This window comes from Phyllobates terribilis, unplaced genomic scaffold (assembly GCF_046119375.1).
Source record: "Phyllobates terribilis strain yellow unplaced genomic scaffold, ASM4611937v1 Scaffold_12__6_contigs__length_324123572, whole genome shotgun sequence".
In the NCBI taxonomy this organism is placed as follows: Eukaryota; Metazoa; Chordata; class Amphibia; order Anura; family Dendrobatidae; genus Phyllobates; species Phyllobates terribilis.
The window spans coordinates 306,437,889-306,726,246 of NW_027362772.1; the positions used below are offsets into that span (position 1 = coordinate 306,437,889).

At 48.9% G+C, this 288,358-nt stretch overlaps 2 protein-coding genes across 6 annotated transcripts; one reads left to right on the forward strand and one right to left on the reverse strand.

Moving 5' to 3' along the window:
• Positions 1–27,002: 27,002 nt before the first annotated feature.
• Positions 27,003–39,075, forward strand: VSIG10L2 (V-set and immunoglobulin domain containing 10 like 2; the record flags this gene model as incomplete). Its single annotated transcript, XM_073655454.1, has 11 exons — positions 27,003–27,351; positions 27,488–27,763; positions 30,135–30,410; positions 33,024–33,284; positions 33,767–34,018; positions 35,376–35,666; positions 35,833–36,150; positions 37,000–37,122; positions 37,557–37,581; positions 37,799–37,914; positions 38,646–39,075. Coding segments are annotated over 11 exons (2,388 nt in total), but the record flags the coding sequence as incomplete, so codon positions are not given.
• A 2,820-nt stretch (positions 39,076–41,895) lies between these two features.
• CDON (cell adhesion associated, oncogene regulated) lies at positions 41,896–192,862 on the reverse strand. 5 transcript variants are annotated; one of them, XM_073657340.1, is made up of 22 exons: positions 192,700–192,862; positions 168,855–168,999; positions 123,926–123,968; positions 69,857–69,980; positions 66,085–66,360; positions 65,804–65,950; positions 64,977–65,120; positions 64,609–64,896; positions 57,444–57,713; positions 56,443–56,793; positions 54,900–55,132; positions 54,642–54,816; positions 53,399–53,503; positions 51,039–51,239; positions 50,781–50,962; positions 50,599–50,704; positions 48,748–48,870; positions 47,916–48,140; positions 45,817–46,088; positions 45,643–45,722; positions 44,858–45,066; positions 41,896–42,648 (listed from the first exon to the last, which is right to left on the reverse strand). In XM_073657340.1, exons 4-22 carry the CDS (start codon positions 69,924–69,926, stop codon positions 42,509–42,511), a joined length of 3,597 nt encoding a protein of 1,198 aa, XP_073513441.1. In that variant the 5' UTR covers positions 69,927–69,980; positions 123,926–123,968; positions 168,855–168,999; positions 192,700–192,862; the 3' UTR covers positions 41,896–42,508. The 5 variants fall into 5 exon arrangements, with proteins under 5 accessions (XP_073513441.1, XP_073513437.1, XP_073513439.1 ...); XM_073657336.1 differs by having other exon boundaries at positions 44,858–45,096; positions 192,700–192,861; XM_073657338.1 differs by lacking the exon at positions 168,855–168,999 and having other exon boundaries at positions 44,858–45,096; positions 192,700–192,861.
• Between the last annotated feature and the right edge of the window lie 95,496 nt (positions 192,863–288,358).

Genomic DNA, 288,358 nt, shown 5'->3' on the forward strand with positions numbered 1-288,358 from the left:
GCACCCAGCTTTTCTGCGTTCAGCTCTTTAGGATCTCTTGTGGACGCCATGTTGACCGGCACCCAGCTTTTCTGTGTTCAGCTCTCTAGGATCTCTCGTGGCCGCCACCCAGCTTTTCTGTGTTCACCTCTCTAGGATCTCTCGTGGCTGCCATGTTGGCCGGCACCCAGCTTTTCTGTGTTCACCTCTCTAGGATCTCTTGTGGACGCCATGTTCGCCGGCACCCAGCTTTTCTGTGTTCACCTCTCTAGGATCTCTTGTGGACGCCTTGTTGGCCGGCACCCAGCTTTTCTGTGTTCACCTCTCTAGGATCTCTTGTGGACGCCATGTTGGCTGGCACCCAGCTTTTCTGTGTTCACCTCTCTAGGATCTCTTGTGGACGCCATGTTGGCTGGCACCCAGCTTTTCTGTGTTCACCTCTCTAGGATCTCTTGTGGACGCCATGTTGGCCGGCACCCAGCTTTTCTGTGTTCAGCTCTTTAGGATCTCTTGTGGACGCCAGGTTGGCTGGCACCCAGCTTTTCTGTGTTCACCTCTCTAGGATCTCTCGTGGCCGCCATGTTGGCTGGCACCCAGCTTTTCTGTGTTCACCTCTCTAGGATCTCTCGTGGCCGCCATGTTGGCCGCCACCCAGCTTTTCTGTGTTCAGCTCTTTAGGATCTCTTGTGGACGCCATGTTGACCGGCTCCCAGCTTTTCTGTGTTCAGCTCTCTATTATCTCTTGTGGACGCCATGTTGGCCGGCACCCAGCTTTTCTGTGTTCAGCTCTTTAGGATCTCTTGTGGACGCCATGTTGGCCGGCACCCAGCTTTTCTGTGTTCACCTCTCTAGGATCTCTTGTGGACGCCTTGTTGGCCGGCACCCAGCTTTTCTGTGTTCACCTCTCTAGGATCTCTTGTGGACGCCATGTTGGCTGGCACCCAGCTTTTCTGTGTGTTCACCTCTCTAGGATCTCTTGTGGACGCCATGTTGGCTGGCACCCAGCTTTTCTGTGTTCACCTCTCTAGGATCTCTTGTGGACGCCATGTTGGCCGGCACCCAGCTTTTCTGTGTTCAGCTCTTTAGGATCTCTTGTGGACGCCAGGTTGGCTGGCACCCAGCTTTTCTGTGTTCACCTCTCTAGGATCTCTCGTGGCCGCCATGTTGGCTGGCACCCAGCTTTTCTGTGTTCACCTCTCTAGGATCTCTCGTGGCCGCCATGTTGGCCGCCACCCAGCTTTTCTGTGTTCAGCTCTTTAGGATCTCTTGTGGACGCCATGTTGACCGGCTCCCAGCTTTTCTGTGTTCAGCTCTCTATTATCTCTTGTGGACGCCATGTTGGCCGGCACCCAGCTTTTCTGTGTTCAGCTCTTTAGGATCTCTTGTGGACGCCATGTTGGCCGGCACCCAGCTTTTCTGTGTTCAGCTCTCTAGGATCTCTTCTGGACGCCATGTTGGCTGGCACCCAGTTTTCTGTGTTCAGCTCTTTAGGATCTCTTGTGGACGCCATGTTGGCTGGCACCCAGTTTTCTGCGTTCAGCTCTTTAGGATCTCTTGTGGACGCCATGTTGGCTGGCACCCAGCTTTTCTGTGTTCACCTCTCTAGGATCTCTTGTGGACGCCATGTTGGCCAGCACCCAGCTTTTCTGTGTTCAGCTCTTTAGGATCTCTTGTGGACGCCATGTTGGCCGGCACCCAGCTTTTCTGTGTTCACCTCTCTAGGATCTCTCGTGGCCGCCATGTTGGCCGGCACCCAGCTTTTCTGTGTTCACCTCTCTAGGATCTCTCATGGCCGCCATGTTGGCCGGCACCCAGCTTTTCTGTGTTCAGCTCTTTAGGATCTCTTGTGGACGCCATGTTGACCGACTCCCAGCTTTTCTGTGTTCAGCTCTCTATTATCTCTTGTGGACGCCATGTTGGCCGGCACCCAGCTTTTCTGTGTTCAGCTCTTTAGGATCTCTTGTGGACGCCATGTTGGCCGGCACCCAGCTTTTCTGTGTTCAGCTCTCTAGGATCTCTTCTGGACGCCATGTTGGCTGGCACCCAGTTTTCTGTGTTCAGCTCTTTACGATCTCTTGTGGACGCCATGTTGGCTGGCACCCAGTTTTCTGTGTTCAGCTCTTTAGGATTTCTTGTGGACCCCATGTTGGCTGGCACCCAGCTTTTCTGTGTTCAGCTCTCTACGATCTCTTGTGGACGCCATGTTGGCCGGCACCCAGCTTTTCTGTGTTCAGCTCTTTAGGATCTCTTGTGGAGACCATGTTGACCGGCTCCCAGCTTTTCTGTGTTCAGCTCTCTATTATCTCTTGTGGACGCCATGTTGGCCGGCACCCAGCTTTTCTCTGTTCAGCTCTTTAGGATCTCTTGTGGACGCCATGTTGGCCGGCACCCAGCTTTTCTGTGTTCAGCTCTCTAGGATCTCTTCTGGACGCCATGTTGGCTGGCTCCCAGTTTTCTGTGTTCAGCTCTTTAGGATCTCTTGTGGACGCCATGTTGGCCGGCACCCAGCTTTTCTGTGTTCACCTCTGTAGGATCTCTTGTGGACGCCATGTTGGCCGGCACCCAGCTTTTCTGTGTTCAGCTCTTTAGGATCTCTTGTGGACGCCATGTTGGCTGGCACCCAGCTTTTCTGTGTTCACCTCTCTAGGATCTCTCGTGGCCGCCTTGTTGGCTGGCACCCAGTTTTCTGTGTTCACCTCTCTAGGATCTCTCGTGGCCGCCATGTTGGCCGGCACCCAGCTTTTCTGTGTTCAGCTCTTTAGGATCTCTTGTGGACGCCATGTTGACCGGCTCCCAGCTTTTCTGTGTTCAGCTCTCTATTATCTCTTGTGGACGCCATGTTGGCCGGCACCCAGCTTTTCTGTGTTCAGCTCTTTAGGATCTCTTGTGGACGCCATGTTGGCCGGCACCCAGCTTTTCTGTGTTCAGCTCTCTAGGATCTCTTCTGGACGCCATGTTGGCTGGCACCCAGTTTTCTGTGTTCAGCTCTTTAGGATCTCTTGTGGACGCCATGTTGGCTGGCACCCAGTTTTCTGTGTTCAGCTCTTTAGGATCTCTTGTGGACGCCATGTTGGCTGGCACCCAGCTTTTCTGTGTTCAGCTCTCTACGATCTCTTGTGGACGCCATGTTGGCCGGCACCCAGCTTTTCTGTGTTCAGCTCTTTAGGATCTCTTGTTGACACCATGTTGGCCGGCACCCAGCTTTTCTGTGTTCAGCTCTTTAGGATCTCTTGTGGACGCCATGTTGCTCGGCACCCAGCTTTTCTGCGTTCAGCTCTTTAGGATCTCTTGTGGACGCCATGTTGGCCGGCACCTAGTTTTCTGTGTTCAGCTCTCTAGGATCTCTTGTGGACGCCATGTTGGCCGGCACCCAGCTTTTCTGTGTTCAGCTCTTTAGGATCTCTTGTGGACGCCATGTTGGTTGGCACCCAGCTTTTCTGTGTTCAGCTCTTTAGGATCTCTCGTGGCCGCCATGTTGGCCGGCACCCAGGTTTTCTGTGTTCAGCTCTTTAGGATCTCTCGCGGCCGCCATGTTGGCTGGCACCCAGCTTTTCTGTGTTCAGCTCTTTAGGATATCTTGTGGACGCCATGTTGGCCGGCACCCAGCTTTTCTGTGTTCAGCTCTTTAGGATCTCTCGTGGCCGCCATGTTGACCGGCACCCAGCTGTTCTGTGTTCAGCTCTTTAGGATCTCTCGTGGCCGCCATGTTGGCCGGCACCCAGCTTTTCTGTGTTCAGCTCTTTAGGATCTCTTGTGGACGCCATGTTGGCTGGCACCCAGCTTTTCTGTGTTCACCTCTCTAGGATTTCTCGTGGCCACCATGTTGGCCGGCACCCAGCTTTTCTGTGTTCAGCTCTTTAGGATATCTTGTGGACGCCATGATGGCCGGCACCCAGCTTTTCTGTGTTCAGCTCTTTAGGATCTCTCATGGCCGCCATGTTGACCGGCACCCAGCTTTTCTGTGTTCAGCTCTTTAGGATCTCTTGTGGACTCCATGTTGGTCGGAACCCAGCTTTTCTGTGTTCATCTCTTTAGGATCTCTTGTTGACACCATGTTGGCCGGCACCCAGCTTTTGTGTGTTCAGCTCTTTAGGATCTCTTGTGGACGCCATGTTGGCCGGCACCCAGCTTTTCTGCATTCAGCTCTTTAGGATCTCTTGTGGACACCATGTTGGCTGGCACCCAGTTTTCTGTGTTCAGCTCTCTAGGATCTCTTGTGGACGCCATGTTGGCCGGCACCCAGCTTTTCTGTGTTCAGCTCTTTAGGATCTCTTGTGGACACCATGTTGGTCGGCACCCGGCTTTTCTGTGTTCAGCTCTTTAGGATCTCTTGTGGATGCCATGTTGGCCGGCACCCAGCTTTTCTGTGTTCAGCTCTTTAGGATCTCTTGTGGACGCCATGTTGGCCGCCACCCAGTTTTTCTGTGTTCAGCTCTTTAGGATCTCTTGTGGACGCCATGTTGGCCGGCACCCAGCTTTTCTGTGTTCAGCTCTTTAGGATCTCTCATGGCCGCCATGTTGACCGGCACCCAGCTTTTCTGTGTTCAGCTCTTTAGGATCTCTCGTGGACGCCATGTTGGCCGGCACCCAGCTTTTCTGTGTTCAGCTCTTTAGGATCTCTTGTGGACACCATGTTGGCCGGCACCCTGCTTTTCTGTGTTCAGCTCTTTAGGATCTCTTGTGGACGCCATGTTGGCTGGCACCCAGCTTTTCTGTGTTCAGCTCTTTAGGATCTCTTGTGGACGCCATGTTGGCTGGCACCCAGTTTTTCTGTGTTCAGCTCTTTAGGATCTCTTGTGGACGCCATGTTGGCCGGCACCCAGCTTTTCTGTGTTCACCTCTGTAGGATCTCTTGTGGACCCCATGTTGGCTGGCACCCAGCTTTTCTGTGTTCAGCTCTTTAGGATCTCTTGTGGACGCCATGTTGGCGGGCACCCAGCTTTTCTGTGTTCACCTCTGTAGGATCTCTTGTGGACGCCATGTTGGCCGGCACCCAGCTTTTCTGTGTTCAGCTCTTTAGGATCTCTTGTGGACACCATGTTGGCCGGCACCCAGCTTTTCTGCATTCAGCTCTTTAGGATCTCTTGTGGACACCATGTTGGCCGGCACCCAGCTTTTCTGCATTCAGCTCTCTAGGATCTCTTGTGGACGCCATGTTGGCCGGCACCCAGCTTTTCTGTGTTCAGCTCTTTAGGGTCTCTTGTGGACACCATGTTGGCCGGCACCCAGCTTTTCTGTGTTCAGCTCTTTAGGATCTCTTGTGGATGCTATGTTGGCCGGCACCCAGCTTTTCTGTGTTCAGCTCTTTAGGATCTCTTGTGGACACCATGTTGGCCGGCACCCAGCTTTTCTGCATTCAGCTCTCTAGGATCTCTTGTGGACGCCATGTTGGCCGGCACCCAGCTTTTCTGTGTTCAGCTCTCTAGGATCTCTTGTGGACGCCATGTTGGCCGGCACCCAGCTTTTGTGTGTTCACCTCTCAAGGATCTCTCGTGGCCGCCACCCAGCTTTTCTGTGTTCAGCTCTTTAGGATCTCTTGTGGACGCCATGTTGGCCGGCACCCAGCTTTTCTGTGTTCAGCTCTCTAGGATCTCTTCTGGACGCCATGTTGGCTGGCACCCAGTTTTCTGTGTTCAGCTCTTTAGGATCTCTTGTGGACGCCATGTTGGCTGGCACCCAGTTTTCTGCGTTCAGCTCTTTAGGATCTCTTGTGGACGCCATGTTGGCTGGCACCCAGCTTTTCTGTGTTCACCTCTCTAGGATCTCTTGTGGACGCCATGTTGGCCAGCACCCAGCTTTTCTGTGTTCAGCTCTTTAGGATCTCTTGTGGACGCCATGTTGGCTGGCACCCAGCTTTTCTGTGTTCACCTCTCTAGGATCTCTCGTGGCCGCCATGTTGGCCGGCACCCAGCTTTCTGTGTTCACCTCTCTAGGATGTCTCATGGCCGCCATGTTGGCCGGCACCCAGCTTTTCTGTGTTCAGCTCTTTAGGATCTCTTGTGGACGCCATGTTGACCGACTCCCAGCTTTTCTGTGTTCAGCTCTCTATTATCTCTTGTGGACGCCATGTTGGCCGGCACCCAGCTTTTCTGTGTTCAGCTCTTTAGGATCTCTTGTGGACGCCATGTTGGCCGGCACCCAGCTTTTCTGTGTTCAGCTCTCTAGGATCTCTTCTGGACGCCATGTTGGCTGGCACCCAGTTTTCTGTGTTCAGCTCTTTACGATCTCTTGTGGACGCCATGTTGGCTGGCACCCAGTTTTCTGTGTTCAGCTCTTTAGGATTTCTTGTGGACCCCATGTTGGCTGGCACCCAGCTTTTCTGTGTTCAGCTCTTTAGGATCTCTTGTGGATGCCATGTTGGCTGGCACCCAGCTTTTCTGTGTTCAGCTCTCTACGATCTCTTGTGGACGCCATGTTGGCCGGCACCCAGCTTTTCTGTGTTCAGCTCTTTAGGATCTCTTGTTGACACCATGTTGGCCGGCACCCAGCTTTTCTGTGTTCAGCTCTTTAGGATCTCTTGTGGAGACCATGTTGACCGGCTCCCAGCTTTTCTGTGTTCAGCTCTCTATTATCTCTTGTGGACGCCATGTTGGCCGGCACCCAGCTTTTCTCTGTTCAGCTCTTTAGGATCTCTTGTGGACGCCATGTTGGCCGGCACCCAGCTTTTCTGTGTTCAGCTCTCTAGGATCTCTTCTGGACGCCATGTTGGCTGGCTCCCAGTTTTCTGTGTTCAGCTCTTTAGGATCTCTTGTGGACGCCATGTTGGCTGGCACCCAGTTTTCTGTGTTCAGGTCTTTAGGATCTCTTGTGGACGCCATGTTGGCTGGCACCCAGCTTTTCTGTGTTCACCTCTCTAGGATCTCTTGTGGACGCCATGTTGGCCGGCACCCAGCTTTTCTGTGTTCAGCTCTTTAGGATCTCTTGTGGACGCCATGTTGGCTGGCACCCAGCTTTTCTGTGTTCACCTCTCTAGGATCTCTCGTGGCCGCCATGTTGGCTGGCACCCAGCTTTTCTGTGTTCACCTCTCTAGGATCTCTCGTGGCCGCCATGTTGGCCGGCACCCAGCTTTTCTGTGTTCAGCTCTTTAGGATCTCTTGTGGACGCCATGTTGACCGGCTCCCAGCTTTTCTGTGTTCAGCTCTCTATTATCTCTTGTGGACGCCATGTTGGCCGGCACCCAGCTTTTCTGTGTTCAGCTCTTTAGGATCTCTTGTGGACGCCATGTTGGCCGGCACCCAGCTTTTCTGTGTTCAGCTCTCTAGGATCTCTTCTGGACGCCATGTTGGCTGGCACCCAGTTTTCTGTGTTCAGCTCTTTAGGATCTCTTGTGGACGCCATGTTGGCTGGCACCCAGTTTTCTGTGTTCAGCTCTTTAGGATCTCTTGTGGATGCCATGTTGGCTGGCACCCAGCTTTTCTGTGTTCAGCTCTCTACGATCTCTTGTGGACGCCATGTTGGCCGGCACCCAGCTTTTCTGTGTTCAGCTCTTTAGGATCTCTTGTTGACACCATGTTGGCCGGCACCCAGCTTTTCTGTGTTCAGCTCTTTAGGATCTCTTGTGGACGCCATGTTGCTCGGCACCCAGCTTTTCTGCGTTCAGCTCTTTAGGATCTCTTGTGGACGCCATGTTGGCCGGCACCTAGTTTTCTGTGTTCAGCTCTCTAGGATCTCTTGTGGACGCCATGTTGGCCGGCACCCAGCTTTTCTGTGTTCAGCTCTTTAGGATCTCTTGTGGACGCCATGTTGGCCGGCACCTAGTTTTCTGTGTTCAGCTCTCTAGGATCTCTTGTGGACGCCATGTTGGCCGGCACCCAGCTTTTCTGTGTTCAGCTCTTTAGGATCTCTCGTGGCCGCCATGTTGGCCGGCACCCAGGTTTTCTGTGTTCAGTTCTTTAGGATCTCTCGCGGCCGCCATGTTGGCTGGCACCCAGCTTTTCTGTGTTCAGCTCTTTAGGATATCTTGTGGACGCCATGTTGGCCGGCACCCAGCTTTTCTGTGTTCAGCTCTTTAGGATCTCTCGTGGCCGCCATGTTGACCGGCACCCAGCTGTTCTGTGTTCAGCTCTTTAGGATCTCTCGTGGCCGCCATGTTGGCCGGCACCCAGCTTTTCTGTGTTCAGCTCTTTAGGATCTCTTGTGGACGCCATGTTGACTGGCACCCAGCTTTTCTGTGTTCACCTCTCTAGGATTTCTCGTGGCCACCATGTTGGCCGGCACCCAGCTTTTCTGTGTTCAGCTCTTTAGGATATCTTGTGGACGCCATGATGGCCGGCACCCAGCTTTTCTGTGTTCAGCTCTTTAGGATCTCTCATGGCCGCCATGTTGACCGGCACCCAGCTTTTCTGTGTTCAGCTCTTTAGGATCTCTTGTGGACTCCATGTTGGTCGGAACCCAGCTTTTCTGTGTTCATCTCTTTAGGATCTCTTGTTGACACCATGTTGGCCGGCACCCAGCTTTTGTGTGTTCAGCTCTTTAGGATCTCTTGTGGACGCCATGTTGGCCGGCACCCAGCTTTTCTGCATTCAGCTCTTTAGGATCTCTTGTGGACACCATGTTGGCTGGCACCCAGTTTTCTGTGTTCAGCTCTCTAGGATCTCTTGTGGACGCCATGTTGGCCGGCACCCAGCTTTTCTGTGTTCAGCTCTTTAGGATCTCTTGTGGACACCATGTTGGTCGGCACCCAGCTTTTCTGTGTTCAGCTCTTTAGGATCTCTTTTGGATGCCATGTTGTCCGGCACCCAGCTTTTCTGTGTTCAGCTCTTTAGGATCTCTTTTGGATGCCATGTTGGCTGGCACCCAGTTTTCTGTGTTCACCTCTCTAGGATCTCTTGTGGACGCCATGTTGGCCGCCACCCAGTTTTTCTGTGTTCAGCTCTTTAGGATCTCTCATGGCCGCCATGTTGACCGGCACCCAGCTTTTCTGTGTTCAGCTCTTTAGGATCTCTCGTGGACGCCATGTTGGCCGGCACCCAGCTTTTCTGTGTTCAGCTCTTTAGGATCTCTTGTGGACACCATGTTGGCCGGCACCCTGCTTTTCTGAGTTCAGCTCTTTAGGATCTCTTGTGGACGCCATGTTGGCTGGCACGCAGCTTTTCTGTGTTCAGCTCTTTAGGATCTCTTGTGGACGCCATGTTGGCTGGCACCCAGTTTTTCTGTGTTCAGCTCTTTAGGATCTCTTGTGGACGCCATGTTGGCCGGCACCCAGCTTTTCTGTGTTCACCTCTGTAGGATCTCTTGTGGACCCCATGTTGGCTGGCACCCAGCTTTTCTGTGTTCAGCTCTTTAGGATCTCTTGTGGACGCCATGTTGGCGGGCACCCAGCTTTTCTGTGCTCACCTCTGTAGGATCTCTTGTGGACGCCATGTTGGCCGGCACCCAGCTTTTCTGTGTTCAGCTCTTTAGGATCTCTTGTGGACACCATGTTGGCCGGCACCCAGCTTTTCTGCATTCAGCTCTCTAGGATCTCTTGTGGACGCCATGTTGGCCGGCACCCAGCTTTTCTGTGTTCAGCTCTTTAGGGTCTCTTGTGGATGCTATGTTGGCCGGCACCCAGCTTTTCTGTGTTCAGCTCTCTAGGATCTCTTGTGGACGCCATGTTGGCCGGCACCCAGCTTTTGTGTGTTCACCTCTCAAGGATCTCTCGTGGCCGCCACCCAGCTTTTCTGTGTTCACCTCTCTAGGATCTCTCGTGGCTGCCATGTTGGCCGGCACCCAGCTTTTCTGTGTTCACCTCTCTAGGATCTCTCGTGGCCGCCATGTTGGCCGGCACCCAGCTTTTCTGCGTTCAGCTCTTTAGGATCTCTTGTGGACGCCATGTTGACCCGCACCCAGCTTTTCTGTGTTCAGCTCTCTATTATCTCTTGTGGATGCCATGTTGGCCGGCACCCAGCTTTCTGTGTTCAGCTCTTTAGGATCTCTTGTGGACGCCATGTTGGCCAGCACCCAGCTTTTCTGTGTGTTCACCTCTCTAGGATCTCTTGTGGCCGCCATGTTGGCTGGCACCCAGCTTTTCTGTGTTCAGCTCTCTAGGATCTCTTGTGGACGCCATGTTGGCCGACACCCAGCTTTTCTGTGTTCACCTCTGTAGGATCTCTTGTGGCCGCCATGTTGGTCGGCACCCAGCTTTTCTGTGTTCAGCTCTCTAGGATCTCTTGTGGACGCCATGTTGGCCGGCACCCAGCTTTTCTGTGTTCACCTCTGTAGGATCTCTTGTGGACGCCATGTTGGCCAGCACCCAGCTTTTCTGTGTGTTCACCTCTCTAGGATCTCTTGTGGCCGCCAAGTTGGCCGGCACCCAGCTTTTCTGTGTTCAGCTCTCTAGGATCTCTTGTGGCCGCCATGTTGGCCGGCATCCAGCTTTTCTGTGTTCAGCTCTCTAGGATCTCTTGTGGCCGCCATGTTGGCCGGCATCCAGCTTTTCTGTGTTCAGCCCTCTAGGATCTCTTGTGGACGCCATGTTGGCTGGCACCCAGCTTTTCTGTGTTCACCTCTCTAGGATCTCTTCTGGACGCCATGTTGGCTGGCACCCAGCTTTTCTGTGTTCAGCTTTTGAGGATGTCTCGTGGACGCCATGTTGGCCAGCACCCAACTTTTCTGTGTGTTCACCTCTCTAGGATCTCTTGTGGCCGTCATGTTGGCTGGTACCCAGCTTTTCTGTGTTCACCTCTCTAGGATCTCTCGTGGCCGCTATGTTGGCCGGCACCCAGCTTTTCTGCGTTCAGCTCTTTAGGATCTCTTGTGGACGCCATGTTGACCCGCACCCAGCTTTTCTGTGTTCAGCTCTCTATTATCTCTTGTGGATGCCATGTTGGCCGGCACCCAGCTTTTCTGTGTTCAGCTCTTTAGGATCTCTTGTGGACGCCATGTTGGCCAGCACCCAGCTTTTCTGTGTGTTCACCTCTCTAGGATCTCTTGTGGCCGCCATGTTGGCTGGCACCCAGCTTTTCTGTGTTCAGCTCTCTAGGATCTCTTCTGGACGCCATGTTGGCTGGCACCCAGCTTTTCTGTGTTCAGCTCTCTAGGATCTCTTGTGGACGCCATGTTGGCCGACACCCAGCTTTTCTTTGTTCACCTCTGGAGGATCTCTTGTGGCCGCCATGTTGGTCGGCACCCAGCTTTTCTGTGTTCAGCTCTCTAGGATCTCTTGTGGACGCCATGTTGGCCGGCACCCAGCTTTTCTGTGTTCACCTCTGTAGGATCTCTTGTGGACGCCATGTTGGCCAGCACCCAGCTTTTCTGTGTGTTCACCTCTCTAGGATCTCTTGTGGCCGCCATGTTGGCCGGCACCCAGCTTTTCTGTGTTCAGCTCTCTAGGATCTCTTGTGGCCGCCATGTTGGCCGGCATCCAGCTTTTCTGTGTTCAGCCCTCTAGGATCTCTTGTGGACGCCATGTTGGCTGGCACCCAGCTTTTCTGTGTTCACCTCTCTAGGATCTCTTCTGGACGCCATGTTGGCTGGCACCCAGCTTTTCTGTGTTCACCTCTCTAGGATCTCTTCTGGACGCCATGTTGGCCAGCACCCAGCTTTTCTGTGTGTTCACCTCTCTAGGATCTCTTGTGGATGCCATGTTGGCCGGCACCCAGCTTTTCTGTGTTCACCTCTGTAGGATCTCTTGTGGCCGCCATGTTGGTCGACACCCAGCTTTTCTGTGTTCAGCTCTCTAGGATCTCTTGTGGACGCCATGTTGGCCGGCACCCAGCTTTTCTGTGTTCACCTCTGTAGGATCTCTTGTGGACGCCATGTTGGCCAGCACCCAGCTTTTCTGTGTGTTCACCTCTCTAGGATCTCTTGTGGCCGCCATGTTGGTCGGCACCCAGCTTTTCTGTGTTCAGCTCTCTAGGATCTCTTGTGGCCGCCATGTTGGCCGGCATCCAGCTTTTCTGTGTTCAGCTCTCTAGGATCTCTTGTGGACGCCATGTTGGCTGGCACCCAGCTTTTCTGTGTTCACCTCTCTAGGATCTCTTCTGGACGCCATGTTGGCTGGCACCCAGCTTTTCTGTGTTCAGCTCTTGAGGATGTCTTGTGGACGCCATGTTGGCCAGTACCCAGCTTTTCTGTGTGTTCACCTCTCTAGGATCTCTTGTGGCCGCCATGTTGGCCGGCACCCAGCTTTTCTGTGTTCAGCTCTCTAGGATCTCTTGTGGCCGCCATGTTGGCCGGCATCCAGCTTTTCTGTGTTCAGCTCTCTAGGATCTCTTGTGGCCGCCATGTTGGCCGGCATCCAGCTTTTCTGTGTTCAGCCCTCTAGGATCTCTTGTGGACGCCATGTTGGCTGGCACCCAGCTTTTCTGTGTTCACCTCTCTAGGATCTCTTCTAGACGCCATGTTGGCTGGCACCCAGCTTTTCTGTGTTCAGCTTTTGAGGATGTCTTGTGGACGCCATGTTGGCCAGCACCCAGCTTTTCTGTGTGTTCACCTCTCTAGGATCTCTTGTGGCCGTCATGTTGGCTGGTACCCAGCTTTTCTGTGTTCACCTCTCTAGGATCTCTCGTGGCCGCCATGTTGGCCGGCACCCAGCTTTTCTGCGTTCAGCTCTTTAGGATCTCTTGTGGACGCCATGTTGACCCGCACCCAGCTTTTCTGTGTTCAGCTCTCTATTATCTCTTGTGGATGCCATGTTTGCCGGCACCCAGCTTTTCTGTGTTCAGCTCTTTAGGATCTCTTGTGGACGCCATGTTGGCCAGCACCCAGCTTTTCTGTGTGTTCACCTCTCTAGGATCTCTTGTGGCCGCCATGTTGGCTGGCACCCAGCTTTTCTGTGTTCACCTCTCTAGGATCTCTTGTGGCCGCCATGTTGGCTGGCACCCAGCTTTTCTGTGTTCAGCTCTCTAGGATCTCTTCTGGACGCCATGTTGGCTGGCACCCAGCTTTTCTGTGTTCAGCTCTCTAGGATCTCTTGTGGACGCCATGTTGGCCGACACCCAGCTTTTCTTTGTTCACCTCTGTAGGATCTCTTGTGGCCGCCATGTTGGTCGGCACCCAGCTTTTCTGAGTTCAGCTCTCTAGGATCTCTTGTGGACGCCATGTTGGCCGGCACCCAGCTTTTCTGTGTTCACCTCTGTAGGATCTCTTGTGGACGCCATGTTGGCCAGCACCCAGCTTTTCTGTGTGTTCACCTCTCTAGGATCTCTTGTGGCCGCCATGTTGGCCGGCACCCAGCTTTTCTGTGTTCAGCTCTCTAGGATCTCTTGTGGCCACCATGTTCGCCGGCCTCCAGCCTTTCTGTGTTCAGCTCTCTAGGATCTCTTTGTGGCCGCCATGTTGGCCGGCATCCAGCTTTTCTGTGTTCAGCCCTCTAGGATCTCTTGTGGACGCCATGTTGGCTGGCACCCAGCTTTTCTGTGTTCACCTCTCTAGGATCTCTTCTGGACGCCATGTTGGCTGGCACCCAGCTTTTCTGTGTTCACCTCTCTAGGATCTCTTCTGGACGCCATGTTGGCCAGCACCCAGCTTTTCTGTGTGTTCACCTCTCTAGGATCTCTTGTGGACGCCATGTTGGCCGGCACCCAGCTTTTCTGTGTTCACCTCTGTAGGATCTCTTGTGGCCGCCATGTTGGTCGACACCCAGCTTTTCTGTGTTCAGCTCTCCAGGATCTCTTGTGGATGCCATGTTGGCCGGCACCCAGCTTTTCTGTGTTCACCTCTGTAGGATCTCTTGTGGACGCCATGTTGGCCAGCACCCAGCTTTTCTGTGTGTTCACCTCTCTAGGATCTCTTGTGGCCGCCATGTTGGTCGGCACCCAGCTTTTCTGTGTTCAGCTCTCTAGGATCTCTTGTGGCCGCCATGTTGGCCGGCATCCAGCTTTTCTGTGTTCAGCTCTCTAGGATCTCTTGTGGACGCCATGTTGGCTGGCACCCAGCTTTTCTGTGTTCACCTCTCTAGGATCTCTTCTGGACGCCATGTTGGCTGGCACCCAGCTTTTCTGTGTTCAGCTCTTGAGGATGTCTTGTGGACGCCATGTTGGCCAGTACCCAGCTTTTCTGTGTGTTCACCTCTCTAGGATCTCTTGTGGCCGCCATGTTGGCCGGCACCCAGCTTTTCTGTGTTCAACTCTCTAGGATCTCTTGTGGCCGCCATGTTGGCCGGCATCCAGCTTTTCTGTGTTCAGCTCTCTAGGATCTCTTGTGGACGCCATGTTGGCTGGCACCCAGCTTTTCTGTGTTCACCTCTCTAGGATCTCTTCTGGACGCCATGTTGGCTGGCACCCAGCTTTTCTGTGTTCAGCTCTTGAGGATGTCTTGTGGACGCCATGTTGGCCAGCACCCAGCTTTTCTGTGTGTTCACCTCTCTAGGATCTCTTGTGGCCGCCATGTTGGCTGACACCCAGCTTTTCTGTGTTCAGCTCTTTAGGATCTCTTGTGGACGCCATGTTGGCCAGCACCCAGCTTTTCTGTGTGTTCACCTCTCTAGGATCTCTTGTGGCCATCATGTTGGCTGGCACCCAGCTTTTCTGTGTTCACCTCTCTAGGATCTCTTGTGGATGCCATGTTGGCCGGCACCCAGCTTTTCTGTGTTCACCTCTGTAGGATCTCTTGTGGACGCCATGTTGGCTGGTACCCAGCTTTTCTGTGTTCAGCTCTCTAGGATCTCTTGTGGCCGCCATGTTGGCTGGCACCCAGCTTTTCTGTGTTCAGCTCTCTAGGATCTCTTCTGGACGCCATGTTGGCTGGCACCCAGCTTTTCTGTGTTCACCTCTGTAAAATCTCTTGTGGCCGCCATGTTGGTCGGCACCCAGCTTTTCTGTGTTCAGCTCTCTAGGATCTCTTGTGGACGCCATGTTGGCCGGCACCCAGCTTTTCTGTTTTCACCTCTGTAGGATCTATTGTGGATGCCATGTTGGCTGGCACCCAGCTTTTCTGTGTGTTCACCTCTCTAGGATCTCTTGTGGCCGCCATGTTGGCCGGCACCCAGCTTTTCTGTGTTCAGCTCTCTAGGATCTCTTGTGGCCGCCATGTTGGCCGGCATCCATCTTTTCTGTGTTCAGCTCTCTAGGATCTCTTGTGGCCGCCATGTTGGCCGGCATCCAGCTTTTCTATGTTCAGCTCTCTAGGATCTCTTGTGGACGCCATGTTGGCTGGCACCCAGCTTTTCTGTGTTCACCTCTCTAGGATCTCTTCTGGACGCCATGTTGGCTGGCACCCAGCTTTTCTGTGTTCAGCTCTTGAGGATGTCTTGTGGACGCCATGTTGGCCAGCACCCAGCTTTTTTGTGTGTTCACCTCTCTAGGATCTCTTGTGGCCGCCATGTTGGCTGGCTCTCAGCTTTTCTGTGTTCAGCTCTCTAGGATCTCTTGTGGACGCCATGTTGGCTGGCACCCAGCTTTTCTGTGTTCACCTCTCTAGGATCTCTCGTGGCCGCCATGTTGGCCGACACCCAGCTTTTCTGTGTTCACCTCTCTAGGATCTCTCGTGGACGCCATGTTTGCCGGCACCTAGCTTTTCTGTGTTCACCTCTATAGGATCTCTTGTGGACGCCATGTTGGCCGGCACCCAGCTTTTCTGTGTTCAGCTCTCTAGGATCTCTTGTGGACGCCATGTTGGCCGACACCCAGCTTTTCTGTGTTCACCTCTGTAGGATCTCTTGTGGACGCCATGTTGGCTGGCACCCAGCTTTTCTGTGGTCACCTCTCTAGGATCTCTCGTGACCGCCATGTTGGCCGGCACCCAGCTTTTCTGTGTTCAGCTCTTTAGGATCTCTCGTTGCTGCCATGTTGGCCGGCACCCAGCTTTTCTGTGTTCAGCTCTTTAGGATCTCTTGTGGACACCATGTTGGCCGGCACCCAGCTTTTCTGTGTTCAGCTCTCTAGGATCTCTTGTGGACGCCATGTTGGCCGGCACCCAGCTTTTCTGTGTTCAGCTCTCTAGGATCTCTTGTGGATGCCATGTTGGCCGGCACCCTGCTTTTCTGTGTTCAGCTCTTTAGGATCTCTCATGGCCGCCATGTTGCCCGGCACCCAGCTTTTCTGTGTTCACTTCTCTAGGATCTCTCGTGGCCGGCACCCAGCTTTTCTGTGTTCAGCTCTTTAGGATCTCTTGTGGACGCCATGTTGGCCGGCACCCAGCTTTTCTGTGTTCACCTCTGTAGGATCTCTTGTGGACGCCATGTTGGCTGGCACCCAGCTTTTCTGCGTTCACCTCTCTAGGATCTCTTGTGGACGCCATGTTGGCCGGCACCCAGCTTTTCTGTGTGTTCACCTCTCTAGGATCTTTTGTGGCCGCCATGTTGGCCGGCACCCAGCTTTTCTGTGTTCAGCTCTCTAGGATCCCTTGTGGCCGCCATGTTGGCCGGCATCCAGCTTTTCTGTGTTCAGCTCTCTAGGATCTCTTGTGGACACCATGTTGGTCGGCATCCAGGTTTTCTGTGTTCACCTCTCTAGGATCTCTTGTGGCCGCCATGTTGGCTGGCACCCAGCTTTTCTGTGTTCAGCTCTCTAGGATCTCTTGTGGATGCCATGTTGGCCGGCACCCAGCTTTTCTGTGTTTAGCTCTCTAGGATCTCTTGTGGCCGCCATGTTGGCCGGCATCCAGCTTTTCTGTGTTCAGCTCTCTAGGATCTCTTGTGGACGCCATGTTGGCTGGCACCCAGCTTTTCTGTGTTCACCTCTCTAGGATCTCTTGTGGCCGCCATGTTGGCTGGCACCCAGCTTTTCTGTGTTCAGCTCTCTAGGATCTCTTGTGGATGCCATGTTGGCCGGCACCCAGCTTTTCTGTGTTTAGCTCTCTAGGATCTCTTGTGGACGCCATGTTGGCCGGCACCCAGCTTTTCTGTGTTCACCTCTGTAGGATCTCTTGTGATCGCCATGTTGGCCGGCACCCAGCTTTTCTGTGTGTTCACCTCTCTAGGATCTCTTGTGGACGCCATGTTGGCTGGCTCTCAGCTTTTCTGTGTGTTCACCTCTCTAGGATCTCTTGTGGCCGCCATGTTGGCCGGCACCCAGCTTTTCTGTGTTCAGCTCTCTAGGATCTCTTGTGGCCGCCATGTTGGCCGGCATCCATCTTTTCTGTGTTCAGCTCTCTAGGATCTCTTGTGGCCGCCATGTTGGCCGGCATCCAGCTTTTCTATGTTCAGCTCTCTAGGATCTCTTGTGGACGCCATGTTGGCTGGCACCCAGCTTTTCTGTGTTCACCTCTCTAGGATCTCTTCTGGACGCCATGTTGGCTGGCACCCAGCTTTTCTGTGTTCAGCTCTTGAGGATGTCTTGTGGACGCCATGTTGGCCAGCACCCAGCTTTTTTGTGTGTTCACCTCTCTAGGATCTCTTGTGGCCGCCATGTTGGCTGGCTCTCAGCTTTTCTGTGTTCAGCTCTCTAGGATCTCTTGTGGACGCCATGTTGGCTGGCACCCAGCTTTTCTGTGTTCACCTCTCTAGGATCTCTCGTGGCCGCCATGTTGGCCGACACCCAGCTTTTCTGTGTTCACCTCTCTAGGATCTCTCGTGGACGCCATGTTTGCCGGCACCTAGCTTTTCTGTGTTCACCTCTATAGGATCTCTTGTGGACGCCATGTTGGCCGGCACCCAGCTTTTCTGTGTTCAGCTCTCTAGGATCTCTTGTGGACGCCATGTTGGCCGACACCCAGCTTTTCTGTGTTCACCTCTGTAGGATCTCTTGTGGACGCCATGTTGGCTGGCACCCAGCTTTTCTGTGGTCACCTCTCTAGGATCTCTCGTGACCGCCAAGTTGGCCGGCACCCAGCTTTTCTGTGTTCAGCTCTTTAGGATCTCTCGTTGCTGCCATGTTGGCCGGCACCCAGCTTTTCTGTGTTCAGCTCTTTAGGATCTCTTGTGGACACCATGTTGGCCGGCACCCAGCTTTTCTGTGTTCAGCTCTCTAGGATCTCTTGTGGACGCCATGTTGGCCGGCACCCAGCTTTTCTGTGTTCAGCTCTCTAGGATCTCTTGTGGATGCCATGTTGGCCGGCACCCTGCTTTTCTGTGTTCAGCTCTTTAGGATCTCTCATGGCCGCCATGTTGCCCGGCACCCAGCTTTTCTGTGTTCACTTCTCTAGGATCTCTCGTGGCCGGCACCCAGCTTTTCTGTGTTCAGCTCTTTAGGATCTCTTGTGGACGCCATGTTGGCCGGCACCCAGCTTTTCTGTGTTCACCTCTGTAGGATCTCTTGTGGACGCCATGTTGGCTGGCACCCAGCTTTTCTGCGTTCACCTCTCTAGGATCTCTTGTGGACGCCATGTTGGCCGGCACCCAGCTTTTCTGTGTGTTCACCTCTCTAGGATCTTTTGTGGCCGCCATGTTGGCCGGCACCCAGCTTTTCTGTGTTCAGCTCTCTAGGATCCCTTGTGGCCGCCATGTTGGCCGGCATCCAGCTTTTCTGTGTTCAGCTCTCTAGGATCTCTTGTGGACACCATGTTGGTCGGCATCCAGGTTTTCTGTGTTCACCTCTCTAGGATCTCTTGTGGCCGCCATGTTGGCTGGCACCCAGCTTTTCTGTGTTCAGCTCTCTAGGATCTCTTGTGGATGCCATGTTGGCCGGCACCCAGCTTTTCTGTGTTTAGCTCTCTAGGATCTCTTGTGGCCGCCATGTTGGCCGGCATCCAGCTTTTCTGTGTTCAGCTCTCTAGGATCTCTTGTGGACGCCATGTTGGCTGGCACCCAGCTTTTCTGTGTTCACCTCTCTAGGATCTCTTGTGGCCGCCATGTTGGCTGGCACCCAGCTTTTCTGTGTTCAGCTCTCTAGGATCTCTTGTGGATGCCATGTTGGCCGGCACCCAGCTTTTCTGTGTTTAGCTCTCTAGGATCTCTTGTGGACGCCATGTTGGCCGGCACCCAGCTTTTCTGTGTTCACCTCTGTAGGATCTCTTGTGATCGCCATGTTGGCCGGCACCCAGCTTTTCTGTGTGTTCACCTCTCTAGGATCTCTTGTGGACGCCATGTTGGCTGGCTCTCAGCTTTTCTGTGTTCACCTCTGTAGGATCTCTTGTGGACGCCATGTTGGCCGGCATCCAGCTTTTCTGTGTTCAGCTCTCTAGGATCTCTTGTGGACGCCATGTTGGCTGGCACCCAGCTTTTCTGTGTTCACCTCTCTAGGATCTCTTGTGGCCGCCATGTTGGCTGGCACCCAGCTTTTCTGTGTTCAGCTCTCTAGGATCTCTTGTGGATGCCATGTTGGCCGGCACCCAGCTTTTCTGTGTTTAGCTCTCTAGGATCTCTTGTGGACGCCATGTTGGCCGGCACCCAGCTTTTCTGTGTTCACTTCTGTAGGATCTCTTTTGGACACCATGTTGCCCGGCACCCAGCTTTTCTGTGTGTTCACCTCTCTAGGATCTCTTGTGGATGCCATGTTGGCCGGCACCCAGCTTTTCTGTGTTCACCTCTGTAGGATCTCTTGTGGACGCCATGTTGGCCGGCACCCAGCTTTTCTGTGTTCACCTCTGTAGGATCTCTTGTGGACGCCATGTTGGCTGGCTCCCAGCTTTTCTGTGTTCACCTCTGTAGGATCTCTTGTGGCCACCATGTTGGCCGGCACCCAGCTTTTCTGTGTGTTCACCTCTTTAGGATCTCTTGTGGCCGCCATGTTGGCTGGCACCCAGCTTTTCTGTGTTCAGCTCTCTAGGATCTCTTGTGGATGCCATGTTGGCCGGCACCCAGCTTTTCTGTGTTTAGCTCTCTAGGATCTCTTGTGGACGCCATGTTGGCCGGCACCCAGCTTTTCTGTGTTCACCTCTGTAGGATCTCTTGTGGTCGCCATGTTGGCTGGCACCCAGCTTTTCTGTGTGTTCACCTCTCTAGGATCTCTTGTGGACGCCATGTTGGCTGGCTCTCAGCTTTTCTGTGTTCACCTCTGTAGGATCTCTTGTGGACGCCATGTTGGCCGGCATCCAGCTTTTCTGTGTTCAGCTCTCTAGGATCTCTTGTGGACGCCATGTTGGCTGGCACCCAGCTTTTCTGTGTTCACCTCTCTAGGATCTCTTGTGGCCGCCATGTTGGCTGGCACCCAGCTTTTCTGTGTTCAGCTCTCTAGGATCTCTTGTGGATGCCATGTTGGCCGGCACCCAGCTTTTCTGTGTTTAGCTCTCTAGGATCTCTTGTGGACGCCATGTTGGCCGGCACCCAGCTTTTCTGTTTTCACCTCTGTAGGATCTATTGTGGATGCCATGTTGGCTGGCACCCAGCTTTTCTGTGTTCACCTCTGTAAAATCTCTTGTGGCCGCCATGTTGGTCGGCACCCAGCTTTTCTGTGTTCAGCTCTCTAGGATCTCTTGTGGACGCCATGTTGGCCGGCACCCAGCTTTTCTGTTTTCACCTCTGTAGGATCTATTGTGGATGCCATGTTGGCTGGCACCCAGCTTTTCTGTGTGTTCACCTCTCTAGGATCTCTTGTGGCCGCCATGTTGGCCGGCACCCAGCTTTTCTGTGTTCAGCTCTCTAGGATCTCTTGTGGCCGCCATGTTGGCCGGCATCCATCTTTTCTGTGTTCAGCTCTCTAGGATCTCTTGTGGCCGCCATGTTGGCCGGCATCCAGCTTTTCTATGTTCAGCTCTCTAGGATCTCTTGTGGACGCCATGTTGGCTGGCACCCAGCTTTTCTGTGTTCAGCTCTTGAGGATGTCTTGTGGACGCCATGTTGGCCAGCACCCAGCTTTTCTGTTTTCACCTCTGTAGGATCTATTGTGGATGCCATGTTGGCTGGCACCCAGCTTTTCTGTGTTCACCTCTCTAGGATCTCTTCTGGACGCCATGTTGGCTGGCACCCAGCTTTTCTGTGTTCAGCTCTTGAGGATGTCTTGTGGACGCCATGTTGGCCAGCACCCAGCTTTTTTGTGTGTTCACCTCTCTAGGATCTCTTGTGGCCGCCATGTTGGCTGGCTCTCAGCTTTTCTGTGTTCAGCTCTCTAGGATCTCTTGTGGACGCCATGTTGGCTGGCACCCAGCTTTTCTGTGTTCACCTCTCTAGGATCTCTCGTGGCCGCCATGTTGGCCGACACCCAGCTTTTCTGTGTTCACCTCTCTAGGATCTCTCGTGGACGCCATGTTTGCCGGCACCTAGCTTTTCTGTGTTCACCTCTATAGGATCTCTTGTGGACGCCATGTTGGCCGGCACCCAGCTTTTCTGTGTTCAGCTCTCTAGGATCTCTTGTGGACGCCATGTTGGCCGACACCCAGCTTTTCTGTGTTCACCTCTGTAGGATCTCTTGTGGACGCCATGTTGGCTGGCACCCAGCTTTTCTGTGGTCACCTCTCTAGGATCTCTCGTGACCGCCATGTTGGCCGGCACCCAGCTTTTCTGTGTTCAGCTCTTTAGGATCTCTCGTTGCTGCCATGTTGGCCGGCACCCAGCTTTTCTGTGTTCAGCTCTTTAGGATCTCTTGTGGACACCATGTTGGCCGGCACCCAGCTTTTCTGTGTTCAGCTCTCTAGGATCTCTTGTGGACGCCATGTTGGCCGGCACCCAGCTTTTCTGTGTTCAGCTCTCTAGGATCTCTTGTGGATGCCATGTTGGCCGGCACCCTGCTTTTCTGTGTTCAGCTCTTTAGGATCTCTCGTGGCCGCCATGTTGCCCGGCACCCAGCTTTTCTGTGTTCACTTCTCTAGGATCTCTCGTGGCCGGCACCCAGCTTTTCTGTGTTCAGCTCTTTAGGATCTCTTGTGGACGCCATGTTGGCCGGCACCCAGCTTTTCTGTGTTCACCTCTGTAGGATCTCTTGTGGACGCCATGTTGGCTGGCACCCAGCTTTTCTGCGTTCACCTCTCTAGGATCTCTTGTGGACGCCATGTTGGCCGGCACCCAGCTTTTCTGTGTGTTCACCTCTCTAGGATCTTTTGTGGCCGCCATGTTGGCCGGCACCCAGCTTTTCTGTGTTCAGCTCTCTAGGATCCCTTGTGGCCGCCATGTTGGCCGGCATCCAGCTTTTCTGTGTTCAGCTCTCTAGGATCTCTTGTGGACACCATGTTGGTCGGCATCCAGCTTTTCTGTGTTCACCTCTCTAGGATCTCTTGTGGCCGCCATGTTGGCTGGCACCCAGCTTTTCTGTGTTCAGCTCTCTAGGATCTCTTGTGGATGCCATGTTGGCCGGCACCCAGCTTTTCTGTGTTTAGCTCTCTAGGATCTCTTGTGGCCGCCATGTTGGCCGGCATCCAGCTTTTCTGTGTTCAGCTCTCTAGGATCTCTTGTGGACGCCATGTTGGCCGGCACCCAGCTTTTCTGTGTTCACCTCTCTAGGATCTCTTGTGGCCGCCATGTTGGCTGGCACCCAGCTTTTCTGTGTTCAGCTCTCTAGGATCTCTTGTGGATGCCATGTTGGCCGGCACCCAGCTTTTCTGTGTTTAGCTCTCTAGGATCTCTTGTGGACGCCATGTTGGCCGGCACCCAGCTTTTCTGTGTTCACCTCTGTAGGATCTCTTGTGATCGCCATGTTGGCCGGCACCCAGCTTTTCTGTGTGTTCACCTCTCTAGGATCTCTTGTGGACGCCATGTTGGCTGGCTCTCAGCTTTTCTGTGTTCACCTCTGTAGGATCTCTTGTGGACGCCATGTTGGCCGGCATCCAGCTTTTCTGTGTTCAGCTCTCTAGGATCTCTTGTGGACGCCATGTTGGCTGGCACCCAGCTTTTCTGTGTTCACCTCTCTAGGATCTCTTGTGGCCGCCATGTTGGCTGGCACCCAGCTTTTCTGTGTTCAGCTCTCTAGGATCTCTTGTGGATGCCATGTTGGCCGGCACCCAGCTTTTCTGTGTTTAGCTCTCTAGGATCTCTTGTGGACGCCATGTTGGCCGGCACCCAGCTTTTCTGTGTTCACTTCTGTAGGATCTCTTTTGGACGCCATGTTGCCCGGCACCCAGCTTTTCTGTGTGTTCACCTCTCTAGGATCTCTTGTGGATGCCATGTTGGCCGGCACCCAGCTTTTCTGTGTTCACCTCTGTAGGATCTCTTGTGGACGCCATGTTGGCCGGCACCCAGCTTTTCTGTGTTCACCTCTGTAGGATCTCTTGTGGACGCCATGTTGGCTGGCTCCCAGCTTTTCTGTGTTCACCTCTGTAGGATCTCTTGTGGCCACCATGTTGGCCGGCACCCAGCTTTTCTGTGTGTTCACCTCTTTAGGATCTCTTGTGGCCGCCATGTTGGCTGGCACCCAGCTTTTCTGTGTTCAGCTCTCTAGGATCTCTTGTGGATGCCATGTTGGCCGGCACCCAGCTTTTCTGTGTTTAGCTCTCTAGGATCTCTTGTGGACGCCATGTTGGCCGGCACCCAGCTTTTCTGTGTTCACCTCTGTAGGATCTCTTGTGGTCGCCATGTTGGCTGGCACCCAGCTTTTCTGTGTGTTCACCTCTCTAGGATCTCTTGTGGACGCCATGTTGGCTGGCTCTCAGCTTTTCTGTGTTCACCTCTGTAGGATCTCTTGTGGACGCCATGTTGGCCGGCATCCAGCTTTTCTGTGTTCAGCTCTCTAGGATCTCTTGTGGACGCCATGTTGGCTGGCACCCAGCTTTTCTGTGTTCACCTCTCTAGGATCTCTTGTGGCCGCCATGTTGGCTGGCACCCAGCTTTTCTGTGTTCAGCTCTCTAGGATCTCTTGTGGATGCCATGTTGGCCGGCACCCAGCTTTTCTGTGTTTAGCTCTCTAGGATCTCTTGTGGACGCCATGTTGGCCGGCACCCAGCTTTTCTGTGTTCACCTCTGTAGGATCTCTTTTGGACGCCATGTTGCCCGGCACCCAGCTTTTCTGTGTGTTCACCTCTCTAGGATCTCTTGTGGATGCCATGTTGGCCGGCACCCAGCTTTTCTGTGTTCACCTCTGTAGGATCTCTTGTGGACGCCATGTTGGCCGGCACCCAGCTTTTCTGTGTTCACCTCTGTAGGATCTCTTGTGGACGCCATGTTGGCTGGCTCCCAGCTTTTCTGTGTTCACCTCTGTAGGATCTCTTGTGGCCACCATGTTGGCCGGCACCCAGCTTTTCTGTGTGTTCACCTCTCTAGGATCTCTTGTGGCCACCATGTTGGCCGGCACCCAGCTTTTCGGCAGCGGCCGGCCAGAGCACTTGCACGGACACCCAGCACTATGGTTCGTGCTCTTCTTTTACCTTTCTTTTCTGCTTTATCCACTTACCTTAATAACCTTAAAGATTAATATCCCGGCTCCAGAGAAGCCCCGAGGCTGGAGGGCTCATGTTCCAGGGAGCGCTGCTCCGGCTCCTGCATTATACATGGTGATAGGACCACGGTGTGTAACAGGAAACACGATTAGAGGACCGGACTGAATAATTCACTGCCTGAAACGCGATAGTCCGTGCAGTATGGAAATTGTGAGCGCGTTCCTCCAGTAGTGATTGCAGCGGACGCAGCTTGGCAGAGGATAATCTGTCCAGACATCTGACAACTTCTCGTAGGTCTCATCCAGGAGCGACATGGGGACATGGATTATGGTGTGAGCAGGGATTGCACACTTCAGAAACTCCTGGCGATTCTGTGCGCACTCCACACGCTGCTGACCGTGGGTGAGTAGTCTGCGATAACTGTGCGCGCTCCACATGCTGCTGACCGTGGGTGAGTACACTGCGATTCTGTGCACGCTCCACAGGCTGCTGACCGTGGGTGAGTACACTGCGATTCTGTGTACGCTACACATGCTGCTGACCGTGGGTGAGTACACTGCGATTCTGTGCGCACTCCACACGCTGCTGACCGTGGGTGAGTACACTGCGATTCTCTGCACGCTCCACACGCTGCTGACCTTGGGTGAGTACACTGCGATTCTGTGCGCACTCCACACGCTGCTGACCGTGGGTGAGTACACTGCGATTCTGTGCGCACTCCACACGCTGCTGACCGTGGGTGAGTACACTGCGATTCTGTGCACGCTCCACATGCTGCTGACCGTGGGTGAGTACACTGCGATTCTGTGCACGCTCCACATGCTGCTGACCGTGGGTGAGTACACTGCGATTCTGTGCGCACTCCACACACTGCTGACCGTGGGTTAGTACACTGCGATTCTGTGCGCACTCCACACGCTGTTGACCGTGGGTGAGTACACTGCGATTCTGTGCGCACTCCATACGCTGCTGACCGTGGGTGAGTACACTGCGATTCTGTGCGCACTCCACACGCTGCTGACCGTGGGTGAGTACACTGCGATTCTGTGCACGCTCCACATGCTGCTGACCGTGGGTGAGTACACTGCGATTCTGTGCACGCTCCACATGCTGCTGACCGTGGGTGAGTACACTGCGATTCTGTGCGCACTCCACACACTGCTGACCGTGGGTTAGTACACTGCGATTCTGTGCGCACTCCACACGCTGTTGACCGTGGGTGAGTACACTGCGATTCTGTGCGCACTCCATACGCTGCTGACCGTGGGTGAGTACACTGCGATTCTGTGCACGCTCCACATGCTGCTGACCACACGCTGCTGACCGTGGGTGAGCACACTGCTATAACTGTGCGTGCTCCACACGCTGCTGACCGTGGATGAGTACACTGCGACAACTGCAGGTATATGGTGGGGGTCTATGTACAGGACCCTCCACTATATTGTGACTGGTATCACTGACGGGGAGGAAATCTGGGGTATTAGATGGAATTTACCATTTACTGTCGCAGCTTTAGTTACTTTATCTGACTTATTTCCCCCAACATTCACACATCTGGTCCCAGCCTGCAGGAGGCGACATGGGGGGGTACTGATGGGGCATCTGAGGGGGACCCTGCAACAGCAGGTGACATATATCCTAGATGGGCATCAGAGGGAACGCTAAGATCTCATTCAGACATCAGGGCATTTTGTACTTTAAAAAAAAAAAGCAAATATCCTCCGCTCTTGGTCCATTTTTCACCATGATATTTTTCTTGTAAGCAAAAAAAAAAAAAAAAAAAGAATAAGCCTATGTTCACACATTGCAGGGTTTTTTTTACGCAAATTTTACCATCTTTTTTTCCTGACTGCTGCGTTTTTGCAAATTGCAGGATGTCGCTTCTTTCAGTGTTTTTGCAGCATTTTTCACCCATAGAAAGTAATGAGTAAGTGCAAAAATGCTGCAAAAAAACACAGATATCAGGTTTTGCTGCGTTTTTGGTGCCAAAACCTGAGGAAGTTGCATCATGTTTTTTTTTTTTTTTTAATGCACTAAACTTTATCAGCATGCACAAGAGACAAATGTACTCTGATAAAAACGCAGCAAAAACACAACGTGTGACCAGAGCCTAATGGTCCCAGCTTTTGTTACAAGCGGCTGCCAGCTCGGCTCAGTCCCATTTTTTCAGGGACCATTGATTTGTGAGTTTAAACCACAAATCAGATCAAAAGTGGAAACGTCTTTTTTTTTTCTTCTGAAAAATCAGTCCCTCCACGAAAATAAGAACGCGCCATAGACTTCTATGCATGAAAGACGCAGAACACGTAGATGAAGAGTGAATGTCTGAATCTTCAGCCTCGTGACCTTTTCTGTTGCAGATTTTACTCTGCATTAATACCAATATTTTCATCTGCTGATTCAGGGCAGATTTTATGCATTGCTGCAGACTAAAATCTGCCATGAGAACCTGCACCTCGCAGGACGGAGCGTCGCCTCCCAGGACGGAGAGTTGCCTCGCAGGACGGAGAGTTGCCTCGCTGGATGGAGCCTCGCCTCGTAGGAAGGAGAGTCGCCTCGCAGGACGGAGAGTTGCCTTGCAGGACGGAGAGTTGCCTCGCAGGATGGAGAGTCGCCTCGCAGGATGGAGAGTCGCCTCGCAGGATGGAGAGTCGCCTTGAAGGAAGGAGCGTCGCCTCCCTGGACGGAGAGTCGCCTCGCAGGATGGAGAGTCGCTTCGCAGGATGGAGCGTTGCCTCGCACGATGGAGCGTTGCCTCGCAGGATGGAGCCTCGCCTCACAGGATGGAGCGTCGCCTCGTAGGATGGAGTGTCGCCTCGCAGGATGGAGCGTCGCCTCGCAGGACGGAGAGTCGCCTCGCAGGATGGAGCGTCGCCTCGCAGGACGGAGCGTCGCCTCGCAGGACGGAGCGTCGCCTCCCAGGACGGAGCGTCGCCTCGCAGGATAGAGCGTCACCTGTAATGTTTCTTGTCCTAGTTGATGCTTTCCTCCATCTTTGCCCCCAGGTGAGGCTCTGACTCTTGAGAACAAGGTGCTGTCTGTGGACGGGGTTCTGGGCCGCTCTGTGCAGCTGAAGTGCGGGGACATTGACGCCTCCTTCGTCTTCATCTGGACGTTTATTATCATCGGGACGGATGACATCGTCGTCATCGCTCGCAAGGGTAATGTGTACGAGGAAGCGTCAGCTCTGGGGGTCGTCACGCTGGCCGGCAGCTCGCTGCTCATACAGAACCTGAAGCCGGAAGCCGCGGGCCGCTACACGTGTATAGCATTCAGGGAGGAGACGTTCATCTCCGCACCCACAGTCTACGTTCACCTGACTGTTCTAGGTAAGGCGTTTATCCGCTCTCACAGCTGCACTTTGTTACAGTGTGTCAGACTCACTGTTACAGTGTAACAAACCATCAGCTGTGCGCACACACTGCTCTTTCCACGCCTCCTCTCATTGGGATTTTTCTGCTTTAGTGCCGGTGACAAAGCCGAGTCTACACATCGACGAGCAGACGCCGGTGGAGGGGTCCGCAGTGGTGTTATCCTGTACTGTGGAGGCCGGAACCGAACCCATCAGCTTCATCTGGCAGCGACACACGATCCTGGACGGGACGGTCAGTGTGCACGAAGGCAACAGCAGCGCCCTCACCCTGCAGCCGGCGACACGAGCCCACACCGGTTGGTACACCTGCACCGCCAGCAACATGGTCAACGAGGAGACCAGCGGGAGACTCTACCTGGACGTCATATGTGAGTCCTCCAGCTACACCACTGCAGAATAGTGAGTGCAGCTCCGGAGTATAATGTAGGATCAGTACTGTAGTATATGTACACAGTGACTGCACCAGCAGAATAGTGAGTGCAGCTCCGGAGTATAATGTAGGATCAGTAATGTAATATATGTACACAGTGACTGCACCAGCAGAATAGTGAGTGCAGCTCTGGGGTATAATACAGGATGTAACTCAGGATCAGTAATGTAGTGTATGTACACAGTGATTGCAGCTCTGGAGTATAATACAGGATGTAAATGAGGATCAGTAATGTAATGTATGTACACAGTGACTGCACCATCAGAAAAGTGAATGCAGCTCTGGAGTATAATACAAGATGTAACTCAGGATCAGTAATGTAATGTATGTACACAGTGACTGCACCAGCAGAATAGTGAGTGCAGCTCTGGAGTATAATACAAGATGTAACTCAGGATCAGTAATGTAATGTATGTACACAGTGACTGCTCCAGCAGAATAGTGAGTGCAGCTCCGGAGTATAATGTAGGATCAGTAATGTAATGTATATACACAGTGACTGCACCATCAGAAAAGTGAGTGCAGCTCTGGAGTATAATACAAGATGTAACTCAGGATCAGTAATGTAATGTATGTACACAGTGACTGCACCAACAGAATAGTGAGTGCAGCTCTGGAGTATAATACAAGATGTAACTCAGGATCAGTAATGTAATGTATGTACACAGTGACTGCACCAGCAGAATAGTGAGTGCAGCTCTGGAGTATAATACAGGAGGTAACTCAGGATCAGTAATGTAATGTATGTACACAGTGACTTCACCAGCAGAATAGTGAGTGCAGCTCTGGAGTATAATACAGGATGTAACTCAGGATCAGTAATGTAATGTATGTACACAGTGACTGCACCAGCAGAATAGTGAGTGCAGCTCTGGAGTATAATACAGGAGGTAACTCAGGATCAGTAATGTAATGTATGTACACAGTGACTGCACCAGCAGAATAGTGAGTGCAGCTCTGGAGTATAATACAAGATGTAGCTCAGGATCAGTAATGTAATGTATGTACACAGTGACTGCACCAGCAGAATAGTGAGTGCAGCTCTGGAGTATAATACAGGATGTAACTCAGGATCAGTACAGGATCAGTAATGTAATATATGTACACAGTGACTGCACCAGCAGAATAGTGAATGCAGCTCTGGAGTATAATACAGGATGTAACTCAGGATCAGTAATGTAATGTATGTACACAGTGACTGCACCAGCAGAATAGAGAGTGCAGCTCTGGAGTATAATACAGGATGTAACTCAGGATCAGTAATGTATGTACACAGTGACTGTACCAGCAGAATAGTGAGTGCAGCACTGGAGTATAATACAGGAGGTAACTCAGGATCAGTAATGTAATGTATGTACACAGTGACTGCACCAGCAGAATAGTGAGTGCAGCTCTGGAGTATAATACAGGATGTAACTCAGGACCAGTAATGTAATGTATGTACACAGCGACTGCACCAGCAGAATAGTGAGTGCAGCTCTGGAGTATAATACAGGATGTAACTCAGGATCAGTAATGTAATGTAGGTACACAGTGACTGCAGCAGCAGAATAGTGAGTGCAGCTCTGGAGAATAATACAGGATGTAACTCAGGATCAGTAATGTAATGTATGTACACAGTGACAGCACCAGCAGAATAGTGAGTGCAGCTCTGGAGTATAATACAGGAGGTAACTCAGGATCAGTAATGTAATGTATGTACACAGTGACTGCACCAGCAGAATAGTGAGTGCAGCTCTGGAGTATAATACAGGAGGTAACTCAGGATCAGTAATGTAATGTATGTACACAGTGACTGCACCAGCAGAATAGTGAGTGCAGCTCTGGAGTATAATACATGATGTAACTCAGGATCAGTAATGTAATGTATGTACACAGTGACTGCACCAGCAGAATAGTGAGTGCAGCTCTGGAGTATAATACATGATGTAACTCAGGATCAGTAATGTAATGTAGGTACACAGTGACTGCAGCAGCAGAATAGTGAGTGCAGCTCTGGAGAATAATACAGGATGTAACTCAGGATCAGTAATGTAATGTATGTACACAGTGACAGCACCAGCAGAAAAGTGAGTGCAGCTCTGAAGTATAATACAGGAGGTAACTCAGGATCAGTAATGTGATGTATGTACACAGTGACTGCACCAGCAGAATAGTGAGTGCAGCTCTGGAGCATCATACAGGATCAGTAATGTAATGTATACAGTGACTCCTCTTTTTATGTAACCTGGAGAAAATACTGTGAATTTACTTTTTTTTTTAGTAGACATCTTGCAGCTTGGTAACGGCACGTCCGCTGTTTCTTCTAGACGGCCCAGATGAGCCGGAGATCACCATTAAGCCATACGCCATCAGTGAGAGCGGTTTTGCTGCCAACGAGCTGGAGGAGGTGACGCTGAACTGCTCGGCTTCTTCCAACCCTCCATGCCACTACGTATGGTTTTATAACAACTCTCAGATGTCCACCGGTCAGATGTACGTCATCCCCAAGATCTCCCGCACCCAGACCGGCCTGTACACCTGCCTGGCGCAGAACGCCCACCTGAACACCCGCACCCAGAGCACCATCATCCTCACCGTCTACTGTAAGTGCCGCCCTTATTACATCTCCGTCTTGTCCACTCCTTACAATTCCTCCTCGGAGTCTCGCTGTCTGCTTGCTGTCAGAGAATAGGAACATTCTTACCTACATGCCAATGATGAGAAGATCTATAAACCCAATACTCGTCACAGCTGAGCGTTTGCTACTATTGTTTCCAGCCTCAGCAGCTAGGACAGGACCACCTTTGTTTGCTTTAGACCCTTTGACCATCATTCACTGAATACAAGCAGAGATCCTACAATTTGTGAGGGATTAAAGTGCAAAGTATATAAAAAAAAAGTTGTGTAAGTTGTGAGGTTCCCGGGATCTGCTGTCTGCGGCGTCTATGAAGTGCCGCCATCTGGTGCAGAGGCCAATACACCGCCCGGGGTATCGCACTCCATATTTCTCCGTCTCTTGTTCGCCGTGATAACTTGTAACCATCTTGTGTTTCTCTTCTTCTTGATGCTCAGCACCACTTCCAACGTTCTGTATGCTGGAGGCAATCGTCTTATATTGGGTTTATGTCTGACTTCCCAGAGGGGGTGACTGCACTTTGGGAACGGTGAATGCCCCCCTGACTTCAAAAACGGGGGTTCCCTGTTCTGTCTTCCAGAACTTGTACTTCTGATACTTGCTGATATTATTATATAAAGAACTATACAAAAGTTTTATGCAGGTGTGAAAAAAAAAAAGTGCTGCAAAGAAGCTTCAGAAATAGAAGAGTTCTGAGCTGATGGCACTGCTGGACATCTTCTGATTTTAGTTAGCTAAGCTTGTTGTGTCTTTCATCTGCTGCACTAAGTTTCCTTGGCCGAGCGCTGCGTCTCTGGTCATCAGTGTTGCACATTTTTTGCTGTCTCTACAGAAAAGCTTGAACAGTACATTATAAAACTACAGTCTGCTGTGAAATCTTTGCCTGGGAGAGACCTTGCTGATGCACTATAATTACCTTGTGTCTTGTTGCTGTTCTCAGTCTTCCCGTGGTGTGTGAGCTATGGAATGAAACTCTCTTCCACAACCTCACCTTTGTAGCAGACTTTGGCAGTTCCTCACCCAGTTTTAAGCCTCCTATACAGTTGTTTCAGTTGCAGTTAATGTAATTGGTCACTCCTACACCATGCTGTAATCCTACAAAATCCCATAGTACCTGGATGGAAGCGACGGGCAGTCACCAGATACTGATGATGGAGGCAACGGGCGGCCACCAGATATTGATGATGGAGTCGATGAGCGGTCACCAGATACTGATGATGGAGGCGACAGGTGGTCACCAGATACTGATGATGGAGGTGATGGGTGGTCACCAGATACTGATGATGGAGGCAACAGGTGGTCACCAGATACTCATGATGGAGGAGACAGTAGGTCACCAGATACTGATGATAGAGGAGCCGGGCTGTCACCAGATACTGATGATGGAGGCGACGGGCTATCACCAGATACTGATGATGGAGGTGATGAGGGGTCACCAGATACTGATGATGGAGGCGACGGGCGGTCACCAGATGCTCATGATGGAGGCGACGGGCGGTCATCAGATGCTGATGATGGAGGCGACGGGCGGTCATCAGATGCTGATGATGGAGGCGACGGGTGGTCATCAGATGCTGATGATGGAGGCGACGGGCGGTCACCAGATGATGATGATGGAGGCGACGGGCTGTCACCAGATACTGATGATGGAGGCGATGGGCGGTCCCCAGATACTGATGATGGAGGCGACGGGTGGTCCCCAGATGCTGATGATGGAGGCGACGGGCGGTCCCCAGATGCCGATGATGGAGGCGACGGGCGGTCCACACATGCTGATGATGGAGGCGACGGGCGGTCACCAAATACTGATGGAGGCGACGAGCGGTCACCAGATGCTGATGATGGAGGCGACGGGCTGTCATCAGATGCTGATGATGGAGGCGACGGGCGGTCATCAGATGCTGATGATGGAGGCGACGGGCGGTCACCAGATGCTGATGAGGGAGGCGACGGGCTGTCACCAGATACTGATGATGGAGGCGACGGGCGGTCCCCAGATGCTGATGATGGAGGCGACGGGTGGTCCCCAGATGCTGATGATGGAGGCGACGGGCGGTCCCCAGATGCTGATGATGGAGGCGACGGGCGGTCCACACATGCTGATGATGGAGGCGACGGGCGGTCCACACATGCTGATGATGGAGGCGACGTGCAGTCCACAGATGCTGATGATGGAGGCGATGGGCGGTCTCCAGATGCTGATGATGGAGGCGACGGGCTCTCCCCAGATGCTGATGATGGAGGCGACAGGCTCTCCCCAAATGCTGATGATGGAGGCGACGGGCTCTCCCCAGATAATGATGGGATTCACATTTCTCTTTTCTTCGTTCACTTTGGGTTTTGTTAATTGATAAACTATTAACCCTTCTATTTCTGGAAGCTTCTTAGTTTACAGCATTTTTTCCTCACCTGCCTAAAACTTTTGCACAGTCCTTTATATACATCATATTAGTTCACACTGATGTGTCCAGTGCAGGGACCTGACGGTGACAGGAGACAACAGTGACGGGCCGGGGGGGGACATGGCGAGGGTCGTGCCCGTTGATGTGTTTTTGGTGCATTCTCACTGTTTCTCGTGCAGATTTACCAGAGGGGTCTCCCACCTGCACAGCGCAGCCTCACGGTAACTACAAGGACGTGGCGCTGTGGTGCTCCTGGGCGGGGGGTCTTCCCCTGGCGCAGGTCCACTGGGTGCAACCAAATGAGCTCAACCAAGTCATTGTGTCAAACTCAAACACAACCCTGGTGAAACATGGCGGAGAGCTGCGGAACGGGAGCGTCTTCACCTGCACCATCTCCCACCCATCTCTGAAGAAAGACATCAACTGCAGCACCACCGTGGGTGAGTAACAACCGCGCTGCTCCACTGCAGGTGAGGAAACATCCAGTGTGAACACAGCCCAGCTGCCCCACATGCCGGAGGGTGTCTCCTTTATATAGAGGTGTTATCAGTCATTGTACAGGAGGAGGAGGAGGTGAGCTGTGATATCACCTATTGTGAATGGTGGATCCTGTGTTATCTACTGTATATAGAGGTGTTATCAGTCATTGTGCAGGAGGAGGAGGAGGTGAGCTGTGATATCACCTATTGAGAATGGTGGATCCTGTGTTATCAGCTGTATATAAGTGAGATAAAGAGACTTTGCCGTGTATCTGATCAGGGATAGCCGCTCTCTTCTCCTGTTCTGATCTTTCATTCTTCTGGGTAAAATCTGCTTTAGTTTTTGCAGCATCTTTGACATCTACCCTGCTGTAATGAGGAGGTGATGGTGGAAGCGCTGCGTACGGTTTGTTCATTCGTTGCGTTTTGCTCCTTTGTATCAGTGATGCCGCCCGGTGGCCCCAATTGCTCTGCGGTAGCCACAAAGATGAATGAGTTCATCATGTTGACGTGTGAGTGGAGCGGCGGGCTGCCCCGGATCACCCTGCAGTGGAATAACCATCAGATCGGAGACATAAAGGAGTCCTCCAACATCTACGTCTTCAAACCCGACCGGACGTACAACGGCAGATTATTCACTTGCACCGCGCTGCACCCCATGATGGCGGAGCCCCAAGACTGCCGCATCCAGCTCGGTAAGGAAAAACCCCAAAAAGAAAAGAAAGATGCTAATGCCCCAAAGTTTATAAATGTTCCACAGCTTGAGGATAATTTGGCTTAATTTTCAGGACAGGCGGTCACCCCTGAGCCCCCATAGCCTGAGGTCCAGTCACTGATGATGACGTGCCGGCCTCTGACATTTGCATTGTCCTTCCTTTTTGTCTTCTCAGTTATACTTTCACCATTATCACATACAGTGGTGTGAAAAAGTGTTCGCCCCCTTCCTGATTTCTTATTCTTCAGGACTTTTTGGTAGACCGTAGAATTCATGGTTCCATTTACCACAGCAAGTCTTCCAGGTCCTGAAGCAGCAAATCAGCCCCAGACCATCACACTACCACCACCATATTTTACTGTTGGTATGATGTTCCTTTTCTGATTGCGGTGTTACTTCTACGCCAGATGTAATGGGACATACACCTTCCAAAAGCTTAACTTTTGTCTCGTCAGTCCACAGAGTATTCTCCCAAAAGTTTTGGCGATCATCAGGATGTTTTCTGGCAAAACTGAGACGAGCCTTTGTTCTTTTTGCTCAGCAGTGGTTTTCATCTTGGAACTCGGCTATGCATGCTATGTTTGCCCAGTCTCTTTCTTATGGTGGAGTCATGAACATGGACCTTAACTGAGGCAAGCGAGGCCTGCAGTTCTTTGGATGTTGTTGTGGGGTCTTTTGTGACCTCTTGGATGAGTCGTCACTGCGCTCTTGGGGTAATTTTGGTTGTCCGGCGACTCCTGGGAAAGTTCACCGCTGTTCCATGTTTTCACCATTTGTGGATAATGGCTCTCACTGTGGTTCGCTGGAGTCTCAAAGCTTTAGAAATAGCTTTATAACCTTTTCCAGACTGCTAGATCTCAATTACTTTGTTTCTCATTTGTTCCTGAATTTCTTTGGATCACAGCATGATGTCTAGCATCTGAGGATCTTTGGTCTACTTCACTTTGTCAGGCAGGTCCTATTTAAGTGATTTCCTGATTGAGAATAGGTGTGGCAGTAATCAGGCCTGTGTGTGGCTAGGGAAATTGAACTCAGCTTCCCAAAGATGTGATAAACCACAGTTAACTTATATTTTAAGGGAGGAAGGGGGCAATAACTTTTTCACACAGGGCCCTGTAGGTTTGGATTTCTTTTTCCCTTAATAATCAAGACCTTCATTTAAAAACTGCATTTTGTGTTATCTTTCTCTAATATTTACATTTGTTTTGTGATCTGAAACATTGAAGTGACAAACATGCAAAAAAAAATAAGAGATCAGGAAGGGGGCACATACTTTTTCACACCACTGTAGTCCGCAGAATATTTGCTGATCGCTCCCGCTCCTTCGCTTTTCGCAGTGGCTCCCGTCTTGGACTCTCCGAATCTTGACGCCTCCATATTAGAAGGACACAGCGCCCAGCTGAGCTGTCACCTGGCGCTCGCCACCCCCAGCTCCGAAATCACCTGGTACGACAACGCCAACAAGGAGATAATCACCGATTCCCAGAAGTACGGCATCTACCGGGAGAGCGGGCTGTCGGTGCTGACGGTGCGGGAGACGGGGTGGGACACGGACAGCGGACTGTACCGGTGCCTGGCCTCCAACGCCGTGGGCAACACGTCTCTGTTACTGCGGCTGCGTGTGAACAGTGAGTACAAGCTGCCATCCTTATATTAATAATCCCCCTGATCTTCTGCTTCCCCGACCACCAGGGAGAAGAAACTCAATTTCCAAGTCTTTTGAGACTTTACCCACCCCCCCGGTCAAGCCAAAAGCCCCTGTTTATTTTAACCCTTTTTGCCTTTCCTTGACAGAATATCCTACGCCCCCCAACGTGACCATCAGTAAACTTCTCTACAGCCGGCAGCGGACGGAGGTGGATCTGGAGTGGATGACACAAGGCACCGGGGACCTGACCGGGTTTATGGTGCAGCGACAAGCCAGCATCCGATCCGTCCCTATCCCTAAGCGCTCCGTCCAGGCCGCTACCTGGGACACGGTGGCCAATGACATCGAGCCCGAAATCCGGGGGCACAAACTTGGAGGATTGGACCCTTCAATCGTATACGCCTTTAGGATACTGGCCGTCAACCATAAGACTACGGGATTTCCTTCTGAGGTGAAAACGCCAGGTACAATCTGATGTTCATGGGTCTGGTGCGAAAGTGTTGGTACCCTTCTAACCAAAGATACCAGTGCCGAGGGTGTGACGGACAGTTGACCTTACTGCCTTCTGGGGCCCGGACCTCCAGCATACAGATGTGAAGTGGTGCCGTCTGCTCCTTATTCCTTCCATACTCGTGTTCTTGTGGGGAATCTTGAGGATTTTCTAAGCAGTTTAGTTGATTTGCAGAAACATTTCACCCTTCTACTTTCCCCAGTGGTCAGTGAGGATGCACGATATATAGGGTGTACTTAATTTCCGACCTTTTTTTTTTTTTTTTTTAGTTGCTTCTCTTATTGACCCTTAAAGGGGGTCTTCAGTGACTTCTGAAAAGGATGCGAGGCGTCCTGATCAAAGAAAGAAAGTTACTTACCACAGGAATCCAGCGCTGTCCGCCAGGATCGGAAGCGGTTATGTCCCGACCACTTGGCGCTGCAGCCAATCATCCTCATCGGCCAGCGATTGGTGGTCAGAACATCATCGCTTTTGGAGGTGGCGGGGCTGAGGCGTCGGGGAACTCTGGTGGTAAGTAATTCTTTCTTTTATGAGGCTGCTTTCCCTCCTTCATACTCTCCTTAACTCGGTGCCTGGGAAATATCAACTTGACCAAACTCTGTGTTAGGGTCTCACCGCCCGACGACCCGGCTGTAACGACTGAGTGGTCATGCGGTGTGTGCCTATACCCCGACTGTCCGCAGTCGCCATCTCCGGGTCATGTCCCTTATTAATCAGATTTTTCCATAAAGAATAATAATGGAATATTCCCTTTTATAACCAAGTAATTATTACACCTTAGTATCATTTGTTTTCCTTCCAGCCGATCCTCCGAATAACGTGTACCCTGCGGCTATTGGGGCCGGCTTTGCTGGTATGTTGGTGGCCAGTGTGGCCAGTCTCCTAGTTTTCCAGTACATTGTCCGGAACCGCGAGAACAATCCACGTGAGTGATGACGACGATCCTAAGTCCGGATTTTGGCGTGGCCTTCCTGCTCACGATGCATGGCGTCCACGTAGATGACATCAGCTCATTAGTATCAGAAGCGGCTTCATACAAACAGGAGGGTCCTATTTTTTTTTTTGCTCTGCCCCCCCTGCTGTGTAATACATAGGGGACTGCACAGTCCTTATTCTTTACACTGAATTACAGGGGTATTTTAGCCAGAAGCCTCCATCATGAATATATTGGATCAGTGATGATCGGTCGGACCCTCCCCGATTACCAGCAGAGACGACCACTGTCCCCCCGACTTTCCCATTCGCAAGAAAGCAGTTAACGTGTGAATGGAGCGGAGACGATCGCTGCGTCCGGCTGGAATAACTCTCAATATTTTCTAACTCTCGTATTATTTCTCTTACTTCCATCGCCATCTCCAGGATTGCACGACTTGTTCTTCAGACCGTAAGTAAAATACTTGCATGAGTTGTGAAAGGATTTGCAACTAATTTTATTGCTTTTAAAAAAATAGCAGTGTCGCAAATGATTAAAAAGCCGCTCATTTTTGTGTATACAGCTCCTATGCTGAGCTATGTGTGTCACTGACTGCAAGGCCTGTCTGGTGTCGCTCGCTTCCGTCTGTCTCTTACTGACTGTCTCGGTCTCTTATTCTGCTCCTTAGCGCCCCGGCTGAGTCCCGAGAAAATATCCGCAACCCTGAAGATGCGGAAACCGCTGCGGATGGTGATGAAGGTCCTGCCAGTGCCGGAGATGCGGCGGCAGAAGCTCCTGCGGGGGGTAAGTGGCTGTCATCTCACTGTGTGAAGCCCCTGATGGTGCATATTAAAGGGGGTCTCCCGGTGTTAGGCCTAGTTCAGCTTATTTATGGTCAATGTGCACAACGGCTGCACACGGACTGCAAACTGGCCAATATCAGTCCGTGCGCACGAGCGATTTTGTGCAAAAATTGCAGCATGCTGTATTCTCACCCATCTTTGCAAGTAATGACAGGCAGGTCCTACACCCGTCCATAGCGTGGGCGATTGCACCGAGCCGCTCATAGACCGTCTGATCAGCCCGATTATTTCAGCATTTGGTTTTCTTAAAAGTTTAAGGCTTCAGGAGGCAAAAAAAAAAAACAGCCCCGATTCTCTGCCCCTTTCTCTGGACGCACGGTGAACGTCGGTGGCCGAGGAGGTCACTGCTGGGGTTTTCCTGGAATTTTACATGAGTCCAGACAGGAGGTAAGAGACCCGGGAAATGGCAAAATGGGATCAATTTTTCTTTTTTACCGTTCATGGTCTCCATTTCTTTATTAGCCAAAGAGACAGGACACGGAGATGAACATGGAAAACCAATGGCCACCAGGTCTCCGTTAGTTCTGCCCCTTTCATACAGTCTTAGAGTTTATAGGAAGGGTCTCCCTTATTACCTGGGTCTCTGGAATCACCGTCCGGACTGATATATTGTGTAAACTGTGCGGAGAATTTGCTGCTTTTACATTTTTTTTTTGTTATTTCTCCTTTTAGCATCTGCTCCCAGTAAGGCGGAGGTGCCCCTGACCCCGATGTCTCCATCCTCAGAGGAGCCTCCGGTCAATGTCACCATCACGGTGACGGCGTCGTCCTAGATGAAGGAGTCATCATGGAGGAGCAGGGAAGTAACCGCAGAGATCCTGGACCGCCGGGATCAGTACCTTACCGCACAATGCACCATCACAGACGTGTTATAAGTTCTGATTGGGGGCTGTATGTCGTCACATCCGGGTGTTATTGGGAGTTACTCTGAGTTAATACCTCCGACATTTAATAGCTTCTTTACTAAGTGAAAAAGAGAGGACTGATCACCACTAAGATTGGCTTTCTGTAAATACGTTACTTTCATGATCAGAAATTCCTTTAATATTTCGGATCTGATGGGATTCAGACTTGCACCCGGTGTGTTTTTTTGTACATAGTTCGCAATAAAAACTTTGCACCTAAAACTGGAAAAGCCCTTTAAGATCTGACGTCAGCGCTTCCCGAGCGCCACTTATGATGACCAGGCCCCCCGCGATGTCACGGCACCTATAAGACCAAATCTCGCGAGCTGTCATGGAGGCATTGGTCACCACGAGGTTTCCACGTCGCCGGCATTCCCGTGCCAGCTGGGGAGGACGCATTGCCCTGGTCCGGTGGCCGCAGACTACTGATGTGGACACCGGACTTTGGCTCCTACAAATCTTTTTTCCTCTGTTATTTTCCATCTGTGAATGGAAGTAAAAAAAAAAAAAAAAAAAAATATATATATATATATATATATCTATATATATATATATATCTATATATATATATATATATATATATATATATATATATATCTCTTCTTTGTTTGCAAGCAGAGATCTCGGACATAGAAAGATTGGAAAGTTGCAGTATATTGTCACGACTTCTTCTAATGCAGAATTCGGCAGCTTTCTCATACTTTCTTTCGGTTCTTTCCCATTTTCCACACCTCTGCTTGCTGCCAGTGAATGGTTTACATGTCGGGTGTCGTCGCAGTGTGTTCCTGAGATTTCCAGCACCTTGTCGGCACTCGCAGCTACATTAAATGACCACACCAGGCGCCCGGCTCGTATATTAGGCATCTGTCTTTTTAATAACATTATATTACAATAAAACAAAACAAAAAAAAAACCCCCGAAAAACACAAAATCCTACAACAGTTCTGTACAAACGACTACAGAATAATTCAGCTTCTTTCTTAGGAAAATAAAGTCATTTTTTTTTTCTATGATAAGAAATAACACTTTATACTTTATAATTAAAACTAAGAACAAGGCAGCAAATTGTGAGCGGAGGTCCCGCGGCCCGGGCGGTCTCCACGGATCGCGGCGTAGATCAAGTACGTCAAGAGTATATACACGGGGAATGGACATAAACCTGTACAGTCCCGGAAAGTGCTGCACTATGGGCACATGGAGGATGGGACGCAGCGTGGGGGGACTACAGGTCCCAGATGGGCCGAGTGACATAAGATGCAGCGAGACAGCCACTCGCGCAGACTGAATGCATCAATCAGCCGCCGTAACGATATATATACTTCTTGTATCAGTTCATTGCTGTTTAAGATCTCTGCTTGCTGTCTTGGTCGTGTGATGGACACAGAGATCATAAAAACTATGAAAATGATGCAGAAAGTATTCCAGACAAAGCTGGGTTTCTATGGACCCCGAATAAGTTTAATGTGAGCCGTGTAAGAAAGTTTTGCAAACTTTTTTTTGGAGTCAAAGTTTGCCTTGTGTGAATAAGCCCCACTGCAATGGGCACGGTGGGGTTTCTCTTGGGGGGGCCGGATGCACTTTTTCCATGCCAGATCCAGTCTGAATAATAAAATCCTTCATGAGCTCCGTGGCGTTACGTGAATAGTGGCGCATGTATAATACCGCTGCACCGGGTTATTAAGAAGCCTCCATGACACCTGAACATAACGCGATCTACAAGTCTCATTGTGTCTTGGCTACGGCCGACGTCCTCCTATATATATACCGATATAATAACCATTAGCATCTGCCAGGCTCATCGCACTCCTGGCATAAATAATACGCGACACTTAGAACAGCGCCATTATAATAAATTACACCGCAGCCGGACAGGAGCTGCACCGAGAGAACGTCTCGTGGCTGAACAGGGGGTCATCTCTGAGGGAAGGAAGGGGGCCGGGGCCAGTCTGCGGGAAAACGTGCAAAAATAAAAAGATATCTAGAGGAATCACAGGTCCTAAATGCAGGTACTCCCATTATTGTCAGGGACACGGGTGCAGCTGGTTTCCACATACAGAGCAGACACGTGGAAGGCAGTCGTGCCCCCCATCAGCCGGAGACGTACAGATGTCAGTAATTATGGACGAAGCGATTTGCTCCGAGCACGGACTCCCTCCCGGGATGGAGGATCAGAGGCGATGTCTGCCGAACAGAGCAGGAACAGTCCCCCAAACTCCAACCAAAATCACAATGTTTAGATATTAAGTGAATTAGAAATCTAGGGTGCGCCTCAAAGATGCAGGAAGCTGAGATAGGTGGAACTGTTTGCTCGGCCGTTTGCAGCCATCGCCTCAGTATTACCGCCAACCTGTGCGCTCATTGCACCCACATAGGTGAGTCTGGTATTAAGCCGCACAATGGGGCCCACCAGGAAGCAAAGACAGAAACCCACCTCACTCCCAGGAAGCCCTGAACAGATCTACTACAACATGAGGCAACCCAAACATCTCACCCACCGAAGCCCTTCTGAGTGTCACACGGGGGGGGGGAAGTGAAATAGAAAGGCTTTTATTTAGTCCTGTCTCTTGCAGAGGACTGTGGAAGGTACGTAGACGATTACTTTCTAGTTCCTCTGTATCTGCTGCCATCGCCGAACCAGAGAGGAGGACGTGGCCCTCCACCTTCCACCCTGGCCAGCGAGGATAGACAGTTGGCCCAGCACAATGGCTGCCACCACGATTTACAATGAGAGGCGGCGCGTTAATACATCACACAGACAATGCTACGGATCCGACCCTACAAACATACATACATCTCACTTCTCAGGGCCTTCATTGCAGCTCGCTGATGTGACCGGCCGTCGCTGCGCCACATCGTGGGTGACCTATATTTTGCTTCACCCCCACCTTCCCCCCTTGTCAAAATACAGGGAAAAAAAATAGATAGTTGCCGAGTGTCGTCTTCTTACACGACTGTACAGGACTAGGTCGTTACTGATTATTAGAACGGTCAATTAGTGCATAAGTAATATTAAATAATATCTTTATATAATTTAATCACATATAACACGGACAGAGCAAGGACTAAAGTGCTTCTCTCCGCCATCCACGCCTGTCCGCCCCTGGCCACCATCTTACTATATTTACAGGCCGAGTAACGACACCGCGCCACCTGCACAGCTAAAACCAACTCTAAACCGCCATTATCTGCCATGATTGGTTGTACCAAAAGTCACGGGACAGATCGGGACGCCATATGCAAAAAGTACAATGTCCAATTCGGTTCTGTCCGTCATGATTATTTCTCCCACAGGTCACCAGGGGTATGTTTTCTGTATACGGTAGACTAGGCTTTCCTACACAGTGCGTATACCGGCCTGGCGTGTGTCACGGAGACACGATTGAGGGTCCTACCAATGCATCAGCTGCTTTTAGACATTTCTGTTGTAGTGAGCAGAGCAGCCATATCGGCACTGGATATAAATAGTGAATCTCGTGTGCCCCCGGGGACAGGTGGGACGATGTCGGCACAGGTGATGTACTTGTCCCCGTGGACCCAAAGCACGACTGCGTTACGTTGTAATGCGTGAAGTCGTCGTCCACAGTCGTGTGCTGCTGGTCTGAAGAGGAAAGTGCAGTCCTGGTCTCTGGTTCATGCTTCTGCTGTCGGCAGCTGCTGGCGGCCGGTGGAGCCGTCTAACGTCCAGGTCTGGTTTTCATCACAGGAACTTAGGACAATAGGAGTCGGTGATGTGAAGCCGCCATCTTCTTTTATACTGGAGCAACCGTCACCTGAGAATGTCAGGCAAGCATGGGTTTTATTCAGCCATAACCATGTCCTTCTCCATCCTCTACTACTCTCCCCATCATTTCCTCACCCACTACTACTCTCCCATATCCTTGTCCTCCTCCATCCTCTACTACTCTCCCATGTCTTAGTCTTCTATCCTCCACCATGTCCTCGTCCTCATCTAATACTCTCCCATATCCTCATCTTCTATCATCCACCATTTCCTCCTCAGTCCTCTACTACTCTCCCATATCCTTGTCCTCCTCCATCCTCTACTACTCTCCCATGTCCTAGTCTTCTATCCTCCACCATGTCCTCGTCCTCCTCAGTCCTCTACTACTCTCCCATATCCTTGTCCTCCTCCATCCTCTACTACTCTCCCATGTCCTAGTCTTCTATCCTCCACCATGTCCTCGTCCTCCTCAGTCCTCTACTACTCTCCCATATCCTTGTCCTCCTCCATCCTCTACTACTCTCCCATGTCCTAGTCTTCTATCCTCCACCATGTCCTCGTCCTCCTCAGTCCTCTACTACTCTCCCATATCCTTGTCCTCCTCCATCCTCTACTAATCTCCCATGTACTAGTCTATTTTTCACCATGTCCTCATCCTCATCTAATACTCTCCCATATCCTCATATTCTATCCTCCACCATTTCCTCTTCAGTCCTCTACTACTCTCCCATATCCTTGTCGTCCTCCATCCTCTACTACTCTCCCATGTCCTAGTCTTCTATCCTCCACCATGTCCTCATCCTCTTCAGTCCTCTACTACTCTCCCATATCCTTATCCTCCTCCATCCTCTACTACTCTCCCATGTCCTAGTCTTCTATCCTCCACCATGTCCTCGTCCTCCTCAGTCCTCTACTACTCTCCCATATCCTTGTCCTCCTCCATCCTCTACTAATCTCCCATGTACTAGTCTATTTTTCACCATGTCCTCATCCTCATCTAATACTCTCCCATATCCTCATATTCTATCCTCCACCATTTCCTCCTCAGTCCTCTACTACTCTCCCATATCCTTGTCAATCTCCATCCTCTACTACTCTCTCACATCCTCATCTCCTATCCTCCACCATGTCCTTGTCCTCCTCAGTCCTCTACTACTCTTCCATATCATCATCTTCTATCCTCCAACATGTCCTCATACTCCTCCATCCTCTACTACTCTCCCATGTCCTAGTCTTCTATCCTCCACCATGTCCTCATTCTCCTCAGTCCTCTACTACTCTCCCATGTCCTTGTGCTCCTCCATCTTCTACTAATCTCCCATGTACTAGTCTATTTTTCACCATGTCCTCATCCTCATCTAATACTTTCCCATATCCTCATCTTCTATCCTCCACCATTTCCTCCTCAGTCCTTTACTACTCTCCCATATCATCATCTTCTATCCTCCAACATGTCCTCATACTCCTCCATCCTCTACTACTCTCCCATGTCCTAGTCTTCTATCCTCCACTATGTCCTCGTCCTCCTCAGTCCTCTACTAATCTCCCATGTACTAGTCTATTTTTCACCATGTCCTCGTCCTCATCTAATACTCTCCCATATCCTCATCTTCTATCCTCCACCATTTCCTCCTCAGTCCTTTACTACTCTCCCATATCCTTGTCAATCTCCATCCTCTACTACTCTCTCACATCCTCATAACCTATCCTCCACCATGTCCTTATCCTCCTCAATCCTCTACTACTCTTCCATATCATCATCTTCTATCCTCCAACATGTCCTCATACTCCTCCATCCTCTACTACTCTACCATGTCCTAGTCTGCTATCCTCCACCATGTACTCCCCCCTTATTAAGCATTTAATAGGGGGTTTTCTGAGTAGTGGACAACCCCTTTAACCATCACCTTTATCTACAGAACATCACTCTTGTTTCCTCCATGGTCAACCATGAAGCCTGCTCTGCCTGGTCATGAGAGTTTTTGTATCCTCTGCATCTTCTCAGCTCCACCAGGAGAATCTCTCTGCCTATGACCTGAAGTCTTCTTCATCCACTTCCTAATACTGAAATCTTTGCGTCTCTTTATCAACATGTCCCTCACAGTCTTCTACCCGACCAGGAGACCTCTACGCTCTGTTCACACTTGGCTCTTTACATTCTACACATAATTGTGACCTTGCCTTAATCCATAGAACTGTAAATTCTCAATGGGCAAACCAGTCACGGACACACCACCCGGCGTCTTTAGTGGCCTCACCTTCATGAGAGGTGGCTTTCATTGCTGGTGCCCCGTCCTGGAGAGGGTCTCGGGCTCGGGCCTCTACGTCCTTCTCTTTCAGATCCACTTCTGCGTCTGGTGAATACTCCGGTTCCCCGGATGAAAAGATCACGGGCGCTGACACAGGACTGAGTGGTTTGCTTTCTTGGGTCTCCTCTTGGTAAGGAGCCCTGGCTGCGCCATTGCTGCTGTAAGAGTCATTGATTTTATTAAAACACCTGAGAGAAAAGAAGAAATAATATAATGTAGTCATCAGGCTGCGATAATGAGGGGCAGAGAGCGCTCAAGATGGATCATCGAGGAGTCAACCAAGTGTGTCTGGGCTGTTCTCAATCTGAAGACAACATGGGTGGTCATCAATCCCCCGATTCCAAACCGAATTACAATCCCCCGAACCCTGCCTAATGCCAGCCCAAGCCCTCAAAGTTGGGCTAGCACATCTACAATGCAACTCTCGAGACCCCTTTTCCAGACCGATTGACTCCAGTCCTAAATCCTCAACCGTGGGACAAGGACCGCTCTATCCCGCGAGTCCAAACTCAACCCAACAAGAATTCGGAACCGACCCATTTCCAATCCAATATCCGCTTGTAAGTAAAGGCTCAGAATGTCAACCAAGAAACAAGCGAGACCGTCACCTATGTGCTACACACAGGATGGAGGAGGGGACCCCGCTGCGGACATACTGACCCATTAGTAATCGTCGTAGTGCACTGGCCAAGTAAGGCATCAAGACAGAACATCTGGCCGCCTCAGCAACTGACCTGTTATTGTTGCAGCAGTTTCTGCAGTTTCGACACTCGGACGGGTCAGTTTGGGGTACAGAAGAATAGATAACACCTCCCTGAAATACAAAATATCCCCGGCGTCATGGACTGTATGATCAGATATGGAGCTCGCTATTATACACAGGGTGCTGATTATTACGGTGAACGTACATTGGACATACTGTGTGGCAGGTGGTCATATACAGGACACGTTCCCTTTAGAGAATTAGGACAGGTCGCATATAATTCTCCATTTAGGATGCCATTTACTCCATTATGGACGCTGTGATGCATGTGGGGGCAGCCATTGGTGATTGTCCCATTTCCCATATATCCTCCATGAATGTTCCCATTGATGAGACTTGTTCCTGGTAAAGTGGTATATTCAATCATTTGTCCATTGTGATCTGACCCTTGATAGAGATAACCAGGAGGCTCAAACTCTGAGGAAAGACCAACAGGGACGACAAGAATAAGTATGATATCATCTGGATCACAGTTTACATGTTCGTATGTAATAATCAGTATTATACTCCAGAGCTGCACTCACTATTCTGCTGGTGCAGCCACTGTGTACATACATTACATTACTGATCCTGAGTTACATCCTGTATTATACTCCAGAGCTGCACTCACTATTCTGCTGGTGCAGTCACTGTGTACATACATTACATCACTGATCCTGAGTTACATCCTGTATTATACTCCAGAGCTGCACTCATTATTCTGCTGGTGCAGTCACTGTGTACATACATTACATTACTGATCCTGTACTGATCCTGAGTTACCTCCTGTATTATACTCCAGAGCTGCACTCACTATTCTGCTGGTGCAGCCACTGTGTATATACATTACATTACTGATCCGGAGTTACATCCTGTATTATACTCCAGAGCCGCACTCACTATTCTGCTGGTGCAGTCACTGTGTACATACATTACATTACTGATCCGGAGTTACATCCTGTATTATACTCCAGAGCTGCACTCACTATTCTGATGGTGCAGTCACTGTGTACATACATTACATTACTGATCCTGAGTTACATCCTGTATTATACTCCAGAGCTGCACTCACTATTCTGATGGTGCAGTCACTGTGTACATACATTACATTACTGATCCGGAGTTACATCCTGTATTATACTCCAGAGCCGCACTCACTATTCTGCTGGTGCAGTCACTGTGTACATACATTACATTACTGATCCTTAGTTACCTCCTGTATTATACTCCAGAGCTGCACTCACTATTCTGCTGGTGCAGTCACTGTGTACATACATTACATTACTGATCCTGAGTTACCTCCTGTATTATACTCCAGAGCTGCACTCACTATTCTGCTGGTGGAGTCACTGTGTACATACATTACATTACTGATCCTGAGTTACATCCTGTATTATACTCCAGAGCTGCACTCACTATTCTGCTGGTGCAGTCACTGTGTACATACATTACATTACTGATCCGGAGTTACCTCCTGTATTATACTCCAGAGCTGCACTCACTATTCTGTTGGTGCAGTCACTGTGTACACACATTACATTACTGATCCGGAGTTACATCCTGTATTATACTCCGGAGCTGCACTCACTATTCTGCTGGTGCAGCCACTGTGTACATACATTACATTACTGATCCTGAGTTACATCCTGTATTATACTCCAGAGCTGCACTCACTATTCTGCTGGTGCAGCCACTGTGTATATACATTACATTACTAATCCTGTACTGATCCTGAGTTACCTCCTGTATTATACCCCAGAGCTGCACTCACTATTCTGCTGGTGCAGCCACTGTGTATATACATTACATTACTGATCCTGTACTGATCCTGAGTTACATCCTGTATTATACTCCAGAGCTGCTCTCACTATTCTGTTGGTGCAGTCACTGTGTACACACATTACATTACTGATCCGGAGTTACATCCTGTATTATACTCCGGAGCTGCACTCACTATTCTGCTGGTGCAGTCACTGTGTACATACATTACATTACTGATCCTGAGTTACATCCTGTATTATACTCCAGAGCTGCACTCACTATTCTGCTGGTGCAGTCACTGTGTACATACATTACATTACTGATCCGGAGTTACATCCTGTATTATACTCCAGAGCTGCACTCACTATTCTGCATAGCGCTGATTTCTAGTCTGGGCGGTGTCCTCTGTACAGTAACTTTCCTCCATTATTTGAGCTCAGCTTTTACTACAATGAACATACTAGGAGCAGCTGATAGAAGTTCTGATTGTTCTTTATAACTTACTGTGCAGGAGACTCTGCTGCCGATGTTTCAGGAGACATATAGCGATGAAGGTCATCAGGATCAGAACCATCCCGCCCAACACACAGCCCACGATCACATAGAGCATGTCTCCGCTCCGCGCCAGCGTGCTGGATGAGCTGGAGCTTCCCTGCCCTCCTCGATCTATGGTGGAAGGAGTGCTGAGCTGCAGCGCCGGGTACTCCGAGGCTCCGGGACTCCTGCGGGCTGCAATGTAATGGGGCAAAGACTGGCATCTGTGTGCAGTCACCCCGCACCCAGAGCGTCAGCGACGTCACCCCGCACCCAGAGAGTCAGCGACGTCACCCCGCACCCAGAGCGTCAGCGACGTCACCCCGCACCCAGAGCGTCGGCGACGTCACCCCGCACCCAGAGCGTCAGCGACGTCACCCCGCACCCAGAGAGTCAGCGACGTCACCCCGCACCCAGAGCGTCAGCGACGTCACCCCGCACCCAGAGTGTCAGCGACGTCACCCCGCACCCAGAGAGTCAGCGACGTCACCCCGCACCCAGAGTGTCAGCGACGTCACCCCGCACCCAGAGTGTCAGCGACGTCACCCCGCACCCAGAGTGTCAGCGACGTCACCCCGCACCCAGAGTGTCAGCGACGTCACCCCGCACCCAGAGTGTCAGCAACGTCACCCCGCACCCAGAGTGTCAGCAACGTCACCCCGCACCCAGAGTGTCAGCGACGTCACCCCGCACCCAGAGTGTCAGCGACGTCACCCTGCACCCAGAGTGTCGGCGGCGTCGCCCAGCAATGTATCACCTCGCTCTCACTGGGGCCCCGCGGTTTCCTGGCGCGGCCGCTCACCTTTAGTCTCGCAGATCATCACGTTGCTGTAGTCGCTCGCGCCCCGCTCGTTGAAGCACTGCATCTTAATGTCGTACGAGGTCTCCGGCTGCAGGTGACTGATCTGATGTTGCTTTTTGTTTCCTGTAATTAGACAATCATAGTTCTGGTTTCTTATACAAGATTCCCGTCAGCCCCTCTGGCCTCTGTCCTACCACCCACCCCCCCCGCCCCTCTAGTCTGGCATCTTTCCCCCTCCCCGTCTGGCCTCTGTCCCCCCCTCCTTCTCCCTCTGTCCTCTGCCCCCCCCATCTAGCCTCTGTCCTTCTCCCTCCGGCCTCTGTCCTCCCCGCCCGGCCTCTGTCCCCTCTTCCGACCTCTGTCCTACCCCCCCTCCGGCCTCTGTCCTACCCCTCTGGCCTCTGTCCCCCCCTCCTGCCTCTGTCCTCCCCCTCTGCCCCCCCCCTCTGGCCTCTGTCCCCCCCCTCCAGCCTCTGTCCTCCCCCCTCTGTCCTCCCCCCTCCAGCCTCTGTCCTACTCCCCTCTGGCATCTGTCCTACCCCCCCCCCCCCCCCCCCGGCCTCTGTCCTTCCCCTCCTTCTCCCTCCGGCCTCTGTCCCGGCCTCTATCACCGTCCCTCCGGCCTCTGTCCTCCCCACTCTGTCCCCCCCTCCGGCCTCTGCCCCCCCTCCGGCCTCTGCCCCATCCTCTGGCCTCTGTCCTCCCCACTCCGGCCCCCCCTCCGGCCTCTGTCCCCCTCCCTCCGGCCTCTGTCCTACCCCTCTGGCCTCTGTCCCCCCCTCCTTCTCCCTCCGGCCTCTGTCTCCCCTCCTTCTCCCTCCGGCCTGTCCTCCCCTCCGGCCTCTGTTACCCTACCTCCGGCCTCTGTCCTCCCCACTCTGTCCCCCCCTCCGGCCTCTGACCCCTCCGGCCTCTGTCCTCCCCACTCCGGTCTCTGTCCTCCGGCCTCTGCCTCCCCCCCTCCAGCCTCTGTCCCCCTCCCTCCGACCTCTGCATCCCCCCTCCGGCCTCTGTCTTCCGGCCTCTGCATCCCCCCTCCGGCCTCTGTCCCCCTCCTCCGGCCTCTGCCCCCCCCCTCCGGCCTCTGTCTTCCCCCCTCTTTCCCCCCCTCCGGCCTTTGCATCCCCCCTCCGGCCTCTGTCCCCCTCCTCCGGCCTCTGTCCCCCCCTCCTCCGGCCTCTGTCCCCCCTCCCTCCGGCCTCTGCATCCCCCCTCCGGCCTCTGCCCCCCTCCTCCGGCCTCTGTCCCCCCCTCCTCCGGCTTCTGCCCCCCCCTGACCCCTCCTCCAGCCTCTGCCCCCCCCTCCGGCCTCTGCCCCCCCGACCCCTCCTCCAGCCTCTGCCCCCCCTCCTCCGGCCTCTGTCCCCCCCTCCGGACTCTGCCGCCCCCCCCCTCTGTCCTCCCCACTCTGTCCCCCCCTCTGGCCTCTGTCCCCTCCGGCTTCTGTCCCCCTCCTCCAGCCTCTGTCCCCCCCCTGACCCCTCCTCCAGCCTCTGTCCCCTCTCCTCCGGCCTCTGTCCCCCTCCTCCGGCCTGTGTCCCCCCCCTGACCCCTCCTCCAGCCTCTGTCCCCCCCCCTGACCCCTCCTCCAGCCTCTGTCCCCCTCCTCCGGCCTCTGTCCCCCTCCTCCGGCCTGTGTCCCCCCTCCTCTGGCCTCTGTCCCCCCTCCTCCGGCCTCTGTCCCCCTCCTCCGGCCTGTGTTCCCCCCCTGACCCCTCCTCCAGCCTCTGTCCCCCCCCTGACCCCTCCTCCAGCCTCTGTCCCCCTCCTCCGGCCTCTGTCCCCCTCCTCCGGCCTGTGTCCCCCCTCCTCCGGCCTGTGTCCCTCCCCTCCTCCGGCCCCGGCGCTCACCTTCCACCATGTCTCTCTTGTAGTCACTGTCATTGTCGCTGTCCGTGGGCCGGTAGTAGATGTAGAAGCCTTGGATCGGGGTGTTGTTGTTGTTTGCTGGAATATACTGGAGAACAACAGAAGAAAAACTGTAAGACGTCCGGTATATAAGGAGCGTAGAGAGGAAGAGGAGAGTCGCTCACCGTCCACTTCAGCAGGATCTCCGAGTCCGTCACTGCCTCCGTGTGGTCGATACGAGGACCGACGATCAGGGGGTTGGGGAGGCGGCTGCTGTATCCGGCCACTTGGTACGGGCGGGACACTGTACTGTGCCGGCTCTCCCCATATGTATTAATGGCGATAACTCGGAATTTATACACTGCACCTGTCAAGAGGAGTCAATATGCTCAGCAGGTTATAACAGCCATCCAGGTAACGGCTACAGGCAGCTCCCATCATACCTGGCTCCAGGTTAGAGACCTCCACGGACAGCATAGACGGAGGGATGTTCTCTGCAGCCATCATCCAGGCCTTCCCAGTCTTCCTATACTCCACTTTAAAGGAGGTTATTGGGGAGCCGCCGTTCGCTCTTGGGATCCACGTCACATATACGGAGGTCTCCGATGCAGTGGAGATGGTGGGACGGTCGGGGGCTTCAGGGACTAAAAGTGGGAGATGGAGATGCAATTAAGAATGGTGAATGCAGAACAAAAGGGGTAAAACATGAATTACCAACCTCTCTGCGGCACCGGACAACGCCACATCTACTACCTCTGCTGTAACGGCAACTCCGCTGCCCCTCCTGCGCTGCCAGAGACCCCGCTGCCCCTCCTGCGCTGCCAGGGACCCCGCTGCCCCTCCTGCGCTACCAGAAACCCCGCTGCCCCTCCTGCGCTACCAGAAACCCCGCTGCCCCTCCAGCACTGCCAGCGACCCCGCTGCCCCTCCTGCGCTGCCAGAGACCCCGCTGCCCCTCCTGCGCTGCCAGGGACCCCGCTGCCCCTCCTGCGCTACCAGAAACCCCGCTGCCCCTCCTGCACTGCCAGAAACCCCGCTGCCCCTCCTGCACTGCCAGAAACCCCGCTGCCCCTCCTGCACTGCCAGCGACCCCGCTGCCCCTCCTGCACTGCCAGCGACCCCGCTGCCCCTCCTGCACTGCCAGCGACCCCGCTGCCCCTCCTGCACTGCCAGCGACCCCGCTGCCCCTCCTGCACTGCCAGCGACCCCGCTGCCCCTCCTGCACTGCCAGCGACCCCGCTGCCCCTCCTGCACTGCCAGCGACCCCGCTGCCCCTCCTGCGCTACCAGAGACCCCGCTGCCCCTCCTGCGCTGCCAGGGACCCCGCTGCCCCTCCTGCGCTACCAGAAACCCCGCTGCCCCTCCTGCGCTACCAGAAACCCCGCTGCCCCTCCTGCGCTACCAGAAACCCCGCTGCCCCTCCTGCACTGCCAGAGACCCCGCTGCCCCTCCTGCGCTGCCAGGGACCCCGCTGCCCCTCCTGCGCTACCAGAAACCCCGCTGCCCCTCCTGCGCTACCAGAAACCCCGCTGCCCCTCCTGCTCTACCAGAAACCCCGCTGCCCCTCCTGCACTGCCAGAAACCCCGCTGCCCCTCCTGCACTGCCAGAAACCCCGCTGCCCCTCCTGCACTGCCAGCGACCCCGCTGCCCCTCCTGCACTGCCAGCGACAGCGTTGCCCCTCCTGCACTGCCAGCGACCCCGCTGCCCCTCCTGCACTGCCAGCGACCCCGCTGCCCCTCCTGCACTGCCAGCGACCCCGCTGCCCCTCCTGCACTGCCAGCGACCCCGCTGCCCCTCCTGCACTGCCAGCGACCCCGCTGCCCCTCCTGCACTGCCAGCGACCCTGCTGCCCCTCCTGCACTGCCAGCGACCCCACTGCCCCTCCTGCACTGCCAGCGACCCCGCTGCCCCTCCTGCACTGCCAGCGACTCCGCTGCCCCTCCTGCACTGCCAGAGACCCCACTGCCCCTCCTGCACTGCCAGCGACCCCGCTGCCCCTCCTGCACTGCCAGTGACCCCACTGCCCCTCCTGCGCTGCCAGCGACCCCGCTGCCCCTCCTGCACTGCCAACCACTGCTCCACATATTCTACCTCTGCTGTACGGCCAGCCCCGACATCTCTGCTGCATCTCCTGACAACCCAACCACCACTGCACCTCCTAACTCTGCTCTCCTCCACTCCTATCACCCCCAGTCTTATGCCGGCCTTTTCGACAAGTTGTAATGCCTCCGATTTGGTGCCAGCCCTCCTGACATATTGTTGTACAAACCCATCTATACTGATTCATTTTCCCCCCGATCATTGATGTACAATAAATAATAAACTAATAACTACATGAATCCTCAGTTCCCCCAGTACCCAGGGGTGCAGAGTAACACATGGATGAAACAATGATCTGGGTCACAGATGAAGTGAATGTAGTGTTAGTGACGGGGAAGGGGATGGACGTAGCGGTGGTCCTCTCAGCCCTGCTGGTAGATACTTACACAACACAATCCCCTTTGGGCAAAGAGAGCAGGAAACAAAGAGAAGATTAGTGAGGAGAGGAAAGAGTTAAACACACAAGAAATATCACAGGTCAGAAAAAAAAAGCTCAATCTCCATCCTGAGCATTACTGTGAAGGGTTAACACATCTGAATGGCGCAGCCTTCATACATATACAGGTGACTACTATGTATTGTTCTCTGTTATCAGCCATGTTAGAACCAGAAGCGACTGCCTGCAGCACAGGTGAGGAGAACCTTACTGACTATCACACCGCGTGGATCCAGTGAGGAGATGTCGCCGTGGACGGACTCACCACTGCTGTGCCGGAAAGAGTCCTTCTGCACCGGGGAGATGACCTGCTTGTGTCCTCCCACCGGGGGGGACGGAGCCAGCGTGTTCTTAGAGGACGAGCTCTTCTCTGTGCAAAATAAAGAACAATCTGAGGTCAGGTTGTGCTCCAAAACATTATGTGCTGACGTGTAACCGGCCGGGCATTCACCTTACAGCTGGGTCATTAGGAAACAGTCAGCAAGACACCAACTAAAGGCCGCTAGAATGGAGGACAGGAAGATTCCTACATCTGCTGCAGTCTGGTGGACAGTCAGACTAAGCAACCAGGGGATGTGGGAGATTACAGCTAAGAAGTCAGGAGAACAGTGAGTGCAGCTCTGGAGTATAATACAGGATGTAACTCAGGGTCAGTAATGTAATGTATGTACACAGTGACTGCACCAGCAGAACAGTGAGTGCAGCTCTGGAGTATAATACAGGAGGTAACTCAGGATCAGTAATGTAATGTATGTACACAGTGACTGCACCAGCAGAATAGTGAGCGCAGCTCTGGGGTATAATACAGGATGTAACTCAGGATCAGTAATGTAATGTATGTACACAGTGACTGCACCAGCAGAATAGTGAGTGCAGCTCTGGAGGATAATACAAGATGTAACTCAGGATCAGTAATGTAATGTATGTACACAGTGACTGCACCAGCAGAATAGTGAGTGCAGCTCTGGAGTATAATACAGGATGTAACTCAGGGTCAGTAATGTAATGTATGTACACAGTGACTGCACCAGCAGAATAGTGAGTGCAGCTCTGGAGTATAATACAGGATGTAACTCAGGATCAGTAATGTAATGTATGTACACAGTGACTGCACCAGCAGAATAGTGAGTGCAGCTCTGGAGTATAATACAGGATGAAACTCAGGATCAGTAATGTAATGTATGCACACAGTGACTGCACCAGCAGAATAGTGAGTGCAGCTCTGGAGTATAATACAGGAGGTAACTCAGGATCAGTAATGTAATGTATGTACACAGTGACTGCACCAGCAGAATAGTGAGTGCAGCTCTGGAGTATAATACAGGATGTAACTCAGGATCAGTAATGTAATGTATGTACACAGTGATTGCACCAGCAGAATAGTGAGTGCAGCTCTGGAGTATAATACAGGAGGTAACTCAGGATCAGTAATGTAATGTATGTACACAGTGACTGCACCAGCAGAATAGTGAGTGCAGCTCTGGAGTATAATTCAGGGAGCGGCTCACCTTTGCTGGTTCGGAATGTCAGCATGGCGGGTTGTCCCTCGCCCGCTGCGTTCCTGGCCACCATCAGCACCTCGTACAGGCTGGCCGGCTCCAGTTCGGTGAGGTGGAACTCGTTCTCGCTGGCCGGGACTCGTATAGAATTCCAGGCTCCGGCCACGTTTCCGTCATCGTCCAGCTATGGAGGTGAGAGATCACTCAGTGACTTGTAGGATCGGACATGCCGCTCGCTCTTACAGGACGGTGTATGATGGCGCTCACCTTCCGGTAGCGCACAAAGTAGGCATTTATCGGCAGACCGCCATCCCGTCCTGATCGCCACACCAAGAAATACATGTCCGGCTTGGTGGCTTGTGGGGGGCTGAGGATGATGGGAGCTTCAGGTAACATGGTGGCATTGACAGGCTTGTCTGTGGGGGCCCTGCTGGCATGGACGGGGTCTTCAGTAGTCCTGGGGGCCACATCCACACGTATCGTGCTCATCTCATAGGGAACTAAGGGATTAAGTGCAACAAATCAAATCAATCCCATTAATTGCAGGAGTCAATGTGCATCCCCCCAAACTATCCGGACCCTCGGACAGCTGGGTGATCACCAGTATAGTGGCCATTACAGCAGACTGCACAACTGAGCCGGCCTGCCATTCAGGAGTGTAGGAAAGCTGGATGGCATTAATAAAGGCGGTCACATTGGTTATCACCCAGACGGCAAGGACAGATAAGGTCACTAGGCAGCTCGGCCGTTCAGGAGATTTGGTAAGTTGGGTGCCCATCTCCACAATGTCAGCAAAAATTTCCCAACTAAGCAGAAGTTTGGAAAAGTTGGGTGACGATCTGACCTGGAAGCTGTAACATCAGCCATATTGATTGTCACCCAACTGTCTAAGAACCCTGAAAGGCAAATCTGACTGATACCCGGGAGCAGAGGGATAAAGTATTCCAGATTTGCCAGAAGTTATGAATAATCTCACCAAGACCTGTAATGGCAGTCACATTGGTTGTTACCCAGCTGTCCCAGAGCCCTGAAAGGCAAATCTGCCCGGTGATGAATGGAGGCCATGGGTTTATTGTTGCAGGATTGGGTAGATGTGACCTTCAGTCTGAGAAGCTGGATGGCACCAGAGTAATGACGGCCTTCTGGTCGGGAACCCAGCTTTCCCAGGAGCAGATATAACGCAGGGACAGCTGAGGATGGACACGGGGGGCTCATATCTGCTATTCACACCCCGCACACAAACAGGGTGAGCGGCATGAATCACCTCTGCAGACGGAAACTGCGAGGCCGGGAAAATACCATCAGCGAACAGAGGCTCCAGTATGAGACGAGGCGGGTGCCGCACATGAACGGCTTGGAATTATATAGCCCCCCGGAGCACAAAGCCCGAGAGGTGCTCGAGAATAAAAGGTGTCAGAGATATTGGCATATGGGTGCGATGCAAGACAGTGGCCAGTAGGGGGCGACATATGGCTCTGACCAAGTCCCACAGTGACGCAGGGACCAGTCATTACCCCAATATCTTCTAAGGGGTAGAAAATGAATCTAACGGACCCCATAAGGAAAACTTTTAGCACAAATGAGAAAAAAAAACTTCATAACGGAGATACGGGGAATAAAAATAAACTTCTTTGCTGGAGCCACGCGTTTCGGGCAGCTCCATGGCTCATTATTCTTCTCCACTCACATCCAGACCTGGGTTGGTTTCTGATGGCGGGGTCACACGCCGGCGCGGTCACAACGACGCTACGAAGCTTCGATCATTTCACTTTAGATGTTTGCAGGAATACGAAGCGTCTGAGGAACTTACCGACCGTCAGCGTGGCCTCCGCCCGTGTCCAGCCAAACTGATTAGACGCCTCGCAGACGTATCTGCCAGCGTGCGGCCCCCGGACCGCTGGAATGTGCAAGGAGCTGGATCCCGCCTGGGACATGACCACATGGACGGGGTCCTGGCCGCCCGCCGCCCTGGACTGCGAGGACTTGCGCGGCTTAGGACGCAGGATATGGGACGGGTGACTGCTGATGGGTCCGTTGCCGTCAAACCAGCGGATGAAGGGTGTGGGCTGACCGGTGGCGTTGCAGGTCAGGGTCACCCATTCTCCATTCACAACGCTCACACTTGTAGGGGGCGACACGATGGAGGGTCTGGAGCCGGATTCTGGAAGGAATCAAGTGGTTACAAGTCAAAAACTGCCGCTCCCATCACCCAGCTTTCCCAGGAGCCAGAATGGAAAACCTCTAGGAGGCACAACCCACCAGAGCCCCCCAATGATCACTCAGCCCCCAAGAAGGAAGAGCTGAGATGAGTACAGACTCCATAGTAAGTGGCCGCCGTATACTTCCGAGAGCGCTCCTGCCCGGAAGGGTGTGTGATCTGTGAGGGCCCCGGACCCCCTAATCAGTTCATTGAGGGGGCTACAATATATCAAAAAAGTGTAGTTACACTCCCAGGACTTTGTCCCTTTTTCTCATTGTTTCCGGATTGTAGAAAATCCGGAGTAAAAGGTGAATAATAATCTCAGTAAAAGATTTCTATCATAAAATCCCAAAACGGGGAAATTCTGCCTCTTCCCGTCACAGTTTATTACTACGTATCGATGCAATGCTCAGATCGGACAGCAGGTGGCGCTCTTGTATTGCTGTGTAGGGAACGGAAGAGAGGGAAATGGGAATGACACCGGCATTAGATGGCAGCAGCTCTCAGAACTGAGAAACGCGTCTTGTATCAGCCGAAAGTGCATGCGCAAAGGAGGCAACGCTTCCCCTTTAAGAAGTCTATAAGGTCCATCGTATATCATATTCACCCACCTGACTGTACCCGGAGTCTCGCTGCCGCCTGCACCGCCCCCACGCCGTTATCCGCCATACACTGATACATCCCAGAATCCTCCGCCATCACATTGGCTAGGTGGAGTTTGCTCCCGGACGGGCGGAGGCGCGAGGACGGAGGAAGCGTCTTGGAGTTGTGCAGCCAGGTGACTTTAGGCGGGGGGCTACCCTGCGACTCACAGGTAAAGCTGACAGCGGCCCCCAGCAGCACAGACTGGTCCTCAGGGGGCTGCGAAATATACGGGACTTCTGCAAAAGAAAAAAAGGGACAAATGTAAAAATAATCCAAAATATTAAACAGCCCAATGTGGTCATGTGACTATTCTCAACTTAGGCCTGCGCCCAAGGAGGCAACCTCTTCCTGGGCGGCGATATCTATTTGATCCCCTAAAATTGACCTCAGGAAACCAGTTAGTGTGTGATATTAAGCCCATCATGTAGTGGTAATCCAGTCTGCCATACAGGGACCCCACAACTCTCCATCCCAGAGTAGGGGGGCCCCTGGAGGAGTCATTGGCCCCATAAGTAGCAGCACAGTCTCTATGGTGACCTCTTTTAAATTTGTACTTTCTCCCCCACCCCCAATCTATGTCCAACTGTGGATATATGAAGGGACAATCAATAAATCACTGCGGATGTATTGGAGCTGCTCACAGACGGCACCGCATGGCAGCACATATAGATCCATGCGGTACAGCTGTCTCTGCTATAAAGGTAACGAGCCTTCCCAAAAAGAAGGGAAAAAACAGCTGTGACACCACTAGGGGCCGGACAGACGGCGGGGGGCAGCTCGCACTGGGGTCACTTTGTTTTTCTTGTTTTTCAATCATTTTCTCATTGCCCGTGCTGCTGAGAGTACCTGACCGCAGATCACTATAAACACACAGTGTCACAATGTATCAACCATAAACGATGCCATTACTATGATGCAGTCCTATGCTTTGTACCAGCAGAAAGAAAAGTGACAAGAAGGAGGAGTTACAATGTATCAACCATAAATGATGCCATTACTATGATGCAGTCCTATGCTTTGTACCAGCAGAAAGAAAAGTGACAAGAAGGAGGAGTTACAATGTATCAACCATAAATGATGCCATTACTATGATGCAGTCCTATGCTTTGTACCAGCAGAAAGACAAGTGACAAGAAGGAGGAGTTACAATGTATCAACCATAAATGATGTCATTACTATGATGCAGTCCTATGCTTTGTACCAGCAGAAAGACAAGTGACAAGAAGGAGGAGTTACAATGTATCAACCATAAATGATGCCATTACTATGATGCAGTCCTATGCTTTGTACCAGCTGAAAGAAAAGTGACAAGAAGGAGGAGTTACAATGTATCAACCATAAACGATGCCATTACTATGATGCAGTCCTATGCTTGGTGCCAGCAGAAAGAAAAGTGACAAGAAGGAGGAGTTACAATGTATCAACCATAAATGATGCCATTACTATGATGCAGTCCTATGCTTTGTACCAGCTGAAAGAAAAGTGACAAGAAGGAGGAGTTACAATGTATCAACCATAAACGATGCCATTACTATGATGCAGTCCTATGCTTGGTGCCAGCAGAAAGAAAAGTGACAAGAAGGAGGAGTTACAATGTATCAACCATAAATGATGCCATTACTATGATGCAGTCCTATGCTTTGTACCAGCAGAAAGAAAAGTGACAAGAAGGAGGAGTTACAATGTATCAACCATAAATGATGCCATTACTATGATGCAGTCCTATGCTTTGTACCAGCAGAAAGAAAAGTGACAAGAAGGAGGAGTTACAATGTATCAACCATAAATGATGCCATTACTATGATGCAGTCCTATGCTTTGTACCAGCAGAAAGAAAAGTGACAAGAAGGAGGAGTTTCCCAGAAGCCACCATTGCATAAGTATTGGCGCTAAAGACCCTAATAGTGGTGACCATCTCCAGTCCCAGCTGACAAGTTTTGGCGCCCCCTGCTGACCTGGCCTGTACAATATTTGCACACGGCGATCAGCAATAATTCCGGATTAGCGGCCGTTAAACTTGATGATCCAGAAAATAAATAAAAAAATAAAAAAAAAATGTGTAAATTACAAAATGAAGGATTTTCAATAAAACGTCGTTTCCATATATTTTCCTATGAGCTGAAAATTTCATTCCGTTTTTATTGCCGCAACGACTGGAACCGGGACAACGACCATAAAATCACATCATAAATATGGAGCTGGCACGAATGGAGGAAAGCGACTCCTGTGCCAGGAGGAGCAGCAGCGGCGCGAGCAGCCACATCTGGAGGGGACACGTCCTGCATTGTGCGAGGTTCCACGGCCGGAGCACGCCGAGGGGGGACCGCAGATCTGCGCCCTGAGATTTACGGGTGGGGGAGGGGCGGTGGTGATTGATGTGATCAGGAGCTGGTGTAAATCTCCGGCTTTAGGAGCCGTCTCCGGGTGATTAATGCCGGACTCGGCTCTGCAGACATAATGCCAACAGCGCCCTACGTGCGCCCCATCCATCACCGAGACGCCTTGTCCAACATAAGCGAGAGCCTGTTGTGGTGGCAACGGGAAGGTGCCAGCGAGGATGTGAGCGGCCAGCGTCACCGGGCGCCCATGCCAAAATAATGAGAGCGGCTATTACATAAGCCTGGAAATAAATCCAGATAATTGCAGAGTTCAGACCGCAACGTCGACAGAAAACCACATAAAAGCCAGAAGCAAATGTCCCCGAATATATAAAACACCTATAAAATAAGGAATATATCAAATATTCAATAAAAGCACCGTAAGCTCCGTGATCGAGGGGGATCATCAAATCAAAAGAGGGGATAATTAATTAGAAAGTCTCCTTAAAGGGATCCGGTCCCCGGGAAAGGCCTCCTGTGGTTTGGAGTATTTCAGGGGTGCAATGACCCCACTCACAAATGAGGACCACTATCCCCATCCTCCTCCATGCAGAGTAGGATGCTCAGGGGCGGGCACACAGGGAACCAATTAAATCTATGTCATGGCCCCTTTAAAAAAAATTTCTGAGGATCCAGTATCACAAAGATGATGGACGCCTTCACATCCCTCCGCAGCATTTATCCAACAGCATTATTAGGACTTCCGGGTGCCCGGCACATCGCTGTCCTCTCGGCGCCTCCTCTATTACAAGATCCAGGACCTGAGCTCCGTCTGATCGGTAAATGTGAGGCTGAGGAAGGTGGTCGGTCCGGGCGTCACGGTCCCTATAGGACGTGTGAAATACAGCCATCTGAACAAGGCCTGAAGACGTCGCTAAGCTGCGCGGTCTACGTCCCTAAATGATAACTCTGGAGCATCTTTTCTTAGAACTTTGCATTGTGTAGTTCCTCTGTTACACCTCCTGAAAATACATGACACAGTCAGAGACTGTCGGCACTAATCAGCTGCACAGAAATACAAGAGGACAAGAGGAATGGTACCGCCCAGTTATCAGGCTAGTCATGCATTTCCAGGAGGACCAGCAGAGGAAAAACTCAATACAGAATTGTTATTTTATGAGAAGTTAGCAGAGCGGATCAGTGTTCTACACCACACCGTCCCAGGATGCCCCCTATGTACACCACACCAGCCGGCCGTCTCTGGATGCCCCCTATGTACACCACACTGGCCGTCTCTGGATGCCCCCTATGTACACCACACCAGCCGGCCGTCTCTGGATGCCCCCTATATACACCACACTGGCTGTCTCTGGATGCCCCCTATGTACACCACACCAGCCGTCTCTGGATGCCTCCTATGTATACCACACCGGCCGTCTCTGGATGCCTCCTATATACACCACACCATCCCAGGATGCCCCCTATATACACCACACCGGCCGGCCGTCTCTGGATGCCCCCTATATACACCACACCGGCCGTCCGTCTCTGGATGCCCCCTATATACACCACACCGGCCGGCCGTCTCTGGATGCCCCCTATGTACACCACACCGGCCATCTCTGGATGTTCCCTATGTACACCACATCGGCCGGCCAGCTCAGGATGTCCCCTATGTAAACCAGACCGGCCGTCTCTGGATGCCTCTTATGTACACTACACCAGCCGTCTTTAGATGCCCCCTATGTACACCACACCGGCCGTCTCTGTAGGCCCCCTATCTACACCACACCGGCCGTCTCTGTAGGCCCCCTATCTACACCACACCGGCAGTCTCTGTAGGCTCCCACAGTACACCACACCGGCCGTCTCTGTAGGCCCCCACAGTACACCACACCGGCCGTCTCTGTAGGCCCCCTATGTACACCACACCGGCCATCTTTGGATGCCCCCTATGTACACCACACCGGCCGTCTTTAGATGCCCCCTATGTACACCAGACCGGCCGTCTCTGTAGGCCCCCTATGTACACCACACCGGCCGTCTCTGTAGGCCCCCTATGTACACCACACCGGCCGTCTCTGGATGCCCCCACAGTACACCACACCGGACGTCTCTGTAGGCCCCCTATGCACACCACACCGGCCATCTCTGGATGCCCCCTATGTACACCACACCGGCCGTCTCTGGATGCCTCTTATGTACACTACACCGGCCGTCTTTAGATGCCCCCTATGTACACCAGACCGGCCGTCTCTGTAGGCCCCCTATGTACACCACACCGACCGTCTCTGGATGCCCCTACAGTACACCACACCGGCCGTCTCTGTAGGCCTTCTATGTACACCACACCGGACGTCTCTGTAGGCCCCCACAGTACACCACACTGGCCGTCTCTGTAGGCCCCCACAGTACACCACACCAGCCGTGTCTGTAGGCCCCCACAGTACACCACACCAGCCGTGTCTGTAGGCCCCCACAGTACACCACACCGGCGGTCTCTGTAGGCCCCCACAGTACACCACACCGGACGTCTCTGTAGGCCCCCACAGTACACCACACCGGACGTCTCTGTAGGCCCCCACAGTACACCACACCGGACGTCTCTGTAGGCCCCCTATGTACACCACACCGGACGTCTCTGTAGGCCCCCTATGTACACCACACCAGCCGTGTCTGTAGGCCCCCACAGTACACCACACCGGCGGTCTCTGTAGGCCCCCACAGTACACCACACCGGACGTCTCTGTAGGCCCCCACAGTACACCACACCGGACGTCTCTGTAGGCCCCCACAGTACACCACACCGGACGTCTCTGTAGGCCCCCACAGTACACCACACCGGACGTCTCTGTAGGCCCCCACAGTACACCACACCGGACGTCTCTGTAGGCCCCCACAGTACACCACACCGGACGTCTCTGTAGGCCCCCACAGTACACCACACCGGACGTCTCTGTAGGCCCCCTATGTACATCACACCAGCCGTGTCTGTAGGCCCCCTATGTACACCACACCGGCGGTCTCTGTAGGCCCCCACAGTACACCACACCGGACGTCTCTGTAGGCCCCCACAGTACACCACACCGGACGTCTCTGTAGGCCCCCACAGTACACCACACCGGAAGTCTCTGTAGGCCCCCTATGTACACCACACCGGCGGTCTCTGTAGGCCCCCACAGTACACCACACCGGACGTCTATGTAGGCCCCCACAGTACACCACACCGCCCGTCTCTGTAGGCCCCCTATGTACACCACACCGGCCGTGTCTGTAGGCCCCCTATGTACACCACACCAGCCGTGTCTGTAGGCCCCCTATGTACACCACACCGGCGGTCTCTGTAGGCCCCCACAGTACACCACACCGGACGTCTCTGTAGGCCCCCACAGTACACCACACCGGACGTCTCTGTAGGCCCCCACAGTACACCACACCGGAAGTCTCTGTAGGCCCCCTATGTACACCACACCGGCGGTCTCTGTAGGCCCCCACAGTACACCACACCGGACGTCTATGTAGGCCCCCACAGTACACCACACCGGCCGTCTCTGTAGGCCCCCTATGTACACCACACCGGCCGTGTCTGTAGGCCCCCTATGTACACCACACCAGCCGTGTCTGTAGGCCCCCTATGTACACCACACCGGCGGTCTCTGTAGGCCCCCACAGTACACCACACCGGACGTCTCTGTAGGCCCCCACAGTACACCACACCGGACGTCTCTGTAGGCCCCCACAGTACACCACACCGGACGTCTCTGTAGGCCCCCACAGTACACCACACCGGCCGTCTCTGTAGGCCCGCTATGCACACCACACCGGCGGTCTCTGTAGGCCCCCTATGTACACCACACCAGCCGTGTCTGTAGGCCCCCTATGTACACCACACCGGACGTCTCTGTAGGCCCCCACAGTACACCACACCGGACGTCTCTGTAGGCCCCCACAGTACACCACACCGGACGTCTCTGTAGGCCCCCACAGTACACCACACCGGCCGTCTCTGTAGGCCCCCACAGTACACCACACCGGCCGTCTCTGTAGGCCCCCACAGTACACCACACCGGCCGTCTCTGTAGGCCCCCACAGTACACCACACCGGCCGTCTCTGTAGGCCCGCTATGTACACCACACCGGCGGTCTCTGTAGGCCCCCACAGTACACCACACCGGCCGTCACTGGATGCCCCCTATGTACACCACACCGGACGTCTCTGTAGGCCCCCACAGTACACCACACCGGACGTCTCTGTAGGCCCCCACAGTACACCACACCGGACGTCTCTGTAGGCCCCCACAGTACACCACACCGGACGTCTCTGTAGGCCCCCACAGTACACCACACCGGACGTCTCTGTAGGCCCCCACAGTACACCACACCGGACGTCTCTGTAGGCCCCCACAGTACACCACACCGGACGTCTCTGTAGGCCCCCACAGTACACCACACCGGCCGTCTCTGTAGGCCCCCACAGTACACCACACCGGCCGTCTCTGTAGGCCCCCACAGTACACCACACCGGCCGTCTCTGTAGGCCCCCACAGTACACCACACCGGCCGTCTCTGTAGGCCCCCACAGTACACCACACCGGCCGTCTCTGTAGGCCCGCTATGCACACCACACCGGCCAGACGTCTCTGGATGCCCCCTTATGTATCAGAACCCATATGCACAGTTCGAGTTGTACCTAAAAGAGATGCAGATGTTGCACATGGACGCTGGTACCCTAAATGCAAACCTTGTGGATACAGCGAGGAGCGGCACATCACACACTTCTCATACGAGGGCAGCACGGAGTTCTGCTTCTTACCTAGAATGACGACTGTATAATTGACCAGAGCGGTTCCCAGAGGTCCATGTCCGAGCTGACAGGAGTAGTTACCCCCATCCAGGGTGTCCACGTCCTCAATCACTAGATGGGTGTACCACAGCTTCCTCCGTCTGTCCGCCATAGCATCACGTCCATCTTTATACCAGCGAACTTGGAGATTCCCGGCGCCCCCGGCCGCACACTCCAGAGTCAGCGAGGCGTGCAGGTGAGCGGACAGTGTGTGCGTGATGACCGGCGGAGCGACACTGGCGTCATCCAGAGATGGATCTGGCCGAGAGGGAATAAAGAACTATAAGAGGACAGTCCAGACCATGAGAGTCCGTCGGCCCCCCGGGCACGCTACTCACCTCGTATAGCCAGCTTGTAGACCGAGGCGCTGATTTTCCGCTCATGGGTCATTGGATTATAGGCCGCACATCTATAGGGTCCGCGGTCCTCCAGCGACACATTGAAAATTTGTAGATTTCCTGAAGGTAAAATCAGGAACTTGTCTAAAAGACACAAAAGATATAAACTGTTATTATACAAAGTCCATCATACCTGACCTGCGATGTGAGGCTGCAGGCGAGGCTGATCTGTGCAGGTTCAGCTTCGAGGGGAGCTCCATTGGGGGGAGTCACGTGCCGGGTACCAGGAGCCCCTCCAAGCGCTAATCATGAAGAATGAGCCAGGGCTGCACGGCTGGCGGCCCGACTCTCCATAATGAGGGGGCACACATGCCATACAGGTGACCCACAAAGCTGCAGGCACCCCCAAGAAGCAGGGACCACAGGAGAACGATTTGTCCTGAACCGATGAGGGTGGTCCCCCCAACCACAAGGACAAGGGGGGCAAGGAAAACCCCTAAGGCACTGACGTACTAGAGGAGGTCCTGTCTCAGGATGGTGGGGTGTAGTGTCAGACTGCGGACCCTAAATCTGAGGTCCCTCAGACAACCACCTTGTGGCTAAGAGACCATATTAATAAGGGAAGGGCTCCAAACAGTTGTCATCTGCTTGTGCTTTTGGGGACCACGATTGTGATGGGAGCCCCGGGTCCAGTGACGGAGGCCTGGGTCCAGTGACGGGGGGTCCGGGTCCAGTGACGGGGGGGGCCAGGTCCAGTGACGGACCCTCTGGCATTGTTATGGACCATTTAATCTCGGCTATGGGGTCATTTCTCCATGCGGCCGCACCTGCTGATCGCTCCAGCCATTTCCCTTTCACTTTATAATGGATCTGGGCACGGGGGACACTTTGGGGGGCGCTGCAGTTGATAATCACGCTGCTTCCTTCATCAGCCGTCACTGTGACTTTTGAGGAGTTTGTAAAATCTTCCAAATCTGCAAAAACAAGAAGAGAAAATATCACACCATGAGTACGGACCTAGTGATCCCTATAGGATCTCATCCTGAGACATCGGGGTATCTAAGCCGCATGCCCTTCCGTCCACAGACCCTTCGCCCACAATACTCACATGCCATAGACACGGCGGCTGGCGCGCTTATTATAGAGCCAGAGCTAGAATTCATCATGCACTGATAATGTCCGACATGCTGGGGAGCGAGGGCCGAGATGGCGAGCTGCCCCGGATAGGCGTCCACGTCCTGACCGCCTCCGCTATCCAACAATTCTCCATTAAATAACCATGAAATGTGCGGCCGCGGCGACTCTGCAGAGCAAAACAACGTCACCCGGCTCCCCGGCTTCTGCACAGTGGAAAGGGGCTCAGACAGAAAGCGCAGAGTCACATCTACAGGAAGGAAGAAGGAGTCATTACAGTGACGGGAAAGAAATATTCACTCATAAAGACGCCTGTAGGTGGCGCCGCTCATGTGTTTCAAGAAAATCTAAGGAATTAGCAATAACTTCCCGCATTAAAGATCAAAGATTACTGTATGGATCCAGAGGTATGTTATGCATTATACCCCAGAGCTGCACTCACTATGTACATACATTACATTACTGATCCTGTACTGATCCTGAGTTACATCCTGTATTATACTCAAGAGCTGCACTCACTATTCTGCTGGTGCAGTCACTGTGTACATACATTACATTACTGATCCTGAGTTACATCCTGTATTATCCTCCAGAGCTGCACTCACTATTCTGCTGGTGCAGTCACTGTGTACATACATTACATTACTGATCCTGAGTTACCTCCTGTATTATACTCCAGAGCTGCACTCACTATTCTGCTGGTGCAGTCACTGTGTACATACATTACATTACTGATCCTGAGTTACATCCTGTATTATCCTCCAGAGCTGCACTCACTATTCTGCTGGTGCAGTCACTGTGTACATACATTACATTACTGATCCTGAGTTACATCCTGTATTATACTCCAGAGCTGCACTCACTATTATGCTGGTGCAGTCACTGTGTACATACATTACATTACTGATCCTGAGTTACATCCTGTATTATCCTCCAGAGCTGCACTCACTATTATACTGGTGCAGTCACTGTGTACATACATTACATTACTGATCCTGAGTTACATCCTGTATTATACTCCAGAGCAGCACTCACTATACTGCTGATGCAGTCACTGTGTACATACATTACATTACTGATCCTGAGTTACATCCTGTATTATACTCCAGAGCTGCACTCACTATTATGCTGGTGCAGTCACTGTGTACATACATTACATTACTGATCCTGAGTTACATCCTGTATTATACTCCAGAGCTGCACTCTCTATTCTGCTGGTGCAGTTACTGTGTACATACATTACATTACTGATCCAGAGTTACCTCCTGTATTATACTCCAGAGCTGCACTCACTATTCTGCTGGTGCAGTCACTGTGTACATACATTACATTACTGATCCTGAGTTACATCCTGTATTATACTCCAGAGCTGCACTCACTATTCTGCTGGTGCAGTTACTGTGTACATACATTACATTACTGATCCTGAGTTACCTCCTGTATTATACTCCAGAGCTGCACTCACTATTCTGCTGGTGCAGTCACTGTGTACATACATTACATTTCTGATCCTGAGTTACCTTCTGTATTATACTCCAGAGCTGAACTCACTATTCTGCTGGTGCAGTCACTGTGTACATACATTACATTACTGATCCTGAGTTACATCCTGTATTATACTCCAGAGCTGCACTCACTATCCTGCTGGTGCAGTCACTGTGTACATACATTACATTACTGATCCTGAGTTACATCCTGTATTATACTCCAGAGCTGCACTCACTATTCTGCTGGTGCAGTCACTGTGTACATACATTACATTACTGATCCTGAGTTACATCCTGTATTATACTCCAGAGCTGCACTCACTATTCTGCTGGTGCAGTCACTGTGTACATACATTACATTACTGATCCTGAGTTACATCCTGTATTATACTCCAGAGCTGCACTCACTATTCTGCTGGTGCAGTCACTGTGTACATACATTACATTACTGATCCTGAGTTACATCCTGTATTATACTCCAGAGCTGCACTCACTATTCTGCTGGTGCAGTCACTGTGTACATACATTACATTACTGATCCTGAGTTACATCCTGTATTATACTCCAGAGCTGCGCTCACTATTCTGCTGGTGCAGTCACTGTGTACATACATTACATTACTGATCCTGAGTTGCATCCTGTATTATACTCCAGAGCTGCACTCACTATTCTGTTGGTGCAGTCACTGTGTACATACATTACTGATCCTGTACTGATCCTGAGTTACATCTTGTATTATACCGCAGAGCTGCACTCACTATTCTGCTGGTGCAGTCACTGTGTACATACATTACATTACTGATCCTGAGTTACCTCCTGTATTATACTCCAGAGCTGCACTCACTATTCTGCTGGTGCAGTCACTGTGCACATACATTACATTACTGATCCTGAGTTACATCCTGTATTGTACTCCAGAGCACCACTCACTATTCTGCTGGTGCAGTCACTGTGTACATACATTACATTACTGATCCTGAGTTACATCCTGTATTATACTCCAGAGCTGCACTCACTATTCTGCTGGTGCAGTCACTGTGTACATACATTACATTACTGATCCTGAGTTACCTCTTGTATTATACTCCAGAGCTGCACTCACTATTCTGCTGGTGCAGTCACTGTGTACATACATTACATTACTGATCCTGAGTTACATACTGTATTATACTCCAGAGCTGCACTCACTATTCTGCTGGTGCAGTCACTGTGTACATACATTACATTACTGATCCTGAGTTACCTCCTGTATTATACTCCAGAGCTGCACTCACTATTCTGCTGGTGCAGTCACTGTGTACATACATTACATTACTGATCCTGAGTTACATCCTGTATTATACTCCAGAGCTGCACTCACTATTCTGCTGGTGCAGTCACTGTGTACATACATTACATTACTGATCCTGAGTTACATCCTGTATTATACTCCAGAGCTGCACTCACTATTCTGCTGGTGCAGTCACTGTGTACATACATTACATTACTGATCCTGAGTTACCTCCTGTATTATACTCCAGAGCTGCACTCACTATTCTGCTGGTGCAGTCACTGTGCACATACATTACATTACTGATCCTGAGTTACATCCTGTATTGTACTCCAGAGCACCACTCACTATTCTGCTGGTGCAGTCACTGTGTACATACATTACATCACTGATCCTGAGTTACATCCTGTATTATACTCCAGAGCTGCACTCACTATTCTGCTGGTGCAGTCACTGTGTACATACATTACATTACTGATCCTGAGTTACCTCCTGTATTATACTCCAGAGCTGCACTCACTATTCTCTGGTGCAGTCACTGTGTACATACATTACATTACTGATCCTGAGTTACATACTGTATTATACTCCAGAGCTGCACTCACTATTCTGCTGGTGCAGTCACTGTGTACATACATTACATTACTGATCCTGAGTTACCTCCTGTATTATACTCCAGAGCTGCACTCACTATTCTGCTGGTGCAGTCACTGTGTACATACATTACATTACTGATCCTGAGTTACATCCTGTATTATACTCCAGAGCTGCACTCACTATTCTGCTGGTGCAGTCACTGTGTACATACATTACATTACTGATCCTGAGTTACATCCTGTATTATACTCCAGAGCTGCACTCACTATTCTGCTGGTGCAGTCACTGTGTACATACATTACATTACTGATCCAGAGTTACATCCTGTATTATACTCCAGAGCTGTGCTCTCTATTCTGCAGTCACATGACATTGCTCACATCTTCACGTACCTGGCTCGGCCCTGGTCGGCAGCAGGAGAAGCGAGAGATAAAGCAGCAGGAGCCTCGGTCCAGGATACATAGCTCCAGGTCACAGCGATGAACGGTGCAAATGTCGGGGAGAAACCAGTACAGTCTGGAAGAAAAGCAGAAGAGATTAGATCTGTCCCTTCTAGTCCTAGTGGACAACATCGGACCCCCGGGGGGAGAGAGACATGCTGCCCGCCGCCCCCGATTCTGCCCGTGATCCTGGGGTTAGGACTGGATCCAGACACTGGACTTCACCGCCCATTGAAATAACGGTTGTCAGACACATTAGATGAACGTTGGCTAAATTCACAGATTTCAGCCGGACCGGCCCCCCATCCGACCAGGGGCTGACATATCACTGTGCAGCCGCACAGGGGCCCAGGAGGTCAGGGGGCCACTACCCCCCCCAACACAGGAGGAGCTGTGCATTCTGAGGAGCCTTTGGTGCACAAGGGTCTCTTCTGTCTGAGCATCTGATGTATATGGGGGTCTCGCGACTCCCCTCAATGCATAATACTGGGAGGGCAGAGAAAAAAAAACTAATGCAACAATCTGATACATAAGAAGCAGAATCCAGAAAATATCGGTAAAGAAGTAAAGAGTCAAAGGCGAATACAAAAGCACAAGAAGTAAAAGCGATTCCGATACATTCACACCTGAGATCTCAGAAAGGACCGGACCCCCAAAGCCTCACTGACGGATCCGGGACTGAGACGGTGAGCGGGACCGAGTCTGACCCGATGATGAGGATGATGAGAATAGGACGTCCTCAGAAAACGGACAGTCAGACGGATGTGTGCGCTCACTAAGTGTATAGAAGATTGGATACAATTATAAGCTCAGCGTGTATGGGGGAGGGGAGGACTAGAGGTCTGGGGTATGGATGCTCAGCATATATGGGGGAGGGGAGGACTAGAGGTCTGGGGTATGGATGCTCAGCATATATGGGGGAGGGGAGGACTAGAGGTCTGGGGTATGGATGCTCAGCATATATGGGGGAGGGGAGGACTAGAGGTCTGGGGTATGGATGCTCAGCGTGTATGGGGGAGGTGAGGACTAGAGGTCTGGGGTATGGATGCTCAGCATATATAGGGGAGGCGAGGACTAGAGGTCTGGGGTATGGATGCTCAGCATATATGGGGGAGGGGAGGGCTAGAGGTCTGGGGTATGGATGCTCAGCGTGTATGGGGGCAGGGAGGACTAGAGGTCTGGGGTATGGATGCTCAGCATATATGGGGGAGGGGAGGACTAGAGGTCTGGGGTATGGATGCTCAGCGTGTATGGGGGAGGGGAGGACTAGAGGTCTGGGGTATGGATGCTCAGCGTGTATGGGGGCAGGGAGGACTAGAGGTCTGGGGTATGGATGCTCAGCGTGTATGGGGGCAGGGAGGACTAGAGGTCTGGGGTATGGATGCTCAGCATATATAGGGGAGGCGAGGACTAGAGGTCTGGGGTATGGATGCTCAGCATATATGGGGGAGGGGAGGACTAGAGGTCTGGGGTATGGATGCTCAGCGTGTATGGGGGAGGGGAGGACTAGAGGTCTGGGGTATGGATGCTCAGCGTGTATGGGGGAGGTGAGGACTAGAGGTCTGGGGTATGGATGCTCAGCGTGTATGGGGGCAGGGAGGACTAGAGGTCTGGGGTATGGATGCTCAGCGTGTATGGGGGAGGGGAGGACTAGAGGTCTGGGGTATGGATGCTCAGCGTGTATGGGGGAAGGGTGGACTAGAGGTCTGGGGTATGGATGCTCAGCATATATGGGGGAGGGGAGGACTAGAGGTCTGGGGTATGGATGCTCAGCATATATGGGGGAGGGGAGGGCTAGAGGTCTGGGGTATGGATGCTCAGCATATATGGGGGAGGGGAGGACTAGAGGTCTGGGGTATGGATGCTCAGCGTGTATGGGGGAGGGGAGGGCTAGAGGTCTGGGGTATGGATGCTCAGCATATATGGGGGAGGCGAGGACTAGAGGTCTGGGGTATGGATGCTCAGCGTGTATGGGGGAGGGGAGGACTAGAGGTCTGGGGTATGGATGCTCAGCATATATAGGGGAGGCGAGGACTAGAGGTCTGGGGTATGGATGCTCAGCGTGTATGGGGGAAGGGAGGACTAGAGGTCTGGGGTATGGATGCTCAGCGTGTATGGGGGAGGGGAGGACTAGAGGTCTGGGGTATGGATGCTCAGCGTGTATGGGGGAGGGGAGGACTAGAGGTCTGGGGTATGGATGCTCAGCGTGTATGGGGGAAGGGAGGACTAGAGGTCTGGGGTATGGATGCTCAGCATATATGGGGGAGGGGAGGGCTAGAGGTCTGGGGTATGGATGCTCAGCGTGTATGGGGGAGGGGAGGACTAGAGGTCTGGGGTATGGATGCTCAGCGTGTATGGGGGAAGGGAGGACTAGAGGTCTGGGGTATGGATGCTCAGCATATATGGGGGAGGGGAGGGCTAGAGGTCTGGGGTATGGATGCTCAGCGTGTATGGGGGAGGGGAGGACTAGAGGTCTGGGGTATGGATGCTCAGCGTGTATGGGGGAGGGGAGGACTAGAGGTCTGGGGTATGGATGCTCAGCGTGTATGGGGGAAGGGAGGACTAGAGGTCTGGGGTATGGATGCTCAGCGTGTATGGGGGAGGGGAGGACTAGAGGTCTGGGGTATGGATGCTCAGCGTGTATGGGGGAGGGGAGGACTAGAGGTCTGGGGTATGGATGCTCCGCGTATATGGGGGAGGGGAGGACTAGAGGTCTGGGGTATGGATGCTCAGCGTGTATGGGGGAAGGGAGCACTAGAGGTCTGGGGTATGGATGCTCAGCGTGTATGGGGGAGGGGAGGACTAGAGGTCTGGGGTATGGATGCTCAGCCGACAGATCACCCTCTGTATGGCCAGATTTAGGGATTCAGCCGAGCTGGGCTGCCCCTCACCTGGAGCCCCATAGTGATACCTGGGAAGGCTCCATAATGTTGAGAAGCGCCTCACTAATTACACAGGACTCTGTCAGCACAGAATGACTGTTCAAACCTAGCACATGTAGGCAATGCACCCTTAGTGTGGCCAAATATTTAAGTATTTGTGTCCCCTCTATCTTCGCCCCCTTCTTCTTTGATTGACAGCTCCGGCTTTATAAAGTCAGAGCAAGGAGGAGACGGATAAAGCAGGTGGAAGGTGCGTTTAAATGTTTGGCCTCCTGAGGACGCACCGAGAGGCTGTGCTTGGTTTGGCCAGTCATTCAAAATCCCTTAGTGTGGACTCTTACACCCCGAGGAGGCTCAGTGACTCCAGCACCACCTCACCCGGAATAAACGCCCGGATGCGACCTCTCCGGCCGGGACAACGTTGCTGTCATTCTCGGGGGTGCAGCAGGTTTTGGGGTTTTATTCTCTTGGTTCAAGGGCAGGAAATGCCCGAAAACTAAACAGGAGAACGTGTTAATACTTCACGGGAGAAGAGCACGGGGGGGCTGGTGACAGGGGGTCTCCGGGAGCCCCCCACCCACATCACATGATCATCGTGCTGCGGCCAGCTTCATCCAGGAGGCAGAGCTGCGGCCAGCTTCATCCAGGAGGCAGAGCTGCGGCCAGCTTCATCCAGGAGGCAGAGCTGCGGCCAGCTTCATCCAGGAGGCAGAGCTGCGGCCAGCTTCATCCAGGAGGCAGAGCTGCGGCCAGCTTCATCCAGGAGGCAGAGCTGCGGCCAGCTTCATCCAGGAGGCAGAGCTGCGGCCAGCTTCATCCAGGAGGCAGAGCTGCGGCAGCTTCATCTAGGAGGCAGAGCTGCGGCCAGCTTCATCTAGGAGGCAGAGCTGCGGCCAGCTTCATCTAGGAGGCAGAGCTGCGGCCAGCTTCATCTAGGAGGCAGAGCTGCGGCCAGCTTCATCCAGGAGGCAGAGCTGCGGCCAGCTTCATCTAGGAGGCAGAGCTGCGGCCAGCTTCATCTAGGAGGCAGAGCTGCGGCCAGCTTCATCTAGGAGGCAGAGCTGCGGCCAGCTTCATCTAGGAGGCAGAGCTGCGGCCAGCTTCATCTAGGAGGCAGAGCTGCGGCCAGCTTCATCTAGGAGGCAGAGCTGCGGCCAGCTTCATCCAGGAGGCAGAGCTGCGGCCAGCTTCATCCAGGAGGAAGCCCCCATTACTGCTATGCAAATACCAGAGGGAGGTTTAAATACAGACGGACTAATCCGACCTGCTGTCATCAGACTGGACCGGGGTCTGGCGGCGGCTCAGACACCAGATCTCCCCGATATCAATATTGTGACACCACCATGGATAGATCATTGGGGGTCGGAGGTTGGACAGTGGGCACCGGCAGCGGCAGACGACTCCCATCAACCACAAATGTCACAAGGAAACAGTGGAGGCGGAATACAAGATCCAACAAGGGCGGCAATATCAATGACCCTCCTGTTATCTGTAATGATACATGAATCACATAAAGGGTGAGAACGATGAAAACTATATAGAAAAGGACAGTGCAAAGGTTTTAGGCGGGTGTGGAAGAAATCTGCAAAGAAGTTTCCAAAGATTCTCAAGTGTGAACAGTTATTTTTTATCAAGTAGCAAAATGCAAAGTGAAGTAGCAAAAGTATCTGGTGACCGCCAGTCCCCTCCGTCATCAGTATCTGGTGACCACCCGTCCCCTCCGTCATCAGTATCTGGTGACCGCCCATCACCTCCATCATCAGTATCTGGTGATCGCCCATCCCCTCCGTCATCAGTATCTGGTGACCACCCGTCCCCTCCGTCATCAGTATCTGGTGACTGCCCCTCTCCTCCATCATCAGTATCTGGTGACCGCCCGTCGCCTCCGTCATCAGTATCCGGTGACCGCCTGTCGCCTCAATCATCAGTATCTGGTGACCACCCGTCGCCTCCGTCATCAGTATGTGGGGACCCTCCGTTGCCTCCGTCATCAGTATCTGGTGACCCTCCGTCATCAGTATGTGGTGACCGCCCATCGCCTCCGTCATCAATATCTGGTGACCGCCCATCGCCTCCATTATCAGTATGAGGTGATCGCCCGTCGCCTCCGTCATCAATATCTGGTGACCGCCCGTCGCCTCCATCATCAATATCTGGTGACCGCCCATCGCCTCCGTCATCAGTATCCGGTGACCGCCTGTTGCCTCCGTCATCCGTTTTCACACCTGCCTACAACTTTTGCACAGTTCTGAGTGAGTTTAGATCCCTTTCAAGAAGTTGAGTAGTGGATTAAAAAACATGGCTGCTTTCATACAAAACTTGCGCCACCTCTGTCCATGCAGCGGAGCTTTATTGAAATCAGTGAGGCTGACCTGCAATACCACACAGAACCTTTCGGCCAGCGGTGGCGCTGCTTTTGGATTAAAGTGGCCATGAGTATCTAATCTTATAAAAGAATTTACTAGACGCTAAAGCTTATAATAAAGGTTAAGGACATTATCACACGGACACCCGACCATTGGTCCTGTGCAAAAGTTCTAAAGTGTCAGTTACATATAAAAGAAGTGCGAAAATACAGGGGGGGGGGAGGGGGAGTCAACTAAGGAACAGTCCTGGAAGAAGTGTGAGAGAGCGAAAATACAGGGGGGGGGGGGGGGGAGTCAACTAAGGAACAGTCCTGGAAGAAGTGTGAGAGAGCGAAAATACAGGGGGGGGGGGGGGGGAGTCAACTAAGGAACAGTCCTGGAAGAAGTGTGAGAGAGCGAAAATACAGGGGGGGGGGGGGGGGGGGAGTCAACTAAGGAACAGTCCTGGAAGCAGCGCTGCTTTACCAACACCCAAAGGCAAATAAAGAAATACAGAAATGTTACACAAATCGCAGAATACAGAAAACTAAAAGAAAAGCCGCGGGCGCTCCCCGACATCTCCCAATGGATCCGAGGACGAGTTTTCCGATCTGACACAGAGGACAGTGATATTTCACATCGTGATACAAGTTTACAGTTCGCAGGGAGATGGCTTTTCGGGGGCCCCGGCTGAGCCTCCTTCGGCTGGGGGGGGCCCCGGCTGAGCCTCCCTCGGCCGGGGGGGGGGGGGGGGGTCGGCTATGCCTCCTTCGGCTGGGGGGCCCCGGCTGAGCCTCCTTCGGCTGGGGGGCCCCGGCTGAGCCTCCTTCGGCTGGGGGGCCCCGGCTGAGCCTCCTTCGGCTGGGGGGCCCCGGCTGAGCCTCCTTCGGCTGGGGGGCCCCGGCTGAGCCTCCTTCGGCTGAGGACCCAGCTGAGCCCCCTTCAGCGGGGGGCCCCGGTTGAGCCAACCTTCGGCTGGGGGGCCCGGCTGAGCCTCCTTCGGCTGGGGGGGCCCGGCTGAGCCTCCTTCGGCTGGGGGGGCCCGGCTGAGCCTCCTTCGGCTGAGGACCCAGCTGAGCCCCCTTCAGCGGGGGGCCCCGGTTGAGCCAACCTTCGGCTGGGGGGCCCGGCTGAGCCTCCTTCGGCTGGGGGGGCCCGGCTGAGCCTCCTTCGGCGGGGGGCCCCGGCTGAGCCCCCTTCCCGTGTCTTCTCGGCCTGATGAGTGTTACCTTTGTGGAGGCAGCGGAGCTGACAGGTTTCCTACAGAGAGAATAAACTGACACATTCCTTCGGCCGGAGGCTCCTTGGAGATTGCAGAATAGCTTTTATCCTCCGCTCGTCTTCACGCTGTTCCCTTGGCCGAGTTTCCAAGTCAATTTTAAAGTATCTCATAGGGTCCCCATCGCTTCCCCCGAGAGCGCCCATTGGCCGCGGATGCCAGGGTATAAGCTAAAGCTTCTGAAGGTCCATCACAGGCAGAGACCATGTGCAGCCATAACGCCCCGGCCAGTGGTCTCCAGCTGCCAAGAAACTACAACTCCCAGCAGCATGTCCAATCCTGAGCCATCGTCTACACACGGTGAAGTCAGTCTACGTTCACACAGTTTGTTGCTTTGGGGTTGTTTTTTTTTCCAAGGAGATTTTAGAAGCGGTTCCACCCCAAATCCCTTTCCAAGTCACTTGTAGAACTCGTCCTATTCATTTCTATGGGAAATCTGCTTTTCTGTTCATACAAGTTTTTTTTAGCTTTTTTTTCCCCCTTTCGCTGAAGAGATTTAGTAAAAGTTCTCCCAACTGGGCACTGTCCAATCAAACGGCTGCAGAGGTCTCTCCAGAAAAAAAAACCTCCAACACTCTTCAGGGCGTGTTCACACTACATTTTTTTATAACAGTTTTTGAGCGTCCACTCCAATAAACAACAGGAAGACGCTCAAAAGAATCTTCGTATTCATTTCTAAGGGAAAGTGACCGTCTGTTCATACTTTCAGGCTTTTGTTTTAATCGCTATAGGCTTAAAAAAAAAAAAAAGCAAAGAAGTGAGCGCTCCATTCTTCAAGCGTTTTCAGCTTGGAAGACGTTACATCCTAGATAATGGAGGACAATGGCAAGGAAGAAAATACGCCTGGAAGACACTGGAGAGACGAGGAGCGATCCCTGAAGAATCACTTGAAATACTAAAGTTGAAAAAAAAGCAGTGTGAACATGGCCTTATAGGATTATCAGAGAGACATGAGGTACGAGGCATCTCCCACCTCAATGCCCGACTCCTCACCAGTCTTGGGGTCTTTTATTTATTAGTTTGATTATTGAGGTTTACAAGTAATAAGTAAAAGGAATATGGACAAAAAGGTGGAAAACAGCAGGACGACGACAACTGGAGGAAAACGGGCAGCGATGCAGACGCAGAACTGTCCGACTGCCCCGCTGCAGAGCTGCACTCAGAGGAGCAACACTGATACAATGTGTCCAGCCCAGAACAGGGGGCGGAGCAAGAGATCTTGTCACTGCCATATGGGAGGAGTTTCCACCACCCCCATAATAACAGTGAAATGACATTGGAAGGGGTGGACATACCACTGGGCAGCCCCAAGAGGTCAGGGGCCACTTCTGTCTGTGGCCGCCCCTGGTACGGGGTGATCTCAGCCTTGGTGCAATTACACCATTATTACCCTCTTGCAAAGCATCATGGTCCCAAATTCCAGCCATTTTCTCCACCAACACCCAGAAACCGAAGTGTAATCCCGCGACGCACTGCTGCGGCATTATCCCACGACGCACTGCTGCGGCATTATCCCACGACGCACTGCTGCGGCATTATCCCACGACGCACTGCTGCGGCATTATCCCGCGACGCACTGCTGCGGCATTATCCCGCGACGCACTGCTGCGGCATTATCCCACGACGCACTGCTGCAGCATTATCCCACGACGCACTGCTGCAGCATTATCCCACGACGCACTGCTGCAGCATTATCCCACGACGCACTGCTGCGGCATTATCCCACGACGCACTGCTGCGGCATTATCCCACGACGCACTGCTGCGGCATTATCCCACGACGCACTGCTGCGGCATTATCCCACGACGCACTGCTGCGGCATTATCCCACGACGCACTGCTGCGGCATTATCCCACGACGCACTGCTGCGGCATTATCCCACGAAGCACTGCTGCGGCATTATCCCACGACGCACTGCTGCGGCATTATCCCACGACGCACTGCTGCGGCATTATCCCACGACGCACTGCTGCGGCATTATCCCACGACGCACTGCTGCGGCATTATCCCACGACGCACTGCTGCGGCATTATCCCACGACGCACTGGTGCAGCATTATCCCACAATGCACTAGTGCAGCATTGGCACAATTCAGCAATCTGTCCTTCATGACGCATGAAAGCGCCTCAGGCTGCGCTATGTGAACTCCACTCCTGAAATACTCTGCGCTGCATGTCAGACCCTTCTACATCCATTATATAACTCTTAATTTCACAAAAAATGAGGACACTCCTCTCCTGAAATACTCTGCGCTGAGGGGACAACAGGGCACAAAAAAAATGTCAATTCTCAAGCTCAGAATAAAAAAAAAATGCAATTAACAAAAAGGTTACAAAATAAAAAAAGAAAAACGTGTAAGAATTTGTTAATTCCACAGCTGTAATGTGATTGCATCCAGGGCTGCGCCGCTCCCTCCCTCACAGCGCAGATTATATGAAGTGCGGCGGAAAGTTACTTTTCTTTGTCAATTTACCGCAAGAAAAAAGAAAAAAAAAACAAGAGGAAAGAAATATTTGCTGTGACTGGAAACGGCCAAACATAACATTTGTGTTTAACCCCCTCCCCCCTCCACACACGAGAACCGGCGTAAACTACTGTCCAAATGTGCCGAGAAAATGAAGAACAGATGAAGAGGAGGCGAAAGGAAAAGTAAGAACGAGAAAATGATGAAGAGCGAAAACATCAAATGTCAGAATCCTGTACCCCGAGTGTCTGCATCATTACCCTGTACCCCGAGTGTCAGCGTCATTATCCTGTACCCCGAGTGTCAGCGTCATTCTCCTGTACCCCGAGTGTCTGCATCATTACCCTGTACCCCGAGTGTCAGCGTCATTATCCTGTACCCCGAGTGTCAGCATCATTATCCTGTACCCCGAGTGTCAGCATCATTATCCTGTACCCCGAGTATCAGCGTCATTATCCTGTACCCCGAGTGTCAGCGGCATTATCCTGTACCCCGAGTGTCAGCGGCATTATCCTGTACCCCGAGTGTCAGCATCATTATCCTGTACCCCGAGTGTCAGCGTCATTATCCTGTACCCCGAGTATCAGCGTCATTATCCTGTACCCCGAGTGTCAGCGGCATTATCCTGTACCCCGAGTGTCAGCGGCATTCTCCTGTACCCCGAGTGTCAGCGGCATTCTCCTGTACCCCGAGTGTCAGCGTCATTCTCCTGTACCCCGAGTGTTAGAATCATTCTCCTGTACCCCGAGTGTCAGCGTCATTCTCCTGTACCCCGAGTATCAGCGTCATTCTCCTGTACCCCGAGTGTCAGCGTCATTCTCCTGTACCCCGAGTGTCAGCGTCATTCTCCTGTACCCCGAGTGTCAGCGTCATTCTCCTGTACCCCGAGTATCAGCGTCATTCTCCTGTACCACGAGTGTCAGGGTCATTATCCTGTACCCCGAGTATCAGCGTCATTCCCCTGTACCCCGAGTGTCAGCGTCATTCCCCTGTACCCCGAGTGTCAGCGTCATTCTCCTGTACCCCGAGTGTCAGTGTCATTATCCTGTACCCCGAGTGTCAGTGTCATTATCCTGTACCCCAAGTGTCAGCGTCATTCTCCTGTACCCCGAGTGTCAGCGTCATTCTCCTGTACCCCGAGTGTCAGCGTCATTCTCCTGTACCCCGAGTGTCAGCGTCATTCTCCTGTACCCCGAGTGTCAGCGTCATTCCCCTGTACCCCGAGTATCAGCGTCATTCTCCTGTACCCCGAGTGTCAGGGTCATTATCCTGTACCCCGAGTATCAGCGTCATTCCCCTGTACCCCGAGTGTCAGCGTCATTCTCCTGTACCCCGAGTATCAGCGTCATTCTCCTGTACCCCGAGTGTCAGCGTCATTCTCCTGTACCCCGAGTATCAGCGTCATTCCCCTGTACCCCGAGTATCAGCGTCATTCTCCTGTACCACGAGTGTCAGGGTCATTATCCTGTACCCCGAGTATCAGCGTCATTCTCCTGTACCCCGAGTGTCAGCGTCATTATCCTGTACCCAGAGTGTCAGTGTCATTCTCCTGTACCCAGAGTGTCAGTGTCATTCTCCTGTACCCCGAGTGTCAGTGTCATTCTCCTGTACCCCGAGTGTCAGTGTCATTCTCCTGTACCCCGAGTGTCAGCGTCATTATCCTGTACCCCGAGTGTCAGCGTCATTCTCCTGTACCCCGAGTGTCAGCGTCATTCTCCTGTACCCCGAGTGTCAGCGTCATTCTCCTGTACCCCGAGTGTCAGCGTCATTCTCCTGTACCCCGAGTATCAGCGTCATTCCCCTGTACCCCGAGTATCAGCGTCATTCTCCTGTACCCCGAGTGTCAGGGTCATTATCCTGTACCCCGAGTATCAGCGTCATTCTCCTGTACCCCGAGTGTCAGCGTCATTATCCTGTACCCCGAGTGTCAGCGTCATTCTCCTGTACCCCGAGTGTCAGTGTCATTATCCTGTACCCCGAGTGTCAGTGTCATTATCCTGTACCCCGAGTGTCAGCGTCATTATCCTGTACCCCGAGTGTCAGCGTCATTATCCTGTACCCCGAGTGTCAGCATCATTATCCTGTACCCCGAGTGTCAGTGTCATTATCCTGTACCCCGAGTGTCAGTGTCATTATCCTGTACCCCGAGTGTCAGTGTCATTATCCTGTACCCCGAGTGTCAGTGTCATTATCCTGTACCCCGAGTGTCAGTGTCATTATCCTGTACCCCGAGAGTCAGCGTCATTATCCTGCACCCCGAGTGTCAGCGTCATTATCCTGCACCCCGAGTGTCAGCGTCATTATCCTGCACCCCGAGTGTCAGTGTTTCGCCCCCGCTATCAGTGCCAGATGTCTGCTCCGGCTGTGATAAGCTTGGGGACCTCTCTCAGGATTATGGATATTTAGTTTTGTTTCTGCGCAGACGTCTTTTCTTTCGTCTTCTGTCTGACAGCTGAGTCGTCCCGCACCTCGTCTGTTTCTTCTCCATCACTGGCCGAGGTACAAGACGGGGACTTGATAAAAGGAGATCGAGAAAAACGAGGCGTTCTTGGATCCTCTCATGTATATAACAAGAAAGTTGCAGAGACCTGGACTGGATCATGTGCGGACGGCGATGGCTGCGGATCCCCCACTGCGATGTCAACGTGCGGCAGACGAGCTGTGAGGTCTCTACATAACTGTATGTTATCACAAACCTATCTATATACACAGGGTGGATATGATAGAAAGGTGCCAGTAACCTGCTATAATACTGCCCCTATGTACAGAATATAACTACTATAATACTGCTCCTATGTACAAGAATATAACTACTATAATACTGCCCCTATGTACAAGAATATAACTACTATAATACTGCCCCTATGTACAAGAATATGACTACTATAATACTGCCCCCTATGTACAAGAATATAACTACTATAATACTGCCCCTATGTACAAGAATATGACTACTATAATACTGCTCCTATGTACAAGAATATAACTACTATAATACTGCTCCTATGTACAAGAATATAACTACTATAATACTGCTCCTATGTACAAGAATATAACTACTATAATACTGCTCCTATGTACAAGAATATAACTACTATAATACTGCCCCTATGTACAAGAATATAACTACTATAATACTGCCTCTATGTACAAGAATATAACTACTATAATACTGCTCCTATGTACAAGAATATAACTACTATAATACTGCCCCTATGTACAAGAATATAACTGCTATAATACTGCCCCCTATGTACAAGAATATAACTGCTATAATACTGCCCCCTATGTACAAGAATATAACTACTATAATACTGCTCCTATGTACAAGAATATAACTACTATAATACTGCTCCCTATGTACAGAATATAACTACTATAATACTGCCCCCTATGTACAAGAATATAACTACTATAATACTGCTCCTATGTACAAGAATATAACTACTATAATACTGCCCCCTATGTACAAGAATATAACTACTATAATACTGCTCCCTATGTACAGAATATAACTACTATAATACTGCCCCCTATGTACAAGAATATAACTACTATAATACTGCCCCCTATGTACAGAATATAACTACTATAATACTGCTCCTATGTACAAGAATATAACTACTATAATACTGCTCCTATGTACAAGAATATAACTACTATAATACTGCCCCCTATGTACAAGAATATAACTACTATAATACTGCCCCCTATGTACAAGAATATAACTACTATAATACTGCCCCCTATGTACAAGAATATAACTACTATAATACTGCCCCCTATGTACAAGAATATAACGACTATAATACTGCTCCCTATGTACAAGAATATAACGACTATAATACTGCCCCCTATGTGCAAGAATATAACCACTATAATACTGCTCCTATGTACAAGAATATAACTACTATAATACTGCCCCTATATACAAGAATATAACTACTATAATACTGCTCCCTATGTACAAGAATATAACTGCTATAATACTGCCCCTATGTACAAGAATATAACTACTATAATACTGCCCCTATGTACAAGGATATAACTACTATAATACTGCCCCTATGTACAAGAATATAATTACTATAATACTGCCCCTATGTGCAAGAATATAACTACTATAATACTGCCCCTATGTACAAGAATATAACTACTATAATACTGCTCCTATGTACAAGAATATAACTACTATAATACTGCCCCTATGTACAGGAATATAACTACTATAATACTGCCCCTATGTACAGGAATATAACTACTATAATACTGCCCCTATGTACAGGAATATAACTACTATAATACTGCCCCTATGTACAAGAATATAACTACTATAATACTGCCCCTATGTACAAGAATATAACTACTATAATACTGCCCCTATGTACAAGAATATAACTACTATAATACTGCCCCTATGTACAAGAATATAACTACTATAATACTGCCCCTATATACAAGAATATAACTACTATAATACTGCTCCTATGTACAAGAATATAACTACTATAATACTGCCCCTATGTACAAGGATATAACTACTATAATACTGCCCCTATGTACAAGAATATAACTACTATAATACTGCCCCTATGTACAAGAATATAACTACTATAATACTGTCCCCTATGTACAAGAATATAACTACTATAATACTGCCCCTATGTACAAGAATATAACTACTATAATACTGTCCCCTATGTACAAGGATATAACTACTATAATACTGCCCCTATGTACAAGAATATAACTACTATAATACTGCTCCTATGTACAAGAATAGAACTACTATAATACTGCCCCTATGTACAAGGATATAACTACTATAATACTGCCCCTATGTACAAGAATATAACTACTATAATACTGCCCCTATGTACAAGAATATAACTACTATAATACTGTCCCCTATGTACAAGAATATAACTACTATAATACTGCCCCTATGTACAAGAATATAACTACTATAATACTGTCCCCTATGTACAAGGATATAACTACTATAATACTGCCCCTATGTACAAGAATATAACTACTATAATACTGCCCCTATGTACAAGAATATAACTACTATAATACTGCCCCCCTATGTACAAGAATATAACTACTATAATACTGCCCCCTATGTACAAGAATATAACTACTATAATACTGCCCCTATGTACAAGAATATAACTACTATAATACTGCTCCTATGTACAAGAATATAACTACTATAATACTGCCCCTATGTACAAGGATATAACTACTATAATACTGCCCCTATGTACAAGAATATAACTACTATAATACTGCCCCTATGTGCAAGAATATAACTACTATAATACTGCTCCTATGTACAAGAATATAACTACTATAATACTGCCCCTATGTACAAGGATATAACTACTATAATACTGCCCCTATGTACAAGAATATAACTACTATAATACTGCCCCTATGTGCAAGAATATAACTACTATAATACTGCCCCTATGTACAAGAATATAACTACTATAATACTGCTCCTATGTACAAGAATATAACTACTATAATACTGCCCTTATGTACAAGAATATAACTACTATAATACTGCTCCTATGTACAAGAATATAACTACTATAATACTGCCCCCCTATGTACAAGAATATAACTACTATAATACTGCCCTTATGTACAAGAATATAACTACTATAATACTGCTCCTATGTACAAGAATATAACTACTATAATACTGCCCCTATGTGCAAGAATATAACTACTATAATACTGCCCCTATGTACAAGGATATAACTACTATAATACTGCCCCTATGTACAAGAATATAACTACTATAATACTGCCCCTATGTGCAAGAATATAACTACTATAATACTGCTCCTATGTACAAGAATATAACTACTATAATACTGCCCCTATGTACAAGGATATAACTACTATAATACTGCCCCTATGTACAAGAATATAACTACTATAATACTGCCCCTATGTGCAAGAATATAACTACTATAATACTGCCCCTATGTACAAGAATATAACTACTATAATACTGCTCCTATGTACAAGAATATAACTACTATAATACTGCCCTTATGTACAAGAATATAACTACTATAATACTGCTCCTATGTACAAGAATATAACTACTATAATACTGCTCCTATGTACAAGAATATAACTACTATAATACTGCCCCCTATGTACAAGAATATAACTACTATAATACTGCCCCCTATGTACAAGAATATAACTACTATAATACTGCTCCTATGTACAAGAATATAACTACTATAATACTGCCCCTATGTACAAGGATATAACTACTATAATACTGCCCCTATGTACAAGAATATAACTACTATAATACTGCCCCTATGTGCAAGAATATAACTACTATAATACTGCCCCTATGTGCAAGAATATAACTACTATAATACTGCTCCTATGTACAAGAATATAACTACTATAATACTGCCCTTATGTACAAGAATATAACTACTATAATACTGCCCCTATGTACAAGAATATAACTACTATAATACTGCTCTGAACTATAGTTGTTTCACAAATGATTCCTTATTTCAGGGAGTTACATACAACTATATCTACAGAGTGCAGAGTATCAGTCTTTTTACTTTTACTGGATACTTTCTGTCATTTCGCTTCAGAGATTTCTGTGATTGTAATCTATGAACATAACATTCCCCCTCAGAGTTATGGAAATTCTACATCAATTCTGCCAGATTTAGTAGAGCTGTAGGGGCATATTCACATTACACAGACCTGTCTAGAGCTGAGCAGTCGTTCACATGGTCGCTAGATGTCACATCGCCACAATTGGCTGCATTTTAGGGTCAGACTAAGGCCAAGGCCCCACTATCAGTATCTGGTCAGTATTCGGTCAGTATTTTTCCTCAGGAGTTGGAGCCAAAACCAGGTGAGGAACAATCAGAGAAAAGGTTTGATAGAAACAAGTCACCAATTCTGCATTTATCACCCACTCCTGGGAAAAAATACTGACCGAATACTGATAGTCTGATGTCCTAAAGACAAACTTCAATCTCAAGGAGTGTCTATTAAAGCTCAGCGTGTTCATGGGCCTTGTCTGTAACACAAGCTTTAGATGTGGAAAACCTGGAACATCGCCGCTTAATAATGGCCACTTTTTAATTATATTGTGAAGTTTCTTAGTAAAATAATCCTAAAAAGAGATGATAGCAAGTGATTATCAATTTAAGAAGGCGTTCTCCTGTGCGGGACGTTATGGGCTCTGCTGTGACTAGTGGGCCCCATCAAAACTATGGATATAAGGGGGATGCCATAGTTTCCAGTCGCGCCTGTGATACAAACTTCCAAGCATGTCCTAAACGGTGGCCTGGAAGTTTAGTATCTGGACTATAGAGGTGGATTTTAGGAATTGATTACCAAAATTGTCACTGTATCTATTAGATCATGGATTTTTTTTTTTTGCAAAATGTGTTGCAAATTTATATCTATTGGCTGGATGTCTATATGGGTGTAGTTGCTATATATATATATATATATATATATATATATATATATATATATATATATATATATATATATATATATATATATATATATATATATATATATATATATATATATATATACACACACACATACACAATCCATATAAGTAAATAAAGAAACCCCAGCAGGAATACATAGTACTTTCCGCAGCATGGATTAACCTGGGTATAATTTGTGGCTCCCGCACCCCAATGCAAAACATGTGCCCAGATCATCCAAAATTATAGGTTCATAAAGCTCTCCACAATACTGCACAATTATCATGGCTCTGTCCTTATATATTGCTGTCCCTGTTTATGGTGGGACTAAAGGGACCCCCTAAGCTCCTGGGTCTGTGCACTGTGTATCTCAGCTGGGACACCTTGGTGTAACATCTTGTGCCACCTATTAGTACACAAACCAAAGAGTAAATACTGACTGTTTCCTTGTGAGATTGATGGAAAGTAACTTTCTATCGAGGGTTAAAGGAACAAAGACTTGAGAAAAGAGGGAAATGTGAACATCTCTGTGCTCTCTATGACTCCATTCACATCACAGACATAGCTCCCAGGCCCAGAAAGAGCAGCAGGAATGCTGCACAGCACAATCACCCTGTGTTCACCCCCCTGGGTGTCTGTAGGTGCTTGTTATGAAGTGGATGACTGCAAGAGGTCAAACTAAAGCAAGATATATAACCATGAAAGTGACACCAGCCCACACCTCTACCCTGCTGTCCCCCACTGCTAGGAGAGGCCTGGAAAGCCGCAGGGTACTGAGAGGGGAGAGCTTGGGTTGCAAATGTAAGAGTTCCTTTTTTCTTCCTTGCATTTGTCTGCCAGGATCCTGCAGAGATACAGTCTAGACCTGAAAGAGACTCCAAACAATGCACAACTGGCGGAGAGGCTTGGGGGTGATCTCTGCTCCCCCCTCTAGGTGACATGGCAGCTTTGACAAAGAAAATAAAAAAAAGAAAAATCACATATGACAACATCTGCACAGGAGAAGCAGCGGCCATTGTGCCAGTGATACATTGTATCAAGTAAGTGTAAACAAGCTCCGAACGTTCCATCTATGAGGGATACAGCGAGGGATGAAGGGGACAGCAGCTATAGAGCATGCTGGAAGTTACAGTCCTACAGCAACGTGTATACAATCATTCTCCATAATGTGTACAGGTACCACCTGAGAGCATCCAGAAACCACAAAGGAGGATGAGGAGGGGAACTGATGTGTATAAGGTTTTACACCACCAGACACATTCTCAGTCCAGCTGCTGCAACCATCCATCTATACCCATCTATCACTGTAGTGTTCTGCTACCTGTGCCTCTTCAGCTGTCACAAAATTACAACTCCCATCATTCTGACAAAGCATACAGGCAAGTTATAATCCCATTGCAGCTGGAGAGGCACAGGTGGTCGTCATTATTTGTCACAACCCCCTAAACAAATAATAAGTAAATAATTGAAAATTCTACAGGAAACATGAATGACTAGAAAAAAAAGGATCAATAATATAAGGAGTTGCAGGAAATATTATTGCCCCCTTGTAATAGAGTGTAAGCTCTGCGGCACAGTACACGGTTCCTGAGTAACTGATGAAGACTGAGCCTCTACAGTAGGTTTCCAATGGTGGGAGAAGCTTACCTCTGACAAGGGCTCTCTCTGCCCATAGGATCTGAACTGAATCCCAGGGTACATCCCTTACAGTATATCCAAACAAGATGCCTCAGATCAAGTCCAAGCGAGGAAAACCTTAGATAAAATCCAATACCTGGAGATCCCTCAGGACAAGTCCAATGCAGGAGATCCCTCAGGACAAGTCCAATGCAGGAGATTCCACAGGACAAGTCCAATGCAGGAGATTCCTCAGGACAAGTCCAATGCAGGAGATTCCTCAGGACAAGTCCAATGCAGGAGATCCCTCAAAACAAGTCTAAACCGGGAGATCCCACAGGACAAGTCCAAACCAGGAGATCCCCCAGGACAAGTCCAAATCAGGAGATCCTCCAGGATAAGTCCAAACCAGGAGATCCCCCAGGACAAGTCCAAACCAGGAGATCCCCCAGGACAAGTCCAAGGTAGGAGATCCTCCAGGAGAAGTCCAAGGTAGGAGATCCCCCAGGACAAGTCCAAACCAGGAGATCCCCCAGGACAAGTCCAAACCAGGAGATCCTCCAGGAGAAGTCCAAGGTAGGAGATCCCTCAGGACAAACGCAAGTGGGAGGATTTCTTCTGATAATTCCAGACCAAGGGATTCCCCAGGACAAGTCCATGCAAGAAGATCCCTGAAGGCAAATCCACCCCGGGAGATCAGGTCAGCGCTGGGGCTGCAGTCAGACAGATCAGGAGTTTCTCAGTGACTTTCTGGAGCTGCCAGGGACAATCCTTTGTATGAATCCCCTGCCAGATATGGCTTCTGGTGTTCGTGTGACGCCTGATCCTCCTGGTCTGGGGGCTCGGAGACCCCCTCTTCATGCCAGCACAATGGTGCTCAGGTGTGATAGGATCTACACCCCAAGAAAACACAGAGCCTGCAGCGTCCGCTCTCAACTCTCGGGAGAAGCGACTGGGAAGAAGGTAGAGGAGGCGGTGGAGGAGGGAGCTGGGGGTGGAGGAAGCTCTGAGGGCTGGACTTGGTGTGGGAAAGACCCTCTATCCCTAATACACCTCATCAACCCCTTCAGTGCCGGGACTGTGCGGAATACCAAGTGTTAATGGCCCTGTGCCCTCCCCCACCCGCATTCCTCCTAGGTAAAGGGTCGTCCTAGACTGACCTCTCACTCCAGAAATGACAGCGCGGGGCAAAGTGACATTATATTCTGTCTGCATTCCTGATGCACCCTGCATGGCCGACAACAGGGAGCAAGCACCGACCTCCACTGCATCTCATCTGCCCCACAGCCTACTGTACCTCCACTGCATCTCATCTGCCCCACAGCCTACTGTACCTCCACTGCATCTCATCAGCCTCACAGCCTACTGTACCTCCACTGCATCTCATCTGCCCCACAGCCTACTATACCACCACTACATCTCATCTGCCCCACAGCCTACTGTACCTCCACTGCATCTCATCTGCCCCACAGCCTACTGTACCTCCACTGCATCTCATCAGCCTCACAGCCTACTGTACCTCCACTGCATCTCATCTGCCCCACAGCCTACTATACCACCACTACATCTCATCTGCCCCACAGCCTACTGTACCTCCACTGCATATCATCTGCCCCACAGCCTACTATACCTCCACTGCATCTCATCTGCCCCACAGCCTAATATACCTCCACTGTATCTCATCTGCCCCACAGCCTACTATACCACCACTACATCTCATCTGCCCCACAGCCTACTATACCACCACTACATCTCATCTGCCCCACAGCATACTGTACCTCCACTGCATCTCATCTGCCCCACAGCCTACTATACCTCCACAGCCTCTCATCTGCCCCACAGCCTACTATACCACCACTACATCTCATCTGCCCCACAGCCTACTATACCACCACTACATCTCATCTGCCCCACAGCCTACTGTACCTCCACTGCATCTCATCTGCCCCACAGCCTACTTTACCTCCACTGCATCTCATCTGCCCCACAGCCTACTGTACCTCCACTGCATCTCATCTGCCCCACAGCCTACTATACCTCCACTGCATCTCATCTGCTGCACAGCCTACTATACCTCCACTGCATCTCATCTGCCCCACAGCCTACTATACCTCCACTGCATCTCATCTGCCCCACAGCCTACTATACCTCCACTACACCTCATCTGCCCCACAGCCTACTATACCACCACTACATCTCATCTGCCCCACAGCCTACTGTACCTCCACTGCATCTCATGTACCCCATAACTTACTGTACCTCCACTGCATCTCATCTGCCCCACAGCCTACTATACCACCACTGCATCTCATCTGCTCCACAGCCTACTATACCACCACTACATCTCATCTGCCCCACAGCCTGCTGTACCTCCACTGCATCTCATCTGCCCCACAGCCTACTATACCACCACTACATCTCATCTACCCCATAACTTACTGTACCTCCACTGCATCTCATCTGCCCCACACCCTACTATACCACCACTACATCTCATCTGCCCCACAGCCTACTATACCACCACTACATCTCATCTGCCCCACAGCCTACTATACCACCACTACATCTCATCTGCCCCACAGCCTACTGTACCTCCACTGCATCTCATCTGCCCCACAGCCTACTATACCACCACTGCATCTCATCTGCCCCACAGCCTACTATACCACCACTACATCTCATCTGCCCCACACCCTACTATACCACCACTACATCTCATCTGCCCCACAGCCTACTATACCACCACTACATCTCATCTGCCCCACAGCCTACTATACCACCACTACATCTCATCTGCCTCACAGCCTACTGTACCTCCACTATATCTCATCTGCCCCACAGCCTACTATACCTCCACTGCATCTCATCTGCCTCACAGCCTACTATACCACCACTACATCTCATCTGCCCCACACCCTACTATACCACCACTACATCTCATCTGCCCCACAGCCTACTATACCACCACTACATCTCATCTGCCCCACAGCCTACTATACCTCCACTGCATCTCATCTGCCCTACAGCCTAATATACCTCCACTGCATCTCATCTGCCCCACAGCCTACTATACCTCCACTGCATCTCATCTGCTCCACAGCCTAATATACCTCCACTGCATCTCATCTGCTCCACAGCCTAATATACCTCCACTGCATCTCATCTGCTCCACAGCCTACTATACCTCCACTGCATCTCATCTGCTCCACAGCCTAATATACCTCCACTGCATCTCATCTGCCCCACAGCCTAATATACCTCCACTGCATCTCATCTGCCCCACAGCCTACTGTACCTCCACTGCATCTCATCTGCTCCACAGCCTAATATACCTCCACTGCATCTCATCTGCCCCACAGCCTACTATACCACCACTACATCTCATCTGCCCCACAGCCTACTATACCACCACTACATCTCATCTGCTCCACAGCCTACTGTACCTCCACTGCATCTCATCTGCCCCACAGCCTACTATACCACCACTGCATCTCATCTGCCCCACAGCCTACTATACCACCACTACATCTCATCTGCCCCACACCCTACTATACCACCACTACATCTCATCTGCCCCACAGCCTACTATACCACCACTACATCTCATCTGCCCCACAGCCTACTATACCACCACTACATCTCATCTGCCTCACAGCCTACTGTACCTCCACTATATCTCATCTGCCCCACAGCCTACTATACCTCCACTGCATCTCATCTGCCTCACAGCCTACTATACCACCACTACATCTCATCTGCCCCACACCCTACTATACCACCACTACATCTCATCTGCCCCACAGCCTACTATACCACCACTACATCTCGTCTGCCCCACAGCCTACTATACCTCCACTGCATCTCATCTGCCCCACAGCCTAATATACCTCCACTGCATCTCATCTGCCCCACAGCCTACTATACCTCCACTGCATCTCTTCTGCTCCACAGCCTAATATACCTCCACTGCATCTCATCTGCTCCACAGCCTAATATACCTCCACTGCATCTCATCTGCTCCACAGCCTACTATACCTCCACTGCATCTCATCTGCTCCACAGCCTAATATACCTCCACTGCATCTCATCTGCCCCACAGCCTAATATACCTCCACTGCATCTCATCTGCCCCACAGCCTACTGTACCTCCACTGCATCTCATCTGCTCCACAGCCTAATATACCTCCACTGCATCTCATCTGCCCCACAGCCTACTATACCTCCACTGCATCTCATCTGCTCCACAGCCTAATATACCTCTACTGCATCTCATCTGCTCCACAGCCTACTATACCTCCACTGCATCTCATCTGCCCCACAGCCTACTATACCTCCACTGCATCTCATCTGCTCCACAGCCTAATATACCTCCACTACATCTCATCTGCTCCACAGCCTAATATACCTCCACTACATCTCATCTGCCCCACAGCCTACTATACCTCCACTGCATCTCATCTGCCCTACAGCCTACTGTACCTCCAATGCATCTCATCTGCTCCACAGCCTACTATACCACCACTACATCTCATCTGCCCCACAGCCTACTGTACCTCCACTGCATCTCATCTGCCCCACAGCCTACTGTACCTCCACTGCATCTCATCTGCTCCACAGCCTAATATACCTCCACTACATCTCATCTGCCCCACAGCCTACTATACCTCAACTGCATCTCATCTTCCCCCACTGTATCTAACCTACCTAGTGTAATTCAGTGTATTTTATTAGGCCGCAACATATTCTGTAGAGCTTTACATTGTCATCACTGTCACAATCCCCCACATCTAATTCACCTCTTTATTATCTATGTACATTGTATCCGAACTACCTGCACTGCATCTCATCTGCTCCTAAAATATAAAGATAAATTATAATAACACTTGGGGTACAGGACGATGACACTGACACTCGAGGTACAGGACGATGACACTGACACTCGGGGTACAGGACAATGACATTGACACTCGGGGTACAGGACGATGACACTGACACTCGGGGTACAGGACAATGACGCTGACCCTCGGGTACAGGATAATGATGCTGACACTCGGGGTACAGGATAATGACACTGACACTCTGGGTACAGGATAATGACACTAACTCTCGGGGTACGGGACAATGACACTGACACTCGGGGTACGGGACAATGACACTGACACTCGGGGTACGGGATAATGACACTGACACTCGGGGTGCAGGATAATGACGCTGACACTCGGGGTACAGGATAATGACACTGACACTCAGGGTACGGGACAATGACACTGACACTCGGGGTACGGGATAATGACACTGACACTCGGGGTGCAGGATAATGACGCTGACACTCGGGGTACAGGATAATGATGCTGACACTCGGGGTACGGGATAATGACACTGACACTCGGGGTACAGGATAATGATGCTGATACTCGGGTACAGGATAATGACACTGACACTCGGGGTACGGGATAATGACACTGACACTCGGGGTACAGGATAATGATGCTGACACTCGGGGTACAGGATAATGACACTGACACTCGGGGTACGGGATAATGACACTGACACTCGGTTACAGGATAATGATGCTGACACTCGGGGTACAGGACAATGACACTGACACTCGGGGTACGGGATAATGACGCTGACACTCGGGTACAGGATAATGACACTGACACTCGGGGTACAGGACAATGACACTGACACTCGGGGTACGGGATAATGATGCAGACACTCGGGGTACAGGATAATGATGCTGACACTCGGGGTACAGGATAATGACACTGACACTCGGGGTACAGGATAATGACACTGACACTCGGGGTACAGGATAATGATGCTGACACTCGGGGTACGGGATAATGACACTGACACTCGGGGTACGGGATAATGACGCTGACACTCGGGTACAGGATAATGACACTGACACTCGGGGTACAGGACAATGACACTGACACTCGGGGTACAGGATAAGGACGCTGACACTCGGGGTACAGGATAATGATGCAGACACTCGGGGTACAGGATAATGATGCTGACACTCGGGGTACAGGATAATGACACTGACACTCGGGGTACAGGATAATGACACTGACACTCGGGGTACAGGATAATGATGCTGACACTCGGGGTACGGGATAATGACACTGACACTCGGGGTACAGGATAATGATGCTGATACTCGGGTACAGGATAATGACGCTGACACTCGGGGTATAGGATAATGACACTGACACTCGGGGTACAGGACAATGACACTGACACTCGGGGTACGGGATAATGACACTGACACTCGGGGTACAGGATAATGACGCTGACACTCGGGGTACGGGATAATGATGCAGACACTCGGGGTACGGGATAATGACACTGACACTCGGGGTACAGGATAATGACACTGACACTCGGGGTACAGGATAATGATGCTGACACTCGGGGTACGGGATAATGACACTGACACTCGGGGTACAGGACAATGACGCTGACATTCGGGGTACAGGATAATGATGCTGACACTCGGGGTACGGGATAATGACACTGACACTCGGGATATTGGGGTGCACACATCACTGCGGACACTTCCTGTCTCTCGCACGCTGTAGGGCCAGGGCTGAGGCCGCTGCATTCCTGGACTTGCCCTGTGGGTGTGTTCAGCAGCGGAAGCTCGTGTGTGTGTGTGTGTGTGTGTGTGTGTGTGTTGCAGCCTCTGTGCTACATTTGTGTTTTATCCTGGAGGCCTTTGAAGTCACCAAGAGGAAGAAAAGAAAAAAACCCTGGCCCTGCAGGCACATGAATAGTCCCAGTATCTCCAGAGCCCTGCATTAGATAAATCACAGGATTAGTCAGGTCTGCAATGTTTGGGTGCTCGGAAATTCACTTTCTGTACAGTACAGACCGCAATAACACGTGGTGCACTGGAAGGATTCATCAACACAGGGACTGGAACCAGTATAGGACTGCACTGGAATTGGAAAAATATGGAAAATCCCAAATAGATTGAAGGAACTGCTGATGCCATAGAAAAGAAGAGTTAGACCCCCGTAAAGATGGATTGGACTGGAACCAGCATAAGTGGGGTAGACTGAAGATGCCATAGATGGTGGACTATAGATGGGGTGGACTGGAGCTGCAATATACTGGGAGATACCAAAAAACAGGTAGAAATGAGCTTCCATAACTAGGGTGGACTGTACATGGGGTGCACGGGGCCACTATAGACGGGGTGGACCATAGATGTGGTAGACCATAGACCTGGTGGACAATAGACTGGCTGAACCTTAGATGTAAACAATAGATGTGGTGGACAATAGACTAGGAGGACCACAGATGTGGTGGACCATAAATGTTGTGGACCATAAATGTTGTGGACCATAGACGTGGTGGACAATAGACTGGCTGAACCATAGATGTGGTGGTCAATAGACGAGGTGGACTATAGATGTGGTGAACTATAGATGTGGTGGCCATAGATGTGGTAGACCATAGATGGGGTGGACCATAGATGGGATGGACAATAGACCGGGAGGACCACAGATGTGGTGGACCATAGATGTGGTAGACCATAGACCTGGTGGACAATAGACTGGCTGAACCTTAGATGTGGTAAACAATAGATGTGTTGGACAATAGACTAGGAGGACCACAGATGTGGTGGACCATAAATGTTGTGGACCATAAATGTTGTGGACCATAGACGTGGTGGACAATAGACTGGCTGAACCATAGATGTGGTGGTCAATAGACGAGGTGGACTATAGATGTAGTGAACTATAGATGTGGTGGCCATAGATGTGGTAGACCATAGATGGGGTGGACCATAGATGGGATGGACAATAGACCGGGAGGACCACAGATGTGGTGGACCATAGATGAGGTGGACCATAGATGAGGTGGACCACAGATGTGGTGGACCATAGATGAGGTGGACCATAGATGTGGTGGACCATAGATGAGGTGGACCATAGATGTGGTGGACCATAGATGGGATGGACAATAGACCGGGAGGACCACAGATGAGGTGGACAATAGACTGGCTGAACCATAGATGTGGTGGTCAATAGACGAGGTGGACAATAGATGTGGTGAACCATAGATGTGGTGGCCATAGATGTGGTAGACCATAGATGGGATGGACAATAGACCGGGAGGACCACAGATGTGGTGGACCATAGATGAGGTGGACCATAGATGAGGTGGACCATAGATGTGGTGGACCATAGATGAGGTGGACCATAGATGAGGTGGGCCACAGATGTGGTGGACCATAGATGAGGTGGACCATAGATGAGGTGGACCACAGATGTGGTGGACCATAGATGAGGTGGACCATAGATGAGGTGGACCATAGATGAGGTGGACCACAGATGTGGTGGACCATAGATGAGGTGGACCATAAATGAGGCGGACCACAGATGTGGCGGACCACAGATGTGGCGGACCATAGATGTGGTTTAATCACAGACAATGAAATGATTAAAGTAACAGCTTTGGGTTTTTGACAGATTCCCCCTTGCTCTTCTTTATCTACATAGAGCATGAACGAGACCCTTGTGCCCCTCAACTGTCGCCCCCTCGGGCACAGCCCAATTGCTCTGCTGATCTTTCCACCTTCACCATATAAGAGGAGATCCAATCTAATCTGATGTGTCTGCATTGTGGTACGACGCACCCAACTAGACATGAATGGTGCCCTGGTCACGTCTGCTGCTGATCTTATGGCCGATGGCTCTGCTGGTCGTAGACGGCCGTTGTGCCGCGTTACCGTCCCCAGTGCCGCTCTCCCACACCACGACGTGCACACCCGCGCCGTTCACTATGGCTTTTTCTCACGTAGTAAAGTTCCAGTCTAGACACTAAATCCTGATGAGCGTGAGCCTAGTAAACACAATCGCCATGGTAATAGGACGTGGCCGGGTTCCCATGAAAGATGGCCGCTGTGTTGTGAATGGAGACAATTCTGTGTGTGTACTCCGCACACAACCTTATAAATAGCTGCTGCTGTTTTAGGCTTTTCCTGTGAAAGGATTCCACAGGCTAAGAATAAAATAAACACAGGCCGGGCCGCAAATAGCAGCCGGCGAGATAGGACGCGGCCGCGCGCCTCCCTGGTCACCATCCAAGTACGCCACCGCCATTAGAGGACAGCAGCAAAACCATCAACAGATCGGCACCCGGGAAACGATGGGTTAACGGGGTCACAAAGTCACCGGTGTGTGCCTGCCATTAAGTGACGGTGTCGCTGCCGGTAATGTCCAGAGGAGGGCGCTGTTATGGGGTAGATATCACAGGGGGCCCCTGTGCCCCAGTAGCTCATAGCAGAGCCCTAGACAGGAGCTCCCCCTAGTGGTGGCTGCAGACAGAATCTTATCATGTATCTCTGTATACAGGGAGCTCCCCCTAGTGGTGGCTGCAGACAGAATCTTATCATGTATCTCTGTATACAGGGAGCTCCCCCTAGTGGTGGCTGCAGACAGGATCTTATCATGTATCTCTGTATACAGGGAGCTCCCCCTAGTGGTGGCTGCAGACAGAATCTTATATGTATCGCTGTATACAGGAGCTCCCCCTAGTGGTGGCTGCAGACAGAATCTTATCATGCATCTCTGTATATAGGGAGCTCCCCCTAGTGGTGACTGCAGACAGAATCTTATCATGTATCTCTGTATATAGGGAGCTCCCCCTAGTGGTGACTGCAGACAGAATCTTATCATGTATCTCTGTATACAGGGAGCTCCCCCTAGAGGTGGCTGCAGACAGGATCTTCTCATGTATTTCTGTATATAGGGAGCTCCCCCTAGTGGTTAGTGCAGACAGGATCTTATCATGTACAGTACAGACCAAAAGTTTGGACACACCTTCTCATTTAAAGATTTTTCTGTATTTTCATGAATTAACACATGTAGAATTATATACTTAACAAAAAAGTGTGAAACAACTGAAAATATGTCTTATATTCTAGGTTCTTCAAAGTAGCCACCTTTTGCTTTGATGACTGCTTTGCACACTCTTGGCATTCTCTTGATGAGCTTCAAGAGGTAGTCACCGGAAATGGTCCTCAAACAATCTTGAAGGAGTTCCCAGAGATGCTTAGCACTTGTTGGCCCTTTTGCCTTCACTCTGCGGTCCAGCTCACCCCAAACCATCTCGATTGGGTTCTGGTCTGGTGACTGTGGAGGCCAGGTCATCTGGCGTAGCCCCCCATCACTCTCCTTCTTGGTCAAATAGCCCTTACACAGCCTGGAGGTGTTTGGGGTCATTGTCCTGTTGAAAAATAAATGATGGTCCAACTAAACGCAAACTGGATGGAATAGCATGCCGCTGCAAGATGCTGTGGTAGCCATGCTGGTTCAGTATGCCTTCAATTTTGAATAAATCCCCAACAGTGTCACCAGCAAAGCCCCCCCACACCATCACACCTCCTCCTCCATGCTTCACGGTGGGAACCAGGCATGTAGAGTCCATCCGTTCACCTTTTCTGCGTCGCACAAAGACACGGTGGTTGGAACCAAAGATCTCAAATTTGGACTCATCAGAGCAAAGCACAGATTTCCACTGGTCTAATGTCCATTCCTTGTGTTCTTTAGCCCAAACAAGTCTCTTCTGCTTGTTGCCTGTCCTTAGCAGTGGTTTCCTAGCAGCTATTTTACCATGAAGGCCTGCTGCACAAAGTCTCCTCTTAACAGTTGTTGTAGAGATGTGTCTGCTGCTAGAACTCTGTGTGGCATTGACCTGGTCTCTAATCTGAGCTGCTGTTAACCTGCGATTTCTGAGGCTGGTGACTCAGATAAACTTATCCTCAGAAGCAGAGGTGACTCTTGGTCTTCCTTTCCTGGGGTGGTCCTCATGTCAGCCAGTTTCTTTGTAGCGCTTGATGGTTTTTGCAACTGCACTTGGGGACACTTTCAAAGTTTGCTCAATTTTTCGGACTGACTGACCTTCATTTCTTAAAGTAATGATGGCCACTCGTGTTTCTTTACTTAGCTGCTTTTTTCTTGCCATAATACAAATTCTAACAGTCTATTCAGTAGGACTATCAGCTGTGCATCCACCAGACTTCTGCACAACACAACTGATGGTCCCAACCCCATTTATAAGGCAAGAAATCCCACTTATTAAACCTGACAGGGCCCACCTGTGAAGTGAAGACCATTTCCGGTGACTACCTCTTGAAGCTCATCAAGAGAATGCCAAGAGTGTGCAAAGCAGTTATCGAAGCAAAGGGTGGCTACTTTGAAGAACCTAGAATATAAGACATATTTTCAGTTGTTTTACACTTTTTTGTTAAGTATATAATTCCACATGTGTTAATTCATAGTTTTGATGCCTTCAGTGTGAATGTACAATTTTCATAGTCATGAAAATACAGAAAAAGCTTTAAATGAGAAGGTGTGTCCAAACTTTTGGTCTGTACTGTATCTCTCTAATAATAATAATCTTTTAATAATAATAATCTTTATTTTTATATAGCGCTAACATATTCCGCAGCGCTTTACATACATTATCGTCGCTGTCCCCATCGGGGCTCACAATCTAGATTCCCTATCAGTATGTCTTCCTATATACAGGAAGCTCCCCCTAGTGGTGGCTGCAGACAGAATCTTATCATGTATCTCTGTATATAGGGAGCTCCCCCTAGTGGTGGCTGCAGACAGAATCTTATCATGTATCTCTGTATACAGGGAGCTCCCCCTTGTGGTGGCTGCAGACAGGATCTTATCATGTATCTCTGTATACAGGGAGCTCCCCCTAGTGGTGGCTGCAGACAGAATCTTATCATGTATCTCTGTATATAGGGAGCTCCCCCTAGTGGTGGCTGCAGACAGAATCTTATCATGTATCTCTGTATACAGGGAGCTCCCCCTAGTGGTGGCTGCAGACAGGATCTTATCATGTATCTCTGTATACAGGGAGCTCCCCCTAGTGGTGACTGCAGACAGAATATTATCATGTATCTCTGTATACAGGGAGCTCCCCCTAGTGGTGGCTGCAGACAGGATCTTATCATGTATCTCTGTATACAGGGAGCTCCCCCTAGTGGTGGCTGCAGACAGGATCTTATCATGTATCTCTGTATACAGGGAGCTCCCCCTAGTGGTGGCTGCAGACAGAATCTTATCATGTATTTCTGTATACAGGGAGCTCCCCCTAGTGGTGGCTCAAGACAGAATCTTATCATGCATCTCTGTATACAGGGAGCTCCCTCTAGTGGTGGCTGTAGACAGAATCTTATCATGTATCTCTGTATACACCAGAAAATGGCTCCTATCACCTCCATGTTTATGGAAGACATGAAGTTGATTCCACTTGGTCCTTGTCTGAATTGAGTCGTCCCATTTCCCCAGTGTCTGATAATCCTTCACATCACTTGGCGGGAACCCACTTTTAAAACTGGCAAAGACTTCAAGCGTGAGCAGAAGACTGGGAATTACTACACGTCCAACATCCTCCCAACAATGGCAGCACAGAGGATTAACACCCTGAGATTGGGGTTCAGCTATGGGCAATAGAGCTGTTGTGTCAGGCAACCTCTCCAGATTTGCATGAGAAAAGCAACTTCAGGGAGGAATTGCTGCTTAATTAAAGAGCAGCCGTCACCTTAATTAGCATGATCCTGCTTCTTGGTACTTTGCATGGGTGTAAATCACTTCCTCATTAGCCGCTGGCACCAATGCAATAGAACATATACCTCCTTGGTGCCAGATGTGGGGGGCAATGATCTGCAGAATATGTGAGGGCTAACGATCTGCAGAATATGTGGGGTGCAATGAATGATTTGCAGAATATGTGGGGTGCAACGAACGATCTGCAGAATATGTGGGGTGCAACGAACGATCTGCAGAATATGTGGGGGTAACGATCTGCAGAATATGGGGGTGCAACGAACAATCTGCAGAATATGTGGGGGTAACGATCTGCAGAATATGTGGGGTGCAACGAACGATCTGCAGAATATGTGGGGGTAACGATCTGCAGAATATGTGGGGTGCAACGAACGATCTGCAGAATATGTGGGGGTAACGATCTGCAGAATATGGGGGTGCAACGAACAATCTGCAGACTATGTGTGGGTAACGATCTGCAGAATATGTGGGGTGCTATGATCAATCTGCAGAATATGTGGGGGTAACGATCTGCAGGATATGTGGGGTGCTATGATCAATCTGCAGAATATGTGGGGGTAACGATCTGCAGGATATGTGGGGTGCTACGAACAGTCTGCAGAATATGTGGGGGTAACGATCTGCAGGATATGTAGGGGTAACGATCTGCAGGATATGTGGGGTGCAACGAATGATCTGCAGAATATATCTCATACATAAGAGCCGTTCTGGACACTGAGAAGAACCTGATTTTCCTAACATTTGGGAGAAATGCTCTGCAGTAATTTGAAGAATACGTGGGGAGATGTTCTGCATCATAATGACCAGTTTTAGGGGCTCTGGATCACGTGAGACCCCATTCTGCAGGATGTTTTGTAGTAAGTCTTTAATGGGGGGAATGATGTTCTGCATGATGTGCAAGGGCAGAGCAGGGGGAACATGGTACAAACCTCCGCCTCATACAAGTATGCAATGTTCTGCTGGAGTGGCTTAAGAACATGTCCTGCAATGTTATAGGTGCAATGATCTGCACATTCTTGAATTGATGCAATGCTCTGCACACTGATATTTAGCAACACACTTCTCTTAGGCCACGGCCCCACGATCAGTATTTGGTCAGTATTCGGTCAGTATTTTTTCTCAGGAGTGGGTGATAAATGCAGAATTGGTGACTTGTTTCTATTCTACCTTTTCTCTGATTGTTCCTCACCTGGTTTTGGCTCCCACTCCTGAGAAAAAACACTGACCCAATACTGATAATGGGGCCTTGGCCTTAGGAACATTCCCCCTATGCAATATGTATAGAATAATATTGTGCATGGTCTTCAAGACTGAGGACAGTGCCTCCACTTCTCGGCAGGGCCTCCACTTTTCGGCAGGGCCTCCATTTCTCGGCAGGGCCTCCACTTCCCGGCAGGGCCTCCACTTCCCGGCAGGGCCTCCACTTCTCGGCAGGGCCTCCACTTCTCGGCAGGGTCTCCACTTCTCGGCAGGGTCTCCACTTCCCGGCAGGGTCTCCACTTCCCGGCAGGGCCTCCACTTCCCGGCAGGGCCTCCACTTCTCGGCAGGGTCTCCACTTCCCGGCAGGGTCTCCACTTCCCGGCAGGGCCTCCACCTCTCGGCAGGGTCTCCACTTCCCGGCAGGGCCTCCACTTCCCGGCAGGGTCTCCACTTCCCGGCAGGGTCTCCACTTCCCGGCAGTGTCTCCACTTCTCGGCAGGGTCTCTACTTCTCGGCTGGGCCTCCACTTCCCGGCAGGGTCTACACTTCTCGGCAGGGCCTCCACTTCCTGGCAGGGTCTCCACTTCTCAGCAGGGTCTCCACTTCCCGGCAGGGTCTCCACTTCCCGGCAGGGCCTCCACTTCTTGGCAGGGTTTCCACTTCCCGGCAGGGTCTCCACTTCTCGGCAGGGCCTCCACTTCCCGGCAGGGCCTCCACTTCTCGGCAGGGCCTCCACTTCCCGGCAGGGTCTCCACCTCTCGGCAGGGTCTCCACTTCCCGGCAGGGCCTCCACTTCTCGGCAGGGCCTCCACTTCCCGGCAGGGCCTCCACTTCTCGGCAGGGCCTCCACTTCCCGGCAGGGTCTCCACCTCTCGGCAGGGTCTCCACTTCCCGGCAGGGTCTCCACTTCCCGGCAGGGTCTCAATTTCTGTACTTTTGATCCCAGCAGATGTGAATCAATATGGGGTGGGGGCATGAAGATTTCCAGGGGAGGTTATATCTAAGCTGCAGATTGGGGGGGTTGAGGTGGACCCTTTATGAGTAGAGCTTACTGGTAAGTTTTAGGTGGCATGGACCCTTTTAAAAATAGAATTTTGAGTCTTTTCCAAATTCCATTTTCCCAGAGGGTTTTTCCTCCTTTTTGTGGCCATTATATGAGCACCTGAATGAGGACGGCTGCGATCTGTCATCCCCATACCTGCTCCTCCGCCCGGTGTCTCCGCTCTATGAGGCGGCCATTGTTCTCACACTGACAGCTCCTCCGAGCCCATTTTCAGCACGGCCCTCGTTATCTCATCAAGGCCTCTGTCGTCCCCATTGTCCCAGCGGATTATGCTTTGTTCGGCTTTTGGGGGTTTGTAATTTATGTCTGTGACCCAACACTCAGGAATGGACGAGGCGGGAACAGCGGGATTATACACCGCCATCTGGGAATGGGATCAGTTACTGGAGAGGCTGCGGCGTCACCTGTGCGGCTCAGGGCAGGACAAGCGGCCTGGGAATGGCAAAAGGTCATTGTGGAAATGGCACTGTTCATCCTGAGCCTCCTGGTTCAGGAGCAGAATGACAGCACTACCGGCACAGGACCGCATGTTAGCATCGTATGGTGATCTGAGTCCGTTCCAGTTAAACCCCAGGATCCTGAGTGCTCGTAAGTTGTGTCTGCAGCTCCATTCACTTTAATAGGGCGGGGATGCAATACCAGAAGCAACCTGTGCTCAGGTGTGGCGCTGTTTCAGCCATGTTTTTATAACTTTGTGCAAACTCCTTTAAAAATCCCAAATCATTGTCAAAACTGCAGGAGAAATCTATGTTGGTTGTCACCCAGCTTTCCCAGTGCCGGACTGGCACCTGACTCCATGACTTCTATAGAGCGGCGAGGTTCAGCCCTCGGATCGCTGCCGGTCAGGTATCCGGCGCGTGGACGGCTGCGGAAATACTTTCACGGATAATTTGCTTTTGTGATGTTTTCTGACGCTGCAGCGATACAGAACATGTCGTGTATCAGGGTTCACGCTGGGATATGGGAAGCTCCGACGGGGCCAGAAACTCCGGATTCCTCCCATGACCCTCTGCTGCAAATACTGATGAGTAACCCCAGAGGTCCAATCACCTCCCGCCGCTTCCAGGATCTGTTCTGCTCCGACTCCGCGCTCATCACTTCTGGCAGCAGCAGATATGTCTGCTATTCATTATGGAGTATCTGCAGCAGCACAGAGGATTTCAGGAGAGAAATATGCTGGTGAGACTGAGACTTAGGCCACGACCCCACTATCAGTATTCGGTCAGTGTTTTTTCTCAGGAGTGTTCCTCACCTGGTTTTGGCTCCCAATCCTGAGAAAAAATACTGACCGAATACTGACCGAATACTGATAGTGGGGCCGTGGCCATAGGGTGCATTCACGGGCCTGTATCTTACGGTCCTTGCCTTCAATATCCGACCACCGGCTTCCAGATATGAGGCTGCTATTTCAGGTTAGGAGACCCGCGGCCGTTCTGGGCATTGTGGTTCTTATACAGACATGTGAATTCAGTCTCATATTGTCAAAGGGGAAGGGATCTCCCAGCAGCACAGAGTATTTCAGGAGATAAAGAAACATTGACTTGTGTTGCCCTTGTCACCCATGGAGTTTGCAGATATGGCGGCACAGGCCGTGCCCTGAGACCCCCGAGTCCTGGTACATAGGAGGCACACAGGGGCGAGCAGTGTCCGGATACATGGATGGCCTCCTATGGATTATGTAGCAGGCAGAGAGGGGGTCGGTTTCCTATGTGACCCCTCTATGTCCCGGGCCCCCGGCCCCTCCAGTAACAGGATAGAGTTTCATGCTTGCAGGACAAAAGTAAAAAGGGAAGAAAAAGCAGGAGAGTGAGGAGTGTGACCAATCAGGAATGATCCTAATGGCTGCACCCCGGGGGTCCGCAGCATTCACAGGGCTGGATCCTGATCTTCCAATGTGGGGGCCGCGCCGTGTCCTGGGGTCACACACCTTCTCTGCACAAGCAAAACTACCATCAGGCTAGAAAGTAACGGGGAAAAGGCCGCAGAGTCGCTCCCGTCCCATATAGAGGTCACAATAACACTGGCAGAAACTATAGGGTCACATTGTGAGAAGAGAAGATCTATAAGGGGTTAACAGTGCCAGGATGTCCACAAGCAAGGTCAGACCGACCGCTGTGACATCACTGCCCTCACTGTATGACATCATCATATCACACACCGCTACAGAGACTGTGACATCACTGCACTCACTGTATGACATCACAGACCGACCGCTAGAGACTGTGACATCACTGCACTCACTGTATGACATCACAGACCGAACGTTACAGAGACTGTGACATCACTGCACTCACTGTATGACATCACAGACTGACCGCTACAGAGACTGTGACATCACTGCACTCCCTGTATGACATCACAGACCGACCGCTATGATATCACTGCACTCACTGTATGACATCACAGACCGAACGCTACAGAGACTGTGACATCACTGCACTCACTGTATGACATCATCATATCACACACCGCTACAGAGACTGACATCACTGCACTCACTGTATGACATCATCATATCACACACCGCTACAGAGACTGACATCACTGGACTCACTGTATGACATCACAGACCGACCGCTATGACATCACTGCACTCACTGTATGACATCACAGACCGAACGCTACAGAGACTGTGACATCACTGCACTCACTGTATGACATCATCACATCACACACCGCTACAGAGACTGTGACATCACTGCACTCACTGTATGACATCACAGACCGAACGCTATGACATCACTGCACTCACTGTATGACATCACAGACCGAACAACAGAGACTGTGACATCACTGCACTCACTGTATGACATCATCACATCACACACCGCTACAGAGACTGTGACATCACTGCACTCATTGTATGACATCACAGACCGACCGCTACAGAGGCTGTGACATCACTGCACTCACTGTATGACATCACAGACCGACCGCTACAGAGATTGTGACATCACTGCACTCACTGTATGACATCATCACATCACACACCGCTACAGACTGTGACATCACTGCACTCACTGTATGACATCACAGACCGACCGCTACAGAGACTGTGACATCACTGCACTCACTGTATGACATCACAGACCGACCGCTACAGAGACTGTGACATCACTGCACTCACTGTATGACATCACAGACGACCGCTGTGACATCACTGCACTCACTGTATGACATCATCACATCACAGACCGACCACTACAGAGACTGTGACATCACACATACACAGCCTTGTTGCTGACGATGTATATCGTATATATTTAGTGTATTATGGCTGTATTATACAATACTTGTACATGTTACCTTTTGTGTCCCCCTATTTCCTTATAGATTGTAGCTTGCGAGCAGCCGGACCCTCACTCCTTTGGATCTGAGTTATGCTTATTCTGTAACATCTGTATTGTCTGTACATGCCCCCCCTAATATTGTGAAGTGCTGCGGAATATGTTGGCATTATAAAAACAAAAATTATTCTTATTATTATTATTATATATTGTTGCAGTGAGTGTTGTGCAGCAGCTCTGCTCCGCCCGCTCTCGATGCAGCGAGTGTTGTGCAGCAGCTCTGCTCCGCCCGCTCTCGGTGCAGCGAGTGTTGTGCAGCAGCTCTGCTCCGCCTGCTCTCGGTGCAGTGAGTGTTGTGCAGAAGCTCTGCTCCGCCCGCTCTTGGTGCAGCGAGTGTTGTGCAGCAGCTCTGCTCCGCCCGCTTTCGGTGCAGTGAGTGTTGTGCAGCAGCTCTGCTCCACCCGCTCTCGGTGCAGTGAGTGTTGTGCAGCAGCTCTGCTCCACCCGCTCTCGGTGCAGTGAGTGTTGTGCAGCAGCTCTGCTCCACCCTTGGTGCATTCGGTGCAGCGGGTGTTGTGCAGCAGCTCTGCTCCGCCCTCGGTGCATTCGGTGCAGCGAGTGTTGTGCAGCAGCTCTGCTCCGTCCGCTCTCGGTGCAGCGAGTGTTGTGCAGCAGCTCTGCTCTGCCCGGTCTCGGTGCAGTGAGTGTTGTGCAGCAGCTCTGCCCCTCCCACTCTCGGTGCAGCGAGTGTTGTGCAGCAGGTCTGCTCCGCCCGCTCTCGGTGCAGCGAGTGTTGTGCAGCAGCTCTGCCCCGCCCGGTCTCAGTGCAGCGAGTTTTGTGCAGCAGCTCTGCTCCTCCCACTCTCGGTGCAGCGAGTGTTGTGCAGCAGGTCTGCTCCGCCCGCTCTCGGTGCAGCGAGTGTTGTGCAGCAGCTCTGCCCCGCCCGGTCTCGGTGCAGCGAGCGTTGTGCAGCAGCTCTGCTCCGCCCGGTCTCGTTGCAGTGAGTGTTGTGCAGCAGCTCTGCTCCGCCCGCTCTCGATGCAGTGAGTGTTGTGCAGCAGCTCTGCTCCGCCCGGTCTCGGTGCAGCGAGTGTTGTGCAGCAGCTCTGCTCTGCCCGCTCTCAGTGCAGCGAGTGTTGTGCAGCAGCTCTGCTCCGCCTGCTCTCGGTGCAGCGAGTGTTGTGCAGCAGCTCTGCTCCGCCTGCTCTCGGTGCAGCGAGTGTTGTGCAGCAGCTCTGCCCCTCCTGTTCTCGGTGCAGCGAGTGTTGTGCAGCAGCTCTGCTCCACCCACTCTCGGTGCAGTGAGTGTTGTGCAGCAGCTCTGCTCCGCCCGCTCTCATTGCAGTGAGTGTTGTGCAGCAGCTCTGCTCCGCCCGCTCTCATTGCAGTGAGTGTTGTGCAGCAGCTCTGCTCCGCCCGCTCTCGATGCAGTGAGTGTTGTGCAGCAGCTCTGCTCCGCCCGCTCTCGGTGCAGCGAGTGTTGTACAGCATCTCTGCTCTGCCCGCTCTCGATGCAGCGAGTGTTGTGCAGCAGCTCTGCTCCGCCCGCTCTCGGTGCAGCGAGTGTTGTGCAGCAGCTCTGCCCCTCCTGTTCTCGGTGCAGCGAGTGTTGTGCAGCAGCTCTGCTCCGCCCGCTCTCGGTGCAGTGAGTGTTGTGCAGCAGCTCTGCTCCGCCTTCGGTGCACTCGATGCAGGGAGTGTTGTGCAGCAGCTCTGCTCCGCCCTCGGTGCACTCGGTGCAGCGAGTGTTGTGCAGCAGCTCTGCCCCTCCTGTTCTCGGTGCAGCGAGTGTTGTGCAGCAGCTCTGCTCCGCCCGCTCTCGGTGCAGCGAGTGTTGTGCAGCAGCTCTGCTCCGCCCGCTCTCGGTGCAGCGAGTGTTGTGCAGCAGCTCTGCTCCGCCCGCTCTCGGTGCAGTGAGTGTTGTGCAGCAGCTCTGCTCCGCCCTCGGTGCACTCGGTGCAATGAGTGTTGTGCAGCAGCTCTTCTCCGCCCGCTCTCGGTGCAGTGAGTGTTGTGCAGCAGCTCTGCTCCGCCCGCTCTCGGTGCAGCGAGTGTTGTACAGCATCTCTGCTCTGCCCGCTCTCGATGCAGCGAGTGTTGTGCAGCAGCTCTGCTCCGCCCGCTCTCGGTGCAGCGAGTGTTGTGCAGCAGCTCTGCCCCTCCTGTTCTCGGTGCAGCGAGTGTTGTGCAGCAGCTCTGCTCCGCCCGCTCTCGGTGCAGTGAGTGTTGTGCAGCAGCTCTGCTCCGCCTTCGGTGCACTCGATGCAGGGAGTGTTGTGCAGCAGCTCTGCTCCGCCCTCGGTGCACTCGGTGCAGCGAGTGTTGTGCAGCAGCTCTGCCCCTCCTGTTCTCGGTGCAGCGAGTGTTGTGCAGCAGCTCTGCTCCGCCCGCTCTCGGTGCAGCGAGTGTTGTGCAGCAGCTCTGCTCCGCCCGCTCTCGGTGCAGCGAGTGTTGTGCAGCAGCTCTGCTCCGCCCGCTCTCGGTGCAGTGAGTGTTGTGCAGCAGCTCTGCTCCGCCCTCGGTGCACTCGGTGCAATGAGTGTTGTGCAGCAGCTCTTCTCCGCCCGCTCTCGGTGCAGTGAGTGTTGTGCAGCAGCTCTGCTCTGCCCGCTCTCGGTGCAGCGAGTGTTGTGCAGCAGCTCTGCTCCGCACTCGGTGCAGTGAGTGTTGTGCAGTAGCTCTGCTCCGCCCTCGGTGCAGTCGGTGCAATGAGTGTTGTGCAGCAGCTCTGCTCCACCCGCTCTCGGTGCAGCGAGTGTTGTGCAGCAGCTCTGCTCCGCACTCGGTGCAGTGAGTGTTGTGCAGTAGCTCTGCTCCGCCCTCGGTGCACTCGGTGCAGTAAGTGCTTCGCCCTTGGTGCAGCGAGTGTTGTGCAGCAGCTCTGCTCCGCCCGCTCTCGGTGCAGTGAGTGTTGTGCAGCAGCTCTGCTCCGCCCTCGGTGCACTCGGTGCAGTGAGTGCTTCGCCCTCGGTGCAGCGAGTGTTGTGCAGCAGCTCTGCTCCGCCCGCTCTCGGTGCAGTGAGTGTTGTGCAGCAGCTCTGCTCCGCCCTCGGTGCACTCGGTGCAGTGAGTGCTTCGCCCTCGGTGCAGCAAGTGTTGTGCAGCAGCTCTGCTCCGCCCGCTCTCGGTGCAGTGAGTGTTGTGCAGCAGCTCTGCTCCGCCCTCGGTGGACTCGGTGCAGTGAGTGCTTCGCCCTCGGTGCAGCGAGTGTTGTGCAGCAGCTCTGGTCCGCCCGCTCTCGGTGCAGTGAGTGTTGTGCAGCAGCTCTGCTCCGCCCTCGGTGCACTCGGTGCAGTGAGTGCTTCGCCCTCGGTGCAGCGAGTGTTGTGCAGCAGCTCTGCTCCGCCCTCGGTGCAGTCTCTACATCTGTTACATTGTTCTTCTCCTCATTGAGGCCTCGATCTCTGCACATTGTTGCAGCACCTCCTGGTTACAGATTGTGCCCCCTCCATACAGGCATTTTAGGAAGGATTTTTTTGTAAATTAACCCCTCATGGAACATTTCTGACGCGCCCCCTGGGCCATGTTGTATAGCGTTGCGCACGCGGGGAATACCCGGAGCCGAATCTGTTGGGGATAGTAGTCCTCGTGGCGGTGACCCGGTCCGCGCCCAGGGTGGTCAAACTAAGTGGCGTTATTGATATGATGGTATTAGTGTCCGACTACGCCACCCGTTGAATGCGGCTATGAAGCCGCCGCTGCAGGGCAGTCCGCTGAGGCCGGTGGTACGGATGTGCAGCGTGGATGGTATAACCCCCAACGGGAGGGGTATAGCCTCAGGGCAGCTAATGAAGCAGGAATAGATGATAGTGGTAGTGGTGGTGTGACAAGGAAGCTCAGAGACGTGCAATTGCAGTTTTCACAGCTTTACTCACAGTTCAGTTCTTTATCAGGTCCCTTGTGTACAGCTAGGACCACCCGAGCCGTGCTGCGTCCACCAGGTGCGGGACTCGGCCAACTCCCAGGCAGTTCCAGAGCGTGGTCCTGAGCTCCCCTCTCTTCCTTTCTACTGGCCGTCCCCACCAGGGATCCACCTTTGTCCAGCTCCCTCGGGCCTTCTGGTGGTGAAACCTTTCCCGGTTTCCCTGACCCTATATGGTATGCCTTCCTGGTAGATATGGCGAGGGGTCGCGCCAAAACTTGTCCACGACCTCCGGTTCCTGGCTAAGGATAATTGGCCTTCACCAGTTTGGGATCCGGCACCCTGTTCTGCCAACCCTTCACCCGTTAGCTCGTGGGATCTCAGGGTTCCCTCTTCTCCTGCGTCTCTGGGCCTCTCCTGGCGTTTCTGTTCTTTCTCCTCCCTCTGTCTCTCTGCTTCAGGCCTCCTCTCCAGGCCTGGCTCTGGAGCTGGGCCCAGACTGAGCCACAGCTCCCTGTCAGCCCTCTCTGGCTGAGCTCCTCTCTAGACTGACCACTGATCCAAGATGGTGCCCCCCTTATATACTCCCTTCTGACACCCGAGCCCAGGTGACTAGCACCCAATGGGCTCCTACCTATGCCCAGAGTCCCTCCCCTCTCTGCTCCTACACCACTGGGATGTTCCTCCCCCCTCCCCACTCCAGCCAGGGACAGAAGCTGTCGTACCTGCACATCTATCTGGTGGGAGTACCGTTGGTCTGTCCCCCGGAAATGGGGTGAGTGTAGTGCATGCAGCTAACTGAGCCCAGTTCCACGCTCCATCCTTACCCGGGAGTGGAATACCACACCTCTGGTTCGAGGTGCAATACCCCTGTAGCAGCCGAGTCCTCGGGGTGCTACATTCCCCCCTGGTAAATCACAGCACGTCCTCGGGCTGGAATAGAGCAAAACAATTAGACATACAAAAATTTTAAAGTGCACTCACATATAAGACATTAACCAACAACTCATGCCTTTATGGGAGGTACTCTTTTCTTCTTTCTCTTAACGTTACAGGTATAAAACATTACGGAAACATTATCAGACTTTCTTCACATACTTATAAAATACCATTAACTCTTTTAGCATCATATAAAACTTTGTCATATAAAACATTCTTGACCAACACGTTCTTGATCTCTGGCCACCGTGCAACTTGTGACCAGGTAAAGTGCAACAGTCTCTAATTCTAAAGTAGAAACGCAGTTCTTCTATAAAACCAGTAGGGGGCGCCTTAGGAAGCGCAACTATTTACAGGGTGGCCGCTCTCAGTCCTCGGCCAGTGGGGATAGGGGAATGGCTGCTCACAGTCCTCAGCCTGGTAAGGGATTAAGGGCACACTGGTAACAGTTCACACAAACACCAATTTTACGACAGTTCTTGTACCCCGACGGGTAACTATATACAGTCCTTCTTTACCACTCTCTAATAATGGTGTCCTCTTCGTGCTCCTTCCTGAGGGTAGTCTTCAGACCCGTCCGGGTCCTCTTGGCTTTCCTCATACTGTATCCTCCTCAGTCAGCCGGTGTACGTGAAGGGCGTACGGTCCTTTGGCACACTGATGCCGGGTGAAGGTGACCTCATCACCCGGGTAAAGGTCACGTCCACGGTGTCCCTCCGGCAGGTGGCTCTCGACATCCCTGCGGGTGACAAAGACGTCGCCGGGGGTTCGGTGGTCTCGGATAAAGCCCCAGCCATGCTCCAACTGGAACTTTATTACGGTCCCGTTGGCGCGGGGACCGTGGGCCGCACGGGGGTTTCGTCGGGCCCGGCGTTTCTGCTCCGCGCTTTGGACCTGCAGCTGTTCCTCGCGGATCCGCCTCTCTCGCCGTTCTCTCCCAAAGACCTCTAGCTGTTGACGGCAGCACTCCTCACGCCGGGCTGCGGCCGCCCGGGTTTCCTTGGTAAACCCCATGAGGTCCTCACCGGTCGGATCCCATGCAAATTGGGCGTCCTCCAACGAGAGCGGGACAATTTTGACGGGCGCCGGAGCCGGGATCAGAGGCTCGCACAGGGGCCGTTCCTTCCGGAGTCGGGGGTTGACGTACTCCGGTGGCCACACGAAGGGCAGCCCGTCCGGGCTGGTATGTTGTGCAAAGAGATCTTCGCCCAGGGGCAGCACTGTGGAGGTCGAGGGCGCTGTGGGGGCAGCGGCGCCCGGAGGTACCCGGCCTTGCGTCCAGGCCGGAGGCATCCTCTTTGGGTCCAGGTATGGCACCTTTGGGGAGGAGGGCGCTGTGGGGGCAGCGGCGCCCAGATGCACCAGGCCTTGCGACCAGGCCGGCGGCACAGTGGAGGTAGAGGGCGCTGTGGAGACCGCGGCGCCCGGGGGTACTCGGCCTTGCGACCAGGCCGGTGGCACTTCCTGTTTTGCCGCGCTCAGGGTCAAGGGGCGTGGCGTAACAGAGGGCGTGACCGCGGCTCCTGCCGCTTGAGGCCTAGTTGGGAGCGTCGGCGGTGCGGCAACGGGCACGGTGAGTATGACTTCGGGCTCTGCGACGGGGAGCTGGGGCAGGCTTAAGGCTACTGGGCACGGGGTGATGACGTCCCCATTACCTGCTTCCATCCTTGCAGCTCCCTCCGCGGCGTCGTCTCCGGCCTTCGTCCCTCCTGCACCATCCTCAGGGGCAGACATGCCCCACGTTGCGGGTGGCGTCCTCTGCTGGCGGGTTCCAGCCTGCTGGGCCATCTCCCTTCTCCATTCGGCCAGTGCTTCCTGCTGTACTCGGGCCATCTTCCGGGCCAAGGCCTCCAGCGCGGTCTGTGCACGCTCCCGATCTCTGGGGAGTTGTGCCAGGATCTCCACCAGGCCTTCTGGGGTGGCGGCCTGCAACAGGCCCCGGACCACAGGGTCGGTACCGCTTGTCTCTTCCTCCATCCCCGGGTGCGATCTGTCCAGACTTCTCCAGGCTGCACCCATCTTCTCCGTTTTGTTCTCTATCCGCCCCCCTTGGGAGTGGCCCCGGGGCAACCTAGTGACAGTCAGTTTCAGGGGCAGACCCCCCACTTTGATGGACATTTCCATGGTGGTAGTCTCGGCTGGTGGGGGCGGTCTCCGCTTTTGGCGCCCTTCTGGGACCGCGCCCACGATGGGAGGTGGTCTCTTGCCACCCTCTGGCACGCCCATAATGGCGTCCGCTCTGCCAGGGCGGGAAATCGTCTCAGATGGCGGGAATCGTCTCCCGATGGCGGGAAACTTCGCAGATGGCGGGCAAAGACTGCAGATGGCGGGCAAACGGCGGGAAACGACCCCAGATGGCGTCCGATGGCGGGAACCCTCTGGAATTGGCGGGAGACTCCTTTTTGCGGTAAATGTGAACTTTTCTTCAGGCACGCAGTACCCGGTGGTTGCGGGCACGTAATCCTGCCGACTACGCCAAAGTTGACGCGCCCCCTGGGCCATGTTGTATAGCGTTGCGCATGCGGGGAATACCCGGAGCCGGATCTGTTGGGGATAGTAGTCCTCGTGGCGGTGACCCGGTCCGCGCCCAGGGTGGTCAAACTAAGTGGCGTTATTGATATGATGGTATTAGTGTCCGACTACGCCACCCGTTGAATGCGGCTATGAAGCCGCCGCTGCAGGGCAGTCCGCTGAGGCCGGTGGTACGGATGTGCAGCGTGGATGGTATAACCCCCAACGGGAGGGGTATAGCCTCAGGGCAGCTAATGAAGCAGGAAAAGATGATAGTGGTAGTGGTGGTGTGACAAGGAAGCTCAGAGACGTGCAATTGCAGTTTTCACAGCTTTACTCACAGTTCAGTTCTTTATCAGGTCCCTTGTGTACAGCTAGGACCACCCGAGCCGTGCTGCGTCCACCAGGTGCGGGACTCGGCCAACTCCCAGGCAGTTCCAGAGCGTGGTCCTGAGCTCCCCTCTCTTCCTTTCTACTGGCCGTCCCCACCAGGGATCCACCTTTGTCCAGCTCCCTCGGGCCTTCTGGTGGTGAAACCTTTCCCGGTTTCCCTGACCCTATATGGTATGCCTTCCTGGTAGATATGGCGAGGGGTCGCGCCAAAACTTGTCCACGACCTCCGGTTCCTGGCTAAGGATAATTGGCCTTCACCAGTTTGGGATCCGGCACCCTGTTCTGCCAACCCTTCACCCGTTAGCTCGTGGGATCTCAGGGTTCCCTCTTCTCCTGCGTCTCTGGGCCTCTCCTGGCGTTTCTGTTCTTTCTCCTCCCTCTGTCTCTCTGCTTCAGGCCTCCTCTCCAGGCCTGGCTCTGGAGCTGGGCCCAGACTGAGCCACAGCTCCCTGTCAGCCCTCTCTGGCTGAGCTCCTCTCTAGACTGACCACTGATCCAAGATGGTGCCCCCCTTATATACTCCCTTCTGACACCCGAGCCCAGGTGACTAGCACCCAATGGGCTCCTACCTATGCCCAGAGTCCCTCCCCTCTCTGCTCCTACACCACTGGGATGTTCCTCCCCCCTCCCCACTCCAGCCAGGGACAGAAGCTGTCGTACCTGCACATCTATCTGGTGGGAGTACCGTTGGTCTGTCCCCCGGAAATGGGGTGAGTGTAGTGCATGCAGCTAACTGAGCCCAGTTCCACGCTCCATCCTTACCCGGGAGTGGAATACCACACCTCTGGTTCGAGGTGCAATACCCCTGTAGCAGCCGAGTCCTCGGGGTGCTACATTTCCATAAGATCCTAATATTCAGCAGGAATTTGGAGGAGGCGCTGCAGCAGCTGCAGCCTGGGGGTTTAGTGAGGCCGCTGTGTCCTCCTGGTATATTGTGTGACCAGCAGCAAACATTCCCCGTCTCGGAGAACACAAGTGTCCGTGTACCGGTTGCCCGGAGACGGCACCGGCCACTTCCAGGAGCAGAATTATATGGCTGCAGAGCAGAACGCGGCGTCTCTGAAAGGATTTACTGAAGGGCTGAAGCATCTTTTCCTTTGACCCCTCATTCAGGCGGCCGCTTATCCCTCATGGCCGCGGCTCGGAGCTCAGAGGATCAGGCTTTGGAATTGATCACATCCTGCTGTTCCCATTATCCGGCCCTGGCAGAGGCGGCATTCAGAGGTTTTCTTTGGAAATTCAGCGGGCAAAGATCAAAGCCCCCTGCACCTTTCCCCCTGTATGCTACAGTACACACAGGCCGCAGGATGCTGCAGATCCTCGCGCGTCACACGCTGCCATATGCTCCATGGATGCCCCATGGGATTGGGTATTATGTGCATCAATGCCAGGGCCGGCAACTGAGGCAGCGGCATAGGGCCTGATGGCTATGTGAGCGCATTGTACTCACTGGACCCGGCCCAGTTACATGTCTATGGACCAACAATGGAGCAGCTGGTAGAAAGGCAAATGGGGGCTCAGAAGAGGAGGTCACAGAGGATCCGGCCTCTGCCTTTGAGGACCGCGGGCATCCCTGTGTTATATGGTCACCCAGTGCTTCCTATGGTAACTTGGTAAGACTTTGCCCCCGCTAAGTGGCCGCCTACGTGGAGTCCCAGCACCTTCTCGATTCTCCAAGTATACCGGCCCCTAGGAGACCCTTATATCCTCCAATAGAGGCCGATGGACACGTTTATCGATGAAATCCTCTAAACCACATATGTCAAACTCTGGCCCGTAGGGTGGTTTTATTTGGCCCTCGACACCAGAATCATCAACCCTATGTGGGGCCATTATACTGTATGGAGGACTATGTGGGGCTCATTATACTGTATGGAGGACTATGTGGGGCCCATTATACTGTATGGAGGACTATGTGGGGCTCATTATACTGTATGGAGGACTATGTGGGGCCATTATACTGTATGGAGGACTATGTGGGGCCCATTATACTGTATGGAGGACTATGTGGGGCTCATTATACTGTATGGAGGACTATGTGGGGCCATTATACTGTATGGAAGACTATGTGGGGCCCATTATACTGTATAGAGGACTATGTGGGGCCCATTATACTGTATAGAGGACTATGTGGGGCCCATTATTCTGTATGGAGGACTATGTGGGGCCCATTATACTGTATGGATGACTATGTGGGGCCATTATACTGTATGGAGGACTATGTGGGGCCATTATACTGTATGGAGGACTATGCGGGGCCCATTATACTGTATGGAGGACTATGTGGGGCTCATTATTCTGTATGGAGGACTATGTGGGGCAATTATACTGTAAGGAGGACTATGTGGGGCCCATTATACTGTATGGAGGACTATGTGGGGCCATTATTCTGTATGGAGGACTATGTGGGGCCATTATTGTGTATGGAGGACTATGTGGGGCCATTATTGTGTATGGAGGACTATGTGGGGCCATTATACTGTATGGAGGACTATGTGGGGCCCATTATACTGTATGGAGGACTATGTGGGGCCCATTGTACTGTATGGAGGACTATGTGGGGCCCATTATTCTGTAAGGGGGACTATGTGGGGTCCATTATTCTGTATGGAGGACTATGTGGAGCCCATTATACTGTATGGAGGACTATGTGGGGCCCATGATACTGTATGGAGGACTATGTGGGGCCATTATACTGTATGGAGGATTATGTGGGGCCCATTATTCTGTATGGAGGACTATGTGAGGCCATTATACTGTATAGAGGACTATGTGGGGCCCATTATTCTGTATGGAGGACTATGTGAGGCCATTATACTGTATGGAGGACTATGTGGGGCCCATTATACTGTATGAAGGACTATGTGGGTCCATTATACTGTATGAAGGACTATGTGGGGCCATTATACTGTATGGAGGACTATGTGGGGCCCATTATACTGTATGGAGGACTATGTGGGGCCATTATACTGCATGCAGGACTATGTGGGGCCCATTATACTGTATGAAGGACTATGTGGGGCCATTATACTGTATGAAGGACTATGTAGGGCCATTATACTGTATGAAGGACTATGTAGGGCCATTATACTGTATGAAGGACTATGTAGGGCCATTATACTGTATGGAGGACTATGTAGGGCCATTATACTGTATGAAGGACTATGTAGGGCCATTATACTGTATGAAGGACTATGTGGGGCCATTATACTGTATGAAGGACTATGTAGGGCCATTATACTGTATGGAGGACTATGTGGGGCCATTATACTGTATGAAGGACTATGTGGGGCCATTATACTGCATGCAGGACTATGTGGGGCCATTATACTGTATGAAGGACTATGTGGGGCCATTATACTGTATGAAGGACTATGTGGGGCCATTATACTGTATGAAGGACTATGTAGGGCCATTATACTGTATGAAGGACTATGTAGGGCCATTATACTGTATGGAGGACTATGTGGGGCCATTATACTGTATGAAGGACTATGTAGGGCCATTATACTGTATGGAGGACTATGTGGGGCCATTATACTGTATGAAGGACTATGTGGGGCCATTATACTGTATGAAGGACTATGTGGGGCCATTATACTGCATGAAGGACTATGTAGGGCCATTATACTGTATGAAGGACTATGTGGGGCCATTATACTGTATGAAGGACTATGTAGGGCCATTATACTGTATGAAGGACTATGTGGGGCCATTATACTGTATGAAGGACTATGTGGGGCCATTATACTGCATGCAGGACTATGTGGGGCCATTATACTGCATGGAGGCCTATGTAGGGCCATTATACTGTATGAAGGACTATGTGGGGCCATTATACTGTATGAAGGACTATGTAGGGCCATTATACTGTATGAAGGACTATGTGGGGCCATTATACTGTATGAAGGACTATGTGGGGCCATTATACTGTATGAAGGACTATGTAGGGCCATTATACTGTATGAAGGACTATGTGGGGCCATTATTCTGTATGGAGGACTATGTGGGGCCATTATACTGTATGAAGGACTATGTAGGGCCATTATACTGTATGAAGGACTATGTGGGGCCATTATACTGTATGAAGGACTATGTAGGGCCATTATACTGTATGAAGGACTATGTGGGGCCATTATACTGTATGAAGGACTATGTGGGGCCATTATACTGCATGCAGGACTATGTAGGGCCATTATACTGTATGAAGGACTATGTGGGGCCATTATACTGTATGAAGGACTATGTAGGGCCATTATACTGTATGAAGGACTATGTGGGGCCATTATACTGTATGAAGGACTATGTAGGGCCATTATACTGTATGAAGGACTATGTGGGGCCATTATACTGTATGAAGGACTATGTAGGGCCATTATACTGTATGAAGGACTATGTGGGGCCATTATACTGTATGAAGGACTATGTGGGGCCATTATACTGCATGCAGGACTATGTAGGGCCATTATACTGTATGGAGGCCTATGTGGGGCCATTATACTGTATGAAGGACTATGTAGGGCCATTATACTGTATGAAGGACTATGTGGGGCCATTATACTGTATGAAGGACTATGTGGGGCCATTATACTGCATGCAGGACTATGTGGGGCCATTATACTGTATGAAGGACTATGTGGGGCCATTATACTGTATGAAGGACTATGTAGGGCCATTATACTGTATGAAGGACTATGTAGGGCCATTATACTGTATGGAGGACTATGTGGGGCCATTATACTGTATGAAGGACTATGTAGGGCCATTATACTGTATGGAGGACTATGTGGGGCCATTATACTGTATGAAGGACTATGTAGGGCCATTATACTGTATGAAGGACTATGTGGGGCCATTATACTGTATGAAGGACTATGTAGGGCCATTATACTGTATGAAGGACTATGTGGGGCCATTATACTGTATGGAGGACTATGTGGGGCCATTATACTGTATGAAGGACTATGTGGGGCCATTATACTGTATGAAGGACTATGTAGGGCCATTATACTGTATGAAGGACTATGTAGGGCCATTATACTGTATGGAGGACTATGTGGGGCCATTATACTGTATGAAGGACTATGTGGGGCCATTATACTGTATGAAGGACTATGTAGGGCCATTATACTGTATGAAGGACTATGTAGGGCCATTATACTGTATGGAGGACTATGTGGGGCCATTATACTGTATGAAGGACTATGTAGGGCCATTATACTGTATGGAGGACTATGTGGGGCCATTATACTGTATGAAGGACTATGTAGGGCCATTATACTGTATGAAGGACTATGTGGGGCCATTATACTGTATGAAGGACTATGTAGGGCCATTATACTGTATGAAGGACTATGTGGGGCCATTATACTGTATGAAGGACTATGTAGGGCCATTATACTGCATGCAGGACTATGTGGGGCCATTATACTGTATGAAGGACTATGTAGGGCCATTATACTGTATGAAGGACTATGTGGGGCCATTATACTGTATACTGGTTCACCCGCGACTTTGTCCAAAGTTTTCATTTTGGTCCTCTGTTTATTTAGTTTGACACCTCTGCTCTAAACTAAAGGGTTAACTCCGTAGACGAAGAAAAATGGAGTATAACGCCATGTTCCCCGCTCCTCGCCAGGGTGTCGGGTTTGCTGGATCACCGCTGCCGTCTGATAGTCAGTGACACCCGGAGCAGCTGACATACTTCAGTCGCCGCTCGGTGCGCTGCAGGAGCCGGCCGTCCCGCCTTCTCTACTTCAAAAACAGTTTAGTTGTTCCCTCCATTAGAGTTAATCCAGAAAACTGCCAGAGTGGATTGTGTTTCGCAGCAGAGTGAAGAGAGGAGGAAAAGATGTCGATTAGTGAAAATTAATACAAAGCCTGCGCTGCTCGATCCAAGGATGGAAAAAACATTCTGATCTGTGCCGGAAAATGTCATAAACACAGCGAGCGCACTGCCAAAATCCCTACAATTGTGCTCCGTGGCAGAGATGATGGCTGAGGAGGGAGGAGAAGGAACATGGGGCTCCCCCCTCCTGGTGCCTACAGGGAACAGCTGCCCTGGACCTTAAGCACCTACCCCAGCAGCCTCGTACCCACCGTCCGGGACAGGCCCAAACCCTCCATACATAGGGCTCCCCTCTCCTGGCACCTACAGGGAACAGCTGCCCTGGACCTTAAGGACCTTCCCCAGCAGCCTCGTACCCACTGTCCAGGACAGGCCCAAACCCTCCATACATAGGGCTCCCCCCTCCTGGTGCCTACAGGGAACAGCTGCCCTGGACCTTAAGCACCTATCCCAGCAGCCTCATACCCACTGTCCGGGACAGGCCCACCCCTCCATACATAGGGCTCCCCTCTCCTGGCGCCTACAGGGAACAGCTGCCCTGGACCTTAAGCACCTACCCCAGCAGCCTCATACCCACCGTCCAGGACAGGCCTAAACCCTCCATACATAGGGCTCCCCCCTCCTGGCACCTACAGGGAACAGCTGCCCTGGACCTTAAGCACCTACCCTAGCAGCCTCGTACCCACCGTCTGGGACAGGCCCAAACCCTCCATACATAGGGCTCCCCTCTCCTGGCGCCTACAGGGAACAGCTGCCCTGGACCTTAAGGACCTTCCCCAGCAGCCTCATACCCACTGTCCGGGACAGGCCTAAACCCTCCATACATAGGGCTCCCCCCTCCTGGTGCCTACAGGGAACAGCTGCCCTGGACCTTAAGGACTTACCCCAGCAGCCTGATACCCACCATCCGGGACAGGCCCAAACCCTCTATACATAAGGCGCCCCCCTCCTGGTGTCTACAGGGAACAGCTGCCCTGGACCTTAAGGACCTACCCCAGTAGCCTTATACCCACCGTCCGGGACAAGCCCAAACCCTCTATACATAGGGCTCCACCCTCCTGGTGCCTACAGGGAACATCTGCCCTGGACCTTAAGCACTTACCTCAGTAGCCTCACACCCACTGTCCGGGACAGGCCCAAACCCTCCATACATAGGGCTCCCATCTCCTGGCACCTACAGGGAACAGCTGCCCTGGACCTTATGCACCTATCCCAGCAGCCTCATACCCACCGTGCGGGACAGGCCCACCCCTCCATGCATAGGGCTCCCCTCTCCTGGTGCCTACAGGGAACAGCTGACCTGGACCTTAAGGACCTACCCCAGCAGCCTCATACCCATCGTCCGGGACAGGCCCAAACCCTCCATATATAGGGCTCCCATCTCCTGGCGCCTACAGGGAACAGCTGCCCTGGACCTTATGCACCTATCCCAGCAGCCTCATACCCACTGTCCGGGACAGGCCCACCCCTCCATACATAGGGCTCCCCTCTCCTGGCGCCTACAGGGAACAGCTGACTGGACCTTAAGCACCTACAACAGCAGCCTCATACCCACTGTCCGGGACAGGCCCAAACCCTCCATACATAGGGCTCCCATCTCCTGGCGCCTACAGGGAACAGCTGACCTGGACCTTAAGCACCTACAACAGCAGCCTCATACCCACTGTCCGGGACAGGCCCAAACCCTCCATACATAGGGCTCCCATCTCCTGGCGCCTACAGGGAACAGCTGACCTGGACCTTAAGCACCTACAACAGCAGCCTCATACCCACTGTCCGGAACAGGCCCAAACCCTTCATACATAGGGCTCAACTCTCCTGGTGTCTACAGGGAACAGCTGCCCTGGACCTTATGCACCTATCCCAGCAGCCTCATACCCACTGTCCGGAACAGGCCCAAACCCTTCATACATAGGGCTCCCCTCTCCTGGCGCCTACAGGGAACAGCTGACTGGACCTTAAGAACCTACCTCAGCAGCCTCATACCCAATTCCTCAAAAACTTGCAGGCGAAAAAGGAGGGCGATGCTGCACAATAGCACTTCCCAAAAGTGCAAATTTAGGATTATTGAGTTGCTCCTCATAATGGTAGTAGTAACATATCCTCCATTTATAGAGGGAAATAGGAGCCGTAATGAGGCCTGGAGGAAGAGGGACCCAAGGTGCAAGAAAACTATCTATGTGTAAGGAATAACTCACAATATAATACTTGTTGGTTTCAACTCCAGGAAGGCGCACGCGCTTGATAGTTTTAAAGATGGAAAAAAAAGAAAGGAAACAATGAGCACCAAGGAGTAGTGTGGCACACACCTCGCGGCACACACCTCGTGGCACACACCACGCGGCACACACCTCATGGCAAACACCATGCAGCACACACCTTGCGGCACACACCTCATGGCACACACCTTGCGGCACACACCACGCAACACACACCTCACGGCACACACCTCACGGCACACACCTTGCGGCACACACCACGCTGCACACACCTCACGGCACACATCACGCGGCACACACCTCATGGCACACACCTTGCAGCACACACCACGCGGCACACACCTCGCGGCACACACCACGCGGCACACACCACGCAGCACACACCTTGCGGCACACACCATGCAGCACACACCTCATGGCACACACCTCACGGCACATACCACGCGGCACACACCTCGCGGCACACACCTCATTGCACACACCTTGCGGCACACACCACGCAGCACACACCTCACGGCACACACCTCACGGCACACACCTCACGGCACATACCACGCGGCACATACCACGCGGCACACACCTCACGGCACACACCTCATGGCACACACCTTGCGGCACACACCACGCAGCACATACCTCACGGCACACACCACGCGGCACACACCACGCGGCACACACCACGCGGCACACACCATGCAGCACACACCTCGCGGCACACACCTCGCGGCACACACCTCGCGGCACACACCACGCGGCACACACCTCGCGGCACACACCTCGTGGCACACACCTCGTGGCACACACCACAGGAGAGAGCTCTGAGGGGCTGGTGCCATCCTGGTCACCCACATCTGCATGATGCAAGGCTCCATTATATCCTACATCGAGATAACACATGTTAAGTGACTGTCCCAACATGAAGGCGTCTGAACACCTGATATCGGTCATATTGTAAAATATTTCCACTTTTCTTCCTCAAACCAAAGTCTGAACATTACAGAAACAATATTTGGAGAATTACTTTTTTCATGCAACAGAGATAAAGAGATTTTATTAGATTGCTGCCCCTTTAAGTAACTCCCCAGTGTGATCTGGTCCTCCGATGGATTGGGGGGTCTCATCCCCTGTGTCTCGGGGGGGGGGATCACCCCAGCCCTTTGTACATGTTGTATCTGTTATGTAACGGGCTCCTCTTGCTTTGCTTGCACAGGACAGGACGCTGCGTAACGCCGGGCACAGCCGCCCCCTTCACGTCACCCCCCGCTCTGCTACTTAGTAAATATGGAAGGCGCACGTCACCATTTACTTTGGCACTGGTTCAAAATTGAGGCCATTCCCAAAACTGAGGAGCAGTATGTGCCAGGGGCTAATTATGGCCTCACTGGGTGCAACGTAACCTGCCGTCAGGTATTATTGGTTCTGATTCACAAGTAATTAAAAAGGAACCTGCCCCTGGACGGAGCATATGGGGTGCTAAAACGGTGCATGCTCCGGTATAAGAGAGGGACGGATTCTCCGCTACCATCTAAAAAGGGAACATTAAAATTTGTGAGAGGTCCCCTTTAAGACTTAAAGGTGCAAGCCAAAGAATTAAAATATTTTACATGTGGTTACATTATAGCCCCAAAAAAAAAATCACCCTGATACTAATTCATTCAGGACAAAAGGGCTACTCTGGCCATGGGCATGATAATATTGGATCCCGATCCAACCAATCTATAACGGTTATAGTAATGGCGCTCTGCTTTCCCAGAGATCAGCGGTGCTCGAGTTTTGTCGAGGGGCTGATCCTCCACCCTCCATGGCTAAGTTCATGGAGAAGACATCATGCCGCCTAAGGTTATATCTTCTCTAGAACTTTAACCCATAGTGAGAAATCACAACCTGATATCAGAACCGGCGCTCAGGACTTGGGCTCTATTGTTTGCACAAGTTTTCACGCCGCGCTCTTTCTTATTCATTCTTTATATAGAGTAAGTTATTGCACTCCTTACCTGGAGCAGCTGGCCTGGAGACGTCTGTCCAAGAGCCAAAATCCTGCAAGGAAAACATATAAAAATAACAAAGAAATGTTATTAAATGAATTACGTATTATAGAAAACCCACTAGCAGCAGAAAGATCAGATTTACAGCTGTCAGGCGGCTCTGTGCTCAGTCCCTCGCACTTTATACATCTCTACAGTGAGATCATTGAGGCCCGAGCAGGAAACATGGCCGCTAACCAGTGCGACATTAGTGTGACGGGATTAGGGTCTGTACATGGACACAAACTGCATCTATGTGCAGATATAAGGCCCTGATACAAGGTGAAGGTGAAAGACCCCAGGCAAGAATATATTACTGTATAAAATGGAAAAAGATTGCTAGGTTTAACTACTATAATACTGCCCCCTATATGCAAGAATATAACTACTATAATACTGCCCCCTATATGCAAGAATATAACTACTATAATACTGCTCCTATGTACAAGCATATAACTCCTATAATACTGCTCCTATGTACAAGAATATAACTACTATAATACTGCCCCCTATGTACAAGAATATAACTACTATAATACTGCCCCTATGTACAAGAATATAACTACTATAATACTGCCCCCTATGTACAAGAATATAACTACTATAATACTGCCCCTATATGCAAGAATATAACTACTATAATACTGCTCCTATGTACAAGAATATAACTCCTATAATACTGCTCCTATGTACAAGAATATAACTACTATAATACTGCCCCCTATGTACAAGAATATAACTCCTATAATACTGCTCCTATGTACAAGAATATAACTACTATAATAATGCCCCCTATGTACAAGAATATAACTCCTATAATACTGCTCCTATGTACAAGAATATAACTACTATAATACCGCCCCCTATATACAAGAATATAAATACTATAATACTGCTCCTATGTACAAGAATATAACTACTATACTACTGCTCCTATGTACAAGAATATAACTACTATAATACTGCCCCCTATGTACAAGAATATAACTACTATAATACTGTCCCTATATACAAGAATATAACTACTATAATACTGCCCCTAAATACAAGAATATAACTACTATAATACTGCCCCTATATACAAGAATATAACTACGATAATACTGCCCCTATGTACAAGAATATAACTACTATAATACTGCCCCTATATACAAGAATATAACTACGATAATACTGCCCCCTATGTACAAGAATATAACTACTATAATACTGCTCCCTATGTACAAGAATATAACTACTATAATACTGCTCCTATATACAAGAATATAACTACTATAATACTGCTCCTATGTACAAGAATATAACTACTATAATACTGCTCCCTATGTACAGGAATATAACTACTATAGTACTGCTCCTATGTACAAGAATATAGCTACTATAATACTGCTCCCTATGTACAAGAATATAACTACTATAATACTGCTCCCTATGTACAGGAATATAAGTACTCTAGTACTGCCCCCTATATACAAGAATATAACTGCTATAATACTGCCCCTATGTACAAGAATATAACTACTATAATACTGCTCCCTATGTACAAGAATATAACTACTATAATACTGCCCTTATGTACAAGAATATAACTACTATAATACCGCTCCCTATGTACAAGAATATAACTACTATAATACTGCCCCTATGTACAAGAATATAACTACTATAATACTGCCCCTATGTACAAGAATATAACTACTATAATACTGCTCCTATATACAAGAATATAACTACTATAATACCGCTCCCTATGTACAAGAATATAACTACTATAATACTGCCCCTATATACAAGAATATAACTACTATAATACTGCCCCTATATACAGGAATATAACTACGATAACACTGCCCCTATGTACAAGAATATAACTACTATAATACTGCTCCTATATACAAGAATATAACTACTATAATACTGCTCCTATGTACAAGAATATAACTACTATAATACTGCTCCTATGTACAAGAATATAACTCCTATAATACTGCTCCTATGTTCAAGAATATAACTACTATAATACTGCCCCCTATGTACAAGAATATAACTACTATAATACTGCCCCTATGTACAAGAATATAACTACTATAATACTGCCCCCTATGTACAAGAATATAACTACTATAATACTGTCCCTATATGCAAGAATATAACTACTATAATACTGCTCCTATGTACAAGAATATAACTCCTATAATACTGCTCCTATGTACAAGAATATAACTACTATAATAATGCCCCCTATGTAAAAGAATATAACTCCTATAATACTGCTCCTATGTACAAGAATATAACTACTATAATACCGCCCCCTATATACAAGAATATAAATACTATAATACTGCTCCTATGTACAAGAATATAACTACTATACTACTGCTCCCATGTACAAGAATATAACTACTATAATACTGCCCCCTATGTACAAGAATATAACTACTATAATACTGCCCCCTATATACAAGAATATAACTACTATAATACTGCCCCTATATACAAGAATATAACTACGATAATACTGCCCCTATGTACAAGAATATAACTACTATAATACTGCCCCTATATACAAGAATATAACTACGATAATACTGCCCCCTATGTACAAGAATATAACTACTATAATACTGCCCTTATGTACAAGAATATAACTACTATAATACCGCTCCCTATGTACAAGAATATAACTACTATAATACTGCCCCTATGTACAAGAATATAACTACTATAATACTGCCCCTATATACAAGAATATAACTACGATAATACTGCCCCTATGTACAGGAATATAACTACTATAGTACTGCTCCTATGTATAAGAATATAACTACTATAATACTGCTCCCTATGTACAAGAATATAACTACTATAATACTGCCCTTATGTACAAGAATATAACTACTATAATACCGCTCCCTATGTACAAGAATATAACTACTATAATACTGCCCCTATGTACAAGAATATAACTACTATAATACTGCCCCCTATATACAAGAATATAACTACTATAATACTGCCCCTATATACAAGAATATAACTACGATAATACTGCCCCCTATGTATAAGAATATAACTACTATAATACTGCCCCTATGTACAAGAATATAACTACTATAATAATGCCCCCTATGTACAAGAATATAACTACTATAATACTGCTCCTATATACAAGAATATAACTACTATAATACTGCTCCTATGTACAAGAATATAACTACTATAATACTACCCCTATGTACAAGAATATAACTTCTATAATACTGCTCCTATGTACAAGAATATAACTACTATAATACTGCTCCTATGTGCAAGAATATAACCACTATAATACTGCTCACTATATACAAGAATATAACTACTATAATACTGCTCCCTATGTACAAGATTATAACTACTATAATAATGCCCCCTATGTACAAGAATATAACTACTATAATACTGCCCCCATGTACAAGAATATAACTACTATAATACTGCTCCCTATGTACAAGAATATAACCACTATAATACTGCCCCTATGTACAAGAATATAACTACTATAATACTGCTCACTATGTACAAGAATATAACTACTATAATACTGCTCCTATGTACAAGAATATAACTACTATAATACTGCTCCTATGTGCAAGAATATAACCACTATAATACTGCCCCTATGTACAAGAATATAACTACTATAATACTGCTCCTATGTATAAGAATATAACTACTATAATACTGCTCCCTATGTACAAGAATATAACTACTATAATACTGCTCCCTATGTACAAGAATATAACTACTATAATACTGCTCCTATGTACAAGAATATAACTACTATAATACTGCTCCTATGTGCAAGAATATAACCACTATAATACTGCCCCTATGTACAAGAATATAACTACTATAATACTGCTCCTATGTATAAGAATATAACTACTATAATACTGCTTCCTATGTACAAGAATATAACTACTATAATACTGCTCCCTATGCACAAGAATATAACTACTATAATACTGCTCCTATGTACAAGAATATAACTACTATAATACTGCTCCCTATGTACAAGAATATAACTACTATAATAATGCCCCCTATGTACAAGAATATAACTACTATAATACTGCCCCCATGTACAAGAATATAACTACTATAATACTGCTCCTATGTGTAAGAATATAACCACTATAATACTGCTCACTATATACAAGAATATAACTACTATAATACTGCTCCCTATGTACAAGAATATAACTACTATAATACTGCCCCCTATGTACAAGAATATAACTACTATAATACTGCCCCCTATGTACAAGAATATAACTACTATAATACTGCTCCTATGTACAAGAATATAACTACTATAATACTGCCCCCTATGTACAAGAATATAACTCCTATAATACTGCTCCTATGTACAAGAATATAACTACTATAATAATGCCCCCTATGTACAAGAATATAACTCCTATAATACTGCTCCTATGTACAAGAATATAACTACTATAATACCGCCCCCTATATACAAGAATATAAATACTATAATACTGCTCCTATGTACAAGAATATAACTACTATACTACTGCTCCTATGTACAAGAATATAACTACTATAATACTGCCCCCTATGTACAAGAATATAACTACTATAATACTGTCCCTATATACAAGAATATAACTACTATAATACTGCCCCTAAATACAAGAATATAACTACTATAATACTGCCCCTATATACAAGAATATAACTACGATAATACTGCCCCTATGTACAAGAATATAACTACTATAATACTGCCCCTATATACAAGAATATAACTACGATAATACTGCCCCCTATGTACAAGAATATAACTACTATAATACTGCTCCCTATGTACAAGAATATAACTACTATAATACTGCTCCTATATACAAGAATATAACTACTATAATACTGCTCCTATGTACAAGAATATAACTACTATAATACTGCTCCCTATGTACAGGAATATAACTACTATAGTACTGCTCCTATGTACAAGAATATAGCTACTATAATACTGCTCCCTATGTACAAGAATATAACTACTATAATACTGCTCCCTATGTACAGGAATATAAGTACTCTAGTACTGCCCCCTATATACAAGAATATAACTGCTATAATACTGCCCCTATGTACAAGAATATAACTACTATAATACTGCTCCCTATGTACAAGAATATAACTACTATAATACTGCCCTTATGTACAAGAATATAACTACTATAATACCGCTCCCTATGTACAAGAATATAACTACTATAATACTGCCCCTATGTACAAGAATATAACTACTATAATACTGCCCCTATGTACAAGAATATAACTACTATAATACTGCTCCTATATACAAGAATATAACTACTATAATACCGCTCCCTATGTACAAGAATATAACTACTATAATACTGCCCCTATATACAAGAATATAACTACTATAATACTGCCCCTATATACAGGAATATAACTACGATAACACTGCCCCTATGTACAAGAATATAACTACTATAATACTGCTCCTATATACAAGAATATAACTACTATAATACTGCTCCTATGTACAAGAATATAACTACTATAATACTGCTCCTATGTACAAGAATATAACTCCTATAATACTGCTCCTATGTTCAAGAATATAACTACTATAATACTGCCCCCTATGTACAAGAATATAACTACTATAATACTGCCCCTATGTACAAGAATATAACTACTATAATACTGCCCCCTATGTACAAGAATATAACTACTATAATACTGTCCCTATATGCAAGAATATAACTACTATAATACTGCTCCTATGTACAAGAATATAACTCCTATAATACTGCTCCTATGTACAAGAATATAACTACTATAATAATGCCCCCTATGTAAAAGAATATAACTCCTATAATACTGCTCCTATGTACAAGAATATAACTACTATAATACCGCCCCCTATATACAAGAATATAAATACTATAATACTGCTCCTATGTACAAGAATATAACTACTATACTACTGCTCCCATGTACAAGAATATAACTACTATAATACTGCCCCCTATGTACAAGAATATAACTACTATAATACTGCCCCCTATATACAAGAATATAACTACTATAATACTGCCCCTATATACAAGAATATAACTACGATAATACTGCCCCTATGTACAAGAATATAACTACTATAATACTGCCCCTATATACAAGAATATAACTACGATAATACTGCCCCCTATGTACAAGAATATAACTACTATAATACTGCCCTTATGTACAAGAATATAACTACTATAATACCGCTCCCTATGTACAAGAATATAACTACTATAATACTGCCCCTATGTACAAGAATATAACTACTATAATACTGCCCCTATATACAAGAATATAACTACGATAATACTGCCCCTATGTACAGGAATATAACTACTATAGTACTGCTCCTATGTATAAGAATATAACTACTATAATACTGCTCCCTATGTACAAGAATATAACTACTATAATACTGCCCTTATGTACAAGAATATAACTACTATAATACCGCTCCCTATGTACAAGAATATAACTACTATAATACTGCCCCTATGTACAAGAATATAACTACTATAATACTGCCCCCTATATACAAGAATATAACTACTATAATACTGCCCCTATATACAAGAATATAACTACGATAATACTGCCCCCTATGTATAAGAATATAACTACTATAATACTGCCCCTATGTACAAGAATATAACTACTATAATAATGCCCCCTATGTACAAGAATTTAACTACTATAATACTGCTCCTATATACAAGAATATAACTACTATAATACTGCTCCTATGTACAAGAATATAACTACTATAATACTACCCCTATGTACAAGAATATAACTTCTATAATACTGCTCCTATGTACAAGAATATAACTACTATAATACTGCTCCTATGTGCAAGAATATAACCACTATAATACTGCTCACTATATACAAGAATATAACTACTATAATACTGCTCCCTATGTACAAGATTATAACTACTATAATAATGCCCCCTATGTACAAGAATATAACTACTATAATACTGCCCCCATGTACAAGAATATAACTACTATAATACTGCTCCCTATGTACAAGAATATAACCACTATAATACTGCCCCTATGTACAAGAATATAACTACTATAATACTGCTCACTATGTACAAGAATATAACTACTATAATACTGCTCCTATGTACAAGAATATAACTACTATAATACTGCTCCTATGTGCAAGAATATAACCACTATAATACTGCCCCTATGTACAAGAATATAACTACTATAATACTGCTCCTATGTATAAGAATATAACTACTATAATACTGCTCCCTATGTACAAGAATATAACTACTATAATACTGCCCCCTATGTACAAGAATATAACTACTATAATACTGCCCCTATGTACAAGAATATAACTACTATAATACTGCCCCCTATGTACAAGAATATAACTACTATAATACTGTCCCTATATGCAAGAATATAACTACTATAATACTGCTCCTATGTACAAGAATATAACTCCTATAATACTGCTCCTATGTACAAGAATATAACTACTATAATAATGCCCCCTATGTAAAAGAATATAACTCCTATAATACTGCTCCTATGTACAAGAATATAACTACTATAATACCGCCCCCTATATACAAGAATATAAATACTATAATACTGCTCCTATGTACAAGAATATAACTACTATACTACTGCTCCCATGTACAAGAATATAACTACTATAATACTGCCCCCTATGTACAAGAATATAACTACTATAATACTGCCCCCTATATACAAGAATATAACTACTATAATACTGCCCCTATATACAAGAATATAACTACGATAATACTGCCCCTATGTACAAGAATATAACTACTATAATACTGCCCCTATATACAAGAATATAACTACGATAATACTGCCCCCTATGTACAAGAATATAACTACTATAATACTGCCCTTATGTACAAGAATATAACTACTATAATACCGCTCCCTATGTACAAGAATATAACTACTATAATACTGCCCCTATGTACAAGAATATAACTACTATAATACTGCCCCTATATACAAGAATATAACTACGATAATACTGCCCCTATGTACAGGAATATAACTACTATAGTACTGCTCCTATGTATAAGAATATAACTACTATAATACTGCTCCCTATGTACAAGAATATAACTACTATAATACTGCCCTTATGTACAAGAATATAACTACTATAATACCGCTCCCTATGTACAAGAATATAACTACTATAATACTGCCCCTATGTACAAGAATATAACTACTATAATACTGCCCCCTATATACAAGAATATAACTACTATAATACTGCCCCTATATACAAGAATATAACTACGATAATACTGCCCACTATGTATAAGAATATAACTACTATAATACTGCCCCTATGTACAAGAATATAACTACTATAATAATGCCCCCTATGTACAAGAATATAACTACTATAATACTGCTCCTATATACAAGAATATAACTACTATAATACTGCTCCTATGTACAAGAATATAACTACTATAATACTACCCCTATGTACAAGAATATAACTTCTATAATACTGCTCCTATGTACAAGAATATAACTACTATAATACTGCTCCTATGTGCAAGAATATAACCACTATAATACTGCTCACTATATACAAGAATATAACTACTATAATACTGCTCCCTATGTACAAGATTATAACTACTATAATAATGCCCCCTATGTACAAGAATATAACTACTATAATACTGCCCCCATGTACAAGAATATAACTACTATAATACTGCTCCCTATGTACAAGAATATAACCACTATAATACTGCCCCTATGTACAAGAATATAACTACTATAATACTGCTCACTATGTACAAGAATATAACTACTATAATACTGCTCCTATGTACAAGAATATAACTACTATAATACTGCTCCTATGTGCAAGAATATAACCACTATAATACTGCCCCTATGTACAAGAATATAACTACTATAATACTGCTCCTATGTATAAGAATATAACTACTATAATACTGCTCCCTATGTACAAGAATATAACTACTATAATACTGCTCCCTATGTACAAGAATATAACTACTATAATACTGCTCCTATGTACAAGAATATAACTACTATAATACTGCTCCTATGTGCAAGAATATAACCACTATAATACTGCCCCTATGTACAAGAATATAACTACTATAATACTGCTCCTATGTATAAGAATATAACTACTATAATACTGCTTCCTATGTACAAGAATATAACTACTATAATACTGCTCCCTATGCACAAGAATATAACTACTATAATACTGCTCCTATGTACAAGAATATAACTACTATAATACTGCTCCCTATGTACAAGAATATAACTACTATAATAATGCCCCCTATGTACAAGAATATAACTACTATAATACTGCCCCCATGTACAAGAATATAACTACTATAATACTGCTCCTATGTGTAAGAATATAACCACTATAATACTGCTCACTATATACAAGAATATAACTACTATAATACTGCTCCCTATGTACAAGAATATAACTACTATAATACTGCCCCCTATGTACAAGAATATAACTACTATAATACTGCCCCCTATGTACAAGAATATAACTACTATAATACTGCTCCTATGTACAAGAATATAACTACTATAATACTGCCCCCTATGTACAAGAATATAACTACTATAATACTGCCCCCTATGTACAAGAATATAACTACTATAATACTGCCCCCTATGTACAAGAATATAACTACTATAATACTGCCCCCTATGTACAAGAATATAACTACTATAATACTGCCCCCTATGTACAAGAATATAACTACTATAATACTGCTCCTATGTGCAAGAATATAGCTACAATAATACTGCTCCTATGTACAAGAATATAACTACTATAAAACTGCCCCTATGTGCAAGAATATAACTACTATAATACTGCTCCTATGTGCAAGAATATAGCTACAATAATACTGCTCCTATGTACAAGAATATAACTACTATAAAACTGCCACTATGTACAAGAATATAACTACTATAATACTGCTCCTATGTGCAAGAATATAGCTGCAATAATACTGCTCCTATGTACAAGAATATAACTACTATAATACTGCCCCTCTATGTACAAGAATATAACTACTATAATACTACTCCTATGTGCAAGAATATAGCTACAATAATACTGCTCCTATGTACAAGAATATAACTACTATAAAACTGCCACTATGTACAAGAATATAACTACTATAATACTGCTCCTATGTGCAAGAATATAGCTACAATAATACTGCTCCTATGTACAAGAATATAACTACTATAAAACTGCCACTATGTACAAGAATATAACTACTATAATACTGCCCCCTATGTATAAGTATATAACTACTATAATACTTCCCCCTATGTACAAGAATATAACTACTATAATACTGCTCACTATATACAAGAATATAACTACTATAATACTGCTCCTATGTACAAGAATATAACTACTATAATAATGCCCCCTATGTACAAGAATATAACTACTATAATACTGCTCCTATGTACAAGAATATAACTACTATAATACTGCTCCTATGTACAAGAATATAACTACTATAATACTGCCCCCTATGTACAAGAATATAACTACTATAATACTGCCCCCTATGTACAAGAATATAACTACTATAATACTGCCCCCTATGTACAAGAATATAACTACTATAATACTGCTCCTATGTACAAGAATATAACTACTATAATACTGCTCCTATGTACAAGAATATAACTACTATAATACTGCCCCCTATGTACAAGAATATAACTACTATAATACTGCCCCTATATACAAGAATATTACTACTATAATACTGCTCCCTATATACAAGAGTATAACTACTATAATACTGCTCCTATGTACAAGAATATAACTACTATAATACTGCCCCTATATACAAGAGTATAACTACTATAATACTGCTCCTATGTACAAGAATATAACTACTATAATACTGCTACTATAATACTGCCCCAATGTACAAGAATATAACTACTATAATACTACTTCTATGTACAAGAATATAGCTACTATAATACTGCCCCTATGTACAAGAATATAACTACTATAATACTACTTCTATGTACAAGTATATAACTACTATAATACTGCTCCTATGTATAAGAATATAACTACTATAATACTACTTCTATGTACAAGTATATAACTACTATAATACTGCTCCTATGTACAAGAATATAACTACTATAATACTGCCCCTATGTACAAGAATATAACTACTATAATACTGCCGCCTATGTACAGGAATATAACTACTATAATACTGCCCGTATGTACAGGAATATAACTACTATAATACTGCTCCTATGTACAAGAATATAACTACTATAATACTGCTCCTATGTACAAGAATATAACTACTATAATACTGCCGCCTATGTACAGGAATATAACTACTATAATACTGCCCCTATGTACAAGAATATAACTACTATAATACTGCTCCTATGTACAAGAATATAACTACTATAATACTGCTCCTATGTACAAGAATATAACTACTATAATACTGCCCCTATGTACAAGAATATAACTACTATAATACTGCCCCTGTGTACAAGAATATAACTACTATAATACTGCCCCTATGTACAAGAATATAACTACTATAATACTACTCCTATGTACAAGAACATAACTACTATAATACTGCTCCTATATACAAGAATATAACTACTATAATACTGCCCCTGTGTACAAGAATATAACTACTATAATACTGCCCCTATGTACAAGAATATAACTACTATAATACTGCCCCTATGTTCAAGAATATAACCACTATAATACTGCCCCTATGTACAAGAATATAACTACTATAATACTGCCCCTATGTACAAGAATATAACTACTATAATACTGCCCCTATGTACAAGAATATAGCTACTATAATACTGCCCCCTATGTACAAGAATATAACTACTATAATACTGCCCCTATGTACAAGAATATAACTACTATAATACTGCTCCTATGTACAAGAATATAACTACTATATTACTGCTCCTATGTACAAGAATATAACTACTATAATACTGCCCCTATGTACAAGAATATAACAACTATAATACTGCCCCTATGTACAAGAATATAACTACTATAATACTGCCCCCTATGTACAAGAATATAGCTACTATAATACTGCTCCTATGTACAAGAATATAACTACTATAATACTGCTCCTATGTACAAGAATATAACTACTATAATACTGATCCCTATATACAAGAATATAGCTACTATAATACTGCTCCTATGTACAAGAATATAACTACTATAATACTGCCCCTATGTACAAGAATATAACTACTATAATACTGCCCCTATGTACAAGAATATAACTACTATAATACTGCCCCCTATGTACAAGAATATAACTACTATAATACTGCCCCTATGTACAAGAATATAACTACTATAATACTGCTCCTATGTAGAAGAATATAACTACTAGAATACTGCCCGCTATGTACAAGAATATAACTACTATAATACTGCTCCTATCTACAAGAATATAACTACTATAATACTGCTCCTATGTACAAGAATATAACTACTATAATACTGCCCCTATGTACAAGAATATAACTACTATAATACTGCCCCTATGTACAAGAATATAACTACTATAATACTGCCCCTATGTACAAGAATATAACTACTATAATACTGCCCCTATGTACAAGAATATAACTACTATAATACTGCCCCCTATGTACAAGAATATAACTACTATAATACTGCCCCTATGTACAAGAATATAACGACTATAATACTGCTCCTATGTAGAAGAATATAACTACTAGAATACTGCCCCCTATGTGCAAGAATATAACTACTATAATACTGCTCCTATCTACAAGAATATAACTACTATAATACTGCCCCTATGTATAAGAATATAACTACTATAATACTGCTCCTATGTACAAGAATATAACTACTATAATACTGCCCCCTATGTACAAGAATATAACTACTATAATACTGCCCCCTATGTACAAGAATATAACTACTATAATACTGCTCCTATGTACAAGAATATAACTACTATAATACTGCCCCCTATGTACAAGAATATAACTACTATAATACTGCCCCTATGTACAAGAATATAACTACTATAATACTGCCCCTATGTACAAGAATATAACTACTATAATACTGCCCCCTATGTACAAGAATATAACTACTATAATACTGCCCCTATGTACAAGAATATAACGACTATAATACTGCTCCTATGTAGAAGAATATAACTACTAGAATACTGCCCCCTATGTGCAAGAATATAACTACTATAATACTGCTCCTATCTACAAGAATATAACTACTATAATACTGCCCCTATGTATAAGAATATAACTACTATAATACTGCTCCTATGTACAAGAATATAACTACTATAATACTGCCCCCTATGTACAAGAATATAACTACTATAATACTGCTCCTATGTACAAGAATATAACTACTATAATACTGCCCCCTATGTACAAGAATATAACTACTATAATACTGCTCCTATCTACAAGAATATAACTACTATAATACTGCCCCCTATGTACAAGAATATAACTACTATAATACTGCTCCTATCTACAAGAATATAACTACTATAATACTGCTCCTATGTACAAGAATATAACTACTATAATACTGCTCCTATATAGACTCATCCTTTGCCATCTCTCCGCTTTATCGTAAGCATACGTTGCTTCACTTATCTTGGAGGTTTTACTACAGGGGGCCGGCAGCCAAGACCACCGGTTAAGAACAAAATATTACAAGTTGGCGGACATATAGACGCCAATGATCTATGTGAAGAGGCAGCTACGCGTCTGAATGGACTGGAGTCTGTACAAGTCACAGGGAGTAGACGGAGATATGATATTACTCAGTGGCAGCAAATCAAGGCCACAAACAACTTGTTTTCTTGGAACCGCGCTCTCTAGACCCAAGATAAAAGAGTTAATGGAGAGAGAGGAAAATAATGGCAGAAAAATGTCCCCTCTCAGCCTCGTCATCTTCCTTGCAAGTTCAGGACACGGTGTGATCTGTGCTGATCAATCGCATAATATATATTTATAACAAATATGTTCTCCGATACGGGGCTACAAATCTGATGAAGAGTTAAAATGTGACATTTTCCCTTCCTGCAGCCACCACTAGGGGGAGCTTATTGTATACGGTGCTATTATTGAGCTCTATGTATATAGGGAACTGCTATACTCCAGATTGGCAGGCGCAGGAGGATTAATAAGAGATTTTTTTATACTACTTCTGCATCTCTAAAGCATATTTATAGGGTTTGTCCAGTGAATATAAGTTATCTCCAGTCTGTAGGATAGGTGATAACTGGGGGTCCGACCTCTGGGCACTTGTATCCACACGTAGGATGGAGCTGCAGTCTGCATGCCCGGCCCCCGCTCCCTCCATTCATTGCCTATGGAGCTGCCGAGCGCAGCGCTTGGCTTTTTCCGGCACATCCATAGAGAATGATTGAGGCTGCTGGTAAAGTGCCTGGCTCTGCTGATCAGTGTGCGGGTCTCAGCGGTCGGACCCCCACGATCTATAAGTTATCATCATAACTTATCTTCACTAGACAACCCCTTTAATTTATGGCTAGACCCCAACGCCAGATTATCCGACTTTCTAAATCATTGAATATTAGATTGAAGGAATTTCTTTGTATTTGATCATTTATTGAACCTATTACATCTGTTCAGCTTCATTGATCATTTATGTGGACGTCCGATTGAATCGCAAGTGAGAGCAAGACCCAAGACAGATTATGGGATTGTTCACACGTCTGTTTTTTTTTGTGGACTGAGACATGTCCGATATTAATCCGAGGGTCGGATGTCTATGGGTCCCTGAGAAAAAGAAATTGGAAAGTACTCGGATGCCGACATGGATACAAGAGGTCATATCAATGTCTACAATGTGTCATTACAGACAGAGTGATCTATTTTAAGTGTTTATTTCTGTTAATGTTGACCTTGGTCTGTTTCAGTAGGCTCCACAATCACGGGGAAGACTGCTGACTTGACAGATGTCCAGAAGGCAGTCACTGACACACTCCACAAGGTCCCAGAGTCTGGAGGAAGAGTGGAGAGGCCACAATCCAAGCTGCTGGAGGTCTAGTGTGAAGTCTCCACAATCAGTGATGGTTTGGGGGCATGTCATCTGCTGGTGGAGGTCCACTGTGTTTTATCAAGACCAAAGTCAGCGCAGTCGTCTGCCAGGACATTTTACAGCTCTTCATGCTTCCCTCTGCCGACAAGCTTTATGGAGATGGGAATGTCATTCTCCAGCAGGACTTGGCCCCTGTCCACATGGCCAAAAGTACCAATACCTGGTTTACACACAACAGGATCACTGTGCTTGATTGGCAGCAAACTCGCCTGACCTTAACCCCATAGAGAATCTATTATAGAGAATCTATGGAGTATTGTCAAGAGGAAGACGAGAGACCCCAGACCCCACAATGCAGACGAGCTGAAGGCTGCTATCAAAGCCACCTGGGCTTCCATAACCCCTCAGCAGCCACAGGCTGATCCCTCCATGCCACAGGCTGATCCCTCCATGCCACAGGCTGATCCCTCCATGCCACAGGCTGATCGCCTCCATGCCACATTGCCGCATTGATGCAGTAATTGATGCACAAGGAGCCCGACCAAGTATTGAGGCATTTACTGAACAGACATTTTGGATTTTAAAATCATTTTTCAAGCTGTTGTTATAAAGTATTCTAATTTACTGAGATAATGACTTTTGTGTTTTCATTGGCTGTAAGCCATAATCATCAACATTAGCAGAAATAAACACGTGAAATAGATCCCTCTGTGTGTAATGACTTTATATAATAGATCCCTGTGTGTAATGACTCTATATAATAGATCCCTCTGTGTGTAATGACTCTATATAATAGATCCCTCTGTGTGTAATGACTCTATATAATAGATCCCCCTGTGTGTAATGACTCTATATAATAGATCCCTCTGTGTGTAATGACTCTATATAATAGATCCCTCTGTGTGTAATGACTCTATATAATAGATCCCTCTGTGTGTAATGACTATATAATAGATCCCTCTGCGTGTAATGACTCTATATAATAGATCCCTCCGCGTGTAATGACTCTATACAATAGATCCCTCCGTGTGTAATGACTCTATACAATAGATCCCTCAGTGTGTAATGACTCTATATAATAGATCCCTCTGTGTGTAATGACTCTATATAATAGATCCCTCTGGGTGTAATGACTCTATATAATAGATCCCTCTGCGTGTAATGACTCTATATAATAGATCCCTCTGCGTGTAATGACTCTATATAATAGATCGCTCTGTGTGTAATGACTCTATATAATAGATCCCTCTGCATGTAATGACTCTCTATAATAGATCCCTCTGCGTGTAATGACTATATAATAGATCCCTCCCCGTGTAATGACTCTATATAATAGATCCCTCCGTGTGTAATGACTCTATATAATAGATCCCTCCGTGTGTAATGACTCTATATAATAGATCCCTCCGTGTGTAATGACTCTATACAATAGATCCCTCCGTGTGTAATGACTCTATATAATAGATCCCTCTGTGTGTAATGACTCTATATAATAGATCCCTCTGTGTGTAATGACTCTATATAATAGATCCCTCTGTGTGTAATGACTCTATATAATAGATCCCTCTGTGTGTAATGACTCTATATAATAGATCCCACTGTGTGTAATGACTCTATATAATAGATCCCTCTGCGTGTAATCACTCTATATAATAGATCCCTATGTGTGTAATGACTCTATATAATAGATCCCTCTGTGTGTAATGACTCTATATAATAGATCCCTCTGTGTGTAATGACTCTATATAATAGTTCCCTCTGTGTGTAATCACTCTATATAATAGACCCCTCTGTGTGTAATCACTCTATATAATAGATCCCTCTGTGTGTAATGACTCTATATAATAGATCCCTCTGTGTGTAATGACTCTATATAATAGATCCCTCTGTGTGTAATGACTCTATATAATAGATCCCTCTGTGTGTAATGACTCTATATAATAGATCCCTCTGTGTGTAATGACTCTATATAATAGATCCCTCTGTGTGTAATGGCTCTATATAATAGATCCCTCTGTGTGTAATGACTCTATAGAATAGATCCCTCTGTGTGTAATCACTCTATATAATAGATCCCTCTGCGTGTAATCACTCTATATAATAGATCCCTCTGCGTGTAATCACTCTATATAATAGATCCCTATGCGTGTAATGACTATATAATAGATCCCTCTGTGTGTAATGACTCTATATAATAGATCCCTCTGTGTGTAATGACTCTATATAATAGACCCCTCTGTGTGTAATCACTCTATATAATAGATCCCTCTGTGTGTAATGACTCTATATAATAGATCCCTCTGTGTGTAATGACGCTATATAATAGATCCCTCTGTGTGTAATGACTCTATATAATAGATCCCTCTGTGTGTAATGACTCTATATAATAGATCCCTCTGTGTGTAATGACTCTATATAATAGATCCCTCTGTGTATAATGGCTCTATATAATAGATCCCTCTGTGTGTAATGACTCTATATAATAGATCCCTCTGTGTGTAATGACTCTATATAATAGATCCCTCTGTGTGTAATGGCTCTATATAATAGATCCCTCTGTGTGTAATGGCTCTATATAATAGATCCCTCTGTGTGTAATGACTCTATAGAATAGATCCCTCTGTGTGTAATGACTCTATATAATAGATCCCTCTGCGTGTAATCACTCTATATAATAGATCCCTATGTGTGTAATGACTCTATATAATAGATCCCTCTGTGTGTAATGACTCTATATAATAGATCCCTCTGTGTGTAATGACTCTATATAATAGTTCCCTCTGTGTGTAATGACTCTATATAATAGACCCCTCTGTGTGTAATCACTCTATATAATAGATCCCTCTGTGTGTAATGACTCTATATAATAGATCCCTCTGTGTGTACTGACTCTATATAATAGATCCCTCTGTGTGTAATGACTCTATATAATAGACCCCTCTGTGTGTAATGACTCTATATAATAGATCCCTCTGTGTGTAATGGCTCTATATAATAGATCCCTCTGTGTGTAATGACTCTATAGAATAGATCCCTCTGTGTGTAATGACTCTATATAATAGATCCCTCTGTGTGTAATGGCTCTATATAATAGATCCCTCTGTGTGTAATGACTCTATAGAATAGATCCCTCTGTGTGTAATGACTCTATAGAATAGATCCCTCTGTGTGTAATGACTCTATATAATATAGCAGGTTCACTATTTGCATAGGCGGATTATAATGAGGGCAATCGGACTACCGCCCGGGGCCTCGGGTCTCCAGGGGGCCCGGGGCTCCGGGGTGTCTATGGCCGGATTGCCCTCATTATATGTGCGGCCCCGCGGCACATACTGGCAGACAATGGCGGGGACGGCCCCCGGTCCGCTCCCCCAGCAGCGGTGCACGGCAGCTGCTTTTTCTTCGGCCGGGCCAGCACTGCAGCAGTTAACTTCCCCGTGCTGGCCCGGCCGCGTCACTGCTAGGAGACATGGCCCTGTGCGCGGCCGTGTCTCCTAGCTGTGACGTCACGCAGTGCGCGCCCGGCCTGCACTGCTACTTACCACCGGAGAGGAGCAGGAGCCAGGAGGACTGGAGCCGAGCCGGGGGATGGTGTATGTGTGATAGTGTGTATGTGTGAGAGTGAGTGTGTGTGTGTGTATGTGTATGTATGTATGTGTGTGCAGGCAGATATCATTGTGTGATGTCTGTTTATATGTATTTTTGTGTTTCAAATGTGTTTATGCGTGTATGTATATGTCTGTATATGTTTGTGTGTGTGCGTGACTGCGTGCGTGACTGCGTGCAGCCTCTTGCTGAGTATAGATGGCGCCGTGCGGCCTCCTGCTGTCTTTGGGGGGGGCGCCTTGCGGCTTCTCGCTGTGTATAGATGGCACCGTGCGGCTCCCTGTTGTGTATAGATGGCACCGTGCGGCCTCCCGCTGTGAATAGATGGCACCGTGCAGCCTCCCGCTGTGTATAGATGGCTCCGTGCGGCCTCCCGCTGTGTATAGATGGCTCTTTGCGGCCTCCCGCTGTGTATAGATGGCTCCATGTGGCCTCCCGCTGTGTATAGATGGCTCCGTGCGGCCTCCCGCTGTGTATAGATGGCGCCGTGCGGCCTCCCGCTGTGTATAGATGGCGCCGTGCGGCCTCCCGCTGTGTATAGATGGCTACGTGCGGCCTCCCGCTGTGTATAGATGGCTCCGAGCGGCCTCCCGCTGTGTATAGATGGCTCCGTGCGGCCTCCCGCTGTGTATAGATGGCTCCGTGCGGCCTCCCGCTGTGTATAGATGGCTCCGTGCGGCCTCCCGCTGTGTATAGATGGCTCCGTGCGGCCTCCCGCTGTGTATAGATGGCGCCGTGCGGCCTCCCGCTGTGTATAGATGGCTACGTGCGGCCTCCCGCTGTGTATAGATGGCTCCGAGCGGCCTCCCGCTGTGTATAGATGGCTCCGTGCGGCCTCCCGCTGTGTATAGATGGCTCCGTGCGGCCTCCCGCTGTGTATAGATAGCTACGTGCGGCCTCCTGCTGTGTATAGATGGCTACGTGCAGCCTCCTGCTGTGTATAGATGGCTACGTGCGGCCCCCTTCTGTGTATAGATGGCTACGTGCGGCCCCCTTCTGTGTATAGATGGCTACGTGTGCTCAATATTGAGTCATACAATTAATGTAAGGCTATGTGCCCACGATGCAGAAATGCTCCGGATTTTTTTGAGCATTTCTGCATCTCCCTGGCAGAAAAAATGCATGTGGATTGTACATGCGGATTGTACATGCGGATTGTACATGCGTTTTCCTGCCAGGGACAAGCGGATGTGAAGCGTTCTTCACATGCATTTCTGCATGCGGGTTGACAAGCGATTTTAGCATCACTTGGAAAGTGCTTGACAACTTGGTCACACTATATAAATCCATGCAACCGGCAACCGGCATATATAGTGTGACCGATAGAATGGTAAAAAATAAATATATAATTACCTTCTGATGGCCTGCCAACGTCAGCGGTCGTGTGACCCGTCACATGACTAAATGACGTCACGGCAGGTCCTTTTCAGACCATCGCGAGCTGCCGGCAAGCCAGGACGGATCGGATAAAGACACCAGGGGCCATCAGGAGGTAAGTATAATATTTATTTTTTATTTTATTCTTTTTTTACAGGTTCTATGGTACCCGGGTCTGGAGGAGAGTCTCCTCTTCTCCAGACCCGGGTACCATCCGCACATTGAAACGCATGGATTCTGCATGTACAGATGCAGTGATGCGGATTCCATGTGTTTCAATGCAAGTCAAAATAATTGTTAGTGCTGTGGATTATCATTGGGGAACATGGCGGACCTTCTACCAAGCGTTTTTTAAGCGTTTCTGCAGCGGAATTGCCACTGCGGAAATGCTTAAAAAACGCGTAGTGGGCACACAGCGTAAAAAAAAATCATTCTAATTAATATGGTGCCAAATTAATTTTACGTGAACTATCGCATGATCTATCACAGGGGATCATGTGACATGTCACGTGATACATCAGGTGTAGGTGTGTAGGTGTGTAGGTCCGCACCTTCTAAACTGCCCGGGGCCCTTGCTACTCTTAATCCACCCCTGACTATTTGTATTGAAGAACTGAAATAAATTAACTTTTTGATGATATTCTAATTTAGTGAGATGCACCTGTATATGTGCAGTACAATAGAAACATTATATATACGTGCAGTACAATAGAAACATTATATACAGTTATATGAAAAAGTTTGGGCACCCCTATTAATCTTAAGCTTAATGTTTTATAAAAATTGGTGTTTTTGCAACAGCTATTTCAGTTTGATATATGTAATAACTGTTGGACACAGTAATGTTTCTGCCTTGAAATGAGGTTTATTGTACTAACAGAAAATGTGCAATCTGCATTCAAACAAAATTTGACAGGTGCATAAGTATGGGCACCTCACCAGAAAAGTGACATTAATATTTAGTAGATCCTCCTTTTGCAAAAATAACAGCCTCTAGTCGCTTCCTGTAGCTTTTGATGAGTTCCTGGATCCTAGATGAAGGTATTTTTGACCATTCCTCTTTACAAAACAATTCCAGTTCAGTTAAGTTTGATGGTCGCCGAGCATGGACAGCCCTCTTCAAATGATCCCACAGATGTTCAATGATATTCAGGTCTGGGGACTGGGATGGCCATTCCAGAACATTGTAATTGTTCCCCTGCATGAATGCCTGAGTAGATTTGGAGCGGTGTTTTGGATCATTGTCTTGCTGAAAGATCCATCCCCTGCGTAACTTCAACTTTATCACTGATTCTTGAACATTATTGTCAAGAATCTGCTGATACTGAGTGGAATCCATGCGTCCCTCAACTTTAACAAGATTCCCGGTGCCGGCATTGGCCACACAGCCCCAAAGCATGATGGAACCTCCACCAAATTTTACTGTGGGTAGCAAGTGTTTTTCTTGGAATGCTGTGTTTTTTTGCCGCCATGCATAACGCCTTTTTGTATGACCAAACAACTCAATCTTGGTTTCATCAGTCCACAGGACCTTCTTCCAAAAAGAAATTGGCTTCTCCAAATGTGCTTTTGCATACCTCAGCCGACTCTGTTTGTGGCGTGCTTGCAGAAACGGCTTCTTTCGCATCACTCTCCCATACAGCTTCTCCTTGTGCAAAGTGCGTTGTATAGTTGACCGATGCACAGTGACACCATCTGCAGCAACTTGATGCTGCAGCTCTCTGGAGGTGGTCTGAGGATTGTCCTTGACTGATCTCACCATTCTTCTTCTCTGCCTTTCTGATGTTTTTCTTGGCCTGCCACTTCTGGCCTTAACAAGAACTGTCCCTGTGTTCTTCCATTTCCTTACTATGTTCCTCACAGTGGAAACTGACAGGTTAAATCTCTGAGACAGCTTTTTGTATCCTTCCCCTGAACAACTATGTTGAATAATCTTTGTTTTCAGATCATTTGACTGTTGTTTTGAGGAGCCCATGATGCCACTCTTCAGAGGAGATTCAAACAGGAGAACAACTTGCAAGTGGCCACTTTAAGTAGCTTTTCTCATGATTGCATACACCTGGCTATGTAGTTCAAAACTCAATGAGGTTACAAAACCAAAAAAAGTGCTTTAGTAAGTCAGTAAAAAGTAGGTAGGAGTATTTAAAACAAGAAAATGATAAGGGTGCCCATACTTATGCACCTGTCAAATTTTGTTTGAATGCAGATTGCACATTTTCTGTTAGTACAATAAACTTCATTTCAAGGCAGAAACATTACTGTGTCCAACAGTTATTACATATATCAAACTGAAATAGCTGTTGCAAAAACACCAATTTTTATAAAACATTAAGCTTAAGATTAATAGGGGTGCCCAAACTTTTTCATATAACTGTATACGTGCCGTATCACAGACTGAAGGAAACCTAACATCGATGCTATGTCATATGTAAAGTGCAATACTATAAAACCCCACACTAGCGGCTCTGTAGGGTGGGCTTCACATGTTGTAGTCTTATGTCAAGGATTCCATTTCAATACCCTAATAAAACAGTATTTGGATGTGACCCTGATGGAACCATCGACTTCCATGATGTCGCTAATGAGACACAACGTCACCAGGACGAGGGTCAGAGTTTCATATTTGGGACATTTTAGGTTAGGGGTCATTTTTGGGGTGTTCAGATGGAAGCCCCCCGACAGTGCTGAACCCTCCCCTGGTCCGGACAGTGCTGAACTCTCCCCTGGTCCGGACAGTGCTGAACCCTCCCCTGGTCCGGACATTGGAGCCTATGCCGACAGTTCTGTTATTTGTAAGTGAAGCTTTCTGCATTATTTTTTCAGTTACAATGACGGAAACCCTAATGGGAACCAAATGGACGCCATTATAGTCAATAGGGACGTCCTGGCGCCGATCATGACCCTACGAGTCCCGTTTTTCTGTTCAGTTATAGGAACGCCAGTGTGAATGGAGCCCAACAATAAAAAAAAAAAACGATTGTGTAAAATGATAATGACTGTATACAGAAACAGAAAAGTGCTGCCGTGAGGTGCGGGGTCACCCCTAGCGGGCGATGTCATATTGTTATATGTGGCGGTGTCATCCATACAATCGGAGGCAGCAGAGGTTGAGCAATGTTTCATTAAAGGGCCGGTGTTATCAATTTCCCTGTAGGCCATTGTGTCAGGAATGCCCCATCATCCATTGCTGCCGCGCTCCCAGGTCGGCTCATTGTTGGCTGCTCCTCCGTTCCACCTTCTCTAATCCTCCGCTGAACATTCCTCTGATGTCAGATTATTGCAGATCAAAGCCGGCGCGTCCCTCATCACAATTATTTCAACTTAGCAGAATGATTTTGTTTTGTGCGGAGGACAGAGGACGCCCCGAGGCTGGAGAACGAGATAATCCTTCCTGCCAGAGGCGCCCCCCCCGACCTGCGGTGATGATCTCGTCCTACTGAACAAAAACGAATCCAAGATCATCCTCAGCGGTGAGACCTCAACATGACCAAGACGGTGTGCCGTGCCAAAATCACCAGAAATATCATCTATACCGGCGTACAACGATCACCCATATCATATCATACAGCAAAGGGAAGAGCGGCGACACCAGAGGGGATGAGCGGCGACACCAGAGGGGATGAGCGGCGACACCATAGGGGAAGAGCAGTGACACCAGAGGGGAAGAGCGGCGACACCAGAGGGGATGAGCGGCGACACCAGAGGGGATGAGCGGCGACACCAGAGGGGAAGAGCGGCGACACCAGAGGGGATGAGCGGCGACACCAGAGGGGAAGAGCGGCGACACCAGAGGGGATGAGCGGCGACACCAGAGGGGATGAGCGGCGACACCAGAGGGGAAGAGCGGCGACACCAGAGGGGAACAGCAGTGACACCAGAGGGGATGAGCGGCGACACCAGAGGGGAAGAGCGGTGACACCAGAGGGGATGAGCGGCGACACCAGAGGGGAAGAGCAGTGACACCAGAGGGGATGAGCGGCGACACCAGAGGGGAAGAGCGGCGACACCAGAGGGGATGAGCGGCGACACCAGAGGGGATGAGCGGCGACACCAGAGGGGAAGAGCGGCGACACCAGAGGGGATGAGCGGTGACACCAGAGGGGAAGAGCGGCGACACCAGAGGGGATGAGCGGCGACACCAGAGGGGACGAGCGGCGACACCTGAGGGGAAGAGCGGTGACACCAGAGGGGAAGAGCGGTGACACCAGAGGGGATGAGCGGCGACACCAGAGGGGAAGAGCGGCGACACCAGAGGGGATGAGCGGCGACACCAGAGGGGATGAGAGGCGACACCTGAGGGGAAGAGCGGTGACACCTGAGGGGAAGAGCGGCGACACCAGAGGGGAAGAGCGGCGACACCAGAGGGGACGACACCTGAGGGGAAGAGCGGCGACACCTGAGGGGAAGAGCGGCGACACCAGAGGGGAAGAGCGGTGACACCAGAGGGGAAGAGCGGTGACACCAGAGGGGATGAGCGGCGACACCAGAGGGGAAGAGCGGCGACACCAGAGGGGAAGAGCGGCGACACCAGAGGGGATGAGCGGCGACACCAGAGGGGAAGAGCGGTGACACCAGAGGGGAAGAGCGGTGACACCAGAGGGGATGAGCGGCGACACCAGAGGGGAAGAGCGGCGACACCAGAGGGGAAGAGCGGTGACACCAGAGGGGATGAGCGGCGACACCAGAGGGGATGAGCGGCGACACCAGAGGGGAAGAGCGGCGACACCAGAGGGGAAGAGCGGCGACACCAGAGGGGATGAGCGGCGACACCAGAGGGGACGAGCGGCGACACCTGAGGGGACGAGCGGCGACACCAGAGGGGACGAGCGGCGACACCAGAGGGGACGAGCGGCGACACCAGAGGGGACGAGCGGCGACACCAGGGGGGAAGAGCGGCGACACCAGAGGGGACGAGAGGCAACACCAGAGGGGACGAGCGGCGACACCTGAGGGGAAGAGCGGTGACACCAGAGGGGATGAGCGACGACACCAGAGGGGATGAGCGGCGACACCAGAGGGGAAGAGCGGCGACACCAGAGGGGAAGAGCGGCGACACCAGAGGGGATGAGCGGCGACACCAGAGGGGAAGAGCGGCGACACCAGAGGGGATGAGCGGCGACACCAGGGGGGATGAGCGGCGACACCAGGGGGGATGAGCGGTGACACCAGAGAGGATGAGCGGCGACACCAGAGGGGACGAGCGGTGACACCAGAGGGGACGAGCGGCGACACCAGAGAGGATGAGAGGCGACACCAGAGGGGACGAACGGCGACACCAGAGGGGATGAGAGGCGACACCAGAGGGGATGAGAGGCGACACCAGAGGGGACGAGCGGCGACACCAGAGGGGATGAGCGGCGACACCAGAGGGGACGAGCAGTGACACCAGAGGGGATGAGAGGCACACAGCAGGATGATCAGCGGGGTACACCATGGAAAGTACCAGCTATTATACAAGTAACACAACACTATCATAAGAGGTGCAGGATAATGACACTGACACTCGGGGTGCAGGATAATGACACTGACACTCGCGGTACAGGAGAATGACGCTGACACTCGGGGTACAAGATAATGACGCTGACACTCGGGGTACAAGATAATGACGCTGACACTCGGGTACAGGATAATGACGCTGACACTCGGGTGCAGGATAATGACGCCGACACTCGGGGTACAGGATAATGATGCTGACACTCGGGGTACAGGATAATGACACTAACTCTCGGGGTACAGGATAATGACACTGACACTCGGGGTGCAGGATAATGACACTGACACTCGCGGTACAGGAGAATGACGCTGACACTCGGGGTACAAGATAATGACGCTGACACTCGGGGTACAAGATAATGACGCTGACACTCGGGTACAGGATAATGACGCTGACACTCGGGTGCAGGATAATGACGCTGACACTCGGGGTACAGGAGAATGACGCTGACACTCGGGTGCAGGATAATGACACTGACACTCGGGGTGCAGGAGAATGACGCTGACACTCGGGGTACAGGAGAATGACGCTGACACTCGGGGTACAGGAGAATGACGCTGACACTCGGGGTACAAGATAATGACGCTGACACTCGGGTACAGGATAATGACGCTGACACTCGGGGTACGGGAGAATGACGCTGACACTCGGGGTACAGGATAATGACGCTGACACTCGGGGTACAGGAGAATGACACTGACACTCGGAGTACAGGATAATGACGCTGACACTCAGGTGCAGGATAATGACGCTGACACTCGGGTGCAGGATAATGACGCTGACACTCGGGGTACAGGATAATGACGCTGACACTCGGGGTACGGGAGAATGACGCTGACACTCGGGGTACAGGATAATGACGCTGACACTCGGGTGCAGGATAATGACGCTGACACTCGGGGTGCAGGATAATGACGCTGACACTCGGGTGCAGGATAATGACGCTGACACTCGGGGTACAGGATAATGACGCTGACACTCGGGGTACGGGAGAATGACGCTGACACTCGGGGTACAGGATAATGACACTGACACTCGGGGTACAGGATAATGACACTGACACTCGGGTACAGGATAATGATGCTGACACTCGGGTACAAGATAATGACGCTGACACTCGGGGTGCTGGATAATGAAGCTGACACTCGGGTACAGGGTAATGGCACTGACACTCGGGGCACAGGATAATGACACTCGGGGTACAAGATGATGCTGACATTCGTACAGGATAATGACGCTGACACTCGGGGTACAGGATAATGACGCTGACACTCGGGGTACAGGATAATGACGCTGACACTCTGGTGCAGGATAATGACGCTGACACTCGGGTGCAGGATAATGATGCTGACACTCGGGGTACAGGATAATGACGCTGACACTCGGGGTACGGGAGAATGACGCTGACACTCGGGGTACAGGATAATGACGCTGACACTCGGGGTGCAGGATAATGACGCTGACACTCGGGTGCAGGATAATGACGCTGACACTCGGGGTACAGGATAATTACGCTGACACTCGGGGTACGGGAGAATGACGCTGACACTCGGGGTACAGGATAATGACACTGACACTCGGGGTACAGGATAATGACACTGACACTCGGGTACAGGATAATCATGCTGACACTCGGGTACAAGATAATGACGCTGACACTCGGGGTGCTGGATAATGACGCTGACACTCGGGTACAGGGTAATGGCACTGACACTCGGGGCACAGGATAATGACACTCGGGGTACAAGATGATGCTGACACTCGTACAGGATAATGACACTGACACTCGAGGTGCAGGATAATGACGCTGACACTCGGGGTACAGGATAATGACGCTGACACTCGGGTGCAGGATAATGACGCTGACACTCGGGGTACAGGATAATGACGCTGACACTCGGGGTACGGGAGAATGACGCTGACACTCGGGGTACAGGATAATGACACTGACACTCGGGGTACAGGATAATGACACTGACACTCGGGTACAGGATAATCATGCTGACACTCGGGTATAAGATAATGACGCTGACACTCGGGGTGCTGGATAATGACGCTGACACTCGGGTACAGGGTAATGGCACTGACACTCGGGGCACAGGATAATGACACTCGGGGTACAAGATGATGCTGACACTCGTACAGGATAATGACACTGACACTCGGGGTACAGGATAATGACGCTGACACTCGGGGTACAGGATAATGACACTGACTCTCGGGGTACAGGATAATGACGCTGACACTCGGGGTACGGGAGAATGACACTGACACTCGGGGTACAGGATAATGACACTGACACTCGGGTACAGGATAATGATGCTGACACTCGGGTACAAGATAATGACGCTGACACTCGGGGTGCTGGATAATGACGCTGACACTCGGGTACAGGGTAATGGCACTGACACTCGGGGCACAGGATAATGACACTCGGGGTACAAGATGATGCTGACACTCGTACAGGATAATGACACTGACACTTGAGGTGCAGGATAATGACGCTGACACTCGGGGTACAGGATAATGACACTGACACTTGGGGTACAGGATAATGATGCTGACACTCGGGGTACAGGATAATGAAGCTGACACTCGGGGTACAGGATAAAGACACTAACACTCGGGTGCAAGATAATGACGCTGACACTCGGGGTACGGGAGAATGACGCTGACACTCGGGGTACAGGATAATGACACTGACACTCGGGGTACAGGATAATGACACTGACACTCGGATACAGGATAATGATGCTGACACTCGGGTACAAGATAATGACGCTGACACTCGGGTACAGGGTAATGGTACTGACACTCGGGGCACAGGATAATGACACTCGGGGTACAGGATAATGACGCTGACACTCGGGGTACAGGATAATGACGCTGACACTCGGGGTACGGGAGAATGATGCAGACACTCGGGGTACAGGATAATGACGCTGACACTCGGGTGCAGGATAATGACGCTGACACTCGGGTGCAGGATAATGATGCTGACACTCGGGGTACAGGATAATGACGCTGACACTCGGGGTACAGGATAATGACGCTGACACTCGGGGTGCAGGATAATGACGCTGACACTCAGGTGCAGGATAATGACGCTGACACTCGGGGTACGGGAGAATGACGCTGACACTCGGGGTACAGGATAATGACACTGACACTCGGGGTACAGGATAATGACGCTGACACTCGGGGTACGGGAGAATGACGCTGACACTCGGGGTACAGGATAATGACACTGACACTCGGGTACAGGATAATCATGCTGACACTCGGGTACAAGATAATGACGCTGACACTCAGGTGCAGGATAATGATGCTGACACTCGGGTACAGGGTAATGGCACTGACACTCGGGGCACAGGATAATGACACTCGGGGTACAAGATGATGCTGACACTCGTACAGGATAATGACACTGACACTCGAGGTGCAGGATAATGACGCTGACACTCGGGGTACAGGATAATGATGCTGACACTCGGGGTACAGGATAATGAAGCTGACACTCGGGGTACAGGATAATGACACTAACACTCGGGTGCAAGATAATGACGCTGACACTCGGGGTACAGGATAATGACACTGACACTCGGGGTACAGGATAATGAAACTGACACTCGGGGTACAAGTTAATGACCCTGACACTCGGGGTACAGGATAATGACGCTGACACTCGGGGTACAGGATAATGACGCTGACACTCGGGTGCAGGATAATGACACTGACACTCGGGGTACAAGTTAATGACCCTGACACTCGGGGTACAGGGTAATGGCACTGACACTCGGGGCACAGGATAATGACACTCGGGGTACAAGATGATGCTGACACTCGTACAGGATAATGACACTGACACTCGAGGTGCAGGATAATGACACTGACACTCGGGGTGCAGGACACTGACACTCGGGGTGCAAGACGCTGATACTGACACTCGGGGTACAGGATAATGTCACTGACACTAGGGGTGCAGGACGCTGACACTGACACTCGGGGTGCAGGGTAATGACACTCGGGGTGCAGGATAATGACACTGACACTCGGGGTGTAGGACGCTGACACTGACACTCGGGGTGCAGGATGCTGACACTCGGGGTACCGGAGAATGACACTGACACTCGAGGTGCAGGATAATGACACTGACACTCGGGGTGCAGGACGCTGACACTGACACTCGGGGTGCAGGACGCTGACACTCGGGTACAGGATAATGACACTGACACTCGAGGTGCAGGATAATGACACTGACACTCGGGGTGCAGGACGCTGACACTGACACTCAGGGTACAGGATAATGTCACTGACACTCGGGGTGCAGGACGCTGACACTGACACTCGGGATGCAGGATAATGACACTCGGGGTGCAGGAATATGACACTTGGGATGCAGGATAATGATGCTGACACTCGGGGGGGTGCAGGATAATGAAACTCGGGGTGCAGGTTAATGACACTCAGGGTGCAGGATAATGACACTCAGGGTACAGGAAATGACACTCGGGGTGCAGGATAATGACACTCGGGGTGCAGGATAATGACGCTGACACTCGGGGTATAGGATAATGACACTCGGGGTGCAGGATAATGTCACTCGGGGTACAGGATAATGACACTCGGGATGCAGGATAATGACGCTGACAGTCGGGGTGCAGAATAATTATACTCGGGGTGCAGGATAATGACACTCGGGATGCAGGATAATGACACTCGGGGTGCAGGATAATGACGCTGACAGTCGGGGTGCAGGATAATGACACTGACACTTGGGGTGCAGGATAATGACACTCGGGGTGCAGGATAATGACACTCGGGGTGCAGGATAATGATGCTGACACTCGGGGTGCAGGATAATGACACTCGGGGTATAGGATAATGACACTCGGGGTACAGGATAATGACACTCGGGGTGCAGGATAATGACAGTCGGGGTACAGGATAATGACACTCGGGATGCAGGATAATGACGCTCGGGGTGCAGGATAATGACGCTCGGGGTGCAGGATAATGACACTCGGGGTGCAGGATAATGACACTCGGGGTACAGGATAATGACACTCGGGATGCAGGATAATGACGCTCGGGGTGCAGGATAATGACACTCTGTGTGCAGGATAATGACGCTCGGGGTGCAGGATAATGACACTCGGGGTGCAGGATAATGACCATACAGTATAATCACGGGCCGGACTCTGGGATCTTTCTCCGTTACATTGTTACTGTACAATCCTCCCCATTTCCCGTCCTCTCGGTCGTCCCCCGGCGCTCAGGACCTTCCCTGGTAATGATTTTCCTCTGTTGGCAGCGACTCTGTTGCGGTCGTACAGTAAAACCTCAGGAAGGTATTAGCCTCCGATGGCGGCCGCTTCCTCTCCGGAGAATTTTTTTTTATCTGATTTTTGATCGTTTCTAACCCAGAAAACACAAATCTTTTCCTGAAAAAACTGAAGTCAGAGAATATTAATATAAAAGTCGCATCAGATGAGCAAGAAAGTAAGAAGAGTCTCCGAAAGATGGAAGCTTCTTCATTATTTATCTGTCCTCTTATATTTTTAAAGGGGACATTCACTGTCTTAGAGTCAGAAGGTGTCGGGAGTCGTCAGGTTGTCACAGCCCCTCGTCACGACCACTGATTGTCACTATTGTTTTTTTTTTGGGGGGGTGGAAAGCTTATAATTCGGACTGTATGTACCCCCCGTTTCTCGAGTTTTCCTATTCCCTGCAGGGTCGCCTCATTATCTGCGGCAGCGGGATAATATTTTTTTTTACCTTTGCACCTCGCCCGGCATCATCCAATCTCTTAAATTCCTTCGCCGTTACTGGAAAGCTAATTATAGATGAATGCCCAAAATTGTTTTAAGGAAAGTGGTTAAGAAACGGCGTTTAATGTGGAAAGTATTGTACAGCTGGAGATTTTAGGAGGAACAGGGGTCCCATAAAGCCTCTCTTCTCCAGCTGCTCCATTAATTAAAACAGGCGCTGCATTACTTTGTCTCATTTTTTTGCATCCATTAGAATAAGTCGTGCCAGAGCGGTGACTGCAGGCGCAGAGCATCGCAGAAGCGGCGGAGCAAGGGTATGGCAACGCTCTGCAGCCCTGCAGAGAACGTTCTGCAGACATTTCCATGTTGCAACGTTCAGCAGATGTTCCTATGTCACATAGTTAGGATGTGAGAATGCTCTGCAGACATCCACGCGTCACATATATTGCCCTTTCGTGTCCTGCACTCATCCATACGTTACACGTAGCAGGATGTTGCAATGCTCTGCAGACGCTCATAGGTTACGTGCATGAGACTGTGTGATGCTCTGCAGCCGTTCGTACGTCACGTACATTAAAATGTGGGAATGCTCAGCGGACGTTAGGTTTTTGCAATGCTCTGTGCGATTCATGCATACATTGGAGAAATGCTCTGCAGACATTTATATATTATACCTAGGGTTCAGCTAGCAGAGTATTTCCCCCATATGTTGGGTGCCAGGGGAGGCGCCAACAAGCCTCACTGTGGAGGCCGGGAAATTTACAGTTGAAATCAAAATTATATCCCCCCCTTCCTCCATTGTAAATTCCGTTTATTAGCAAAATTTACAAAGTTTCTGCTGTTCACAATAAACCAAAGAAAAAAAGAACAAAGTAAATATCTGAACACAATTTATACCAAGAGGTTTCTCCAAATTTAACACAAAATTACACTTTTCCTGACTCCTGCAGTCTCAGGGATTATTCACCCCTTCATGACCAGAATCTTTAGCATTTAGTAGATATTAGCAGTATTTAGTAGGGGTCCTCTAGATGTTGTGACCTGCTGCAGACATGATGTATATTCATAGCCCCCACCATGCTTCACTGTAGGCATTACCGGGCTCCTGCCATGCTTCACTGTAGAAATCACCGAGCCCCCCACCATGCTTCAACGTAGACATCACCGAGCCCCTGCTGAGCTTCACCATATACCTCACCGAAGCCCTGTCGTGCTTCACTCTAGGCATCACCGAGCACCCGCCATGCTTTAATGTAGGCATCACATAGCCACTGCCGTGCTTCATTGTAGGCATCACAGAGCCCTCACCATGCTTCACTGTAGGCATCACTGAGCCCTCACCATGCTTCACTGTAGGCATTACCGGGCTCCTGCCATGCTTCACTGTAGACATCACCGAGACCCCCGCCATGCTTCAACGTAGACATCACCGAGCCCCTGCTGAGCTTCACCATAGACCTCACCGAAGCCCTGTCGTGCTTCACTCTAGGCATCACCGAGCACCCGCCATGCTTTAATGTAGGCATCACATAGCCACTGCCGTGCTTCATTGTAGGCATCACCGAGCCCTCACCATGCTTCACTGTAGGCATCACTGAGCCCTCGCCATGCTTCACTGTAGGCATCACCGAGCCACTGCCATACTGCACTGAAGGAATCACCAAGCCCCCACCATGTTTCACTGTAGGCATTACCAAGCCTCCGCCATACTTCACTGTAGACATCACTGAGGCCCTGCCGTGCTTCCCTGTAGGCATTACATAGCCCCTGCCGTGTTTCACTGTAGGCATCCCCGAGCCACCATCATGCTTCACTGTAGGCATCACCAAGCCCCCCCGCAATATTTCACTGTAGGCATCACCGGGTCTCTGCGATGCTTCACTGCAGGCAGAGTCTTCTTTTCAGCATATGATGCTTCATTCTTCCTCCAGACACCACTGATCCATAAGCCCAAAAATTCCAGTTTTGTTTTATTTCTCCGTAGAACAGAATCCCAGAACTTCTCTGTTTTATTTGAAAACATTTGAGACAACTTTTCTACTGTTTTTGGGTTAGTAGTGGTGCCCAGTGGAGTACCTCCCATAGAGGCAGACAATGCTGTTATTGGGTCATATGTTGGGTTGGTGAATGGCACCGCCCCGCCCATCATCTCAATTTCAAGGGTAACTGAATCTTCAGGGTGCTTATACAGTTAAATAAAATGGTGCATCAGGGAGTCATTAGTTCCTTGTTCCACCATTCAGCCTCTATGTCTGAATCTCAGCACAAGTAGGTGCAATGACATCACTAGATTGCGCCTGCTGCACGGAGCTTCGGTCCACACACAGCAAAGAGCGGAGCAGCACATTGAGAGACTGGGGGTAGCAGATTTTCCTTTAATTGAGTCTGTCAGTACTTGCGGGGCCCATCATACCATGTCAAGGGGGCTATGAGTGGGACAGTTATGCCATGGGTGGGGCAGCGGGTCCATCATCCTGTGTGGGAGGTGCTGGGGGACATCATACTGTGGAACTGGGGATGTTGGGACCATCATACTGTTGGGGTGGGGACTGTGGTGGCCATCATTCTTTGTAAGGGAGGTCTGTGAGTCATCATACTGTGTGGGGAGCTGGGAGGGATTATATTGTGGGAGTCATCATATTGTGTGGGGAGCTGGGAGGGATTATATTGTGGGGGGCATCATACTGTGTGGGGAGCTGGGAGGGATTATATTGTGGGAGTCATCATATTGTGTGGGGAGCTGGGAGGGATTATATTGTGGGAGTCATCATATTGTGTGGGGAGCTGGGAGAGATTATATTGTGGGGGGCATCATACTGTGTGGGGAGCTGGGAGAGATTATATTGTGGGAGTCATCATACTGTGTGGGGAGCTGGGAGGGATTATATTGTGGGTGGCATCATACTGTGTGGGGAGCTGGGAGGGATTATATTGTGGGGGGCATCATACTGTGTGGGGAGCTGGGAGGGATTATATTGTGGGGGGCATCATACTGTGTGGGGAGCTGGGAGGGATTATATTGTGGGAGTCATCATACTGTGTGGGGATCTGGGAGGGATTATATTGTGGGGGGCATCATACTGTGTGGGGAGCTGGGAGGGATTATATTGTGCGGGGCATGATACTGTGTGGGGAGCTGGGAGGGATTATACTGTGGGTGGCATCATACTGTGTGGGGAGCTGGGAGGGATTATATTGTCGGGGGCATCATACTGTGTGGGGAGCTGGGAGGGATTATATTGTGGGGGGCATCATACTGTGTGGGGAGCTGGGAGGGATTATATTGTGGGGGGAATCATACGGTGTGGGGAGCTGAGAGGGATTATATGGTGGGTGGCATCATACTGCGTGGGGAGCTGAGAGGGATTATATGGTGGGTGGCATCATACTGTGTGGGGAGCTGAGAGGGATTATATTGTGGGGGGGAATCATACTGCGTGGGGAGCTGGGAGGGATTTTATGGTGGGTGGCATCATACTGTGTGGGGAGCTGAGAGGGATTATATTGTGGGGGGCATCATACTGTGTGGGGAGCTGAGAGGGATTATATGGTGGGTGGCATCATACTGTGTGGGGAGCTGGGAGGGATTTTATGGTGGGTGGCATCATACTGTGTGGGGATCTGAGAGGGATTATATTGTGGGGGGAATCATACTGTGTGGGGAGCTGAGAGGGATTATATTGTGGGGGGAATCATACTGTGTGGGGAGCTGGGAGGGATTATATTGTGGGGGGCATCATACTGTGTGGGGAGCTGGGAGGGATTATATTGTGGGGGGAATCATACTGTGTGGGGAGCTGGGAGGGATTATATGGTGGGTGGCATCATACTGTGTGGGGAGCTGGGAGGGATTATATTGTGGGGGGCATCATACTGTGTGGGGAGCTGGGAGGGATTATATTGTGGGGGCATCATACTGTGTGGGGATCTGAGAGGGATTATATTGTGGGGGGAATCATACTGTGTGGGGAGCTGGGAGGGATTATATTGTGGGTGGCATCATACTGTGTGGGGAGCTGGGAGGGATTATATTGTGGGGGGCATCATACTGTGTGGGGAGCTGGGAGGGATTATATTGTGGGGGGCATCATACTGTTTGGGGAGCTGGGAGGGATTATATTGTGGGGGGAATCATACTGTGTGGGGAGCTGAGAGGGATTATATGGTGGGTGGCATCATACTGTATGGGGAGCTGAGAGGGATGATATGGTGGGTGGCATCATACTGTGTGGGGAGCTGGGAGGGATTATATTGTGGGGGGAATCATACTGTGTGGGGAGCTGGGAGGGATTATATTGTGGGTGGCATCATACTGTGTGGGGAGCTGGGAGGGATTATATGGTGGGTGGCATCATACTGTGTGGGGAGCTGGGAGGGATTATATTGTGGGGGGCATCATACTGTGTGGGGAGCTGGGAGGGATTATATTGTGGGGCATCATACTGTGTGGGGATCTGAGAGGGATTATATGGTGGGGGGAATCATACTGTGTGGGGAGCTGGGAGGGATTATATTGTGGGTGGCATCATACTGTGTGGGGAGCTGGGAGGGATTATATTGTGGGGGGGCATCTTACTGTGTGGGGAGCTGAGAGGGATTATATTGCGGGGGGCATCATACTGTGTGGGGAGCTGGGAGGAATTATATTGTGGGGGGAATCATACTGTGTGGGGAGCTGAGAGGGATTATATGGTGGGTGGCATCATACTGCGTGGGGAGCTGAGAGGGATTATATGGTGGGTGGCATCATACTGTGTGGGGAGCTGAGAGGGATTATATTGTGGGGGGCATCATACTGTGTGGGGAGCTGGGAGGGATTATTTTGTGGGGGCATCATACTGTGTGGGGATCTGAGAGGGATTATATTGTGGGGGGCATCATACTGTGTGGGGAGCTGGGAGGGATTATATTGTGGGAGTCATCATATTGTGTGGGGAGCTGGGAGGGATTATATTGTGGGGGGCATCATACTGTGTGGGGAGCTGGGAGGGATTATATTGTGGGGGGAATCATACTGTGTGGGGAGCTGGGAGGGATTATATTGTGGGAGTCATCATATTGTGTGGGGAGCTGGGAGGGATTATATTGTGGGAGTCATCATATTGTGTGGGGAGCTGGGAGAGATTATATTGTGGGGGGCATCATACTGTGTGGGAAGCTGGGAGAGATTATATTGTGGGGGGCATCATACTGTGTGGGGAGCTGGGAGAGATTATATTGTGGGAGTCATCATACTGTGTGGGGAGCTGGGAGGGATTATATTGTGGGTGGCATCATACTGTGTGGGGAGCTGGGAGGGATTATATTGTGCTGGGCATCATACTGTGTGGGGAGCTGGGAGGGATTATATTGTGGGGGGCATCATACTGTGTGGGGAGCTGGGAGGGATTATATTGTGGGAGTCATCATACTGTGTGGGGATCTGGGAGGGATTATATTGTGGGGGGCATCATACTGTGTGGGGAGCTGGGAGGGATTATATTGTGCGGGGCATCATACTGTGTGGGGAGCTGGGAGGGATTATATTGTGGGGGGCATCATACTGTGTGGGGAGCTGGGAGGGATTATATTGTGGGAGTCATCATACTGTGTGGGGATCTGGGAGGGATTATATTGTGGGGGGCATCATACTGTGTGGGGAGCTGGGAGGGATTATATTGTGCGGGGCATGATACTGTGTGGGGAGCTGGGAGGGATTATACTGTGGGTGGCATCATACTGTGTGGGGAGCTGGGAGGGATTATATTGTGGGGGGCATCATACTGTGTGGGGAGCTGGGAGGGATTATATTGTGGGGGGAATCATACGGTGTGGGGAGCTGAGAGGGATTATATGGTGGGTGGCATCATACTGCGTGGGGAGCTGAGAGGGATTATATGGTGGGTGACATCATACTGTGTGGGGAGCTGAGAGGGATTATATTGTGGGGGGGAATCATACTGCGTGGGGAGCTGGGAGGGATTATATGGTGGGTGGCATCATACTGTGTGGGGAGCTGAGAGGAATTATATTGTGGGGGGAATCATACTGTGTGGGGAGCTGGGAGGGATTATATTGTGGGGGGCATCATACTGTGTGGGGAGCTGGGAGGGATTATATTGTAGGGGGAATCATACTGTGTGGGGAGCTGGGAGGAATTATATGGTGGGTGGTGGCATCATACTGTGTGGGGAGCTGGGAGGGATTATATGGTGGGTGGCATCATACTGTGTGGGAAGCTGAGAGGGATTATATTGTGGGGGGCATCATACTGTGTGGGGAGTTGAGAGGGATTATATGGTGGGTGGCATCATACTGTGTGGGGAGCTGAGAGGGATTATATTGTGGGGGGCATCATACTGTGTGGGGAGTTGAGAGGGATTATATGGTGGGTGGCATCATACTGTGTGGGAAGCTGGGAGGGATTATATTGTGGGGGGCATCATACTGTGTGGGGAGCTGAGAGGGATTATACGGTGGGTGGCATCATACTGTGTGGGGAGCTGAGAGGGATTATATTGTGGGGGGCATCATACTGTGTGGGGAGCTGAGAGGGATTATATGGTGGGTGGCATCATACTGTGTGGGGATCTGAGAGGGATTATATTGTGGGGGGAATCATACTGTGTGGGGAGTTGAGAGGGATTATATTGTGGGGGGAATCATACTGTGTGGGGAGCTGGGAGGGATTATATTGTGGGGGGCATCATACTGTGTGGGGAGCTGGGAGGGATTATATTGTGGGGGGAATCATACTGTGTGGGGAGCTGGGAGGGATTATATGGTGGGTGGCATCATACTGTGTGGGGAGCTGGGAGGGATTATATTGTGGGGGGAATCATACTGTGTGGGGAGCTGGGAGGGATTATAATGTGGGGGGCATCATACTGTGTGGGGAGCTGGGAGGGATTATATTGTGGGGGGAATCATACTGTGTGGGGAGCTGGGAGGGATTATATGGTGGGTTGCATCATACTGTGTGGGGAGCTGGGAGGGATTATATTGTGGGGGGATTCATACTGTGTGGGGAGCTGGGAGGGATTATATGGTGGGTGGCATCATACTGTGTGGGGAGCTGGGAGGGATTATATTGTGGGTGGCATCATACTGTGTGGGGAGCTGGGAAGGATTATATGGTTGGTGGCATCATACTGTGTGGGGAGCTGGGAGGGATTATATTGTGGGGGGCATCATACTGTGTGGGGAGCTGGGAGGGATTATATTGTGGGGGCATCATACTGTGTGGGGATCTGAGAGGGATTATATTGTGGGGGGAATCATACTGTGTGGGGAGCTGGGAGGGATTATATTGTGGGTGGCATCATACTGTGTGGGGAGCTGGGAGGGATTATATTGTGGGGGGCATCATACTGTGTGGGGAGCTGGGAGCGATTATATTGTGGGGGGCATCATATTGTTTGGGGAGCTGGGAGGGATTATATTGTGGGGGGAATCATACTGTGTGGGGAGCTGAGAGGGATTATATGGTGGGTGGCATCATACTGCATGGGGAGCTGAGAGGGATTATATGGTGGGTGGCATCATACTGTGTGGGGAGCTGGGAGGGATTATATTGTGGGGGGAATCATACTGTGTGGGGAGCTGGGAGGGATTATATTGTGGGTGGCATCATACTGTGTGGGGAGCTGGGAGGGATTATATGGTGGGTGGCATCATACTGTGTGGGGAGCTGGGAGGGATTATATTGTGGGGGGCATCATACTGTGTGGGGAACTGGGAGGGATTATATTGTGGGGGCATCATACTGTGTGGGGATCTGAGAGGGATTATATTGTGGGGGGAATCATACTGTGTGGGGAGCTGGGAGGGATTATATTGTGGGTGGCATCATACTGTGTGGGGAGCTGGGAGGGATTATATTGTGGGGGGCATTTTACTGTGTGGGGAGCTGGGAGGGATTATATTGTGGGGGGCATCATACTCTGTGGGGAGCTGGGAGGAATTATATTGTGGGGGGAATCATACTGTGTGGGGAGCTGAGAGGGATTATATGGTGGGTGGCATCATACTGCGTGGGGAGCTGAGAGGGATTATATGGTGGGTGGCATCATACTGTGTGGGGAGCTGAGAGGGATTATATTGTGGGGGGCATCATACTGTGTGGGGAGCTGGGAGGGATTATATTGTGGGGGCATCATACTGTGTGGGGATCTGAGAGGGATTATATTGTGGGGGGAATCATACTGTGTGGGGAGCTGGGAGGGATTATATTGTGGGTGGCATCATACTGTGTGGGGAGCTGGGAGGGATTATATTGTGGGGGGCATCATACTTTGTGGGGAGCTGGGAGGGATTATATTGTGGGGGGCATCATACTGTTTGGGGAGCTGGGAGGGATTATATTGTGGGGGGAATCATACTGTTTGGGGAGCTGAGAGGGATTATATGGTGGGTGGCATCATACTGCATGGGGAGCTGAGAGGGATTATATGGTGGGTGGCATCATACTGTGTGGGGAGCTGGGAGGGATTATATTGTGGGGGGAATCATACTGTGTGGGGAGCTGGGAGGGATTATATTGTGCGGGGCATCATACTGTGTGGGGAGCTGGGAGGGATTATATGGTGGGTGGCATCATACTGTGTGGGGAGCTGGGAGGGATTATATTGTGGGGGGCATCATACTGTGTGGGGAACTGGGAGGGATTATATTGTGGGGGCATCATACTGTGTGGGGATCTGAGAGGGATTATATTGTGGGGGGAATCATACTGTGTGGGGAGCTGGGAGGGATTATATTGTGGGTGGCATCATACTGTGTGGGGAGCTGGGAGGGATTATATTGTGGGGGGCATTTTACTGTGTGGGGAGCTGGGAGGGATTATATTGTGGGGGGATTCATACTGTGTGGGGAGCTGGGAGGGATTATATTGTGGGGGGAATCATACTGTGTGGGGAGCTGAGAGGGATTATATGGTGGGTGGCATCATACTGCGTGGGGAGCTGAGAGGGATTATATGGTGGGTGGCATACTGTGTGGGGAGCTGAGAGGGATTATATTGTTGGAGGAATCATACTGCGTGGGGAGCTGGGAGGGATTATATGGTGGGTGGCATCATAGTGTGTGGGGAGCTGAGAGGAATTATATTGTGGGGGGAAACATACTGTGTGGGGAGCTGGGAGGGATTATATTGTGGGGGGCATCATATTGTGTGGGGAGCTGGGAGGGATTATATTGAGGGGGGAATCATACTGTGTGGGGAGCTGGGAGGGATTATATGGTGGGGGGCATCATACTGTGTGGGGAGCTGGGAGGGATTATATTGTGGGTGGCATCATACTGTGTGGGGAGCTGGGAGGGATTATATGGTGGGTGGCATCATACTGTGTGGGGAGCTGAGAGGGATTATATTGTGGGGGGCATCATACTGTGTGGGGAGTTGAGAGGGATTATATGGTGGGTGGCATCATACTGTGTGGGGATCTGAGAGGGATTATATTGTGAGGGGCATCATACTGTGTGGGGAGTTGAGAGGGATTATATGGTGGGTGGCATCATACTGTGTGGGAACCTGGGAGGGATTATATTGTGGGGGGCATCATACTGTGTGGGGAGCTGAGAGGGATTATATTGTGGGGGGAATCATACTGTGTGGGGAGCTGGGAGGGATTATATTGTGGGGGGCATCATACTGTGTGGGGAGCTGGGAGGGATTATATTGTGGGTGGCATCATACTGTGTGGGGAGCTGGGAGGGATTTTATGGTGGGTGGCATCATAGTGTGTGGGGATCTGAGAGGGATTATATTGTGGGGGGAATCATACTGTGTGGGGAGCTGAGAGGGATTATATTGTGGGGGGAATCATACTGTGTGGGGAGCTGGGAGGGATTATATTGTGGGGGGCATCATACTGTGTGGGGAGCTGGGAGGGATTATATGGTGGGGGGATCATACTGTGTGGGGAGCTGGGAGGGATTATATTGTGGGTGGCATCATACTGTGTGGGGAGCTGGGAGGGATTATATTGTGGGGGGCATCATACTTTGTGGGGAGCTGGGAGGGATTATATTGTGGGGGGCATCATACTGTTTGGGGAGCTGGGAGGGATTATATTGTGGGGGGAATCATACTGTTTGGGGAGCTGAGAGGGATTATATGGTGGGTGGCATCATACTGCATGGGGAGCTGAGAGGGATTATATGGTGGGTGGCATCATACTGTGTGGGGAGCTGGGAGGGATTATATTGTGGGGGGAATCATACTGTGTGGGGAGCTGGGAGGGATTATATTGTGCGGGGCATCATACTGTGTGGGGAGCTGGGAGGGATTATATGGTGGGTGGCATCATACTGTGTGGGGAGCTGGGAGGGATTATATTGTGGGGGGCATCATACTGTGTGGGGAACTGGGAGGGATTATATTGTGGGGGCATCATACTGTGTGGGGATCTGAGAGGGATTATATTGTGGGGGGAATCATACTGTGTGGGGAGCTGGGAGGGATTATATTGTGGGTGGCATCATACTGTGTGGGGAGCTGGGAGGGATTATATTGTGGGGGGCATTTTACTGTGTGGGGAGCTGGGAGGGATTATATTGTGGGGGGATTCATACTGTGTGGGGAGCTGGGAGGGATTATATTGTGGGGGGAATCATACTGTGTGGGGAGCTGAGAGGGATTATATGGTGGGTGGCATCATACTGCGTGGGGAGCTGAGAGGGATTATATGGTGGGTGGCATACTGTGTGGGGAGCTGAGAGGGATTATATTGTTGGAGGAATCATACTGCGTGGGGAGCTGGGAGGGATTATATGGTGGGTGGCATCATAGTGTGTGGGGAGCTGAGAGGAATTATATTGTGGGGGGAAACATACTGTGTGGGGAGCTGGGAGGGATTATATTGTGGGGGGCATCATATTGTGTGGGGAGCTGGGAGGGATTATATTGAGGGGGGAATCATACTGTGTGGGGAGCTGGGAGGGATTATATGGTGGGGGGCATCATACTGTGTGGGGAGCTGGGAGGGATTATATTGTGGGTGGCATCATACTGTGTGGGGAGCTGGGAGGGATTATATGGTGGGTGGCATCATACTGTGTGGGGAGCTGAGAGGGATTATATTGTGGGGGGCATCATACTGTGTGGGGAGTTGAGAGGGATTATATGGTGGGTGGCATCATACTGTGTGGGGATCTGAGAGGGATTATATTGTGAGGGGCATCATACTGTGTGGGGAGTTGAGAGGGATTATATGGTGGGTGGCATCATACTGTGTGGGAACCTGGGAGGGATTATATTGTGGGGGGCATCATACTGTGTGGGGAGCTGAGAGGGATTATATTGTGGGGGGAATCATACTGTGTGGGGAGCTGGGAGGGATTATATTGTGGGGGGCATCATACTGTGTGGGGAGCTGGGAGGGATTATATGGTGGGTGGCATCATACTGTGTGGGGAGCTGGGAGGGATTTTATGGTGGGTGGCATCATAGTGTGTGGGGATCTGAGAGGGATTATATTGTGGGGGGAATCATACTGTGTGGGGAGCTGAGAGGGATTATATTGTGGGGGGAATCATACTGTGTGGGGAGCTGGGAGGGATTATATTGTGGGGGGCATCATACTGTGTGGGGAGCTGGGAGGGATTATATGGTGGGGGGATCATACTGTGTGGGGAGCTGGGAGGGATTATATGGTGGGTGGCATCATACTGTGTGGGGAGCTGGGAGGGATTATATTGTGGGTGGCATCATACTGTGTGGGGAGCTGGGAGGGATTATATGGTGGGTGACATCATACTGTGTGGGGAGCTGAGAGGGATTATATTGTGGGTGGCATCATACTGTGTGGGGAGCTGAGAGGGATTATATGGTGGGTGACATCATACTGTGTGGGGAGCTGGGAGGGATTATATTGTGGGTGGCATCATAGTGTGTGGGGAGCTGGGAGAGATTATATGGTGGGTGACATCATACTGTGTGGGGAGCTGGGAGGGATTATATTGTGGGTGGCATCATACTGTGTGGGGAGTTGAGAGGGATTATATGGTGGGTGGCATCATACTGTGTGGGGAGCTGAGAGGGATTACATTGTGGGGGGCATCATACTGTGTGGGGAGCTGGGAGGGATTATATGGTGGGGGGGAATCATACTGTGTGGGGAGCTGGGAGGGATTATATTGTGGGGGGAATCATACTGTGTGGGGAGCTGGGAGGGATTATATTGTGGGGGGGGAATCATACTGTGTGGGGAGCTGAGAGGGATTATATTGTGGGGGGCATCATACTGTGTGGGGAGCTGGGAGGGATTATATTGTGGGTGGCATCATAGTGTGTGGGGAGCTGGGAGGGATTATATGGTGGGTGACATCATACTGTGTGGGGAGCTGGGAGGGATTATATTGTGGGTGGCATCATACTGTGTGGGGAGCTGGGAGGGATTATATGGTGGGTGGCATCATACTGTGTGGGGAGCTGAGAGGGATTACATTGTGGGGGGCATCATACTGTGTGGGGAGCTGGGAGGGATTATATTGTGGGGGGAATCATACTGTGTGGGGAGCTGGGAGAGATTATATTGTGGGTGACATCATACTGTGTGGGGAGCTGGGAGGGATTATATGGTGGGTGACATCATACTGTGTGGGGAGCTGGGAGGGATTATATTGTGGGGGGGGGAATCATACTGTGTGGGGAGCTCAGAGGGATTATATTGTGGGGGGCATCATACTGTGTGGGGGGCACAGTGGGGGTATTATACTGTTTTCTCTACCTCTGCTGTGGCCAGATCAGGTATTTGATTGATTAGTCTCTAGATTATTATTCTTTTACAGGTTGGGAAAGGCTGGAATCACACATCCATGTTTCGCGATCCGAGTATGGACCATGTATGGACCGGCTTCAGGTCTCCTGACCAAACTCTGCAGCCTCATAGGCGTACACAGGACTGTGACTGGGAACTGAATCTTTCCACTGACTGAGGGGAAACCTAGTTCCAACTGGTGGGAATGCTCTGCAGACATTCAGAATGATACCTACATTAGGACATTGCGATGCTCTGCAGCAGTTTATGTCACATGCATCAGGAGGGGGGGATTGCTCTTAAGACATGCAGAATTACGTACTGGAGGACAATGCATCTCGCTTTAGAAATTAAGTTTCTTAATTAGTTAGCAAAAGTTATGTGGAAACAAAAACTCTCATGTTAATGCTGCAGCGATAATGAAGAAATATCGCGGTTCCGGTGATAACAGAAATGCTGAAAAACAAATACCTAAAAAATACTTCCCCAAAAATGGGAAGAACGACCCATACACCCAAAAATCAGGCAAAAACCGCAGGACGTGCGAACCGCGTATGTCGCCATCTGACCATCAGCATCGTTCAATAATAACAAATGACACAAATCCCAGGAACACTCACTAGATGGGAGTCACTGCCCCCTGTCCGTGTCCGGCGGATCCCATGTCCCCGAGCTCCAGCGCTTCCATGTCCCCAAGCTCCAGCGCTTCCATGTCCCCAAGCTCCAGCGCTTCCATGTCCCCAAGCTCCAGCCCTTCCCTTTAATCTGTAAGGCAGAATCCAAGACTTATATTTACTTCTGCTTCATAATTCTCATAACTTCATAGATATAAATATCCTAAACCAAAGGACGGCAGAACTATCTCAGATACAAAAATCAGGACTCTTTTCTCCAATTGTGATGTTTCGCTCCATATGGTTTGGACTTTTCTGGTTAGAGAAGAGTCCAAACCATATGGACTGAAGAGTCGAAGGGACAACACAGTCCTCATTTTTGTACCGATCACTCCGGAGCACTATCTTCCATTTTTGGGACCAGGATTGTGAGGCTTGCACCCGTATCTGATGTACACAGGGCTGCTCTATTTCTTCATCAAGATAGACAAACAGACAGTCAGACAGGACAGACGCAGGTACAGACAAAATTACTCACCCCTTCCCCCATTGCAAAGTCAATTTATTAGCAAAAATTTACAAACTTTATAAAACAAGAACAATGCAAATCACTGACCCAACTAATGGAAAAAAGTGATTTATCCAAATTCTGTACAAAATACCACTTTATCTGACTGCTGCTGTCTTAGTATTATTCACCCCTTCATGACCGGCTTTTTTAGCTCCTAGCATAGCCCTTCTGGCTGTTATAACCTGCTGCAGACATGATGCATAGGGAGACACTGGCTTCTAGCAGTGATCCTGGATCGGCCGTCATAGTTGCCTTACTTGAACACCATAGAAAATCTTTGGTGGAATTTGTAGAAGGCGGCTGCAACAAGCCCATGTATATTAGTAACCTGGAGTCTATTGTCCATGAGGAATTGGCTAAGACCCCTCAGAAACACTGTCTGACAATGCATCAGGCAGCAGGTTGTAACAGACAGACATTACGTTAAATATTTTTCCTAGTCATTAATAAGAATTTAAATTACAATATTCCCAGGACCACGGTAACTGGTCCTGAGCTCCTCTGGCAGCAGGTTATAACAGCCAGAGGGGCTATACCAAGTACTAAAGATGCTGGTCATGGAGGGATGAATAATCCTGAGACGGCAGGAATCACTAAAAGTGGCATTTTGTGCTGAATTTGGAGAACCCACTTGCTATATTAGTCACATTGTTCATGGTTTATTGCAAGCAGCAGAAAGTTTGGAAAAGTAACAAAATTTACATTGAAGGGTGAAGGATTCTGATTGTAGATTAATAGACAGCAGGATGGATCTTACAACTGTGGCTAATAATATGATGGGGTGTTGTTTGTGCCCATTGCAGTCACTTTTACCATCCAGCTTACATATAGTAGTAGCAACTATTTGTCACGTCCCTGGCACATTATTCCGCACCACTATATACATTTTATGTTTTCAGTAATTTATCCATTGACTAAAAAAATAAAACTCAGGAAAAAAAAAGAAGTTGTCTGGTGCCTGGTATGTGGCCGGGAGCTGTAAATCAGGATTCTGCGTCCTGGGACAGGCTTGTTTCTTGGTTCGGGGTCTGTTAAGTTCCTCAATGTATATGATAGAAGTAATAATCTCCCAAGCGTTTACATTCCCTCACCCGGCGCAGGTCCTCATTGCCTTTTATAGGCTTGAGCCTCACACGGTTACTGTAAACAGGCCTGGTGCCGCTTGGCAGTGGGTACTATCTCACACCAGCGACATTTAACCCTTCCTCCTGAGGATGAAATAAGCCATGGGTGCAGGGTCGGCTCCAGACACCCAATGCCTCCTGGGCTGATGCCCCTGTGCAAAGGGTTAGGGGTCCGGACACACCCCGAACATTCAACTTTTATACCAAAATTGAGCGCTACTACTTTTAGGGTATGAATACTTATACAACCAGGTATGAAAAAAACATAAGCAAATCTGAAAATACACAACCGTTATTTGTCCGCAGCTCCTGTTCACACCTATGTGTCTCCACAGCTACAGACTACATACAAACCCTGACCCCACAGTCACACACCCTCCATCTGCCCCCTACTCCGTGCTAACCAACTCCTCTACCCCATAACATTCATTTTGTGACCTCCCAAAAGAGCACTCGCTTTTTCTAAAATACTCTGTGCTGCTGAAGATATCACCCTGCTCCTCTTAATACCTAACTTTTAGATAATGATCATCGAGAAAATTAACTTTCCAATATCCTGAAATACTCTGTGCTGCTGAGCGTACGCTCCTCCTTTTACTATGTAACCTGTGATCACCCACAAGAACAAGATCAACTCACCCACATCCTGAAATACTCTGTGCTGCTGAGCGTTCACTCCTCCTTTTACTATGTAACCTGTGATCACCCACAAGATCAAGATCAACTCACCCACATCCTGAAATACTCTGTGCTGCTTTAATTCTAGAACTTTCACACTGTAACCACTGAAAAGATGTGCGAGTAGGGGAAGGATTACAGTGTAACCATATAAGAAACTAATAAGACAAGTTGTAGGCATATGGCTGCCATATAGCTATCACCCCGATAATGGGCTGAATCAAAACTTTACGATGACCCGAGTGCGGATAATCCCATTAAATATTTTTCCTAGTCATTAATAAGAATGTCTCTCACAATGTCCCCAGGATCACGGTTGTTGGTCAGTGAATGCTCCGCTGCAGTAGGAGCTGTGCCGCTCTGCAATGCTCTGCTGCAGAAGTGTAGGAGCTGTGCCGCTCTGCAATGCTCCGCTGCAGTAGGAGCTGTGCTGCTCAGCAATGCTTTGCTGCAGTAGGAGCTGTGCCGCTCTGCAATGCTCCGCTGCAGTAGGAGCTGTGCCGCTCTGCAATGCTCTGCTGCAGTAGGAGCTGTGCCGCTCTGCAATGCTCCACTGCCGATGTGTAGGAGTTGTGCTGCTCTGCAATGCTCCGCTGCAGTAGGAGCTGTGCCGCTCTGCAATGCTCTGCTGCAGTAGGAACTGTGCCGCTCTGCAATGCTCCGCTGCAGTAGGAGTTGTGCCACTCTGCAATGCTCTGTTGCAGATGTGTATGAGCTGTGCCGCTCTGCAATGCTCCGCTGCAGTAGGAACTGTGCCGCTCTGCAATGCTTCGCTGCAGTAGGAGTTGTGCCGCTCTGCAATGCTCCGCTGCAGTAGAAGCTGTGCCGCTCTGCAATGCTCTGCTGCAGATTTGTAGGAGCTGTGCCGCTCTGCAATGCTCCGCTGCAGTAGGAGTTGTGCCACTCTGCAATGCTCCGCTGCAGTAGGAGTTGTGCCACTCTGCAATGCTCCGCTGCAGTAGGAGTTGTGCTGCTCTGCAATGCTCCGCTGCAGTAGGAGTTGTGCTGCTCTGCAATGCTCCGCTGCAGTAGGAGTTGTGCTGCTCTGCAATGCTCCACTGCAGTAGGAGTTGTGCTGCTCTGCAATGCTCTGCTGCAGTAGGAGCTGTGCCGCTCTGCAATGCTCCGCTGCAGTAGGAGTTGTGCTGCTCTGCAATGCTCTGCTGCAGTAGGAGTTGTGCTGCTCTGCAATGCTCTGCTGCAGTAGGAGCTGTGCCGCTCTGCAATGCTTTGCTGCAGTAGGAGTTGTGCTGCTCTGCAATGCTCCGCTGCAGTAGGAGCTGTTGATGGAGGCGACAGGGGGTCACCAGATACTGATGCTGGAGGTGACGGGCGGTCAACAGATACTGATGATGGAGGTGACGGGCGGTCACCAGATACTGATGATTGAGGCGACAGGGAGTCACCAGATACTGATGCTGGAGGCGACGGGTGCTCACCAGATACTGATGATGGAGGCGACAGGCGGTCACCAGATACTGATGATGGAGGCGACAGGGAGTCACCAGATACTGATGATGGAGCGACGGGCAGTCACCAGATACTGATGATGGAGGCGACGGGCGGTCACCAGATACTGATGATGGAGGCGACAGGCGGTCACCAGATACTGATGATGGAGGCGACAGGGAGTCACCAGATACTGATGATGGAGGCGACAGGCGGTCACCAGATACTGATGATGGAGGCGACAGGGAGTCACCAGATACTGATGATGGAGGCGACAGGCGGTCACCAGATACTGATGATGGAGGCGACAGGCGGTCACCAGATACTGATGATGGAGGCGACAGGCGGTCACCAGATACTGATGATGGAGGCGACAGGGAGTCACCAGATACTGATGATGGAGGAGACGGGCGGTCACCAGATACTGATGATGGAGGCGACAGGCGGTCACCAGATACTGATGATGGAGGCGACAGGGAGTCACCAGATACTGATGATGGAGGAGACGGGCGGTCACCAGATACTGATGATGGAGGAGATGGGCGGTCACCAGATACTGATGATGGAGGCGACAGGGAGTCACCAGATACTGATGATGGAGGCGACAGGCGGTCACCTCATACTGATGATGGAGGCGACAGGGAGTCACCAGATACTGATGATGGAGGCGACAGGGGGTCACCAGATACTGATGATGGAGGTGACGGGTGGTCACCAGATACTGATGATGGAGGCGACGGGCGGTCACCAGATACTGATGATGGAGGTGATGGGCGGTCACCAGATACTGATGATGGAGGCGACAGGGGGTCACCAGATACTGATGAAGGAGGCGACAGGGGGTCACCAGATACTGATGATGGAGGCGACAGGGGGTCACCAGATACTGATGATGGAGGTGACGGGCGGTCACCAGATACTGATGATGGAGGCGACAGGCGGTCACCAGATACTGATGATGGAGGCGACAGGGGGTCACCAGATACTGATGATGGAGGCGACGGACGGTCACCAGATACTGATGATGGAGGTGACGGGCGGTCACCAGATACTGATGATGGAGGCGACAGGTAGTCACCAGATACTGATGATGGAGGCAACAGGGAGTCACCAGATACTGATGATGGAGGTGATGGGCGGTCACCAGATACTGATGATGGAGGCGACAGGTGGTCACCAGATACTGATGATGGAGGAGACGGGCGGTCACCAGATACTGATGATGGAGGCGACGGGGTCACCAGATACTGATGATGGAGGCGACAGGCGGTCACCAGATACTGATGATGGAGGCGACAGGCGGTCACCAGATACTGATGATGGAGGCGACGGGCGGTCACCAGATACTGATGATGGAGGCGACAGGTGGTCACTGGATACTGATGATGGAGGAGACGGGCGGTCACCAGATACTGAAATACTACCAATCCCGCGAGCCACACAGGAGCGCCAACGGGAGGTTAGGGAGGTGAATAAGTGGCTAAAGAGTTGGTGCAAGGCAGAAGGGTTTGGGTTCATGGAGAACTGGGCCGACTTCGCTGTCGGCTACAGGCTCTACCGTAGGGACGGGCTGCACCTCAATGGGGAGGGTGCAGCGGTGCTGGGGAAGAAGATGGCTAATAGGTTGGAGTAGTTTTTAAACTAGAGACGGGGGGGGGAAACCAAGGAAATAGGTGGGATGTGAGGCAAGCAAGGGGGAAGGGGAGAAGTGAATATAATGAGGGTGGAGAGGGGGGTGGGGATAGTACAGTTAGATCGTTAGAGAAGAATAGGATGCTAAATAACCCCAAAGTTTTATCTTGCATGCTGACCAACGCAAGAAGCCTGACCAATAAGGCGGATGAGCTGCAGGCGCTTATATCGGAGGAGAGGTATGACATCGTAGGTATAACAGAGACTTGGCTAGACGATAGCTACGACTGGGCGGTAAATTTATTAGATTATAGTTTATTTAGAAGGGACCGGAAACAGGGGAAGGGCGGAGGAGTCTGCTTATATGTAAGGTCACGTCTAAAGCCCAGACTAAGGGAAGATATAGGAGAGGGAGAAGAGGGGGTCGAGTCCATGTGGGTAGAGATAGAGGGGGCAAAAAATAATAATAAAATATTACTGGGGGTCTGCTATAAGCCACCCAATATAACAGAGGAAAATGAGAAACTGCTATTAGGACAAATAGACAAAGTAGCAAAACATAATGAAGTGATTGTAATGGGGGACTTCAACTACCCGGATATTGACTGGGAAACAGAAACCTGTAGATCGCAGAAAGGAAAAAGGTTCTTGACAAATATCAAGGATAATTATCTCTCCCAACTAGTGCAGGAACCAACGAGAGGGAAGGCAGTGTTGGACTTAATATTGACTAATAGGCCTGATAGAATAACGGAGGTACAGATAGGGGGGCACCTAGGTAATAGCGATCATAATATTATCAATTTCAAAATGCCCTTCAGTAGGGTTATCAATAAGGGAACAACTAAAACATTAAACTTTAGGAGGGCGAAGTTTGATCAGCTGAAAGAAAACCTTCAACTTATAGACTGGGACAAAGTTCTTAATCAAAGGAATACGAATAGTAAATGGGAAACCTTCAAAAGAATTCTGAATACTCAGTGCGAGAGGTATATACCGTATGGGAATAAAAGGGCCAGAAACAAGACGAAACCAATATGGTTGAATAAGAACGTAAAAGGGTCGTTAAATAGCAAAAAAGAGGCATTCAAGAGATTAAAACAGGAAAACAGTAAGGAGGCACTAATGTGTTACAAGGAAAAAACGAGAACCTGCAAAAAACAAATAAAAATAGCAAAGGAGGAAACAGAGAGACGTATTGCTAGGGAAAGTAGATCAAATCCCAAACTGTTCTTTACGTATATAAATAGTAAAAGGATTAAATCGAATAATATTGGACCGATAAAAAGTGATGAAGGCAAAATCATAGAGAAAGATGAGGATAAAGCTAATCTATTAAATAAATTTTTTTCGTCAACTTTCACAAAGGAAAAAGAACTAACAGGAGAAATGAGAAGTGACAAACTTAATCCTCCACTAAGTATGACAAATCTAACCCAAGCTGGGGTACAGAAACGCCTCAGTAACATTAAAATAAACCAATCACCAGGACCTGATGGCATACACCCACGGGTACTAAGGGAGCTAAGTAATGTGATAGACAGACCCTTATATCTTATATTTAAGGACTCTGTTGAGACTGGGTCTGTGCCACTTGATTGGCGACAGGCGAATGTAGTGCCAATATTCAAAAAGGGAGCGAAAAGTGACGCCGGAAACTATCGGCCGGTGAGTCTGACGTCCGTTGTGGGCAAAATTTTTGAAGGCTTTATTAATGAGGCAATCATGGAGCATCTTGACGCTAATAATCTATTAACCCCGAACCAACATGGATTCATGAGGAATCGCTCCTGCCAAACAAACCTGATTGACTTCTACGAGGAGGTTAGCTCTCGAGTAGATCAGGGGGAACCAGTGGATGTCGTGTATCTCGACTTCTCAAAAGCGTTCGATAGCGTGCCACATAATAGGTTGGTATACAAAATGAGAATGATGGGGCTGGGGGAAAATGTCTGCAAGTGGGTAGCTAACTGGCTAAAGGATAGAAGGCAGAGGGTGGTTATAAATGGAATATACTCAGATTGGGTAAGCGTCACTAGTGGGGTACCACAGGGGTCTGTACTAGGCCCAATGTTATTTAATATCTTTATTAACGACATAGTCAACGGGATAAATAGTAAAATATCAATATTTGCAGATGACACAAAGTTATGTAAAACAATTAATACAAAAGAGGATAGTGAAGACCTACAGAGGGATTTGGATAAGCTGGGTAGGTGGAGCATTAAATGGCAAATGAGGTTTAACGAGGAGAAATGTAAGGTCATACATATGGGAAGGAAAAATGGAAGTCACCAGTACTCACTGAATGGGAAATCATTGGGGAATTCAGAGATGGAGAAGGACTTGGGCATCCTGATTGATAGCAAACTAAATTGGAGTGCCCAAAGTCAGGCGGCTGCTGTAAGGGCAAACAGGGTAATGGGATGTATCAGAAGAGGTATAGCTGCAAAGGAGGAGAACATTGTTCTTCCACTGTACAAAGCACTGGTCAGACCACACTTGGAATACTGTGCTCAGTTATGGGCCCCAATATATAGAAAGGATAGAAATGAGCTTGAAAAGGTACAAAGGAGGGCAACAAAATTAATAAAGGGAATGGAGGGACTGCAATACCCAGAGAAGTTGGCAAAACTAGGACTATTCAGCCTGGAAAAGAGAAGGTTGAGGGGGGACATAATAAATGTGTACAAATATGTTAGGGGACAGTATAGAGACCTTGCCCGGGATTTGTTCAAAAGGAGGGATATTACGGTAACAAGAGGGCATTCACTAAGACTGGAAGAGAAAAGGTTTCAGCACCAGCATAGGAAGGGGTTCTTTACGGTAAGAGCAGTGAGAATATGGAATTCACTGAGTGAGGAGACGGTAATGTCAGATTCACTAAACCAGTTCAAGCGGGGACTGGATGCATTTCTAGATACCAGGCAGATTTCTGCATATACTTAAAAATAGAATAACATAGTAGGTTGATACAGGGATTTATTCTGACTGCTGGTTTCAGAGTCGGGAGGGAATTTTTCCTCAGGTGAAGATTGGCCAAATCATTTGGGGTTTTTGCCCTCCTCTGGATCAACTTTAGCAATTACAGAACTAACAGGTCGAACTTGATGGACGCAAGTCTTTATTCGGCTTTACTAACTATGTACTATGTACTATGATGATGGAGGCGACAGGGGGTCACCAGATACTGATGATGGAGGCGACAGGCGGTCACTAGATACTGAAGATAAAAGCTACGGGCGGTCACCAGATACTGATAATGGAGGCAGGGGGTGATCACCAGATACTGATGATGGAGGCGACGGGCGGTCACCAGATACTGATGATGGAGGTGACGCGCCCCTGGGCCTGTGTCGCGCTGCGTTGCGCACGCGGGAGCTTACCCGGAGCCGGATCTGTTTAGGGTTGTAGTCTCGTGGCGGTGACCCGGTCCGTGCCCAGGGAGTCAAACTGGACGGCAGTCTGTTAGCGGTAGAAAATGGTTGATGACTACGCCACCCGTTGAATGCAGCCAGGGGGCTGCTGCTGCAGGGCAGACCGCTGAGGCCGGTGGAAGGATGGTGCAGCGTGATAGTATAACCCCCAACGGGAGGGGTATGGCCTCAGGGCAGCCGACGTGGATGATGGGGGTAGCAGGAACCACTCAGAGACGGTATGGTAGCGTTCAGGGTCTTTACTGGTAACAACGATAGACCCTCCCGGAGTACTTGCTAGCGAACGGGGCCTGGTCAGTCCTTGAGCAGATGGGATCTCCCCTGGCCAGGCGTAGTTGTAGGCCTCCCAAGCTGACTGTACTCTTCTGGCTACCTTGCTAGAAGCTGATGTAAGTAGCCCACGTCCCTGAGTGTACCGTGTGGTGCTCACCCGTATGGCCGGTGACTCGGGGCCTTCTAATGGCTTCCGCTCCACGATGGCGGTGCTGGTCCCACGCGTGTGACCGGGCCTTCGGGCTTCTGGGCCAGGGGACCTGAAATCCCCTGCCTGACGGATTCTGCTGCTGGGTAGAAGTTAGTCCCCACAGCCTCGGACTCCGGGTCCGGTAAAGAATCTTCTTAGTCAGGGCGAGCTCTTTAGCTGCCAGCCCCTGACTCCTTGTAACTCTGCTGTTTCCTATGCTGCTCTTGTCTCTACTCTTCCTGGACTCACTAACCCTGCCTCAGCCCCGGGTTTATACAGGGGAAGTTCTTCCCCTCCCAAGGCTGGGCAGGAGGTGTGGCATGCACAGGATCCCTGACCAACGGACCTCCCACCTGCTCTCAGACGTAATATCTCTATCACTGTGACAACCAGACCCCTGGGGTGTCACACTCCCCCCTAGTGAAATTTAGTACTCCGGGACTAAACACTTTTTAGAAAAATATAACAAGGTATATCAAAGAACAATAAAATACAATAAGGAAACACAATAAGATGGTCACGGATGTCCGCAACCGGGTGCAGTCTTTGAAGAAAAGCAAAGGTGTCCATTTCACCAACACAGGGAGACGTAACCAGGTAGGGGTCTGTCCTACCCCGAGTCCTTAACAGTCTCTAGTCCATCCTGGGTTACGCTCCAACTATATACAAAGGATTCCCGGTAAATCCACCGAAGACTCCTAAAAACAACTAGAAACACAAAATTACACACAAGCAACAATAAACAGGTAAACATTGTAAAACAACTTAAACATTTAGATCCTCCAACGTGCGGGTAACTGGCCTCTAGTGGCCCTAGTGGACCTACGGAGCTGACTGTCTGGCCCTGAACTACAGGGTGTAGGAGCTGTCAAGGGTAAACTGGGCAGCTGTCTACCGGCTCTTTGTCTCACTAGGGGTACGGCAGGCTCACTATAAGCAGAGGGTGGATTCTCCTGTTCCGCTTGGGTGGAGTCTTCTGCCTCCTGGACCGGCTGCTCTTCCAGCTCTACCCGTTGCTCCGTAGGTTCTTGGGATGATGGTTGGAGGAAGGTGAGTACGGGTACCACAACTGCACCATTGACTTGAGTCCAAGACCGAGGGAAGTCCCCGAGCACGGTACTAACCATATCTTCCCTTTCTTCCACGGGTCGATGGTCTTCCTGTTCCTCCTCAGGGTTCCTCAGTTGTTCGGGGCACTTCTTCAGGTGGTCCCGGGATACAATGGCTGTGGTTTCCCCTCCGTCTTTACTGATGGTACAGACCTTCGGGTTCTCGTGGCTTGAGGGCAGTACGGTGTACGGGTCCTTCTCCCACTGGTCGTCCAACTTGTGGAGCCGTCTCTTCCTCTTCAAGACCTGCTCTCCGGGTACCAGGGGAACAGCGGGAGCATACTGGTTGTAAGTCTTCTCTTGTCTTTCCCTAGCCTGACAGAGACTTCGCTCCACGCTCTCCTGTACTTTCCGGTACTGCTGCTGTCTCTCTGTGTCCCAGTCTGTTTCTGGTGAAGTGTCCTCGGGCGTCAGGACTCCCATTTCCAGGTCAACAGGTAACTTACCAGGTCTTGCCCTCATTAGGTAAGCCGGGGTACAGTTGGTGGAACCTACCGGGATGTGGTTGTATAGGTCCACCAGATCGGGCAACTTCTCAGGCCACAGACTGCGTTCTTCCAGGGGCAACGTTTTTAGAAGATCCATTACCACCTGGTTCATTTTCTCACAAAGTCCATTAGTTTGCGGATGGTAGGGTGTCGTCCTTATCTTCCGGCAGCCATACAGATTGCAGAATTCCTGGAAGACCTCCGCTTCAAAGGCAGGTCCCTGGTCCGTCAGCACTTGGTCCGGGTACCCGTGTGGACGGCAAAAGTGCTGCTGGAAGGCTCTAGCTGCTGTTCGAGCCGTTAAGTCCTTGACGGGGACGACAACCAGAAACCGGGAGTAATGATCCACGATGGTTAACGCGTAGACGTAGCCACTTCTGCTGGGGGTCAGTTTTACATGATCCAAGGCTACCAGTTCCAACGGTTGCCGGGTGACGATGGACTGCAGGGGAGTCTTCTGGCTGGCCCGGTCCTTCCTTCTCAGATTGCACGGGCCACAGTCTCTGCACCACTTCTCGATGGTTCCCCTCATGCCTACCCAGTGGAACCGCTCGCGCAGCAGGAACTCCAGCTTTTTCCACCCGAAGTGTCCAGCTCCGTCGTGGTATGCCTCCATCACCATGGCTGCGTCTCTTCGTGGCACCACTACTTGCCAGAGTAGTTCATGCGTCCTGGAGTTAACCATTCTGCGGCACAACTTCCCCTTGTAAAGGAACAGTCGACTCTTCTCTGCCCATAGTTGTTTGGCTTCCTCTGGAGCGTCTGATTCCAGGCTAGCCTCCGGGCGAGTCAGCATCTCCTTCACCAGTCGGACGGCAGGGTCGCTGTCTTGCGTTTCCGCCCAGTTGTAGTGAGGTAAGGGGTTCAACGTAGCAGCCTGCTTACTCCTTACCCGGTGGGAATACTGGATAGTCCCATGACGGTGGAACGCAGGGAGTTCAACTTCTTCCAGTCCCTCCGGATCTTCTCCTCCGTCCGGCAGGTTGGGCATCCTGGACAGGGCGTCCGCGTTGGTATTGGAGCGCCCTGCCCGGTATTTAATTGTGAACTCGTAGTTGGACAGACGGGCCATCCACCTCTGCTCCAGGGCACCGAGTCTTGCCGTGTCCAGGTGTGTCAGCGGGTTGTTATCCGTGTATACGGTGAACCGGGAAGAAGCGAGGTAATGCTTAAAGCGCTCGGTGACTGCCCATACCACGGCCAGGAACTCTAGCTTAAATGAGCTATAATTCTCGGGATTCCTTTCGGTGGGTCGCAGTTTTCGGCTGGCATAGGCGATTACTCGCTCTTTCCCCTGCTGAATCTGGGACAGTACGGCTCCTAGCCCGACGTTACTGGCGTCGGTGTAGAGGATGAAGGGCTGGCTATAGTCCGGATACGCCAAGATTTCATCCCCCGTGAGGGCCATCTTCAGCTGGCGGAAGGACTCTTCCTCTAGCTCTTCCCATTTGAAGGGCGGCTTCTGGTTCTTGGCCTTCCGGGACTGGCCTATCAGGAGGTCCTGCATAGGCGCCGCCTTTTTGGTGAAACCGGGAATAAACCTTCGGTAGTAGCCTACCAACCCTAGGAACTGCCGCACTTCTTTTACGCTGGAAGGGCTTGGCCATCCTTTGATTGCGGTGATCTTATCGGGGTCGGGAGCCACTCCGTCAGCGCTCACCACGTGTCCCAGGTATTGCACCTTTGGTTTCAGGAGGTGACACTTGGAGGGTTTCACCTTTAGGCCGTAACTCGCCAGAGCTTCGAACACCTCCGCCAGGTGTTTCAGGTGGTCCTCATAAGTTTTGGAGTATACGATGACATCGTCCAGGTACAACAGGACCGTCTCGAAGTTTCTGTGGCCCAGACAGCACTCCATTAATCGTTGGAAGGTTCCTGGGGCGTTGCAGAGTCCGAACGGCATGCAGGTGAACTCGCTAAGTCCCATCGGGGTGGTGAATGCGGTCTTCTCCCGGTCCGCCTCTGCTACAGGAACCTGCCAGTACCCGCTAGTGAGATCCAAGGTAGAGAAGAAGTTAGCAGATCTTAAAGCAGCCAATGACTCCTCTATCCTTGGTAAGGGGTACGCATCCTTGTGTGTGATACGGTTGATTTTCCGGTAATCTACACACATCCTCATGGTGTTGTCTTTCTTTTTGACTAAAACTAGTGGGGCTGCCCAGGGGCTACAGCTATCCCGGATTACCCCAGCCTCCTTCATGTCTCTAAGCATCCCCTTGGCGTGTTGGTAATGTGCAGGGGGTACGGGTCGATACCTCTCTTTTATGGGAGGATGATCTCCCGTGGGGATGCGGTGTTCTACCCCCTTGACTCGCCCGAAGTCTAACGGGTGTTTACTAAACACTCTCTCATACTCTTGAACCACCCGATAGACTCCTTGTTTCTGGTGTGAGGGAGTGGAGTCAGTACCCAGATGTAGTTGCTGACACCAGTCCTCCATGTCTTTCTTAGAGCCGTTACCTTCCTCCGGGTGAGATGGAGGCAAGGGTTCCACAGATTGTATAGAATTTTGATTAGTGGTATATAATTTGGCTAGCGTGGCATACCGGGGCAGGTACACTTCCCTCTCCCCGATATTTATTATGCGAACGGGCACCCTCCCATGGCGTACATTGACCACCCCCCGTGCTGTCAAAATGGTGGGCCTACTGTCTGAGTAAACTGGTTCTACCATTGCCTGGTAATCTCTACCTCTCAGACCAATAGCTGCCCGGCACCAAATCATCATTTCACTTTTTGGGGGCATGGCAATAGGAAAAGGGTCACACATTCTTATGCTACCAATCTCACCGCCGGAGAGTTCCACTTGTTGCCGTTGCATCAGTGCCCGGATCTCTTTCTGGAGCACCCGCTGCTCGCCGGAGCTGGCATTCTTGGCAACCTGCTGTAAAAGGAAAATCACCTCTGCAAGACAATTTTCAATTACATTAGTTCCTAGAGTTATTTTTGGGTGACTCTCATGTTTGTCAATATCTACAATGATCAGTCCCTGTGCGGCCAGTTCGACTCTACCAATTTTGATGGTCACCTCTTTAAATCCGATCTGTGGCACGGGCTGACCATTGCTGGCGATGATACTCAAGTCGTCGTCAGGGTAGCGGGTAATATCCGAGTCATTCCAGTACTGCTTGAAGAGCACGTACGGGATGGTGGTGACCTGTGACCCGGTGTCCAGTAGGGCACTCATGGGAATGCCATCCAGTACCACAGGCAAGACTGGACGTCCTCCCACATATCTGTCGCGCCAGTTCGATGGGCCTGGTGATCTTTTTCCTGGGGGTTGGCCCTCTACCCCAGGTTGTGCCCGTTTAAAGAACAGTACCTTTCCATATGTCCGGGTTGATTGCAGCGGCGGCAGATGGGTCGTCCGTCCTCGCTGTATCGGTCACTGGGTCTTCCTCTGGCCGGTGGGGTCCTCCTTGGTCGACGCCACGGGATGTCCTCCGGTCCGGATGCCAGCTGGATCTTCCCTGGAGTGGAAACCTGTAAAGACTGCACAGTTCGGGTTAGCGCAGCAACGCTTTTAGCTAGCTCTTGGACCTGATGGTGTAGGTCTGGAGCCGGGTCATTGTCCAAAGCCTGCGCATCAGCTCCCACAGGCCCTGCTGACAAGGGCGCCGCCTCCTGGTAGTAAGTGGTAGTGGGGCGTCTGTGGGTCACAACGCCACCTGGTGCCGGTTCTCGGAGCACCCGGATGGCTCTGTCCTTGAACTGTGCAAATTCTAGATGAGGGTCCTGTAAGGCCATTGCCCGCAACTGGGTGCGGTGGGCATTGCAATATAAACCCTCTATAAATTGTTCGGTCAACAGCCTGTCCTCGTTTCCCACTCCATTAGGGTCGGTCTGCTTAATGGCCCTCAGGGCCTCTTGTAGGTTGAGTGCATAGTCCCTTATACTCTCATGCGCTCGCTGCTTGCACCCGTAGAATCTAAGTTTAATCTCGGCTGAGGTGCGGGTATCAAAGGTGTCCTTCAGCCGGGTTAGTATCCCTGCGACAGTCTTCCTCCCAGGTGGCCAGGATTTTACTTCCCTTTTGGCTGCCCCAGTTAGTTGGGCCACCAGGATGCTCACTTTTTGCTCTTCTGTGAGGGGGTACACCTGGAAGAGGCTATCCAGCTTTTCTCTAAAGTCATGCAGGGTATGTGACTCCCCTGAGTACTGGGGTAGCCAAGCTGCTCCCGGGATATAGGGCATGGTGAAGGGCATAACTGCAACAGCGGTAGCGCTGGCGGGGGTTGAGGCAGTGGAGCTCTCCTCCGTATCCGACATCTTCCTCCCCCCTAGTGGACCGTGGCCTACCTTGCGATGATCCTGTTCCGTAGGCCGCGGCTCCGCAGTGGATCGTCAGGGTTGAGGACCTTCCGTCGCGCTCCTGTGACGTCGGCGTCTGCTGGGCTCCTTCCAGGACCTTACGCAACGTCCGGACGTGAGGCGGGGCTTCAGTTCTCGCGCGCTTTCGGAGTCCACGCCCCTCTTCTTCCCGCGCGGCGTCCTCAAGATGGCGTCCAATGGCGGGAAAACTCCACGGATGGCGGGAAGAAGGCTGAAGATGGCGCCGGATGGCGGGAAACTTCACCGATGGCGGGAAGAAGGCTGAAGATGGCGCCGGATGGCGGGAATCTTCACCGATGGCGGGAATCTTCACCACTGGTAAGTTTGAACAGTCTTTGCTTTTCAGGCACGCAGTACCCGGTGGTTGCGGGCACGTGATCCTGCCGACTACGCCAAAGTTGACGCGCCCCTGGGCCTGTGTCGCGCTGCGTTGCGCACGCGGGAGCTTACCCGGAGCCGGATCTGTTTAGGGTTGTAGTCTCGTGGCGGTGACCCGGTCCGTGCCCAGGGAGTCAAACTGGACGGCAGTCTGTTAGCGGTAGAAAATGGTTGATGACTACGCCACCCGTTGAATGCAGCCAGGGGGCTGCTGCTGCAGGGCAGACCGCTGAGGCCGGTGGAAGGATGGTGCAGCGTGATAGTATAACCCCCAACGGGAGGGGTATGGCCTCAGGGCAGCCGACGTGGATGATGGGGGTAGCAGGAACCACTCAGAGACGGTATGGTAGCGTTCAGGGTCTTTACTGGTAACAACGATAGACCCTCCCGGAGTACTTGCTAGCGAACGGGGCCTGGTCAGTCCTTGAGCAGATGGGATCTCCCCTGGCCAGGCGTAGTTGTAGGCCTCCCAAGCTGACTGTACTCTTCTGGCTACCTTGCTAGAAGCTAATGTAAGTAGCCCACGTCCCTGAGTGTACCGTGTGGTGCTCACCCGTATGGCCGGTGACTCGGGGCCTTCTAATGGCTTCCGCTCCACGATGGCGGTGCTGGTCCCACGCGTGTGACCGGGCCTTCGGGCTTCTGGGCCAGGGGACCTGAAATCCCCTGCCTGACGGATTCTGCTGCTGGGTAGAAGTTAGTCCCCACAGCCTCGGACTCCGGGTCCGGTAAAGAATCTTCTTAGTCAGGGCGAGCTCTTTAGCTGCCAGCCCCTGACTCCTTGTAACTCTGCTGTTTCCTATGCTGCTCTTGTCTCTACTCTTCCTGGACTCACTAACCCTGCCTCAGCCCCGGGTTTATACAGGGGAAGTTCTTCCCCTCCCAAGGCTGGGCAGGAGGTGTGGCATGCACAGGATCCCTGACCAAAGGACCTCCCACCTGCTCTCAGACGTAATATCTCTATCACTGTGACAACCAGACCCCTGGGGTGTCACAGAGGCGACAGGCGGTCAACAGATACTGATGATGGAGGCGACAGGGAGTCACCAGATACTGATGATGGAGGCGATGACCGGTCACCAGATACTGATGATGGAGGAGATGTCCGGTCACCAGATACTGATAATGGAGGCAGGGGGTGATCACCAGATACTGATGATGGAGGCGACAGGCGGTCACTAGATACTGATGATCGAGGAGACGGCCGGTCACTAGATACTGATGATGGAGGAGACGGCCGGTCACCAGATACTGATGATGGAGGCGATGGCCGGTCACTAGATACTGATGATGGAGGAGATGGCTGGTCACCAGATACTGATGATGGAGGCGACGGGCGGTCACCAGATACTGAACGATGGAGGAGATGGCCGGTCACCAGATACTGATGATGGAGGAGATGGCGGGCGGTCACTAGATACTGATGATGGAGGAGATGGCGGGCCACCAGATACTGATGATGGAGGAGATGGCGGTCACCAGATACTGATGATGGAGGCGACAGGGGGTCACCAGATACTGATGATGGAGGCGACAGGCGGTCACCAGATACTGATGATGGAGGCGACAGGGGGTCACCAGATACTGATGATGGAGGCGACAGGGAGTCACCAGATACTGATGATGGAGGCGATGACCGGTCACCAGATACTGATGATGGAGGAGATGTCCGGTCACCAGATACTGATAATGGAGGCAGGGGGTGATCACCAGATACTGATGATGGAGGCGACAGGCGGTCACTAGATACTGATGATCGAGGAGACGGCCGGTCACTAGATACTGATGATGGAGGAGACGGCCGGTCACCAGATACTGATGATGGAGGCGATGGCCGGTCACTAGATACTGATGATGGAGGAGATGGCTGGTCACCAGATACTGATGATGGAGGCGACGGGCGGTCACCAGATACTGAACGATGGAGGAGATGGCCGGTCACCAGATACTGATGATGGAGGAGATGGCGGGCGGTCACTAGATACTGATGATGGAGGAGATGGCGGGCCACCAGATACTGATGATGGAGGAGATGGCGGTCACCAGATACTGATGATGGAGGCGACAGGGGGTCACCAGATACTGATGATGGAGGCGACAGGCGGTCACCAGATACTGATGATGGAGGCGACAGGGGGTCACCAGATACTGATGATGGAGGCGACAGGCGGTCACTAGATACTGAAGATAAAAGCGACGGGCGGTCACCAGATACTGATAATGGAGGCAGGGGGTGATCACCAGATACTGATGATGGAGGCGACGGGCGGTCACCAGATACTGATGATGGAGGCGACAGGCGGTCAACAGATACTGATGATGGAGGCGACAGGGAGTCACCAGATACTGATGATGTAGGCGACGACCGGTCACCAGATACTGATGATGGAGGAGATGGCCGGTCACTAGATACTGATGATGGAGGAGATGGCGGGCCACCAGATACTGATGATGGAGGAGATGGCGGGCGGTCACCAGATACTGATGATGGAGGAGATGGCGGGCGGTCACCAGATACTGATGATGGAGGAGATGGCGGGCGGTCACCAGATACTGATGATGGAGGAGATGGCGGGCGGTCACCAGATACTGATGATGGAGGAGATGGCGGGCCACCAGATACTGATAGTATTTCGATTTCTCTTTTGTTTATTCACTCTGCATTTTGTTAGTTGATAGAAATAAACTCTCAACACTTTCATTTCATCTCAATTTAACGGTGAGCCATAACAGTAAAGACACAAATATCACCAGATCAGCGCCAAAGTCATTCGTTCTGATACATTACATGTAGAACTGATATTGCTCCAGGCAAATCTGTTACATTTTGTGATGAATTTGGGGGGACGGGGGCTGACAAAAGTTTTTACTCTGTAGTTGTTTGGTTTATCAGGCGTTGCTTTAGTAATTAGTAGTAGTTAGTAGCTTTAATAATGGTTGCCACTCACTTTTTACAGACTTCTGGACAGAAAATCTCCAACATAATAATACTGTGATATTTCTCCCTATATATACTTGCAGATTCAACCATGAAGAACTCTAAGTATCTGTATCACAACTCCCATGGGATCTATAATGGAAGCCATTGTGGTTGTCAGCCAAACTTCCTAGAACAAATTAAACAATCTCAAAACTTTTTGGAAGAGGATGATTTAAGGATATATATTTCCTATTTAAGTTTATTTTTACCTACAAAGAATAAGATCCAGTGGATTTCGGAGGAATAATTATCGAGCCATGAGAATTTGTTTAGCAAAAGCAGTGACCTAATCGCCAGAAACCATCTATGAGAAGAGAGGAAAATGCAGGAAATGATGGATGTTAATGTCTCCCAGGCTCGGGATAACGGCCGCAGCGCTTTTCTGCCCAATTACTGCTTTATATGTTGTGTAATTCATGAACTCTCCATTTATGACGAAGGGTTAAATCCTGGCAATGTATGACTGAGTGTAACATGAGAGAAGAGCAGAGCTCTAGAATACAACGCAAGCCAAGGTATATGGACCACGGGTCTGTGCGGAACGTTCAACGGATGAAAAGTCACAAAATACAATGTAGCTGAGAAAACCAATGTCGGATCATCCGTTTATCTAACATCCAGCTACATCCGTCCAATATCCAACTAATCTACCCATTAGAGGAGAGCAGAAAAAAGTCTCAAGACCCTGGTCCAGGCGTCTGTGGCCACCGGAACAGAGCCCTGCGAGCCACCTCCTTCTTGCCGGCATCACCAGCGCCTCTTCTGATTGGTAGGCTCAGTGTGATGTCAGGCGCGCGTCACGCCACTGTGATGATGTCATGTTGGACCTACTCCAGCAGAGGCGCTGGAGATGTCGCCAGGTAGGAGGAGCTTCGTAGGGCTTTATTCCGGCACTCAAAGACAACCAAGATGGTTGTTGGCTAGACCATGGTCCTAAGAATTTTTTTTGCTCGACTCTACTATCCATCCAATATCTGATATCTGACTACTTAATCTATCCAATATCTTTCTCTCTATGTATCCATCCAATGATAAATTGCATATCTTCTATTTATCTAATACATTCTATGTATTTTCATCATATCTGTTATCTGTCACTTATCGATGTTAATTTCTCATATCTTTGTGATTATTCTATATGAATGGGGTGACTGTATTTAGCTCTGATGGTTTTTATTAATAGGAGTTGTGCAAATCCAATGCAATAAGATAATATATGCTCAGGAACGAAGGACATCTAATTTATCCAAACTCTTTAGAAAAATCAGATTTTCCTGTCTGACATTATTTATTTTATCAGTAGGAGCCATGTCGGGGTGAACTGAGGACCCGAGAGTCATTTTACATATTCAGAACTTTCTGTTAGGATATAGAAACTACAGTCCCATAAAGAGACTGAACCTGAAGGACGCCAGGTACATTCAGTGTATGCCACTGACAGCTCCTACATTATTATATTCATGTACAGGATGTAAGACAAATATTCCAGAGAGAACCATGAAATATTACTAGGAAAAATCTACAACCCCAAACCTATATATGTATAAATGCAGCAAAACTGGCCTGTCCTAAATCATAGACATTACAATTACTGTAGTGTAAAGGAAATAGGAAACCTTCCACATCCAGAGATTGTACAAACCTGATTACTGAAACAACAGATGCAAGATAGATAGAGAGATAGAATTATATAGTTATTAGATGTTTATCTTTTTTATCTATAAGGATTACATTTACTTTCAATTTAAGGGAACTGCAATGGGAGCAACATCTACCCCATTATAATACTCTCTTGGGAAATCTTATATCTGTGTCATGTAAATTCAATTTTATGCAAGGTCAGCGGTAAGAGGATGAGCAGCAACAAGATAGATGAAGACAATGACAAAATTTATAAAAATGACATTGAAAAGTCAAAGATCCAAGCAAAAACTGAACATTGAGGAGTTGTATTTATTGGATGTGATGGGATGCCTCATGATAGTATCAATACACTTCTACTGGTATTACTGGTGGCATTTCTAATAATCTTAGTAATAACTATTAATATTCAGTAACAAGAGTCATATCCAGGACCTGTACAACACGGATTAATAAATATACAAATAAAGGTACGTTAGAGAATACGGAGAAACATAAATAACGAGAGAACTCCAAAATGGGGCAGCACACCAAACCCAAAAGATGAAAAGTTGGATTTTAATTAGTCCATGCTGGGCTAATTAAAATCCATTTTTTTCAACATCTGACTTTGGTGTGCTGCCCTCATTTTATGGAGTTTTCTATAAGGAAACGGCTTTTGGTGATAACCTTAGTGGCTTTGTACCCATCTTTGTATGGAAAACTGTCCCTTTTATTTTTTTTATTTCTAAACAATGAGAGAGATAGAAATATATGAGATAGATATCCAATATGTATCTCATAATCATTGATATTTTATGTATAAGGATTAATTTTACTTTTAATTCAATGGGAAAGAAAAAGTAATGCCATCATAAGACTCTGTTGTTAAATCCTATGGATATGACATATAGATATCATTCTTAGGTAGGGTCAAAGGGAAGAGGGTAAGCAGCAAAAAGATAGTTAGTGGCAATGACTAAAAACATAGCTACATTGTAATATCACAACTAGTATTACTTGTGGCATTTGTAATACATTTTGTTAGAACTATTCACACTGAGTCAGATCCATTAACTGTACAAACTCTTACTATTGCAAATACAGATTTAGGCACTAGATAGATAGATAGATAGATAGATAGATGAAACAATTTATATGTTCTAGATAAGTAGATATATATGAGATAGAAAAACATTGAATATCTATCTCATATCGATCTATATACATGTAAGGATTAATTTTATATTACATTTTTGGGAACAACAATGGGAGCAACATCTACCCCATCATAAGACTCTGTTAGAACATCTTATGAATATGACATGTAGATTGAATTTTTAGTCAGGATCAAGTGGAAGAGGATGAGTAGCAACAAGATTGATAAAAACAATGACAAAAATCATGCAGTAAACGTTGAAAAGTCAAAGATCAAAATAGAAACTCATCATTCAAGAGAAGCTGCATGTATAGGGTCTGATTGGAGCCCATGTCAGAGGATCACTGATACTGGTATTATTTGTGGCATTTCCCATGATATTAGTAATAACTATTAATATTGAGTCACATTAACTGTACAACTCTAATTATTGCATATATAAATGCAGGCACAAGATATATGGATAGATAGATAGATAGATAGATAGATAGATAGATAGATAAAGCAGAGGGGAGATCTAAACTAAATATTTAGATAGATGCATTCAAGATACATAGAAGATAAACAAATATATATATATATTATACCTAAAAAGAGAGTACACAATGTCTTCAAATACACATTGGGTTTTTACTTATTTGTTTCATATGTTTGTATCTCACATCTATCTACCCATCTGTCTCATATCTATGAAACTTATTATGTTTAAGGAACAGGATTGATTTTATTTTCAATTTAAGGGAATGGAAATGGGGGCAACTTCTACCCCATCCTAAGCCAAAACTTATTGAGGTATTGGATTAGAAGTACAGAATGTTTTGGAAAATGGATGCATCATATAAATATTTTTTTAGGGTCAAGGGGAATAGAAAGGGGAAAAAGATTAGATATAACAAGAAGGATGGAAGAATGACAAATATTTTGAAAAGGATGTAAAGAAGCCTAAGATTCAAGCAGAAAAATAACATTCAGGGGGATCAGTATTTATAGGGTCTGACTGGTGCCCACATTATAGTATCACTACTACTGGTATTATACCTCACACTTCTAATGTGAGCAGTTGTAACTATTAATAAAAACTGAAATTCACCTCCATCTGCTGTGATAATCTTTTCATTGGCTTGGTCAGGTGAATGTACCTACTCGCACCTATCCTTCTGGGGTACAATACTTTAAAGATGGCAGCACTGAGCCTCTGATAGGTCCAATGTTACGTCTGAAGCAAAATCACTAACGATCAACTAAAAAAAAAAAGTTTAAAAATGTTTACAAAAACAAAAGTTTTTGTAAACTTGGGTGAAATAAAATGGCCAATATTAAGGTATTCACCCCACTTTCTTTGACACCTTTCCCCCGCTCAGTTACTCCCCTTTGTTATTCAGTACTTTAGGAAAGCTGGGTGTCTTTTTTTTCCCAAAGCTTTTAGCCTCTTTGCAGTCCCAGCACTTATTATTGCAGTGAACCGTGTGTGTTCCCCGCGTGCTGCCGCCGCCGCCGCGCTCACATCTGGCGCTGCGAACACGGGATCTTCCCGATATAATGTGAATTTACTTTAAAACTGTTAAAGGAAACAAATAAAGCAATTTTGTGGTTAACAGTTAGAGGCTGAAATCCAAGCGATCTCCGTAAACATACACTCCGGCCTGCGAGACTTGGAAACCGTGTCTGCGCGCGGCCGCGATTAACCCCTCCTGCCCCAGCCACCAGCGAAAAAAAAAAAGACCCGGCCATCAGATACACTGTCACAGTGCATATTGCTGCAATCGCTCACTACTGTACAGATGCAGCAGAGCTGAACGAGGTATCAAACCAAGTGGATAGAAAAAGAGACGTTTACATAGTGAAACTTTTTTCAGTCCTGTGCAAAAGCACCTTGCTATCAAAAATGAATTGTGCAAAATGACAAACCCAGCTCTGCTGCACCTACATAATTCCCACGGCTGACAGCGGGACTGTTTATGTCATTTTGTTCTTTTTTTTTTCTCATTACTCCCAACCTGTCCCATCTTTACCTGTACAGCTAACACAACGACATAGTGCAAAAACATGAACGTATGAAGCAGAGCTAGGTTTGTATTGGAGCAAATGGATCCGTAGTTTATCATTATCGTTTAGCAAAGTGTCAGGACAAATATCCTATACTATGGTAGGACGGTGTAGAGCGGAGTTTGTTGCATGCAGCTGGCATGAGCAGATGTAGCAGTGCTGGATTGCACAGCTGAGTTTGTCATTCAGCACAATGCATGGTGATATCACAAAGTTTTTTGCATAGGACTGCAGGTAACCCTACTGCACGCGCCCCCAACTCTGCTACATCTATACAGTTAAGCACAGAGTATCTTTATGTGTACAGTAGATGGAACGGTGCAATAAGGTTACCAGCGACGCCGGATGGTTAATTAGCGAATGATTGCTAAGGTGCGTCACTTACCTCCTCGCCGCCCTGAAGGGTCTCGTGTCGAAGCCTCGTCCGACTAACGGCGGTCTCAGCAGCAGATGCCGCAGCCGTCTCTTCCTCCAGAGCTCAGCCCCTCTCCGCTGTGGCTTTCTGCCCAGCAACTTTTGCTTAGCAGCCAAGGAAACTTTCTCTAAAGGGGGAACGAGAGCCAGAAATTGCTTTGAAACGAAGACTTAGAGAGAGAGGACGAGGGCGGAAGGGAAGGTTCTTGTCTCGGTTTGTTCTATAAAAAAAAAATTGCAAAAAAAAAAAATAATAATATTTTTTTTTTATTTTGGAAATTGACAACACATGGATGGAGCAGAGGCCTAGTAAACAGCCCATCCTCGATGAGCGCGGCGCCCCAGCAACAAACACGCAGGAAATAGCCAAGATAACAGGAATAGTCACAAAAAAACATGTGTTTCGGATGGAAAGTTGACCCCCTCCTCACCGGCAACTTTTTTTTTTCTTCTTTTGCCGCTGCTGATTATTTCTCAATGTGAACGTTGGAGCCACAATGCAAATTTATTACTGGACGGAACAATAAATCCGAAATTGCAAAATAACATAAGTTAGTATTTGCACCCACCCCCCTCCCCCAAAAAAAAGTATAATAAGCCTCAGCCCCCTAAGAGTGTGTGTACACATGCCAGATTTGCAATTATCACATGATCCAGGACGTGCCTCATTGCCTTTCCGTGCGTAGACGTCTATTTTCGTGGCGTTATTTAGTCTGTACAGAGGTTTGCGGAGCTGCAGAATCCTTATTCACATGCACCGGATGCAGATTGTTATTTGATCCGGATTACGGGGCAGAATCCGCGCTGAAATCCGCGTCATGTCCGGTCTGATACGGATCATTTCAAAATCCTATTACAAAGTCAAGCCCCCCGTACACATCAGATCACACACAGTCCACCATGGCCAGGACCAAAGAGCTGTCTAAGGACACCATGGACAAAAATGAAGCCCTGCACAAGGCTGGGATGAGCTACTGGACAACAGGCAAACAGCTTGGTGTGAAGGCAACAACTGTTGGCACAATTATTAGAAAATGGAAGAAACATAAGATGACTGTCAATCTTCCTCGCTCTGGGGCTCCATGCAAGATCTCGCCTCGTGGGGTGAGGATGATTCTGAGAAAGGTCAGGAATCAGCCCAGAACTACATGGGAGAGGGCCTGGCCACTGACCTGAAGAGAGCTGGGACCACAGTCTCAAACATTACAGTTAGTAACACACTATGCCGTCATGGATTAAAATCCTGCAGAGGTATGGGAGAAGGTCATGTGGTCAGATAAGACTAAAATAGAACTACTTCGTATCAACTCCACTCGCCGTGTTTGGAGGAAGAAGAAGGATGAGTACAACCCCAAGAACACCATCACAACCGTGAAGCATGGTGGGAGAAACATCATACTTTAAGGATGCTTTTCTGCAAAAGGGAAAGGACGACTGCACTGTATTGAAGGGAGGATGGATGGGGTCATGTATCGCGAGATTTTGGGCAACAACCTAAATCCCACAATGTCCCAACAATCTGTTCGCTATTTCATCCTTCTTCTCTGACATATTTCTAAAACTTAACATGGACAAAACTGAATTCATCATCTTTCCCCCATCTCACTCAGCCCCCCCATCTGACCTATCCATCATAGTCAATGACTGTCCTCTCTCCCCCATCCCTCAAGTTTGCTGCCTTGGGGTAACCCTGGACTCTGATCTCTCCTTCATACCACATATCCAAGCCCTTTCCACTTCCTGCCGACTCCAACTCAAAAATATCTCCCGGATCTGCACATTCCTCAACCACGAATCTGCAAAAACACTAGTGCATGCCCTCATCATCTCCCGCCTTGACTACTGCAACCTCCTGCTCTGTGGCCTCCCCTCTAACACTCTCGCACCCCTCCAATCTATCCTAAACACTGCTGCCCAATAATCCACCTGTCCCCCCTCTATTCCCCGGACTCTCCCCTCTGTCAATCTCTTCACTGGCTCCCCATTGCCCAGAGACTCCAGTTCAAAACCCTAACCATGGCACACAAAGCCATTCACAACCTGTCTCCTCCATACATCTGTGACCTAGTCTCCCGGTACTTACCTGCACGTAACCTCCGATCCTCACAAGATCTCCTGCTCTACTCCCCTCTTATCTCCTCTTCCCACAAGATTTTTCCTGTGCATCCCCCTACTCTGGAACTCTCTACCCCAACATAATAGACTCTCGCCTACCGTGGAAACCTTCAAAAGGAACCTGAAGACCCACCTCTTCCGACAAGCCTCCAACCTGCAGTAACCACCACTCCACCATACCGCTGCACGACCAGCTCTACCCTCACCTACTGTTATCCTCACCCTTCCCTTGTAGACTGTGAGCCCTCACGGGCAGGGCCCTCGCTCCTCCTGTACCAGTTGCCGAATTGTATTGTTCAAAATTTATTGTAATTGTTTGTGCTATGTATATCCCTGTCACATGTAAAGCGCCATGGAATGAATGGCTCTATAATAATAAATAATAATAACAAAGACCTTCCCTCAGTAAGGGCATTGAAGATGGGTCATTGCTGGGTCTTCCAGCATGACAATGACCCAAAACATACAGCCAAGGCATCTAAGGAGTGGCTCCGTAAGAAGCACTATGTTACGCTCACGCCCGGACTGTTTGGCGTGAGCGTGGTTAGAGGTCCCACTGGGCCACGAACCGAGGAGTGCCTGGAGGGGAGTGACTAGGGGCCTTGTCAGATCCGACCACGGACGCACGGCGGCTTAATCGACTCCGTGGTCTGAGGAGGGACGTGGGAGATGGCCCAGGTGCTACTCCAGGTCAGACCCCGGTCACACAGCTGTTGACCCACACCAGGGATTGCAGGAACGGGCAGGTTTGGCTGGTATGCAGATAGTAGGGTGCTGGCAGGCACAGCTGGTATACAGACAGGTGGGTACTGGCAGGTAGGTAAACAGGCTGGATAGGGACCAGTACAGGGACTGGGATACAGGAACAGAGCTGCAGATGCGGACGGGAAGCTGAGCAGGGCAGACCAGAGCCAAAGGTGCAGAGGGGAAGCGGAGCAGGGCAGAGCAGAGCCGCAGGTGCGGAGGGGAAGCGGAGCACGGCAGAGCAGAGCCGCAGGTGGGGAGGGGAAGCGGAGCACGGCAGAGCAGAGCCGCAGGTGCGGAGGGGGAAGTAGAGCAGGGCAGAGCAGAGCCACAGGTGTGGAGGGGAAGCAGAGCAGGGCAGAGCAGAGCCGCATGTGCAGAGGGGAAGCAGAGCAGGGCAGAGCAGAGCTGAGCCGCAGGTGCGAAGGGGAAGCGGAGCAGGGCAGAGCAGAGACGCAGGTGCAGAGGGGAAGCGGAGCAGGGCAGAGCAGAGCAGCAGGTGCAGATGGGAAGCGGAGCAGAGCAGTGCGGCAGAAGCGGACAGACAGGACTCTGTTCACATGGAACAGACAGTGACAGGGCCGCATGTGCAGAGGGGAAGCGGAGCAGGGCAGAGCAGAGCTGAGCCGCAGCTGCGGAGGGGAAGAGGAGCAGGGCAGAGCAGAGACGCAGGTGCAGAGGGGAAGCGGAGCAGGGCAGAGCAGAGCAGCAGGTGCAGATGGGAAGCGGAGCAGAGCAGTGCGGCAGGAGCGGACAGACAGGACTCTGTTCACATGGAACAGACAGTGACAGGGAAACACAGGAAGATAGCTAGAACACAGGAGGTAGATATGGAGGCAGGGAAAAGGGACAAGCAGAACCAGATACACACAAGGTACTTGCAATGAAGTAGTGAGTGGACACAAAACTCACAAACAGAGGTACAGAGACAATGAGTAGGAGTCAGGTACTGGTTCAGACACTGCAGGAAAAGGGAAGGATCGGACATAGAGACAAACAGGTAACGGGCTAGGACACAGTTCAGACAGGAACTGACACAGGAATGAGATACAGAAACGAACTTGGGCATTCAGCCCCCAGGGTGACAGGAGTAGACTAGAAGTCACAGATACAGGTAACGGGCCAGGGTATGCAGCCCCCAGGGTGGCGAAAACAGGCAAGATTCAGGACAGGACCTGGCAACTCACAGTTGCACAGAACACACTGTAAGAAAGTATTGCTCAGGTACCTCCTACTGGGTGGAGGAGGTTTAAATATCCAGTGACTCACAGCAATAGGTTGGGGACGCATTAGGACTGCGCACACTGTAACTTTAAGAATCAGGAAGTTCCAGCGCCGCCACCCTAAGCCAGCAGAGAAGAGACATGCATATAGCAAGTAGAGGAGCATAGTGCACAGCCTGGACTGGTAGGTAAGTTGGCGGTCTTGCATGGTGGGAGATGGTAAGCCATGCCAGCTTGCCACCAGGGATGTTACACACTAAAGGTCCTGGAGTGGCCTAGCCAGTCTCCAGACCTGAACTCAATAGAAAATCATTGGATGGAGCTGAAACTCAATGTTACCCAGTGACAGCCCCGAAACCTGAAAGATCTGGAGAACATCTGTATGGAGGAGGGGGCCAAAATCCCTGCTGCAGTTTGTGCAAACCTGGTCAAGAACTACAGGAAACGTCTGACCTCTGTAATTGCAAACAAAGGTTTCTGGACCAAATATTAAGTTCTGTTTTTCTATTGTATCAAATACTTATTTCATATAATAAAATGCAAATTAATTATGTAAAAATCATACAATGTGATTCTCTGGATTTATTCTTAGGTTCTGTCTCTCACAGGTGAAGTGACCTACGATAAAAATTACAGACATCTCCATTCTTTGTAAGTGGGAAAACGTGCAAAATTGGAAGTGTATCAAATACTTATTTTCCCCACTGTATATACTAAAAATAAAAAGTATTTAGTCAGCCACCAATTGTGCAAGTTCCCCCATTTAAAAAGATGACAGAGGCCTGTAATTGACATCATAGGTGGAAAATAAGTATTTGGTCAATTCCAAACAAGCAAAAGAACACCATACATACTGTGAAGCATGGGGGTGGCAACATCATGCTTTGGGGCTGTTTCTCTGCCAAGGGACCAGGACGACTGATCCATGTACATGAAAGAATGCATGGGGCCATGTATCGTGAGATTTTGAGTGCAAACCTCCTTCCATCAGCAAGGGCTTTGAAGATGAAACGTGGCTGGGTCTTTCAGCATGACAATGATCCCAAGCACACCGCCAGGGCCATGAAGGAGTGGCTTCGTAAGAAGCATTTCAAGGTCCTGGAGTGGCCTAGCCAGTCTCCACATCTAAACCTTATAGAAAACCTTTGGAGGGAGTTGAAAGTCCGTGTTGCCCAGCGACAGCCTCAAAACATCCCTGCTCTAGAGGAGATCTGCATGGAGGAATGGGCCAACATACCAGCAACAGTGTGTGCCAACCTTGTGAAGACTTACAGAAAACGTTTCAACTCTGTCATTGCCAACAAAGTATATACAACAAAGTATTGAGATGAACTTTTGTAATTGACCAAATACTTATTTTCCACCAAAATTTGAAAAAAATTTCTTTCCAAATCAGACAATGTGATTTTCAGGATTTGTTTTCTCATTTTGTCTCTCATAGTCGAGGTCGACCTATGATGTCAATTACAGGCCGACCTCATCTTTATAAGTGGGAGAACTTGCACAATTGATGGCTGACTAAATACTTATTTTCCCCACTGTATATATATATATATATATATATATATATATATATATATATATATATCTTCTCACCTGGTGCCGTTCCTTTGATTTTGGCGCTATACGTGCAACGGTGAAGTGACACAACAATGCAGACATCGCAGTAATAGCGTCAGTCCAGGAGGTGAGCGTCTTTTATCTTATATAGAAGCAAAGAAGGGGTCGTCCGGCTGTTGACAAACCCCTTTAAGACCGGTAAGCATCCAGACCAGGTGCCCACTGCATGGCAGCAGAAACCCTAAAGGCGGCGCCTCTTTCAGCAGATATTGGTTAATCAGGATCAAGGTGATGACTTGTCTTCCGATCGATCATCTGTGGGATCTGCTGGAAAAACAAGTCTGATCCATGAAGTCCACAAAGAGCAGCACACAGGATCTGGTGCGGAGCAGAGGGATGTGGGATCCGGACCTTGACGGGTTAAAGAGGGTAGAGGCGCAATATTAGGCCGGTGCTTTTACTGTTATGGCTGGTGCATGTCACCCAGCATATGGTTGTGACTGCACAGTCTTAGTGAACCAGGAGGCTCAGGATGGACATATCACTTGGTGCGCTCCCAGACAGGGACTTGTGCGTTGGATGGAGTTGTGGAAGGACAAACAGAAGAATGGGAACATGAACGCCCCGGTAACAATATTTAATTCATGGAAGCTTCTGGAGTCACACTTTACCTGGCAGAATTTATATTCCTCCCCCTCCAGGGCCCAGTTCACACATTCATCGGAGAATTACTTTACAGACAACGATAAATTCAGATGAAGATGCTGCGATGGACGCCAAGGAGCGGGCAGGACTGACAGCCATCAGAGCGTGATCAAAGCCCCGGAGCGGCAGATGCACATCACAGATCCGAATCTTCACCTCTGCTCATTGCTTCCATGTGTCGCCCGGCGCTCGCTCCCATCTGTGCGCTCACATGTGCAGCCGAGCTCGGCAGGAAAACCTCCTATTGGCACCAAGTGAAAGATTTTACCTTGTCATTAAATGCAGAGATAAAAGGAGGTCAAACTAAGCCCGGGCCGTGCCAACATTGTCCTGGAGCTGCAGGACCGGGCCTGCCAACTTTGTCCTGGAGCAGCAGGACTGGGCCATGCCAACATTATCCTGGAGCAGCAGGACCGGGCTGTGCCAACATTGTCCTGGAACAGCAGGACCAGGCAGTGCCAACATTGTCCTGGAGCAGCAGGACCAGACCGTGTCAACTTTGTCCTGGAGCAGCAGGACTGGGCCATGCCAACATTATCCTGGAGCAGCAGGACCGGGCCGTGCCAACATTGTCCTGGAGCAGCAGGACCGGACCGTGTCAACATTGTCCTGGAGCAGCAGGACCGGGCCGTGTCAACATTGTCCTGGAGCAGCAGGACCGGGCCGTGCCAACATTGTCCTGGAGCAGCAGGACCGGACCGTGTCAACATTGTCCTGGAACAGCAGGACCAGGCAGTGCCAACATTGTCCTGGAGAAGCAGGACCGGACCTGCCAACTTTGTCCTGGAGCAGCAGGACAGGGCCATGCCAACATTATCTTGGAGCAGCAGGACCGGGCTGTGCCAACATTGTCCTGGAACAGCAGGACCAGGCAGTGCCAACATTGTCCTGGAGCAGCAGGACCAGACCGTGTTAACATTGTCCTGGAGCAGCAGGACCGGACCGTGCCAACATTGTGGAGCAGCAGGACCGGGCCGTGTCAACATTGTCCTGGAGCGGCAGGACCGGGCAGTGCCAACATTGTCCTGAAGCAGCAGGACTGATCAGTGCCAACATTGTCCTGGAGCAGCAGGAGTGGGCCGTGCCAACATTGTAGAGCAGCAGGACAGGGCCGTGACAACATTGTCCTGGAGCAGGAGGATCGGGCCGTGCCAATATTGTCCTGGAGCAGCAGGACGGGGCAGTGCCAACATTGTCCTGGAGCAGCAGGACCGGGCCATGCCAACATTGTCCTGGAGCAGCAGGACTGGGCCACGCCAACATTGTCCTGGAGCAGCAGGACCAGGCCGTGCCAACATTGCCCTGGAACAGCAGGACCGGGCTGTGCCAACATTGTCCTGGAGCATCAGGACCAGGCAGTGTCAACATTGTCCTGGAGCTGCAGGACCAGGCCGTGCCAACATTGTCCTGGAGCATCAGGACTGGGCAGTGCCAACATTGTCTTGGAGCAGCAGGACCGGGCCGTGCCAACATTGTCCTGGAGCTGCAAGACAGGGCCGTGCCAGCATTGTGGAGCAGCAGGACTGGGCCGTGCCAACATTGTGGAGCAGCAGGAACGGGCAGTGCCAACATTGTCCTGGAGCAGCAGGACCGGGCCATGCCAACATTGTCCTGAAGCAGCAGGACTGGGCCGTGCCAGCATTGTGGAGCAGCAGGACCGTGCCATGCCAACATTGTCCTGGAGCAGCAGGACCGGGCCGTGCCAACATTGTCCTGGAGCAGCAGGACCGGGCCGTGCCAACATTGTCCTGGAGCATTGGGACCGGGCCGTGCTAACTTTGTGAAGCAGCAGGACCGGGGCGTGCCAACATTGTCCTGGAGCAGCAGGACCGAGCCGTGCCAACATTGTCCTGTAGCAGCAAGACAGGGACGTGCCAACATTGTGGAGCAGCAGGAATGGGCCGTGCCAACATTGTGGAGCAGCAGGACCGGGCCGTGCCAACATTGTCCTGGAGCAGTAGGACGGAGCCGTGCCAACATTATCCTGAAGCATCGGGACCGGGCTGTGCCAACATTGTCCTGGAGCAGCAGGACCGGGCCGTGCTAACATTGTGAAGCAGCAGGACCGGGCCGTGCCAACACTGTCCTGGAGCAGCAGGACCGGGCCGTGCCAACATTGTCCTTGAGCAGCAGGATCGGGCTGTGCCAACATTGTGGAGCAGCAGGACCGGGCAGTGCCAACATTGTCTTGGAGCAGCAGGACCAGACCGTGTCAACATTGTCCTGGAGCAGCAGGACTGGACCGTGCCAACATTGTGGAGCAGCAGGACCGGGCCGTGTCAACATTGTCCTGGAGCGGCAGGACCGGGCAGTGCCAACATTGTCCTGAAGCAGCAGGACTGATCAGTGCCAACATTGTCCTGGAGCAGCAGGAGTGGGCCGTGCCAACATTGGAGAGCAGCAGGACAGGGCCGTGACAACATTGTCCTGGAGCAGGAAGATTGGGCCGTGCCAATATTGTTCTGGAGCAGCAGGACGGGGCAGTGCCAACATTGTCCTGGAGCAGCAGGACCGGGCCATGCCAACATTGTCCAGGAGCAGCAGGACTGGGCCACGCCAACATTGTCCTGGAGCAGCAGGACCAGGCCGTGCCAACATTGCCCTGGAACAGTAGGACCGGGCAGTGCCAACATTGTCCTGGAGCATCAGGACCAGGCGGTGTCAACATTGTCCTGGAGCTGCAGGACCAGGCCGTGCCAACATTGTCCTGGAGCATCAGGACTGGGCAGTGCCAACATTGTCCTGGAGCAGCAGGACCGGGCCGTGCCAACATTGTCCTGGAGCTGCAAGACAGGGCCGTGCCAGCATTGTGGAGCAGCAGGACTGGGCCGTGCCAACATTGTGGAGCAGCAGGAACGGGCAGTGCCAACATTGTCCTGGAGCAGCAGGACCGGGCCATGCCAACATTGTCCTGAAGCAGCAGGACTGGGCCGTGCCAGCATTGTGGAGCAGCAGGACCGTGCCATGCCAACATTGTCCTGGAGCAGCAGGACAGGGCCGTGCTAGCATTGTGAAGCAGCAGGACCGGGCCGTGCCAACACTGTCTTGGAGCAGCATGACCGTGCCGTGCCAACATTGTCCCTCAGCAGCAGGACTGGGCCGTGCTAACATTGTGAAGCAGCAGGACCGTGCCGTGCCAACATTGTCCTGGAGCCGCAGGATAGGGCCGTGCCAACATTGTCCTGGAGCAGCAGGACCGGGCCGTGCCAACATTGTCCTGGAGCATCGGGACCGGGCCGTGCTAACTTTGTGAAGCAGCAGGACCGGGGCATGCCAACATTGTCCTGGAGCAGCAGGACCGAGCCGTGCCAACATTGTCCTGTAGCAGCAATACAGGGACGTGCCAACATTGTGGAGCAGCAGGAATGGGCCGTGCCAACATTGTGGAGCAGCAGGACCGGGCCGTGCCAATATTGTCCTGGAGCAGTAGGACGGAGCCGTGCCAACACTGTCCTGGAGCAGCAGGACCGGGCCGTGCTAACATTGTGAAGCAGCAGGACCGGGCCGTGCCAACACTGTCCTGGAGCAGCAGGACCGGGCCGTGCCAACATTGTCCTTGAGCAGCAGGATCGGGCTGTGCCAACATTGTGGAGCAGCAGGACCGGGCAGTGCCAACATTGTCCTGGAGCAGCAGGACCGAGCCGTGCCAACATTGTCCTGGAGCAGCAGGACCGAGCCGTGCCAACATTGTCCTGTAGCAGCAATACAGGGACGTGCCAACATTGTGGAGCAGCAGGAATGGGCCGTGCCAACATTGTGGAGCAGCAGGACCGGGCCGTGCCAACATTGTCCTGGAGCTGCAGGACCGAGCCGTGCCAATATTGTCCTGGAGCAGTAGGACGGAGCCGTGCCAACATTATCCTGAAGCATCGGGACCGGGCTGTGCCAACATTGTCCTGGAGCAGCAGGACCGGGCCGTGCTAACATTGTGAAGCAGCAGGACCGGGCCGTGCCAACACTGTCCTGGAGCAGCAGGACCGGGCCGTGCCAACATTGTCCTTGAGCAGCAGGATCGGGCTGTGCCAACATTGTGGAGCAGCAGGACCGGGCAGTGCCAACATTGTCCTGGAGCAGCAGGACCGAGCCGTGCCAACATTGTTCTGGAGCAGCAGGACCGAGCCGTGCCAAATTGTCCTGGAGCAGCAGGACTGGGCCGTGCCAACATTGTCCTGGAGCTGCAGGACCGGGCAATGCCAACATTATCCTGGAGCAGCAGGACCGGGCCATGCCAACATTGTCCTGGAGCAACAGGACCGGGCCGTGCCAACACTGTCCTGGAGCAGCAGGACCAGGCCATGCCAACATTGTCCTGGAGCAGCAAGACAGGGCTGTGCCAATATTGTGGAGCAGCAGGACCGGGCCGTGACAACATTGTCCTGGAGCAGGAGGATCGGGCCGTGCCAACATTATCCTGGAGCTACAAGACAGGGCCGTGCCAACATTGTGGAGCAGCAGGACCCGGCCGTGCCAACATTGTCCTGGAGCAGCAGGACCGGGCAGTGCCAACATTGTCCTGAAGCAGCAGGACCGGGCCATGCCAGCATTGTGGAGCAGCAGGACGGTGCCGTGCCAACATTGTGAAGCAGCAGGACCGTGCCAACATTGTCCTGGAGCAGCAGGATAGGGCCGTGCCAACATTGTCCTGGAGCAGCAGGACCGGGCCGTGCCAACACTGTCCTGGAGCATCGGGACCGGGCCGTGCTAACATTGTGAAGCAGCAGGACCGGGACGTGCCAAAATTGTCCTGGAGCAGCAGGACCGAGCCGTGCCAACATTGTCCTGGAGCAGCAAGACAGGGACGTGCCAACATTGTGGAGCAGCAGGAATGGGCCGTGCCAACATTGTGGAGCAGCAGGACCGGGCCGTGCCAACATTGTCCTGGAGCTGCAGGACCGAGCCGTGCCAATATTGTCCTGGAGCAGTAGGACGGGGCCGTGCCAACATTGTCCTGAAGCAGCAGGACCGGGCTGTGCCAACATTGTCCAGTAGCAGCAAGACCGAGCTGTGCCAACATTGTCCTGGAGCAGCAAGACAGGGCCATGCCAACATTGTGGAGCAGCAGGAATGGGCCATGCCAACATTGTGGAGCAGCAGGACCGAGCCGTGCCAACATTGTCTTGGAGCAGCAGGACCGTGCCGTGCCAACATTGTCCTTGAGCAGCAGGCTCGGGCTGTGCCAACATTGTGGAGCAGCAGGACCGGGCAGTGCCAACATTGTCCTGGAGCAGCAGGACCGAGCCGTGCCAACATTGTCCTGGAGCAGCAGGACCAGGCCGTGCCAAGTTGTCCTGGAGCAGCAGGACTGGGCCGTGCCAACATTGTCCTGGAGCTGCAGGACCGGGCAATGCCAACATTGTCCTGGAGCAGCAGGACCGGGCCATGACAACATTGTCCTGGAGCAACTGGACCGGGCCGTGCCAACATTGTCCTGGAGCAGCAGGACCGGGCCATGCCAACATTGTCCTGGAGCAGCAAGACAGGGCTGTGCCAACATTGTGGAGCAACAGGACCGGGCCGTGACAACATTGTCCTGGAGCAGGAGGATCGGGCCGTGCCAACATTATCCTGGAGCTGCAAGACAGGACCGTGCCAACATTGTGGAGCAGCAGGACCCGACCGTGCCAACATTGTCCTGAAGCAGCAGGACCGGGCCATGCCAGCATTGTGGAGCAGCAGGACAGTGCCGTGCCAACATTGTGAAGCAGCAGGACCGTGCCGTGCCAACATTGTCCTGGAGCAGCAGGATAGGGCCGTGCCAACATTGTCCTGGAGCAGCAGGACCGGGCCGTGCCAACATTGTCCTGGAGCATCGGGACCGGGCCGTGCTAACATTGTGAAGCAGCAGGACCGGGACGTGCCAACATTGTCCTGGAGCAGCAGGACCGAGCCATGCCAACATTGTCCTGGAGCAGCAAGACAGGGACGTGCCAACATTGTGGAGCAGCAGGAATGGGCCGTGCCAACATTGTGGAGCAGCAGGACCGGGCCGTGCCAACAATGTCCTGGAGCTGCAGGACCGAGCCGTGCCAATATTGTCCTGGAGCAGTAGGACGGGGCCGTGCAAACATTGTCCTGAAGCAGCAGGACTGGGCTGTGCCAACATTGTTCAGTAGCAGCAAGACCGGGCCGTGCCAACATTGTCCTGGAGCAGCAAGACAGGGCCGTGCCAACATTGTGGAGCAGCAGGAATGGGCCATGCCAACATTGTGGAGCAGCAGGACCGAGCCGTGCCAACATTGTCTTGGAGCAGCAGGACCGGGCCGTGACAACATTGTCCTGGAGCAGGAGGATCGGGCTGTGCCAACATTATCCTGGAGCTACAAGACAGGGCCGTGCCAACATTGTGAAGCAGCAGGACCCGGCCGTGCCAACATTGTCCTGGAGCAGCAGGACCGGGCAGTGCCAACATTGTCCTGAAGCTGCAGGACCGGGCCGTGCCAACATTGTGAAGCAGCAGGACCGTGCCGTGCCAACATTGTCCTGGAGCAGCAGGATAGGGCCGTGCCAACATTGTCCTGGAGCAGCAGGACCGGGCCGTGCCAACATTGTTCTGGAGCATCGGGACTGGGCCGTGCTAACATTGTGAAGCAGCAGGACCGGGACGTGCCAACATTGTCCTGGAGCAGCAGGACCGAGCCGTGCCAACATTGTCCTGGAGCAGCAAGACAGGGACGTGCCAACATTGTGGAGCAGCAGGAATGGGCCGTGCCAACATTGTGGAGCAGCAGGACCGGGCCGTGCCAACATTGTCCTGGAGCTGCAGGACCGAGCCGTGCCAATATTGTCCTGGAGCAGCAGGAAGGAGCCGTGCCAACATTGTCCTGAAGCAGCAGGACCGGGCTGTGCCAACATTGTCCAGTAGCAGCAAGACCGGGCCGTGCCAACATTGTCCTGGAGCAGCAAGACAGGGCCGTGCCAACATTATGGAGCAGCAGGAATGGGCCATGCCAACATTGTGGAGCAGAAGGACCGAGCCGTGCCAACATTGTCTTGGAGCAGCAGGACCGGGCCGTGGCAACATTGTCCTTGAGCAGCAGGGCCGGGCAGTGCCAACAGTGTGAAGCAGCAGGACTGGGCCGTGCCAACATTGTCCTGGAGCAGCAGGACCGAGCTGTGCCAACATTGTCCAGGAGCAGCAGGACAGGGCCGTGCCAACATTGACATGGAACAGCAGGACCGGGCCATGCCAACATTATGGAGCAGCAGGACCGGGCCGTGCCAACATTGTCCTTGAGCAGCAGGCTCGGGCTGTGCCAACATTGTGGAGCAGCAGGACCGGGCAGTGCCAACATTGTCCTGGAGCAGCAGGACCGAGCCGTGCCAACATTGTCCTGGAGCAGCAGGACCAGGCCGTGCCAAGTTGTCCTGGAGCAGCAGGACTGGGCCGTGCCAACATTGTCCTGGAGCTGCAGGACCGGGCAATGCCAACATTGTCCTGGAGCAGCAGGACCGGGCCATGACAACATTGTCCTGGAGCAACTGGACCGGGCCGTGCCAACATTGTCCTGGAGCAGCAGGACCGGGCCATGCCAACATTGTCCTGGAGCAGCAAGACAGGGCTGTGCCAACATTGTGGAGCAACAGGACCGGGCCGTGACAACATTGTCCTGGAGCAGGAGGATCGGGCCGTGCCAACATTATCCTGGAGCTGCAAGACAAGACCGTGCCAACATTGTGGAGCAGCAGGACCCGACCGTGCCAACATTGTCCTGAAGCAGCAGGACCGGGCCATGCCAGCATTGTGGAGCAGCAGGACAGTGCCGTGCCAACATTGTGAAGCAGCAGGACCGTGCCGTGCCAACATTGTCCTGGAGCAGCAGGATAGGGCCGTGCCAACATTGTCCTGGAGCAGCAGGACCGGGCCGTGCCAACATTGTCCTGGAGCATCGGGACCGGGCCGTGCTAACATTGTGAAGCAGCAGGACCGGGACGTGCCAACATTGTCCTGGAGCAGCAGGACCGAGCCATGCCAACATTGTCCTGGAGCAGCAAGACAGGGACGTGCCAACATTGTGGAGCAGCAGGAATGGGCCGTGCCAACATTGTGGAGCAGCAGGACCGGGCCGTGCCAACAATGTCCTGGAGCTGCAGGACCGAGCCGTGCCAATATTGTCCTGGAGCAGTAGGACGGGGCCGTGCAAACATTGTCCTGAAGCAGCAGGACTGGGCTGTGCCAACATTGTTCAGTAGCAGCAAGACCGGGCCGTGCCAACATTGTCCTGGAGCAGCAAGACAGGGCCGTGCCAACATTGTGGAGCAGCAGGAATGGGCCATGCCAACATTGTGGAGCAGCAGGACCGAGCCGTGCCAACATTGTCTTGGAGCAGCAGGACCGGGCCGTGACAACATTGTCCTGGAGCAGGAGGATCGGGCTGTGCCAACATTATCCTGGAGCTACAAGACAGGGCCGTGCCAACATTGTGAAGCAGCAGGACCCGGCCGTGCCAACATTGTCCTGGAGCAGCAGGACCGGGCAGTGCCAACATTGTCCTGAAGCAGCAGGACCGGGCCGTGCCAACATTGTGAAGCAGCAGGACCGTGCCGTGCCAACATTGTCCTGGAGCAGCAGGATAGGGCCGTGCCAACATTGTCCTGGAGCAGCAGGACCGGGCCGTGCCAACATTGTTCTGGAGCATCGGGACTGGGCCGTGCTAACATTGTGAAGCAGCAGGACCGGGACGTGCCAACATTGTCCTGGAGCAGCAGGACCGAGCCGTGCCAACATTGTCCTGGAGCAGCAAGACAGGGACGTGCCAACATTGTGGAGCAGCAGGAATGGGCCGTGCCAACATTGTGGAGCAGCAGGACCGGGCCGTGCCAACATTGTCCTGGAGCTGCAGGACCGAGCCGTGCCAATATTGTCCTGGAGCAGCAGGACGGAGCCGTGCCAACATTGTCCTGAAGCAGCAGGACCGGGCTGTGCCAACATTGTCCAGTAGCAGCAAGACCGGGCCGTGCCAACATTGTCCTGGAGCAGCAAGACAGGGCCGTGCCAACATTATGGAGCAGCAGGAATGGGCCATGCCAACATTGTGGAGCAGAAGGACCGAGCCGTGCCAACATTGTCTTGGAGCAGCAGGACCGGGCCGTGGCAACATTGTCCTTGAGCAGCAGGGCCGGGCAGTGCCAACAGTGTGAAGCAGCAGGACTGGGCCGTGCCAACATTGTCCTGGAGCAGCAGGACCGAGCTGTGCCAACATTGTCCAGGAGCAGCAGGACAGGGCCGTGCCAACATTGACATGGAACAGCAGGACCGGGCCATGCCAACATTATGGAGCAGCAGGACCGGGCCGTGCCAACATTGTCCTGGAGTAGTAGGACCAGACTGTGCCAGCATTGTCTTGGAGCAGCAGGACAGGGCATGCCAACATTGTCCTGGAGCAGCAGGACCGGGCCATGCCAACATTGTCCTGGAGCAGCAGGAGTGAGCAGTGCCAACATTGTCCTGGAGCAGCAGGACTGAGCAGTGCCAACATTGTCCTGGAGCAACAGGACCGGGCCGTGACAACATTGTCCTGGAGTAGTAGGACCGGACCGTGCCAGCATTGTCTTGGAGCAACAGGACCGGGCTGTGCCAACATTGTAATGCAGCAGCAGGACTGGGCCATGCCAACATTGTCCTGGAGCAGCAGGACTGGGCTGGAACAGCACCCCGAAGAGGCTCCTCTAATCAGGGGGCCTCTAACAACAAACTCACTGTACTTTACTGCAAAGTATTTCTGAAAAAATACAACTTATAGAATAAAATATGACAGTGCAGAGCGATAAAAAACACCACCACCTCCATCTCTCATAGAGAACTGTATGCTGTCAACTATGAGAGAGCCACAGTTCCCCCCATAACACCAACAGGCACAGTGCCCCCCATAATGGTGACAGCCATAGAGCCCCCATAATGGTGACAGCCACAGTGCCCCCATACTAGTGACATCTACAGCGCCCCATAACAGAGGCAGGCTTGTGTCTGAGGTTAAAGGGTTTGTCCATGATGGCACAACCCTTCTGAATCCCTTCAGTGCCCAAAATAAAATATAAACTATCCTCCCCTCCCGCTGTTATTGGGATGGTGTGCAGCAATTCTCGGCGGTCAAGTGCCCGCTGCAGCCAATCAGTGACTGCTCATCATCTGCAGCCCTCCAGTATTCCTTCAGAGAGCAGTGGACACCCCTTTATCAGTTCATCATTTCGCTTACATCTGTGTATTATCTGCTAGAGATGAACAGAACCAGAAGCCAACAAATTATTGAACCCATAAAAGAGTCATCAGAGGAGATGATGTTGTGCAACACGTATGGAAATGTGCAACATTGCGACACCTCAACTGGAAACAGACGCGGCCCCGGCGGTCCCCGGCCGTCATCCATCAAGTCCAGGAGCAGAACCTCCTGAAGAGTTAGGTGGGTCTCCCGGGAGAGCTCAGCGTCTGCTGCTTCTGTGAGCTGAACATGTAAAGTTCTGCAGGAATCTGCCGGATCTCGTCCTTTTGGACCTCACTGCAAAATCTGTTGCAAGATTATTATTAGTATTATTTACTGAAAGCCCCAGTGCAAAGTGCAATCATCACACAAAAAAGTGCAAAGGGCTGATGCAGTCTACTACACACCATCTCTGATAGGAGAAGGGGCCATAAGACCCCTGCCCCAATTTTCAGGACCAAAGGTCGCAACAAAGGTCAGAGATTGGTGATCTTGCTTAGCTGAAGTTTAGGGGTAGACCTTCTTGCTCCCAGCGTCCACCCTAATGTCCATACAAAAGCTCACTCAAGGTCTGCTCCAGCTTAAAGGGGAAAACCCAATGGCCACGTACTTACCTTGACACTTCGAGGAGGAACATCCCATAAGGATGAAGAAGGCGCTGACACCCAACCAGAACTCTTTGCACCAACTTAGCCAGACAGCTGGGCAGAGAGGTGAGTGTGTGGAAATGGGAAAAACTGTTATACATGTGACACAGTCATACACGAGTAACGGGAATAATAAAGCCTACGACACAGAGAACCCACACCCTACTGGTCCCTAGCCCCACAACCAAAGAACAAAACCTCAGACCTGGCTCCCTAAAAGGCCATCGAGGGGTTTCTAGAACCTCCTTAAAAAACAGAGGCAAGGCCACTGTGCACAGCTAACCAGGAGACGGAAAGTCTGCAGAGGGGTACGAGGACCCAGGCTGAGGAAATTTAAAGCATGTGCACAAAGGGGAAATAAGGAGAACTAAGGAGAATAATAAATGAAACAAGAGTAATCTCCCACAAACCTAACTGAGGAGAAAGGAAAGGTGCTGGGAAGGCAGACAAACAAATGCACAGCAAAAATACAAACAGTGTTTGCCTCGCAGGGAAAATCCCTTCACTAAAGAGCTGGAACTCCTTAGCACTAATCCACTTAGAAGTATAGCCAGCAAGGAAGTGCAGTGAAGGGAGAATATATATAGCCGAACCCAAAATGTAATAGAGCAACTAAAAGGGGATAATGGGAAATACCTGAAGAAGAGCAAACCCAGAAAGAAAAAATAAAGGAAATAAAAACCATCGACGTAAGGACAGGGAAGAAAAGGGCAATTGCTCAGCAGACAGGAGAACTGACCATGGAGCAAGGGGTCACCGGATCAAATCCCCAAACTGAGGCATGACAAAAACATTGAGTGCGAGCAAAATGTGAGCAAGCACCCAGTGAGTTCCAGCAGCTCAGGGGTTTCCATAACGCTGAGCTTTCCAACAACCTGGCTAATGGCTTTAAACCAAAGGGTCGGGGTCACTTATAAATAGCCAGTGCACAATTCTGCGTACACAAGAAGCTTCCACTCTGGGCATGTACCCACTCATTACCAATGGCCTTGTTCCTGACCACTGACAAAAACATATACGCCATTTATGACACTGGAGTCTTATGTGGCAGAGAGGCCTTTGGGCCCCGTAAAGCACCAGGGCCAATTGGACTGCTGCCTCCATGCTGCCCCTCAAGAAGAGAATGGAAATGGGGCTAGGGCTTAAAAGGGGCTTTATAATTTAGAAAATGGGCCCATGGTGGTCTAAATAGAAAAAATTATATATATTCTGACCTACCAGACCTCTGCAGTACATCCGTAATGCTGCTCATGTCTCCAGCAGTCACGTCCCTGCTGAAAAGACGGAGTGAGAAGACTAAAGACCCCCCCATGCAGAATCTTGGGGCGTTGCGAGGATGAATCTTGGGGTATCTGCAGCAAACAGAAGAGATGATGCGGATGTGTTTAGTGCACAATGTATCAGTTCGGAACATTAATACATATTGTCCCGGTCTTGTGTTACATTGCGGCCATATATCTGGGCGGGGGGATATGGGAGCCCCATTGCTCCTCTGCTCTCTGCTGTGATTGATGTGAAGCCCCTGGAATGCACTGGATGTTGGGAGGATTTTATCAGGAGGATTGAGGAGAGCTCGGCTCCTCTCACTGTTAATGGACGGTTCCTGCCCTATCTGCCTGGGCTTTCTACATTCCTCCAGATAATGGTAGAGTTTTTCCAGAACTCGGCCTGGAGTGGGAGAAAAGCTCCAAGAGAAATATGACTTTCTGCAGATACAGAGCCGACCTCTGGGCAAGAACATCTCATAGATCCAAGTCATGGAGATGAAGAATAGAAGCTTCCAGCAGTTACAAGAGGTTTTTTCCTGTATCACATTTCTTGTATTAATGTGTGAACTGGATACAATTGTAACGAACCCTCCACTGCGAGAGATCAGGAGCTTTCTGTATATACATGAATGGTCACATTCACTTACAGCAAGTCAAGATCTGGAGCAGAGGTGGACGTATCAATGGTGCAGACCCAAGGGGCACAAGGGGCCCCGCCACCTCCGAAGCAGCATGGAGCTTCTGTCATAGCAGAACTATTGCTCTGTAAAGGGCCCATATACTGCCCGGGCCCTATTCTGTCTGGGTCCATCACTAAAAGGAGGACCTGAAACCGAGACCTGAGTCATCAAGGAGTTTTCACCAGAATTCTGACATAAAACACCAGGGTCAGCTCGGACAGGAGCAAAAATGGTGCAACTTTTGGTGTTTTGATGCCATCCCCGGGCAGCAGCGCCGAAATGGGCAAAACTGGGGCGGAATGGGAGGCGACCAAGATACCCGGGAAATTCATCCAAAGTTACACCATTATACTGCCGTAACCCACACTGGGGGAGCCCTGGCTGCAGTAATAGGATGGGTCTAATACATCTAGTGGAGCCCCCGTGTATTACACAGACTGACCAGGAAAACACCAGACAATGAGTCAGGCAGACCCTCTACAAGAATAAAGCCCATTATTGTGTCCTAGCCGGGCCACCATAGAAATCCCTGATACTCTGGTAATGGACTATCTTCATCCTGGTGGGACGTTATATTATATGGCAGAATAGTGAGTGCAGCTCTGGAGTATAATACTGGAGGTAACTCAGGATCAGTAATGTAATGTATGTACACAGTGACTGTCCCAGCAGAATAGTGAGTGCAGCTCTGGAGTATAATACTGGAGGTAACTCAGGATCAGTAATGTAATGTATGTACACAGTGACTGCACCAGTAGAATAGTGAGTGCAGCTCTGGAGTATAATACAGGATGTAACTCAGGATCAGTAATGTAATGTATGTACACAGTGACTGCACAAGCAGAATAGTGAGTGCAGCTCTGGAGTATAATACAGGAGGTGACTCAGGATCAGTAATGTAATGTATGTACACAGTGACTGCACCAGTAGAATAGTGAGTGCAGCTCTGGAGTATAATACTGGAGGTAACTCAGGATCAGTAATGTAATGTATGTACACAGTGACTGCACAAGCAGAATAGTGAGTGCAGCTCCGGAGTATAATACAGGAGGTAACTCAGGATCAGTAATGTAATGTATGCACACAGTGACTGCACCAGCAGAATAGTGAGTGCAGCTCCGGAGTATAATACAGGATGTAACCCAGGATCAGTAATGTAATGTATGTACACAGTGACTGCACCAGCAGAATAATGAGTGCAGCTCTGGAGTATAATACAGGAGGTAACTCAGGATCAGTACAGGATCAGTATTGTAATGTATGTACACAGTGACTGCACCAGCAGAATAGAGAGTGCAGCTCTGGAGTATAATACAGGATGTAACTCAGGATCAGTAATGTAATGTATATACACAGTGACTGCACCAGCAGAATAGTGAGTGCAGCTCTGGAGTATAATACAAGATGTAACTCAGGACCAGTAATGTATGTACAGAGTGACTGCACCAGCAGAATAGTGAGTGCAGCTCTGGAGTATAATACAGGATGTAACTCAGGATCAGTAATGTAATGTATGTACACAGTGACTGCACCAGCAGAATAGAGAGTGCAGCTCTGGAGTATAATACAGGAGGTAACTCAGGATCAGTAATGTAATGTATGTACACAGTGACTGAACCAGCAGAATAGTGAGTGCAGCTTTGGAGTATAATACAGGAGGTAACTCAGGATCAGTAATGTAATGTATGTACACAGTGACTGCACCAGCATAATAGAGAGTGCAGCTCTGGAGTATAATACAGGAGGTAACTCAGGATCAGTAATGTAATGTATGTACACAGTGACTGCACCAGCAGAATAGTGAGCGCAGCTCTGGGGTATAATACAGGAGGTAACTCAGGATCAGTAATGTAATGTATGTACACAGTGACTGCACCAGCAGAATAATGAGTGCAGCTCGGGAGTATAATACAGGGTGTAACTCAGGATCAGTATTGTAATGTATGTACACAGTGACTGCACCAGCATAATAGAGAGTGCAGCTCTGGAGTATAATACAGGAGGTAACTCAGGATCAGTAATGTAATGTATGTACACAGTGACTGCTCCAGCAGAATAGTGAGTGCAGCTCTGGAGTATAATACAGGAGGTAACTCAGGATCAGTAATGCAATGTATGTACACAGTGACTGCACCAGCAGAATAGTGAGTGCAGCTTTGGAGTATAATACAGGATGTAACTCAGGATCAGTAATGTAATGTATGTACACAGTGACTGCACCAGCAGAATAGTGAGTGCAGCTCTGGAGGATAATACAGGATGTAACTCAGGATCAGTAATGTAATGTATGTACACAGTGAGTGCACCAGCAGAATAGTGAGTGCAGCTCTGAAGTATAATACAGGAGGTGACTCAGGATCAGTAATGTAATGTATGTACACAGTGAGTGCACCAGCAGAATAGTGAGTGCAGCTCTGAAGTATAATACAGGAGGTGACTCAGGATCAGTAATGTAATGTATGTACACAGTGACTGCACCAGAATAGTGAGTGCAGCTCTGGAGTATAATACAGGATGTAACTCAGGATCAGTAATGTAATGTATGTACACAGTGACTGCACCAGCAGAATAGTGAGTGCAGCTCTGGAGTATAATACAGGATATAACTCAGGATCAGTAATGTAATGTATGTACACAGTGACTGCACCAGAAGAATAGTGAGTGCAGCTCTGGAGTATAATACAGGATATAACTCAGGATCAGTAATGTAATGTATGTACACAGTGACTGCACCAGCAGAACAGTGAGTGCAGCTCTGGGGTATAATACAGGATGTAACTCAGGATCAGTAATGTAATGTATGTACGCAGTGACTGCACCAGCAGAATAGTGAGTGCAGCTCTGGAGTATAATACAGGATGTAACTCAGGATCAGTAATGTATGTACACAGTGACTGCACCAGCAGAATAGTGAGTACAGCTCTGGGGTATAATACAGGAGGTAAATCAGGATCAGTAATGTAATGTATGTACACAGTGACTGCACCAGCTGAATAGTGAGTACAGCTCTGGGGTATAATACAGGAGGTAAATCAGGATCAGTAATGTAATGTATGTACACAGTGACTGCACCAGCAGAATAGTGAGTACAGCTCTGGGGTATAATACAGGAGGTAAATCAGGATCAGTAATGTAATGTATGTACACAGTGACTGCACCAGCTGAATAGTGAGTGCAGCTCTGGGGTATAATACAGGAGGTAACTCAGGATCAGTAATGTAATGTATGTACACAGTGACTGCACCAGCTGAATAGTGAGTGCAGCTCTGGAGTATAATACAGGAGGTAATTCAGGATCAGTAATGTAATGTATGTACACAGTGACTGCACCAGCTGAATAGTGAGTGCAGCTCTGGGGTATAATACAGGATGTAACTCAGGATCAGTAATGTAATGTATGTACACAGTGACTGCACCAGCAGAAAAGTGAGTGCAGCTCTGGAGGATAATACAGGATGTAACGCAGGATCAGTAATGTAATGTATGTACACAGTGACTGCACCAGCAGAAAAGTGAGTGCAGCTCTGGAGGATAATACAGGATGTAGCTCAGGATCAGTAATGTAATGTATGTACACAGTGACTGCACCAGCAGAATAATGAGTGCCGCTCTGGAGTATAATACAGGATGTAACTCAGGATCAGTAATGTAATGTATGTACACAGTGACTGCACCAGCAAAATAGTGAGTGCAGCTCTGGAGTATAATACAGGATGTAACTCAGGATCAGTAATGTAATGTATGTACACAATGACTGCACCAGCAGAATAGTGAGTGCAGCTCTGGGGTATAATACAGGATGTAACTCAGGATCAGTAATGTAATGTATGTACACAGTGACTGCACCAGCAGAATAGTGAGTGCAGCTCTGGGGTATAATACAGGATGTAACTCAGGATCAGTAATGTAATGTATGTACACAGTGACTGCACCAGCAGAATAGTGAGTGCAGCTCTGGGGTATAATACAGGATGTAACTCAGGATCAGTAATGTAATGTATGTACACAGTGACTGCACCAGCAGAATAGTGAGTGCAGCTCTGGAGTATAATACAGGATGTAACTATGTATCAGTAATGTAATGTATGTACACAGTGACTGCACCAGCAGAATAGTGAGTGCAGCTCTGGAGTATAATAACTCAGGATCAGTAATGTAATGTATGTACACAGCGACTGCACCAGCAGAATAGTGAGTGCAGCTCTGGAGTATAATACAGGATGTAACTCAGGATCAGTAATGTAATGTATGTACACAGCGACTGCACCAGCAGAATAGTGAGTGCAGCTCTGGAGTATAATACAGGATGTAACTCAGGATCAGTAATGTAATGTATGTACACAGTGACTGCACCAGCAGAATAGCGAGTGCAGCTCTGGGGTATAATACAGGATGTAACTCAGGATCAGTAATGTAATGTATGTACACAGTGACTCCACCAGCAGCATACTGGGTGCAGCTCTGATCAGCTGCTAGTCAGTGTGGTGATTGCGGGTGTGGTGGCTGCAGATCCTGCTGTGAGCTCCTGATCTCTGAGAACCAACACCTCTCCACCTGGGGACCTGCTCTCTCTCTTTCCCGGAGGGAGAGCTGGTTTCTGGGATGAGTGAAGGAGCCAAGTCCCAGGCTTCTGCTTCCCGAACCAGGTCGGCGGGGGGCAGAAGAAACCAGCAACCGGCCTGCACATCAGAGGACTCGGGGGTGAGACGCTGCACCAGGAGTCGCAGCAATGTGGCTCCTACTCCTCCCGGGATTGTGGAGACCCCTAGAAGCCGCAAGGCTTCCAGCATGGAGGTAAAGCCTGACAGAGGCGTGCAAGATGGTGCTCCTTCCGGAGGAAAGCGGAGTGCTCACGGAGGTGAGGCCGACCTCCCTGAGGGGGGTTGGGCGCTGCAGGGACCCCGGGAGTCTGTGTCCACCTATGCCTCCCGGGTCATGATCCGCCTCCGTGAGTATGAAGATGCCAGTAAGCTCATCAGGAGGCTCCGGGAGGAGCTGCGCTGCACAAGCGCCAAAGCTGCGGGGGCCTCCAAACAGAGCAAGGCTAAACTCCAGGCCGAGGTAAAGCGACTGACCAGCGAGATTCACCTGCTGGAACTGAGGAAAGCTGACATCAGGGAGCAGAGTGGTCATTTCAAAGAAAAACTAATAAATGAAGACCGCTTTAGAGAAATGGCTGATACCAGAGAGCAAAGGCAGATGGGGCTGCAGCCTGAGAGCCAGGTGGATGATGAGAGTCATGATGACCAGCAGGAAGCCCCACCTGGCAGCCTGCAAAGTCACCCGCAGGCCACGTGCAGCGAGCTCCCTGCAGGACAGGCGACAGTGACATCCGGTCGCAGTTCTGCCGGCTCTGGGGAGGACAGTGACAGCAGCGGCCTGGGAGGGGCGCTAATGGTGGAGATTAAGCTCCTGGAGTCCCCAGTGTGCCTCCAAAACTTCCATCTTGGTGACGATCTACCAGAAGAGGCACCTGGGGGCCACAAAAAGGCAAAGAAGACCAAGCCAAAGCTGCAGGAGGCGGTAAGATACGTATATGCCCCCCTCCCTGTACCCCCTGAGTCGGCGGCAGGCTCAGCTCGCTGTATAAGCCCCGTTGCCCAGCCCAGCCCGGGTTCTGCTGTGGATCCGGTGCAAAGGCGCGGGGAGATTACAGAGCGCGGTAGTGAGGCGCAGAGCTCCGTCTCTGCTTGTAGTAGCGGGGACGCAGCAGGAGGTGCATCAGCCGAGAGGCTGGACAGTGAGGGCGGCCCGGCGGCGGGCGTTCCATCAGGCCACGATGCTGTGGTGCGCTCCTCAGTGGGAGGGGGGAGCAGCCCGGTGTCGGGGGCAGCTCCGGTAGCCTCGGCGCCTCTGAATGCTGTTGCCGTTGATCACTTAGTTGAGAAGCGACGGCAGTGTGAGGGGGCTGTCGGGGCTGAGCGTTCCGGTCCTCCCACGAAAGTGCTATTTTGTGTTGGCGTCGCTGATCCGGAAGATCCTGATGCTAAAGATCAGCGGCGCCTAACAGCATCTAAAGATCAGCGGCACATTATTCCGAATGCCAAACAGCAGAAATTACCGACCAATGATGTGGAAGGCACACATAAGACCGGGGGTGAGGTCGCCTCCAGTTCTATGGAGGTGACTGAGCCCCTTGTGCCTGATGCAGAGGTCAAAATGTCATCCGCCATTGTTACTGGTCCAGCAGGAATGAATGTGGTGGTGGGGGTGAATGAGGCTAATTCATTGTCTAGTGGTGTGGTTGCTGGTTTGGTGGAGGGTGAGATGGAGGTGGGTAATGGTGTTGCTGTTCGGGCTGATGTGGTCACTGGTCCGGTTGCCCCCCCGGGGGTGGCAACACCTGTCCAGAGTTATGCCAGTGTCACCTCCGGGGCAAATAGGGCATCCTCCTTGTCTTCGGGCTTTGGGGACGGCATGTTGCAACGGCGCCTTCTGGAGGCTCTAAAGAAGGGGGAGAGATCACTAATGGTAGAGGGTCGAGAGGTTGATCTATCCTTCTGGATAGAGAGGCATGGCCTCGGGGCCTTCCGAGAGCAAAAAGGGGGGGATACAGTGTGGTCCCTCCCAACAGCCGGGCCAGGCAGTGTGCGTAGGAATGTGGTCCGTCTTCGGTGGAGGGGCAGTGATGCATGTCCTCCAAGGTCTAAAGTTGTGGAGCTCCTGCTGAGGATGGGCTTCAAGGCGATTGACATCTACGCCTTGATACATCCCTATTCCACGCCTGAGTTTGATATCAGCTTTGTTCGGCCGGAGGGGCTTGAGCTCTTCTGGGCGAATTATGAGCTGGCAAAAAATGAGCCCGGCTGGCGAGACTTTGCCGTTCAGGCAGTGTCTCGCCAAAACCAGATCAAGAAAGTGACCGTGATGACTCGTAACGAGTCGCTTTCTTGCTATGACATCATGACGTGGCTTGGCCGGTATGGAGAGGTGGTGGAGATGCCAAAGAAAAACCACGACGCGTTTGGTATCTGGTCAGGGGCCTGGACGTTTATGGTAAAACTTAAGCGTTCAGGTGGTACGGTTGCCCACATTCCATCGTCTGCCTTCCTGGGTAGGGATCGTATCCTGGTCTTCTACCAGGGGCAACCGAAGCTCTGTCACAGGTGCGGCGACCCCACACACTTCAGTGCAAACTGCACCGTGCAGAAATGTGCGTTGTGTGGGGGTGTCGGCCATCTTGCCGCCTCTTGTGTGGAGATTAGGTGCCACCTGTGTGGTGAGTTAGGTCACCCATTCAGCCGTTGTCCTCGCTCCTTCGCTAATGCAGTCGAGACCCCGGTGGGAATAAGCCGTGAGGCCGATTCTGCTGGGGAGGGGACTAGCAGGGGTGGGGGAGCTGAGGGGCCAGGGAAGAAAAGCAATAAAACAACGCCTGCTCAGCTGAGGCGTCTAGACAAGCGCAGACAGGAGAGGGAGCGGGGTGAGCCCCGGGCTACCGGGGCAGCCCCTGTCCTGGATGCCAGTCTTGCTGCTGAGGCCCCGAGGGATGATGAGTTGGATGAGGAGGTCAGGAGGATCCACAGGGAGGAAACTGCCTCTGCCTCAGAATCCTCCCATTATGAAAGTATGGATGAGGATAATAAGCGGTGGCTAGAGAACAAGCGTAAGCTCGGCACCAAAAAGAAGAAAAAGAAGGGAGATAAAACATCTTCTCCCGCTCTGACCAAGGTACCTAAGGAAGGTAAAACTGACTCCCCTCTGGTTGGTCTTTCTAACCGGTTCCAAGCCCTTGATAACATCTCTTCCTCTGAGGAGGAGGCCGAGGGTGAGGTTCCGGCTTCAGCGGAGCTTACAGGGGGCGCCGAGTCTCCTTCTCCTGGGGATGCAGGGTCCTTGGGGGGAGGGACTGGCCCAGAGTCCGGAGACGAGGACGAGAAAAGAAGGAAAAATGTGGGAATGGACACCTCTGTGTCATTAAAGAGGGGGAAGGATTCCTCCTCTGAGGCAGAGGGTAAGGGGAGTGGGAAGAAGAAAGCCATCTAACTCAATCTCCAATGATGGCGGTACCCACTCCGTTGACGCTGGCTTCCATTAATGTCGCCAGCATTAAGTCAAATATGGCTAGATTTGCGGCCTTTGATTTTCTCAGCCGGGTTGAAGCTGACATTTTCCTTTTGCAAGAGACCAGGCTGCCAAATATGGCAGAGGTGTTTATAGCTAAGAGGGAGTGGAGACTCGGGCCCTCCTATTGGTCTCTTGCGGCCGAGCCATATAGCGGAGTGGCGGTCCTTTTTACCGCACCAGTAGAATGCCGACGGGTTATTGAGTTAGAAATGGGGAGGTGCCTGATATTAGATGTCCTCATAAAGGGACAGGAGCTTCGGCTCATTAACATTTATGGTCCCCAATCTAAGTGGGACCGGAAGTGTCTCTTTACGAGGATCAAGCCCTACCTTTTTACGAGTCGGGAGGTCGTCTTTGGAGGGGACTTCAACACTGTCACGAGGCCCCGGGATAGAGGAGGTTCCAGAGATAAGCTGACTTATGATAGCGTCGCCCTTAATAGTATAGCTAGTGAGGCTCGCCTGGTGGATGTCCACATCCTGCACACCGCAGGCCACGAGGGGTTCACCTATCATAGAGGTAACTGTAGGTCCAGGATAGACAGGTTTTATTTAAAGGAGGAAGCCGTCTCTTCAGCAGTATCAGTTGTTGAGGTGGAGTTCTCCGATCACTGTATGATTTTGTTTTCCCTGAATGTTACAGAGACCCCCCGGATGGGAAGAGGCTTTTGGAGGCTCAATTCATCTCTCTTGGAAGAAGCGGAGATAAGACAATCCTTTGAGGATTTTCTTCACAGTCAGGTACCCTTACTGGATCTTTGTAGTAGTAAGTCAGAGTGGTGGGAGATGTTCAAGAAAAGGGTGGCGAGATTCTTCCGCCAGCTCTCGAGCCTCAGGAGCCTGGACAGGTATCGCCTGTATCAGGGCCTGAGGAGGAAACTCGAGCATCTTGTCTCAACTGGAGGTAGCCGCGAGGAGATCTCCAGAGTGAAATCTTTGCTAATGAGGTGTCAGTATGATAGACACGCATCTTTGGTTTTTGAGAGGGATTACGGGAAGTACCGCTCGCCCGACCCTTACAGAAACTGCAAGATGTCAGTGAATAGTAAAGTTGTTACAGGACTGGTTGACACTGCGGGGTCCCTGAAAAGATCCAGATCGGGGATCCTGGAGGTCGTCAGATCCTTCTACTCGCACCTCTTGGGGAAGAGGGATCTGGATTGGGATGAGATGTCGGCTTTTCTGGCAGAAGCCGTCCCCGAACCAGGGGTAGACCCCTCTCTTGGCGTTTTGACAGAGATGATCAGGGAAGAGGAAGTTAAGTTGGCGATTGAAGGGCTTGCCCTGAAGAAATCTCCCGGTCCGGATGGCTTAACATCTGAATTCTATAAGACCTTTAAGGACGCCTTGGTTCCCCTCTTGACTGAGGTATTCAATGAGTGTCTTTCCTCGGGCACTCTGCCAAAGTCAATGAGGAGGTCTGCCCTGATCATCTTGTCAAAGGGTAAGGACCCATCTTGCATTGAGAATTGGCGTCCCATAGCGCTTCTCAATGCAGACAGGAAGGTTTTGGCAAAGGTGCTGTTTAATCGGCTGGTGAAATTTGCACCCCAGCTCCTTTCGGGGGCCCAGCATTGCTCTGTTCCGGGCCGCAGTACAATTAGTGCTGTACTCTGTGTCCGAGAGGCGGTGGAGCAGGGTAGGGCTGGCCACTGGAAGGGGTACATGCTGTCATTGGACCAGGTAAAAGCGTTTGATCGGGTTAATCATGAGTACCTCTGGTCTGTCCTTCTGAGGTATGGCCTGCCGGGGGGGTTCGTTGATTGGCTTAAGACCTTGTACGCTGGGGCAGAGAGTTTCCCGCTTGTGAACGGTTGGATTGGCAGCTCTTTTGAGGTTGGGTGTGGTGTTCGCCAGGGTTGTCCCTTGAGCCCGCTACTGTACGCGTTTTCGATTGACCCACTTCTTAGGAGGGTGGAGCGTGGACCGTTAGCTGGGATCGGGATGGACCGGGCAGCACCGGAAGCCACTCTGAGAGTGGTGGCGTATGCCGATGACGTCACCGTTTTTGTTTCCTCTGATGGGGAGGCAGAATGGCTGATGTCAGAGGTAAATCGCTACTCGGAGGCATCCGGGTCTAAGATCAACCGGGATAAGTGTGAGAGTCTCTGGCTGGGAGGAGGAGATCCTGGTTTTGATCTCCCGGACACCCTTCCAGAACCCAAAGTCTCTGCAAAACTTCTTGGCATCGAATTTGGCCAGGGGGATTACCCCAAACAAAATTGGGACAGCAGGCTAGAGATCGCCACTCAGAAGGTGAACCAATGGAAGGGTTGGTCTTTGACCCTAAGGGAAAGGGTAAACCTGATCAAAACTTACCTGCTCCCTTTGCTGATCTATCTGGGCAGTGTGTGCATCTTGCCAGAGCCTCTCTGGACTCGGGTCTACAGTTTGTTCTTTCAACTGTTATGGGGGAATAGACTGAACCTGGTCAAGAGGGAGGTTACTTACCGTACGAGGAGACTAGGAGGGTTGGGTATGGTCAACCCTGTGGTATTCCTTGTGAATACCTTCATTAAGATCAATATTGCAAACCTCTGGAAAGAGAGGGCTCCTCCGTGGGTATTCTCCTGTAAGGGATGGTTTCAGCCTTTCTTCCAGGAATGGGAGACAGGAGGGCAAGTGAAGGAACTCTGCACACTGCATGGACATCTCCCGGCTTACGCTACCGTGGTTCTGAAGGTAATTCGCCGGTGGGGTCTGGGAATGTGGGAGGTCAGGACTCTGCCAAGGAAGCTCCTTGACAAAAGGGTTCTGTTGACCCATTTTCAGAGGCCTCTGGCGCTCAGGGATTGCCCAAGTCGGGATCTTGGGGTGGGTCTGCATCTTTTGAATTCTATCAGGATCCCCTCGAAGGTTTGGGACTTGGCTTGGCGCTGCTTCCATGGGAAACTGTGTGTGAGGGACAATCTGAAGTGTAGGAGCTCTGAGGACAGGAACTGTCCTCGGGAGCATTGTGATACCATGCTTGAAAGCATGGACCACTTCCTGCTTCGTTGTCCCTTTAACACAGAGGTGTACAACAGGGTGGGCGCCTCCATTGGCTGGCCCCGGCTGGCCGGTCTCTCTTATGCGGAATGGGCCTATGGAGCATTCGGGGACCTGGGTGGTCGGGACCGCTGCACCTTATTTCTAGTTAGCGCAGTGGTTAGGTATCACACGTGGAACGCACGGTGCTTAGTATCGACGCAGCGGAAAATCCTCCTAGTGGACGATGTGTTTAGGACCATACTCGGTGACCTGGTGAAGGTGCGTTCTCTGGAGTATGAGAGACTGGGTACACGGAGGGCCACTCTCCTCTGGAGGGGCTTTTCTTTTAGTGTGCCCTAGTCTGGTCATCTCCTCTCCTGGTGGTGGGCTGCTGCTGACACCATAGATTTTTGTTTTATTGATCAGTAGACAGTGATGTAGGGCTGCAGGCACCGAACTTGGGCTTTGTCAGTTGTGGTTATTGTATTGTTTGTTTCTGTATATATTGTATATATGGGTTTGGGTGGAGGTGTTAGGTTGGGTGGAGGGAAAAGGGGGGAGGTGGGTTCATCTTGTGGGACACTGGTTATTTGGGTGAAAAACTGGCACTGCCTGATCTGGCCTATGGACGTTGGACATGGACTGAGGCATGAGGCGCAGGACCAGCTCTCAGGTCAGTGCCGGGGAGGGACTGGTGGGCTCGAGTGTGGGGGGTTTTGTTTTGTCTTGTATATATTTGTATAGTTAGCATTTATTTTATTTATTTAAAAAAAAAAAAAAAAAAAAAAGAATGTATATATTAGTTTGTATATAATTTGTCGGTTATTGTTTATTATATTGTTATTTTTTGTTTGGTAACCGGACCAGATGTCATGGTGTAGGTAGTTATTATTGTGTATATATGTATAATATGTGTGTGAGGAGAGAGAGAGCGGCTGGACCAGTTCATTACATTGTTTATTATCTGGTTATTTATTTTGTTATGTTTTTCATTTTTATAATAAAAGATCTACAGGATGTAACTCAGGATCAGTAATGTAATGTATGTACACAGTGACTGCACCAGCAGAATAGTGAGTGCAGCTCTGGAGTATAATACAGGATGTAACTCAGGATCAGTAATGTAATGTATGTACACAGTGACTGCACCAGCAGAATAGTGAGTGCAGCTCTGGAGTATAATACAGGATGTAACTCAGGATCAGTAATGTAATGTATGTACACAGTGACTGCACCAGCAGAATAGTGAGTGCAGCTCTGGAGTATAATACAGGAGGTAACTCAGGATCAGTAATGTAATGTATGTACACAGTTACTGCACCAGTAGAATAGTGAGTGCAGCTCTGGGGTATAATACAGCAGGTAACTCAGGATCAGTAATGTAATGTATGTACACAGTGACTGCACCAGCAGAATAGTGAGTGCAGCTCTGGAGTATAATACAGGATGTAACTCAGGATCAGTAATGTATGTACACAGTGACTACACCAGCAGAACAGTGAGTGCAGCTCTGGAGTATAATACAGGATGTAACTCAGGATCAGTAATGTATGTACACAGTGACTGCACCAGCAGAACAGTGAGTGCAGCTCTGGAGTATAATACAGGATGTAACTCAGGATCAGTAATGTATGTACACAGTGACTGCACCAGCAGAACAGTGAGTGCAGCTCTGGAGTATAATACAGGATGTAACTCTGGATCAGTAATGTAATGTATGTACACAGTGACTGCACCAGCAGAATAGTGAGTGCAGCTCTGGAGCATAATACAGGATGTAACTCAGGATCAGTAATGTAATGTATGTACACAGTGACTGCACCAGCAGAATAGTGAGTGCAGCTCTGGAGTATAATACAGGATGTAACTCAGGATCAGTAATGTAATATATGTACACAGTGACTGCACCAGCAGAATAGTGAGCGCAGCTCTGGAGTATAATACAGGATGTAACTCAGGATCAGTAATGTAATGTATGTACACAGTGACTGCACCAGCAGAATAGTGAGTGCAGCTCTGGAGTATAATACAGGATGTAACTCAGGTCCAGTAATGTAATGTATGTACACAGTGACTGCACCAGCAGAATAGTGAGTGAAGCTCTGCAGTATAATACAGGAGGTATCTCAGGATCAGTAATGTAATGTATGTACACAGTGACTGCACCAGCAGAATAGTGAGTGCAGCTCTGGAGTATAATACAGGATGTAACTATGTATCAGTAATGTAATGTATGTACACAGTGACTGCACCAGCAGAATAGTGAGTGCAGCTCTGGAGTATAATACAGGATGTAACTCAGGATCAGTAATGTATGTACACAGTGACTGCACCAGCAGAATAGTGAGTGCAGCTCTGGAGTATAATACAGGAGGTATCTCAGGATCAGTAATGTAATGTATGTACACAGTGACTGCACCAGCAGAATAGTGAGTGCAGCTCTGGAGTATAATACAGGATGTAACTATGTATCAGTAATGTAATGTATGTACACAGTGACTGCACCAGCAGAATAGTGAGTGCAGCTCTGGAGTATAATACAGGATGTAACTATGTATCAGTAATGTAATGTATGTACACAGTGACTGCACCAGCAGAATAGTGAGTGCAGCTCTGGAGTATAATACAGGATGTAACTATGTATCAGTAATGTAATGTATGTACACAGTGACTGCACCAGCAGAATAGTGAGTGCAGCTCTGGAGTATAATACAGGATGTAACTATGTATCAGTAATGTAATGTATGTACACAGTGACTGCACCAGCAGAATAGTGAGTGCAGCTCTGGAGTATAATACAGGATGTAACTCAGGATCAGTAATGTAATGTATGTACACAGTGGCTGCACCAGCAGAATAGTGAGTGCAGCTCTGGAGTATAATACAGGATGTAACTCAGGATCAGTAATGTAATGTATGTACACACTGACTGCACCAGCAGAATAGTGAGTGCAGCTCTGGTGTATAATACAGGATATAACTCAGGATCAGTAATGTAATGTATGTACACAGTGACTGCACCAGCAGAATAGTGAGTGCAGCTCTGGGGTATAATACAGGATGTAACTCAGGATCAGTAATGTAATGTATGTACACAGTGACAGCACCAGCAGAATAGTGAGTGCAGCTCTGGGGTATAATACAGGATGTAACTCAGGATCAGTAATGTAATGTATGTACACAGTGACTGCACCAGCAGAATAGTGAGTGCAGCTCTGGAGTATAATACAGGATGTAACTATGTATCAGTAATGTAATATATGTACACAGTGACTGCACCAGCAGAATAGTGAGTGCAGCTCTGGAGTATAATAACTCAGGATCAGTAATGTAATGTATGTACACAGCGACTGCACCAGCAGAATAGTGAGTGCAGCTCTGGAGTATAATAACTCAGGATCAGTAATGTAATGTATGTACACAGTGACTGCACCCGCAGAATAGTGAGTGCAGCTCTGGGGGATAATACAGGATGTAACTCAGGATCAGTAATGTAATGTATGTACACAGTGACTGCACCAGCAGAATAGTGAGTGCAGCTCTGGAGTATAATACAGGAGGTAACTCAGGATCAGTAATGTAATGTATGAACACAGTGACTGCACCAGCAGAATAGTGAGTGCAGCTCTGGAGTATAATACAGGATGTAACTCAGGATCAGTAATGTAATGTATGTACACAGTGACTGCACCAGCAGAAGAGTGAGTGCAGCTCTGGGGTATAATACAGGATGTAACTCAGTATCAGTAATGTAATGTATGTACACAGTGACTGCTCCAGCAGAAAAGTGAGTGCAGCTCTGGAGTATAATACAGGATGTAACTCAGGTCCAGTAATGTAATGTATGTACACAGTGACTGCACCAGCAGAATAGTGAGTGCAGCTCTGGAGTATAATACAGGATGTAACTATGTATCAGTAATGTAATATATGTACACAGTGACTGCACCAGCAGAATAGTGAGTGCAGCTCTGGAGTATAATACAGGATGTAACTCAGGATCAGTAATGTAATGTATGTACACAGCGACTGCACCAGCAGAATAGTGAATGCAGCTCTGGAGTATAATATAGGATGTAACTCAGGATCAGTAATGTAATGTATGTACACAGTGACTGCACCAGCAGAATAGTGAGTGCAGCTCAGGAGTATAATACAGGATGTAACTCAGGATCAGTAATGTAATGTATGTACACAGTGACAGCACCAGCAGAATAGTGAGTGCAGCTCTGCAGTATAATACAGGATGTAACTCAGGATCAGTAATGTAATGTATGTACACAGTGACTGCACCAGCAGAATAGTGAGTGCAGCTCTGGAGTATAATACAGGATTTAACTCAGGATCCGTAATGTAATGTATGTACACAGTGACTGCACCAGCAGAATAGTGAGTGCAGCTCTGGAGTATAATACAGGATGTAACTCAGGATCAGTAATGTAATGTATGTACACAGTGACAGCACCAGCAGAATAGTGAGTGCAGCTCTGCAGTATAATACAGGATGTAACTCAGGATCAGTAATGTAATGTATGTACACAGTGACTGCACCAGCAGAATAGTGAGTGCAGCTCTGGAGTATAATACAGGATGTAACTCAGGATCATTAATGTAATGTATGTACACAGTGACTGCACCAGCAGAATAGTGAGTGCAGCTCTGGAGTATAATACAGGATGTAACTCAGGATCAGTAATGTAATGTATGTACACAGTGACTGCACCAGCAGAATAGTGAGTGCAGCTCTGCGGTATAATACAGGATGTAACTCAGGATCAGTAATGTAATGTATGTACACAGTGACTGCACCAGCAGAATAGTGAGTGCAGCTCTGGAGTATAATACAGGATGTAACTATGTATCAGTAATGTAATGTATGTACACAGTGACTGCACCAGCAGAATAGTGAGTGCAGCTCTGGAGTATAATACAGGATGTAACTCAGGATCAGTAATGTAATGTATGTACACAGTGGCTGCACCAGCAGAATAGTGAGTGCAGCTCTGGAGTATAATACAGGATGTAACTCAGGATCAGTAATGTAATGTATATACACAGTGACTGCACCAGCAGAATAGTGAGTGCAGCTCTGGGGTATAATACAGGATATAACTCAGGATCAGTAATGTAATGTATGTACACAGTGACTGCACCAGCAGAATAGTGAGTGCAGCTCTGGGGTATAATACAGGATGTAACTCAGGATCAGTAATGTAATGTATGTACACAGTGACTGCACCAGCAGAATAGTGAGTGCAGCTCTGGGGTATAATACAGGATGTAACTCAGGATCAGTAATGTAATGTATGTACACAGTGACTGCACCAGCAGAATAGTGAGTACAGCTCTGGAGTATAATACAGGATGTAACTATGTATCAGTAATGTAATGTATGTACACAGTGACTGCACCAGCAGAATAGTGAGTGCAGCTCTGGAGTATAATAACTCAGGATCAGTAATGTAATGTATGTACACAGCGACTGCACCAGCAGAATAGTGAGTGCAGCTCTGGAGTATAATACAGGATGTAACTCAGGATCAGTAATGTAATGTATGTACACAGTGACTGCACCAGCAGAAGAGTGAGTGCAGCTCTGGGGTATAATACAGGATGTAACTCAGGATCAGTAATGTAATGTATGTACACAGTGACTGCACCAGCAGAAGAGTGAGTGCAGCTCTGGGGTATAATACAGGATGTAACTCAGTATCAGTAATGTAATGTATGTACACAGTGACTGCTCCAGCAGAAAAGTGAGTGCAGCTCTGGAGTATAATACAGGATGTAACTCAGGTCCAGTAATGTAATGTATGTACACAGTGACTGCACCAGCAGAATAGTGAGTGCAGCTCTGGAGTATAATACAGGATGTAACTATGTATCAGTAATGTAATGTATGTATACAGTGACTGCACCAGCAGAATAGTGAGTGCAGCTCTGGAGTATAATACAGGATGTAGCTCAGGATCAGTAATGTAATGTATGTACACAGCGACTGCACCAGCAGAATAGTGAATGCAGCTCTGGAGTATAATATAGGATGTAACTCAGGATCAGTAATGTAATGTATGTACACAGTGACTGCACCAGCAGAATAGTGAGTGCAGCTCAGGAGTATAATACAGGATGTAACTCAGGATCAGTAATGTAATGTATGTACACAGTGACTGCACCAGCAGAATAGTGAGTGCAGCTCTGGAGTATAATACAGGATGTAACTCAGGATGTGTAATGTAATGTATATACACAGTGACTGCAGCAGCAGAATAGTGAGTGCAGCTCTGGAGTATAATACAGGATGTAACTTTAGGATCTGTTCTCATCTGCACTTTTGACGATAATTGTAGCAAACAAAAAATAGGAACAGAAAGGTGACTGTAATGGAGCCCGTCTGGTTTTGGTTAATAGATGGAGGGTCCTCTGTAGGTCCCGGAGTTCTAACTATCAGGAATATGACTGGATGGAAGAAGCCAATGATCCGGCACATCTGTAAATTGATTATACATGTAGTATCCGCCATGACGCGCGCTCCTGCCACTCTGCAGCAGTGAAGGTGAATATGAGAAGCCTCCGTCCACATCACTCCCACCTTGGTTACAGTAATCTGCAGGGAGAGCAGATGGTTTCTATCAGGGGATATTGTGAAGGTTCCAGCCGCCATCGCCTCTCAGTAATCTCCTGTCTGCATCTGTGCCAGAAATATCTGAAATATCCATCTCCCAATGATTATGGAATATGAGGATGAAATCCACTCTGCTCTGCCACAGCGGGGGGCGCTCAGCCGTCTCCACCGCGCTAAACAGGAGCCGGCACTGTGACACTGTGATAGTGTTTATACAGGGGGAATATAAAGACTAGGACGGTCCCAGAAACTGATAGCGCCATACTTCAGGGTCCGACCTTAGTTTTCACTTTCCTGCAGACACAGACCCTATAAAGCAGTTTTCTTCACAGCCGTTAGATGCGGGGAGCTGCTCTGCGGAGATTACTGTACATGTAATTACTGTGGGAGCAGTCTGGTGAGAAAATGCCAATTAGTTCTGGATAATGAGGGTGGCGATGGCAGGGGATCACTGCGGGTGACAATGGACCAGGAATTCTCCCCGGTGCGGACATTACAGATGGGGACGGGGCTGCGACTGGGAATTTTCCTCTTTTATTTTGCTGTCCAATATTGGAGACGGCAATGACCCCTGAACCATGAGGACAAAGCTTCAGATACAGTGGGGTAGATTTTGGAAGACTGACTGTTTATATACCAATCTAAAAAAAAAATAATGGAATAAATTGTGCAAGTTTTTGACATAAATTAAGCTGCAAAAAAATTTAGCAAAAGCTTGTAAAAAAGTAACAAATTGTGAAAAATTTCTGATTTTTGCACTACACTTGCCAGGAATTGAACATTGGCAATGCAATCTAGATAGGGTGAGCTCCCATCAACTTTTAGGGTGCAGTCAGATTTGTGCCAAAATGTGCCACTTTTTGCCATAAAGGTTCATGAATAAGTCTAAAGGTTGCTGGATATGCCGCCTCCTGGCACACCACCACACCGTCCTATTAATTTGCAGAGCATTTTGCAAAAAATGTGCAACTTTTTGCTACTTTTGAACAATTTACGATTATTTAGTGATGCGTTCAAAAGCAAAAACTGACGCAATCTGCTTAGTTAATGTGGCCTATGGTGGCAGCCGCTCTGTAACGTATTGTTCACACAATGGAATTACAATCAGACGCAAAATTCAAAGACGGAATTAATGCCATGAATTTTCAGTTTGCACTGCATCGCATCCGCACAAGACTCAGCTACATTGTATTTCAGCGCATTAAACCTAAAAAGATTGTTACCTCCCAGTTGTGGGGAAAGACATCAGTGCAAAAAAAACTGCATCTGCATTTGAGTCAGATTGGGGAAACGCTATTCACATGCATGGGTGGAAACTGCACTATGATCTGGTGTGAACACAGCCTAAAAGGCCTGTTTGAAAAACTAGAATGGATCCTCTGTTTTACCCCTTCCCTTTAATTAGCCAAAAAAAAAGAAAAAGTAGTATAATTTATTGGGAGGCTGAGCGTAGAACAAGTGTATATAAACAATTATTCATGGTATCGGCCATTTTAAGCGAAGGCGAGGTGGTCTGTATGACAAGAATCTATTGCTCTCTGTTATCAGTCATATCAGGTACAATAGAACCAGAATATATACAGTATACTGCAGAACTATTGTTCCTAGGAAGAATCATTTCACGATTATCATGGAATCTAAAAAGGCTTCCTACCGCTTGGCCAACAAGCAAAACGCTCGATCATAGGCTGCTACATAGAAGATCATTGTTCTCGGCAGCACATGGGTGGCACGGAAAACCTCGTAGAGCAGGTAGGGAAAGAGAAGATACATTGTAAATTAGGGAATATGTTGTTTATGTAACATTTTGTATAAAGTGATATTGCACAATTCCGCTGCCCCCATTACTCCCTGAATTCCCTCCGGCTACAGAAATACCTGTAGTAGGTGTTAACAGGGCGACCTCTGACGTGACCCTGATCTCCTCTATCCCCCCATAGAATAATAGTACAAAGTGATCTCCTGCATCCCCCCACCGCCATTATCAGCAGCACAAATCTTCATGATGATTCCTGACCTCTCCCATTAAATGTGACTGTACCTGAAGGGGAAATATTTGTGTGTGTCAAAGCCGGTAATACAATATGTGCTGTGGGATGGGGGGCTATTATTTACACAAAGGACCCTTTCTGGCTGATTCCTGCTTGTAGAGGAGCACACGGCATAAACCTAAACAGATCTGTCACACAGAACGACAAATCAGCGCTGCGTTATTACAGGTTACCGCAAGGAAAGGAAAGAAACGGTGAAATTACAAAGTCATCTCCAGCCTCCTACACCACTGCAGTGCTTAGTCAGGGCCGAAAGTCTTGGCACCCTTGAAGTTGTTTCAGAAAATTATTGCAATTACACTGGTTTTGTTATGCACATGTTTATTTCCTTTGTGTGTCTTGGAACAACACAAAAAAAAAAAGGCAAATTGGATACAATTTCAAACAAAACCACAAAAATGGGTTGGCACCTTTCCAAAATTGTGGGTAAACAACTTTGTTTCAAGCATGTGATGCTCGTTCACACTCACCTGTGGCAAATAACAGGTGTGGACAATATGAAAATCACACCGGAAACCAGATAAAAAGGGGAGAAGGTGACTCAATCTCTGCATTGTGTGTCTGTATGTGTCACACTAAGCGTGGAGAACAGAAAGAGGAGAAGAGAACTGTTTGAGGACTTGAGAACCAAAACTGTTGAAACATATCAACAATCTCAAGGCTACAAGTCCATCTCCAGAGATCTTGATGTTCCTTTGTCCACAATGCACAACATAATCAAGAAGTTTACAACCCATGGCCCTGTAGCTAATCTCCCTGGATGTGGACGGCACAGAAAAATTGATGAAAGGTTGAAACACGGGATAGTCCAGATGGTGGATGAGCCCCAATCAAGATCCAAAGAAATTCAAGCTGTCCTGCAGAGTCAGGGTGCATCACTGTCAGCATGAACTATCCGTCCACATGTGAATGAAATTAAACGCTAAGGTTGCAGACCCAGGAGGACCCCACTGCTGACACAGAGACATAAAAAAGCCAAACTGCAGTTTGGCAAAATGTACGTGAGTAAGCCTAAATCCTTCTGGGAAAGGGTCTTGTTGACAGATGAGACCAAGATAGAGCTTTTTGGTAAAGCACATATTTCTGTTTACCGAAAATAGAATGAGGTCTACAAAGAAAAGAACACAATGCCTACTGTCAGATATGGTGGAAGGTCAAAGATGTTTTGTGGTTGTTTTGCTGCCTCTGGCACTAGGTGCACTGACTGTGTGCAAGGCATCATGAAATCTAAAGATTACCGAAGGATTTTGGGTGGCAATATAGTGTCCAGTGTCAGAAAGCTGGGTTTGCATACTAGGTCATGGGTCTTCCAGCAAGACAATGACCCCAAACATACTTCAAGAAGCCCCTAGAAATGGATGGAAACAAAGTGCTGGCGAGTTCTGAAGTGGCAGCAATGGGTCCAGATCTAAATCCCATTGATCTCCTGTGGAGAGATCTTACTATTGCTGTTGGGAGAAGACGTCTTCACATATGAGACCTGGAGACGATTGTAAGAAGAGTCCAAGATTCCAGCTGAGAGGTGTAAGAAGCTGATGGTTATAGGAAGCGATTGATTGTAGTTATTTATTCCAAAGGGTACAAACAAATACTAAGTTGTGGGTGCCAACAATTTTGTCTGGGCAATTTTGGGAGTTTTGTGTGAAATTATGTCCAATTTGCTTTTTTTTTCAGTTTTTTTTTTGTGTTATTCCAATACACACAAAGGGAATAAACATGTGTTGTAACGGGTCTGGGAGGCGGAACCTCTGAGCTACTATACAAGGGGGCGGCCCTTGTAAGGGAGCGGGTGGCAGTCTCTGGATGAACGGACAGGGAGATACGGCAAATGATCAGGGCAGTCTCTGGGTAAAGGGTAGGTACGACCTGTGATGGCAGAGCCTCCGGGTAGGCTAGCAGGCAGATGGAGGATGTGTGCTCCCAGGTGAGCAAGCGAGAGTCTCTGGAATAACAGGTGGTCACGGCACGTGACGGCGGAACCTCCGGGCTGGCAAGCAGGTAGGTAACGGAGAAGCGCTCCCAGGTGAGCGGGCAAGAGTCTCTGAAGTAGCTGATGGTCACAGCACGTGACAACGGAGCCTCCGGGCTGGCAAGCAGGCAGGTAACGGAGAAGCGCTCCCAGGTGAGCGGACAAGAGTCTGAAGTAGCTGATGGTCACAGCACGTGACAACGGAGCCTCCGGGCTGGCAAGCAGGCAGGTAACGGAGAAGCGCTCCCAGGTGAGCGGGCAAGCTGGTCCATAGACAGACTGACCGGAGTTGTAAGGTAGACCGTCGGACCTCAGGAAAGTAGGCAGGTAGCTGATGTGCGCTCCCAGGTGAGCGGGCAGGCTGGTCCTTTAGACAGACTGACAGGAGTAGTAAGGCAGACCGTCGGACCTCAGACTGGCAGACAGGTAACAAGTATTCAGGCAGGAATCAGGCAGGTAACTGGCAGGAAACTGGCAGGTAACTGGCAGGTAACTGGCAACGGGACCTGAGGGCTGAAGCACAGGTGAGACACAGGTGCAAACAACATTGCTCGGGCACCTCCATTTTGGAGGAGGTGCCTTATATATGATGAAGTCCTCCGGCCATTGGCCGGGGACTCCTTAGGACGGCGCGCGCGGCCCCTTTAAGAGGAGGGGAGCGCGCGCGCGCGCGCCCTAAGCACAGGGGCCGGGAAGGAGCGCGTGCTGAGAGCAGAGCGGGAGGAAGACGCCGGGAAGGAGCGCGCGCTGACAGCAGAGCGGGGAGAGGACGCCGGGCAAGGAGCAGAGCGGTGAGGGGAGCAGCGTCCCTGCCTAGCAGAGGGCAGGGACGCCAGCGCTACAGTACCCCCCCCTTTAGGCCCCCCCTTTTTTAGGCCAGACAGAAATTTAGCTAGGATGAGAGGGGCATGGATGTTCTCCCGGGGCTCCCACGTTCTCTCCTCAGGACCAAACCCCTTCCAATCTACCAGAAAAAAGGTCTTTCCTCTTACCCTTTTGGTGGCAAGAATGTTCTCTACCTCAAACTCGTCCTCAGCAGAAACCGGAGCAGGAGGCGTACCTGTAGACTTGGAAAAAGAGTTAAGTACCACAGGTTTGAGGAGAGATACATGGAAGGAGTTAGGGATCCGTAAGTTGGCCGGGAGTTTCAATTTATAGGCCACCGGGTTGATCTGACTGATGACCTCCAGTGGGCCGATGAACCGAGGCCCTAACTTATAGGAAGGGATCTTGAGTCGGACATATTTGGACGAGAGCCAGACTTTATCCCCAGGACGGAATTGAGGAGGGTCCAGACGTTTTTTGTCAGCGTGTCTTTTCATACGCTCGGAAGACTGAAGGAGTGCGGATCGGGTACTCTCCCAAATGGAGGAAAATTTGCTAACGAGAGATTCCGCAGCCGGGTTGTCCACCGAGGTGGAGACAGGAAAAGGAATCCGAGGATGCTGACCAAAGACTACAAAAAACGGGGATTTGGAGGAGGATTCGCTCTCGTGATTATTGTAAGAGAACTCGGCCCATGGTAGGAGATCCACCCAGTCAGAATGGTGAGCATTAACGAAGTGCCGGAGGTAACTGGTCAGGTTCTGATTGATCCGCTCCACTTGACCATTGGACTGTGGGTGGTAAGCGGAAGAGAAGTCCAGGGTGACGTCTAGTAGTTTACAAGTGGCTCTCCAGAAGCGTGAGGTGAACTGTACCCCACGATCCGACACGATGTGGAGGGGCAGGCCATGAAGACGGAAGATGTGACGAATAAAGTCTCTAGCTAGCTCGGGTGCAGACGGGAGGCCTGGCAGGGGAACGAAATGAGCCATCTTGGAGAAGCGGTCAGCGACCACCCAAATGACCGTACAACCGGCAGAGAGTGGGAGGTCAGTTATGAAGTCCATTGCAATATGCTGCCAGGGGGCAGCAGGTACTGGGAGCGGAAGGAGGCGACCGGCTGGCAGATGTCTCGGAACCTTGTTGCGGGCGCAGGACACACAGGCAGAAACAAAGTCTATTACATCCTTGTGCAGGGTAGGCCACCAGTAGTGCCGGGAAATAAGCTGGAGGGTCTTCTTCTGACCAGCGTGACCAGCCAGTTTAGACGAGTGACCCCAGTGAAGGATCTTCTCCCGATCAGGTACTGATACGAACGTCTTTCCGGGAGGGAGACGATTTAGACTCACGGGAGCCACCTGTATTACTCTGGCGGGATCGATGATGTGTTTCGGATCTTCCTCGAGATCAGATACCAGAAAGGATCGAGACAAGGCGTCCGCCTTGACGTTTTTGTCAGCCGGGCGAAAATGAAGGACAAAATCAAAACGAGCAAAAAACAAGGACCACCGGGCTTGGCGCGGGTTAAGTCTCTGGGCATGCTGGAGGTAAGCCAAGTTCTTGTGGTCAGTGTAAATTATTACCGGGTGAAGAGCCCCCTCAAGCAGGTAACGCCACTCCTCCAATGCCAGTTTGATGGCCAATAACTCTCGATCTCCTATGGAATAATTGCGCTCTGAGGAGGAGAAGAGTTTAGAGAAGAAGCCGCAAGTTACCATCCTCCCGGAAGATGATTTTTGAGTAAGTACCGCTCCAGCTCCAGAGGAGGAGGCGTCCACTTCCAGGAAGAACTGCTTGTTGCCGTCCGGGCGATGCAGCACCCGGGCGGAAGAGAAGGCCTGTTTTAAGGAAAGAAAGGCTTCTTCTGCTTCGGGCGGCCACTCTTTGGGATTAGTGCCCTTACGGGTGAGCGCGGAAATTGGGGCAGTCCGGGAAGAGAAGTGTGGTATGAAGAGGCGGTAGTAGTTGGCGAAGCCCAGGAACCGCTGAATGGCCTTCAGCCCCTCCGGTCGAGGCCATTTCTCGATGGCAGACAGTTTCTCTGGATCCATTCGTAGGCCGGTCTGAGAAATAATGTAGCCCAAAAACGGAAGCGAGGTCTGCTCAAAGAGGCACTTCTCGTATTTAGCGAAGAGGTGATTCTGCCTGAGCCTGAGCAGAACCTGACGAACGTCCCTCCGGTGAGTCTGGAGATCCGGAGAGAAGACCAAGATGTCGTCCAGGTACACCACTACGCAGGAGTAGAGAAGGTCCCGGAAGATGTCATTGACCAACTCTTGAAAAACGGCAGGAGCGTTACAGAGACCAAAGGGCATTACCAGGTATTCATAGTGGCCGTCCCGGGTGTTGAATGCCGTCTTCCATTCATCCCCTTGACGGATACGAACCAGGTTGTACGCCCCACGGAGGTCTAGTTTGGTGAAGATTCTAGCCCCCCTCAGACGATCAAATAATTCTGGAATGAGCGGAAGGGGGTACTTATTCTTCACCGTGATCTGGTTTAGGCCTCTATAGTCTATACAGGGACGGAGAGAGCCGACCTTCTTTTTGACGAAAAAGAAGCCCGCTCCCGCCGGGGAAGTAGATTTCCGGATGAATCCCCTGGCCAGATTCTCCTCAATATATTCGGACATCGACCGGGTCTCAGCAGCGGATAAAGGATAAATACGCCCACGGGGAGGAGTAGTACCGGGTAACAGGTCGATGGGACAGTCGTATGGTCTATGAGGGGGTAATGTCTCTGCCTCCTTTTTATTAAAGACATCAGCATAAGACCAATAAGGAATTGGAAGTCCAGGTAGATTAGCTGGGGTAGGAGAGGGACGGACGGGATGGACGGGAACCAGGCAGGTCTTATGACAGTCTTGTCCCCAGCGAAGGACTTCTCCGGTTTGCCAGTCAAGCACGGGTGCATGTTTCTGGAGCCAAGGCAGACCTAGCAAGAGGGCGTGAGAGAGTCCAGGCAGAACATGAAAGGAGATACTCTCAGAATGTAGCATTCCCACCTGCAGAGTAATGGATTCGGTGATGAGTTGGATGGGGCGTGGTAAGAGCCCCCCATCCACGGCAGCCACAGACAAAGGTACAGCCAGAGGTTTGGTGGGGATGCGGTATTTCTCTACCAGGGACTGTGAAATAAGATTCCCGGCTGCTCCAGAGTCCAGTTGGGCTAGTTCGAAATAACTGTTCTCCCCATAGACGATTGAAACTGACAACAGCAGGGATGGAGAGGATTTATTCTTGTCTAGGTGGACCTCTCTGAGCGAACCTAGACACAGGCGTTTCCCGACCTCTCCGGGCAGGCACGGATCCGGTGCTCCTTACTGCCACAGTAGAAGCAGGTCCCCTCGGCACGGCGTAAGTCCTGACGGGTCTTGACCATCTTGGTCTGGTCGACCTGCATAGGCTCAGGAGGGTGTACCTGGTTAGAGACAGAAGGAGTGACGGGTTTCAGAAAAGTAGGAGCTAGACGTGGTAACCTCCTCTCACGGGTGACCTCTCTGGCACGCTCCTGGAACCGTAGGTCAATCCGGGTGGCAAGAGTTATTAAGTCATCGAGAGTGGTAGGAATGTCCCGACCGGCAAGCTCATCTTTAATACGGCCGGACAGACCCTCTCAGAAGACGGAAACCAGAGCGTCGTTATCCCAGGCCAGCTCCGAGGCAAGGGTACGGAACCGTATGGCATATTGGCCCACGGTGAGACTCCCCTGACGGAGGCGTAGCAACGATGATGCAGATGAGGTCTTCCGTCCGGGTTCGTCGAAGACTTTCCGGAAAGCCGTGAGAAAAGCAGGCAAGTTGGACACCAGGGGGTCTCCTCTCTCCCATAGAGGATTCAGCCAGGCCAGGGCCTCCCCGGTGAGATGGGACATGATGAAGGCAATCTTGGCCCGGTCGGAGTTAAACTGGTAGGACAAAAGTTCAAAATGCAGGGTGCACTGATTTAAGAAGCCCCGAGCCTGGACGGGGTCGCCTCCGAAGCGAGGAGGTGCAGAAAGCCGGGGTCCGGGGTAGGATACCATAGTATTAGTGGGCAGCGGAGCTGCCGGATTGCAAGATATGGCACTGGCGGAGGTTGTTGGTGGATCAGACAGAGTGTTCAGGCGAATATTAACATTCCGCAGGTGACCCAGGATGGCCTCTTGTTGGGACCTCTGACGGGACAGTTCAAGACAGAGGTCCGAGAGCGAGGGAGCTTGGGTGCCACCGGGTTCCATGGCCCGAGCAAACTGTAACGGGTCTGGGAGGCGGAACCTCTGAGCTACTATACAAGGGGGCGGCCCTTGTAAGGGAGCGGGTGGCAGTCTCTGGATGAACGGACAGGGAGATACGGCAAATGATCAGGGCAGTCTCTGGGTAAAGGGTAGGTACGACCTGTGATGGCAGAGCCTCCGGGTAGGCTAGCAGGCAGATGGTAGATGTGTGCTCCCAGGTGAGCAAGCGAGAGTCTCTGGAATAACAGGTGGTCACGGCACGTGACGGCGGAACCTCCGGGCTGGCAAGCAGGCAGGTAACGGAGAAGCGTTCCCAGGTGAGCGGGCAAGAGTCTCTGAAGTAGCTGATGGTCACAGCACGTGACAACGGAGCCTCCGGGCTGGCAAGCAGGCAGGTAACGGAGAAGCGCTCCCAGGTGAGCGGACAAGAGTCTGAAGTAGCTGATGGTCACAGCACGTGACAACGGAGCCTGCGGGCTGGCAAGCAGGCAGGTAACGGAGAAGCGCTCCCAGGTGAGCGGGCAAGCTGGTCCATAGACAGACTGACCGGAGTTGTAAGGTAGACCGTCGGACCTCAGGAAAGCAGGCAGGTAACGGAGAAGCGCTCCCAGGTGAGCGGGCAAGAGTCTCTGAAGTAGCTGATGGTCACAGCACGTGACAACGGAGCCTCCGGGCTGGCAAGCAGGCAGGTAACGGAGAAGCGCTCCCAGGTGAGCGGACAAGAGTCTGAAGTAGCTGATGGTCACAGCACGTGACAACGGAGCCTGCGGGCTGGCAAGCAGGCAGGTAACGGAGAAGCGCTCCCAGGTGAGCGGGCAAGCTGGTCCATAGACAGACTGACAGGAGTAGTAAGGCAGACCGTCGGACCTCAGACTGGCAGACAGGTAACAAGTATTCAGGCAGGAATCAGGCAGGTAACTGGCAGGAAACTGGCAGGTAACTGGCAGGTAACTGGCAACGGGACCTGAGGGCTGAAGCACAGGTGAGACACAGGTGCAAACAACATTGCTCGGGCACCTCCATTTTGGAGGAGGTGCCTTATATATGATGAAGTCCTCCGGCCATTGGCCGGGGACTCCTTAGGACGGCGCGCGCGGCCCCTTTAAGAGGAGGGGAGCGCGCGCGCGCGCGCCCTAAGCACAGGGGCCGGGAAGGAGCGCGCGCTGAGAGCAGAGCGGGAGGAAGACGCCGGGAAGGAGCGCGCGCTGACAGCAGAGCGGGGAGAGGACGCCGGGCAAGGAGCAGAGCGGTGAGGGGAGCAGCGTCCCTGCCTAGCAGAGGGCAGGGACGCCAGCGCTACATGTGTATAACAAAACAGGTGTAATTGTGATAATGTTCTGGGAGAAATACTTATTTTTCTGGAACAATTTCAAGAGTGCCAACACTTTCAGCCATGTCTGTATTATTGTAGTTATATACTTGGACATAGGGGGCAGTCTTATAGTAGGAGGAGAAAGGAATCCAGCCCATCCACATGCAATGGTCCTCATGACTTGGAGCAATGACATTGTCTATGCTTTGACGCAGAAAAGAATCTTGGGCTACAAAGGCCAAATAAGGACAGTTCCTTTTATGCAAGAAAATGAGAATGCAAACATAATGTACTGGCAAATACCACAAGAGAGAGGGAGTGCTGGCATCTCAGGCCGAGGTCGGAGACTGCAGAAGCGGAGGGAGACTCTTCCTCATGAGCCAAATGGGTTATATTGAGAAACAACAGCGCAGTATCTATCAGGACTGGTAACAAAGCTCCCCGGGAATGTGTTACAAATAATGTGTTTTTTCTTGCATTAATCTAATTTTTCATGTTTAGAAACATGGACCTGGGTCTGGTTATTATCATTACACAAGAAACGTGTGCAGGTAATAGATTACCAGGGCAAATAGCCAAATGTACTAGCCCTTCCTAAAAGCGGCATTTAGGGGTTCAAAGAAGTTGAGTCTTACTCCTCTAAAGTATTTTACGAGGGTAAAATCCTGTTTATCAGTAGTCCACATTGCTGGAACGTGAGTCACGTAACCTTGGCCCGTTCTAAGTCAGCGCGGAGAGGCGCTAAAGGGTTAAGATTTGGTGATTGTGCTGTCATATTCCTGGAAGAAATCCATGAATCCCTTGTACCATGGAGCATTGTGCTTCAGCCACAGGGGAAACAGCTGCCATGCGGGGATGAACTTGGTTGGCCACAATGTTAAGGATAGCTGTTCTAATGTCCATCCACAGGTATCAGAGGACACCTGGTGTGCAAAGAAATCCTTCTCTATGCCAGTTCTACACCATCAACCCAACCAGAACGGGCCTTCCATCCTCAGGTACCATAGCACCAAGATGTGCCAAGAAAACTCCCGCCACAATTACTCTACCTCCACTAGTCTGGCGGGAAGGATCTTCCATCCTCAGGTACCATAGAACCAAGGGGTGCCAAGAAAACGCCTGCCATCATTACTCCATCTCCACTAGTCAGACAGGAAGGGTCTTCCATCCTCAAGTACCAGACCTCCAAGATGTGCCAAGAAATCTTCTCTCACCATTTCTCCACCTCCACCAGTCTGACAGGAAGGGTCTTGCATTCTCACGTATGAGACCTCCAAGATGTGCCAAGAAATCTTCTCCCACCATTACTATATCTCCACCAGTCTGACAGGAAGGGTCTTCCAATCTCAGGTACCAGAGGTCCAAGATATGCCAAGAAATCTTCTCCCACCATTTCTCCACCTCCACCAGTCTGACCGGAAGGGTCTTGCATTCTCAGGTATGAGACCTCCAAGATGTGCCAAGAAATCTCCTCCCACCATTACTGCATCTCCACCAGTCTGACGGGAAGGGTCTTCCATTCTCAGGTACAAGACCTCTAAGATGTGCCAAGAAAGCTTCTCCCACCATTACTGCATCTCCACCAGTCTGACGGGAAGGGTCTTCCATTCTCAGGTACAAGACCTCTAAGATGTGCCAAGAAATCTTCTCCCACCATTACTGCATCTCCACCAGTCTGACGGGAAGGGTCTTCCATTCTCAGGTACAAGACCTCTAAGATGTGCCAAGAAATCTTCTCCCACCATTACTGCATCTCCACCAGTCTGACGGGAAGGGTCTTCCATTCTCAGGTACAAGACCTCTAAGATGTGCCAAGAAATCTTCTCCCACCATTACTGCATCTCCACCAGTCTGACGGGAAGGATCTTCCATTCTCAGGTATCAGACCTCTAAGATGTGCCAAGAAATCTTCTCCCACCATTACTACTTCTCCACTAGTCTGACGGGAAGGGTCTTCCATTCTCAGGTACAAGACCTCCAAGATGTGCCAAGAAAGCTTCTCCCACCATTATTGCAGCAGTCTGATAAGAAGAGTTTATTGACTCATGCCTATCTGCGCAGCTATTCCTCCTGTCCTCTGAGAAGATACAATGTATCCAGTGTAGACAATGCTCTGTCTGATAAGATACAATGTATCCAGTGTAGACAATGCTCTGATACATTGTAGCATAGTAGCAGATATTTGTGCAGCTGCTGATGGCTTTAGCTCACAGAGTATTGTCTAGATTGGACACAATTGTATCCAGTTCTCATTCACTGATAGCAAACAAATATCTTGAAAGTTGTAAGGAATCGGAAAGCGGTCAACGTTCACATGAAGGGTCTCCGTATGTTCTGGGCTCTCCAGGCTCAGGCTTCTGAAACTCATTAGTGACCCCTGGAAGTCACCTTTGGAGACCCCTGGTTTACCGGCTGTCAACAACAGGAAGCGCAGTCCCATAGCAGGGTCCCCCAGCTCTCCTCCCCATCTTTCATGCCCCTCATTACAGTCATTCGCTCTCTGTGGCCCCGGCCGCACGTTTTAAATAAACACAGGCTCAAAGTATTATCACTGAAATAACAGGGGCAGCAATTCCCAACTCCCCCTGAAAGAGGCTTCCAATACAAGCAGCCGGGGGTCCGAGGGTGAAATGCAATTAATGCAGAAATCTCTGCTGTCTCGTCAGACGTCTAATACACAGCGGTCCATCTGGACGGAACCGGCGGGATAGACCGCATCAAGCAATGCGGGGCCCTGGGGCCAAATCTGGGCTTCTGTTATTTACAAGGCCCAGAAGGCCTGGACGGGCCAGAGAGCACTTCACGAGGCATCAACTCTCCCCAGTTCCCATTGGGTCGGGCTTAGGGTTCAAACTCCACGGAAAAGTCCATTTGTTAGTGATCAGGGTGAGCGCTACGGACAAAGCGTAAAAGTGTCACTGCGCGGAAAACCGTAAAACATCTGTATATAGGATATGCAATAACGGGAAAACCACTGTAAGCCGCCCAGACCCCCGAGACACCATCGATAGCGGACTCACTAGAGTGCTACAGATACATAGATATCATATAGATATTAAAGAGACGTGTAATAGAGACCGGTATACAATAGATAGAAGGATACATAGATACATAGATGATAGATAGATGATAGATAATAAATAGATAATAGATAATGATAGATGGATAATAGATAATAGATAGATGATAGATAATAGATAGATAATAGATAGATAATAGATAGATGATAGATAGATAATAGATATATAGATAATAGATAGATAATAGATATATAGATAATAGATATATAGATAATAGATAGATAATAGATAGATAGATAATAGATAGATAATAGATAGATATATAGATAATAGATAGATAATAGATATATAGATAATAGATAGATGATAGATAATAGATAGATGATAGATAGATAATAGATAATAGATAGATAATAGATAGATAAATACTGTAGATAGATGATACAGTTGAAACCAGAAGTTTCCATCCACTATATATAAAGACACATCTCCATGTTTTTCTCAATATCTGACATGAAATCAGAATAAATCTTTCCCGTTTTAGGTCAATTAGGATTACCATCATTTTTAATATTTGCCAAATGCCAGAATAATGAGAGGAGAGAAGGTTTTAAGGCATTTTTATTACTTACTGCAAAGTCAGAAGTTTCCATCCATTTCATTAGTATTTGGTCCCATTGCCCTTAAACTGAATGACTTGGGTCACACGTTTGGGATCTCCTTCCACAAGCTTCTCACAATAGTTGGTGGAATTTGGGCCGATTCCTCCTGACAAAACTGGTGTAACTGATCCAGGATTGTAGGTCGTCTTGCTCGCAGCCTTTTCAGCTTTGCCCATAAATTTTCAATAGGATTGAGATCAGGGCTTTGTGATGGCCGCTCCAAAACATTGACTTTGTTATCCTTAATCCACTTTGTTACCATTTTGGCAGTATGCTTCGGGTCATTGTCCATTTGGAAGACCCATTTCCGCCCAAGCTTTAACTTCCTGGCTGATGTCTTGAGATGTTGCTTCAGTATTGCCACATAATCTTCTTTTCTCATGATGCCATCTATTTTGTGAAGTGCACCAGTCCCTCCTGCAGCAAAACAACCCCACAACATGATGCTGCCACCCCCGTGTTTCACAGTTGGGATGGTGTTCTTAGGCTTCCAAGCTTCTCCCTTTTTCCTCCAAACCTAACGATGGTCCTTATGCCTAAAAAGTTCAATTTTAGTTTCATCAGACCACAGGACATGTCTCCAACAATTAAGGTCTTTACTCCTGTGTGCATTTGCAAACATTATTCTTTTTTATGTTTCTTTTGGAGTAATGGCTTCTTCCTGGCAGAGTGGCCTTTCAGCCCACGTTGATACAGTACTTGTTTCACTGTGCTTATTGACACAATCTTACCAGCTTCCGCCATCATCTTCACAAGGTCTTTTGCTTTTGTCCTTGGGGTTGATATGTACATATCGGACCAAAGCACGTTCATCTCTGGGACACAGAACCCGTCTCCTTCCTGAGCGGTATGATGGCTGGACATTCCCATCTTGCTTGTACTTGTGCATAATTGTTTGTACAGATGAATGAGGCACCTACAAGTATCTTGAAATTGTACCCAAGGATGAGCCAGACTTGTGCAAGTCCACAGTTCTCTTCCTGATATCTTGACTGATTTCTTTAGACTTTCCCATGATGCTACACAAAGAAGCAGTGTGTTTCAGGTGTGCATTAAAATACATCCACAGGTGTGTCTCTAATTAACTCAGATGTTGCCAAAAAAATATCAGAAGCTTCCAGACACATGACATCATCATATGGGCAGTCCAGGATTGTTTAAAGGCATAGTAATCCTAGTGTATGGAAACTTTTGACTTTTCAGTAAGTAATAAAAATGCCTTAAACCTTCTCTCTCTCTCATTATTCTGGCATTTGGCAAATATTAAAAATGATGGTAATCCTAACTGACCTAAAACGGGAAAGGTTTATTCTGATTTCATGTCAGATATTGAGAAAAACATGGAGATGTGTCTTTTTATATAGTGGATGGAAACTTCTGGCTTCAACTATATGTAGATAAATACTGTAGACAGACTATATGGGTAATTGTACATTCTGGACATAACATAGGACATTTATTTGCCTTTTATTATTTTTTTTTTAAATCTCATAAGTGCTGGAAATCTCTTCCATCGGGGCTGTAACGTTCCTTTACTTACATCTGAGCCGCCTGTATAATTATTTCCCCCATTGTTCTATATGTGAATGATAGAATGACAGACGTCTGATGGCTGCAGGGTGGAGGGGGTCGGGCCGGGGGGCCGGGGGTCTGATAACGACTCACTTCATTGCCTGGTTACAATGTGCCATGTTTAACACTTGTAGCATAAACACTACAGTGCGGTGTACCTGCTCCCCTGACTGCTGACTGTTTCCAGATGTCCGCCGCCCTCCGCCCATACACTGCACCGCACGCTGTGATTGTTGGCTGCTTGTGTTGTGGGATCCGCAGGTTATAACATTGTCGCCTTCTGTCCACACGGACACGACGCGGATACAGTCACGGAAATCGGTCCGATTCCTTCCCCAAAGACGGCGGTAATGACCACTGCAGAAAATGCGTGAGCAACCCAAGGCGGCGCCTACAGAGATCATCCCAGTAGTCTTACTGCTTAGTGACCTTAGACTTCAAGTCTTAAAGGGGCTTTCTACTGAAGACAACCCTGTCCGTATCCCTTATTAGGGTACATGACCATCATAGAGAACGAACCCCTGCTCTGGATGATCGAGGGTCCCCCAATGGCCCCCAGGGGGCACTCTCCAGGACTTCCTGGGAGATAATACAGAACAGCGGCACTTCTCGCCTCTAGGTGCCGGGAAGCGTCTTACAGACCCCTCGCCACGCCGTCCTCCAGCCCACCACCTCTCTAGCAAGATGGACAAACTGCTCCGGCCTCTAGGCCACCCATAGTCCCTGATATACAAGACTCTCCGGCCTCTAGATCACCCATAGTCCCTGATATACAAGACTCTCCGGCCTCTAGGTCACCCATAGTCCCTGATATACAAGACTCTCCGGCCTCTAGGTCACCCATAGTCCCTGATATACAAGACTCTCCGGCCTCTAGGTCACCCATAGTCCCTGATATACAAGACTCTCCTGCCTCTAGGCCACCCATAGTCCCTGATATACAAGACTCTCCGGCCTCTAGATCACCCATAGTCCCTGATATACAAGACTCTCCGGCCTCTAGATCACCCATAGTTCCTGATATACAAGACTCTCCGGCCTCTAGGTCACCCATAGTCCCTGATATACAAGACTCTCCGGCCTCTAGGTCACCCATAGTCCCTGATATACAAGACTCTCCGGCCTCTAGGTCACCCATAGTCCCTGATATACAAGACTCTCCTGCCTCTAGGCCACCCATAGTCCCTGATATACAAGACTCTCCGGCCTCTAGATCACCCATAGTCCCTGATATACAAGACTCTCCGGCCTCTAGATCACCCATAGTTCCTGATATACAAGACTCTCCGGCCTCTAGGTCACCCATAGTCCCTGATATACAAGACTCTCCGGCCTCTAGGTCACCCATAGTCCCTGATATACAAGACTCTCCGGCCTCTAGGTCACCCATAGTCCCTGATATACAAGACTCTCCTGCCTCTAGGCCACCCATAGTCCCTGATATACAAGACTCTCCGGCCTCTAGATCACCCATAGTCCCTGATATACAAGACTCTCCGGCCTCTAGATCACCCATAGTTCCTGATATACAAGACTCTCCGGCCTCTAGGTCACCCATAGTCCCTGATATACAAGACTCACTGGCCTCTAGGTCACCCATAGTCCCTGATATACAAGACTCTCCTGCCTCTAGGTCACCCATAGTCCCTGATATACAAGACTCTCTGGCCTCTAGGTCACCCATAGTCCCTGATATACAAGACTCTCCGGCCTCTAGATCACCCATAGTCCCTGATATACAAGCCTCTCCGGCCTCTAGATCACCCATAGTCCCTGGTATACAAGACTCTCCGGCCTCTAGATCACCCATGGTCCCTGATATACAAGACTCTCCGGCCTCTAGGTCAACCATAGTCCCTGATATACAAGACTCTCCTGCCTCTAGGCCACCCATAGTCCCTGATATACAAGACTCTCCGGCCTCTAGATCACCCATAGTCCCTGATATACAAGACTCTCCGGCCTCTAGATCACCCATAGTTCCTGATATACAAGACTCTCCGGCCTCTAGGTCACCCATGGTCCCTGATATACAAGACTCACTGGCCTCTAGGTCACCCATAGTCCCTGATATACAAGACTCTCCTGCCTCTAGGTCACCCATAGTCCCTGATATACAAGACTCTCCGGCCTCTAGATCATCCATAGTCCCTGATATACAAGACTCTCCGGCCTCTAGGTCACCCATAGTCCCTGATATACAAGACTCTCCAGCCTCTAGATCACCCATGGTCCCTGATATACAAGACTCTCCGGCCTCTAGGTCAACCATAGTCCCTGATATACAAGACTCTCCTGCCTCTAGGCCACCCATAGTCCCTGATATACAAGACTCTCCGGCCTCTAGATCACCCATAGTCCCTGATATACAAGACTCTCCGGCCTCTAGATCACACATAGTCCCTGATATACAAGACTCTCCGGCCTCTAGGTCACCCATAGTCCCTGATATACAAGACTCTCCGGCCTCTAGATCACCCATGGTCCCTGATATACAAGACTCTCCGGCCTCTAGGTCAACCATAGTCCCTGATATACAAGACTCTCCTGCCTCTAGGCCACCCATAGTCCCTGATATACAAGACTCTCCGGCCTCTAAATCACCCATAGTCCCTGATATACAAGACTCTCCGGCCTCTAGATCACACATAGTCCCTGATATACAAGACTCTCCGGCCTCTAGATCACCCATAGTCCTTGATATACAAGACTCTCTGGCCTCTAGATCATCCATAGTCCCTGATATACCTGATATACAAGACTCTCCGGCCTCTAGGTCACCCATAGTCCCTGATATACAAGACTCTTCTGCCTCTAGGCCACCCATAGTCCCTGATATACAAGACTCTCCGGCCTCTAGATCACCCATAGTCCCTGATATACAAGACTCTCCGGCCTCTAGATCACCCATAGTTCCTGATATACAAGACTCTCCGGCCTCTAGGTCACCCATAGTCCCTGATATACAAGACTCTCCGGCCTCTAGATCACCCATGGTCCCTGATATACAAGACTCTCCGGCCTCTAGGTCAACCATAGTCCCTGATATACAAGACTCTCCTGCCTCTAGGCCACCCATAGTCCCTGATATACAAGACTCTCCGGCCTCTAGATCACCCATAGTCCCTGATATACAAGACTCTCCGGCCTCTAGATCACACATAGTCCCTGATATACAAGACTCTCCGGCCTCTAGGTCACCCATAGTCCCTGATATACAAGACTCTCCGGCCTCTAGATCACCCATGGTCCCTGATATACAAGACTCTCCGGCCTCTAGGTCAACCATAGTCCCTGATATACAAGACTCTCCTGCCTCTAGGCCACCCATAGTCCCTGATATACAAGACTCTCCGGCCTCTAGATCACCCATAGTCCCTGATATACAAGACTCTCCGGCCTCTAGATCACACATAGTCCCTGATATACAAGACTCTCCGGCCTCTAGATCACCCATAGTCCTTGATATACAAGACTCTCTGGCCTCTAGATCATCCATAGTCCCTGATATACCTGATATACAAGACTCTCCGGCCTCTAGGTCACCCATAGTCCCTGATATACAAGACTCTCCTGCCTCTAGGCCACCCATAGTCCCTGATATACAAGACTCTCCGGCCTCTAGATCACCCATAGTCCCTGATATACAAGACTCTCCGGCCTCTAGATCACCCATAGTTCCTGATATACAAGACTCTCCGGCCTCTAGATCACCCATGGTCCCTGATATACAAGACTCTCCGGCCTCTAGGTCAACCATAGTCCCTGATATACAAGACTCTCCTGCCTCTAGGCCACCCATAGTCCCTGATATACAAGACTCTCCGGCCTCTAGATCACCCATAGTCCCTGATATACAAGACTCTCCGGCCTCTAGATCACACATAGTCCCTGATATACAAGACTCTCCGGCCTCTAGATCACCCATAGTCCTTGATATACAAGACTCTCTGGCCTCTAGATCATCCATAGTCCCTGATATACCTGATATACAAGACTCTCCGGCCTCTAGGTCACCCATAGTCCCTGATATACAAGACTCTTCTGCCTCTAGGCCACCCATAGTCCCTGATATACATGACTCTCCGGCCTCTAGATCACCCATAGTCCCTGATATACAAGACTCTCCGGCCTCTAGATCACCCATAGTTCCTGATATACAAGACTCTCCTGCCTCTAGGTCACCCATAGTCCCTGATATACAAGACTCTCCGGCCTCTAGATCACCCATGGTCCCTGATATACAAGACTCTCCGGCCTCTAGGTCAACCATAGTCCCTGATATACAAGACTCTCCTGCCTCTAGGCCACCCATAGTCCCTGATATACAAGACTCTCCGGCCTCTAGATCACCCATAGTCCCTGATATACAAGACTCTCCGGCCTCTAGATCACACATAGTCCCTGATATACAAGACTCTCCGGCCTCTAGGTCACCCATAGTCCCTGATATACAAGACTCTCCGGCCTCTAGATCACCCATGGTCCCTGATATACAAGTCTCTCCGGCCTCTAGGTCAACCATAGTCCCTGATATACAAGACTCTCCTGCCTCTAGGCCCCCATAGTCCCTGATATACAAGACTCTCCGGCCTCTAGATCACCCATAGTCGCTGATATACAAGACTCTCCGGCCTCTAGATCACACATAGTCCCTGATATACAAGACTCTCCGGCCTCTAGATCACCCATAGTCCTTGATATACAAGACTCTCTGGCCTCTAGATCATCCGTAGTCCCTGATATACCTGATATACAAGACTCTCCGGCCTCTAGGTCACCCATAGTCCCTGATATACAAGACTCTCCTGCCTCTAGGCCACCCATAGTCCCTGATATACAAGACTCTCCGGCCTCTAGATCACCCATAGTCCCTGATATACAAGACTCTCCGGCCTCTAGATCACCCATAGTTCCTGATATACAAGACTCTCCGGCCTCTAGGTCACCCATAGTCCCTGATATACAAGACTCACTGACCTCTAGGTCACCCATAGTCCCTGATATACAAGACTCTCCTGCCTCTAGGTCACCCATAGTCCCTGATATAAAAGACTCTCTGGCCTCTAGGTCACCCATAGTCCCTGATATACAAGACTCTCCGGCCTCTAGATCATCCATAGTCCCTGATATACAAGACTCTCCGGCCTCTAGATCACCCATAGTCCCTGATATACAAGACTCTCCGGCCTCTAGATCATCCATAGTCCCTGATATACAAGACTCTCTGGCCTCTAGGTCACCCATAGTCCCTGATATACAAGACTCTCCGGCCTCTAGATCATCCATAGTCCCTGATATACAAGACTCTCCGGCCTCTAGATCACCCATAGTCCCTGATATACAAGACTCTCCGGCCTCTAGATCATCCATAGTCCCTGATATACAAGACTCTCCGGCCTCTAGGTCACCCATAGTCCCTGATATACAAGCCTCTCCGGCCTCTAGATCACCCATAGTCCCTGGTATACAAGACTCTCCGGCCTCTAGATCACCCATGGTCCCTGATATACAAGACTCTCCGGCCTCTAGGTCAACCATAGTCCCTGATATACAAGACTCTCCGGCCTCTAGGTCACCCATAGTCCCTGATATACAAGACTCTCCTGCCTCTAGGCCACCCATAGTCCCTGATATACAAGACTCTCCTGCCTCTAGGCCACCCATAGTCCCTGATATAAAAGACTCTCCGGCCTCTAGATCACCCATAGTCCCTGATATACAAGACTCTCCGGCCTCTAGATCACACATAGTCCCTGATATACAAGACTCTCCGGCCTCTAGATCACCCATAGTCCTTGATATACAAGACTCTCTGGCCTCTAGATCATCCATAGTCCCTGATATACCTTATATACAAGACTCTCCGGCCTCTAGGTCACCCATAGTCCCTGAAATACAAGACTCTCCTGCCTCTAGGCCACCCATAGTCCCTGATATACAAGACTCTCCGGCCTCTAGATCACCCATAGTCCCTGATATACAAGACTCTCCGGCCTCTAGATCACCCATAGTTCCTGATATACAAGACTCTCCGGCCTCTAGATCACCCATGGTCCCTGATATACAAGACTCTCCGGCCTCTAGGTCAACCATAGTCCCTGATATACAAGACTCTCCTGCCTCTAGGCCACCCATAGTCCCTGATATACAAGACTCTCCGGCCTCTAGATCACCCATAGTCCCTGATATACAAGACTCTCCGGCCTCTAGATCACACATAGTCCCTGATATACAAGACTCTCCGGCCTCTAGATCACCCATAGTCCTTGATATACAAGACTCTCTGGCCTCTAGATCATCCATAGTCCCTGATATACCTGATATACAAGACTCTCCGGCCTCTAGGTCACCCATAGTCCCTGATATACAAGACTCTTCTGCCTCTAGGCCACCCATAGTCCCTGATATACAAGACTCTCCGGCCTCTAGATCACCCATAGTCCCTGATATACAAGACTCTCCGGCCTCTAGATCACCCATAGTTCCTGATATACAAGACTCTCCTGCCTCTAGGTCACCCATAGTCCCTGATATACAAGACTCTCCGGCCTCTAGATCACCCATGGTCCCTGATATACAAGACTCTCCGGCCTCTAGGTCAACCATAGTCCCTGATATACAAGACTCTCCTGCCTCTAGGCCACCCATAGTCCCTGATATACAAGACTCTCCGGCCTCTAGATCACCCATAGTCCCTGATATACAAGACTCTCCGGCCTCTAGATCACACATAGTCCCTGATATACAAGACTCTCCGGCCTCTAGGTCACCCATAGTCCCTGATATACAAGACTCTCCGGCCTCTAGATCACCCATGGTCCCTGATATACAAGTCTCTCCGGCCTCTAGGTCAACCATAGTCCCTGATATACAAGACTCTCCTGCCTCTAGGCCCCCATAGTCCCTGATATACAAGACTCTACGGCCTCTAGATCACCCATAGTCCCTGATATACAAGACTCTCCGGCCTCTAGATCACACATAGTCCCTGATATACAAGACTCTCCGGCCTCTAGATCACCCATAGTCCTTGATATACAAGACTCTCTGGCCTCTAGATCATCCGTAGTCCCTGATATACCTGATATACAAGACTCTCCGGCCTCTAGGTCACCCATAGTCCCTGATATACAAGACTCTCCTGCCTCTAGGCCACCCATAGTCCCTGATATACAAGACTCTCCGGCCTCTAGATCACCCATAGTCCCTGATATACAAGACTCTCCGGCCTCTAGATCACCCATAGTTCCTGATATACAAGACTCTCCGGCCTCTAGGTCACCCATAGTCCCTGATATACAAGACTCACTGGCCTCTAGGTCACCCATAGTCCCTGATATACAAGACTTTCCTGCCTCTAGGTCACCCATAGTCCCTGATATAAAAGACTCTCTGGCCTCTAGGTCACCCATAGTCCCTGATATACAAGACTCTCCGGCCTCTAGATCATCCATAGTCCCTGATATACAAGACTCTCCGGCCTCTAGATCACCCATAGTCCCTGATATACAAGACTCTCCGGCCTCTAGATCATCCATAGTCCCTGATATACAAGACTCTCTGGCCTCTAGGTCACCCATAGTCCCTGATATACAAGACTCTCCGGCCTCTAGATCATCCATAGTCCCTGATATACAAGACTCTCCGGCCTCTAGATCACCCATAGTCCCTGATATACAAGACTCTCCGGCCTCTAGATCATCCATAGTCCCTGATATACAAGACTCTCCGGCCTCTAGGTCACCCATAGTCCCTGGTATACAAGACTCTCCGGCCTCTAGATCACCCATGGTCCCTGATATACAAGACTCTCCGGCCTCTAGGTCAACCATAGTCCCTGATATACAAGACTCTCCGGCCTCTAGGTCACCCATAGTCCCTGATATACAAGACTCTCCTGCCTCTAGGCCACCCATAGTCCCTGATATACAAGACTCTCCTGCCTCTAGGCCACCCATAGTCCCTGATATACAAGACTCTCCGGCCTCTAGATCACCCATAGTCCCTGATATACAAGACTCTCCGGCCTCTAGATCACACATAGTCCCTGATATACAAGACTCTCCGGCCTCTAGGTCACCCATAGTCCCTGATATACAAGACTCTCCGGTCTCTAGATCACCCATAGTCCCTGATATACAAGACTCACTGGCCTCTAGATCACCCATAGTCCCTGATATACAAGACTTTCAGGCCTCTAGGTCACCCATAGTCCCTGATATACAAGACTCTCCGGCCTCTAGGTCACCCATAGTCCTTGATATACAAGACTCTCTGGCCTCTAGATCATCCATAGTCCCTGATATACCTGATATACAAGACTCTCCGGCCTCTAGGTCACCCATAGTCCCTGATATATAAGACTCTCCGGTCTCTAGATCACCCATAGTCCCTGATATACAAGACTCTCCGGCCTCTAGATCATCCATAGTCCCTGATATACAAGACTCTCCGGCCTCTAGGTCACCCATAGTCTCTGATATACAAGACTCACTGGCCTCTAGATCACCCATAGTCCCTGATATACAAGACTCTCCGGCCTCTAGGTCACCCATAGTCCTTGATATACAAGACTCTCTGGCCTCTAGATCATCCATAGTCCCTGATATACCTGATATACAAGACTCTCCGGCCTCTAGGTCACCCATAGTCCCTGATATACAAGACTGTCCGGCCTCTAGGTCACCCATAGTCCCTTATATATAAGACTCTCCGGTCTCTAGATCACCCATAGTCCCTGATATACAAGACTCTCCAGCCTCTAGATCATCCATAGTCCCTGATATACAAGACTCTCCGGCCTCTAGGTCACCCATAGTCCCTGATATATAAGACTCTCCGGCCTCTAGTTCACCCATAGTCCCTGATATATAAGACTCTCCGGCCTCTAGATCACCCATAGTCCCTGATATACAAGACTCTCCGGCCTCTAGGTCACCAACGAGCCTCCAATGGAAAAGGCCAGACCCAACTTCTCAATAGGCCAATCGCAGGTTTTTCCACGCACTAGTCATGGACCATCCACACAATTCGAACCTGCGGTAACTAGTCTATCACTGCAACTACAAACTAAAAAGAGATGTCTCTGAGGAGAGAAACCCTTTAAGAGAAACCGGCTGAGGTTCAGTTTTTTTAGAACTCCAAATCTCCTACATATCTGCAGAGGTAAATTGTAAAATTCTTACTTCGGGGAGCCACCACCAGAGGGAGCTCACCGCATACAGCTTTATTATTGATTTCAATGGCTAAGCCGTACACAGTGAGCTCTCCCTAGTGGTGGCTTCCAGAAACCAGAATTTTACCATAAAACGGCATGACTATGCGGGAGATCTGCAGCACTGTGTAAAAATGGATTTCTGACCGCTACAAAGATATGAAAAATCGGTTATTGCCGAATTTTTGCTATACTTAAATTTTCAGGCTTGGACATAAAATAGGTAAAAAGCAAATGTACAGATGTATATATAATGAATGACATAAAAGCAAAATAACTCCATAAAGGAAGGGTTAATAAATCGTGGAGAGTCTCGCTGAGCCTGAAGCCAAAAAGATTTATTTTGGCAAAAGATAAAGCCAAAACAATAGTAATTTTACGAAGTGACTTTTAATCCCACCGTGTCCTATCAAGCTGCGCGGCAATCTCAGCTCTCAGGACGGAGCGAAACAGCTGCGGCACAGATGGCGGCGGACAGCAGCGGTCTTGGGCAGCGCCCGCACTCTCGTTCCCAGCCAGATGACACTGTCTCTTTAAGGGCTTCATCCTCTTCACTCCGGCAAGTGCAAGAATAACGGGGAAAGGGGCTTGTGGTCCGCGGCTCGTGTCTCACAGAGGGCGGTGATGGCCGATTAGTTCTCCGTCATTGTGGTGGTGATTACAGTTATTATATTTGTTGGATTTTATAACATTATTGTATTGGAATAAGAGATTTTATATTTACTAGACAGAGATCAGCGGCTGGTAGACTCCATAGATATAAAAAAGAGAGAACGGAGAGTAGCGATAGAGAGATAGAGATACGAGGGTGTAAATATACCTAATTATGACGTCTTTAATCTATAGATAGATATGAGATCGTAGATAAATGATAGAAAGATAAATATGTCATAGATAGATGATAGTGATAGATAGATAGATGACAGATGATAGATAGATAGATGACAGATAGATAATAGATAGATAATAGATAGATGATAGATAGATGATAGACAGATGATAGATAATGATAGATAATAGATGATAGATAGATGATAGATAGATGATAGATAGATGACAGATAGATGATAGATAGATAATAGATAGATAATAGATAGATGATAGACAGATGATAGATAATGATAGATAATAGATGATAGATACGTAATAGATAGATAATAGATAGATGGATGATAGGTAGATAGATGATAGATAATAGATAGATAATAAATAATAGATAGATGATACATAGATAATATATAGATGACAGATAATAGATAGATGATAGATAGATCATAGATAATAGATAGATGATAGATAATGATAGATAATAGATAGATGATAGATACATAATAGATAGATAATAGATAGATGATAGATAGATAATAGATAGATGATACATAGATGATAGATAGATATTAGATAGATGATAGATAAATAATAGATAAGTGATAGATAATAGATAGATGATAGATAGATGGATAGATAGATGATAGATAGATAATAGATAGATAATAGATAGATGATAGATAGATAGATGATAGATAATAGATAGATGATAGATACGTAATAGATAGATAATAGATAGATAATAGATAATAGATAGATGGATGATAGATAGATAATAGATAATAGATAGATATTAGATAGATGATAGATAGATATTAGATAGATGATAGATAAATAATAGATAGATAATAGATAGATGATAGATAATAGATAGATAATAGATAGATGATAGATAATAGATAGATGATAGATAGATGGATGATAGATAGATAATAGATAATAGATAGATATTAGATAGATGATAGATAGATATTAGATAGATGATAGATAAATAATAGATAGATAATAGATAGATGATAGATAATAGATAGATAATAGATAGATGATAGATAATAGATAGATGATAGATGGATGATAGATAGATGATAGATAGATGATAGATAATAGATAGATAATAGATAGATGATACATAGATAGATAGATAATAGATAGATGATAGATAGATGATAGATAGATAGATAGATGGATGATAGATAGATAATAGATAGATGATAGATAGATAATAGATAGATGGATGATAGATAGATGATAGATAATAGATAGATATTAGATAGATGATAGATAGATATTAGATAGATAAATAATAGATAGATAATAGATAGATGATAGATAATAGATAGATGATAGATGATAGATAGATGATAGATAATAGATAGATAATAGATAGATAATAGATAATAGATAGATAATAGATAGATAGATAATAGATAGATGATAGATAGATGATAGATAGATGATAGATAGATGATAGATAATAGATAGATAATAGATAATAGTTAGATGATAGATAGATGACAGATAGATGATAGATAGGTGACAGATAGATGATAGATAGATGATAGATAGATGATAGATAGTAGGTAGATGATAGATAGATGATAGATAGATGATAGATAATAGATAGATGATAGATAGATAGATGATAGATAGATGACAGATAGATGATAGATAGATGACAGATAGATGATAGATAGAAGCAGCACATTACATGCAATTAGGGCTCGCTCACACTGGCGTATGACTCGGGCGAGAGCTGATGTTTTATCTGACAGTACTCGGCCCAATGTTATACTATAGGTCAGTGCAGATCAGCGACTATTTTCTCGTGCCGATTTGGCATAAGAAAACAATCCCATCGTGATGCGAGTGCATCTGAGAATACAAGTCTACGGGTGCGTGTAAAACATCAGAATGCACTCAGATGTCATCCGAGCGCAGTCCGATGTACGCTCACAGAGACAATGGAGAAGATGGGGAAATGAAGTTCTCCATCTTCTCCACACTTGTGGTACGATTCTCTCTTGTGAGAGAATCAGATCGCAGTAAGCGGACACTCAGATCAGAGTTTGAGCAAAGTGTCATTACCATATTTGATCTGATTATCTCGGAGGAAAGAATCATCACTTGTATAACTTGTAGCCTTAGGGTGCAAAGCCCCCAAAGTTATCACCAAAGCCTCGTGTATATGAATCCATATAATGGGTGCAGTACTCCAAAGTCAGATCCACGGGGCATGGGCTCACTAAAATCTGATTTCTCATCTGATTTTGGAGCACTGCCTCTATTTTTTGGGATTTGTAGATTTAGAGGTAGAAAGTATTTGCCATAAATAGATTGATGAGAAATATTAGACAGATATGACCCATAGATGCTAGATAAATCTACAGGTAGATGTGACAAATATACATGAGATAGAAAGAGGAGGGATACAGTGGAAAGATGTGAATGAGAAAAGTTACACTGATGTGACAGACATGAGCTAGAGAGATGATAGATAGATCATAGAGATATTGTAGAGATGACCTTGTAGATATACTGTAGGTGTGATCGGCAGCTTTCTACATCCGCTGATTTTGAGCTTTGTTCACACTTGCAGTTTGATTTTAATCCTCAGTGATTTCACCGTTCTTTTATCCGTCCAGTAACGAGATCTCCTGGAGACGACATCGAGAATTCTTCAAGCATTCCTGTGTCAAGAAAACGTGAAAACTACTGGAAATGAAGAAGTGGAATCTGACGGGCCGTGGTGGAGCTGAGGGTCAGGGTCAGGGTTGGGGTCAGGGTCGGGGTCAGGGTTGTGGTCAGGGTTGGGGTCAGGGTCGGGGTCAGGGTCAGGGTTAGGGTCAGGGTCGGGGTCAGGGTCAGCCATTATCCTCGCCTCTCACTCCATCACCGGTCCTCAGAAAGTGCTGGGGCTCTTTATAATGTAATGTAAAGTTTTATAAGTATCTGTTTTCTGAGATTTTATAGAAAAACCTTCAATGGTAACGAGTCTACAATGCAGGAAGAGCGAATGCATAAAGTGAGATAATAGACAGATGAAAACGCATCCGCCTGCCGCCGTCACCCGATACGATTATTAGGACTTTTCTTTCTTTCTCCCGCTGGGTCGGTGATGTCCGACCTCTGTCCTTGCTCCTCTGTGGCGCCTGAGCTGTCGCTGTTCCTCCTTCCGTCCTCCGTGCTTTTATTAGGGTCATGCTGACCTTGTTCTCTACGTGATTCCTCAGCTTCCTCTCCACCCTCCGACTTCTCTTTGTTTTACACATTTGTAAATGTTTTATTGCAAAAGAAAAAAAAAATGACGTTTATAAAGAGTTTTGGTTGGAATCTCCCATCATTTTCTGTTTGCAGATCTAAACGTCTCCATGGTAACAGACTACAATTAAACCCTGGGTAGTCTGAACCTGGAGTGGTCTGTAGATAGTGGAGCTAGGGGACATTTCACAAATCTTTCCATGTAACCAGGAACCCGGCTGCCAATCGTCCAATAAACGAGCAAAACGGCCGATGCACGTAAAGAGATAAAACGAAAGACCACCCGAAGCAAACGCAGTCTGCTCTGTCTATGTACTCATCTGCACCACGTGGAGAAAAGTGCCCCCCGGTGTATAACATCCGGCCCCTCGCCCCCCCCCCCCCCCGTGTATAACATCCGGCCCCTCGCCCCCCGTGTATATCATCCGGCCCCTCGCCCCCCGTGTATAACATCTGGCCCCTCGCTCCCCCCATGTATAACATCCGGCCCCTCGCCCCCCGTGTATAACATCCGGCCCCTCGCCCCCCGTGTATTACATCCGGCCCCTCGCTCCCCCGTGTATAACATCCGGCCCATCGCTCCCTGTGTATAACATCCGGTCCCTCGCTCCCCCGTGTATAACATCCGGCCCCTCGCTCCCCCGTGTATAACATCCGGCCCCTCGCTCCCCCGTGTATAACATCCGGCCCTTCGCTCCCCCGTGTATAACATCCGGCCCCTCGCTCCCCGTGTATAACATCCGGCCCCTCGCTCCCCCGTGTATAACATCCGGCCCCTCGCCCCCCCTGTATAACATCTGGCCCCTCGCTCCCCCGTGTATAACATCCGGCCCCTCGCCCCCCATGTGTATCATCTGGCCCCTCGCCCCCCGTGTATAACATCCGGCCCCTCGCCCCCCGTGTATTACATCCGGCCCCTCGCTCCCCCGTGTATAACATCCGGCCCATCGCTCCCTGTGTATAACATCCGGTCCCTCGCTCCCCCGTGTATAACATCCGGCCCCTCGCTCCCCCGTGTATAACATCCGGCCCCTCGCTCCCCCGTGTATAACATCCGGCCCTTCGCTCCCCCGTGTATAACATCCGGCCCCTCGCTCCCCGTGTATAACATCCGGCCCCTCGCTCCCCCGTGTATAACATCCGGCCCCTCGCCCCCCCTGTATAACATCTGGCCCCTCGCTCCCCCGTGTATAACATCCGGCCCCTCGCCCCCCATGTGTATCATCTGGCCCCTCGCCCCCCGTGTATAACATCCGGCCCCTCGCCCCCCGTGTATAACATCTGACCCCTCGCCCCCCGGTTTATAACATCCGGCCCCTTGCTCCCCCGTGTATATCATCTGGCCCCTCGCCCCCCGTGTATAACATCCGGCCCCTCGCCCCCCGTGTATAACATCCGGCCCCTCGCCCCCCGTGTATAACATCCGGCCTCTCGCCCCCCGGTATATAACATCCGGCCCCTCGCTCTCCCATGTATAACTTCTGGCCCCTCGCCCCCCCGTGTATAACATCCGGCCCCTCGTCCCCCCGGTATATAACATCCGGCCCCTCGCTCCCCCCGTGTATATCATCTGGCCTCTCGCCCCCCTCGTGTATAACATCCGGCCCCTCGCCCCCCCGGTATATAACATCCGGCCCCTCGCTCCCCCGTGTATGTCATCTGGCCCCTCGCCCCCCGTGTATAACATCCGGCCCCTCGCCCCCCGTGTATAACATCCGGCCCCTCGCCCCCTGTGTATAACATCCGGCCCCTCGCCCCCCGGTATATAACATCCGGCCCCTCGCTCTCCCATGTATAACTTCTGGCCCCTCGCCCCCCCGTTTATAGCATCCGGCCCCTCGCCCCCCCGGTATATAACATCCGGCCCCTCGCTCCCCCCGTGTATATCATCTGGCCTCTCGCCCGCCCCCGTGTATGTCATCTGGCCCCTCGCCCCCCCGTGTATAACATCCGGCCTCTCGCCCCCCCGTGTATAACATCCGGCCTCTCGCCCCCCCGTGAATAACATCCAGCCCCTCTGCTCCAGTGTATAACATCCGGCCCCTCGCCCCCCCGTGTATATCATCTGGCCCCTCGCCCCCCCGTGTATAACATCCGGCCGCTCGCCCCCCCGTGTATATCATCTGGCCCCTCGCCCCCCGGTATATAACATCCGGCCCCTCGCCTCCCGGTGTATAACATCTGGTCACTCGCTCCCGGTATATAACATCCGACCCCTCACCCCCCCGGTATATAACATCTGGTCACTTGCCCCCCAGTATATAACATCCGGCGCCAGGTATATAACATCTGGTCCCTCGCCATACTGTCTGCCTTCACTAACACTGATTCAGCATAACTGCAGAGTCCAGACCTCCTTTAGTATCAGCACAAACACTGCGCCCCCGCTGGGAGCTTCATTGCCAAGCAGCGGCGTGCAGCCGTACATCACCAAGCACAATGCCGAGCGTCGGATGGAGTGGTGTAAAGCCGCCACCACTGGACTCTGGAGGAGACGTGCTCTGTGCAGTGACGGATCGCACTTCTCTATCTGCCTCTGATGGAGGAGTCTGGGTTTGGTGATTCCAGGAGGACGTTACCCCCTGACTGCATTGTGCCCCCTGTACAGATGATGGAGGAGGATAATGCTGCGGGCTGTTATCAGGGGGCGGCCTCTTAATACGATATCGAGGGGACATTTGTCTAATGCGTATGGCGGCTTAATGTGAATGTGTGTTGCAGATGGAGGCGGCGCGGACGCCACGTACGGAGAGGCGCAGATATCCGCCATGTTATAAGTGAGTCCTCGTGCTTCATCCTCGCTCTGCTGGGACCTGGTACAGATGGGGAAGAAGTAATCTCCTGCATTCCTTCCGATGGAATCCAGCGCTGGAGCCAAGGAGCCGGGCAGCGGAGAGGAGCAGCACCTTATCATCACTCAGGAGAGGAGCTGCCAGACTGCGCCCAGTACCTGCACAATCCCACAGCTCGGGGCGGAGGAGACATCAGCTCTCCCAGCAGACCGGACCTCAATATGAGGGCTGCCTACAACCCTGGGGACTACTCCCCCCATCATCAATAGTCTGACCCCAAAATGTCTAACCCCAAATGTAGAACAGTCCAGATCTGACAATGGACGGACACCAGGTCTCCTGTGACGGCTTCTTACCTATTATCCAAGTCCTTTCTGTATCCAGAAGAAGAGGAGTCCTACAGAATGTCATGAAGGCGGCGCGGCGCCCACCTGCAGCCAAACAAGACGCTCAGCAAACATTAAAGATAGGATCCTGACACCACATTTCACAATACACCTCCTACACCTGATGAGGCTGGTGTACTTACCATGACAAAGCCACATCAGAACAGCTACAGCCGGACTCCTAAAATGCTCATTTTAATAGCAGGCGAGGAAACCTTTCAAAAAAGGACTAAATGGCCTTTTCTGACATGTAAGCACACCAGTATCATCAGGTCTAAGATGTATTTATCAATCAGTATTGTACTATCTGGTGTCAGATCCGCTTTAAATTACATCCCAGCTACTGACATTGATGTGAGATTCTTGGGGTCACGTCCTGATCGCAGTTTGCACTAGGAACAGCACATTGTGCCCATCCAGCACCTGGCGCAGGTGTAGCGGCCGCCTCTTCCGCCTTATTGCTCATTACTTCTATGCATTTACTTTCTCCTACGTTTTGTGCTTTAAGGCCTCTATGATGCCGATCTAAGCGCCAATGAGACCATTTCATAGCTGCGGCCCCTTTAAGCGCCCACCTCTGGGTGCCCGGCGCCGTGCGGGTACATTAGTCGGTGCACATCAGCGACTATTGTGTTGTAACTTGTGGCGGCTTCTCCCGTCTTATCCATCTGCGTTAGTGACAGATTTATCAGGAAATCTTGGTTGGGAGCCTTAGGCTCCTATTATGTGCCGAGACGTCAGGGTGATGAGCCGGAGACGTCCCCGCAGGTGGATGATGATCACAGGTGTTTGGCAGCTTATCAGCCGCGTGTCAAAGTCGTCTCCTGCAAATTCCTAAGAAAACGGCAAGACAGTCACTCAGCGGAGCGGCGGCCTGAGTGCTGGAATATTCCATGCAAGTAATTATAATCCGGGGGCGTCCAGGAGCGCGCGTCATAGGTCTGCACCCTCTGGTATCACTGCAGAAGTGGCAGCTGCAATGGAAAGCTATTAGGGCGCCAAGGGCACGTTAGGCAAAATGCCCCCCATCGCAGTCCGTTTGTATCCCCTCTTCAGGGGCGGACATATCATTGGTGCAACCGGTGCAGTCGCGCCGGGGCCCGAGAGGTCAGAGGGCCACATCCACCTCCAAAGCAGGTGGAATTGTTCTTGCACAGGGGCCCTTTTCTGCTTGTGTCCACCAGTGCCCCTTTTACTGTGATGCCACAAAGCCATGCCACAGTCCCCCGATAACTGTTCAATGCCGCAGTGCCCACCATAGCTGTAAAGGAGCCATGGTAGAGAGACGGCATAATATAGGCATAATGGCCAACTCCCCTGAAAACATCTGGAAGGTTCCAGTAAAAAGGGGAAACCAGAAGAGATGTCAAATCAAATCTCGTATTGCAGAAGCCCCCCAGAAAGCAGCGCTCCCTAAATGTTTTCTGTGCGTGACGCCAAGATGCCTCACCGCCGGCCTTTGGTGAAGCATCGCCCTTCCTAGTGTCACAGAGGGGAAATTTCTGAAATATGTCAGGTGCAAATTTGGTGTGTCCTCGTTGCAGTTTTCTATGGTGAATGTATTTCTCCTCCAGCACCATGTAAGGGACGATCTGCAGGGGACGACCTGCAGGGGGGACAATCTGCAGGGGACGATCTGCGTGGGGATGATCTGCAGGGGGACGATCTGCAGGGGGACGATTTGTAGGGGACGATCTGCAGGGGACGATCTGCAGGGGGACGATCTGTAGGGGACGATCTGTAGGGGACAATCTGCAGGGGACGATCTGCAGGGGACGATCTGCGTGGGGACGATCTGTAGGGGACGATCTGTAGGGGACAATCTGCAGGGGACGATCTGCAGGGGACGATCTGTAGGGGACGATCTGCAGGAGGATGATCTGTAGGGGACGATCTGCGATCTGTGTGGGGACGATCTGTAGGGGGCGATCTGTAGGGGACGATCTGCGTGGAGACGATCTGCAGGAGGATGATCTGTAGGGGACGATCTGCAGGGGACAATCTGCAGGGGACGATCTCCGTGGGGACGATCTGTAGGGGACAATCTGCATGGTGACGATCTGTAGGGATCGATCTGCAGGGGAGGATCTGTATGGGCGATCTGCAGGGGACGATCTGTAGGGGACGATCTGTATGGACGATCTGCAGGTGACGATCTGCAGGGGATGATCTGTAGGGGATGATCTGTAAGGGACGATCTGCAAGGGGACGATCGGCAGGGGATGATCTGCAGGGGACAATCTGAGTGGGGATGATCTGCAGGGGACGATCTGTAAGGGAAGATCTGCAGGGGGACGATCTGCAGGGGAACGATCGGCAGGGGGACAATCTGCAGGGGGACGATCTGCAGGGGGACGATCTGCAGGGGGACGATCGGCAGGGGGACGATCTGCAGGGGACGATCTGCAGGGGACGATCTGTATGGGGACAACCTGAAGGGGAGGATCTGCAGGAGACAATCTGCAGAGGATGATCTGCAGGAGACGATCTGCAGGGGATGCAAAGGTGAAAATCACCACTGGGCCCTGGTGTCTGAATGAGCCCAAAGACTGCAGTGTTACAAAAAGCACATTGAGGGACTAAACAGATTTTGCACCAGGGCCACAATAAATGTAAAAATGGAAGCAGTATGGATCTGAGGGTCCCACATATTGTCCCTCACGTGGTCAGGTTTTGGAGGTGATATCTGAGGTGCAATGGTACAAGGTTGCACCATGTAGACCCCTTCATGTAGTCCTCTATGTTGGCTAATGTGGTTGCACTTTATCTCTGTTAGGGGGTCTCCTCCTCCAAATCAGCCCCTGACCTCCAAAAGTGAGAGGTTTTCAGTAAAATTTTATGCGATGCTCCGGGTGATGGGCCGGGCGGGAATTTGTTTTGCTGCTACCAATACGAGTCCTCCCGACAGCGTTGGCACCGGGCTCGGCTGCCTGCCCCAACACATCGAACAAGATCTCCAAATGTTCGTGTTGTAAGACAAATTAAATGGTTCCCGGCAATAACATCACATATTATAGAGGAAAGTCATCCAGAGAATGAATATGCAATGAGGAACAATGTCAGGCGACGGACGCATCAACAATTCTAAAAAGCCAGAAGAGATCCACAACCAGACAACAGTGGTGGAAAACAGAGAGAATACAACTAGGGGGGAGAGGACATAACCAGCAGCACTAAACAAGCTGAAGTTTCCGTGCGATTATCTAGATATTTCTCTATATGAGTCAGTGCGGAGTGATATTATCAGCAGAGGACATTGTGTCACCAGAGACATAAAAACTGCTTGTAAAGAGAAGACAGAGGAGAGACGTTCACTGCGAGGGGTTTACGATGTACAGAAAATAAACTTGGCATTTTCTATGGCATTTATGAGAAAACCCGAAACGCTGACTGATTGAAATTGTGTCTGTTATAGACGGACGGGAGGACGATTAGCAACAGGGACATAAACACCACGTAAAAGTAATATATACAGTCATGGCCGAAAGTGTTGACACCCCTGAAATTGCTCCAGAAAATGAAGTATTTCTCCCAGAAAATTATTGCAATTCCCCACGTTTTGTTCTACACGTGTTTATTTCCTTTGTGTGTATTGTAACCAACACAAAGAAAAAAAGGCAAATTGGACATAATTTCACACAAAACCCCAAAAATGGACCGGAAAAAATTGTTGCCACCTATCCAAAATTGTGGGTAGACAACTTTGTTTCAAGCATGTGATGCTCGTTCACACTCACCTGTGGCAAGTAACAGGTGTGGGCAATATGAAAATCACACCGGAAACCAGATAAAAAGGGGAGAATTTGACTCAATCTTTGCATTGTGTGTCTGTGTGTGTCACACTAAGCACGGAGAACAGAAAGAGGAGAAGAGAACTGTCTGAGGACTTGAGAACCAAAATTGTTGAAAAATATGAACAATCTCAAGGTTACAAGTCCATCTCCAGAGATCTTGATGTTCCTTTGTCCACGGTGCGCAACATAATCAAGAAGTTTACAACCCATGTCACTGAAGCTAATCTCCCTGCACATGGACGGCAGAGAAAAATTGCTGAAAGGTTGCAACGTGGGATAGTCCGGATGGTGGATAAACAGCTCCAATCAAGTCCTAAAGAAATTCCAGCTGTGGTGCAGAGTCAGAGAGCTTCAGTGTCAGTGCAAACTATCCATCCACATGTGAATGAAATGAAACGCTATGGTAGGAGACCCAGGAGGATCCCACTGCTGACACAGACATAAAAAGCTAGACTGCAGTTTGCCAAAATGTACGTGAGTAAGCCAAAATCCTTCTGGGAAAGCGTCTTGCTGATGGATGAGACCAAGATAGGGCTTTTTGGTAAAGCACATCATTCTACTGTTTACCGAAAACAGGATGAGGCCTACAAGGAAAAGAACACAGTACCTACAGTCAAATATGGTGGAGGGTCACAGATGTTTTGGGGTTGTTTTGCTGCCTCTGTCACTGGGTGCATTGACTGTGTGCAAGGCATCATGAAATCTGAAGATTACCAAAGGATTTTGGGTGGCAATGTAGTGCTCAGCGTCAGGTGGGTTTGCGTCCTAGGTCATGGGTCTTCCAGCTGGACAATGACCCCAAACATACTTCAAGAAGCCCCCAGAAATGGATGGAAACACAGCGCTCTAGCATTCTGAAGTGTCAGCAATGAGTCTGGATCTAAATCCCATTGATCACCTGGGGAGAGATCTTAATATTGCTGTTGGGAGAAGACGCCTTCACATATGAGACCTGGAGCAGTTTGTAAGAAGAGTCCAAGATTCCAGCTGAGAGGTGTAAGAAGCTGATGGTTATAGGAAGCGATTGATTGCAGTTATTTATTCCAAAGGCTGCAACCAAATATTAAGGAGGGTGCCAACAATTTTGTCTGGGCCATTTTTGGGGTTTTGTGTGAAATTATGTCCAATTTGACTTTTTTGTCTCTTTTTTTGTCTTGTTCCCATACACACAAAGGAAATAAACCTGTGTATAACAAAATGTGTGTAATTGTGATAATGTTCTGGGAGAAATACTTCATTTTCTGGAACAATTTCAAGGGTGCCAATACTTTCTTCCATAACTTTAAACCCAGATGTAACTTGTATACTGTCCTCTAATTACTACAAATAATATTACCAGATGAAATGCTAAATCTGAGATAAATTCTGTATTATACCCCAGAGCTTCACTCACTATTCTGCTGGTGCAGTCACTGTACATACATTACATTACTGATCCTGAGTTACATCCTGTATTATACTCCAGAGCTACACTCACTATTCTGCTGGTGCAGTCACTATGTACATACATTACATTACTGATCCTGAGTTACATCCTGTATTATACTCCAGAGCTGCTCTCACTATTCTGCTGGTGCAGTCACTATGTACATATATTACATTACTGATCCTGAGTTACATCCTGTATTATACTCCAGAGCTGCACTCACTATTCTGCTGGTGCAGTCACTATGTACATACATTACATTACTGATCCTGAGTTACATCCTGTATTATACTCCAGAGCTGCACTCACTATTCTGCTGGTGCAGTCACTGTGTACATATATTACATTACTGATCCTGAGTTACATCCTGTATTATACTCCAGAGCTGCACTCACTATTCTGCTGGTGCAGTCACTATGTACATACATTACATTACTGATCCTGAGTTACATCCTGTATTATACTCCAGAGCTGCACTCACTATTCTGCTGGTGCAGTCACTGTGTACATACATTACATTACTGATCCTGAGTTACATCCTGTATTATACTCCAGAGCTGCACTCACTATTCTGCTGGTGCAGTCACTATGTACATACATTACATTACTGATCCTGAGTTACATCCTGTATTATACTCCAGAGCTGCTCTCACTATTCTGCTGGTGCAGTCACTGTGTACATACATTACATTACTGATCCTGAGTTACATCCTGTATTATACTCCAGAGCTGCACTCACTATTCTGCTGGTGCAGTCACTGTGTACATACATTACATTACTGATCCTGAGTTACATCCTGTATTATACTCCAGAGCTGCACTCACTATTCTGCTGGTGCAGTCACTGTGTACATACATTACATTACTGATCCTGAGTTACCTCCTGTATTATACTCCAGAGCTGCACTCACTATTCTGCTGGTGCAGTCACTGTGTACATACATTACATTACTGATCCTGAGTTACATCCTGTATTATACCCCAGAGCTGCACTCACTATTCTGCTGGTGCAGTCTCTGTGTACATACATTACATTACTGATCCTGAGTTACCTCCTGTATTATACTCCAGAGCTGCACTCACTATTCTGCTGGTGCAGTCACCGTGTACATACATTACATTACTGATCCTGAGTTACATCCTGTATTATACTCCAGAGCTGCACTCACTATTCTGCTGGTGCAGTCACTGTGTACATACATTACATTACTGATCCTGAGTTACATCTTATATTATACTCCAGAGCTGCACTCACTATTCTGCTGGTGCAGTCACCGTGTACATACATTACATTACTGATCCTGAGTTACATCCTGTATTATACTCCAGAGCTGCACTCACTATTCTGCTGGTGCAGTCACTGTGTGCATACATTACATTACTGATCCTGAGTTACATCTTATATTATACTCCAGAGCTGCACTCACTATTCTGCTGGTGCAGTCACTGTGTACATACATTACATTACTGATCCTGAGTTACATCCTGTATTATACTCCAGAGCTGCACTCACTATTCTGCTGGTGCAGTCACTGTGTACATACATTACATTACTGATCCTGAGTTACCTCCTGTATTATACTCCAGAGCTGCACTCACTATTCTGCTGGTGCAGTCACTGTGTACATACATTACATTACTGATCCTGAGTTACATCTTATATTATACTCCAGAGCTGCACTCACTATTCTGCTGGTGCAGTCACTGTGTACATACATTACATTACTGATCCTGAGTTACATCCTGTATTATACTCCAGAGCTGCACTCACTATTCTGCTGGTGCAGTCATCATGTACATAAATTACATTACTGATCCTGGACATGGGGAGGCTATGAGGGTCTCATGCTGGACATGGGGAGGCTATGAGGGTCTCATGCTGGACATGGGGAGGCTATGAGGGTCTCATGCTGGACATGGGGAGGCTATGAGGGTCTCATGCTGGACATGGGGAGGCTATGAGGGTCTCATGCTGGACATGGGAGGCTATGAGGGGCTCATGCTGGACATGGGGAGGCTATGGGGCTCTCATGCTGGACATGGGGAGGCTGTAGGGCTCTCATGCTGGATATGGGGAGGCTGTGGGGCTCAAGTTTGACATGGGGAGGCTGTGTGGGGCTCATGATGTATATAGGGAGGCTGTGTGGGGCTCATGCAGTGTACAGGGAGGCTGTGTGGGGCTCATGCAGTGTACAGGAAGGCTGTGTGGGGCTCATGATGTATAAAGGGAGGCTGTGTGGGGCTCATGCAGTGTACAGGGAGGCTGTGTGGGGCTCATGTAGTGTACAGGGAGGCTGTGTGGGGCTCATGTAGTGTACAGGGAGGCTGTGTGGGGCTCATGTAGTGTACAGGGAGGCTGTGTGGGGCTCATGCAGTGTACAGGGAGGCTGTGTGGGGCTCATGATGTATATAGGGAGGCTGTGTGGGGCTCATGCAGTGTACAGGGAGGCTGTGTGGGGCTCATGTAGTGTACAGGGAGGCTGTGTGGGGCTCATGCAGTGTACAGGGAGGCTGTGTGGGGCTCATGCAGTGTACAGGGAGGCTGTGTGGGGCTCATGAAGTGTACAGGGAGGCTGTGTGGGGCTCATGATGTATATAGGGAGGCTGTGTGGGGCTCATGCAGTGTGCAGGGAGGTTGTGTGGGGCTCATGATGTATATAGGGAGGCTGTGTGGGGCTCATGCAGTGTACAGGGAGGCTGTGTGGGGCTCATGCAGTGTACAGGGAGGCTTTGTGGGGCTCATGCAGTGTACAGGGAGGCTGTGTGGGGCTCATGCAGTGTACAGGGAGGCTGTGTGGGGCTCATGTAGTGTACAGGGAGGCTGTGTGGGGCTCATGTAGTGTACAGGGAGGCTGTGTGGGGCTCATGTAGTGTACAAGGAGGCTGTGTGGGGCTCATGCAGTGTACAGGGAGGCTGTGTGGGGCTCATGTAGTGTACAGGGAGGCTGTGTGGGGCTCATGCTGTATATAGGGAGGCTGTGTGGGGCTCATGCAGTGTACAGGGAGGCTGTGTGGGGCTCATGCAGTGTACAGGGAGGCTGTGTGGGGCACATGTAGTGTACAGGGAGGCTGTGTGGGGCTCATGCAGTGTACAGGGAGGCTGTGTGGGGCTCATGCAGTGTACAGGGGGGCTGTGTGGGGCTCATGATGTATATAGGGAGGCTGTGTGGGGCTCATGCAGTGTGCAGGGAGGCTGTGTGGGGCTCATGATGTATATAGGGAGGCTGTGTGGGGCTCATGCAGTGTACAGGGAGGCTGTGTGGGGCTCATGCAGTGTACAGGGAGGCTGTGTGGGGCTCATGCAGTGTACAGGGAGGCTGTGTGGGGCTCATGCAGTGTACAGGGAGGCTGTGTGGGGCTCATGTAGTGTACAGGGAGGCTGTGTGGGGCTCATGCAGTGTACAGGGGGGCTGTGTGGGGCTCATGCAGTGTACAGGGGGGCTGTGTGGGGCTCATGCAGTGTACAGGGAGGCTGTGTGGGGCTCATGCAGTGTACAGGGGGGCTGTGTGGGGCTCATGTAGTGTACAGGGAGGCTGTGTGGGGCTCATGCAGTGTACAGGGGGGCTGTGTGGGGCTCATGCAGTGTACAGGGGGGCTGTGTGGGGCTCATGCAGTGTACAGGGAGGCTGTGTGGGGCTCATGCAGTGTACAGGGGGGCTGTGTGGGGCTCATGCAGTGTACAGGGAGGCTGTGTGGGGCTCATGCAGTGTACAGGGGGGCTGTGTGGGGCTCATGCAGTGTACAGGGAGGCTGTGTGGGGCTCATGCAGTGTACAGGGAGGCTGTGTGGGGCTCATGCAGTGTACAGGGGGGCTGTGTGGGGCTCATGCAGTGTACAGGGAAGCTGTGTGGGGCTCATGCAGTGTACAGGGAGGCTGTGTGGGGCTCATGCAGTGTACAGGGGGGCTGTGTGGGGCTCATGCAGTGTACAGGGAGGCTGTGTGGGGCTCATGCAGTGTACAGGGGGGCTGTGTGGGGCTCATGCAGTGTACAGGGGGGCTGTGTGGGGCTCATGCAGTGTACAGGGGGGCTGTGTGGGGCTCATGCAGTGTACAGGGAGGCTGTGTGGGGCTCATGCAGTGTACAGGGGGGCTGTGTGGGGCTCATGCAGTGTACAGGGAGGCTGTGTGGGGCTCATGCAGTGTACAGGGGGGCTGTGTGGGGCTCATGCAGTGTACAGGGAGGCTGTGTGGGGCTCATGCAGTGTACAGGGAGGCTGTGTGGGGCTCATGCAGTGTACAGGGGGCTGTGTGGGAGCTCCTATGGTAAATAAGGTGCTGTGGGGGGGGGGGCTCCTATGATATATAGAAGGGGCTATATTTGGGTTCAAACGGTATATAGGGGGATGTCAGCATACTTAATTCTGCTCAATATTAACTCTTTTATGATGTGTGCCATAATAGTACGATACACGTCGGATCCCCCTGTTTGATGCGGGCTCTGGCGCTGAGCCTGCACCTTTCCAGGCACATGACAGCTGATCTATACAGCTGACATGTGCCCGCAACAGCCGCGGGTAGAATCGCGATCCACTGGCGGCTGTTAACTAGTTAAATGCTGCTGTCAATCTTTGACAGCGGCATTTAACTCGCACTTCCAGGAAGCACGTCATTAGCTCCGCCCATTGGCGACCTCGTCACATGACTGCGGGTCGCCCATGAGTTGGCATGACAAACTGAGGTCTGCAGGAGACCCCTGTGGTTGTCATTGCCGGGATGCTATGAGTGGTGCTCAGCGGTTGGCGCAATAAAAAAAAAAAAAAACACATACACATATTTGGTATCGCCGCGTTCAGAATCGCCCGATCTATGAATATAAAAGAAGAATTAATCCGATTGTTAAACGGCGTAACGAGAAAAAAATTCAAAAACACCAGAATTACGTTTTTTTGGTCACCGCAACATTGCAATAAAATGCAATAACGGGCGATCAAAACATTGGATCCAACCCAAAATGGTATCAATAAAAACTTCAGCTAGGCGCGCAAAAAATAAGCCATCACCCAGCCCCCGATCCCAAAAAATGGGTCTCCGAAAATGACGCCATTTTTTTTTTTTTTTTTTACGCAAACTTAAAAAAGAACCTATACATGTTTAGTATCTATGAACTCGTAATGACCTGGAGAATCCTAATGACCTGGAGAATCCTGGCTCTGGGAAGAAGGGGAGCAAAAAAAAAAGAAAACGCAAAAACGGAAAATACTCCGGTCGTTAAGGGGCTGAGTGATACAATTAATATTCATATAAGTTTTAAGAATATAATTATTATAATTCATATATTGATATTAAAATTGAGCAGAAATAATTTCAGCCTATTGGTTCGGCCTCCACAACATTCACTTGTGGCCCCTCTGGAAAATGAATTGCCCACCCTGCTGTACGCTGATACATTGTAGCAGGAGAGCTTTATGCTGCACAGATCATTGTGTAGACTGGATATTGTTACAGTCACTTCTGATAGCAGAATAAGTTCTGCACCGATTACGGAGTATAACAGTGACATTTCTTCTTGCTTTGCTCCCTCCCTTTAGGAGGATACAGCAGTATAGGAGGGTAGTAATGATCTTCATTGCATCTGTATGGAGGAGCGGGGGAATGTGGCGCACTGACTTTTACTGCCTCGTGCTGGAAGCACTTTGGATAGATCTTAACACCTCGTACGTGGTACTTGACGACTGTGAATGCACAATGCAGCCGGGGGCCAAAGCAAACAATGTTCAAGTTTCCAAAGTTTCGGAGCTGCCTGTGGCCACAAGAGCTTACTGCCGAACCACTAATTTTACTGACATTATTTGCAATGGAACCTGATGAAAATCCTATAAAATGTCGCTGACAGATGTTTCTGAAAATCGTCCAGGACGGAGATCAAGAAAAATGGACTCGTGACTTATTCACTTTCCATGGGCAAATCAGATCATCAGACCGGGGGTTAACCCCGTGTTCACCAACGAGGCAGAATAAGAAAAACGACAAATTGCTTCTCCCCGGAAGACTCCTTTACATGAAGGGATCACACGGAAATGATAATAATAATGTTTTTATTTATATAGCGCCAACATATTCCGCAGCGCTTTACAATTCAGACAATTTACAGACATTATGGGCACTGTCCCCATTGGGGCTCACAATCTACATTCCCTATCAGTCTTTGGAGTGTGGGAGGAAACCCATGTAAACACGGGGAGAACATGCAAACTCCTTGCAGATGTTGTCCTTGGTGGGATTTGAACCCAGGACCCCAGCGCTGCAAGGCTGCAGTGCTAACCACTGAGCCACCATGGAATGCTAACCACTGAGCCACCATGCAATGCTAACCACTGAGCCACCATGGAATGCTAACCACTGAGCCACCATGCAATGCTAACCACTGAGCCACCGTGCAATGCTAACCACTGAGCCACCGTGGAATGCTAACCACTGAGTCACCGTGCTGCCCGAAATGACTGATAAGAGATGATGTTGTTCAATTGCTAAAAAGTTGTGAAAAATTCTATTACATATGTTTGGTTTAATTTCTAAACCGGTAAAGATTTCTGCTTACTTTTAATTAATATTTTGAATAAACCCATTCTCACAGCTGAGGTTTCGTTACAATTACACTTGGTCTAGGCAATACTTTCTGAGCTAATCAGGAAGAGCACAAATCTCTCTTCTGTCCTGAGAGTTTGATAGAAAGTTTCAGAGCAGGAGAAATCAATCGGATTAGACTGTCAGACTGCCAATGTTAGGGTATGTGCAGGATCATCCTTAGAGGGACTGTCCTTTCAGGAGCTCAGAAATCATATGTAAGGCAGAACCTACAGATGATCGATCGCCTGCTATGGATTTTTCTCAGATCAGGCGGCTTCCTAGCTCAGCTGAGGGCAGGGGTGTAATCCATGACTATAGCTTAGTTATAGTGACAACAGGGAGTCTAAGGTAGTCTGAGACACGCCTCCTGTCTCCTCATTGGTTCAGGCTGCTCATGCTGCCCCACCTCCTGCACCTCTGCCTCATCGGATTGGCTAGACTCTGTGCACATCTTCATCACAGGATCAGAACCACAAGAAAGAAAGCAGTGCCGAGTGCAGCTCTTAGGCTATGTTCACACTATCGAATTTTCGGTCCTAATAATGCCAGTGTAAAAAAAATTTCTTTATACCCTCAGCCCATCAATCGGGGGGGACGCGCGTCACTGGGTCACGCCTGGCTGCAGCCGGAACTTGATGTGAAATCAGCGGACGTCAGCCGGGTCACATGATGCCTAGCCAGCGGTAAGCAATAGTGCCTCTCACAGGCAACAAAAATAATGGAAGGTAATTACAAAAAATCTTCTTTCCACTGTTTAAATAGATGGAGGCATTATGTAGTGTAGTGGACGACCTCTCTAAGTAGGAATATACTGGGGAAAATAAGAATTTGATACACGGCCGATTTTGCAAGTTTTCCCACCTACAAAGAATGGAGAGATCTGTAATTTTTATCGTAGATACACTTCAACTGTGAGACAAAATGTAAAAATAAAAAGCAAAAAATCCCATTGTATGATTTTTACATAATTAAATTGCATTTTATTGCATGAAATAAGTATCTGATCACCTACCAACCTGCAAGAATTCTGGCTCTCACAGACCTGTTAGTTTTTCTTTAAGAAGCCCTCCTACTCTGCACTCATTACCTGTATTAATTGCACCTGTTTGAACTCGTTACCTGTATAAAAGACACCTGTTCACTCACTCAATCACACTCCAACCTCTCCACCATGGCCAGGACCAAAAAGCTGTCTAAGGACACCAGGGACAAAATTGTAGACCTGCACAAGGCTGGGATGAGCTACAGGACAACAGGCAAGCAGCTTGGTGAGAAGGCAACAACAGTTGGCACAATTATAAAAAAAAATGGAAGAAACACAAGATGACTGTCAATCTTCCTCGGTCTGGGGCTCCTTGCAAGATCTCGCCTCGTGCGGTAAGGAACGGATGATTCTGAGAAAGGTCAGGAATCAGCCCAGAACTACATGGAAGGACCTGATCACTGACCTGAAGAGAGCTGGGACCACAGTCTCAAACATTACCATTAGTAACACACTACGCCGTCATGGATTAAAATCCTGCAGGGCACGCAAGGTCCCCCTGCTCACGCCAGCACATGTCCAGGCCCGTTTGAAGTTCACCAATGACCATCTGGATGATCCCGAGGAGACATGGGAGAAGGTCATGTGGTTAGATGGCACCAAAATAGAACTTTTTGTTATTAACTCCACTCGCTGTGTTGGGAGGAAGATGAAGTATGAGTACAACCCCAAGAACACCGTTCCAACCGTAAAGCATGGTGGGGGAAATATCATACTTTGGGGGGACTTTTCTGCAAAGGGGACAGAATGACTGCACCGTATTGAAGGGACTATGGATGGGGTCATGTATCGCAAGATAATGGGCAACAATTTCCTTCCCTCAGTAGGAGCATTGAAGATGGGTCGTGGATCGTTCTTCCAGCATGACAATGACCCGAAACACACAGCCAGGGCAACTAAGGAGTGGCTCCGTAAGAAGCATATCGAGGTCCTGGAGTGGCCTAGCCAGTCTCCAGACCTGAACCCAATAGAAAATCTTTGGAAGGAGCTGAAACTTAATGTTGCCCAGCGACAGCCCCGAAACCTGAAAGATCTGGAGAAGATCTGTATGGAGGAGGGGGCCAAAATCCCTGCTGCAGTGTGTGCAAACCTGGTCAAGAACTACAGGAAACGTCTGACCTCTGTAATTATAACAAAGGTTTCTGCACCAAATATTAAGTTCTGTTTTTCTATTGTATCAAATACTTATTTCATGGAATAAAATGCAAATTATGTAAAAATCCTACAATGTGTATCTCTGGATTTTATTCTTAGATTCTGTCTCTCACAGATGAAGCGACCTACGATAAAAATTACAGACCTCTCCATTCTTTGTAGACGGGAAAACTTGCAAAATCGGCCGTGTATCAAATACTTATTTTCCCCACTGTATGTATGACTGCAGTAAACCCCGATATTCCTCCTCTCGGCCACGTCACACCCACATGGGTCCGGGAAGCTGATATATGAAGCCATTTTATCCCTGAGCCCTCATAGCCTCTCGCTGCCCTTGTTCTGCCCGTGCCATGGAGAGATCGGTGGGCACCGGGGGGATTTAGCTTCGTGCTGTCCGCTGCCTCTATAGAAGCTTTGCCAAAGCTTAGTGGTAAGATTCTGCAAACACCTCTAAATGCCTAAATCAGCGTAAATCACTTTGTGGTTTATAAGCCAAGAAATGACTATTAATCACATAAATGATGGCCCAAAATATTTCCCCCAAAAATGTAAGGCATAGAGAAAAGTTTTTTTTTTACCCCACTGTACACGACCGTCGTATCGTCTCCTCCGCACGGCTGTGGTTTCTGTCTTCTCCATGAAAGGTGCTGTACAAATGTTTTTATTTATCTGTCAGGCCTGGTTTTACTTACGAGTCTGAAAATTAATATTTTCCTGGTATTCGGGCAGGGGAGAGGGATGTTTGCCTTGTTAGTCATGCTATAAGAAGAAAAATCGCCTGTTTAGACACTTTTTACTTGTATGTCATCTTCTCTGCAGCCAAAGTATGCAGAGGAGATACCATCCAAGTCCAAAGACATCTTAATGAGTCGGTCTACAAAAGCCAGGAGCGCGGGCCCCAAGAACAGATCAGAAATTACTCGCAGAAATTCACATAAAGTACATGTGGTCCAAGCGTTGGATGAAACAAATGAAAGCTTCATCGTTCTTCTGTGCCGTTACAAATCAAGGTTTTCTCCAAGCCATCATGTCCACAGCCAGATCTACAACCAGGATAAGTAAGGCCGGTGGCTGATATTAAGGAATGGCCCTTATTAGTAGAGAAAGTAACGCCGATAGTGACCCCTGCACAGGAACATTTAATAGAAAAGACCAACTATCTGCGGGACCAGAAACCCTTCATTGGCCTGTTACAAAGCTGATCACAAGAGTAAGCCATCATGTCCACAGCCAGATCTACAACCAGGATAAGTAAGGCCGGTGGCTGATATTAAGGAATGGCCCTTATTAGTAGAGAAAGTAACGCCGATAGTGACCCCTGCACAGGAACATTTAATAGAAAAGACCAACTATCTGCGGGACCAGAAACCCTTCATTGGCCGGTTACAAAGCTGATCACAAGAGTATCAATATTGCACCAAACCAACACTATCTGGTGTAAAAGTGGTGAACCTGAGATTTCAAAATGAGACATCATATAAAAACATGAAGAATAACACAGGCTGACATACCACTGGTGCAACCGCACAGGGGCCCGAGAGGTAAGGGACCCTCTTCTACCTCCAAAGCAGGTGAGCGATTGGACTGCAAAGGGCCCGTATATTGTTCTTGCACATGGGGCCTCTTCTGTCTGTGTCCGCTCCTGAAATAACACTATTTCTGGCTATTATATGACTTGTATCCTGCATTTTCACCAGTTTTCCCCTCCGCAGGTGCTCTCTCTAATTCTCAGTTTTCTCTGAGCTAGTGGGTAGAGAACGGCTACTACCCCAGTTCATATGAGGTCTGGGCAAATGGAGAGTCGAGTCATTAAAGTTGGGGACCGTCCAGTGCACAGGTCACCTTGACGTGGTGGATGGCTTTTACGCATTTTCATAAAAAATGTTAAGTAAGTGCCTTCTATTTTTTAGGTGTATAACATTAGTGGAATTCATGTGTTCGTTAATCACAGTGTGTTAATGTATATTGTATGCATATGTTTGCTGTTATGATGTCCCCCATTCACTGAAAACACAGACATGAGGGATTCCTGCTCTTCTCTTTCTATGTAGCTCGTGTTTAGAAGAAGCAGCATCCTGTAGGACTTTATATAGCGATACTGAGCTGTGTAGCTGTTATTCTAGCACTGGAGTGAGAAAAAACAGTTACTAAGAAACAGAAACATGGAGGATATTACACAGCAGAACAGAGCAGTGTGGCTGTGATTCTAGCTCTGGGGTCTGATAAAACATTTACTAGAAAGCAGAAACATGGAGGACATTGTACTGCAGAGTAGTGTAGCTGTGAATCCAGAACTGGAGTTAGATAAAACAGTTAATAGAAAGAAGAAACATGGAGGACATTGTACAGAAGAGTAGTGTAGCTGTGAATCCAGAACTGGGGTGAGAAAAAAAAGTTAGTAGAAAGCAGAAACATGGAGAACATTGTACAGCAGAACAGAGCAGTGTAGCTGTGAATCCAGCACTGGGGTGAGAGAAAACAGTTAATAGACAGCATAAACATGTAGAAAATTGTACAGCAGAAAAGAGCAGAGTAGCTGTGAATCCAGAACTGGGGTGAGATAAAACAGTTAGTAGAAGGAAGAAACATGGAGGATATTGTACAGCAGAATAGTGTAGCTGTGAATCCAGCACTGGGGTGAGGAAAAAAACAGTTAAGAGAAAGAAGAAACATGGAGGACATTGTACAGCAGAACAGAGCAGTGCAGCTGTGAATCCAGAGCTAAGGTGAGATAAAACAGAAGAAGAAACATGGAGGACATTTTACAGCAGAACAGAGCAGTGTAGCTGTAAGTCCAGGAGAGGGGTGAGATAAAACAGTAAAATAAAGAAACATGGAGGTTGTTGTACAGCAGAGTAGTGTAGCTGTGAATCCAGCACTGGGATGAGAAAAAAACAGTTAGTAAAAAGCATAAACATGGAGAAAATTGAACAGCAGAAAAGAGCAGTGTACCTGTGAATCCAGAACTGGGGTGATAAAAACAGTTAGTAAAAAGCATAAACATGAAGGACATTGTACAGCAGAACAGAGCAGTGCAGCTGTGAATCCAGAGCTGAGGTGAGATAAAACAGTTAGTAGAAAGAATAAACATGGAGGACATTGTACAGAAGAGTAGTGTAGCTGTGAATCCAGCACTGGGGTGATAAAAACAGTTAGCAGAGAGCAGAAACATGGAGGACATTGTACAGCAGAACAGAGCAGTGTAGCTGTGAGTCCAGGAGAGGGGTGAGATAAAACAGTTAGTAAAATAAAGAAACATGGAGGACATTGTACAGCAAAACAGAGCAGTGTAGCTGTGAATCCAAAACTGGGGTGAGATAGAACAGTTAGTAGAATAAAAAAACATGGAGGATATTGTACAGCAGATTAGTGCACCTGTGAATACAGCATTGGGGTGAGAAAAGACAGTTAGTAGAAAGCATAAACATCGAGAAAATTGTACAGCAAAAAAGAGCAGTGTAGCTGTGAATCCAGCACTAGGATGGGATACAAAACTTAGTAGAGTGTCAGCATAGGTCTGTGCTACTCTCTCACTCTGCTACACCTTCCTGCTACCCCTCCCTGTAGACTTTGATGGGCAGCAGTGAACCATAAGTTCAAGAATAAGGGCTGGGGAGGATATTTTATTGGTATACTATGAAGTTTCTTATATTTACTTGTAGTGTTGATTTTGCAAGGTATTTGTCAATTCGTCTTGTTGGAATTACAAGCAGGGAAGAGATGGGTTGGGTTGAGCTTCTCGCGCAGTATTGTGCTCCAGCCTGATACAAATTAAATATGTCTCCAGAACCCCTAAGTCCAGCTCACACAAGTCATTGTTCATGATTCCATAAGGACACAAGCCTTTTATTAACACATTGTATCTTCACACTAGAGGTCCAAAAGGAGAGAGAGGATGACTGCTTGGTCTGTGTATGACTAGTGACTCGAAATGCGCCAGGGACGACGTGCAGCGAGCCCTGATGTCTCCACCATGGAGCATTTCTAAAGGAGTTCAAGTCCAAGAAAAGTTTAGTTTATTCAAGCTCATCACCTTCAGAGTCAGAAAATGCTCAGTTTATGGGGTGGGAGTAAATCTGCGGCTAACAGCCATAAATCGCAGAGATAAAAGACTCCTAGAAAATCTACAGAAAAATTAAGATAGTTTTTGAGGAAAAACAGGCGCATTCTACATTCCTGAAGCTTCTAATTTATGGAGTTTTTGGTTGGAGGAAATGGTCTTTCCAGGCACTGAAAGTTTGCAGAGATCTCACCACAAAGACAGAGCTTCAGATGGTTTGTTTAAAGCCTCCGGGAGAAGGATCATGAACAGTTTTATCTTTATAATACTCTAATAATTGACTTCTGAACGTAGACACTAAAGTTTCTCCATCACCTCTCACTCCATGCTCCAGTTATCACTGACTGATTCCTCACATTCCAGAGAAACCATAGAACTTTCTATATTCTCCAGATGAAACAAGATCCTCATCACTACGTCCAGGACTCAGTGTATGTAAAGATATTACAAGATATACAGGGGTATACAGGAATACAGGAGGGAGTCATTGAGTAATCCACATTATATGATCTAATAAGACGAATATTGTCACTGAACTGACAACTGATCTTAACACAATTCTGGTCACGGAAATGGTTGTTGTCACTTTTGAGACTGCAAACTCATATACGAAATTATGATTACTATGATACCGCCCTCTATGTACAAGAATATAACTACTATAATACTGCCCCCTATGTTCAAGAATATAACTACTATAATACTGCCCCCTATGTACAAGAATATAACTACTATAATACTGCCCCCTATGTACAAGAATATAACTACTATAATACTGCCCCCTATGTACAAGAATATAACTACTATAATACTGCCCCTATGTACAAGAATATAACTACTATAATACTGCTCCTATGTACAAGAATATAACTACTATAATACTGCCCCCTATGTACAAGAATATAACTACTATAATACTGCCCCCTATGTACAAGAATATAACTACTATAATACTGCCCCCATGTACAAGAATATAACTACTATAATACTGCCCCTATGTACAAGAATATAACTACTATAATACTGCTCCTATGTACAAGAATATAACTACTATAATACTGCCCCCTATGTACAAGAATATAACTACTATAATACTGCCCCCATGTACAAGAATATAACTACTATAATACTGCCCCTATGTACAAGAATATAACTACTATAATACTGCTCCTATGTACAAGAATATAACTACTATAATACTGCCCCCTATGTACAAGAATATAACTACTATAATACTGCCCCCTATGTACAAGAATATAACTACTATAATACTGCCCCTATGTACAAGAATATAACTACTATAATACTGTCTCTATGTACAAGAATATAACTACTATAATACTGCCCCTATGTACAAGAATATAACTACTATAATACTGCCCCTATGTACAAGAATATAACTACTATAATACTGTCTCTATGTACAAGAATATAACTACTATAATACTGCTCCTATGTACAAGAATATAACTACTATAATACTGCTCCTATGTACAAGAATATATCTACTATAATACTGCTCCTATGTACAAGAATATAACTACAATAATACTGCCCCTATGTACAAGAATATAAGTACTATAATACTGCCCCCTATGTACAAGAATATAATTACAATAATACTGTCCCCTATGTACAAGAATATAAGTACTATAATACTGCCCCTATGTACAAGAATATAACTACTATAATACTGCCCCTATGTACAAGAATATAACTACTATAATACTGCCCCTATGTACAAGAATATAACTACTATAATACTGCTCCCTATGTACAAGAATATAACTACAATAATACTGTCCCCTATGTACAAGAATATAAGTACTATAATACTGCCCCCTATGTACAAGAATATAACTACAATAATACTGCCCCTATGTACAAGAATATAACTACTATAATACTGCTCCCTATGTACAAGAATATAACTACAATAATACTGTCCCCTATGTACAAGAATATAAGTACTATAATACTGCCCCCTATGTACAAGAATATAACTACTATAATACTGCTCCTATGTACAAGAATATAACTACTATAATACTGCCCCCTATGTACAAGAATATAACTACTATAACACTGCACCCTATGTACATGAATATAACTACTATAATACTGCTCCCTATATACAAGAATATAACCACTATAATACTGCCCCCTATGTACAAGCATATAACTACTATAATACTGCCCCCTATGTACAAGAATATAACTACTATAATACTGCTCCTATATACAAGAATATAACTACTATAATACTGCCCCCTATGTACAAGAATATAACTACTATAATACAGCCCCCTATGTACAAGCATATAACTACTATAATACTGCCCCCTATGTACAAGAATATAACTACTATAATACTGCTCCTATATACAAGAATATAACTACTATAATACTGCCCCCTATGTACAAGAATATAACTACTATAATACTGCCCCCTATGTACAAGCATATAACTGCTATAATACTGCTCCTATGTACAAGAATATAACTGCTATAATACTGCCCCCTATGTACAAGAATATAACTACTATAATACTGCTCCTATGTACAAGAATATAACTACTATGATACTGCTCCTATGTACAAGAATATAACTACTATAATACTGCTCCTATGTACAAGAATATAAGTACTATAATACTGTCCCCTATGTACAAGAATATAACTACTATAATACTGCTGCTATGTACAAGAATATAACTGCTATAATACTGCCCCTATGTACAAGAATATAACTACTATAATACTGCCCTCTATGTACAAGAATATAACTACTATAATACTGCCCCCTATGTACAAGAATATAACTACTATAATACTGCCCCCTATGTACAAGAATATAACTACTATAATACTGCTCCTATATACAAGAATATAACTACTATAATACTGCCCCCTATGTACAAGAATATAACTACTATAATACTGCCCCCTATGTACAAGCATATAACTGTTATAATACTGCTCCTATGTACAAGAATATAACTGCTATAATACTGCCCCCTATGTACAAGAATATAACTACTATAATACTGCACCCTATGTACAAGAATATAACTACTATAATACTGCCCCCTATGTACAAGAATATAACTCGTACTATAATACTGCCCCTATATACAAGAATATAACTACTATAATACTGCTCCTATGTACAAGAATATAACTACTATAATACTGCTCCTATGTACAAGAATATAACTACTATAATACTGCTCCTATGTACAAGAATATAACTACTATGATACTGCTCCTATGTACAAGAATATAACTACTATAATACTGCCCCTATGTACAAGAATATAACTACTATAATACTGCCCACTATGTACAAGAATATAACTACTATAATACTGCTCCTATGTAAGAGAAAATAACTACTATAATACTGCTCCTATGTACAAGAATATAACTACTATAATACTGCCCCTATGTAAGAGAATATAACTACTATAATACTGCCCCCTATGTACAAGAATATAACTACTATAATACTGCCCCTATGTACAAGAATATAACTACTATAATACTGCCCCCTATGTACAAGAATATAACTACTATAACACTGCCCCTATGTACAAGAATATAACTACTATAATACTGCTCCTATGTACAAGAATATAACTACTATAATACTGCTCCTATGTACAAGAATATAACTACTATAATACTGCTGTCTATATACAAGAATATAACTACTATAATACTGCTCCTATGTACAAGAATATAACTACTATAATACTGCCCCTATGTACAAGAATATAACTACTATAATACTGCTCTTATGTACAAGAATATAACTACTATAACACTGCCCCTATGTACAAGAATATAACTACTATAATACTGCTCCTATGTACAAGAATATAACTACTATAATACTGCCCCTATGTACTAGAATATAACTACCATAATACTGCTCCTATGTACAAGAATATAACTACTATAATACTGCTGTCTATATACAAGAATATAACTACTATAATACTGCCCCTATGTACAAGAATATAACTACTATAATACTGCTCCTATATACAAGAATATAACTACTATATACTGCCTCTATGTACAGGAATATAACTACTATAATACTGCCCCTATGTACAAGAATATAACTACTATAATACTGCTGTCTATATACAAGAATATAACTACTATAATACTGCTCCTATGTACAAGAATATAACTACTATAATACTGCCCCTATGTACAAGAATATAACTACTATAATACTGTTCTTATGTACAAGAATATAACTACTATAACACTGCCCCTATGTACAAGAATATAACTACTATAATACTGCTCCTATGTACAAGAATATAACTACTATAATACTGCCCCCTATGTACAAGAATATAACTACCATAATACTGCTCCTATGTACAAGAATATAACTACTATAATACTGCTGTCTATATACAAGAATATAACTACTATAATACTGCCCCTATGTACAAGAATATAACTACTATAATACTGCTCCTATATACAAGAATATAACTACTATAATACTGCCTCTATGTACAGGAATATAACTACTATAATACTGCCCCTATGTACAAGAATATAACTACTATAATACTGCCCCTATATACAAGAATATAACTACTATAATACTGCTCCTATGTACAAGAATATAACTACAATAATACTGCTCCTATGTGCAAGAATATAACTACTATAATAGTGCCCCCTATGTATAAGAATATAACTACTATAATACTGCCCCAATATACAAGAATATAACTACAATAATACTGCTCCTATGTACAAGACTATAACTACTATAATACTGCCCCCTATGTACAAGACTATAACTACTATAATACTGCCCCTATATACAAGAATATAACTACAATACTGCTCCTATGTACAAGACTATAACTACTATAATACTGCTCCTATGTACAAGAATATAAATACAATAATACTGCTCCTATGTACAAGACTATAACTACTATAATACTGCCCCTATGTACAAGACTATAACTACTATAATACTGCCCCCTATGTACAAGACTATAACTACTATAATACTGCCCCTATATACAAGAATATAACTACTATAATACTGCTCCTATGTACAAGAATATAACTACAATAATACTGCTCCTATGTACAAGAATATAACTACTATAATACTGCCCCCTATGTACAAGAATATAACTACTATAATACTGCCCCTATATACAAGAATATAACTACTATAATACTGCTCCTATGTACAAGAATATAACTACTATAATACTGCCCCTATATACAAGAATATAACTACTATAATACTGCTCCTATGTACAAGAATATAACTACAATAATACTGCACCTATGTACAAGAATATAACTACTATAATACTGCCCCCTATGTACAAGAATATAACTACTATAATACTGCTCCCTATGTACAAGAATATAACTGCTATAATACTGCCCCCTATGTACAAGAATATAACTACTATAGTACTGCCCCTATGTACAAGAATATAACTACTATAATACTGCCCCCCTATGTACAAGAATATAACTACTATAATACTGCCCCTATATACAAGAATATAACTACTATAATACTGACCCCTATGTACAAGGATATAACTACTATAATACTGCCCCCTATGTATAAGAATAGAACTACTATAATACTGCCCCTATATACAAGAATATAACTACTATAATACTGCCCCTATGTACAAGAATATAACTACTATAATACTGCTCCTATGTACAAGAATATAACTACTATAATACTGCTCCTATGTACAAGAATATATCTACTATAATACTGCTCCTATGTACAAGAATATAACTACAATAATACTGCCCCTATGTACAAGAATATAAGTACTATAATACTGCCCCCTATGTACAAGAATATAATTACAATAATACTGTCCCCTATGTACAAGAATATAAGTACTATAATACTGCCCCTATGTACAAGAATATAACTACTATAATACTGCCCCTATGTACAAGAATATAACTACTATAATACTGCCCCTATGTACAAGAATATAACTACTATAATACTGCTCCCTATGTACAAGAATATAACTACAATAATACTGTCCCCTATGTACAAGAATATGAGTACTATAATACTGCCCCCTATGTACAAGAATATAACTACAATAATACTGCCCCTATGTACAAGAATATAACTACTATAATACTGCTCCCTATGTACAAGAATATAACTACAATAATACTGTCCCCTATGTACAAGAATATAAGTACTATAATACTGCCCCCTATGTACAAGAATATAACTACTATAATACTGCTCCTATGTACAAGAATATAACTACTATAATACTGCCCCCTATGTACAAGAATATAACTACTATAACACTGCACCCTATGTACATGAATATAACTACTATAATACTGCTCCCTATATACAAGAATATAACCACTATAATACTGCCCCCTATGTACAAGCATATAACTACTATAATACTGCCCCCTATGTACAAGAATATAACTACTATAATACTGCTCCTATATACAAGAATATAACTACTATAATACTGCCCCCTATGTACAAGAATATAACTACTATAATACAGCCCCCTATGTACAAGCATATAACTACTATAATACTGCCCCCTATGTACAAGAATATAACTACTATAATACTGCTCCTATATACAAGAATATAACTACTATAATACTGCCCCCTATGTACAAGAATATAACTACTATAATACTGCCCCCTATGTACAAGCATATAACTGCTATAATACTGCTCCTATGTACAAGAATATAACTGCTATAATACTGCCCCCTATGTACAAGAATATAACTACTATAATACTGCTCCTATGTACAAGAATATAACTACTATGATACTGCTCCTATGTACAAGAATATAACTACTATAATACTGCTCCTATGTACAAGAATATAAGTACTATAATACTGTCCCCTATGTACAAGAATATAACTACTATAATACTGCTGCTATGTACAAGAATATAACTGCTATAATACTGCCCCTATGTACAAGAATATAACTACTATAATACTGCCCTCTATGTACAAGAATATAACTACTATAATACTGCCCCCTATGTACAAGAATATAACTACTATAATACTGCCCCCTATGTACAAGAATATAACTACTATAATACTGCTCCTATATACAAGAAAATAACTACTATAATACTGCCCCCTATGTACAAGAATATAACTACTATAATACTGCCCCCTATGTACAAGCATATAACTGTTATAATACTGCTCCTATGTACAAGAATATAACTGCTATAATACTGCCCCCTATGTACAAGAATATAACTACTATAATACTGCTCCTATGTACAAGAATATAACTACTATGATACTGCTCCCATGTACAAGAATATAACTACTATAATACTGCTCCTATGTACAAGAATATAACTACTATAATACTGTCCCCTATGTACAAGAATATAACTACTATAATACTGCTGCTATGTTCAAGAATATAACTGCTATAATACTGCCCCTATGTACAAGAATATAACTACTATAATACTGCCCTCTATGTACAAGAATATAACTACTATAATACTGCCCCCTATGTACAAGAATATAACTACTATAATACTGCCCCCTATGTACAAGAATATAACTACTATAATACTGCACCCTATGTACAAGAATATAACTACTATAATACTGCCCCCTATGTACAAGAATATAACTCGTACTATAATACTGCCCCTATATACAAGAATATAACTACTATAATACTGCTCCTATGTACAAGAATATAACTACTATAATACTGCTCCTATGTACAAGAATATAACTACTATAATACTGCTCCTATGTACAAGAATATAACTACTATGATACTGCTCCTATGTACAAGAATATAACTACTATAATACTGCCCCTATGTACAAGAATATAACTACTATAATACTGCCCACTATGTACAAGAATATAACTACTATAATACTGCTCCTATGTAAGAGAAAATAACTACTATAATACTGCTCCTATGTACAAGAATATAACTACTATAATACTGCCCCTATGTAAGAGAATATAACTACTATAATACTGCCCCCTATGTACAAGAATATAACTACTATAATACTGCCCCTATGTACAAGAATATAACTACTATAATACTGCCCCCTATGTACAAGAATATAACTACTATAACACTGCCCCTATGTACAAGAATATAACTACTATAATACTGCTCCTATGTACAAGAATATAACTACTATAATACTGCTCCTATGTACAAGAATATAACTACTATAATACTGCTGTCTATATACAAGAATATAACTACTATAATACTGCTCCTATGTACAAGAATATAACTACTATAATACTGCCCCTATGTACAAGAATATAACTACTATAATACTGCTCTTATGTACAAGAATATAACTACTATAACACTGCCCCTATGTACAAGAATATAACTACTATAATACTGCTCCTATGTACAAGAATATAACTACTATAATACTGCCCCCTATGTACTAGAATATAACTACCATAATACTGCTCCTATGTACAAGAATATAACTACTATAATACTGCTGTCTATATACAAGAATATAACTACTATAATACTGCCCCTATGTACAAGAATATAACTACTATAATACTGCTCCTATATACAAGAATATAACTACTATATACTGCC

Bases quoted from the DNA above. Each gene is read 5' to 3' on its own strand.
- CDON (XM_073657338.1), bottom strand. From the start codon at position 69,926: ATGTATCCTGGACCGAGGCTCCTGCTGCTTTATCTCTCGCTTCTCCTG. The intron at 55,133-56,442 runs GTAAGTTCCTCA...TTAATCCCTTAG, and splicing joins GGAGGCCACGCTGACGGTCG to TTCCCTATGAGATGAGCACG. The intron at 45,097-45,642 runs GTCAGTTGCTGA...CTTTTCTCTCAG, and splicing joins AACTGCTGCAACAATAACAG to GTGTTTTAATAAAATCAATG.